The sequence below is a fragment of the Podarcis liolepis genome (genome assembly GCF_965112155.1).
Source record: "Podarcis liolepis genome assembly, chromosome: 14".
NCBI lineage: Eukaryota > Metazoa > Chordata > Lepidosauria > Squamata > Lacertidae > Podarcis > Podarcis liolepis.
Genome location: NC_139569.1, coordinates 44561106 through 44845173, shown reverse-complemented (window position 1 = coordinate 44845173; position 284068 = coordinate 44561106). Strand labels below are relative to the sequence as shown.

The following is a 284068-nucleotide window of genomic DNA, read 5'->3' as shown; positions in this document are numbered from 1 at the left end:
GATGCAGTCTAGCATCCATTCAAACGGAACGCAAATCATCTTAGATGGGCATAAATAGGTTCACAGGTTACTGCAAAAGCCAGGGCTGTAACCTGAGCCTAAAGAGGGGGGGGGAAAACACAACTTATTAAACCCACTCAGCCTTGGCTAACAGTGACATCTACCGGTCGGAGGCATTACTACATACAACAGCTCAAGGGATGATATAGCTGCAAGCATGTCTGTTCCCATGAAACCTCCCAAGTCTATTCAGAGTAGCCTTCCTAAACCTGAACTGCATGAGGTGTAACTTGACAGAAAATCCTGGGATCTGGATACCTTAAGGCATGGGTAGGCAAACTAAGGCCTGGGGGCGGATCTGGCCCAATTGCCTTCTAAATCCGGCCCACAGACGGTCCGGGAATCAGCATGTTTTTACATGAGTAGAATGTGTCCTTTTATTTAAAATGCATCTCTGGGTTATTTGTGGGGCAAAGGAATTTGTTCATTTATTTATTTTTTCAAAATACAGTCCGGCCCCCCACAAGGTCTGAGGGACAGTGAACTGGCCCCCTGTTGAAAAAGTTTGCTGACCCCTGCCTTAAGGGCTGCTTTATCCTGTGCTTTCTGATCAACATCAGAGGCCCTGTTCTGTCACTGGGATACGATCTCTGGCCTCTGCCATTATTATTAATTACCTGCCCTTCACCCTGAGGTCCCAGGGCTGGTTACAACAATTAAAACACAACATTAAAAAAGTAAAGGCAAAGGGACCTCTGACCATTAGGTCCAGTCGTGGACGACTCTGGGGTTGCGGCACTCATCTTGCTTTACTGGCCGAGGGAACCGGCATACAGCTTCCGGGTCATGTGGCCAGCATGACTAAGCCGCTTCTGGCGAACCAGAGCAGCGCACGGAAACGCTGTTTACCTTCCCGCCAGAGCGGGAAGAGACACTCCACTACTACTTGCACTTTGACGTGCTTTCGAACTGCTAGGTTGGCAAGAGCAGGGAACAAGCAAGCCGTCGCAGAGCTCACCCCGTCGCGGGGGTTCGAACCGCCAACCTTCTGATCGGCAAGTCCTAGGCTCTGCGGTTTAATCCACAGCGCCACCCGCGTCCCAAAAACACAACATTAAAAACAGTTTAAAACAACTTATGATCACAGAAAATCAAGTGGGTCCTAAAATATACACCTAAAGTTTCAAAAGTCAGGGTAAAAGAGCTTGTGGCCTAAGGACTGCTTTGCATGTGTACTTAAAAGGAAGGTCACCAATCCAGATCAGAGGATCCTGCTGAGGTTACTGGTGGCTGAATTTACTTGCTTTCCTCTTCCTTCACAATTTATTTTGTGTCATGGTAGTGAGTCTGCAGGTAGGGGACCATAGGCGCCGACTCCATGGGGCCTGAGGGGGCCCGAGCCCCCTTAAAAATTCGTTTGGGGGGCTCCGCCCCCCAATAATCTCGGGCGCCCCTCCAGCGGAGCGCCATCGCCACCCCTCCCCCAGCCCAAAATGCACAGGGTCGGGCTGCATGCCTCCTGCCCTCCCTCCCCAGCAAAAGCTCCACCCAATTTCCTTCGGAGCTGATTAATAGGCGCAGCACGCTCTCCCCTATTCGCTCACGAGGAGGCGGCGCCACTTTATCTGCATATTCATGAGCTTATTTATTATTCATGAGCTTTCGCGGGCTCCCCCAATATTTTTTATAAGTCGGCGCCCCTGTAGGGGACTACAGTATCTTTATCTTTTAAACTCTACAGAGCACTTCCAAACAATTTTAGACATGTTACAGGCACTAATCAAGAACAATAGGTAGATGAATTGGATAAAGGTAGCCTAGAGATATAGGAAATATATTTTTGCTGTGGCATGTTATGTTCTTTTACATAGTGCCTTGAGAAACTCTTTGCCTAATTATTAAGTCAGTTTGTGCCCAATGCAAAAGGACACAAAGAAAAAGAAGCAATGACCAGTCCCACTTTGTAAACACAAAAGCCAGCAATTTACTCGCATCAGCCCAGGTAACAACTACTCACCCCAGGTATCTTTAGAAGCTCTGATACAAGAACAGGCAACTTTAAAGCAGCCACACTTCCAGTAACACCAACAAGGATGTGAGTGTTCTTCTGCATGGGATCCATTTCAATCTTGGGAACCATCACATTCTGTATGCAAACAAGGAAAACATGGGACTGTTGTTGCTTTCAAACATCATTTCAGGAATCTGTGTAGGGCCAGTTTTTGTTTATTTATTTCCTTGATTCCGTGGATAAATCACTTCGCATAAAATATTTGAAAGGATATTTTACTTTTAGTAAGAACATCATCAACAAAAACAATTCCATATGAAAAAACATATACAACTAAAAGCAATTCCATATGCAAGGACAAGTTCCAACACAGTGGCATAAAGGTTTCCATTTACCTGTTGAAAAAGGAAGGTCTTCAGTAGGGACTGAAAAGACAATAGAGACAGTGCCTATCTGGAGGGAGTCCCAAAGGGTATGTACTACCACGCTAAAGGCCCAATTCCTATATTGTATGGAATGGACCTCCTGATGAGATTATATCCTGTAAAGCAGTGTTTCCCAACCTTTTTTGGGCAAAGGCACACTTGTTTCATGAAAAAAATCTCGAGGCACACCACCATTAGAAAATGTTTAAAAAATTAACTCTGTGCCTATATTGACTATATATAAAGTAATTCTCTTTAATAGGAATCAAATAAACCCAAAGAAAGTATTTTATAATTACTTTATTATGAAATAGTAAGTAAACAGAAATATGAAAAATTATAAAATACTTTATTCAGTGCGCAACCTGGGCCTGTTTGGCTGAACACAAAGCTGATATTCTGGCTGGAATCGAAGAAAGACACACACGTAGCTCTTCATCAACAGCTCTCAGTCTCTCTCTGTATTTAGTTTTTATAGCAATCATGCTTGAAAAGCTCAACTCACAGAGATATGTAGTGGAAAATGGGAGCAATGTCAAAATAGCTTTGTTTGCCAGAAGGGGGAACTCCTTGGCAGTTTCCAACCAAAAACTGTCCAAAGGTAGATCAGCAAATCTTAGCTTGAAACCACGATTTTGTCTCAGTTCAGTTAGTTCCTCCTGCTCCTGTAAAGTCATGTCCTTTCCACCAACTGATGCTGAGCTATAAGGGTCCCTAACCCAGTCAAGGCATTCAGTGGAGACTGAAGAGAAATAAAATGACAACTTCCCCTCGAGAGTTTTTAAATGTTTAACTATTATCTCACACAGTGCAGCAGTGTGAACACCTTGCCATTGCTTGGTGAGTGTGAACATTTCAAGATTGCCACTTTCCACGTGTTGATGCCAGAGTTGCACCTTTGAACGGAATCCATTTATTTTATCTGTACTTGTAAGCAGGTTTTCATTTCGGCCTTGCATTCGTGTGTTCAGTTCATTCAGATGATGAAATATATCTGCCAGGTATGCCAGCCTTGCACACCACTCATCACTTGCAAGCAGTTTTGCGTAATCTGTCCTCTCATTTGTCAGAAACACTTTAAGTTCCTCCCGCAGCTCATACACACGAACCAAGACCTTGCCACGCGACAACCACCGGACCTCCGTATGAAACAGCAAGGTTTTATGCTTCGCTCCCATCTCCTCACACAAAGCTGCAAATATGTGACTTTTCACGGGTCGTGACTTTACAAAGTTTACCATGCGCACAACATCATCCAACACATGAACTAGGTCTGCTGGTAAAGTCTTGGCTACGAGGGCCTCACGGTGTAAAAAACAATGCGTAACAATCACATCTGGATTTCTTTCCTTCACTCTGCTTACAAAGCCTTTGGTGTGCCCGACCATGGCTGCAGCTCCATCGGTGCAGACACTTGTGCAATTTTCCCACTTAAGTCCTCCTTGTTCAAGGTATTCTGATGTGACCCGAAAAATTTCTTCTCCTGTTGTTTTTTCTGGCAATGCCTTGCAAAAAAAGAAGTTTTCTCTAATTCAGTGTTTTTCAACCACTGTTCCGCGGTGCCGCGAGATGTTGCCTGGTGTGCCGTGGGAAAAATTAAAAAATTCGAAAGATTTTTTTTTTTTAAAGTCAAATTTTTGATTGGGGCGCCGTCCCCGGAGGGAGGCGGGTGAGTCGGGCAGCGAGATGCGGAGCGGCGGCGGCGAGGAGAGGCCGCCCAGCGTGGGGCTCTCGCCGTCTGCCTGCCTGGCTGCCTGCGAGCTCGGCGGGCAGCGCCTCCGTCCGCAGTGCCCGCCTCGCGGCTCTCATTCCCTGCCCCTGCCAAAGCTCACCCACCCAAGCCGCGCTCTCCTTCCTGCCTCGCTTTGCTGCCTCCTCCCCCCCCCACCCCCAAAGCTTGGAGGTTCCCCGGCGCCGGCCCACAGGTTTGACCCCCTTCTCACACCTGTTCGCGCTCCTAGCACGGAAAGGGGTGGATGGGGAGGAACGGGGCTCGCCGCTGCCTCCGCTCGCCCTACCCCCTCCTTCGTGCGTCCCTCCCGGCGTGACGCTGCGCGCTGACGTCACGGGGCTGTAACGTGGTGTGCCTCGAGATTTTTTTCATGAGACAAGTGTGCCTTTGCCCAAAAAAGGTTGGGAAACACTGCTCTAATTGCATCACCATCAACAAAACGCACATTGGCCAAGAGTTGAGCATGTCCACTGATACCAGTAGACTCGTCAAGTTGTAATGCAAATTTCTCACTGATATGGATCTTTTCCAAAACCACACTTTCAATGTCTGCAGACATGTCATTAATACGTCTGGAAATTGTGTTGTCTGAGAGAGGGACTTTGGCTATTTCCTTAGCTGCTTCAGGTCCGAGCATCTCCTCTACAATAGCTTTGCAGGCGGGAAGTATTAATGTCTCTGCCACAGTGTGCGACTTTTTTGACTTGGCTATAAGTTCAGCAATGTGATAGCTAGCTTTAAGAGCTCTTTCATTTACCTTTGTGGTTTTTCTCATGAAAGTTGCCTGTTTCTCCGTTTTTTCACGCAGGCGAACAAAATAATCCGCATTCTTGTTTTGAAGCGAAGGGTGTTTCGTTTGGAGATGGCGTTTAAGTTTGCTTGGGACCATAGCACTGTTAGCTAGCTTTTCACCACACACCACGCACAGTGGAGTTGGTTGGTTTGCATCTCTGGTGAAAGTAAATCCAAATGAAATATAGCTTTCGCTATATTGCCTTGTGACAGAGAATTTGCTTGAGCTAACCATCTTTGCTTTCTTTTCATCCCCACTCATACTTGGGCTCTCATCTGGCTCCAAATTTTGTTCAGAGTCCAGTTCTTTTCTTTTCAAAAACCTGTCCATCACTGCAGTATCCGACCTCTCTGCAGTGCCGACTCCCGCTCAGTCCTGGTCTCTGTGCTCGAGTGGGAAGGAAGTCGGAAGATGATGTCCTACTGTGATAGGTCCAGGCTGGAGTCCGGACCAATCACAGCCAGGCAAAAACATGCATACTGTGTGAGCTCAATGCAGCGGCTCATTTCTGCAAAGGAAAAAAAAATGGGTTTAGATGGGGGGGGGAGAGGCGGGGTAGTTGTTATACAGAACAGTTTTTACTGCCTGTATTACGGGCACGAATTATACATGGGAATGGCGGGAAGAGTGACGGCAGCACACGCAAAAGCGGAAGCCACGAGGTCCCCGAGGGCCTAGTGTGCCGCGGAACAGCGGTTGAAAAACACTGGATTAGAGAGGGCAAGAGCAAGGCAATTTCCATTGAGCTTCATGGCTAAGCAAGGAATTGAACTTCCAACATGGATGTCTTCCCCAGTTTACAGAAAACCTAAAAAGGTGGTTGCTAGTAAGCTCTGAATTTTGCCTCTGTATTTATGTACTGAATCATCATTTTAAATCTAGAATACAACATTGATCCTAAATTTAATATACAGAGACATGATGCTGGAGGAATTAAGATTATTTCAGATTAATTTACAATATAATAATGACTTAGTTTAATTTATGTGTTATTAAATTGTACATTGTTGTATATATTGTGCTTTTTTTAAAAAATACAAGCATTTTCTAAAAATAATCTATAACAGAGCACCAGAAACGTATGAAAATCCTATGAGAGAAGAGAGCAAATGTTATTAGAAGCTGGGGAAATATCCATGTAAACGTAACGGATTCAAATACTTAAAAGGAGGTGCTGAGCCCTTGACATATGCCTGTAAAAAGGTTGTTGTTGGCGTTGTTAACTGAATTAGTATTCTGCCTTTCAACCCAAACATCTCCAGGGCAGTAATGTAGCTGGCATGAGTCTGATTTAAATTGTGCTTATACTGTGAATCTAAATTCAATTTCATTTATAATGAATTGATTTATTATTTATTAAAGTATTTAAGCTGCCTTTCGGGATAAAGAAATCCCCACAGAGTGGTTTGCAATGCAATGCATTGCAATAAATAAAATAAAATAAAATCTATTTAAAGCTCCACAAAGGTTATGTGGGACACTGTTCAAACTCTTTGTGATTAGGATTTCAATAATTTCCTGATAGTCCAGTTCTCTGTATTTCCCAGGTGATCCTTATTTCACCTGGCCTTGGCTTTCCTTGTGCTGACTATCCATTTTCTTTCATAGTATGGGAAGAGACTGTCCGCCCAAACAAGCCCAACTGCTGCCTGCTTTACAGAACCTCCTGGATGACTACGGATTTGTGTCACTGCCCATTTCCATGAAAGATTTATTCATGCATTTTGCACAATGCCACAATCCCACATGCAACTTTTAAAAAGGATAATAAAGGATGATCTGCATGACTGCCTTGGCAAGCGCAATACCTGCCAGGCTCAACAGCCGGTCTCGCGCTGCTGCTTCCCGCACTCTCAAGGCCCCGGGAGGAGGAAGGCGTGAAGGGAATCCCGAAGGCGTGAAAACCTCGCGCATGCGCAGGCCTTCCGCCTGCAACAGCTCAGTAGGCCGGCCGAAGCGAGCTAGCGTGCGGCAGAGCGGCGATGGGATGTGGGAGGGAGCTCGCTCGCCGCCCCGCGTGTGCCTATGTGGGGCACGTTACAGCCCCGTGACATCAGCGCCACGCAGGCAGCCAGGCAGGCAGACGGCGAGAGCCCCGCGCTGGGCGGCCTCTCCTCGCCGTCGCCGCCCCGCCTCTCGCCGCCCGACTCACCCGCCTCCCTCCCACGGCACACCAGGCAACATCTCGCGGCACACTAGTGTGCCGCTGAACAGCGGTTGAAAAACACTGCTGTAAAGCACAGTACTGTAATCTATTGGATATATAAGGGGTGAGCTGATCTTTTAGGTATCCTGGTCCCAAACTGTATACTGCTTTCGGTATACCAGAACCAACAGCTCAAACTTAGCTTGGTAACTAATTGGCAGCCAGTGCAATTCTTTCAACAGCAGTATAGCACAATGATGACAGTAGGCCCTAGTGAGCATTTCAGACACTGCATTCTGCACTAGCCGTCCCTTCTGAGCCAACCTCAAAGGCAGCCCCACATACAGCACACTGCAGAAATACAACCTGCAGGTTACCAGCACAGGGACAACAGTGGATTCAATGCACAATGACTTACTAGTCTACTTTCCTACAGAAAATGCCAATTCAGGACCAAACACAGGCTAAGCAATCTCTGAAATGGCAGGTGTGCATAGGAGAAGGAGAGTGATGGGACTGCAGGACCTCTCCATGTAATCTGCTGAATGATAGATCAGGAATTTTTGGCTGCTCTCTTTTAAATCTTCCCATTCAATATTTCCAGTCCATTCCAATAACTCCATAACTAGGATAATATCCAGCTCATTAAAGACATACAAACTTTAGAAAAATACATACCTGATGAATGTACACATCAGGCTTGAACACTGAAGCATGGTACTCCAGAGAATGGACAAAAGCTGACATGCCACATTTGTGCAACTAAAGGGAATTCTAACCCCCATATTTTCTAGAATGTATGGCAGTGTTAGAAACTCAGAAATATAAGCTGGGCACCAAAAGGGTGTCTAGTTGTCATTTGGGGGCAAGATGGACTGACTATGGTTGAATTATCTTTTCAACATGGGAACATTGCCTTGCAAATCAGCCAACGAAGGGTGCAAACCATGTCAACTCAGAAGTAATTCCCACTGAATTCAGAGGGGCTTACTCTTAGGAAGACGGGTTGAGGATTACAGGTAAAAGTGCCACTCTCCTTAAAACCTCTTCACTCCTGCAGGAGAAGAGAGGAACCAGGCAGAGGGCCTTCTCGGTAGTGGCACCCGCCTTGTGCAACGCCTTCCCTTCAGATATCAAGGAAATAAACAGCTATCTGACTTTTAAAAGACATCTGAAGGCAGCCCTGGATCGGGAATGTTTTAACGTCTAATGTTTTACCATTTTTTTAATGTGCTGTAAGCAGCCCAGGGTGGCTGGAGAAACCTAGCCAGATGGGCAGCGTATAAATAATAAAATTGTTATTAAGTGACAATATAGCCCTCCCAGTCTTTATTACGCCTTTCAGCAGCCACGCCATGTGCACACTGTTAACGGAAAAATCTGAGGGCTCCCTTGGACAAAAAGTAAAGACACCAACCAGGGTAAATTGAAGCAAATCAGCAGCCTGTAGGCTTGGTCTTTATTGAAGAAAGACTGTCGCGACAGGGTGCTCCCCTCACTTGCAGGTGAGAGGAAAGACCCAGAAAAATGGTGTGCCAGACCTTATAAAAGCTTTTGAAATTCCCCTCCTCTAGGTCAAGCCCACCTCCAGAAACATCATGCATACATTACAGAAAGGAGGGGTTGACATCATGCATACATTACAGAAAGGAGGGGTTGAGGGAGGAGTTGTGGTGGTAACCTGAGTGTCCTGTCACCTGGCTGGTTCCTCCTTTCCCCCTCCCCATGAGTACTTTCCAGGAGACAAAGGGGAGTTTGCAGTTTCCTGCCCCCAGAGGGAAGATCTGATTATTGTCCTTTGTTTCAGTCCATGCTGAATCCACTACCATATGCAAGTTCTTTGTGATCCTGATTGTCTTCTGTCTGGGATTATCAGGGTTGACATAGCAACTGGGCAGGGCTCCTGTGGATGTGCTGGGATGGTGAAGGGATTATGGCTGACCAGAACCAAGCCACCCCCCCCCCCTTTGATAGTCCTTGTCACATGGAGTAAAATAAAATGGAACAGTGCAAATCCGATGTATGGTTGATTTTCTATGAATTTATAACAGAAATGTGGCGTATGTAGTGTGTGAGTGTGTGTGAAGTTTGTGCAAACAGAATGATTGGGGTGGGGGGGTTCCTGCTACAACACGGCGAGGAATACATGTGTATGTATATATGCATGTCAGGGCGTGTTTGATCCGAGGATGGATCAGATCCCCAGGTAACCATTACCTTGGCCCGATCCCTCCCTCTCTCAGTCTGGCCTACCTCACAGAGCTGTTGTTCGTGAGACCCAGGCTGCGATCCTAACCGCGCTTGTCTGGGAGTAAGCCCCACTGAATTCAAGGAGACGTTGTTAGGATTGCAGCCTAAAACGGGGGGTGGGGGTGGCGAGGAGAGAACGGGGTACGATGCCCTCAGCCCCCTGGAGGAAATGCAACCCCCTGGAGGAAAAGCATATAAATAATCAGCGACTCTCGACATTCCCTTTTCCCAAACTCACCTGAGGGAAGACTCGTTCTCGGAACCTTCCAGCGAGGGGCGCAGGAGCACGGACACTAATGGGAAAGGACCTTCCGCTTCCTAGACGGCTGCTGCAGGCGCATTTATTTGAGCGGTACTCGAAAAACCACTTCCGCTTCCTTCCATAGACTTACTGGACAGACTGACGAACTGTGCGGCTCAACTTCCGGTTCCTTTCTCGAACGACTGTAACCATAGACTTAAATGTAGAGTGGCGCGCAAGCGTCAACTTTTACTCCTCCATCTCCCCCCCCCCCCCAGGCTAGAGGAAGCAGCAGGTGCTCATGGCATTTAATGGATGATTCCAGGATTTAGGAGATCTTTTTTTAAAAAAAGGAAAGAAATAAACAAATCAGCCAGGTGTTGTATCTCTTAATCCTAGCATCTCTAAGGGCAGCCTGCATAGGGCATAGGAAATCCCACAACTATTTTTAGTTACTGATTTTTTATTCGCAAATTTAACAAAGAAACATAAATAAAATTAGAAATACTATTTAAATACTGCTAATAATAACAAAAAACATAGCAACCAGCTGTTCACAAGCTGAATGCAATAATCATCAGTACATACATCTTACTATAAGCCCTCCAAATGCCTATTAATTCTGTTCCTGCTCACAATCCATCTTAAGACTGAGACCAATGCAGACTTTATGGCTTTAACGCCAAACCAGTCTCCCCCCCTGCCCTCACCACCTTGCTTAACACCTTGCTTAACACTTGAATTCTGTAGAACTCAAGACATTTGTTCACTATTTTGTGACATTTTAATTAGCCCAATAAAGGTACTGAGCTACTATGGACTTTGGAATTCTGCAAGGAGCCACATTCCCTGAATAGCCAAGCTTCTTTGGGCCCCAGTGCCAACATTGAGCCAGAAGAAAAAAGAATGGACAGAGCAGCAGACATGTCTCTTACATTTGGGCAATAGGCTACATTTCAGTCACACGTTTTGAGTAAAACACACACATGCTCCAACAATTTCTCCATCCTCCATCAAGGCGAGCTTTTTTTCAGGGGGAACTCAGTTCCAGCATCTCTCGGTTGAGTTTTGACACCTCTGATGGGTGCCATTGCCATTCTAAGAGAAGAAGGGAGGTGTTCATGACGAGTTCCGGCACCATTTTTTCTAGAAAAATAGCACTACTGAACAGAGCATATTATGCTAGTTATCTGAACAAACTCTTACATTCCCTGAAGAACTGTCTTTATTGAGCTGCATTTCCAAGTGATGTCCACTGCAGTCTTGGATGGCTGCTACAACAAGGTCCTGTATGCAGGCAGACTTTGTATTTGTGGTTAACCTTGGGTGGAATACATCATTATCTGTTAACCTGCCCCTTATATTGAGATCCCAAAGATCGCTTTCTGAAACCTTTGTTCACAAACAGGCAGGTACACCTTGGCAGAAATGGTTCAGGGTTTTTTGAGTGACAATAATAGCTTTGTAACACACAGTGACTCTATGCGAAAACTGCAAAAAAAACTTCAGGGAAAAGGAGTTAGCTAAAATCGCTATAAATTGTTGCGGTGATTTGGAGGTTTAATTTGAAATCAAGCTAGATTTTGGCAAATTGGTTTCTATGTGTCTTCACTCTCTTACATAATGGATGCTGGTTTCTGTTATGGGTATATGTTCTGTATTGTTATTATTGGTACTATTGTATGTCATGGCCTTTGGCTAGAACAATAAACTTGTGAACTGATCTAATACTCAGCGATGATTAGCTTATGAAACTGTGTTAGTTAAGTAACTAAAAGGCATGGGGTATTTTAAAAGTATTTACAAAGATGCAAAGGATTACCTGTTTGAAAATGAAGATGGTCTAAATTAAGGTGTTTCAATATTGCCAGGGTATTTTGTTTTAAGAATGGATACTGAAGGCATGCTACCCTTATGTAATTTGTGTACATGCTGTTCCTGATGTTGCCTGTTTTTAAGTGCTTAATAAACACATAAACCTAATGTGTCTAATTCCCCCATTTTTCAAACTGCACATTATCAGCTTTCCAACTGCACACTATAAAAACCTCCTCCCCCAGCCCTGCAACCATACACTTGCTGACTACTCACCCAATTAGCAACCCATGCAAGAATCTATATCCACCCACTTTCTTGCCTGTCACAGCTATCTGTCAGTCTCTCCCTCTCTCTCATATCAATTTCTCGAACATTTTTGTATTCCTCTTCACCATCTCTCCATCTGACTCCTCTTTTCTCTTGCCATTTTCTTTCCGATGAATTCTTCTCCAACAATGCACACATTTTTTTTTGTGGTGATGCACCATCACAATACAAAACCAAACCAAAAGCACAACATTTGATATAATTTGTTTTATTAATTAGTCTCCAGGTTGACACCATTTCATCAGGGACAGACATGGAATGACTGAATAATCACAAGTGGTCCCCATATTTAAAAACCCCATCCCTTGCTTTCCCCATTTGTTCTCTATATAACATTTGTTTAAAAACTCTGTTGTGAATTAGATACATTGAGATGATTACTTATGGCACCACAGCTATTTGAGGAGTCTCTGAAAAGAAATGCAGAACAGGATCGCCAGTGTCTCTCTCTTCTTTACCAAACAGGAGCTCAGCGGAGGAGAAACCTCTGCCCTGCCTAAGCAAGGGAAACTCACAAGAATTCAGTGCACAATGATTAGAAGCCATTATATTCCCTTTCTGAAAAATAAATTATTACAAATGCATTCAGCCCACAATTGTTCCCTATCAGATTGAATTTTTTTCCATGAGTAACTCAGTCCAGCCATCAGCAGCCAGCAAATGAAAACCCTTCTAAGACGTTACTGTCTCAAGTGGCAGCCCATAAGCAACACCCACTACTTCCAGGCTACGATTCAAGGCCTGTTGGTGCTACCACATTTCAGCACACAGTGGACGCTGGAAATGCAGCTGCAAGATGGCCTTGGGGGACAAGAAGCCAGAATCCAACTAAGGAGGAAAAAGCAATGGGAAGCTAAACGTCAGGACAGATGGACAGAAGCTGGTGCTGGTAACAGTGAGGTTTGGTGCATGAGGTTTGTGAATACAGGAGAAGTCACCTATGGCTTACCATAGGTGCTGGGAGATGACAGCAAGCAATGGAACAATATGTAATTGCAGGTGAGGTGATGGGACACCACAAGCAGAAGAGCCCTGCTGGATGAGACCAAAGGCCAGCATCCTGTTCTCACAGCGACAAAGCCAGATGCATATGAAAACCCCACTAGCAAGACATGAATACAACAGAACTCACTCACTCTTGTTCCCTGGCCACTGTTATTCACAGTTACATTGTCTCTGACACTAGGGGTATCCTTTCTGGTTCAGCTCCACGCACCTCTTCTCCAAACCATCTCAAGGAGGCTTTCCCCAATCCCTGCAAACAGCATGCTGGCTGGCACAGAGCCCACAGTCATTCCCCACTTGCATGGTCTCCATTTGGGAGAGCCACAGAGAATGAACAAATTCTCTAGCCTAGAATCCCTGAGATGCAGTTTGGGCACAAGATTTATCTGTACTAAAAACGCGCCTGCCGTTTTTGGCTTACAACAAAACCTGTGAACAAGGAAGGATAGATGCTAACACACCCACCCTGGAGCTGATATCATTTGGGTCCTGTTATCACCAAGCTGGTCAACCTGGGATGGGACTGTATTACTTCCAGCTGCGGGTGGGATTTCACATGATGGAAAGCCCCTCCATTCAAAAACAACAACATCCCTACATGAAGAAAACTAGCACATCAGGGAGATAAATTCTAGCTTAGCTTTCTCACTGCTTGCTTTCCATGTACAGGGATTTTTTTTCCTTTTTTTAAAGGAGGAACATTTACTTGAAGTACTGTCAGGAAAAAATAAAAAATTGTCCAGTAGAAGAAGAAGAGTTTGGATCTGATATCCCGGCTTTATCACTACCCGAAGGAGTCTCAAAGCGGCTAACATTCTCCTTTCCCTTCCTCCCCCACAACAAACATTCTGTGAGGGCTGAGAGACTTCAGAGAAGTATGACTGGCCCAAGGTCACCCAGCAGCTGCATGTGGAGGAGCAGAGACACGAACCTGGTTCACCAGATTAACTACTACACCACACTGGCTCTCACAATTTAATTTAATTTAATTTAATTATTAAAAGTAGCATATTTAATTATTATTTTTCGACTGCATCAGACCAACACAGCTACCTACCTGAATCTGAAGTACCGTGTTCAGTTCTAGGGACTGCAGAGGATACTGATAAACAGAGCATGTCCAGAGGTGGGCAAGAAAGATGGCTAGAGGCCTGGAGACCAAGTCCTTCAAGGAAAGTTCGAAGGAGTTGGGCATCTCTAGCAGGAGAGGAGACAATTAAGAGGTGATGTGATAGCCATCTTCAAATACTGTGCTGGTTAGAGTAATGGGCTGGGGCCTGGGAGACTAGGGTTCAAATTCCCCACTCAGCCATGAAGTTCACTGAGTGACCTCAGGCCAGTCACAATCTCTCAACCTATCCTACCTCACAGGGTTGTTGTGAGGATTGAAATGGAGAGGGGGAGAACTGTGTGTGCCACCTTGCGCTCCAGAGAGGAAGTGAGAGATAGTCATGTAAAATAATAGAATCACAGAATTGTAAAGTTGGAAGGGGCCACGAGGGTCTTCTAATCCTACCCCCCGCAATGCAATGCAGGGGGTGGAATTAGAAGACCCTCGTGGGGCTCAAACCCACGACCCTGAGAATAAGAGTCCCATGCTCTACCAGCTGAGCTATCCACAATAATAATAATAATGGCAGAGGGCTGAACTAGGTGATTTTGAGGTCCCTTACAACTCCTTATGAGTCTACCATTCAAGATCCAAGTTTATGAGCCCTTACGTGCAAGCTGAAGTAATACTTCCTCAACACAAATTCACCACTGCAGAGAGAATTGCTCATCATGTATACCTGAAGGGCATTTTCCCTCTTGGGGATCAAGAGCTACAGATCATCTTCAAACCACATTGTCCCCCCATTCCCTTCACAGACTCGACCAACTTCTCTAATCCCAGAGCTGCAAGGATCATTACAGGGCACTGCCAGGCACACTCAATGGGAAGCAAGTTACCCCCTTCTTGTTGCTGCATTTGAAAGCAGAGCTCCCTGAATTTCTCAAGTCTGACTCCTCCGACTGATGAGCAAGATGAACAGAGGCCAAGCTGTTCCAACTGATTCCATCTGCTCAGAATGACAAAAGCTGGCTTCCCATCTTTGAGAACAGGCCGGCCTTTGCAGTTTTTAACGAGAGAAACAGGCATGCACTGAGGAGGTGGGTGGACTTCTACAGGGATGCTTAAAAATAGCAGAGTTTAAAAACCCTTGCTGCTTCCCCCCCTGCCCCACCAACACATACATTAACCCATTTCACAGAACCAACACAGGAGCAGGGAATATGCTCTTGTGAAGCAGAAGGAGGAAATTGCAGGTGATGGAGGTGAGGGAAGAAAAGGAAGTAAAAAGCTTCAAGAAGGAAGGAAAAGCACACCACCAATCTGAACGAGTTTTGAAAGCATTCTTCTTTGGTGGTCTCTAATCCTACGGGATTAGCCCACTTTTATTAGATCTAACACAATAGAGGAAGAAGTTGCTGCAGGTAGCCAAAGAGAATGGCTGCCCATACAATAACTCCATTCTGGAGGACCCACCAAAATTAAGGTGAAAATAATCTACTCTTGCCAGAAGTCTACATTAAGTTCTGAAGGCAGACAAGACTCTTTTAAGTGTCTCTGATTCAGTGGAACTGCCAATCTTTAATAAACCCTGAATGCACACACACACTTGTGAGGCCAAACAGTCATGATCTAGCAACAGAGAATACAGCAAGGTAAGACGCAGGGGCAGAGGAAGGCATAAACATACTTCACAGCCACTTGAACACCAGGGAATATCACGTTCTCTTATTCAAAGCACACAATCCCATAAAGCAAACAAACAATAGCCCTGTTCAAGCACCATGGGTACCAACCCACTTAATGAGCAAGGGGGTGAATATGGTGAACCCATCTCCCAAAAACTCCATCCTTATCCACTCAGTCCCTACATTCTTCCTGCGTTGACCTGGGAAGATCAGGAGGAGCCAAGTGCAAGTAGAAGTCACCCACCAGATCTTTCCAGCTCAACATGCAAAGGTTGGGAACCGTGGGGAGGAGGGGCAGGGTCCATGGGGGGCACCGGGAGCAGGGCCTGCAGACATGACCCTCTGCCTCCTACCTGGGTTATATTTCCTGTTCAGGTGTAGCACTGTATTTCACCATGGGAAGGACCATGAGTGTGGCAGAACACCTGCTTTGCATGCAGAAGGTCCCAGGTTGAACCCCCAGCATCTCCCAGTAGGGCTGGGAGAGACCCCTAGCTGATACCTTGGAGACTGGGAGTGGCTGCCAGTCAGTGTGGGCTATACTGAGCCAGTGAACCAATGGCCAGACTTGGTATGAACCAGCTTCCTATGTTCTGATGTTGGATATGATGGGGAAGAGGGTGTGTTGGCCAAGGAAACCAGAATGAGTTGCCACATTATTGGTTATTTTATTTTTATTAATTAAATTTACATGCTGCCCTTCCTCCATAGATCTCAGGGTGAGTTAAAATACAAGATAAAATACAAGATCCATACTCAGATCAAGAAAAAGCATTGGAGGTGGAAGTGAAGGTCTGCTCAGGATGCAGTAGAGGCTTCCATGTTCCGAAAAGTGTTTGTCCATGTGTGATGGCTCTCCACACAAGACAGCCTGTTATAGACAAGCTTCACATTAATTTCTATACAGAAGCATCTTCTGTGCCTGCATGTTTTTTTAAAAAACAAAAATCCATAGAGCAGCCTTGCGGCTCTGTGGAAACACTGATAAAAATCAATGAAAATACAATTTCTGGATGTTGGGCCTTCTGGCACCACCAGACAATTCAGAAACATTAGGAATTATACTACAATGGTTTGGCCAAGGAAAGAAAAAATGCCACTCTTTATATTTAGTTGAGAATTGCCGTGTATTAGTGAGCCAATGGAATTTGGAACGTTGTTCATAGAAGAAGAAGAATTTGGGTTTGATATCCCGCTTTATCACTAACCGAAGGAGTTTCAAAGCAGCTAACATTCTCCTTTCCCTTCCTTCCCCACAACAAACACTCTGTGAGGTGAGTGGGGCTGAGAGACTTCAGAGAAGTGTGACTGGCCCAAGGTCACCCAGCAGCTGCATGTGGAGGAGCAGAGATGTGAACCCGGTTCACCAGATTACGAGTCTACCGCTCTTAACCACTACACCACACTGGCTCGCATAGAATTGTAGAGTTTGAAGGATGCCAAGGGCCCTCTAGTCTAACCCCCTGCAATGTAGGAATCTCAGCTAAAGCATCCATGACTGATGGCCATCCAACCTCTGCCTAAAAACCTCCAAGGAAGGAGAGTCCACAACCTCCTGCAGGAGACCTGTCACACAGCTCTTACTGTCAGAAAATTGTCCTTGATAAGTAGTCGGAATTTCCTTTCTTGTAGCTTGAATCCAATTGTTTAAGTCCTACCCACCAGAGCAGGAGAAAACAAGCTTGCTCCATCTTCCACGCAATAGTTCTTCATATATTTGACTATGGCTATCATATCTTCTCTCAGTCTCCGTAAAATTATGAGGTCATGGAACCAATTGCCTGGTTGGGGGGAGGCTCTCGCTGACCAGAGGTCTTCGAGCACAAGTTGAACAACCACCAGTTGGTGATGCTCTACATCTGGGTTTGTGGCATCAAGCAGGGGCTTGATCTATATGGCCCACACAACAGGGGTGGGGAACCTCAGGCCTTTTGGCCCTTCCCCCAGGCAACACCCCTCACTTGACCCTGTTACACACACACACACACACACACACACACACACACAATTCATGATTTTGACTGGCTGGAATGTGTCTTGAACTCTGATTGAACTCTTGTCTAGATGGAAGGCAGAGAGAAACTAGCCTGCTGTACAAAAGTAACACAGGCGTTCATAGCTCCACTTGATTTTCCTCTGGCCCTGCACACCACCAGCACATGGCCCTCAAAAGCTTGTCCAGAAGGGAACAAGATCCTCTCCATGATTCTAGGTATGGGGCTTCTGGGGTTGGGGGCATGTTTGGAATGTGGTTCACACTGAACACAGAGGTCTGCTCCAGTTCAAAAAGGGCAGCTCTACAGCACTGCTCACAACTTTGTTTTTTGAGCCACGCACTAGCACTGCCTTCCTATCGATACATCGGAGGAGTAAATGGACCTGTTTATAATACCGCACGTTAAAGTAAGTGGTAACCTCTGGTGGATCAGCATGGAATGAAAAGGTTGAGCTCTGGTTTTGAGAGTGGAGAGAGGGTGTGAAAAAAAGCAGGGTTTAAATGCTAATAAGCCAGCAATGCCCTACGTCAGAAACATGCAGCCCCCCCAGGTTTTGGATTACTATGCCCATCATCTCTGACCATGCTGGCCGGGGCTGATGGGAGTTGGAGACCATAACACCCAAAGGGTCAAAGGCTCCCTAACCCTGTTCTATACAGTATAAGTTGCAAATAGCTGAGACAGAATGAACCCGACAAAGTTCTTGCAACCGGCAGCTATTGTGAACTGGGTTATTCATGAAACCCCCAGAGTGTCCCTTTAGCAGCTCTTGAATGTTTGGGCTCTCCACGCTCACCCCGGCTGATGCAGCTATAATATCATCTACCAACACAGTAAAATTTAAAAACCACCACTGTACATTGTTTCACAAAAGGGGAAGGGAGACCAGCACACACATGTACAGTCACTACAGCACGACACAATAGTCCTGCATGTCAACGCAACAGCTTCTTCAGATTGGGGGGAGTGGGAGAGAGAGAACAAATTATCTCCAAGGACAATTATCCTAGAACAAAGTCAAAGGGTGGAGGAGGAAGAATAACAATTTTGACATGCCTCCATCCCATCAAGGAGGCTATTATACAGCCCGCCCTGCGCCAACCCTTCTATACAGTGGAATTTACATACACAGAGAAACACACACGCTCTCCTCCAGTTCTTCCTGCCCACTTCAAGTCACAACCCTCTCAGGTTCACATCTCACTCGGGAAGTTCTAGTTGGGTGGGGAAGGTCACACCTCACATGTCATTGGGGTAGTTATAGTTAGGAGTGGCCGAATACTGCGTCTCGTGTGGCATCATGGCTCCCTGGGCAGCACCGACCGCCACGTTCTGAGCTGCCTGCTGCACGTGGGGGTTCTTCCAGGCTCCCGTCGTCCATTCCTCTTGCGCTTTGCTGATACTCCCACCGCTTCCCCGGTAAAATTTATGGACCTGGAGTGGGGGGAAAAGTAAAACAGGGTCGTTCATCACCTTTTTCAGTTTAGCCTTGGAAGGACAAACAAAGGAGCCAAGCTCATGGTCGTTTCTTGGGGAAATCATGTAGCCATCAAACATCAGAAGAGCTCTGCTGGATCAGGCCAAGGGCCCATCTAGTCAGCATCCTGCTTTCACCAGACGCCCATGGGAAGCCTGCAAGCAGGGCCTGAGTGCAACAGCACTCTCCCCACTTCTGAATCCAAGTAACTAGTATTCTGAGTACCCATTGATAAGCCTTTATTCTCCATGAAACTGTATAATACTCTTTTAATTCAAGTTGGTGATCATCCGTAGTTTAACTGTGCACCATGTGAAGAAGTTCTTTCTTTTCTCTGTCCTGAATCTTGCTAGTGGCTGCCCAAGATTCTCCAAGTACATGGACAGATACTTCTGAGGCACACATTAAATATATAGGTGTGAGGTGCACACAGGAAAAAAATGTAAGAAGCAGCTTCTTGGTGACTGGTATATGCCAATCAAAATCCATGCACACTGCACGTCACTTGTGTGAACGCAGTCATGTCAACTCTGGCCCTTGGAAACAGAAGGATCAGCCAGCAGGAGTCTCCTGGGCATTCTCAGCCAATAGAGTGTGAGATATATCTATGTAGCATTCCCATGTAAAACCTTTCCCACGTCTTACCATACTGAGGGCAATGAAGGAGAAGACAGACATGGCTGTGAACATGATGGTGGGGATGAGCATCACGACAGCTGACCCCACGTTCGTCCCAAAGAAAGATATTGCTGCAATCCAGCCGCTGCAGAGAAACAATGAGAGGGAGAGGAAACATTGTGAGGAAGCTATGGTGCTGCTACTGCCACCACTCAGAACCACTCCTTTGAGTCATAACCTGGAGAAAGGTCATAGTGCAGTGGCAGAGAGCCTGCTTTGCATGCAGAAGGTCCCAGGATCCAAGCTCAGAAGGTGGCCTCTGGGTCGTTATATCAATTATATTTGCCTTATAGGATTTCTCAGCTAAGGCCAGTTATTGAGCCAGGCTTGATGGGTAGTTAATATTTTCAGAATCTTGTTGGAGCCCTTTAAGATGAGTTGACCAGTCCAGAACAGTGCAAGGAGGAGGAATGGCCTCATCTAGAATTAACTCATTCAGCTCCCTCTTACCCCCCTCCTTTTGGGGAAAATAATGTGTGATTTTGCTGTCTCCTTCAGGGTTCTGGGGAGCTGATTAACGAATCTGGCATAATTCCCAGAACTTTGCAGTTCTTTCTAGTAAGTAACATAATAATTATGATTATTTGTCGGCAGTTTGCAGAAATCAATTATCTCCAAATGTGGTGGCTTTGAATTTATGAGTCCGGCGTCAGTGCCATCCAGCAGAAGGGAGTGTTTTGAAGACTCTCTGCAGCTGCCACCTGGGCTCGTCAACAGTTCTGATAATCAAGATGTTTCTCTTCCTTAATTTATAACAAGTATCTTGTAAACTTTGGTTCGACCTTGCGTTTGGCACTGCCTAGCAAAGTGCTCAGCCCAGCCCAGCTCCATGCAGCCTCACAGTTTAGGGGAGTTAGAACAATAAAACAATGGGATAAAACAATAAATTAAAACTACAAAACAAAGCACTAAAAGGCGTTAAGAAATAAAATGGAAGAGAGGATAAAAACAAATGCTATGGGTTGGTTATAGAGCAGAAACTTGCCTTACAGTTGGCCTTAGAGCTCAAAACCCTGCTTCAATCATTCAGCAGCCACCTTCCCCTCTCCTACACAGCAGGTATGAAGGACAAAAAGGGCATTCAATCCCCGGCATCTCCAGCTAACGAGATCATAGGGCAGTTCCCTATCCCTGATCTAGGCCATACAGTTAATTGCCTAAATATTTATTTTAAGTGGGTGGCTGCTCTTGTTAACACCTTAGATGTCCAACTTACCAGACTCCCCAGCCAGGGATTCCGACTGCCTGGATGATGCTGATCACCAGCTGAGCCATGAAGGTGAAGAAGAAAGCCATGAAGCTGAAGGAGCTGTCTGTCCTACAAAAGAAAAGAGCCCATCATTGTTGCTTCCTCCACTGACAACCAGTCCAACCACTAGGCAGGTCTCCCACCAGCAGTCAAGACTCAAAAGGGAAGAGAGAGTGCTCTCCCGTACTTTGAAAAGAGACCTGTCACCAAACAAGATGACCCAGCTAGGATGTAAGCAGCCTCCAGGAAAAGACAGGAAGGAAAGCACCTATTTATTAATGGGTTAACAGTGAAAGGATGGCCAAGCTAGCATTAATTTGCAGTGCTAATTTTAAAAAGCTTTCCCCCATTTCTGCATGCCTAAGAACATCGAACACACACTGAAGATGACTAGCACTGCTTGGAAATGGAGAGGACATACTGCCACACTGCCTTTCCTTATAGTGATAGTGATCAGACACATGGCTTAAAGTCATGGGTGGGAATGGATAAGAGAAGGAAGGGTGATGTGATTCGCAGGCAAGAACTACAGAAGCAGAAATGTGTGGTAGAAGCTGGAGACCACCACGGGTTAGAATATCTGTGCACAGGAGAATAAAACAGCAACTAGGAAATGGGTGGATATGGAGGGGCTACTGGGATGGGAAATCTGTGGCCTTCCAGATGTTGTCGGACTATAATGCCCATCATCCCACACCGTTGATCAGGCTAGCTGGGGCTGATGGGAGTTGGGAGTCCAACAACAAGTGGAAGTCATGGATTCCCCTTTTGTGCAGTAGGACCTAGCCAAAAGAACTGAGGAGCACACTGGGGTGGGGCTGGAGAATGAGAGAGAGAGACAGAGAAGCTGTGCCTATCACTTACTTGAAGGCTTTGTAAATGGGTCTAAACCAGCAGACATAGGAGCAAGGCGTAAAGAGAATGAGCCAGAGAATTGCCAGTCCAAAGTTAACTGCTCCACCACCTCCGATCATCCACGCAAGGCAACCAATCAGATTCACTGCCAAGGTGATGCTATTCACTGCAAACACATTTATCGAAAGAGACACACAGAGAGAGGAGCAAAAGTAGCAGATCACACAGCAAGAGCTGGACAAGCTGAGAATGGGAAAGATAAATGAGTTCAGAGCTTCAATGAAGAATAATAAGTGCCACCTCCACGATTTTCTAAGGGTGTTTCCAGACCATAGCTATTTTCAGGTATGATTCAACCACATGCTGGCAAATTCAGGTTACGCAATTAAAGCTGAGTTAGAGGCCTTGCCCAACAAACCCACTTCTCCAAAATGACAGGAACCTAGCCGCCTCCCAAATCTTTTACAAACAAATCAGTATGAATGTTCTATAAACACACATCGTCTGGAAGTGCCCCATGTCAGGTTTCTCACATTCCCTTTGGGAAAGGCAAGGAAGAGAGACAAAGGAGTAGAACAACAACAAAAAGGAACCAAATAAATCTACCCTCTTAACAGTCAACAACTACCTACACTGTTGTTGTTTTAAATTGTTTTTATTAAATATTTTGAGACTACACTGACGACTGAGTTGGCCCTTAATAGAAACAGAAACCAGGAACAAAGATGAAGGCTGGGACTGGAAAACTGTTTCATGCTGGCCAAAACCTTTTGTCCAGATCTGAAGAATTAATACTCTATCTGGACTTGGTTCCACACATATGTCTACAAATAATAACCTAGGATTGCCATATCTCAAAAGGTGTAAATCTAGACACAAAAATTGTTGCCTTGGCCCAGTATACCTGAAGGAGTGTCTCCACCCCCATCATTCAGCCCGGACACTGAGGTCCAGCTCTAAGGGCCTTCTGAAGGTTCCCTCACTGAGAGATGTGAAGTTACAGGGAACCAGGCAGAGAGCCTTCTCAGTAGTGGCACCCGCCCTGTGGAACACCCTCCCATCAGATGTCAAGGAAATAAACAGCTATCTGACTTTTAGAAGACATCTGAAGGCAGCTCTATTTAGGGAACTTTTTAATGTCTGATGTCTCTTTTCTTCAGCCATTGTTGCCCTTTTCTTAAATAGCAATTAGACAACAAAATGGCAGAGAGACTATTGACACCACATCACTCCAGTGCTTAAAATCTTGCAGACTGCCCATATGTTACCAGGCCAAGGTCAAGTTCTTGTCTTAATTTACAAAACCTTTAACAACTTGAGTCCACGATGCCTTTATGACCACCTGATGCCTTCGATATCCAGGATCTTTCAGGGTATATCTGTTGGAGGTCCCCCAAGGCTAAGGTTGGTAGCTCATATCTGCCAGGAGCCCCACATTCCGCATTGTGAGCCTAATTCTGCCTCTCTGGCCAAAAAAAAATTCTATCAATATTGAAAATAAATTAAAATTTAAAATTCAGATTTGTGGAAAGGGAAATGAAAGAGTGGGTCCCTTACTACTTCTGGTCCATGCTTCCTCACTTACACCGACTGGAATGCTGGCTTGCCCTCTTAACCCTCCAACCTCCACAACTTACACATCCAGAGGTAGTAAAGACGTTTGACTGTGGTTCGGTGTAGGGGTGGGATTTCCTCATCAAAATCCTGGTAAAAGCACGGTTTCAATGGGATGAAACGAGGGAGAGGAGGGAAATTGTTCATTCTTTCTGCAAGAAAAACAGAAGGCAAGTTGTTTCTTTTCCATTTCCCTCCGCAAGTAATATTCAATATTCAAGCAGAGCCGTTTCCAAATGGTTCAACACTTTTGAACACAATGATTGTATACAAAAGCTAGGCACAAAACCGTGGCTTACACTAACCACATTAAACAACAATGGCTTAGCAAAAATAAATCACTGTATTGCCATTATGTCTGAACCCAGCAAATATCTCTGCCACTCTTGTAACAACCCTACTGTGAAAATACTATAGGCAAGGGATGGGCATTCTGTGGCTTCCCATACGTTGCTGAACTAGCGTTCACATGGTCCTTAGCCACACTCCAATAGGTGTTGGAGTCCAACAATATATAGAGTGCCAAGTTCCCAACCCCTGTTATAAGCAAAAAGCAGAGAAAGAACAGCTTGCCTTGAGTCACTCAGTGATTTCGTATGTTCAGACTGAGGGACTTCCTGGCGTACAGCTGAGACTCTTGATCATTACAGCATTGCAACTTTCAACTAGCCATATTGCAGATCCTCTGAACTTACTTTGTCCATGAGAATGTGAGTGCAAATGTACAGTAGTTTGAAATGTGGTTCAGACTGCATTTTCTAAAAAAGAACTCCCCATTCTGCTCCCAAGAACAGTTCCATTAATCATTTAAATACTTCTCTTTTGGTCTGTCCCCCATCCCCAATGCACACTTTACATACAGATAAAGTTAGCAGCCTCCTATGCACCTGTTCTGTGACAAAGATAACACAGAAGCTGATGCCCCAGACAGTGGGGGAGCAGAGAGAAGAGGACATTCTAACAAACCATTACTGGTTGTGATGACTAAATTAATTATTCAGAATCCCCAGATAATGAGCTGTGACAATTTGTTTTATTATTATTTGTGACAATTTGCTTGAGGTGAACAGGAGCAGTTCAATATGCAATCCTAAGAACATTTGCCTGGAGGTGAACCTGTAGAAAGAGGATTTATTCCTAAGAAGGGCCTGCCAAAGACAATTTAGCACTTTAGATATAAAATCTAAATGGCACTGTTTAATGCCATCACCTCCCAGCAGTAAAAATCCAATAATAAATTAAATGAATGACAATGATATCCCAGGTCTGAGTCAACAGCCCTTCTGCCTAATGGCAGATTTGGCTTAACTTCCAAGAAAATACATTTATGATCAACAGCATAACATATTGATTAGAGGGTAGGGAGGGCAGAGAAATGACAGAGGTCTATAGAACTATGTACAGTGAGAGGAACTCTTTCTCCCTCTCTTGGTGCTCTGGGGTTCGTGGGACTGATAACAGCCACAATAATATAAAAGGCTCATTTGGGTGACCTTCAGGTCAAAGAGGAAGGGAGACTGACATACAGAAAAGGGACCACTAGCATTCCAGTGATGAGTACCATTAAAAACTCTGGAAGCCTTCCTTATGAAATCAAAATCCAGAGTGTATAATTGGGCTGCTTTCCATCTACATCAAGGGTGGGGAACCTCTGGTTCACAGGCTACGCCCCCTGGTACACCTGCCAGGGGTACCAGTTTGGCCTCTTCCCCCCTCCACACCTGACATTATAGGTGATGTTAGGTGTGGGACTGGTATTCATATGGCTTCAAATGAACAGTTGGGAGCTGAAAATGAACTGCTGGTGGTTCCTTTGCTGGAGCAAGGCATGCTTCCACTGCTCACGAATGGAGGAAGGAGGAGGAAGTGATTTCCACTGAAACACTTGCTAATATAGATAGGCCTTTCTTGTCCATTTTAACAGCATTTTCAATGGAAACTGCTTTCTGCTCCTGAAGCAAGGTTCAACACAGGGCTATTTGAAAGCCCTTTTGCAAACAGCCCTTGCTGTAACTCTACATCACTGAGGAATTGTGGGTGACTTCTGCCATAGACCATTCTACATATCAGTGACAGCTAATGTAGCATCCCCCAGATGTTCTTGGCTTCCAGCTCCCACCAGTCCCAGCTAACATGGTCAATGGCCAGGGATGATGGGGAGTCAACAACAATGGGAAGCGACCACATTGGCTATCCCTGGCATATACTCATGGCAATCTCCTTCTCTGAGTGTGGACTCTTGTGCAGTCAGAACAGCACCATCTACACACAAGAGAGAGGCATAATAATAATTTTTATTTATAGCCCGCCCTCCCCAGCCAAGGCCGGGCTCAGGGCGGCTAACAAGCAATAATAAAAACAAGTTGAATGATTACAACTTAAAAACAAAATTAAAATACAACATTAAAATATTGGAACATTAAAATATTAAAATGTAGCCTCATCGCAGGAGGAGAAAGGAAAAGAAAAAAGAAAGAGAGGGAGGGAATCAAATTGGCTCCAAGCCAAAGGCCAGGCGGAACAACTCTGTCTTACAGGCCCTGCGGAAAGAAATCAGATCCCGCAGGGCCCTGGTCTCATGAGGCAGAGCGTTCCACCAGGCCGGAGCCAGTGTTGAAAAGGCCCTGGCTCTGGTTGAAGCTAATCTAACTTCCTTAGGGCCCGGGACCACTAGGGTGTTGCTATTTATGGACCTTGAGGCTCTCCGTGGGGCATACCGGAGACTCAGTGGAATCCCAAGGTGTGTGGAAGTACAAACACACACACAAATCTACAAGAAAAGAAAAATGTTGGGGGAAGAGTCCCGCAAGCATGCTCTGTGGGAATGGAATGTTGGCTGACTGCTGTAGTGGGAATAAAAAAATTCCTTCCAGTAGCACCTTAAAGACCAACTAAGTTAGTTCTTGGTATGAGCTTTCGTGTGCATGCACACTTCTTCAGATACACTGAAACAGAAGCTGTAGTGGGGCAGAGGAAGAGGGAGATTGAATATCCTGAAAGAAAGCATGGCTAGCTGGCTGCCTTGAACAACAGGATTCAAGACTGCAACAAAATCTGTGTTTCCTGAAATTAACCAAATAAGAGCACAAAACTTATTACCAGTGCCCTACCTGACACTGCTAAGTATTTGGGGCAACCAGAACAAATATAGTCAAAGCAAAAGTTGGCTTTTTAATGGCTGCGAGACTATTAATCTCTAAATACTGGAAATATCTAAAGGGCCTCTCTATAGAGGCTTAGTATGAAAAGCTATTAGTATTGGCAATTTCAGAGAACATTATCACTTAAGTACGATTATTTGGAGGACAAATCAAAAAAGCCAAATTTTGCACCATTTGGCCAGGCTTCACTGATTATTAGACGATCCTAGTGGAATACTAGGATGGTTTGCATTCATATGGGGCCAATAATCTCCACTACTTATTCTTTTCAAAGTCCAGATATCTTTGATGAGTACAAGAAGTTGTGACTGGAGATTTCTGTGAAGCAACAGACGGGCATCTCTAGACTGGTCCCACTTATTGCTGTCTATTTTTGGCCATTGGCAGACCACTGACAGATCAGCACTGTGAATTGCTATGAAAGTGGGAGCTCTGTCCATCAAAAGTTGCCGCTGTGTCGAACACAGGCGTCTCAGGAGTACTGATCTTGTCATCAAGTCTTGACTCACTTCATCCTCCCAGTTCAGGCTGGAACATGGGAATATACAAACTACTGTCCCAGGATAAAAAGTGTTGATAGAATCAGGCCTTGCTCAGAGCATCAGTTCCTAACACAATGAAAGCTTTTCCTCACACAAGGAAATCTTACTGTCATCTTACCTCCCATGATGTCGCTCAGTCTTTATTCCACAGATAGACAGAAGAACTTGTCACAGCACCAATAAAGCTGAAAGAAATCAGGGAACAGTTATGTGGATAGCATCATTATATAGTTTTGCCACCAGATGACACTGGACTTATTTGTATCTGTTTGGAGCCACGCACTTCCTGCTTGTTTGAGAGAAACAATCAAGTACTGGGCTAGCTTTATGACTTGTGTGGGCTCCCAAGACTTCAATGACAACAGATATGATGTTAAAGCAAGAGACATGAGATAAACATGTCCTTGACATGCAAGCCTTTCCACTTCTGATAGACCAGGGCTAATTGTGCAATTTGCTTCCTTTGCTGGCTCAAAATCCAAGGGAACATTTGCAGTGGCTTGGCACAACTCGAAACAAAAGCATCACCACCTCAGTAAACTTAAGATCAATGTAAATCGGGGTGGGGAACTTTTTTCCAGCTGAGGGCCACGTTACCTTCTGGGCAAGCTTCTTAGAGCCACAGGCCAGTGGTGGACAGGGCCAGACACAAATGTGGGTGGAGAAATGAATGCAAAGTTTATAGTTTGTCCACACACTCCTCTCTAGTCTCCAGACAAACGAGAGACGTTATTCCAAGGACATATTCCAACCATGCAAAACCACTTGGGGGGCAAAGGAGGGCCATTAATAGGTACGGCATGGAGAGAATTCCCAGGGAACCAGATATAGAAGCCTGGAAGGCCACATTTATTTCCAAACCATTATATAAAGAGTAAGGCCTTCTTAGCTATTTTAAGCCTGATGTATTTGCCGCCCTGGGCTCCTTTGGGAGAAACAGGCAGGGGGAATATACATTTAACGGTGCAATAATAATTGTGCTCATCTTCCTATTCTATCCCAGTCAATTAGAATCCCTTTCCTAAGTAGATAAATTGGAAAGATCTGACTAGCAACTGACAGGCAAAGCTGTTAGAGGTATCCATAGCCAGCGTCCAGCAGAAGCCTGTGTTGCTAAACAAACCGGCTTTAGCCTAAGAAGTTAAAAAAGGTTCCACAATGTAGGACAGACATACTTAGCCTTTGGCTCTTCCTGAGTAACCTATGAGTGACCTACACTGACCCACACTACTCTCTAATCCACAGATGCAGACCTGGACAGGAAGAGCCAGAATAGATCTACAAGGACAGCCAGCTTGACTGTAGTGGCACTACAGTCCCAGACTTTGGCTTTTCTGAAGGATGTATCCAAAAAATCCAAGCTTCTGCCTTATGACATCAAGATGAAAATATAGCAGAATGCATTGTTCCTCATAGGGGATTATCTCCCTGTTTTCTTGCATTGATTAGGTATTGGTTTGGTGCATTCCCAAGGACTTAAAGCAGGTGACTCTATAGCTGCATAAACACCATATACTTAAGGCTTCCTCCAGAGAATACTGGGAACTGTAGTTTACCCACACAGAGCCACAATGCCTAGCACTTCCTGAACAAACTACAGTTCCCAGGATTCTTTGTTGGAACTATTGTATGTTCTTTAAATGTATGGTGCACAGATACACCTATGCTAAGCTTAGAGTCTTCTGCACAAGGTCTGCACAAACCAGGATTGCAAACCATGGTTTGAATCCTCTTTGCAATTCTATTGTTTCATTTGATTCCACTGATACGTCTTTCTTCCAAGGAGCTCAAGGAGGTTACACAGCACTTTCTCCTTCTACAGTGGTACCTCGGGTTAAGTACTTAATTAGTTCCGAAGGTCCGTTCTTAACCTGAAACTGTTCTTAACAAACCAAACCAAACAGAAGCACCACTTTAGCTATGGGGCCTCCTGCTGCCACCGCGCCACTGGAGCACGATTTCTGTTCTCATCCTGAAGCAAAGTTCTTAACCCGAGGTACTATTTCTGGGTTAGCAGAGTCTGTAACCTGAAGCGTATGTAACCTGAGGTACCACTGTATTCTCACAACAACTTTGTGAAGTAAGCTAGGCTTAAAGACTGGCCAAAGGTTACCCCAAACAGCTTCATGGCTAATCAGTTCATGGACATGGTGATAGCTCAGCTCCCACCTCCAATTCTGTGTAGGGGCCCTCTGTGTCTTGTGGAAAAATTGAGGTGCTGTGACCCCTAAAGGTCCCAGATTGGCCTCCACTGTCTTACTGCCCAATGGCCCAGCTTGCTCCTCTGTAACATGTGCTTTGGGGAGTGCCAGGTCCTCCTCTGAAGAGGATTCGTCCAGTAGGCCGCATGACAGTTAACAATAACTTAAGAGGTACACAAATCAATGCCATTTTGAAAGGTTCGATCCACTATCTTGATTCAAAATATACACACAAAAACCTGCCCCTTGATCTCAGAAACCATCATGCCAAGTTTGGTGTCTACACCTCAAGAGGTGTCTGAATGTATAGAGAATAGACAGAGGGGCAAACAGCAATTTTCCAAAATATACACCAGAAGAAAAGAAGATACTGTGGGAGAGAGGGGGATGACAGAACCAAAATATGCAAATCCTGTATTTTTTCCATGTATAAGACTCCAAATTAAGGGGACTCCAAATTAAGAAAACACCCCTCAGCACTACCCGTGTATAAGACAAGCCCCAATTTTAAACCTAATTGTTTGGCAAAAAAAACCCTAGTCTTATACACGGAAAAATATGGTACTTATATGTGCTTATCCCATACTAAATGTTTTCAGAACTGGTTCTCAGATTTGAACTTATACATTACATTGATTAGCATGAAAAACCATCTACAGATCTTTCCGAGGACTAATGTTTCCGTTTCATTTATTTACTTAAATGTTTTAATGTCACACCCTACTTTGCAATTAACACTTAAAAACTAATGACAACCATATTAAAGCTAGCACAAAACAATAAGCAAAAACAAAAACAAAATTAGCATTAAGTGGCTTTTGACAAAAGCCAAAGCAAATAAGGTGCCTTCTCTTGGTGCCGAAAGGATGTTAAATTCAGTGCCAGGGAAGCTTTCTTGGGGAGAGTGTTCCATAAATGCAACAAGGGAGGCTGTCCCAACCTGATACCAGCCCAATGTTTTGGACTAGAACCCAAGTGATGTGTCTTTTCTGAAAAATGTCAAAGTTGCATAGGGAAATTTTCAGTTTGCAGGAAATGATTCTGAGCAGGGGTGGGGAAGGGAATCTGACCAGTGGGGCAGACCCCCAGGCCACCTTTAGAAGATGGATTGGGCTGCAGCCCTGTCAATCACCTCCAATCATCTTATTAGGTGACAACTTTAGAGGGACTCACTAACCAACTGATTGGACCCCTTTGAAGATGGGCTAATCAGCTTATTTGGGTTGAGAGAATGCATTCAGTGAGGCTTGCTGTAACCCCCAAGCAGCTGATTGGCAGTTATGGTGTGCCCTTTTAATGTCAGTTTACAGGGGTGATTTGTATCAAAATGCTCTTGCAAATGGACATTTTTCCTCCCCAAATTGGCAGTTGCAAGAGTAACTCCCATCAGCTGTGCTAGAAAGTTCCCAGTAGGAAACTCCCTAGTGCAGCCAATCCCAGCAGGTCTCGCAGTGCTGTCAGTGAGTGCCACTCACCAAGAAATGGAATACAGGTGTTAAATCAATTCAAAACAAGACATGATCAGGAGAAAAGTTTAAGTTCCCAATTGCTCATTTGCAGGCAAATATTTACCTGCCCCACACCTGGCATCACATATGTAAGGTGTGGGGCAGGTGAGTGTGGTTGGGGGGAAATGGCCTGGGGGACCCAACTGTGACCTTTGCTGGGCCTAATTAAGCCAATAGGTTGGAGGTTCCTCACTGGTGGACGAAGGAATGATCTAATCTAGCATGTTTATTCAAACTGCATTTAATAAACAAAGCTAAACACTTTGAAACTGCCAGGTTTGTCTAATGAGGTATTTTCACTTAGACTCCATTCACTGTTACTAATAAACTTAAGAAATGGGATATTTCCCAAGGAAAAATAAAGCACTGTGAAATTTTCTTCCCTGAATCACTACAGTGGTACCTCAGGTTACATATGCTTCAGGTTATATACGCTTCAGGTTACAGACTCCACTAACCCAGAAATAGTACCTCAGGTTAAGAACTTTGCTTCAGGATGAGAACAGAAATCGTGCTCCAGCAGCGCAGCAACAGCAGGAGGCCCCATTAGCTAAAGTGGTGTTTCAGATTAAGAACAGTTTCAGGTTAAGAACGGACCTCCGGAACGAATTAAGTACTTAACCCGAGGTACCCCTGTATTTGAACCCATCCCTTGTGACCATTAGCCCTGCTTGCTGCAACTGATGGGTGCAGGAATCCAACAACATATAGAGGACACCAGGGTTGGGAAAGGCTGGAATAAATACCAAGCCTTGGGCAGATGGGCATTTTCAGAATCTTAAAATGTGAACAGGCTGCATGGGAAAGCTGCCATATAACAAATCACTGTCAGGACCCTATCCCAAAGCATGTTGGCAGCGACTCTTACTTGTAAGTGAGGAAGAGATAACTTCCCATGCTAATAGTGGTAAAGGCTCAGTAGGAAGCAGGGGGTCCAGAGGTCAAGGTTCCAAGATGCACAAACAAGGCAAGTGGTTCATAACCAAATGGAAATTACACAGATATCCCAAGAGTTGACACATCCCTTGTGTCAAGTTATTAAAGAAAGGATGGGGTGAGCTCACTCAGGGGGGACTCTTGTCATACGAGACTGCTGAGTGTGCACGTATCTGTTCTGAGTGGGTGCATCTAATCCCACCAAGGAAGGGGGTGCCTGGTTCTTGCCAACAAAACTGTCTCCTGCCCCTCTGCCTCCAACTCTGAAATCAGCTCTGGCCATAAGAATCTGCCTTATAGTGAGTCAGGCCAATTGGTCCATTTAGCTCAGTATCGGCTCTCCAGGGTTTCAGGTAAGGAATCTTTCCCAGCCCGACTTAGAGATGCTGGGGATTGATTGAACCTGGGATCTCCTGCATGCAAGACAGGTGACTACATCCCTTTCCGATGGAAGTTTCTCCTGGAATTTAACCAAAGTTGGCTTCCCTGCAATTTCCACTCATTAATTTTATGGATGTTGTGGAACGAGAGTTAAGTTTTCTCTCTCTTTCCCCACACCACCTCATAACTTTGTAGACCATGGTCATATTCCACTTAATATTCTTTCTCTTTAAGCTAGAAAGTCTCAACTTGCCTAACTGGAAACATGTTCTGCCATCTTAATCATTTGGATTGTGATTTCTGCACCTCTTCCAGCTCTACAATAGCTACAGCATAGAAACCTCCATATACATTCGCCACCACTCAAAAGTGTAAGACAATAATCTGCAAATGCCCACAAATTCTGCTGTTATCATATTACAGGTGACAGCAGCCTCTCTGCTTCCAGCCAGGTCACTGGATTGGGAACAGAGGAAGCTGCATTGAACTGTCAGTCCACTGATCCACTTAGCTCAGTACTGTCCATCCTGACGGTGGCTCTCCAGGGTTTCAGACAGCAGTCTTTCATGGGCCTATCCAGAGATGCCAGGGATTGAACCTCAGGTCATCTAAATGCTCTATGAAGAAGCTATGGCGCTTCGCCTGATATGGTGCCACCAAGGAAGAACTCTAAAATGCCAGCTGCACCACTGAGAGTAGACCCTATTTTGATTAATGTGAAGGAACACCAGGTAGCCTTGTGTCCGAGAAATAATAAAAAAGGCATTTCATTTTCCAGCTGAGAAAGGCAGACTCTGCTGCTACCTAATTTCCAAATGCAATACCCCTAGGCTGGGTTTCAAACTGATTGATGCACACTCAACTGCCGTTCATCTCAGGAGGACAAATAAACATACAAAGGATTGGACTGAAGAGCTTGTGCATATTTTAGGACTTCAGTCCAACCTAAGCAGATATTTCAGCATTGGTTGGACCCAACATTTTTGACCTTATAAATAATAGAAGCCCCATCTTCATGCAAAACATTATCTGCCATTTGCAGTTGAATGGAGCCTGAACATCTACCCTAAGGAGTTTATGGTTGTTTCTCTCTCTGAGGGTTCCTCTCTGCTTATTACTGTCTCTCTTTCTAATGCAAATAAATGCCCATACTTCTGGGAGATGAAATCTAGTTATAAAATAATACCGTTTTTGTTTTCTTTCTACATATACACAAGTACATTGATCCTCAAGCCAATTTTTGAAGTCCCCAGGAATCAATTGTTTATATTTTGTGAGAATGGGTCCATCTGAATGACTTTCCCAAAGAAAACCTCATCCTACACTAACCTTCCCCAACCTGGTGCCCTGCAAATGTTGCTTGGTTGGGAATGGGAGCTATAAGCATAGACCATGCCTAGAAAGTACAGAGATGTAAGTGCAGGTCAGCCTTGTGTTAGAAGTGCCAATGCTTGATTCAGCATAAGGCAGCTACCTAGGTTTGTTGACCTGTACTAACTGGTATGTTCATGGGATAAAAAGGACTGACAATCCCGGGACCAGGGTGAGGGGACGCTGGAAGAAGATTGGATTGTTTTTATTTCTTTTTTTATCATTAGGAATGTTGTATAAAATTGATGAACGTTGGGAAAATGCTGAAATGAAATTACTTGGCTCTTGTAAAAAATGTTTAAAGAATTAGGTAAAAAGGTAATGGTTATGAGAAGTTGGTAAAAATAAGATTTAAGTTTTAAGTTTTAAGGTTTTTTTATAAAATAAGATGAAAATAGAGCAAGGTAATGCAATGACAGAATATTATGAATTATGGAAAGGATTTGCTGTGATAATTATTAATTAAGATACAGGAGATGGGAGGAGGAGGAGGTCATGGAAAGAAGGTAATGAAAGTGGAGAATGTGAAAATGTTGGCTTTATTTTTATTTTCTCTTTTTCTGTTTTCGTCTGTTTTTGTTTTTTTGTCTTTTTTCTTTAAAAAATTCTTTTTTCAATAAATATCATTTTTTAAAAAACAACTAACTGGTATGTTCAAGTCCCCCGTTCTGTACTAAATAACACTGTTAGACAGTTATATCATTATTTTTATTTATTTATTTCATAAATTTTGTACACCACTTGATTGTGACAAACCAAACAAGTCTCAAAGTGATTTACAAAAAGATAACAACAAGAAAATCAGGGGGGGAATACAATACTATAAACAGAAATAAAGTTAAAATACTAAAACAGATCAAAATTCACATAAGCATTTCTAAGCATCTGGATAGGCTTGCCTTGAACAACAATATGTTTAGGTTAGCCACACATCCTAGGCCTCTGTCAGCAAAAACGGAAGAATCAGCTTGAAAGAAATGAACCTTGTACTTGAGCAGCCACATCATAAAGGTGACGAGATTATGTATCAAGTCCCTGGCTTTGGATGCATTTGCAGCCAAGATTCCAAGCGAGAAATGATGCATAAGAGAAGGTCAACACAGGCTGTGCACACACCAGACCTTTAAAGCACATCCAAAGCACACACATCACAAAGAATCCTGAGAACTGTAGTTTGTTAAGGGTGATAGGAATTGTAGCACAGTGAAGGGTAAACTACAATCCCCAGGATTCCTGAGGACAGGAGATGTGCTCTGAATGTACTTTAAAGGTATGGTGCAGGATGCTGCCTTATACTGAGGGCTCATCCTGACTTCCTTTTGCACTGTGCTTTCCAGGAACAGGTCCATGCTTTAAAGCTCTGTATCCGGCCAGGGGTTTGTTTGTTTTTGTCCCAACACTTTCCGCAGGGAACCTCACATTCTACCACTGAATCAGACCAAATGGCAATCCACAGAAAATTTGACTGCTGTTTGCTTCAATTCAGTGCCAAAATGTGAATTTTCCCAAGGAAAACGCCAGGACAAAAAAATACCACTTGGACATGAAGCTTTAAAGTCCAGACCTGTACCTGGAAACACAGCACAAAAGGGAGTCTGGGTGAGCCCTGAGTCAACCATTGGTCCACCCAGCTCCATATTGCCTATGAGACTGGCAGAGGTTCTCCAAGGTTTCAGGCAGGGATGTCTCCTTGACCTACCTGAAGATGCCAGGGACTGAACCTGGGAATTTCTGCATGCAAAACTGAAGCTCTACCACTGAGCTGTGACCCTGGATAATACAGAATCTAGGTGATCTTATCCAACTTCCTGCTCAGTTAAAGAATCCAGAGCTGAAGCATCTCCAGCAGATGACTGTTCTGCCTCTGCTTGAAGACCTCCAGCCATGGAGAACACACCTGCCCAGGTCATTGCTTTCATTGGGCAACTGCTCTTACCATCAAGAAGTTCCTCCTAATGTTCAACCAAAATCATTACATATCACACACACACACACTTACTAAGGCCTTCTTAATGCATATAACTCCTCCCCAACACAAACCTGCCCTTAAACTCTCTGACAGCACCATCCTATTATCTACCTATTGAAAGTAAATCTTGCTTACTTCTGTGGCGTTAACTGGCAGTCATTTGGTTTTGGCATAGTGGAGATGTAACCCACAAAATTTGAAATGTTCAGGGTTAACCGTGGAAGAGGACAACTGCCTTAGGGAAGATGCTGATTGGATGGAGTTCAGCAAAGCCCTTGGTTCTACAATACCATAGCTGAGGTCACTCTGCAAACACATTTTGTCTCTGTTGGAATATCTTTGCACACTCATGCACTCATTGAAGGAGGGGTGGGAAGAGAAGGAACTTACCGTTTTACATAAATATAACCCATATAGAGCAGAACAGTTTACACACACTAAGCACAGGCACTCATCTACCGGAAGGCCTCAAAATGAAGGAACCCGCGCTCCCCACCAGCACCATCAATGTCTACAGCTTGCGGATGGAACCTGCACAGTCTTTTGCCTCTAATCCCTTTTTCCTTTTTGCACGGCGCTCCTGTGGGGGGAGGGAGCGGGGTCCAGGGCATGCATCTTGCAACGGTTCGGAGAGAAAAGGGAAAGCCAAAAGGTAGCTCCCCTGATCCACGGTCCCCCCCCCCTTTTTTTTTTTGCAAGGGTGGAGTGCGGGGAATGAGGGGAAGAGACGCGCCGGGGAAAGGCTCCATTGCACGTACCCTCTCCAGGAAATCGCACTGAAGGCCACATTGCCCGGCCCCGGGGAAAGATAAGCACAACCCCGTCCCCATGTCCCCGAAGGCACCACGCTAACATAGCGCGGGGAGGGCAGCGGACTGGAAGGAGGAGGCCTCTTTGCCCGGGCGTCCAACGGGCGAGGCCTCCGCCCTTCTCCATCCCCCGCTTTTAGGACTCACCGCTTCGCTGCCCCGGTCCTCGGGCCCCGCCGAACGTCTCCCCCGGATCCTGACCCGCAGCGCCCACCGGCGCCTCCTGCTGCAGCGGCCGCAGCTCTCGCGAGGTTCCTCCGATCCTCCTTCTCCTCCCCCCGCCCCGCACGCACCCAGGGCTGGGTGGCTCCGGCGGATGAGAGAGGGGCGGGGCGGGGCGGAGGCGGAGATGCTGCCGCTGTCCCCGGTGCTGAAACGTCTCTGGGTGCGGCGAGCAGCCGGAGAGGAGGAGCCAGGATGCAAGGCGGAGGAGATGCGAGGCTGCTGGTGCCTACAGTACCAGGAGGAGGACTTCAGGGCCTGCTCAGCGGAATGAGCAAGCCCCCTCCAAGCAGAAGGGCTGGCTTAGCGCATTCTGACGTGCACATTTATTTATAAAACCATGCCCTCTCATAAAATATCAGGGTGCAGTACAGCAATAGAAGGGCATCGTTTTTAGAAAACATACACATTAAGATCAGTACAGAACACTCATTAAAATGACTGGCCACTTAAGAAAACGGTGAACTTTAAACAAGGTTTGAATGTTTCAAAAGCTGCATCCGCCTGTCAACATTATATTAAAAATAAAACACCTGTTCAAGAGACACCTGAATATCAAAAGTGAGGGTGCCTGCCACATCTCTGCTGGAAGAGTGTTCCACAACATGGGACCAGCAACACTAAATGGCCAACTTCTGGTTGAGGCTGGTCAGGACTCTATAACACAAGGGACAACTAACAGCGCTTATCTCTGTTACCAGATTGAGATTTAAGGGTTCAGGTGGTCCTTAAGGTATCCTGGACCCAGGTTGTCCCAGGCTTTGTACAGTGACACAAGGGCCTTGAACCTGGCCCAGCTGCCTATGGGCATATGTTGCCATCTAAAGAGCACTACTATGAATCTGAAGAAAAACATGCACCTGTTCAACTTAACCAAAACTTTGCAGCTCAGAGTGGAAATACAGTCCAAACTCAGGCATACATAAAGCAAAGAGTTGTCAAACTGTGGTCTGCAGACCACTGGAAGTCCATGAACTCCATTCAGGCAATCTTCAGAAAGGCTAAACTAAAGCTGAATATCCATTCTTTATCCTGCTTGTGTTTTTTATGACTACAGAAATTGAGTCTGATTTAAACAAAAAAACAAAACCTGGGGTAGATTTAGCAAACAGGCTAATTACAACCATGTAAACCATGGGTAGGCAAACTAAGGCCCAGGGGCCGGATCTGGCCCAATCGCCTTCTAAATCCGGCCAGCAGATGGTCCGGGAATCAGTGTGTTTTTACATGAGTAGAATGTGTCCTTTTATTTAAAATGCATCTCTGGGCTGCCTGGTATTTTTACATGAGTACAATGTGTGCTTTTGTTTAAAATGCATCTCTGGGTTATTTGTGGGGCATAGGATTTTTTTATTATTATTTTTCAAAATATAGTCCAGCCCCTCACAAGGTCTGAGGGACAGTGGACCGGCCCCCTGCTGAAAAAGTTTGCTGACCCCTGATGTAGACAGTGTGACAAACTTACATCCATGAGCAGCTCTGATTCCACAGTAAACTTCAATCTGTAAGCACCACATGTGGCAGTGGATCTACAGGATCTGAGACAGAGACCTTTCCCCAGCCCTAGTGAAAGGTGCCAAGGTGCAAACTTTTCACACTCTCTATGGAAAGTATGTGTTCTCCTATCACATTTGGATGTGTTGTCAACTGCATATTTCTACCTCACAAGCTGTACCAGGAACGAGAACATAAGGGTCTGCTGAATCAGGCTGCTGGCCCATCTAGTCAACCAATCTGTTCTCAAAGCGGCCAACCAGTTGCAAGTGGGAAGCCTGAAAGCAGGACCTAAAATTGGGCTGCTAAAACTTATCGCCCTGCAATTCAGAATGCTTCTCCTTGTATTATAGATGACCTTTGAAAGCAATCAAAGCAGCTTCATTGAAAAGTAGACACACACATTTGTGCAGAAGTAGTAACACTGAAACCATTGCTATTTGGCTTAAGTAAGTTCTAGTAATAGAACAGAAATCAAACAAAATCTTTGTAGTTCTGAAATTATAAATTATTTACAGAATTTAACTGTTCAAATTATAAGGTATCATGCAGGACAAAACGTTCTAATGTAAATTTGGCAATCCTTTCAGGATAAAATTCAGAGTAAAGCACATCTGGCAAAATTAAGAATGAGGATCACAAGGAAGAATATTCAGAGGCAGGGAGTGTTTGTTAAATGTTACTTATAACTTCCGTTTTAATTTTGATTTCCGATCAGAGAAAATACTTGTTTCATTTGGAATCCAGTATGCCAAGTAATCAGAGCAGCCAGGAATGAAATCCTGTATTTCTCCAAGGAATTTGTTCATCTCTTTAGCAGAAGGATAACCTGTGAAGTAAAGGTTAAAAGGGACACATTTCACAATCTCAATATTGTTTTAAAAAACACAGAAAGAAATGTTGCAAAGCACAGAAAGAAATATTGGAAGGCCTTAAGTAGCTCAATTACAAAGCATTTTTTTTTGTTGGCTGGGGAACCCTTGTGTTTCCACTAATGGGACACAATTAGCAACTTGAGAGAAGGTGATTTAAACAGCACAGAGGAACAGAGAAAGAGTTTTTAAAAAGCCCTCCACTAGCCCAACAACCCAATCCTACACACACCTGCTCTTAAAATAATGAAATTTTCTGAGAGAGACAGAAAATTCAGGGATAACTCTCCAGTGTCATATTTCATTTTGTCCTGATCCCCATATGGGACAGCTGCATATTCCTGCATTGCAGGGGGTTGAACTAGATGATCTGGCTGGGTCCCTTCTAACTCTACAGTTCTATGATCTGATGTCATAACCCAAGGACAGGCATATAAAGAGAGATATATATCATTAATTTAAATTGTGTCTATTTGCATGAATAAATGTAATATTATTTTGACTGCAGCTTTTTAAAAACTATTAAAACTGGATGAAAAGGATTGCTTCTGTAAATCTAATTCAATTTTAATATCTGAAATCAATAACAAATTCACTTCAGCCCTTTCAGAAACTGTTGGCAAAACAGATGAAATGAAATGAATTGAATCAGACTAATTAAACCCTTTAAAGGTACACTGAGGTCCAGTCTTGTCACTAGAGATAGAGGTTGCCTCTGTGGCATGGAGTGCCTTTTACCAGAAATGTCTGGCTTGCCAGCTATGACCACTTCTGGACAGCAGTAATCTGGCTAGAGTAATGGTTGGATTATTGCAATCTGAGTTCTGTGGGACCACCCTTTCAGGAGTTTTGGGAGCTTCAGTTAGTAGAAAATTCACCCACATTACACCAATTCTAAAAAAATTAATTCTTCACCTTTGCTCCTGGGGCCAATTCAAGATGCTGAACTTCACCTAACTAAACTGAGACGTGAGTTCCTAAAGAAGTAGCTATCACAAAGGACTCTGGTCTCCTGCCATTTCTCTAAGCCAGGCTGTCACATATCTCCCACCAGTTCTATTCAAATGCACTTAAGGATGCATGCCTGTAGTGCAGTTTGTGGAGGGTGTTGGGAATTGTAGCTCTGTGAGCCATTAAGCATAGTTCTCAGAATTCTTTGGGAGAAAGAATGTCCCTTCAATTTGCTTTAAATGTATGGTGTATACTGTGTACAGAGCCTGTGTCTCTAGGAAAACCACAGTTGTTGAACCAGGGGTTTCAATAGATTTTTAACTTATCTAACTGAGCAAGTTATAGTCTGCCATTCATTGATGAAGATCAGATGAAAATTTGCTGCTTTTAATCTTTGTTTTGTGTTTTATTGTATTGGCTTTATTCTGTACTTAAAACTGAGGTCATGTGCATGACCTGTAGTGATAAATCCTAATAGTGATAAATCCTAAACTACGCTTTGTTCTTACCTATCACCATATTGCTTGCTGGATAATCTTGTAGTGGAATATATGCCATCTTCACTGTTTCTACTGTCCCTGGGATTTGATTGTCTTCACTGTAATTTCAGACAGAAATTTTGCTATTATTTACTCTTTCAAAAGCCTTTTGTTTTTTACAACAAGCAATATAACACCAAAGAAGTCTTTTAATTCCAGATTATTATTTTTGTTTTCCATCAGCTTGCTACTCAAGGGACAAGAATCTGCCCTGAAGAAGGAGATTTACAAGAGCATAATTTTTAACTTGTGCTGCTTTGTATTATCTAGACCCAGCCTCCAGCTATGATTCATCAGACATTTATATTAATGAAGCAAACAGGTTCAAACTGTTAAAAGGCATCCTCTCTTCATAAAGATTCTTGGAACTGTCAATTCCCTGGAATTACTTTGGTTGGAAGTCATGGGAGCTTACTGTGAACAGGTTGTGACTTCATATGGAACATACACTGAAAGCCCATAATTTCCCCAACAAATCCTGGGAACTGTGGTTTGTTAAGAGGGCTTTGAATTGTAGCTCTGATGTAAACCACAGTTCCTATGAGTCTTTTGGGCAGTCACATGCCAATATATATCGCTGGTGTACACAACCAGCGATATATTCTAAATATGTTGCCAGAAACAGATTTCTTTAATTTACAGGATTTCCCCAAGAATGGGAAAATCAAGATGAAGTGGGGGAGCATACAAGCTGGCATTTTGATGCCAATAACATCTTGCAGACACAGAAAAACAACAACAAACCTGCATTCATGAGGAGCACTATTCCCACAAACAAAACCTGTCCAGAAGCACCATATGATAAAGTGGAATAAAACCAATATAACTGACTTCTTGTAGAGACCGCCCTGTATGACTTCTAGTATGCACTGCCCTGAGACCTCCAGGCAGTATATAAATTCAATAAATAAATAAAATAATAGGCCAAGGCAATGGAACAAGATGCATTAAGTAACCTGATGTAGACATCTTTTCTGGCTGTGGGAGCTCAGTTGAGCAGACTAACTTTCTTTGGTTCAAATTACTTCCCTTCTGTGAGGGGAGCTAATTAATGCTTTCATATCGGGTATCCAAGCTCAACTTAGAGTAGATCCACTGAAATTAATAGACTTAAGTTAATCATGTTGATTAATTCCAGTGTTGATTAACTCTGGATACAACTCAAAATCTGGGCACCGTTGATAAAATTACTGTTGGTGGAGTGGTAATGATATCGGACATTTACAATAAAAAATTAAGAATTGAGAACTAGCTGTGGGAAGTGACTTTAGCTAATCCATACTATCACTGAACACATGCCACCACCAGTGTATTTTAGCTACTGCATAAAACTACAGAACTCCAAAAATATCATCTGATACAAAATATACCTTTTCTCCAACCCTTTCTTGGCCTTTATCTCTTCTTCTACCCTGTGGCACTTTACGTCAACAGGTTGACTGGGCTGTGGGTATAAAAAAATGGCCATAGCTGAAACTGGGTACAGGACTCAATGTAGCAATGCAGTTTTATAAAAGAGATAGGAATTGGCTCCAAAAATATTAAAAGTATTATTAATTATTGCCACCAATCCATGCATTATTCAGTGCTGAGCTACATAACACCGGAATCAAGCTCAGTCTTTCACTCCTGTGTGGAGAGTCATTGGTACTGAGTTTTTCCTCCTACGGACAAGACTCACATCCTTATTAGGCAATTAGCATGGAGGTGGATGGGTGGGAACAGAGAAAGAAATGGGCAGAAGGAGAGAGAGTATGGCAGTAAAGCAGAGGGAGGGGTAAGCATGCAGAGAGATAAGCTTTGGGGGCTGACCAGTTAGAGAGAATGGGGCATTACCCCACCTACCTCAGCCAGGCCCCATCTGCCTGCCTTCCGACTTAATGTCAGGGCTGCCCTTATATAAGTGAGCAGGGAGGAGGATGGGGTCAAAACTAGCAGTCCATCTGTCATTGGTTCTGGCTACACCTCTGGCCTCCCTGCCTTTTGTCCCACCAGCTCCAAGGGTCATCAGCCCCCACAATAAAATATTTGAAGGGGCTGGGCCCCCACAAGGTTGATGGGCATTCCCATTCAAATGACGGGACCCTTGGAGCTGGTGCACTTCATCATGTGATTGTTTATTCAGGGTGGGGCTTACCCAGGCCCCACAATATTTTTTTCAAGTTGGTACCCTGGTCATCAGCCATCACAGGAGACAGGCAAAGGGAGGAGCAGATAGAGACAGGCAGAGAAGCACAGAGGGAAAGACAGGCAGCTCTGAAGGAAGAAAACTACATACCAAGTTCATGCTTTCAGCAAATTTCAGTTATTTCATTTTGGAGTACTATTCCATACTGTACATACAAATGCTGTATGTGAAAATCTAAAATAAAAAAGTTACAGACCAAAACAGATAACTAAATTAAAATTAAAATCATGTAATGTATTCGATATTCTTCTTACCTGCAACTTCAGAAGGTTGGAAATCTGCTCCCATATAAAGCTGCCATTTTTCTGTCTAATTTCTGTAGGGATTGCAAAAAGAATCAGGCTTTCTGTGCAGCTTTATCAGATGATGCAGTGTAATGGCCATCACTCACTAACAATGTTTGCTGCTGAAGTACTTCAAGGACCCATTTTAGTCAGGCAAAAGCACTTGAAGCAGCTACTCAGCTGGGTTGGTGAGGGATGTGTTGGGTTGGTGAGAGTGCCAAGGGTTGAACAGAGAAAACCGAAGGACTGCTTTTCACACACCCCATGCCCAAGGTTTCCACCCCTGTCTTAAATAACAAGTGTAATATTGAAACGGGGGAAAAATACTCGTGCCCACACACCTTGCTGCAAGCAGGCAGGTAGAAGGAGGAAGTGTCCTAATGCTGTTGAGTTTTTTGTTTCAGAGTTGACACATGCCGTAAGATAAGAAGAATGAAAAACAGTGACTCTGTCTTCTAGATAATCTAAGCTCTGGTGTATTCTAGAGGAAGAGGAAGGGTGTTACAGAAATGAATATGAAACATCCAAACAATTGCTTTAATTACAGCTTTCAATTACGGTAACTCTTAAGCAGGATGAATTCCTCCAAAGATCAGCCAAGGTAGAGGATTTGGAGGCATCCTTAAATGGAATTACTGTAGTTTATTTGTTGCTATATTTTTTACCACCACAAGGGAGTGCTGCTAGGATATTTTGCCTTGGCAGCAAAATGCCTTAGATCAGGAGTTCCCAAACTGTGGTCCATGAACTTCATTCAGGTGTTCTGCAGCCCATATGTGGATTTGTGGTTGGAGACCAGCACATTAAATATTCATATTGAGTTTTAATTGCATTTTCATTGTTTATTTCCCACATTGTATTTAACAGTTTTCCAATTTGAAGATAATGGAATCCAAATTGTAATACTATAAAATACATAAAACGATATAGCATCTAGCACAGGTAGCACATGACAATTGCTACAGTAATCCAGAAAAATCATTAAGTGGTCCACTAAAAGCCTCAGCAATTTTCATGTGCTGGGGGGGGGGAGAGTTTGGGAACCACAGCCTTACATCATCTCCATTCTCAGGTATATAGGCAATATAATCCACAATATATGCATATCCTCCATCCCCAAGCTATTAAATATCTGTGAGATACCTCTTTCATTTCCAATACAGAAGGATATTTTAAACCTGATTTACATCCCAACACTTCTCCTTCCAGAAATTAAGCAGTAGAAGCAGAAACTTCTAGTGTACAATGCCCAGACTTCAGACCATGTATGGTATTGATAAAAACTGAGCTATAAAGCCAGCTACAAAATATACCTTTTTGTGTCAGGGTGGGAAGCATCACTGCTGAACAGATAATCAGCAGCATCCTGGTTTGTGATCACTCCTCCTTCAGCAACTGCAGAAAAATGCCACAAGGGAATAATCTTTCTTCTTCAAAATATACTTATTCTTTGAAATATGGGTTTTGAAATTTGCAGACATGTATCCCTTGCATTGAACTGTTGTTGTTTACTAATTCTTTATTAAACTTCTTTGAAGATGCAAATTAAAAACGAAGCCAATCAGAATCAAGGGGTGAGTTATTAGCATAACAGGCTTAAGGCAGCTTAATAACGAAACATAATGGTATTCTTAATACTTTCTCCTTTATGTTATCTTTACAGGAATTTCTTTACAGGGAATTTCTTAACAGAGTGCAAGGTGAAGAGATAACTCAAAAGGTTCATAGTTTATATTGAGGGTTGCGGAGCCGACATTATTCTTTGCACTGGTATAGTCTCTCTTGCCTCCTTGCTAGGAGGGGAGATAACTCGGTTGCAACAGAAAAAAAATAATGATCTGCCATGCTTTTTTGGCCTCCTGCCTCCATCCATTCATCTCTGACCGATCATAGACTTAGGGGACTCGGTCCCTTGGGCAGCAAAAGCCAACCACCCCTATTTTTTCTATACCAATAGATAGATAGAAAGATAGATAAATGTTTGCTGTGCTGGAGCTCTCCGTCCCTTCAAAGCTAGCTGCTCCCACCAACCCCTCTCAATCCCATCTCCCATAGGAGCCAAAATAAAATATTTGACGGGGCTGCCCCCTCCCCCCAAAAAAGTATATGGGCATTGTCATTTCAAATGATGTGAGTGCTCCGTGACCTGGGATCGATTTTGCAAGTCGGGGCTTACTTGTCCTCCCACAAAAAAACCCATTTTATTCAATTTGGTACCCCTGCCCTCAATGAAAACACTGAATTTTACTTTCACCCTCAACCTTCTCCTCAGGTTGAGGGATATAAGATCTCCTCCTTTCCTTCCTCAGTGTCGTGATTTCCCCTCACCCCAAAGGCCATGGAGCTCATGGCTGACGCTTTGAGAAAACCAGGCGCTGCAGCCCCTGAACATCCTGTTGTGAGGTAAACGGTGGCCCTGACAGGCCTCCACTTTCCCGCCTTTTTATTGATACAGTGAAACCGAAATCCTGCAGAGCGAAGGAAGGAGGAATATGTCTCCACCTGCTTTCCACAACTACATTTGACCAATATGTGCACTCATTTTCCACAGTGTAATGAACACAAACGAGAGAACCCACAAAAAAACCATGCTTTTCCTCACAGGAATTCATGGCGTTTTGCACACAGAGGGTGTCCGAGGCAGTCTCTCCCCCCACCCCAATAAAGGCTATTTCGATGCTACTGACTTTGCAGCGTTCCTGTCATAATTTAAATCAATTAATCATGAACAAGGTCAAATCTAGGTTTTGAAGGCTTGTGCGCAAAGTCTCCATTGCTAGGCCCCTACCCCGATGGTGGGCCTTGCTGGGACTGCCCAGCTATGGCAGGTTGCAATTGTGTGAAAGAGGATTTCTGATATATTTCGGCTGCTAGTGCCTGTCTTGGTAGCATAAAGGGCAGTAAAACGGAAAGCCTACTTGAAAACATCTTACAACATGGGGTCATAGTGAAATTAGGGACTTAATTTTCCATTGACAGTTATGTACATCTATCACAATAAGGGATGGATGAATCTGCCAGTTTCCCCAGTTTCTCATTTTTCCAATCTTACATTCAGTTTTCCACATTTTCGCAGGAAATCGCAAAAAATGTTTTGGGTTTTTTTTATTTAAAAAAATCCTTATAGAAATTGATCAGCATTTTTGTATGACTTTCTCCTTAAAAATAGCACCCTTCAACCCCAGCTAGCCCTGCAGTAGTGTAATGTAATGAGTGCAAAACCTGTGTAAGCCAGATAATAATGGTCTACAGACATAAATATTTACCCTTTATTAAGACTATTATTTGAACTTTATTCAAGAGCCCAGCAGCACACTGTGAAATTGATATGAGTATTCTTTTTATTGGATTTAATCAAACAAATACAAAAGGACACACCAAAACATTTTTTGGGGGGAACAAGTTTTATCCCAGAGTTATTACTTATTAACCTTTGCTTCTGTTCCCTGCCATTTCTAAGCTGAATATTTTTCTAATAAATATACATGTGGACAGTTTTATACATGTGCTAAACTTGTGCTACATTGTGAACTCGAGAGGATTTTTTAAAAAATTAATAATAATTTTAATTTTTTTCCTTTTGGGGGAAAAATATATAATTAATCTCTCCTTACAAGTTTACAATTAGGAGTGGTTAGTGTAAGAATTCTGTAGGCCTCAACTGTGATGCTACTTTTAGGGACCAACGTGGGATCCTGCTAACTTTTCAGACATGGCAGGGCTGTGTAGCAGAGTTGAAGCTGGACCACAGGAAGGGTCAGGATAGCTACCAGAGCAGGTCCCAATGATAGGGCCAGAGTTAAGTCCCAAAAGAAGTCCAGGGGCACCTGCCGTCCCCTTTCATTGACAATGGGATCTTAGCACTGGATCATATGAGTTATCTGAATCTAATCGCTCAGGGTGAAAGAGATCTATTTTACACTAGGTGCTCCTTCTCACCCTGGCTCTATAAGTGAAAAGCAACAAGTCTCAGGGGCTCACTGTTTTGTCCTGCGTCGTTCAGACATGGACAAAGGTATGGGTAGAGTTTCTCTGCAAAATTGTCCATGAAAGTGTAGATGTGAGACATATTGTCTGCATTATAAAAGGATACCTGGCCACCCTCATAATCCAAGAACACCCCAATTCTAGAGGGAATTTTGGACAGGGCCAGAGGTTTTGATTCCATGTCTATAGCTTTAAACTCATTCTTATTCCTTAGCTTTATAAGCCAGTGCCCCTCTTTGGGGGACAGTGGGTAGTTCCCTTTACGGTTAATGCTCTCTCTCACAACCCCCAAGGTCCATTTGGTCTTGTTCCATGTCTCCACCTCCCAGTAGTGTCTCCCAGTGGTGAACCCTTCAGCCGCCAGGACAGAAACGCTGCAGTCAAATCTCTCTGGAACGTCCGGCAAAACTAGCTTTGTGTCAGTATGTCTCACGCAGGTCATCCTGTCGGAGAGAACCAAGTTTGGATGTGCGGTTTTGGGGTCCAGAGTCAGGAAGGAAATGTCTGGTGGGATCAAGAAAAAGATGACTATTGTAGCATTGGAGACATTTAAGGACAATTGTAAAAGTGTAAATACACCCAGTAAATAAGACCCTACTGTCAGAATGTGTTATGCAAAAAAATTGATTCCTCAATATATGATGTTCTCTTTAATGCATCAGCTAAGGTCTTAATTCAACAGCTTTGCTAAAGCTAAGCAAGTCTGGGTTTGGTGAATGTTGAGTTTGGAAACCACTAATAATTCTGTTAAGGCTGTCTTAAGTTCCATAGTGGAAGAAAAATGAGATGTAAATACATGAAAAACATTAAGAAAACTTCTTTCTAGATGTAAAGATATGCAAGCTATTCATGAAAACCTGTATTCCCTGTCCCAACAAAAAAGCAATACAATATCATTTTAAATTTTGCCACTTTCATTTTAAAGTTTGCAGTCCAAATGCCACTTAACTCACTAATGCTGAACGGCAGTATCTTCAGCTACAGCACCTTTTAGTGTCTATTTATAGACTGTAGGCATTGAATAACTAGTTATCTCCAATATTGCTGGAGGAAATAGTTGGATATTTGTGTAATGGTTGTTGAGAAATGTTTTGGGGAATGTTGTAAATTGGATTTTCAGAAACTTGTTGATGAATGAATAGAGCATTCCATTCACCTCTAATCACTGAAAAGTTGCTTCAGCATCTATATGTAGTGATGAAGCAGAGATTTAAAATGGAGATTAATTCAGCAAAAAATGATGTTCCATGTATATTGGACTCCACAACACTTTTAGAGAAAGGAATTTGCTAGTTCAGGCAGATGCTGGTGATGTAACACTGAAAACACCTCTTTGAGGTATCTTCTTTTAGGTTAGAAATTATTGTTCATGTTAACTTTGTTTTGAAGAAACTGATTGGTAGATGTTTGCACTCTCTTAAATTATATTCCTGTGTTGTGGGGGACTAACAGGAGACAACAACAAATGATCCTGCAAGCCCTTATTGTGGTGAGAAAGAGGAATCAGAACACTTATGTGAAGCTCAGTGACTGCCTGTCTTTTCTCTTAAACCATTTTACAGCACGGTCCTATACAAATTTATGGTGCCTTTCCTGCCTTTGACCACAATGCAGTGCCAAATTTTCTAATGCCTTGCTGCAGTATCTTTAGAATTACTCAGAAGTTAGTTCAGTGGGGCTTACTCCCATGTGTGTATAGAGCTGCAGCTTTTGTTTGTTTTAAAGATGAGTAAGTGGTGCAGGACACAGCTTTACCTGGGCTGAGGATGGATTTCATTTCCTTCCATACGGCATAATGTATGGGCCCTTTGTAGTCCCCTGCATTCAGAGTTCCAATCACTAGTTCACCCAGAGATGAATTTTCCGTTTTCTGTTCCATCCTGCACAAATCATGAATTCACATTCCAGTTAGCAGGAAGGGATACTGCCTGCAAAAAAGTTCTATAAACAACTATTATAGTGGTTCACATATCAAAACAAATCTTCACTGCTTAGCCAAAGGCCATCAAAGCATTCAAAAGTATAATGACAATGTGGGATGCACTGCTCAAAATATACTTAAAACATATTTGTATAAGATAATGCATTACTATATTCATGTTCACATTTAGCCATAATTTGCCTGAAGATATGTTTGTGACCAATTAAAATATAAGTTCACTATGTTTCTCATTTTCCCCAATATTAAAGTCAGTTCTCCACATTTCTATAGCAATTTAATATTCTGTCCATCCCCCCCACCCCCTTACAAAGTTCTTTTAAATTTGTCATCATTTTTGTGTGCATTTCTCCTACTAAGCACACATTTGTATGCAGTTTTGACAAATGTACATATTTTTGCAATTAATGGCCCCTAATATAATGCTATTTTGCATGTTATTTTAACTAAAATGTACGTTTAATTTGGATGCAGAACTGCACTGAAAAATTCAGAGTAGTGCAAATTTTGACGGCTAGCTGTGTTTCACTTCAGAAACTGTTTCATAAAATGTGAAATACTGAGGTAGTTTCTCCTCAAAATGCAAACAAAATCAAATTTCTCTTCCATCCCTACACTCTGACATATGCCAGCAGAAGAGAAGGGCACACTTGAGCCCAAGGCTCATGCTACCTCATTCCTGTAATATTAAATTATGCTATGGGCAACTCTCAACTTACGGGATGCTTACGTTCCGGAGATAGCACACAATGCAAAAATCGAGTATAATCAAAAGACATTGGGTGCAATGGTGGGGGAAATTGCCAAAGGTTCCCCCCCACACACACACAAACATCACCCACTTTCTACCCACTATGTGTTTGTGTGCCTGGAACCCAAGCCTCAATGTTCACAAGTTGAATAGGCGTGAGTTACCTGTATAGTGTTATGTCTGAAGCAGGCCCTACTCTTCTGTAATATGAAATATCGCCCTTAATTACATATGGTGAAACTTATTAGCCCTATTTAGTTATTTAGCATCCATAGAAGATACCAAGAACCAAGGTATCAAGAATGCATAGCCTGATCCCATGGAGAACATCCTGCCACTGGAACATATGCCAACTTTCAAGGTCATGGCTAGTATACTCATTCCTGCTACCCACCCTATCACACTCACATTTGGTACCCACACCTGAATAAGGCTTGTTCCCTGACTGATTAAAGAAAGCCTGCCTTACTGTTTCGATAACACTTGCTCACAGACTCACACTTACTTTTCCATGAAAGCTTTTATTCCCTGTCAGAGGAAAGGAGAGAGGGGGGGAAAAACAGTTATTTACTAATGGTCTTTGGGACACACTTTCAGCATATGTGGAACCTAGCAAACCCAAACAGAACAGGTGGTTCATTGCACCGGAAACCAATCGATGCCCCTCACAGCCTGCCTGTTTCCTCTTCCAGAAGGTGTTTCTTTTCTCGCAGATGTTCAAGGTGATCTAAAAAGTTGCTTTCACCAAATCTCTTTGCGAGGCTATAAAAACATATTGTTGTTGCTGTATCCCAGATTCCCTTCTTCTATTTTCAGCTTCCATTACTAAAGTGGCAAAACAACTCTATGTGGGGACAGGGAAGAAGGAAAGCAGTAGATTAACTGCCGCATTCTTAATCCTACCAGCCAACTAGCATGAATTTCCTCCTAAATGTTTGCTATATCAGCTCCAGGCTAGCATAGGTGTTAAGGCCTGAGTATCAAAGCCTTCTGGCAGCAGGCATTGTGGGGTAGTGAATTGGCACACAACACACACACACTCAAGGCCACTGCTCACCTCACTATTAGCTTGGCTGACTGGCTTCCTGCCTCACCTCCATGTAAGAGGGCCCAAATACAATTTGTGCTTTAGCTCATAGAAATTTAGGGCTTCTTCCTGTGCCACAAATTGCTGGACATTTTGCATCTCCCTGGTCAGGACCTTCAGAGCTCAAGTGATGCAGTCAAGGGGAAACACAGGGTAATGCAACTCAGAGCATCATTTCCTGGAGCTGGAAAACTCCCTTTTTTCATTAACATATCCCTTATTACTATGGGCTGTTTCCTTATACTAAGCATACAGTGACTGGGCTGGAAATCTCTGAAATAACCCATGGACAATAACCCAAACAATGCTGTACAGTTAAGGTCCAAATTCCTTACTTTCAGGAAGCCAGCAGAATTCTGCTGGTACAGACGGGCCTGGATGCAGACCAGGGTATCCTTAGCACTCTGTGTTTGGTCTTGGAGTTTGTTTAGATTTGCCTCCATTTCTTGGAGGAGAATTTCACCCTCTTCTTTTAACTGATTGATGTACATTTTCTCCTTGCCATGAAGAAACTGGTGCAGTTTTAGAAATTCCAAGGAAATGTGGTACTGAAATTGCAATCTGTTCTCCTGGAAAAAAATAATTTATCAGACAAAGCAAAGGGTACTCTAGTAGCTGATATAAGTATTTTTATAAATAAGTAATATCTTCTCTTTTTTGAAAACTGTTGTCTATTACTGCTTTGTAATATTTCAGTGACCCTTTCGCAGTATTAAAACCCTATCTGGAAGCACACAATTATTAAAATAGCAACATTATTGTTGGGGGGATTCTCTAGATTTTCTTTTCCTCTTTAATAATAGGCAATCAAGAGCAAATTTGAAGTGCATCGAGTTACAACTCCAGACAAGCTTACTTTTATATCAGGGGTTTGCAGACTTCAGGCGTGTCAAATTTATTTTATTTATATATTACTAAAATCACATGATCTGTCAACCAGACCTTGTGCAATTAAAGATGTGAGTATTTGCAATTAAAGATGTGAGTAAAAGATGAGTACATCCTGATATTAGAATTTGTTTTCAGTACCAGAACTGAACAGAGCTCAGTTAGCTTGGGCTAAGTTAGCTTGGGCTAGATTAAAACATAGTTGGGGCCTTTCCCCTCCACTGGGTTTCAAATTGCATTTGCACATCATTGATAATTATAATAATGATGATGGTGATAATTTCATTACATATTGTTAAGTGCCTCAGTATGGCTGGATGTGTTTCTAAGTAGCCTGGTGTCTGTTGACACCATTGGATGGAGAGAAGATGCAGGCATCTTGATATTGTTCAAATAAGATTGAAGCTACTTTGGGGGAAATGCATCAAAACACAAAACTTCTCAAGAAACTACAGAACAGATGTGGATTGTGACTAACAGCATGTGTACATAGTTTCACAAACAAGTGGTGGGAGCACATTGGGTTCAGAGTAAACTGAAGTATGTGCACAGCATTCTAGTTAGTTAGTTAGTTAGTTAGTTAGTTAGTTAGTTAGTTAGTTAGCTTCCTTCATTCAATTGATTTAATGTAGGTATGGAAAACACTAGTGACTGGAAGCAGCCGCCGAGACCATATAACACCGGTCTTGAAAGACCTACATTGGCTCCCAGTACGTTTCCGAGCACAATTCAAAGTGTTGGTGCTGACCTTTAAAGCCCTAAACGGCCTCGGTCCAGTATACTTGAAGGAGCGTCTCCACCCCCATCATTCTACCCGGACACTGAGGTCCAGCACCGAGGGCCTTCTGGCAGTTCCCTCACTGCAAGAAGCCAAGTTACAGGGAACCAGGCAGAGGGCCTTCTCGGTAGTGGCACCCTCCCTGTGGAACACCCTCCCACCAGAAGTCAAAGAGAACAACAGCTACCAGACTTTTAGAAGACATCTGAAGACAGCCCTGTTTAGGGAAGCTTTTAATGTTTGATGTATTACAGTATTTTAATATTTTTTTGGAAGCCGCCCAGAGTGGCTGGGGAAGCCCAGCCAGATGGGCAGGGTATAAATAAATTATTATTATTATTATTATTATTATTATTATTATTATCCAGTTTAAAGTAGATTCAGTGCATTCCATGTGTGATGTTTTTCACACAATGTTATCCTCATCCAAGGGGCAGCCTATACTTTCCCTAATTATAATTTGAATTTTCCTGAACTATGGATTAAGCAGTGAAGCGGTGGGGTGGAATCTAATATAAAATCTTGTGTTACCCAATTGTGGGTGTACTGCAGTTCACTTTGCGGGTGGATGGCCGAGTGGAGCATTTTTTACATGTATGACATTTTTCTTGGTCCCATCTATTTCCACAAACCACTATGTCCAATGGTGAGGCACTCCTTAATGGCCTACTACTGGCATGGCTAGGCTCACATGTACATTTTAAAAATTGCATAGCCTCCAACATTTCTCCGATGAAAATAGGTACGTCCCATTCCATAATGATCATTTTACTATTTATACATCATACATCTTACTGGGTTGCCCCAGCCACTCTAGGTGGCTTTCAACATACAATAAAACAAAATAAAACATTAACCATTAACAAAACAAAACCTTCCCTATACAGTATTGCCTTCAGACAGCTTGGGGGTCAGATAACTCCATACCCTCCAACATTTCTCCAGTGAAAATAGGGACATCCTAAGGAAAAGCGAGACATTCCACGATCAAATCAGATACGGGGACAGCTTCTCTACATAGGGACACAGAGGATCTGAAATTGTTTGCCTCTTTTGTGCAAGTCTGGTATATCTGATGACTTGTACCTCAAAAATAAAAAATAGGTCATGCACAGGTAAACAAACATGTGAAGGCATGCCCACTATGGTCCTCAGGCTTCCAGAACTCTGGGAGGGTTGGGAAGTGTTAATTGAGAGGAGAAGTCGGAAGCTCATCAAACACCACCCACAAGTGTGGATGGGAAAGCATTCAGACAGAAATCAATTGAAAGAGCTCGTGTGTGGACAAACATGCACCAAAGCTACAAGGAAAAAATCGGATCTGTGAGACCCACGTGTGCATTAACATTCTGGTGTATAGACAAAGTAATTTCACTGCTGCTATTCTTAAACACAAATTAATGCTACTCACTTTATGACTAGAAATCTTCTCCTCCTGGGCATTTTTCAACATCTCGAGTTTCATCATGATGGACCTCAGCTGCATTCTCATCATGAGCAGTTTTTCCTGGAGGGGGATAGGAATAATTCTATAATCCACAGAATAATTCTATAATTATAAAAAATAATTCAGTCATTCTATATCCAAGGAAGGTGATCAGTCCCATTTAAGTTTGCTAGCCGCATTACCAGAGTTGCATGAAACTTTTCCATGGTGGTCACTGCATTTCACATCTTTCACAAGCATATTACTATATAGATAGGCACAGTGCTTTTTTTCTTTAAAAATGTTTAGGGGTACTCTCTTTTTCCTACTCATATTGAAATAAAAAGGTAAAGGTACCCCTGACCCTCAATGAGGCCAAACTTAGATTCACAAAATATTTAGAGCAGGGGTCTGCAACCCGCGGCTCCGGAGCCGCATGTGGCTCTTTTACACCTTTGCCGCGGCTCCGGGGCGGATACTAGCGAGGGGAGGAGGCGCATTGTGCGCCCCGACACTCCCCACTGTGGCGGGCGCTGTACTGGCTGTGATGTCGCAGTGGGGCGGTGCGTGTGTTAGTCACACACTGTCCCGTCACCTTCCCGCCCGCCCGCCCGCTACAGTGTAAGGGGCATGTACGCTGGTCACTGCATTGAAAGGGAGCATGTACGCTGGTCACTGTTTTGAAGGGGAGTGAAGAACACACACACACAAAAAGGCAACTTGTTAATTTAACGTTTATTTCTATGAGGAGGAGTAATTCTGAGGGGTCAAGCAAAGAAATAATTTTTAAAAAGTGACAAAAAAGTTATTTTTATAATGACGAGTTTTGCGGCTCCCAGTTTTTTCTTCTTCGGAAACGGGTCCAAGTGGCTCTTTTTGTCTTAAAGGTTGCAGACCCCTGGTTTAGAGGTATGTGTACCCCTGTGTCCCCCCCAGAAAAAAGCACTGGATAGGCATATACTGTAAATATGTGCTTCCTAGAGAGCCAGTGTGGTGTAGTGGTTAAGAGCGGTAGTCACGTAATCTGGGTAACCGGGTTCGCGTCTCCGCTCCTCCACATGCAGCTGCTGGGTGACCTTGGGCCAGTCACACTTCTTTGAAGTCTCTCAGCCCCACTCACCTCACAGAGTGTTTGTTGTGGGGGAGGAAGGGAAAGGAGAATGTTAGCCGCTTTGAGACTCCTGAAGGGGAGTGAAAGGCGGGATATCAAATCCAAACTCTTCTTCTTCTTCTTCTTCCTATAACTCTCTGCAACATGCAAGGAGTCCATGACCGAGAGGCAGGCATTCCTTGGCAGATGAGTTAATCTGGAAAAGTGTTCCTTTTAGTACAGCTAGAAATTTAGAAAATCACTGGCAGAATGCAAGCTGCTATGTTGGCACCATCTCTGTTCTTTTTGAGCTGTGCCAATCAGGAAGGATCTTTGCTTCATGGCTGAGATTCTTTGATGCAATAGTAATGCCATCTGCAACTAAAACCACTTAAATCGCAATACTTAAGTAAGCCAACTTCCAAGTACTGTAAAAATATGCACAGGATTGGGCAAGACCTGCATTTCCCATCTTCATGCACTAGAGGGCAACTTTAACTCACATGTCATCCATTCACCCCCACAGAAAAATTAGAACTTAAGTCCTAGAAAGTCCTAGAACCATAGGGAGGGGAAGAATCATAGGAAGGGACCATAAGGGCCATCTAGTCCAAAGTCCAACCCCCTGCAATGCAGGAATATTTCCCCCCAACGTGGGAACTCGAACCCACAACTCCTTCAAGTGTTGTGATACAGTTCTACAACTCAAAATGGTGTAGAAACATGTGCATATATGGGAAAAGCATACACAAAATTTAGTCAAAATAACACACAAAAATGCATGGTATTAAAGAAAATTGGTTGCAAAAATACATATACTAGACAAAAAATGTGTGTATCCGGAGAAATGTGCACTAAAATGCTGACGAATATTCATTGCAAACTGATGCAGATATATGGCAAACTAAATTTGCAACTGGAATAATCAAATTTGACAGATTCATCCACATATAAAAAAGAGGAGAAATTCTTTTTAGAAATATTTTAAAATAGAAAAAAATATGTTTTCTGACACAGATGCTGTTTTGCTCATCATCAGGAGTGACATGGGTGCTACCCAACATGTGTTTGTGATACTCCACACTATTCTCCACAGGGCAGCCACAGTTGCAGTTGATACATCATCATGAGTGGCAATAGGCTGTCCTGGGTACATGGAATTTTCCTTCTGCACAAAATGCAACCATGAGAAAAGCAGTCCATGAAGCAACTAATCTGTGCCACTTGTGTGTGATAAAGTTGTTTGTTTGTTTGTTTGTTTGTTTGTTTGTTTGTTTGTTTGTTTTGTAAGGCTCTAAGCTGCATCCAGTTAGCAGAAAAGTCTATTTGAGCTAGAGCCCTGCTTACTGAATGGAAGCATTTTAAAATGTTTGTACAGGATCATCTCCATCCATTGTTAAAACATTATCCAACCAGCCAGGAGGTTGTGGGTGCAGGGAGAAGGTGGCCCAAAAACTGGATCTTTTGAGCTGGGCCCCCAATTTCCTGACCCTTCCACCTTAAAAAACAAAGCAAAAACTTTTAAAACAATGCTTATAGGACAGCTGAGCATGCTGCAAAGTAAGGTGCTGGTGGGACCTCAACCACCCATCTTCATTTCCCCAGAGGAACATTATACATTCATGAAAATTTGTGTCACAGGTAGGTACTTTGAAGTCCTTAGCAACGCCCAGCTAGCTTTAGAACATATATACACACCTTTGATTTCAATGGACCTGATAAGTAGGTACTTAGGTGTTTCCCTTTGAAACCAGCATAGTTTTAAAAAGCTTGGGTTGTATTTAGCTAAGGGCTTGTCCACACTTACCTTTCCTCTACTCTTTCCAGGTAGGGGTGCATCCACTTTAAAACTCAGTGTTGAGCACCTCTTCTTCTTCTTCTTTTGTTCCTGAGATTTCCCCTCAAAAACCCGCTCATTAAAGCTGAATCAGAGCAAATGGCAACCTGCAGAAAGCCTAAATTGCCATTTGCTCCAACTGAGCACCAAAGCACAGGTCTTCACAGGGAAATCTGGGGCGAAAATAAAACACTTGACACAGAGCTTTAAAGCACAGAACAGTGCCTGGGGCAAAAAGGTAAGTGCAAATCAGCCCAGAGCCCTACTCCGAGTTGACCCACTGAAATTGAGAAATCCAAGTTAGTAGTGTCCATCAACTCCAGTGGGCCTGCTCTGACTAGGACTAGCATATTGCCCCTTGAGTTTGGCTGGATCATTTCCCATGTTTTGATCCGGCCTTGGTAAGATGGTTACCGTATAAATCTGGACGGCATCTGGGATAAGGAGAAACTGGGTGCTTTGTTCTTTAGGTTGTTGAGTTTCTCGGCAGCTGAAGCAGGCTAGCTTTTCTTGTGGCTTCCAGTAGAGGGTGTAGGGCTCGCTGTGTTCTATGCACTTCTGTTGCTGGCACCCCACATGAAAGGTCTTAATCCTATCCGCCATTTTCTCCAGTGTTTTGTTTGCTATGAACTTTCGCTCTGGAACGCTGGCGTGGCATTGTGGACAGAAGACTCCCTTTTTCCCCCATACAGACTCTAGACAATTTTTGCAGAAGTTATGGCCGCAGGGCAGAATGACAGGCTCCTTAAACAGCTCTAGACATATAGCACAGGATAACTCCTTGGTGAAATCATCTGCATGTATCTCCCAAGAGGTTTCAGAAGAACTGGCACCGGCAGGTTGGGCTTCTTTTTCAGTTGTAGTAAATGAGGTAGTTGAAGGGTTTTTGCTTGCGGGTGTGGACATTGTAGCAGAAAGACATGCCCTAAGGCAGCAGTCAAGATAGGGCCATCCTGTCAGATGAAAAAGGAGTTAAATGAGCTTATCATAAAGCATAATAATCAAGGCTGGGCAGCAGTTATGTTAGGACATCCTGCACTGTGGCAAAACTCTACTCGATGTGAGACCTTTCAGTAGAGTCTTCCCTCCCAGGGCAATACCATTGCTATTTATTAGTTTGCCATTTGTTACCCAATTAACTCCAAGTGTCTTAAAGCAGAAGGAAAAAGACAACTCCTATAGCAGCCACAGGAAGCTTTTGAGCATAGTAATAACAAACAATATTGTCTGCCCAGACACTGAGGTCCAGCGCCGAGGGCCTTCTGGCAGTTCCCTCGCTGCAAGAAGCCAAGTTACAGGGAAGAAGAAGAAGAAGAGTTTGGATTTGATATCCCGCCTTTCACTCCCTTTAAGGAGTTTCAAAGCAGCTAACATTCTCCTTTCCCTTCCTCCCCCACAACAAACACTCTGTGAGGTGAGTGGGGCTGAGAGACTTCACAGAAGTGTGACTAGCCCAAGGTCACCCAGCAGCTGCATGTGGAGGAGCGGAGACGCGAACCCGGTTCCCCAGATTACGAGACTACCGCTCTTAACCACTGCACCACACTGGCCAAGGAGAGAGCCTTCTCGGTAGTGGCGCCCGCCCTGTGGAACGCCCTCCGTCTAGATGTCAAAGAGAAAAATAACTACCAAACTTTTAGAAGACATCTGAAGGCAGCCCTGTTTAGGGAAGCTTTTAATGTCTAATAGGTTATTGTATTTTAGTGTTCTGTTGGAAGCCGCCCAGAGTGGCTGGGGAAACACAGCCAGATGGGCGGGGTATAAATAATAAATTTTATTATTATTATTATTATTATTATTATTATTATTATTATTATTATGTCGATCAAAAGCCTGGAGGGATATATAAGTTTTAAATGATGCTGAAAAGATGTCAACAAAGGTACCAGGCACATAGCACCAATAGGGAGTCACAACTGAAAAGACCCTCTTCCTTGTCACCACTACCCAAGCCTCCCTCAGAGGGGGTCCCTGGAGAAGAGCCTCAGAGGAAGGTCTAAGGCAGGCATAGGCAAACTCGGCCCTCCAGATGCTTTGAGACTACAATTCCCATCATCCCTGCCCACTGGTCTTGTTAGCTAGGGATGATGGGAATTGTAGTCCCAAAACATCTGGAGGGCCGAGTTTGCCTATGCCTGGTCTAAGGATCCAGGTAGGTTCGTATCAGGAGAGATGTTCTAGAAGATATTGGGGACCTGAGCCATAAAGAGCTTTCAAGGTCAAAAAGAGCACTTTTAATGGGGGCTCGGAAGCATATGGGCAACCAGTGTAGTGTTCGCCTTGAGCCTGTCAACAGTCACCGCTAATGCTGCCAGGCAAGTGTGGGGCACAGAGGGTTCGTGGGGCTGCAATGCGCCACCTGCCTGCCTGCCCATGCAGGGAGTCCAGCTGGCAAGTCAATGCGGCCTTTGGTGGGTGCATCCCTCCAACGTTGGGTGGGCAGCCATTCGGTGAGTGGGTCAGGGGGCACTGTGGCAAGACCAGGCTGGGCTCTAGGGCCCAGAAGGAGGTCTTGTCATCTGGGCAGCCCAGGACATCTGTCCACATTGCCCAGGCTTGCGGTTTGATTTCACCCTGGAGGCACACTCCATTACCTCTCAAGACAGGACAGGTGCCAGCAATAAGGTTACTGCTGCTGGGATGAATATAGCCTCTTCACACAAGCTGTATGGTTTACTCAATACAAACACAGTATCGCCAGGAATTCTGTGTTGTTTGGGGAAAATAAAGCTTTTGTCAGTACCAACCTTCTATCTTTCCACACCAATACCACTTTCCTGCTCTGGATCTCCCTTTCAAAATTACCGACAGATTGAGAGTGGCATTCTATATTAAAATAGCTTCCCGTTGCCACCATTTTTCTAAGCAGTTTATTCCCAACTCACCTATTTCCCAGAAATAATGTTTCAAGGAGCTATTGTTTCTCTACCACCCTATCTCATTAGGCAGCTTTGCTGCCCTGGCTGATAACTGCCACTCACCAACTGTTTTCCTCTTCCAGAAGATTCCATCTGTGTTCCAGTGAAATTATTTGCTCTCAGATCCAGCCATCAGGTTCTCCAGATGAGATCAAAGCTTAACTTCCATCAAAACAGGCCTGTTTTTATTCTTTCCTCAGCATTGCTATCCTACTCCTTTATGCTGTATAACCAGAAATATCTCTCACATGGTATCCATGGTCAATAATTACTGATGTATGCTTCTCCATGGTCAATAATTACTGATGTATGCAGGAAAAAATCCACTTTTGCCTTGCATGTGATAAGGTGTTTGAAAAACATATTTATAATCTTGGTAAAATCAGTTGTTTACCATCAGTTAGATTCCCTCTCCACTCTGGAACTGTAGATGTTGGCCCAGAATATGCTTTTGTGGGTTATATGATCTGCTAAAACAACCACGAGTCTTATAACACCTTAAAGGCTAACACATTTATTATGGTATAACATTTAATGGTCTACAGTCTAGTTCATCAGATGATCCTGAGTAATGGGTGTATATATACACAAGCACACAGCAATTTCACATTGCAGTCTTCCTTTGATGTTCCTTTGTCCTAGGGTGGCTACTTTTAGATCATATACAGTCTCCTGGAAGGTAGAAATGTTCCCCTACTTGCTTTTGGATGCTGCCATTTCTAATCTTAGATTTGCGATCATTTATTCTTTCACAGAAGGAATGGCCTGTCATGGAGAACTCAGAAGGGCATATAGCTTCTTGCTTGGGGTGTGTTTAGAAATGCAGCCTATTGCAAAAGGTAAAAATCCCATCAATTGCCAGTCCCATTTGCTCCTTCAGGAAGATCAGTGTTTCTGATTGGTCCTGCCTTCTTCTGGAAGAAGAGTTAATCCAGGGGTCGGCAACCTGTGGCCCACAGGGGTCATTTAACCGGCCCACGAGCCACCCCCAAACTGAGCAGCCTGCCTGGAGTGTCCCCGCGCGCTGCGCTAAAGTGGTGCAGCACAGCGCAGCGACTTGCTTCCGCGGCACCAGAAATTGTATCTGAGCAGATGCAGGTAATCACAGGCACTCTCACACACACCCGTGATCCGGCCCACGGAGGGATCTCCGCTGGATTGAACCGGTCCAGGCGAGGTAAACCTTGCCGACCCCCGAGTCAATCCTTTGCTGTCAGCTCCCCTCTTCTACAGGCCAAGAATTACAGTATTTATCATAAGCAGAAAGCAGCGAGACAGTTTGCTTTGTTCTGAGCTCTGCAGTTTGTTTTTAGTTTCGTTTTAATAATTTTTTTAAAAAGTTACAGCTTGCTACATATGGGCAACAAGCATATTTTACTTATCTTCTTTTTCACAGACTCAAAGGGTTATCTGGGACCCCCACCTCCAAGTCATGCAACGCATTTTGAGACATTGGGATTTGAGTTCTGATACAGATATAATTTGAGGCCTATTTTGTGAAAGGAGTACAGTGTGATTTACAATCTCTCTCCTTATTTTGATTCTTAAAGCTCGCTTTTAACTGCAATTGTGTAATGAGAGGAGAAATATAACACTCCTTATGATTAGTACATGTTTGTGAAGATCTGCTGATGGATGTAATCTTGCATTTTGGATGCAATTCTGTTTACACTTACCAGGGATAAGGCCTATTTAACATAATAGGACTTACTTATGAATAAACATGTATGGGTGTGCCCTGGAAAACCAATAAATCAAGGCCACCAACTGTTACAAAAGGAAATCTTGGTAGAATTACTTTATTAAGAGTTCAATAAATGCCAATACTAATAGCATTACAAGTTACATTCCAGACAGGCCAAATGAGAAACTAATTCATAGTCAAAAAAGTGAAATATATAGGATACTCAGAGTAGATCCACTGAAATTAATGGACCAAAGTTACTCAAGTCCAATAACTTTAATGGCTCTATTCAAAGTACAACTAGTACATGATGCAACCCATAAGCCTTTCTACTTGCTTCTTTTTGGAAAGATTCAAATTCCTACAGTATAATGAGAAGGATGGGAAGGATTGTGTCGATGACTTTTATTGTGTAAATAATGTTGTCTTGTCTTTTCTTTTCCTCTTTTGACTTTGTATCTTTGTTATTTCTTTATTTTTTCCTCTTTTTTGTTCCTTTAGAAATTTTCTACATAATTTTCTTTTTCTTCATATGTAAAGAGAAAGCATATGTTTGTATAGATATGTAAATTTTTAATCAATAAAGAATTTTTTTAAAAAAAATCCTGGAAGATTTTGCTGATAGAAGTATTTGAAAAATCAACAGTAGGTTACTTTTTTTTATGAAGCCACACTGCAAATCACTGAATGTTACAATAAATGCATGACTGATCAGATTTCCAAGGCAATCTTCAATTGTCTGCCTACAGTGGACAACACATATGAAAGCCCACATCATACATTTCAAAGTCTCAAGCACAGCCCATCAGCAGGTCTTGATGTATGCGGTTCATGATGGAAAACTATCCAGAGAGTTACATAATCAGTAGAAAAGCAGGAACAGCGCTGGAAGAATGCTCAAGGGGCAATAAAAAGGCAGGCTCTTTGGACCTGGAGAGAAAAAACATAAAACCAACTTTTATACTGACTCATGTGGAAAAAAAATCAAATGCTGCCAAACTACAATTAACCTCAATGTGGTCTTGAGCATCATTATTGCAACTTAATCTTGCCTGTTAGTGGCAGGGGAAAGCAGGATAGCTATGTAGAAGAGCACTTTGAACAGTGAGAAGTATTGGGAGAGCTAACTAAGGGCTGAGCTGCAAATCCAGAAATCTCTTGGTTCACCAGAAACTGACTGGGTGGCCTTGACCAAGTCACCCCCTCTCTCTTAGTCTCAAGCCCCCCCCTCCACCCCAATATAGGCAGCAATACTGATTTCAGAAGGGCTGGGGAGCATGTGGTATAGTGGCTAGAGTGTTGGACTAGGGTCTGGCAGTCCAAGGTTCGAATTCCCAAATCAGCCAAGAGACTTGCTGGGTGATGTTGGGCTAGGCATAGGGCCTTCTGGCAGGTCCCTCACTGCAAAAAGTGAGGCTACAGGGGACCATGCAGAGGGCCTTCTCGGTGGTGGCGCCCGCCCTGTGGAACGTCCTCCCATCAGATGTCAAGGAAATAAGCAGCTATCTGACTTTTAGAAGACATATGAAGGCAGCCCTGTTTAGGGAAGTTTTTAATGTTTGATGTTTTATCGTGTTTTTAATATTCTGTTGGGAGCTGCCCAGAGAGGCTGGGGGAACCCAGCCAGATGGGTGGGGGTATAAACAATAAGTTATTATTATTATCATCATCATCGTCATCATCCCAGACTAAACTACCTCATACGACTGAGGATAAAACGAGAGCAGAGGCAGAGAAGCATGCATGTTACCTTGCGTTTCTTGGGCAGCAGGGGGAGAGAGGTGGGATATACATGAAATAATAAAATAAAAACAGCGTTGGACTTTAGGGGAGAAATTCATCCTTGCATGTATTTGTTTTCCTGTTCCCTTCGTATCCTGCCTTTTTCTACGACTGTGGGACAAGGCTGCTTTGCTCTTCTGTCGCAAACTACAAGTGGCCTTTTTACACAGTGGGAAATGCTAGGTTTCATATACCACCAGCACCCCAGGGACACACAGTGGTTGTAGATGGGGCCATAGGAACTTCAGCATACATTCAATATAGCCCTTGTGGTGGGTACATTTTATGGTTTGCATTCATTTTTAAAAACCAGTCTGCTCCTTACTGCTCAGAGTTATCTGTGTGCAACTGTATATATAGTTCCAGAGTCCCGTTCGCAACATGAGCAGAACACAACCCGCGTCTGCGGCGTGCGCATGACGTCATTTTGTGCATCTGCGCATGCGGCGAAACCCGGAAGTAACCCTTTCCGGTACTTCCAGGTCGCCGCTGGACACAACCTGAAAAAATGTATCAAGAAGCAAACGCAACACGAGGTATGACTGTAGTGTAATGTTAGCACACCATAACAGTAAAATATCATTCGTATTATGACGCTATAATCCACCAATGCCGATTTTTTAAAAATAGTTTGCTGCCGCCGCACCCCCCCCCCCAAAAAAAAACCCCCCACCAACAGTTTCTGGTCATTTATCAATACAGTTGCCAGTGACCAAAAAGGTATTTTTAAAGAAATCATTTAAAATCAACACTGAAAGGATTTGGTTGGTACTGTCATCCATGTTGTAGCATGCCCAACCCAACTCACTGGGAGAAGTGAAGTTACAGGGAACCAGGCAGAGGGCCTTCTCAGTAGTGGCGCCCGCCCTGTGGAACGCCCTCCTACCAGATGTCAAGGAAATATACAACTATCTGACTTTTAGAAGACATCTGAAGGCAACCCTGTATTGGGAATTTTTTAACGTCTAATGTTTTACCATTTTTTATGTGCCGTAAGCCACCCAGAGTGGCTGGGGAAACTCAGCTAGATGGGCCGGATATACATAATAAAATTATTATTAATTTATTATTATTATTAGTAGTAGTAGTAGTAGTAGTATACATGGGCAGGCTGAAAATTATGTGCTGCGGCAAGTGCAACAAAATGGCTGCCTGCCATACTCCTCCTTCTTCCTATTGCATAAACAGGAAATGTGGCTGGGGAGGAGGGAGAGAGGGCAGCAGTAGAGGCAGTTATATTGTGCCCCTCCCCGAGAAAAGACCAAGACTGAGCTGGAGAGCATGAGATGCAAGGGGAAACTAGCTGTGTATAACCAGTGGTGGGTCAGGATGGGGAGGACAGTAAAGAGGAGTACATATGGTTGGGGGGGAATAGGGTCATAGCCATCCTCCTTTGGATGCAGAATTCCCCAGGTTCAACCCCAGACGTTTCCTGGCAAGGCTGGGGAAGACCCCGAGAGAGCTGCCAGTCAGTGTAAACGATGCTGAGCTAGATGGACCAATGGGATGACTCACTAAAAGGGTACTTTCAGTTTTGCATTATACCCCAAGGGGGTATAATATGTTCAATAGGATATTCATCACAGTGGCTGCTCCCCCTGAGCTGAATGCTGATTAAAAGACTTGAGGGTTCGCCCAGGACATCAGAAGTTAAGAGAGAGCTTTGGAGCTCTGAGGGCTTCCCATGTTCTTATTTACTCTGCCCAGCAGATTTCAGATTCTCACAGCATTCTACAGTCTTTCTTTCCTTATGATTGTAACCAGAAAAAAATATTTTAGCAATAAGCAATTCCTTTGGGGGGGAAACCACCCACAAAAGCAAGGTGGTACCCACAGTAAAAGTTCTAACAAATGTGTGCTGAGCTGAGCTGTGATAGATATACGTCCAAGATATACGTCCAAGACTGACTCTTGAATAAAAGTCAGAAGAGAGGCCCAAAGGGCATCTGCACTGAAGAATATTGTGCTACTCTTCTGTTCCTTCTGAAAAAAGTTGGGCTTTAGGCCCTTTGAGAAAAAGAGCCATGGGGAAAATACAAAACAGACTGGGTGCTTTTGGTGTGTGGATGCCTTGTATGAAGGGAAGAAACAAAGCACAGCAATTCCACACTAAGGCTCCAATCTGAACTCTTTACCTGAGAGTAAGTCCCACTGAATTCAACAGGACTTACTTCTGAGTATACATGGTTAGGATTACACTATAAATGCCTAACATGGAAGCACTGAAGAAGCCTTGTGCCCGCCCCCCACCTAAAGTTAACCTTTGGAACCCCCAGCATTTTGAAATAATTATTATATATTAAAATGTGTTGTATTCAGCTTTTTATTTACGGTAACTCAAGAGTAGCTACACTGAAATAGCTACAGCTAACTTTGCTCCATGAATTTGAATGGCTCCACTCTTGAGTAAAAGCTAGCTGAATAAAACTATTTTATTAATTTATGAATCACCTTTCATGGGAGTTTCAAGGTGACTTAGTAATGGAACAGCTAAAAACAGATTCAAAAGCAATACAATACCCCCTCACACACAATAAAGACATATTTTTAAACAATGTGAGGAAAGGGGGAAACAATAGTCTTTGATCTCTCCACAAAGTATCATCGCAAGGGGTAAAGCTATGTTATAGTAAGACACTAGAAGACAGAGTTCTGGAAAAAACTGGTCTTGCAAATTTGTGGAGAATCTGGCATTACATGGCACCGATTGGCTAGTACCTCAGATGTCACAAACCCACCTACCCTCAATCTCTAGAGCAGTTTGGCCATCTGAAAAAGCTTCCATATTTCCTCAATTCAGACCAACCAACCCCCTCCGACAAATAAATGTCTGGATGGCAATTCAATTTTTAAAAATAAAAATTAAAAAAAGGCAAAAAGCCCACTGGAATAGTGAAGTAGGGCAGATGGTGGGCCAAACCAAAGATCGATTCGCTGCCAGATACATCCATCACAGTAACTGCAGCTGGGAGTAAAAGATATGGCTCCAGAATTAGGTGCAAGTTCCTTTTCATATTATATCTGTTTTCACCCACAGTTTATAACTAGTCCAACACAAAATTGATCGATTTGTCCCTTATGAGAGAAAGGAAAGGTATTTCTTTAAATAAATAAAAAAATCACATTATCATTCATTAGTTATTTTTGTAAAATAACTGCACTTTTATAAAAAGTGATGATTAAATTAAATAATAATCATCTATATCTTACCTTTCCTGCTGAGGGGTCATTTGGTTATTACTCTTGCTCTGTAGAAGAAGAAAACAAGATAAGCGTCTCTCGGACATAAATTGGTCCAATATTTTAGGACAGTGTTAATCTGAAGCACCTACAGATTTCTTGCAACTTGCTGAAAGATTATGGTCAATGAATGTCTACTGCTCTTACAAAGGATGACTAGGTGTTCATGACTACTTGTAGCAACGTACAGATGCAAATCTTAGCCTGTGAACATCATCTGAAGACGGGTGTTTTCTGGAGGGACTACAGATGACAGCTGTTCATGTTTCAAGACTTGACAAGAAAAAAAAAGGGAAAAGAAAGTAGACCACAGTGGCAGATACTCACCCCATTTGACAACTTTTGGGTCAACAAGGGTGCTGTGTTCCACTCTGCAGGCAACCTCTTCTCCATCTGGAGTGACCTTGGCATAGACAAGGCGATTGAAGGCCCAGGTCTTATCAAAAGAAAGGTCAGACTGGTTCACATCTTTAAGTGGCTTCCCGCCCTTCTCAATTGTGATGTTGATTTTGGGAGGGTGGAAGTTGTCCACATAGCAATTCACAATGTTTTCTTTGCCCTTCTCCACAGGATAGCGGGAATAAACTTGTACGTTGGGAGTTCCTGTAGGAATGGGTGAAAGAGGTAAAAAGGCAAGGTTTAAGGATACAGGTTATCATCTGCCATGCTTTATTAGCTATGCACTCAAGGGCTATATCCGACCTAGGAGATAAATTTCCTACCTGGACATTGCTTCCATACAAGAAGCTGCATGTATACAGTGGTACCTCGGGTTACAGATGCTTCAGGTTACAGACTCCGCTACGCTTCAGGTTATAGACTCTGCTAACCCCGAAATAGTACCTCAGGTTAAGAACTTTGCTTCAGAATAAGAACGGAGATCAGGCAGCGGTGGCGCGGCGGCAGCAGGAGGCCCCATTAGCTAAAGTGGTACCTCAGGTTAAGAACAGTTTCAGGTTAAGAATGGACCTCCAGAATGAATTAAGTTCTTAACCCAAGGTACCACTGTACTGTCAGAGACTGAAATAGCCCATGTGGTCCATTTTGCTACATACACATAGAACAGGAGCCCACTAGTCCAAGGTGGTATCTGGTTTTCAACATCTAAACATCACGGTTTAATGATATATCACTATGTTTGAAGTAAGGGTGGAGCTGTGTAGAGTCATTGGCTGACTTAACAGATTTCCCCACATAGTGATTTTTTGCTGGTGCCTGCTCCTGTGATTTGCTGCCCCCTTCATGTATTTGACTTTCTGTGGATACATACAAGTGTCTTTCTAGCCTTACCTGTCCTGGAGGTGCCATGCATTGAATGTTCAGCATGCAAAGCAGAACTGCCCTGCCGCCCTTCTCCAGACCTGTGAAATCTGTGGTCCTCTAGATTTTGTTGGACTACAACTCCAATCAACCTGGATCACTAGCCATTGATAGCTGGGGCTGATGGGAGCTGGAGTCCTACAACACAAGGAGGGCCACAAGTTGCCTATTCCTGCTCTATGCCATTCATCTTCCCCTACTAGGTTGCAGCCTAACCTAAAGGTGGTTCACAACAGCACTCTACCAGTGTACTAATATACAATAAAAAGAGGAGGTCCCCAAATGCATGTTTTGGGGCTAAACTAAAGATGTCCTAAAGGTAGGTTCCGGGCCTGAAAAACCAGAAGATTGCTGCGTACGTAACTAGGAGAAAAGGGAAATAAAAAGTGAAAGCAACATTTGATCTGCACTCATAAAAGACCAAGATGCCATTTCACTTGCTTTTCTAGCTGCATGTGATAGTAATGAAAACAGAACTGGTCAAAGGCCAATGACTAGTCAGAAAGTCCCTGGAAATGAGCCAGCAAGGGGCAATGGATAAATTATATGTTAATACGCCACCTTGAGTTCCACCGCAGAAGAAGTAGCAGATATAAATGTAGGTCTCCACTGTTTGTGTATTTGAAATTAAAGGAACATTCTGGTGTGTGTTTAACTCCTTCCCTGCTGGCCACCTCCATGCCTTTCACTCCCTGCCCCCCCCCCCCGTGTTCCAGATGAATGTTTTACACATCTGGAAACTCAAAAGGCAAAGCAGCTTGGGGCAAGGATTAAGACACATCTCGTCCTCAACCCTGGGCCACAAAGTACAGTGGGTCACCTGCCCTTCATCTTCAGACAACGGCTTCAACTGCTGAGTGGAAGGACAATTTCACGGACAAGATTTCTAATTGTCCGTCTACTCTGAGGCAAAAGTGCACAGGAAGTAGTATCCAGGAACCTGGTCCATTAGTGCAGGGATTTACACTTGCACAACTTCCCCTCTATTCCCACACTATGGCACACCCTTCCCAAATCCACTGCAGAGGGTTGAAGCAACCCACATAACAGATTTAGTTCAGATGCACAAGCGTAAGCACTTTCACACACTTCCACTTGTCCCATGCCTATAAAGCACAGATCCAAGCAGTTTTTCCTTTGCCTCGCTGCCTTCCCACTTCCACTCTTTAGTGCTAAATCCAAACAAACCGTGATCTGCAGAAAACTCAACTGCCATTTGTTCCAATTTGATACTAAAGGTCAGGTTTCCCTGGGGGAAAGCGGTGGTGCAAACTGAGGTGCAGGTGTACCCTTAATCTTTGCTCTACCAGAACAAGTTACTTAGTGCTGTTAGATACAACCCACCATTATTTTGACATAAAAGCAGCTGCGGGTGTGCTCCAGTTTCATAAAAGCAGCAGTGATTAAGGGGGTGTTTTCTGGTCCAAGTGTCCTCTCCTCAAACTGCTATTAGCTCTACAGTGGAAATAAACACCAAGGTGCGTTCTTCTGTGGCAGAGGCTTCAGAAGGGTGATGGGATGGGAAAACAATGTCAGGCCAGAGCCTCAATCTAAAGCACTCCTGCACTGGCTGTTTTTAAGTAAAAATTAAAGCACTGGGAGATCTTGTGGCAGACTTCCTGAGACTTGTGTAGCTTGGCTCTGTAAGCCTCTTTTAAAGTTTTCCACTATTGCCCTGGCAGCATTTCCAGCTTTCAACACAAGCTTATCAAGGGCTTTTTTATGACAGTACTCACTGGTGCAGAGTACGGCCAACTCTCTCTCTCTCTCTCGTTGCCCACAGCAGCCATTTTGTGATGGCACCCATGACACTTTTATCAACATAAAAGTACTGGCACCTCATTTTTGGCCCCAAAAAATTCTAAAGCTGACCCTTTGCGCATACATGAGCTAGAAACCCAAAACGGGAAGGAGATTTTCAGGAAAGCAGTAGGGGGAATTGAAATGGCCCCCAAAACAAGGGTTAGCGCATGTGGGCTTCCTTCTCCTGAGGAATATCGCTGGGGGAAGAGAGCATCATGTAGGTGCTGTCACTATGTAGAGGCGAGATTGGGCACAGAGGGCAGCAGCTTTTGGGGGAGGCGGGTGTTAGCTAGCTTAAATACCCCTTTTCTTTCCCCTAGTGAGATAGTGAATATGAACTCTCCCTTCCCCACAAAATGATTGTGGGGTGTGTGCATGAATTTACCTGTAAACTGCCTAAATTCACATTTTAGAAATTCTATTCTCCTGAGTTTAACAGCTGTAAAATCCTCTAGTCTGCAGTAAAGGGAGGAGGCGGTGGGGAAGGAAGCTGAGCTTACAAAGACGGCACCACATAACAAAAAGTGTCCCTTCTATCGGGATGTTACCGTCTCATTGGAATCAGAAGGTACCTTGAGCTCCAAAAAATCCCACTCAACAGACCTACTTCTGCCCTCCCTCTTCTCGAGTCACCTCCCATTTTGCATTCTAGTGCTAAGACAGCATTTGCTGGGAGCCCTGCACTTGTGGTTCGGGCCGGAAGTGTGACAAAAGAACCAACGATGTTTTAAGAAGTTAGAAGCACAAAGGAAGACGAAATGTTTCTCAGATGCAGGGAAGCCATCATGAGCCTTTGTTGTTTTCTACTGACTCACTCAGGTCAGCTGCTTCCTTCTGCCCCATCAGCTTCAGCAAAACACGGATTAGGCCCCCCACAAAAACGCCCAAAAATAATCAAGGAGGCACTCTTCACTCTTTTAATCACCCCAATTACCCAACAGGATGAACTAAAACAACACAACCTATACGTGTTTACTCAGAAGTAAAACAACATAGCTCAGTTGGTTAGGAAAGAAACATACAGTACTTAGGTATACAGGCATATGCAGGTTGTAGGTTCGATCCCCATAAGGGGGTTACACTAGATGATCCTCAGGGTCTCTTCTAACTCTTGGATTCGATGAAAAACCCAGTTGTGTTCCATAGCGATTGCTTAATATGATGTTTAGGATCACAAACACTAAGGAACACTGTAGCACCTTTGAAAGCTCAGGCGGAAATCCTACACAGGAGTAAGACCACAGTGGGACTTAGGGGGAAAAGCATAATTAGGTTTGTTCGCCAAGGTCGCCGTCCTTATTTCGGAGTAAACACACTTAGAATTGCGGTTTAACAAATTCAGGATAGCACGAGGTTTCTTAGGCTAAAGCCTGCTTGACATATTCCACGTCTGCCACTATGGATCTTTTAATTCTTTAGCAGTGCAATGCTACATACGCGCCCACCGCGTATATAACTAAAACCCACCGAGTTTCATGGTGCTAAATTTTGGGCCAGTGGGCACAGGGAGAGGTAACCCGTGTCAAGCTACTCGTGAGAACGCGCGCCTCTTAACCCGTTCACGAGGTCTACCCCTGGAAGACATCCGAAGCGGGAGAGGGAAAGGGTTGGGCGGGCTGCAACACAGCCTTACTTACTTGGAGTGGCCTCCAGGATCCCGACCAGGAGCACGAGCGCCAAGCACGGCAGCATGAGAGCCTTCGCCATGGCAAAAGGTGACTCGCAGCGTCCGCTTCTAAGTCTCGAAACTCGGCGACTGAGACGGCAGAGTTCGGCCGAGGGAACTTCACGCCCAGAAATCGCTCCTTTCTGGCCAATCACAATAACGCACAGATCACGCATCACTAGTAGCCGGGGAGATGTCTCAGCGCAAGCTGGCTGAAAGGCCCCGGGGACTTTCCAGTACATGCGCACTCCCGCCGCACGATGATTTTTTTTTTATATATACTGTATTTTACTTTCAGTTTCCGTTGCTTGGAAGGCAGGCCAGTTCCGAGAAATGGGAGAAGCGCCGCTGCGGCAACAAGATAACAATTGAACCAGGGCCAGAGTGCAAGATGTTTTTTTTAATTATTATTATTATTATTATTATTATTAATGTTCCACAGGTTCAGATAAAGCCTGATACCTGTTCAGAATCTGTGGCATATTAATTAAATAATAATAATAATAATAATAATAATTGATAGCACAGAGGTGCTGTGATGGCTCCCTTTGAGGAAAGGTTGCAACGTTTGAGACTTTTTAGTTTAGAGAAAAAGCAACTACAGTGGTACCTCAGGTTACATACGCTTCAGGTTACAGCTCTGCTAACCCAGAAATATTACCTCGGGTTAAGAACTTTGCTTCAGGATGAGAACAGAAATCGTGCTCTGGCGGCACGGCAGCAGCAGGAGGCCCCATTAGCTAAAGTGGTACCTCAGGTTAAGAACAGTTTCAGGTTAAGTACGGACCTGCAGAACGAATTAAGTACTTAACCCGAGGTACCACTGTAAAGGGTGACATGATTTGTTGTTGTTGTTTAGTCGTGTCCGACTCTTTGTGACCCATGGACCAGAGCACGCCAGGCACTCCTGTCTTCCACTGCCTCCCGCAGTTTGGTCAAACTCATGCTGGTAGCTTTGAGAACACTGTCCCACCATCTCGTCCTCTGTCGTCCCCTTCTCCTTCTGCCCTCCATCTTTCCCAACTCAGGGTCTTTTCCAGGGAATCTTCTCTTCTCATGAGGTGGCCAAAGTATTGGAGCCTCAGCTTCAGGATCTGTCCTTCCAGTGAGCACTCAGGGCTGATTTCCTTCAGAATGGATAGGTTTGATCTTCTTGCAGTCCATGGGACTCTCAAGAGTCTCCTCCAGCACCAGAATTCAAAAGCATCAATTCTTCGGCGATTGGCCTTCTTTATGGTCCAGCTCTCACTTCCATACATCACTACTGGGAAAACCATAGCTTTAACTATACCAGGGGTAGGCAACCTAAGGCCTGTGGACCTTCTCAATCTGGTCCAGGAATCAGCGTGTTTTTACATGAGTAGAATGTGTGCTTTTATTTAAAATGCATCTCTGGGTTATTTGTGGGGCATTGGAATTTGTTCCTTTCCCCCAAAAAAATATCATCCGGCCCCCCACAAGGTCTGAGGAACGGTGGACTGAAAAAGGTTGCTGACCCCTGAACTATACGGACCTTTGTCGGCAAGGTGACATGATAGAAGTCTATAAAATTACTGTGTTCATGGCGTGGATAAAATAGATGTAGATGAACTCATGAACATCCAATGAAACTGAATGTTGGAAGATTCAGGAAAGAGAAAAGAAATTTCTTATTCACATAGCACATTGTTAAACTGTGGAACTCACTCCCACAAGATGGTTAGAGGCAGTATTGCTTCTGAATAACAGTAAGAACAGGATGGTGGACTAGATGAGCCCATTGGCCTGATCCACCAGCCTCGTCTTGTCCTCTAACCTAAGGTGGATGCAATGCAGCCGAAAACAGGGAATACAGATGTTGCCGAAATGGAAGGTGGCGAGATTTATATACCACAATAAAAATTAAAAAGCCGTTTACATACAATAGCATGAGATATTTGTTAAAATAGCAATGAAACCAGACATTCAAAATTGTAAAAATAAAATTACCAAATACAGATAAGACCAACAGCTTTAAAATATACATACTAAACTATGTCATAGTGGATAGTTCAGTTAAGGTGTCGAGCCAGTGCCCAGCAAGTGTGAAAAATGAGAATTCCATAGGGATCATAAGGAACTGAAAAGACAGCTGCCAATATAATGCCATTAGGCGAATCTATGTTGTGACTGCGTTTTAAATACAGGGTGCAATTCTGCTCGCAGCACCACAAAAGCCTAGGAAAGTTTCCAAGCAGGGCAGCCAAAATGTGCCAAGAAGCTGGGGCTACTTCCCCGAGGACAGCTTACTATATTAATAATAAATAAATAAATAAATATTTATACCCCACCCATCTAGCTGGGTTTCCCCAACCACTCTGGGCAGCTCCCAACAGAATAGTAAAAAACACGATAAAACATCAAACATTAAAAACTTCCCTAAACTAGACCGCCTTCCGATGTCTTCTAAAAGTCAGAGAGTTGCTTATTTCCGTGACATTTGATGGTGTTTGACATTTGGCGTTTAACTCTCTTCGCACAGGATGCCCTACAGAATCATCCAATGGTAGAGTTGCAAGGGACCAGTGGCGTAGCGTGGGAGGTGCAGGGGGGGCTGGCCGCACCGGGCGCAACATCTGGGGGTTAGGGTTAGGGGGCGCAAATCCACGGGTTAGGGGGCGCAAATTACTTGCCTTGCCCCGGGTGCTGACAACCCACGCTACGCCACTGCAAGGGACACCCTGAGAATCATTCTAGTCCAACCCCCTGCAATGCAAGAAATCTGGGGCTCCAACCTCCAACCTAGATCTTATCAGCTCCAACCAGCTGAGCGAAGCGTTGGTTTGGCTCTCCTTTTATTCCGTGCATGGGCTTTTCGTTTTTGCATTTTTATGTTGCGGACGCCAAGGTACAAATGCAATAAATGACAAGTGGGAAGATTTCGCCCAGAGCCTCAAAATACATAAGCGATGGTGCCAACCGAGAGGCGAGCTTCGCAAACAGCAGCAATAGCGGTATATTTTTAAATGAAGCCCAGCAGCTGCTGCCCCTCCCTTAACGAGGCCTCTTCAAAAAGAGGCAGGAATGGGAGACGCCGTCGAGGGACACGCGCGTTCCCGATGGCGGAGGGAGGGGAAGCGGCGGCCGGGGCCGCGCAGGATCTGGTAAGCGATTGGCGCCGGAGGGATCCCCGGCCTCTGTTGGCGGCCTGGAGCTCCACCTCCTCCTTGCTTTCTGTGTTTGCAGCTCCTTGAGAGCCGGAGGGAGAGAGTCCCTGCTGGACGTTCAGACGTTCCACCAGCGGCTCTGCCCTCCCTTCGCCCTCCCTCTCTCGGGAAGCCCGGGCGACACGCGTGTTTCGCCTGGATGCTTATTATTGCTGTTATTTCGGGGCAACGGAAGACGAAAAGCATCGGGCGGTTGAAGCACGCTTGTTTTAACGAGTTTTTTGGGGGGGGCGGGCGGGATGAGTCCAGTGGGGTTTACACGCGTTGTACACGCGCACGTCGGCATGAGCCTCGCTTGAACACGGAGGTGGGGTTTGCGGGAAGAGTAAAGGCTGGAGCTGCAAATCGAGGGTGGGGGAAGCACCTGCGGAGTCACGTCTCTCTAGGACTCACCTGGGCGCTCTTTATTTTTATTTAATAATAATAAATTTTATTTATACTCTGCCCTCCCCAGCCAAGACCAGGCTCAGGGAGGCTAACACCAGGTATAAAGACAATTGATTAAAAGACAACTTAAAAACAAGATTAAAGTACAACATTCAAATGCAGACTCAATTCAGTTAAAACTCAAATCAAAAACTTTTTGGGGGATGAAAACATCAAATCTTCACCAAGGCCAACTATCCAGACTGGTCCTACGTGGGCCAGAAAAAAGCCACACCACGCAGCCTGATTATTACCTGAAACCAGTGCTTGCTTTCTAGGGGGAGGCATACCCCTAAACGTTTTGTGGATCTAAGTTTGGCATCATTGATGGTATTTCAATATGAGTAGGAAAATGAGAATACCCCTAAACATTTTTTTAAAGAAAAAAAGCACTGCCTGAAACACTTTTTGGTGTGTGTGTGTGGGGGGGGGGTGTTCCTTAAAATCCCTGCAGGCTTACTGTAGCAAAAGCCTTCCTGCCACATTCAAATCTGCTAGCTTTTAACAATATAAGTCTACTCAGAAGCAAGTCGGGTAGAGTTCCGCAGGTGTACTTGATAGTGGCTGTACATTCTTGTAGCTTTGGCTTATTTAATTAACAAGATGTGCATGTTGCTTGATGGTAAGAAAACATGAGCAGTTTACAAAAACACAAAATGAAATACAAGTTATCAGTGAAAACAGGTCCTTTAAAACATTCAAAAGAACTTTAGCAGGTAACGTGCCTATAAACAGTCAAAGGGAACAAGGAAATGATAAGGGGTTCCACCAGCGGCTCTGCCCTCCCTTCGCCCTCCCTCTATAATGTGTAGGAAATGATAAGGGGTGTGTGTGTTTAATTAATAAATCAAATTTCTATAGCATTCTTCGTCCGATGATCACAAGGTGGTTTGCAGTATAAAAAGTGACCAAGATGGTTTAAAGACACATTTCTGGCTGGGTAGTGATGGGGTTATAGAAGAAGTTATGTTGGTTATTGTGACTAGATGTTTGCGAGGAACTAGTGTACACTGAACTAGGATTGCCATATTTCAAAACAGTGAAAATTTGGACAGAAATTATTTTGTTTTTTGCAAAGTTGTTTAGCTGAGCTTTTGGGGGGGGGCAAGGTCGCAAATTGTTGTTTTGTAGCTATTTTAAGGGGAAATCGGCACTGCTGGCATGGGCTACCGATTGTCCGGATTTCCCCAGGCATTTCACCAATACAGTGGTACCTCGGGTTAAGTACTTAATTCGTTCCGGAGGTCCGTACTTAACCTGAAACTGTTCTTAACCTGAAGCACCACTTTAGCTAATGGGGCCTCCTGCTGCCGCTGCGCCGCCAGAGCACGATTTCTGTTCTGATCCTGAAGCAAAGTTCTTAACCTGAAGCCCTATTTCAGGGTTAGCAGAGTCTGTAACCTGAAGCGTATGTAACCTGAAGCGTATGTAACCCGAGGTACCACTGTACAGTAATTGTGAAGTTTCTGTGTCCCCAAAATCTTGGAGCAGGGCACATCCTCCTCCTTGAGATTAATAAGTCTCAAGACTCAAGTCAGTGAGGGATACTTAACAGGTGACCTGTTGCCAAGGGGAGGCCAGACATCTGAGTCTGAATATGGGTGGGTTAGAAACCCAATGTAATTGCTGCGTTCACATCACAGTAAACCATAGATAATGATTTACCATGAATGCATAGATGGCTCCTTTCCCACCCCAGTGTGAACAGAGGCAAGAAAAAACAATCTCTAGCTTAATGTTGTGTTGTGTCGGAACTGGAAAATGTTTTAGTTCCAAACTGTGGTGTGAAACCAGGGTTTCTTCTTGGCTTACCAATCACGGTTTGTTTGAAGTGAAACGAACCCTGATTCTGTTCTAACACTAAGCCAGGGATTGCGGTTTGTTGGTTCTGATAGGAGAGGATGATGTTGGAGCCATACTTGCATTCATGGTTCATAGTTTACCATGATTGCAGGAACAAGTTGGCTTTGGTTTGTGTACTTAGTTTTGGAAGAGGTTTCTATACTGTCCATCGATTTCTCCCACAAGGGAGTTGACAGCAGGATGAGTCCCTTATTGTTTCTCCATCTCCAACCAGATCCTGGAGGATTACTTTATGACGGAAGAAGAACCTTTGGGTGACAAGACAGCTGAAGAGGAAGAAATTGATCTTTACGTTAACTTGACGTTCACTTCAACAGGTAAGAAAATATTTAAACTGTTCTGGAAATAATAGTATATTCCAACAAAAGCAAAGCCATATTTTCAGTTTTTAAAACTCAAAAGTCCCCTCAATGCAATTCAAAAAAGCGGCATTTCACTTGAATAAAAAGCTGCATACACCCCTCACATTTACTGCAACCCCAAATCCTGAAAACTAGTTCATCGCTCGCAGAACTACCATTCCTAGCACCAGGGCCGTCTTAAGTATATCCAGCTCCGTGGTGCAAAGATCCCTCCGGTGCCCCCCCCCCATTTCCTTCGCCCAGCCTCTGCCTCTTCCCTGGTGCCTGTGCCACGGTGGCCACGGCAGGTGGAGGCTCTGGGCACGGCGCTGCTTCAGCGCAGCATGGCGGAGGCAGGCGAGAGCAGCAAGCTGATGCCGGGAGGCACAGCGTCCAGCCCCCGCCTCTTCCCTGGCGCCCTCCAGATCTTGGATGCCCTGGCGCCCTGCGCCACTTGCCTCTATGGGCAAGACGCCCCTGCCTAGCACCTTTAGCAAACTACAGCTCCTACTATTCTTTGAGCGGGTAATATTCTTTAAATGTCTGGTGTGTTCACAGCCAAAACAAAATCCAAAGAATCTACCAAGATTGACAATGGCAGTGGTGTGTCTCTTCTACAGTGTGTGATTTTTTTGGCTGTCTTTTTTTCATAATATTTTATTAGGTTTTATCAATAGAAAAGTTTAGAAAAATACAAAAACGAAAAAGATACAAAATTACAAAATACAGTACAAAAATACAGACATTAAACACAAAAAAGAAAAAGAAAAAACACATATAAAAGAAAACAAAAATTCCCTCTTTCTTAATTTCTCATCTTTAGTTAACTTATTTTCCTGACTTCCTCACGTCTCCCATTTTTGTATCCCTTTTAAAAATTGGTTCAGCAAATTCATGTCCTATTAGTTTATCTATTTATTAATCCCATCTTACATTTTACCTTGTTGCTAGAACCCCTTCAATTCATTTCAATGTCATCAGCATTCAAAAATTTTACAATATTTCTGCAAATAAATTTTAAATTTCCTCCAATCTTCTTCCACCAACTCTTCTCCCTGATCTCGGATTCTGCCAGTCATTTCCTCCATCTCCATATAGTCTATTAGTTGCAACTGCCATTCTTCCAAGGTGGGTAGATCTTGTGTCTTCCAATGCTTTGCGATAAGAATTCTTGCTGCTGCTGTAGCATACATAAAAAAAGTTCTATCCTTCTTTAACACCGATTGGCCAACTATGCCCAGGAGAAAGGCCTCTGGTTTCGATTTTTTTTTGGCTGTCTAAGGCATGGGTAGGCAAACTAAGGCCCAGGGGCCGGATCCGACCCAATCGCCTTCTAAATCCGGCCCACAGACGGTCCGGGAATCAGCATGTTTTTACCTGAGTAGAATGTGCCCTTTTATTTAAAATGCATCTCTGGGTTATTTGGGGAGGGGCAAAGGAATTCGTTCATTCCCCCCCTCAAATATAGTCTGGCCCCCCACAAGGTCTAAGGGACAGTGGACCGTCCTCCTGCTGAAAAAGTTTGCTGACCCCTGGTCTAAGGGCCTGCTTCCTGCATTGTAGTTGATTCGCTGTGGCAGGTAAAATGTTGCTGCCTTCTTCCTAAGATCCCTCCTTCTGCTGCTGATCTGTTCCCCTCACTTCTAAAGCTTACCTGGAGCAGACTAGAGGGAAAGTCCTGGAGGCAGATGCAGAGCAGGCTCATGTGGGTGGATTTGAGGAGGTGATGGTGACTGTTGGGGAAGAGAAACCTGAAGCTACTGAGGCAGAACCCATGCTAGAAGATGTGGCAGAGAGTGAAAGCCTTCCCACTGAGCCACAACTTGCTTATGATGATGCTGAAGAAGAGGAGGGGGGAGAGGAAGAGGAGGAGGAAGTGGCAATGGCTGACCAAGATGAGGAACCTGCATTGGAGAAGGATCATGAAAGCAAGGAAGCTGGAGAGCCAAACAACCTGGGAGACCCAGCAGTTATGAGAGCTGTGCGTGGCCAACGTACGTTGGAGGTAAGATAGACTTAAGGTGTGTCACACAAGACTTCTCTTACAGTCTTGCCAATCACTTCTGTTTGTTTGGTTTTTGCAACCAAACGGGCAGTAGGTTTGGTAAAAGAGTTGGATCGTATGACTTGGGGTCCCTAATATGGATAGGGAGAGCATGTCACATCTGTTTAAGGTGTTTTGAGAGCAGGTGTCAGCTGGGGCTGCTGATTAATGATCTATGTAAAATATAAATTGCCCTTTGGGTGTCTTGTACTTTGAGAAAGCTGGATAACTTGAGGCCAGTAATATGGAGCCGATTCTATCATTGTGACTTTTGTTATGTAGGAATTTACTTAGCAACCCAGCCCAGCAGCTATAGAGGGCACCATTTTGAAAATGGATGGTGCTGTTTTCACTGCCCCATAGAATGAGCTTACATTCCAGGTGGATAAATCTGTGTCACAAAGAAGTAGTACAGCATGGCTGTCAACTTTTCCCTTTTCTTGTGAGGAATCCTATTTGGAATAAGGGAATTTCCCTTAAAAAATGGGAAACGTTGACAGCTATGTAGTACAGTGGTACCTCAGGTTATGAACTTAATTCGTTCCTGAGGTCCGTTCTTAACCCAAAACTATTATTAACCTGGGGCGTGCTTTCGCTAATGGGGCCTCCTGCTGCCTATGCGCCACTGGCGCGCGATTTCCGTTCTCATCCTGGGGCAAAGTTCGCAACCCAAGGTACTACTTCCGGGTTAGCGGAGTTTGTAACCCGAAGCATTTGTAACCCGAGGTACCATTGTAGTTTTGCTATCAATTAATATACCACTTACATAGCAGCATGCAGTTAATCATAAAATCCATATGTAATTAAAATACACCATAAAACACATCCATTAAAGCATTAAACATCCATATTTAAAATAAATAAAAAACAAGCCCATTAGAAAATATGCATGTAAAAACAGCTGGATAAAAAAGTTCACGTTCAGGGCACTGCTTACCTGCCTGAATAGGTGTGTCTTCAAGAGCCAGCAGAATGGCGGTACAAATCGAACCAGTCATATTTCTTCTCTAGCTTGAAGTGTTCTTGTTTCATTGGACGGAAGAGATAGCAGTGGGGAAATGAGCTTTCTTGCCTGGCTCACAGCCAGATAACCCTCCCCATACTGAGAAACTAGAGTTCTGTCTTTTTGAAAGTCCACCCTCCTGCAACTAGTATAAATTGCAGGTAAAAGTTAGATCTTTGTATATGCTCCTGATATGGCGGGCTTTGGCTGCAAAGGGTAACAAGAACTGCAGGTCTTGCCTAAATCTAAAATCCCCTGGCCTCCAAAACCTTTGCATAGTTTTAGAAGTGCTCATAATTAAAGACTAGTCACTTTCTAGTTAAAAATGAGATGAGATGGGGATTTTCAAGCCTCACCAAGTCCCAACTTGCTTCATTGGCACTCCCAGCCTTTCTCAACCTGTGGGTCCCCAGATGTTGTTGAACTACAACTCCCATCACCCCTAGCTAGCAAGGCCAGAGCTCAGGGATGATGGGAGTTGTAGTCCAACAACATCTGGGGACCCACAGGTTGAGAACCGCTATGCAATATTTTAGATGTTCTTTTTTAGGCTCATTTTTTGTTTGTTTTGCTTTGCAGAGAGAAGATTCTGCTGTCCTAGATAGCAGAGTTGCCAACGACCTCTCAGATTATCCTACTGATTTCTTGGTAAGACTGCTCCCCACCCCCCTTTAGGATACAGCCTCTTGTACATTCATTTTATCAGTGTTTCTGATACATCAGCTGCAGCCATATTGGGATAGCAGGGCCACTGTAGTCCATGCACTTTTAACCTTAAGACCAGAGTGTGCTCTTGTGGGCCTGATCTGGAAACTCCAGGCAATGCAAAATGTGGCAGCTAGACTGCTGGTGGGTGCAGACAAGTGACAGCATGTGACGCCTCTGCTAAAAGATCTGTATTTTATTGGGTTGGGTTCAAGGTTCTCATACTAATATACAGTACAAATCCCTGAGCATCCTGGGTCCAGGATACCTTAGACTTCCTGAGCCCTGAGATCCAAGCTCAGCCACTGGGATAATCTGATAGAACACAGTTGGTTGTCCCTCTAGTTTTAGCAGCCCTGCTGGTTTCAACTGCGCCATCCTTATTGCAATCCTTTCAGTGTGCTGAAATTGGGTTTGAATTACTCAGTCATTATTATTAATCTTAATTGCTTACGTTCTTCTTTTCCCTTCTCGTTTTGCTTAATTTCATTGAACGAATCTCTCTGATCCAGGGGTAGGCAACCTAAGGCCCAGGGGCCGGATGCGGACCAATCACCTTCTCTTTTTTTTTAAAAAAATCATTTTTATTAATTTTCCAATAAAAACAGCCAATTAACATATCCATCAAATAATAATCATAATCCAATCATAACCCAATTAAAAACAATAAACTAAAATTTAAAAACTTATTACAGTCCAAATTATTTAAAAAAAAAAATTCTGGGCTTCCCATAGTCTGGACCTCTGAAGTTATCTCCAGTATCTTCGTTCCTGTCGTCTTCTTGTTGTTCCCATATTTTCCACATTCCGATCTTAACGCTTTAAAGTTCTCCGTCCCTGGCTATGCGATTCTCAGTCGTGTCAGAAATCATATATCCTTTCATCCATCAAATACAGTTTTATTTGTGTATATATATTTTTTCAATTGTCTATTTGCCAGCACAGCTTTTCCACAGCTTTTCCAATCTTCGAATCCGGGCTGTTGTCCAAGTCTATCGTTTGAAGTTTAATGACGCAGCAACTCCCCAGTTGCTAAATCCTTCCAATCCAGGCTGTTGTCCAAGCCTGTTGTTTGAAATTTGAAATTTTGGCCCAATCACCTTCTCAGTCTGGTCCACAGATGGTCCGGGAATCAGTGTGTTTTTACATGAGCAAAAAGTGTCCTTTTATTTAAAATGCATCTCTGGGTTATTTGTGGGGCATAGGAATTCGTTCATATTTTTTTCGAAATATAATCCGGCCCACCACATGGTCTGAAGGACGGTGGACCGGCCCACGGCTGAAAAAGATTACTGACCCCTGCAGTCTGATCCCTTTCAGACAGCTTCAAAACCTTCCATCTGGAATTCTACCCGGAGGAGAGTCCAGTCGCTGTCTATGATGGAGGTAAGGCTCATTCTACACCACTTTTCTGCCCAGCAAAGGGAATGATAACAGCGCTTGCCCTGTCTTTACCACAGAAGCAGCTTAGGGTCAAGTCTGCTGTATCCAATGGCATCTTGCCTTGATCCTTTGGTGCACTCAACACTAACGTCTCACAACAAATGCCAGTGATATGTAAGAAAGATGTACAACCTGAAAAAAAAAGACAAGGCATGTACAGTGGTGCCCCGCAAGACGAATGCCTCGCAAGACGGAAAACCCGCTAGACGAAAGGGTTTTCCGTTTTTGAGCTGCTTCGCAAGACGATTTTCCCTATGAGCTTGTTTTGCAAGATGAAAACGTCTTGCAAGTGTTCCGATTTTTTTTCGCTCCCCCCCCTTTTTCTAAGCCGCTAAGCCGCTAATAGCCTTTTAGCCACTTAGCCGCTAAGCCTTTAATAGCCGCTAAGCCTTTAATAGCCGCTAAACCGCTAATAGCGCTAATCCGCTAAGCCGCTAATAGGGTTGCTTCACAAGACGAAAAAACCGCTAGACGAAGAGGCTCGTGGAATGGATTAATTTCGTCTTGCGAGGCACCACTGTACTTCTGTAAACCAATAAAATAATTAATAAAAATAAATTTTAAAAAGAAAGAGAAACTAAAGACCAGCCTTTCTAAGGCTACAAGTTCTTGAAACCAATAAACCAATTAACTCTTGAACCGTATCTCACACCTGTGTAAGCAATTAGGCTTCTCTGGTAGGTTTCTGGAACATTCTCCACTTCCAGTTAACAGAAGCTTACTCGCGCAAACAGTTTTCTGCAAAATTAATGATCAGTCCCCCAACACTCCTGTCCCCCAAACACTTTAGGCCAATATCTGCATCCATATACAGTGTCACTTAAAATCTGAGTTGGGAGTCACTTCAGAGCATGAACTGAGAGCAAACCAGAAATTCACCCAAAATAGAAATTTCTCTAGCTACCGAGATGGTGCAATACGCTTCACCACAATATCCATGGGGGGGGGTTAATTTTGGATTTAAAGGCTCGCAACAGAATGTTTAAAATGTGATAAAACATCAGACACTCTACTGTGCATAAAAATGCATACATGAGTGAAACTAACATGTGAAAATTCAGTTATAATTAGGAAAATTGCTTTGTAAAAGTGTGTATATTGGCATAAGGGCCTGAAAATGTATATTAGAGATTTGCATGAAAGCGCTGATGAATTTTCATGAAGGCTTTCTAACAAGCAAATCGTGCACTGCTGCGGGAAGTGGAGAACTTAACACAGGAAAAAATGAGAAACCAAAATGGACAGATATATCCCATCCCTAACCACTGTATAATTGTATTAAATATTACTGTTGCCTCTTATGCCTCAGGCGCTGGACAGGGCTTCTATGTCCCGGGTTAACCTAGATCTTTTGGCCTCACCGGCGCAGAGAAGCTATCTAGACACATCTGGCCTGGAGCGTCCAGGCTTCCGTGGGAGAACCTTCAAGTCCTCTTCTCAGCGCTTCATGCGGCAGGTAAACTGGCTTCATCACCTGGCCCTGTCTCACTTCTGCCCCCCCCCCCCCGATCCTCAAACCTTCAATCTTGCTACTGTCATTCTGTGCTACGCAGAGCTAATTTTCCAATTGCTTGTGTTAGAACAACAAAGCAGTTGTCTGGGTTTACTAGTCTGGAGTAACCGTTCTATACAGTATGCAGAACATTCACCTAATGCTTGGGATACCTGAGCTGCTGTGGATATGCCCGCCCTGTGGAACAACCTCCCGTCAGGTGCCAAGGAAAGAAATAGCTATCAGACATTTAGAAGACGCCTGAAAGCAGCCCTGTATAGGGAAGTTTTTAATGTTTGATGGTTTACTGTGTTTGATGTCATACCGTATTTTTCATTCTATAGGACGCACCAGACCATAAGACGCACCTAATTTCTGCAGAAGGAAAACAAGAAAGCAATATTCTGAATCCCAGAAGCCAGAACAGCAAGAGGGATCGCTGCGCAGTGAAAGCAGCGATCTCTCTTGCTGTTCTGGCTTCTGGGATAGCTGTGCAGCCTGCATTTGCTCCATAAGACACACACACATTTCCCCTTACTTTTTAGGAGGGAAAAAGTGAATTTTATAGAGCAAAAAAGATGGTAATTTGTTGGAAGCTGCCCAGAGTGGCTGGGGCAACCCAGTCAGATGAATGGAATAATAATAATAATAATTAATAATAATAATAAAATTAATTAATATTTTTTAAAAAATTGTCTTTGCTACTGTCTCACAGCAATCTCCCACAATGTCTGGCTCTATGAGATCGCCTTACCTGTTCACTCCACCCCGCAGAACACGGCGTGTACTTGGCCTTAATCAGGTAATGTCATGTGTCATGTCGCCTTTATTGGTTGCCAAGTTGTTTCCAGGTCAATTTCAAGGTATTACTATTGATAATGAAAGCCTTGATTGGCTTGGGACCAGTTTACTGGTGGGGGTTACCTTAGACAATTATGTGCTCACTTGTTCCCTTTGATCTACAGAACTTTCACTGTTATAGGTGACATATATTAATTGTTCCACAATTGTAAAAAAGAAAAAAAGGGGGTATTTCAGTGTGGCAGCACCTACACTTTGAAACTCCTGGCTTATTGGCACCTGTTTAAAACTCTTTGTTTAGGCAAACCTATCCAGATGCATAGATGTTGATGTGTTTTAATCTATTTTACTATTTTAATCATGTGTTCTAATCCTCTACTGTGTATAGGAGGGAATTTCTCCTGAACGGGATTTAACAGTTCAAGCATAGGTTTTGGAAAGTCAGAATTCACAACTTGTTTCCTGTGTGTCCTGACCACGCAGGGGTACACATACCCCTAAACATTTTGTGAATCTTTGTGCTTTTGTCCATTTACTGTATTTATTTTCCCTGATCTGAACTATAAAATGGTGGTTTTCTTGAGTAAAAAAAAGCACTAGTTAAGAATATATAGATATTTAACTGTAAAGTAACAAGCTAAACCTTAGATATGCAGGCAACGTATACCTTTTTTTGGTCTCCAAGTAAGAGCAAGTTATTTGCTTGCAGGACTCCTTCTTCCACTAGCTGCTATTAGGATGCAAAGTAGAGAGAATTGTCAACTAGAGGACTAGAATGCCCCCAAGTGGTTGGATGTGGCTGGGAATCTGCATTTTCTCAATTGCCAGTTATAGTTGCCTATCTGAAACCACCAGAAGTTGCTTCATGAGCACTGTTAACAGGTGCCACATAATATTTGTTCTGCATCTGAAAGAGAAAGATCTCCCTGCCTGTTGACATCAGGTTGGCACCTTCACTGTACTTTTTTCCAGCTCCCGCTAAAAACACTTTTGTTTAGGCAAGCCTAGCCTGATATGTAGAATATTAACACATTTGTTTTTAGTTTCCGGTTTTACATTTTTAAATGTTTTAAATAGTTGGTTTTTTAGCAAAAGTTTTATTGTTTTGGTTTTTTGATTCAACTGCTTTGACATTTTTTTACAATCAAGGGGAATATCAAACAATAATAATAAAAATTAAATCTCCTTTCCTCCCTCTTCTCTCCAGACATCTGCCTATGCGTCTCCACCTCCATACAGGCCCTTTTTCCCAAATGTCAATAGCCCAAGCTGGGCTATGGCCCATAATCTTGATCCTCCACTCTTCAGTCCAACATCTGGCAACCAGCAGAAGTTCAGGTACAGAAAGCATGGGTGAGATCACCTTGTGTTTGAGAAGATGCAGCCTGTTCAGGACTCCATCTCCATCTGCGGTTTAGTACATGGGATTAGAGTTGTGGCGGGGTTATTTTGACTAGCTTGGAGAACTATAATCACAAGAGTTTCTTGGCATGCTCTTGGATCCCTGCTATGACACCTGAATGATTGATTGTTGGCATCCATGTGTCTCAAGAGACGATGGAGTGCACCTCCAAGTGCAAAGTCAAACCACCGAGTTAGCAGCCCCAAAATGACCTCTCTGGAACGCAAGCCTGGACAAGTGGGTATGGAGGTCCTGGGCCACCCAGATGGCAAGACGCCCCTCTTGGGCTTGCTGATGGGGTCCAAAGGAAAGCAGAGCAATACGTTTGGCACCAGCTTGGCTGCAGGAGTTGCCGGAAGGAGGCGTACAAGGTGCCATCCAGCCAGTGGCGTAGCGTGGGTTGTCAGCACCCGGGGCAAGGCAAGTAATTTGCGCCCCCTAACCCGTGGATTTTAGCACTCGAGTGCGAGCGCGCGCCCCCCAGATGTTGCGCCCGGCCCCCATGCACCCCCCACGCTATGCCACTGGGGCTGGGGGCGAGCGAAGGAGCCAAGGACCCCCCCCCAAAAGGCTCAGCAGGAATTTATTAAATTTATTATTTGCGGAGCCCCCGCGGGCCAAGGCAGCCGAAGCCCCCTCCCCTCGGGCGCCTCCCCGTCCCCTCCTCTGCTTGGGCTGTAGGTGGAGCTTCAGATCCGGGCTCGGCGAGCGCCTCTCCTCCTCCCGGCCGGGTCCGGGGGCTTCCAGCCGTGCTCCGTCCTCGCCCCCCCCCCCCCGCGGCTGAGACTTGCGCTGAGAGCCGGAGCCAGCGGCGCCCCCTTCTGCCGGGAGACCCTCGCCCGCCCGCCGGCTTCCTCTCGGAGGGTTTTGGGGAGCGCAGGGCGCGGCGAGGCCCCTCGGAGCTCTCCTCCCTCCCAGTCGGCAGAAGCAGCCGCCGCCTGTGGCTGGGCCGAGGGGATGGCGGCGGGGTGCGGAGGCTGCCCGTGCCCGGCCAGGCGTCGGTGGCGGCGTCGGCACTGCTGCAGCGGCTGCTCCTGCGAGCAATGAGTGGAGCGCAGCGGCGACGGCAGGGGGCGCGCGAGCGCTAGGACGCAAGGCTGGCGGTGGCGGTGGGGAGCCCGGCGGAGGAAGGAACTTGTCCCTTCCCTCTGGACTCGCGCCCCCCCAGATGTTGCGCCCGGTGCGGCTGGCACCCCTGGCACCCCCCACGCTACGCCACTGCATCCAGCTGTCTTAGGGACTCCACTGTGAACTTGTGTATTTATTACGGTCACAGACCAGTTCCGGCTCACTTACAGTATCAGAAAAATCATAAAACACAACAGGAATACATTGAATTGCAATTGGGTTTAACAGAGACAATTCAGATATAACAGCAGTTAAAAATATACATTAAATCTTGATCACTAAAATTGACCACTGTGAATTTGTGTAGGGTTTTTTCCTTAGCCTTTTCTTCTCCTGAAGATACCCTGCAAGGCAGCGGAGGTTTAGGATCAGAGTTTTCCTTCTAGATGGACTACCTTCCAAGGTGATTGAGCCCCACCTGCCCCTCACTTCCCTCCAGGGCACAGGCAGATACCTCCTCCTTGACTACTGCATGCCACTTGCTAGTCCCGGGCAGATAGCACAGCCAAGTGCTCAAAAGGCTTTCTGGTTCAGCACAGGCTACAGATATGGAGTGTTGATCATGATCTACAGGCTCTGTTTGTCGTCTGTTAATTCAAATAGTATTTGGGGGGAAGAGGACAGCCAGCAAATAAGTTTGATCAGGGTTGTTGCCAGTAATTGAGACTTAACTTTGGAGTAGGGAACTTGGCATGCAGACTGAATATTTGAGAACTGTGGGCAAGATCTGTACTTGCAATTTGGGATGAGGAGAAAATCAATTCAGTTACCATTTAAAGGTGACTTGCTTTAAGTCAGGGGCGGAGGAAGGGCGGTGCAGTGGGGGCGGGCCGTCCCGGGTGTCACCACTGAGGGGGGTGACAAAATGCCGGGCGGCACTCACCGTAGGGCCAGCAGCACGCCCGAGCCATGTGTTTCTCCTGGAAGTGACACAGTGGATTGGGCACCCGCAGGATCCGCGCTGCCCCAAACGGTCCTCCCGCTGCCTCCTCCCCTTGTAGGGCAGCTGAGTGAGAGGAGGCAGGCGGACTCCTCAGAGGCCCCACGGAGCGTCCTGCCCCAGCTGGCACCGCCCACGTGGGCGGCTGGCACCGCCCCTGGACGCAGGACACGCGTACCACCCAAGGCGCCCAATCGGCTTGCTCCGCCACTGCTTTAAGTCACACTTTCTGCCACAATATGAAAACCAAACGCAGCCCATCTTCGAAATAGCAGTTCTCAGTTTTTCAAACTAGTTCTGCAGCCAAGTAATGTGCACAGAAGAATGTATACTGAGATAAAGTGTGCATAAAAATAGCACTTTAGTAGTAACAAACACACTCTATTAGGGGAAGTTGCTTTGCAAAAATGTAAATGTTAAGCGAAAGAGAGTCCTAAAGGCATGGGAGACAGATCCTGGTATCTCACCTTTGTCCTCTGTTTTATTACAGTGTTCCCAGTGCCATGACGCAACTTCACCCCCTGCATCAACGGATCCTGACCCAAAGACAGCGAGGGCAAGAAAGGAGGTAAGGGAGGGCAAATAAAGACAACTTAATACAGTGGTACCTTGCAAGACGAAAAGAATCCGTTCTGTGATTCTCTTCGTCTAGCGGTTTTTTTCGTCTTGCGAAGCAAGCCCATTGAAGGATTAGCGGATTAGCGCTATTAGCGGCTTTTAGAGGCTTTTAGCGTCTTATTTGCTGATTGGATCAGCCGATAAGCGGCTTCGCGCTATTAGCGGCTTATCTGCTGATCGGATCAGCTGATAAGCGGCTTAGCGGCTTAGAAAAAGGGAGGGGAAAGGGGGGAAAAACCAGCAGGAACTCGCAAGACATTGTCGTCTTGCGAAACAAGCCCATAGGAGATTCGTTTTGCGAAGCACCTCCAAAACGGAAAACTCTTTCGTCTAGCGAGTTTTCCATCTTGCGAGGCACCACTGTATGAACATTGCTACAATCTTTATGTATGTATTTATTACATTTATATACCACCTTTTTTTCTCCAAGGAGCTCAAAGTGGCATGCACACTTCTCCCCCCCCCCCTCCATTTTATCCTCACAACAACGCTGTGAGGTGGGTTACACGAAGAGGCAATGACTGGCCCAAGGTTGCCCAGTGAGCTTCATGGCTGATTTGAACCCTGCTCTTCCAGGTCCTAGTCAATATCACTCTTAACCACTGCACCCCACTGGCCCTCATGGGATCAGTTGGTGACTCAGTACAGTACCTATTATAATGGCAAAATTAACTTGTTGTATGAAGTTATATGAAGGAACGTAAAGGGTAAAGGTAAAGGGACCCCTGACCATTAGGTCCAGTCGTGACCGACTCTGGAGTTGCGGTGCTCATCTCGCTTTATTGGCCAAGGGAGCCAGCGTACAGCTTCTGGGCCACGTAACCAGCATGACTAAGCCGCTTCTGGCAAACCAGAGCAGCGCACGGAAACGACGTTTACCTTCCCGCCGGAGCGGTACCTATTTATCTACTTGCACTTTGACGTGCTTTCGAACGGCTAGGTTGGCAGGAACAGAGACCGAGCAACGGGAGCTCACCCCGTCGCGGGGATTCGAACCACCGACCTTCTGGTCGGCAAGTCCTAGGCTCTGTGGTTTAACGCACAGCGCCACCCACGTCCCATGAAGGAACGTAATACACATCATATTTTTGTGTTAAAATGGATTAAGCTTGTGAATTACTGAAGATAATGTTGGCTATTTTCTGAGGGCTAGTTACAGATTTTCAATGTTTTGATGCGCATTGGAGATCATTTAGTGTTCTTCTTTTCTCCTCTCCTCCCCCCCCCACCCCAAACTTTTTGGTACGGTATGGAATATTGAATGAAATAACTAAACTGGAAAAATACAATGAAAGCGCCAACTTCATTCAGACTTCTAAAACTTAGACAAGCTTCTATTCTGAATTATTGAAGGTATTCAAGTTCGGTGCTGTTACCCTAGATGAGACTTCCAGTTTTCATTTCTTAGTGTAGAAAGTATGGATCTGATGTGTAGAGATTTTTCCTATTCTGATTAGTTCAGGAGGATTCTGTAAGGTTTATTTCTATATGAGAGAAACAGAAAGAAGGTTTCTGATGTTTTGTTTATTTCGCTGGGAAGCTGATTATAGCTGGTTTAAACTGGTTCTGTTATGTTTCTTTCAAGGCCGTGCAGACTATAATAATAAGACCAGGAGGAGCCTGACTCTCACTTTCTCTTTCTCTTTGTTCTGGTGGTCTGTTCTGTATGCTGTTAAGGTTTAAGTCTTATTATAAAGTTTGTAAGTTTTATTTTAAGTGCTGCAACTGGATTTTTATGAACTGTGCCAATCCTGATTGTATTGGATTTGTGACCATTATGCTCATTTGCCTTCAGCAGCACTAAAGCTCTGCTGGATGAAGTACAGTTGCCTCTGGTCTATTTTTTAGAAACTCTGCTTCGTGTTTAGGTTTTCTTACTCCTCCGGCCCTGACGTGACAGAGCCCTTTTTAAAAGCAGTTCAGAAGAAAGAATACAGTCGTACCTTCGTTTTCAAACAGCTTAGTTCTCAAAACATTTTGGCTCCCAAACGCCGCAAACCCGGGAGTGAGTGTTTTGGTTTGCAAACTATTTCTGGTAGCCGAACGTCTGACGGGGCTTCCGATTGTCTTTCAAGAGCCTCCTGCAGCCAATCAGAAGCTGCGCTTTGGTTTTGGAAGTCGAACAGACTTCCGGAACAGATTCCTTTTGACTTCCAAGGTACGACTGTATGTGACCGCAGCAAGGCGTTGGTGGTATTATGGACCAGTGCAGAAGCCTTTTCGTAAGCGAATTTCTTCTTCTCTTAAAGAATTCCCCGTATGAAGCGCCAGCCGCCGAAGGAGGATCCCTATGCTGTGCTCATGACTCCAGTAGAAAAAGAGTGGGTGATAAAGGTGCAAATGTTGCAGCTTCAGAGTGACAACCTTCACAGGGATGACTATTATTACCAGGTGAGTGTTGTTATTTAGTCATTTAGTCATGTCCGACTCTTCGTGACCCCCTGGACCAGAGCACGCCAGGCCCTCCTGTCTTCCACTGCCTCCTGCAGTTTGGTCAGACTCATGTTGGTAGCTTTGAGAACACTGTCCAACCATCTCGTCCTCTGTCGTCCCCTTCTCCTTGTGCCCTCAATCTTTCCCAATATCAGGGTTTTTTCCCAGAGAGTCTTCTCTTCTCATGAGGTGGCCAAAGTATTGGAGCCTCAGCTTCACGATCTGTCCTTCCAGTGAACACTCAGGGCTGATTTCCTTCAGAATGGAGAGGTTTGATCTCCTTGCAGTCCATGGGACTCTCAAGAGTCTCCTCCAGCACCATAATTCAAAAGCATCAATTCTTCGGCAATCAGCCTTCTTTATGGTACAGCTCTCACTTCCGTACATCACTACTGGGAAAACCATAGCTTTAACTATACGGACCTTTGTTCACACTTTTCCGTTCCAGCCAAGTAATGTTTATGATACATATGCCTGTATAACATGTGCAGTAAAAATTCACATCTTACTGGAAATATTATACAGAAATGCTTTGTACTGGGGGAAATCTACTTTGTGAAGAATACATATATTGGATGTAATTGCATACAAGGGAGCATATTGGGATAAATTAGCACTACAATGCTGGAACTCCCTCCCTGAAGAAGGTAGACTAGCTCCTGACTTGTCCTTCCACGGACAGGTAAAGACCTCCTTGTTCCAATGGGCTTTGGGGAACCGGCTGCTTTTAATGAAAAGGGTGGTGCCATGCTGTTTTTATTGTAATTATTTGTAGGTTTTAAACAGATTTCATATATGTATTGAGTTTGAATTCTATTGGGGTTTTTAAAATTAATTTTCTATGTTTTTAGTGCTTCTTTTATTTAGAGACTTTGAGTGCCATTAGGGAAAAAGTTGGGGTATAAATGACAATAATTAATGATGATGATGATGCTGATGAACTGTTTTTAGGATATCAGAATGTGGAGAACTGAACTGAAGATGTGAAAAATGAGAAACTGCCACTGATAGGTTCACCCACCCCTAAGCAAGAATGCCTTTGGAAGTCCATAATCCTAGACCACTCTTGAGAGGGTGGGCATAGCTTCCCAGTCACAAGGCTTGGGTCTGGGTCAGTTCTGTCTCTTGCAACTGCAGACCTGCTCTCATATGATGGGCTGCATTCTGACAACCATATTCTCCACAGCATGGTGGAGCTCCTTCCCTTGCACCCCATTATGTTTGCCCAGGAAACGGAGAACTATAGTTCAAAAGACAGTCAATCACTGTCTGTCGAGAATGCCTCGGGGAGAATTGCCATCTTGACAGTTTTGGATGCTGGAGTTGGGGTGAGTGGGGAGCAACAGAAGGGCTGTGTGCTTCCATTGCCTTCAGTACTGAGCTGTCCTGTCCTCCCCACCCCCCAGGAATATTATCGCAAGCTGGAGCACAAACAGGCAGAGAAGGGGCTTCTTGGAGGGTGCAAGACTGAAGTCCCCAAGCTAGTGACCCCATATATCCAGAAAGTGGAGGCATACGAATCTGGTAAGCGCTCTGCAGAAAAGAGGCTTTTCCCTAGATGTTAGGGATGCTAGGCACCTCCTGACAATGGTTTCCTCCTTCTAGTGGTGCGGATACCGGGCTCCCTGGGCCAAGTGGCAGTATCTACGTGCTACAGTCCCCGCAGGGCTATTGATGCCGTGCACAACATCCCACTGGAACAGGTAATGCACCCGTCTTGTTGCCTCTGGCTTGCCAGAAGCTGGGACTCGGCTCCACAGATTTGCTGCGTGTGGACATGAAGTCTCTTGCTTATATATCGTTGGTGGGACCTTCCAACCCATGGGCCTTGTCTCACCAGGCCATTTGGGCTAACCATGCCTGATTTCCTGGGCCTTGGAGTCCCATGAATGTTGGCCATGGGAAAGTTTGAGGAAGGTTCTTCATTTGCAGTTGTCACCAGAATTCAAGCTGGGGATGCAAAGGAAGAATCTTCTCTGCAGCTGCTGCTTGAACCGCCTGACACGTGACACAAGATGATTTATGGTTGGGCGGCCCTGTTCACCTGTCAGTGGTCCACAGCGGATGGTTGTTCCCCACCCCCTAATAAATAGGGCACATTATTAACTGGCGGGTGGACGGTATATTCTATCGGCTTTTTCCTCCTGTTTTTCACACCACCTCTAATTGATCAGTGGAATTCTGGCCACCTTGTTGTATTCTGTAAACGGAAACGGCCCCACTGGAAACTGTATTGCAGAGCCCCCTGAGCTGTTAATGTAACATCCAGGGATGTCAAGCTGGTGCTGGTTGCTCTGCTGTTGAAAACTAACACCTGTTCCCCCTCCCCTTTTTTATCCATCTTCTGAAGGCTGTGGGTAATCAGCGACTGCAAGTGCTATATGAAATTGAGAAGGTGAGTCACTGAGATAGCTTGGGAAGGCAGTTCTGTGTTTGTTTGTTTTTTAAGCCAATGTCCTTGGAGTGTGGCAAGGCCAGTACCAGAAGCATTATTGTGGGTTAACTCTTGTTTGGCTTTGTATTTATGTACTTAAACATTGATTTGGTGGCGGGGGGGGGGGGGGTTGGTAATACAATGGTACCTTGGTTCCCGAACGGCTTAGTTGTTGAACAAATCGGCTCCTGAATGCCACAAACCCGGAAGTAAGTGTTCTGGTTTGTGAACGCTTTTTGGAAGCCGAACATCCGACATGGCTTCTGCGGCTTCCAATTGAATGCAGGTAGCTCCTGCAGCCAATCAGAAGCCGCGCCTTGGTTTTTGAATGGTTTTGGGAATCGAATGGACTCCTGGAACGGATTAAGTTCAAGAATTGTATTGATATATTCTGCATTTGTTGAATTGTTTATTTTTGTCATTTGAATTTACTAACATGTTCTGTATTTTGTATGTTTGTATTTTCAATGTTTTGATGCTTTTGAATGTTTGCTGCAAGCTGCTTTGGGTACAGCTCATTGTGCAAAAGCAGCATATAAGTAAACTCCATCAATCTCTATTCAGCAAGGCAGTGTGTGCTCTTCTTCCTCCAGTCACATACCCGCCCCCTTTGTCCCCACAACAAAGAGCTTGATAATATGAAACTCATGATCATGATATTCCAGTGGAGCAGATTCCTAGCGTGCCGTATCCAACACCGGCAATGTCATTACTACAGATGATGATGATGATGATGATGATGATGATGCATAGAAACTCTTGCAGAGTTGTTAGCAAATAGCTCTGTTCAGCTAGAACTCCTCACATGCCTCCAGAACTGAGTGATTTGGCTGTGTTAATGAAATAGTCATTGTAGAAATTGAGAAAAGCCCCTACGGTGTGAACCAGTCACAAGTACAGTGGTACCTCTGGTTACAAACTTAATTCATTCCGGAGGTCCGCTCTTAACCTGAAACCATTCTTAACCTGATGTACCACTTTAGCTAATGGGGCTTCCCGCTGCCGCCGCACCGCCACAACATGATTTCCATTCTTATCCTGGGGCAAGTTCTTAACCCGCTACTACTTCTGGGTTAGCGGAGTCTGTAACCCAAAGTGTTTGTAACCCGAGGTGTTTGTAACCCGAGGTACCACTGTAGTAGATTGCAATTGCCTAATTGATGGGAGTTGTAATCCAGCCACATCAGTTTGCAGGTTGCTGGACAAAACTGCTACCTGCCCCCAGTGACCCTGCCAAAAGATTTTACATTGCAAAGCAATAATTCCTTGGTGCGGGGGGTACATGTACATGCCTGTGGTGCCTGAGCATGTGATCCTTAATGCTAGCACCAAATTAAGGGTTTGACCACTGTTTAGAGAATAGTTGGTTCATGCTCCTGAACTTGTGGCTTTGTGACACTGCTGGCCCTAAACAAGTTTAGGAGACTCTTTGGGAAATGGAGGCATGGATTTCTCTACAGTTCCCATGAACTCTAGGTAAGAAAATACTATCTGCTGCCTTCCCTTTGCCCCCCCCCCCATTGGCAGATGGGAGATAACAGGGGAAACAGCAACCACCTGGAGAGCACAGCTAGACGCTCAGCAAATATACCGTATTTTTCGCTCTATAAGACGCACCTTTTCCCTCCTAAAAAGAAAGGGGAAATGTGTGTGCGTCTTATGGAGCGAATGCAGTCTGCGTGGCTAAGCCAGAACAGGGAGAGGGAGCGCTGCGCAACGCTCCGTCTCGCTGTTCTAGCTTCTGGCTTAGCTGCGCAAAGCCTCCGCAAGGCAGTGGGATGCCTTCATCCCGCTGCCCTGCGGAGGCTTCATGGGCTGTCCCAGAAGCCTCCACAGGGCACGGGGATGAAGGCTCCCCGTGCCCTGCGGAGGCTTCGCGCAAAGCTAGACCAGCTAGAGGGAGTACTGCGCAGCGCTCCCTCTTGCTATTCTGGCTTTTGGATGGCCCCGCGAAGCCTCCGCAGAGCACGGGGATGAGGGCTCCCCATGCTCTGCAGAGGCTTTGCACAAAGCTAGACCAGCTATCCCAGAAGCCAGAACAGCAAGAGGCTATCCCAGAAGCCAGATCCCTCTTGCTGTTCTGGCTTCTGGGATTCAGAATTTTTTTTTTCTTGTTTCCTCCCCACCAAACTAGGTGCGTGCTATCGTCTGGTGCATCCTATAGAGCGAAAAATACGGTAGTTGGCTAAAGAGCTGCCCTGTCAAAGACAGTGGTTTTATGGATCTTGTTGGTGTGTTCCTGAAACAGATGTACCTGCAGCTGCTGGATATAGAAGATGGTCAGCGGAAACTGGAGCAGGTGCCAGAGGAGGAGCACCTCCACTTCTGTGAGAAATTTGCGCATGAGCTGGGACATATCTATCAAGCCCTAAGAATCGAAGAGCAGAATTCGGAAAAGTGAGTCCAGGGGGAATATTTGCGGCAGTGATGGTACATGAGATGGGTGTTAGGATGAAGAAGACGATGATTATTCTGGCCACGTGTCTGTGGACCCACCTCTATCCATCAGGCCAGCTGCCTACTTAGGTTATCAGGCCGCTGACAATTTCTACTGGTTCATACCATCCTCCCTCTCTAGCGGAAGAGCCAGGAAATGTATAGGGCTGTATAAAGATCTGCTGAAAGAATACTCAACACAGATAAGCAAAGAACTTGAGCCAATCAAAAATTTCCTCTTGGAATGTTTGGGCCTGCTAACTTCCCAGACTTAGCTAATTAGGAGAAAAGAAGACTGCCGTCCCCATAAAGCAGTCGACAACAAGCCAAATAGGAAATATAATCTGCTCAGGCACGGAAAATAGAAAAACAACTAGAACTAAACCAGGCCAGGTGGAAAAACCACTTGCCCCCAATAAATCTCCCTTAAAGGGAAAGTCTTCAACGCACAAGAAGAAGAAGAAAGAGCCAGGAGATGCTCTGGTCTGTTAAACAGCCAGGTCTGAAGTCCAGACAGCACTAGGTAGAACATAACCATGGGCCTTTATGTTTGTGCATTGGGTATGTTTTAGGCCCCTTTCCGCTTTCTAGACTCTCATGGTGCTTTGGCAGTGAATACGTGTGTGGACCAGCTGGTCTTTTCCTTCCAGGGAAGCCAAAGATGAGTTCCTTCAGATCCTGCTTGTGGGAAAAGGGAGGAGGCTGGTGGCCCGTCTGTTGCCACACTTGTCGCAGGAGCAGGCCAAGCAGGTCCTTGTCAGCATCACCCAGCACCTACCGTTTCTCCTTCAGAAGGACATGATGGATGAGGTATCCGTCCTGTGTGTTCCACTTCTCTCTAAAACCACCTGCATCATTGATGACCATGTTATGAGGCCCCCATTATAAATTGACTTTTGGGGTGCAAAAAGGGCTTGCACTAAAATAAGACATTTAAATTGGGTTGTGGGGGGAGCTAAACTGCATTGCTTGCACAATTTAATTTCCTCCAGATTTTCTTGCATAACCAGACCCGAGCAGGGCAGTGAAGCCTTTCCCCAAGCCGCCAGAAAACTGAAATATGTGCACAGCTTTGTAGAAGCTGAAATGTGTAAGATGGGCTGTGTCTTTACTGAATGAACTGAAAATGTTGCTTGAGTCCTGTTAGGCTGAGAGTCAGGCTGCAGAATTTTTCAGAGAGCAACCAGTAACCCTTGCTTGATAGGTTGTAAGGGTTTGAGTTAAATTTATCAAGCCCATCCTGTGCTGCGAGTTGAAACTTCATTTCTCTTAACGGGCTCAGTGTATAGAAATAAAGACCTATAACTCTTAACAATACTTCCTATGGTGTTAAGAGTTCTCTATCCCATAGATTAGGTTTATTAACTCTTAAAGGACAAGCAAACTTGATATTAACATTTATCCTTTCAATTTACTCCTTCCATGTTCTGTGGGCTTGGTAGTCTCTGCCCATTCTCTACGGTCCTCTCTGTGATGTCATTGAGCAGTTGACCTTCAGTGAGATGATAGACCTCTTACAGGAGCTAACCAGATTGCAACCGGAGTCTGTCCAGCAATCACTTGCTATGGTGTTTGGGAACAAGGTGTGTTTGGGGACAGGGCTTTGAAACTTTCCTGGGGGTCCTGGCAGAATTTTGTGGCAGAGCAACAAACAGGGTGGGAGGGGAGACTTTAAAATGACCTTAGTATTTGCCAGTATTGGTGTGGTTTTATGCCACCTTACCTCGAGGTTGGCATTGAATGAGGTGGGTTCCATTGCTGCTGTTCCCTTGCTAACATTTCATGCTGTGCCATCTTCTCTCCTTGCCTCTCCAAGTTTGCCATCTCACTTCTATACCTTCTGCTGAGTCACGGGGAGAGATGTCTCTCCTCTGGAATGCCCCTGAACCCCCGCAACGGAGACTTTGAAAAATGGTGAGGTGGCATCTGTTGGGCAGGGTAGTCCCAAGTAATTTGTGTCTGCAGACACCAAGCCTCTTAACCATCTCCGTCCTTTTTCTCTCTCTCTTCCCCCTCTTCCCTTTTCTTCCCCTTAGGGTGGATACAGTGCTCGTTGTTGCTAGGGAGCTGTCTCAGGTACCCAAGGCATCGATGGTGGAGCCATTTCACCTACCTAGCAACCTCCTTTTTCTCTTCTGCCGCTATGTAGACAAAGACATGGCAAACCACTTAGATGCCAAGATGGAGTAAGTTTTGGGCATTGACAAAGAGCAGGTAGATAGGTACTTGGAGGAGTGGGAAGAGCATGTCATGTAGAGTGGCTGGGGAAACCCAGCCAGATGGGTGGGGTATAAATTATTGTTGTTGTTGTTGTTGTTGTTGTTTCAAGTGAACTCTTACATAGAGTGGAGACTGTATTAGTTTGAATGTGATGCTGTCCCACCAACCTCACCTCAGTCAGGCCTGTCTCCTTAAAACCACCCAGTGGGGTGGCCCTGGCTGTCAGGTTCCTCCTCACTCTGTTTTGCCATTTGTTAATTCGGCAGGGAGAGTGATGGGGGGGCCAAATGAGAACCAGCTGGTCCCATGTCTCATTGGCTCTGGATTCATCTACTGTTAATCTCCCTGTCTCTCCACCCCGCCAGTCCAAATGGACACCAGTCACCACCGCTGACAGAAATAACATGGCGGTACCCAGATGTAAGGCAAAGCTGCAAATTGGAGCATAGCAGGCGATTGCAGAGAAAATTCTCCTACAGGAACGTGTCCTTTTCTAGCTGTTTGCTTTTGGTCTCCTCTCATGGTGGATCCCTGTTTATGATGGCTTGTTGCTCTTGGAAATGAAGGGTTCATTATGGGCAATATGAGTTCATTGTTTTCCCTACCTGAAAACTCACTGCTTTCACAATGCTTATTTTCATGTTCAACATGCTACACTGCACTGTTAGACCACTGGGCCCATTAGCTCAGTATTGCCTACCTTGACTGCCAGAGGCACTCTCGGGTTTCAGAGGATAGTTTCTCCCAGACCTACCTGGAGATGCCTGGGACCATCTGCTCTACCACTGACCACTGTCCTCTTAACATTGAAGGACCCTTGCTATTGTTTGGGTTTACTTGTTTCCACCTCCTGGGAAGGGGACATGGGTGGCGCTGTGGGTTAAACCACAAAGCCTAGGACTTGCCGATCAGAAGGTCAGCAGTTCGAATCCCCACAACGGGGTGAGCTCCCATTGCTCAGTCCCTTTTCCTGCCAACCTAGCAGTTTGAAAGCACGTCAAAGTGCAAGTAGATAAATAGGTACCGCTCCAGCGGGAAGGTAAACGGCGTTTCCATGCGCTGCTCTGGTTCACCAGAAGCGGCTTAGTCATGCTGGCCACATGACCCAGAAGCTGTACGCCGGCTCCCTCAGCCAATAAAGCGAGATGAGCGCCGCAACCCCAAAGTCGGTCACGACTGGACCTAATGGTCAGGGGTCCCTTTACCTTTACCTCTTGGCCCAGCCAAGAGATTGCATATATTGATATGTGAGATACTTTGGGGGCCTTTAGACAGCTGTGAGCGCCATACATTTTTGGATAGCGATGCTGTTCTCAGCAGAGAATTCTTCCACATTGTAATTTCTTTTAGGTGGGCTTCCTTCGACTACCTGGCTGAGAACCTTGATTTCTGAGTAGCAGAATGAGAGATGTGGAATGGCAGCAAGCCCTGGCAAAACCGGCTGGGGAAAGCTATAAGAGCCCTTGCTCAAGTGCTTCCTGTTCAACATCCTCATATGGTTCACATTCTATGCATGCAAATGGTGGACCCATTATGAGCTGCGTTGCTAAATAAAAATGGGAGGCAAGGTACAGTAGTGCCCCGCAAGACGAATGCCTCGCAAGACGGAAAACCTGCTAGATGAAAGCGTTTTCCGTTTTTGAGCTGCTTCGCAAGACAATTTTCCCTATGGGCTTGCTTTGCAAGACGAAAACGTCTTGCAAGTGTTCCGATTTTTTTCCGCTTTCCCCCCCTTTTTCTAAGCTGCTAATAGCCTTTTAGCCGCTAATCCGCTAATCCTTTAATAGCCGCTAAGCCTTTAATAGCCGCTAAACCACTAATAGCGCTAATCCGCTAATCTGCTAATAGGGTTGCTTCGCAAGACGGAAAAACCCCTAGACGAAGAGACTCGCGGAACGGATTAATTTCGTCTTGCGAGGCACCACTGCAGTAGCTAATGATTGGGTGGTCAGAAACTTGTGTAAGGTTCATGATTTGCAAATATAATTGTGGAACGGTTCCTTGTAGTTGGTAAAATTGGATAAAAGGAGATTGGAGAGAGCTCTTCACTGGGGATGCCACAAAATAGCTGAAGCCTTGCAGCAGGCATAGCCAAAGTGGTGCCCTCTCAAGGTTTTGTACTACAACTCCTGTAATCTCTTGACCATTAGCTACACTGACTGGGGCTGATGGGAGTTGTGTTGCAAAACAATATGCAGAGCACTACATTGGCTAACCCTGCTTTACAGAACGCAGTTGGCCACTGATGGGAACTAATTTTCCCCTTTGATTCCTGATTCGCTTTCCTTTATGTTTCAGGTGATTGGCTTCTGCCTTCATGAGCTATCGCAACACTTGGAGCCTCCTTTGTTGCTACAGCGTGATCTTCGGTGGTAGTATCAGTCTTCGAGAGGCCTGGCTGTAGCTAGAACACAGTGGTTGTTTAAAGAAAACGATTATTTAATTCACAAATTCTGCTTTTGTTTGTGGTACGACGTGGTTCCCCACACCCCAAAGTGCTCTGTGCCAATTGTAGATATTCAATGCTAGCTCAGCACATAAACTCAGCCTGAAATGAGTGAACACAGGCTTCCCTGTACAGTAAATACTAGGTTGTGGGGGATGAACTTTGTTTTTTACAATATCTTGTGTACAGCACTTATACAATAAAAGCAAATAAAACTAGTTTGAAATATTGGATCTTGGAGATGTGGGAGCGCATAGTTACCCTAAGAACGATTGTGCATCTTTTCTTTGTTAATATTTAACTTTTCCTACAGATGTGAGACCCTTGAAGGTGGTGGAACTCCTGCCAGTGCCTTGAACAGGATGCTAATTGTATCACTTGAAGTTCCATGTTTCATTTTCTCCCTAGTCTTTTCATTAGGACTGTGGGTGGGTTAACCATTTCCTCCCCCATTGTGGTCTCTATTAAATTGCCTCTACGCTGCTATGAAGGCTAGTGGCAGATTTCATCTGGGACTATCATAGTGCGGGAGGAAAGGTTGAACCTTCTTGCAGTCCCCTCCACCTTTTTTTCTTTTAATAAAAATGAAAATGCAATTTCTCCTTCTTTTCTGCTCCTTTTTTCTCCCCACCCCCGTCCTGGCCTGTTAATAGTAGAAGAGAGAGAAGACATTTAATTTCAAGGGCTGTGTTTTTCAGTATTATATGTAAATTGGTCCTTTATTTATATTACATGAACTGCAAGCACTGGTAGAGATCTGGCTTGATGCTACATCAGAATGAGTTGTTGATCTTCAGAGATTGTTTGTGTCTGTAACTGGAGCTAGATGACCACTCTTTTTCAGGCCAGAAAGGGCTTGCTGCTTTCAAATGTACAAACACATCCCATTTTTATCTCTTTTAAACAGACTTTTTTTCAAAAAGTACAGACACTTGTATGCTGCTGTCTGGTTCTGGTATATGTGATGGGTCCTAAATTCACACACACAGAGAGAGAGAGAGATCTTAAATATTGCTGGATGTTTTGGAACACTGCTTTATGTTGTTGCAATTATTAATATTCTATGCCAGATGCTGTAGGATATTTCAGTGTATATTTATTGCTGCTGTTATTTATTACATATTTCATTTCATTGTTTTGCAAATAGAATTGCAGTACAGTTAGAATATACAAAATGAAAGCAGCAATAAAAATGCAATATCATTATTTAGTGTGATAAATGTGCTGTTTCATGTCTTCAACTACAGATTCACAGACACAGTATGGTAACTCCTTCAATCCTGGCCACTGCAAGCTACTGTAGTCTGTATGCTTGTGTATTTACAATGTGGCTTCCTCCTGTACTTTATCGTGGTTCCTGAACACCTCGGACAAGAGAATTCCCCCTAAGCAGTTTTGCATTTATTCATTGAGCTAGAAGTCGCACCATCTCAGCCTCTGTATTACTAACTAAACATGACATTGTACTGTCTGCCATCTCAGTGCTACGAAAAGCTAGTTGGAATTTTACCTACAGTTGCAAACAATGGACCAGTGTAGAATTCAGTCTTTTTCATTTCCTGTGGTAGCCCTCTGAGCCTAAGAGGTAGAATGCTGAACCACATAGTCTTGATACTTTGTCAAACGAAAGTGCTTTCAGCTCCAAGTAAGCTTTGTTGTCTGTGTTTAGTAAACATCAGAGCAACTGTGTTAAGGCTGTCCCAATGCAATTGGTGCTAGATCCTTGCAGAGGTGGGGCAGCCAGGTACACTTGCTCTGGGACCAGCTTTTTTTTTGTTGAGTTTATGACTTTATTCTAGCAAGACTCCTGCCCCAGGCCTCAAACAAGCTTTGCACAGGCCTGGTTGGTGTTCTGTCCTTGTGCTAAGTAAGTGTAAGGATGAAAATGGGTTGCAATGGGTAAGCTTCTACAAATGCTATAAGATACCTTAGTACTAAATACACCCAAAGTATTTTTCTATAAACAGTATCTTGCTATAACTGCCCACTTCCATCATGGCTACAGTTGCTGTATAGGAAATCATGTGGTAGTCCACCTGTTTACTGGTGAATACAGAAAGAGGAGAGGGTTTTGCCTTTGGCTGGGCATGAAGCCATTTCTGTTAGAGCCAACCACCACTAAAGAATTTCCTTTGCCAACTAAAAGGCAAGCCTATCAGCTAACTTCATAATGGGATGAAGTAGCTATACTGCTGTAAATAACCTAGGGTTCTAGTGTTACCAAGTACTAGATCAATAAAGATTAAATCTCATGTCTAGCATGGCAACCATTTAGTGGGATCAAATGCTGCTTTATATAACAAAAGGCTTGACAACAGTATTTGGCAATCTGCAAAGCTAAGGTGGAATAAAATTTCCTTCTACTCTTCCCACCCCCTACACCCCGCTCTGCCCCATATATAAGGCAGATGATCTCTTATTTGTAGATGTGAGAAGAGGCAGACTAGCAATCAAATCCTAGACTAATACAACACATAAAATACTATTGATTTATAAAATGCATTTATGCATACCGTGTAGTGGTTAGAATCTCAGACTAGGACCTGGGAGACCAGCATTCGAATCCCGCCTCTGCCATGAAGCTCACTGCATGACTGGGCCAGTCAGTCTCTCTGCCTAACCTACCTGGCAATGTTGTTGGGATTAAATGGGACCATGTATGCCACCTTTAACTCTTTGGGTGAGGGATACAGTGTGCATTATCAGGAGTGCCAACTTGAATAAAATACTGTAGGGGCTCAGGTAAGCCCTACCCCGGATAATTAGTCACATGATGCAGTGCACACACTATTTGAATGGGAATGCCTATTAACTGGGTGGGAGTGGCCCCCTCAAATATTTTATTGTAGGGTCCGAAGCCCCTATGGCCCCTACGTGCATTATACAAAGCAGCAAAGCACAGTCAAATCTGTACATTCATAAGTTTGTGTGTAGGGGACGCGGGTGGCACTGTGGTCTAAACCACAGAACCTAGGGCTTGCCGATCAGAAGGTTGGTGGTTCGAATCCCTGCGACGGGGTGAGTTCCTGTTGCTTGGTCCCAGCTCCTGCCAACCTAGCAGTTTGAAAGCACGTCAAAATGCAAGTAGCTGCTCTGGTTTGCCAGAAGCGGCTTAGTCATGCTGGCCACATGACCCAGAAGCTGTCTGCGGACAAACGCTGGCTCCCTCGGCCAATAAAGCGAGATGAGCGCCGTAACCCCAGAGTCGGCCACGACTGGACCTAATGGTCAGGGGTCCCCTTACCTTTTTAAGTTTATGTGTGCATGTGACAAATTCGGGTGGGGCCATCCCGTTAGATCGTAATGCACCGCTTTCTTGGGGGGGGGGATCCCCCCCAACCACCCCACCCTGTCCTGTATTTTGCCAGAACCAGGTGGCAACCCTACATGGCGGAAGAGGCAGGATCTGTTGCCCCTGCGGGTCTCGCCACCCCACATTGCCTCAAGCGAGCCGCGTAGTAGGCCGCCTTGCGCTCCTTGGAAAAGCAAGGCGGAGCCGGCTGCCCAGCACCAGGCATGCGTCTACTCGGGAGTAAGCCCCCCGCTCAATTCCACTGGACGAGAAGCCAAGCGAGGTAGGACCAGGCTTGGGCGAGGAGGATGCCAAGAGGCCACGCCCTGCTCCTCGCTCCCCCGCCCTGATTGGCTGCCCACCTCCGTCCCCCTCTCCTCCCTCTTTCCCAGGGGCGGCTCCGGCTCCGCCCCTTTTTCCTCTCCGAGGCCCCGCCCCCTCATCCTGGCGCCGCCGCGGGCTGCCCTCTCCCCATAAGCCGCCTGTTGCCGCTTCCGGCGGGGCTGTGCGGGAGCCGGAAGTGGCCTCCGCGGGTGGCAGCGGCGGCGGTGGCGGCGGCGACATGGCGTCGGGAGGCTCCCCTGTGGACCGGCTGCCTCCGCCTTTCCCCGCGGCGGAGCCTGCGGGCGTCCCGGAGGCGGGCAGCGACTCGGACGGGGAGGACATTTTCACCGGCAGCTCCGTGAGTGGCTTCCTCGGGGGGGCGCCCCCCTCCCTCCCCCTGCTGGGACCCCCCCCCCTTGTCAGTCGCCCTCCTCCTCCTCCTTCCCCTCAGCGCCGCCTTGAGAAGTTTCTGCGGACTTGGCCAAGGGCGAGGAGGGGCCACGGCGGGTCCGATGCGCCCGTGCACCGTCTCGCCCGAAGCGGAGCCTCGCAGGGTTCGGTGGGGCTTTGCTACCCCGGAAATTGTGTGTGTGTGTGTGTGTGTGTGTGTGTGTGGAGCAGAAAATATTAAAAACAAATTTAAGGAACCGCAGAAAGAGGGAGGGGGAGGGAGTCAAGTTTCGAAATGTTAAAATGACTGTAAACTAATTGAAATGCATAAAACTGAAAATCATAATTATATATATATATATATATATATATATATATATATATATATATATATATATATATATAATGAGAAATTGTGTGTGTAGGATTGCAAACTTAATGGCAGTGCAAGCTTTCGGAAACGGGCTGCAAACTGCCCACTTCTTTAGTTTCTTTAGTTTCCACGAAGTTGTTCAGCAAGGGTGTGCATGCGAGTGGGAAGGTGCGGTTGGTCTGCTTGTGTTGTTTTCGTCGTGCATTTTGTGTTGTGCTTTTGTGTTGTAAGGCGTTCTGTGACCTTCCAGTGAAAGATGGTGTACGAATTCCATAAAGAATCATGCATGTGGTGCTGGAAGGGCTAAATGGCGAATATCTTACCCATTTCCCCTCCCCCTTCCTGTATAGGCACCTGCCTTCTGAGGGTAGCCCATTTATGCAGTCTTCCTGTACTCTGTTATGTACTTGAAGATGTGTTATGATAAACCTGGTGGCATTTAAAGTGCCACAAGGTTCTTTATTGGTTTCCCTGCAATAGAGTGGGCATGGCTTCCTCTCAGAATGCTGCAGATTGATTGATTGTAAGGATATGGTAATGGGAAATCAAATCTTGGGCTTATGTTATGAATCTGTTGCATGGTGGAGGCTTGGAAGCAGTTTAAATCTAGAACATAAAATCATCTTTGCCCCCTCTTTTGGATGGCTGGAGGTCCCACTGGTGTTGACTGTTTGATCAAAGTTCTACGCTTGGGTTGAGTTCAGGTCTAGGTTTCAATTCAACCGCCCTGAGCCTGGGGAGAGCGGGGTATAAATAAATTATTATTATTATTATTATTAATTCCCAGTTTTGTCCATTGCATTAAAGCAGCAGCCTAATATGTTACCTCTCTGTAGCTACTTAATCTATTATCTTTTCTCTGTTTCACAGCCTTTCTTTGCTAATAAGACTTTATAGGAGGCTCTCTAAATCCCATGCTGCATAAGTGCATATATTTTGTATTCTTCCTAAGAGTTGCTGCTACTGCTTGTCTTAAAATGAATTTTGTTTACTTTGAGGCTTGTTTTATGTTACACTTCTGCTGGAATACTAGGTCATACACCTGATTAGTCTTTAAACACTCGTCTGTCACTTTTGCATCCTGAGTCAGTGGTATGTTTTCCACTGAACAGTTATCCTCTCCATTTGTCTGAAAGGACTTGAATTTACTTTATGTTTAATTGCTCAAAAGGAGGATAACTTTAATCTACTGTCCTCAAAAGGAGGATAACTTTAATCTACTGATTCACATTCTTACTGTTGCTGATAATGACAATTTTTACCTGTTCTTATCAACAACATCCTGAAAAGCCTTTCTTACTGCATGCAAAAAACTGCCCATGTTCATTCAACCATCCTTTGACCAGTCCTGGGGATGTTCATCGTGTGATGGAATATAATTGATGTGATGGGAAAAGTTTGGTGCAATTAAGTTTTTAGCAAAATTGTCCTATCCTGATTCCTTTTTTAGAAGATTACTGCTACCAAACTTAAGTTAATGTGAAGGGAACTTGTAAACTGCAAACAGGGCATAGAATTCTGCTTGTGGAGCCCCTTTTTTGCAGTGGATGCCCTATCTTATCTAGATGCAGCTAATTGGCTAAGAGTCATAGTTAGTCAATGTTTACCAGGTCTTATGTTTCCAGAAAGAAATGTTTCTTTCAGGTAACAGTCTGTGGGATAAACTGCAAAACCTAAAAAGTGAATGGTTTTGAGATACCCACATAAAAGGAGATGAACTTGAAATTCAGATTCCTGGTAAGGGGATGAGGAAGAACTCTGTGGCACCAATTGACTGGAAAGAATCAGTAAGCATGATGCCGGAAGTTGCTCAATCTCTGTAGAAATCATGCAAAACTTGCAAAACTTCACCAAAATGACTAGAGCTGTTGGAAAGGCTAGCTTTACTCTGCTCAGTATTGGTAACTTTCTAAGAATTCTCCATGGATAATAGTATATCTACTTCTGATCTAATTCCCCGCCCCCTACAGTACCATATTTCTAGCTCTTACTGATACAGAAATGCAAGTACCAAAGCAGAAGAATGGACTAAGGCTGTATTTTGGGGAACAATACATCCTTATTTAACTGTAGGGCCGCATGTTGCCATGAGCTGTGCCTCTTCATACAGAATAAAAGAGTGCAGAAACTTGCAGCCTCAAACTTCCAATCAAGTTTCTGCAACTTAGAACTTCAGGGAGCGCATAAAACATAAGAACTTCTTCTGAAGCAGTATGGCTCTGGCAGAGCTGCAGGGGGCTGAAGCCTTCCAAGGATTTGTTTGTCGTCAGCAAGCCTTGCTCCTGCAGCTCATTGCTCTGGCAACAAAGAGTCTGACTTCTAGCCTCAACAGCTCTGTCCATGGTGTCTCTTGGGTCTGTGACCCCCTTCATGCTGCTATTTTATTTATTTATTTTGAAATTAGCAACTCAGCCGTGCAAACAGTGTCAGTGCTGTCTCCAGATACCAGAGCATTGTGTCTTCAGAAAGCTGTTGGGAAACAGTGGGCCTTTATAAGCCAGCACTGCAATGACAGAATAGTGTAAAATGCACCAATGTATGCATTATTAATTCCACCCCAAAGAAGCTTTTTTTTACTTTTATTCTTCATAGCTGCTGAGAAGAAACATACTTAATGTACTGAAATGGGAAGGTTTTTTTTTTTTTAAAAAAATAAGGGTTTGAAAAACAATGGGTTTGCAAAATAAGTGTACCATTGGTAAAGTTGGCAGAGTTTTGTGAAACACATGGCATCCATGTGGCTGAAGGCATGCAATGTATTTTTTCAGGCATATACTTCAATAACAGATTTAACTTTGTAACATGTATAATAACTGTTGTCTGTTCTTCTTAGAGCAAGCCAATGTCGCCTAAGAAAGAGTCGCCTGTACCAGTAAGAACTACCTCCACAGAAAATGGTGTTCAGGAGGAACAGGATGATCAGGACCTATTCGCAGGTATGTCTTCTTACCAGGTGTGATGGTGTAAGTTCTTAAGAAAGCATTCACTGCTGTGGATTCTCCAGTTGCACAGGAGAAGAGGTGCTTTGTGTTAAGGTGTTACAAAGTTGCTAGAAACAAACACCTTGACTTTGCAAGCAAGCCTGTCTGCTGATATTCTTCTGCTAAAACCCATGTAGCCGTTACAGCAGTCTTTTGCTGTTAACCCTTTTGCAGAAATGGGGCTTTAGATCTCTCCTATAGAAAATCTCTGGACATGAGCTCAAAAGTTGTGCTGTAGTGGCACTACAGATCAAGAAATCTCCAGTTTTAATTTTGCTTTTACCACAAGCTCAAGGAGGTGATCTCAGCCTCCGTGCCCTCATCTGCAACATGGGGTGGGTGGGAAGTAATAATACAGAGTTATCTTACATGGTTGTAAGACTTACAGCATAGCGCACGTGAACATTTGTATGAACATTTATATGAACGCTAAGTAGATAATATTAGATGGTGATAATATTAGACACGTAAATCTGAGCCAAGGAGGATCATTGGAGATTTAAAACCAGGTAGAGTATTTAACTAGCTGAAAGCTAGTTGGAACAAATGTATGGTATTTCTAATTCTGGTAATTCTACATGTTCAAATTAGGACAGTTTTGTGATAATTGCATGTTCTCCAAGGAGTGCTTATGCCCAGGCTAGTAGCTGCTCTGTGTTTAGGTTAAGGAAGTGAAATTAGCAGGCCCTCAAGTCTTTGTACTAAACTATACTTGAAACATGAAAGCTCCCAAACAGGAAACCCAACCACCTCATCTGTCGTACGTGCGCCTAGATATGTCCCTAGGTCCAGCCCACAATTTACATGTGTTCCTCTTCTTTTTAAGCTGACAACTGGCCATTTGTTTTCAGATAGTTTGGGAACTGATGGGACCTGTTTGCTAACAAGATGAAGTTTATGCAAAATGAAGTTTATTCTTGTTTTGGTATTTTGAAAAGGTCAATAAAATAAGTTCGGAGAAGAAAACAAAGTTTATACATAACCTAAATGACAGCTTTCAGGTGGCTTCTCAGTGCAGTCCTGACCTCTACTGCTGAAGGCTGCATACTTCTGGACGGCCGTTGTTTGGACCTGCAGGAGGGGAAATTGCTGTTGCGCTCAGGTCCTGATTGCAGTCTTCCTTGGGGCACTGTGAAAACAGGATACTGAACTAAATAGACCATTGGCCTGATCCAGGGGGCTATTATCTTCTTATGGTATGCAGTATGACTTAGGCAATTATTTCACTATAAATCCATCCAGAAAGAGCAGGAATTGGTGTTGTGGCCTAGTACAAAGAAGGAGTGCAGCAGCATTATAGTTCCATATTTATATTCCTTGATCAGATTTGATTGCCAAAGATTACGGCGAATCTCTAACTTGTATGCCTGCCACACAGGCTGGAATTGGGGAGGATAATGTCTAGTAGCTCTTCCTGATACATTTCTTCTGGCCTAGAAAAACTCAACATCTTTCCTGATTCCTAAACCATTCCGGTTCTCTGCCCCCAGTTATAAATCTTATCCACTTTCAGATGCCACTGTAGAATTGTCTCTTGATAGCACACAAAACAACCAGAAGAAAGAGATGGCTACTGTGATCAGCCCTGTCCCTTCTTTAGAGAAAACAGCAAATTTGCCTTCTAAGCCACAGTCAAAAACCTATGAGGAGGTAAGTGTTTCTGTGATTGTCTAGTCATATAAAGGTAAAGGTACCCCTGCCTGTACGGGCCAGTCGTATCCAACTCTAGGGTTGTGTGCCTATCTCACTTAAGAGGCCGGGGGCCAGCGCTGTCCGGAGACACTTCCGGGTCACATGGCCAGCGTGACGAAGCTGCTCTGGCGAGCCAGCACCAGCACAGCACACGGAAACGCCGTTTACCTTCCCGCTATAAAGCGGTACCTGTTTATCTACTTGCACTTAAGGGTGCTTTCAAACTGCTAGGTGGGCAGGAGCTGGGACCGAAAGACGGGAGCTCACCCCGCCACAGGGATTCGAACCGCCAACTATGCGATCGGCAAGCCCTAGGCACTGGGGTTTTACCCACAGCACCACCCGCGTCCCTCCAAGATTCACCCTTCCCAGGTGAATATACAATATATAACTGACTATATGGGAAGGGTGAATCTTGGTGACTATTGTGAATAGCCTGCTACATCCCTAAGCTAATTTCATACCCACATCTAACAGGTAATATTTAAAATACAGTGGTACCTCGGGTTAAGAACTTAATTCATTCTGGAGGTCTGTTCTTAACCTGAAACTGTTCTTAACCTGAAGACCACTTTAGCTAATGGGGCCTCCCACTGCTGCCGCGCTGCCGGAGCACGATTTCTGTTCTTATCCTGAAGCAAAGTTCTTAACCCGAGGTAATATTTCTGGGTTAGCGGAGTCTGTAACCTGAAGCGCATGCAACCTGAAGCGTATGTAACCCGAGGTACCACTGTACATATATCCTGCCTTGCAACTTTAAAGTTTACAACATTTACTATTTTGTCAATTATATATAAATATTGGGGGACGACGACCCTATTGAACCTGACAAATAGAAAAAAAACTTACAAAAATGAGTTTTTTAGGAGACAATTTTTTAGGAAACAGTAGGTTCCATAGAAATGCTTTTGGAGCAGATACTTCAGAGCTGTGGTACTATGTTAGAAATTATGTTTTTATGTATTGAACATGAATGAGCTCTACATGCTGGAGCCTTTAATCTACCCCTAACTCTTTTAATATTCACACAATATTTAATATACACACAAATCTGAATATTATGTTGTGCCTGATACACGTCCTGACAGAAGTCCCTGGGTTAACTGACTTGAATGTCCCTCTCTTACAGTTGGAAGAAGAGGAACAGGAAGACAAATTTGAACTTTCAGTGGAAGTGAGTGATCCTGAGAAAATTGGTGAGTCACTATGAAATGGAAATTACTTGACATAATTAAAGGGGAAAGCTGCATGCGTATGTGTTTTGCCTTCCGGACTGAGGAAGGCTAGTAATAAAGTTCTGCTTTCGGTGGTGGAGCTCAGAACGGCACTGATTGAACTGTCAACCCCCATCACTTACTGTTATGGATCAACTTCAATACTTTGCTCTTGCTTCTTGCATAGAACAGCAGTGCAAGATTCTGCAAAAGCTTCTTGTTTCTGAAGTTTTTCCTGTTGCCAAAAATGTGATAGAATAGTACTGTCAAGGGAAAAACTGCATAAATTGCTGTGTTAACTTCCCACTCCCCTTCTGTGCCATTGTGGGTGATAGTCGGCTATTAGCAGCATAAATCACATGGGTTTCTTAACTTGTATATGTTCAAGTGTAATAAGGCTGTACAGTAGATGCCCATTCTGAAGCTGGATGATCTTATATATTGTGTTCTTGACCGGAAGCTTAAGGCAATTGTGTTCTGTTACTGCAGGTGCTGAAGTCATTGCTTCAAGCTTATTTTCCAAGCAACAGATGATCCTTTTAAGTTACACTTTGTGTCTGTTGAGTAATTAACAACCTGAATATTTAGTTTTTAATCTGATTCTATAGAGGCTTTTGACTGATGCACAGCTCTATAGAGGGGTGAAGCAGCAGTACAGCAGTTTGTTCAGCATCATCCCTCTCACTCCTGAATTTCTGTGGTGCTCTTTAAACTGCTCAACATTTTTAAAAGGCTTTGTGCTTTAAAAAGCAACTTGGGCCCTGAATACAAGAGCTTGCCTAAAACAATACCTGCACTTCAGCTACTCTTGTGCCCGAATTCCCAAAAATGCTACTTAAATGAGAGACAGCAGTGTGTTGGGAGCTGGTGTACAGGAACCTTAAAATTCAAATGTACAATGTACAGTGTGCTGGCTTGCACCTTCCTTGCAGCTGTTGGCTGAATGCACACAACCATTCTCTGAGGTCCTGACTTAATACAACCAACTTCCAATTTACTGGCATTCAAAGCATGTGCACCATTTTCACCTAGCAACACCAGGAGTTGACTTCTTGGAGAGGAATATTTCAAGACCAGCTGAGATGCAGCTATTTTGCATAATAGATAATTTGGCACATATATTTTATTGCAGCTGCACAGATCCTGCAGGTTTTATTACTGGAAAGGATTCTGCAAAAAGAATTCTGTATCTATTCATGCTACTTGCTTTTAGACTTTCTATGCTCTGAAAAGCAAGCCGTGTACAGTGAAGGGATTCTTTGGCCAGCATCCTATGTGTGTTCTTTTTTTAAAAAAAAAAAATGCCTTCAGTGCCATAACAGCTACTTAATTGTTCAGCCTGGGGCAGATGTGCAGAGCTCTCCCAGATCCTAGCAGTATAACAAGTCACTAATTATTATGTTAGGCTCATCTTTGTAGGAAGTAGAGACAGTACTTGGCACCACCGAGGAGCCACTATTGTGTAAGCTTCAGCTGTCAGCATCCTGTAGCTTGTATGGTTGGATAGCTGAAGGAGACCTCCTGGATCATCTGAACCACCTCCATACATGGGGGATGACTAGCAAGATGGAAAAATACTCAAGTGGGGCTTATTTATTCAGTGGAATGGGAAATGTTCAGAATGTTTCATCCTTGACCGGTTAACTGTTTTCGTCTTTGCTTGCTTACCAGATCTAACACTCTGTTTTAGTAAACTTTATTTACAGTATTACAAACTACCGTGCTTTTCTAAAACCTTCATTGCAAACTTGTTTCTGGAGTCTTCTATGGTTCACTGCCCCCCCCACACACACGCTCCACAACAAAATCAGCTGATGCACATATTATTCCAGCAGTAGCCTATTGAATTCCAAATGTTTTTGATATAGGAAACATGAGATGCAGCCCAGAATTCTGCATGCCTTTGTTATAACATCACATGGCTCAGCTTGTGATTCACGCTGCTGCCCGGAAACTTCTCGGCCAGAAGTTGCTTAACTATCTCACTTTTAAATTGATTCATTGTTTAGTGCTTATAACTTTTCACTTCCTGCCATTTTTAGCTTCCCATCCCTTTTTCTATACTTGCTAGTTTGGTAAGTTTACGTTCAGCTTCAGGTAAATTGTGTCACCTTGCTAGGCTGAAATATAGTTGCCCAGCCATTGTGGAAGTGTGAGTTGTTGCAGGTAATGTTGAATTCAATATTGGAGGATTGTCTTCCTGATAGTTTTCTAAAAAGCAAAATTCTAGGGTCTCACCCAGTAGAATAGCATAAGCCATTTGGGAGCTAAGCAGGACTTCCAACCCCGCCCCCCAAAAAAACAACCCTGATTCTTAATTTCTCAAGGTCACTTCATGCCTTGAAATGGTGTGGAGTTCAGTATGCTTCAAATGTGCTTTGAGCACATGTAAACACCACGATTGCACTAAGAACCTTGCGTAAGGTACACAGGCTAATCCACAGCAATGTGATAAGATCAAAGCTAGTTTGCAATTCCTGGCATGACCCTCAAACAATCAGCAGAGATTCTTTAGCTATCCTGGGCAACAGCCTCCGTTAATCAGTTTATCAAGAGCCCACTAGGAGGAGGCATCCCCACAGCTTCAGTATGGCAGTTTGCTAGAGACAACTGAATTTTTCCTTCCTTTCTCCTCCTTTCCATAGGAGATGGTATGAATGCCTATGTGGCCTACAAGGTGTCAACACAGGTATGTCTTACACTCTTTCTTGGTAGCACCAAGTCCAATCAATGCAAAGTTTCTTTCTGCTTAAATTGCCTTTCCATTGGTATTGCACTGCAAACCTTGGGTAGTCAATGCACTTTTCAATCGACTGATTACACACCAGGTTTCTTTTCTTAGGGTAGCACAGTCATTTCCCTTCCTACTCTTCCTATATTGTTTGGTGCTGGCCTTACAGGGAAGCAGCAGAGGAGTCAGACTCCTGTGGCTTCCAGAGAGTACATTCTGAAGGAAAATACAAAAAACACAGTAAGATGCATCAAAAAGTTCAGAGGAAAGGCCTTCTCCTCACCCCAACCCCAACCCCCAGACACACACATCAAAGCATGATATAGAAAAACTGAACTTCTTAATAATAATAAAAATATTTTTGCATGATTGGAAACTATTTTAATAGGGGTGTGCAACCTCTTACACAAGTCTCTTCTTCAGCATGACAACATTCCAGTTAATGGCTAAGAAATAGAACTTAAATACCTAGTTACACCAGCAGACTGTTCAACTACAGCTTTGCTTTGCTCAGCTAAGGCCAACTTAAATTTCTGGAGCTGAGAGTTAAAGGACTTTTTTATGCTCACTTGGTTCTGGGTAAATCTCAGTAAGAGGGAAGCTCCTAACAGAAAGCTTTTCTTAATATTTTCCATGAATATCTCGAAGCGTCCGCTCTGGAATCTTTAGTCACATGCACATCTCATGTACTCAGTTGATCAGTTAAAAGACAAGGAGTTGGTGAGTTAAATCTGCTCATCCTTTTGCAGCCCAGCCACAGTGCTGGTGGTTTCTGTTTCCAAGCTGTGTTTCTCCTGTTCCTGCAAATGAGTAAACATATACTGGGCAGGATCCAAAGAGTTTCATGAGAGTCTTTGCTTCTGAACATAACTTCTTCATGCTGCATGGCAAACCATTTTTACAAGTTTTCTGGGGTGGAGGACAGTTTCATATGGTATACTCAAAGGGAAGCAAAGTGGCATAAACCAGGTCACAGCCTTATCTCAGTAGAATTTTTGTATCCTGACCATGCCTGGGAACCTCTGGAGAGCAGCAGCTTCATCTCCACCATTGTCATTTTGTCTGAGTAAAAAATCAAGAAATATATAATTAATAATGTGGACTGTTCATTACCTTTACTATATGTAGTGCCTTTCATATTCTTATGGTACAATCCTAAGTATGTTTTACTCAGAGTTCAGTCCTCTTGTCTTCAAAGCGGTTTACTCCCAGGTAAGCAGTCAAAGGACTGCAGCATGTAAAATTCATGCTTGCCAATGTTGTGTGTTTTTCAGTTCTTTCAGTGGTGGCAGCGCAGCAGTGGCAAAGAATAGTTTATTTTTATAGCTTCAAGAATTCTGCAAGCAAAGCATCTCTATGCACATGCTTGTGTTTGTAAGATATAACTTGATACAGGATGCTCCATGTTAACGTGATGCCATTGTGTCCTCCTCAGACCACTTTGCCAATGTTCAGGAATAAGCAGTTCTCCGTGAAGAGGAGATTCAGCGACTTCCTGGGCTTGTATGAGAAGCTATCAGAGAAGCACGCACAAAATGGATTCATCGTCCCCCCACCTCCTGAGAAGAGTTTGATAGGTGAGGTTGGTCAGTCGCTCTGCCAGCAACATCTCTGCTGACCTCTGCTCTCTGTTTTCAGTGCATCGTTGTAATTGAGGTGCCCTTGATACTGTGATCTTAAGCTTTCCAAGGTTATTAACACTTAAAACAATGGACTTTTAAAAGCATAACACTGTGCAACAAGAAAGCATCATCAGCCCACCTTGTCCTTGTGCGTGTAATTGTTGGCTGCTCTTCGTTTTGTAGAGAGCGATAAACACATAAGGCATACCTGACTTCCTTCCTAATATTGCATCTCTGATACTGGTGAAGTTTCACTGCCTGCTTCAGTTTGCAGTTCTCTACTACACTGCTCCAATACTCCATGTGCATCTCTCAGCCTCTTGTAGCACTTCTGCCTTTGGGCTCTACACAGAATGTTGTGGCTTTCTATAGAGAGCAATGCCCTTCTGGACACACAGTGTTCATGTGACCTGTGCTGTTGTCATAATGCCTTTCTGGCTCTTTGACTTGCTCTGCAAGCACTGTTGGAGCCAGTTGCGCACAGTGCTTGCAGAGTGGAGAGCAGTTTTCTTCACATGGGTGCTCAGGTGCTGCACCGAGGACATGTTTGTCCTATGAAAGCCACAGCGAGAGCAAGCTGAAGGTGCAGCACAGGTACAGCTGACCATATCGCTTCGTTCTTGTTCCAGGAATGACCAAAGTAAAAGTTGGGAAAGAAGATTCTTCCTCCACAGAATTCCTAGAAAAACGACGAGCTGCCTTGGAAAGGTAATCACTCCATGCATGTAACTGTCTGCTGTAGTTGACCGTTGTCAAAGGCCACGGTAAGCTGTTCACTTGGCCTACTCTGCTATGTAAAACTCTTTACCAAGGAAAAACTGCAATATATGGAGTCAGTTCATTGGTCCCTCTAGTATTCTCTGAATGGCAACAGCTCTCCCAATCCCCAAGCAGAGATCGCTCTGAGCCTTCTTAGCCATATGCCTAGGTGGGGTGATGGAAGTTGCCATTCAAAATATCTGGAGGTCACCAGGTTGGGGTAGGAAGCCATAGATCTTTAACCCTTCTCCTTTGTGTTGTCAGAGGAGCAAATATTGAAAGCTTTGGAAGAAGTGCCTGAAATAATTCATAATACAAAACGCAGCCTCCTTTTTGTTCTTGACTTCTGAGAAGAAATCCTCTGACTTCAACCTAATAAAGAAAGTATCTCCTTTGCTTTCAAGCTGATTTTAACAATGCATGCTTTTTCTTAAAATTCCTCAGGGTCATCATCCTGTGAATTTCCATCAGTTATAAAACATTCTCTGTAACCATACCTTTACAAAAAAACAAGCCTCTTCTAGCATGATCCTACTAGCTGAAGTTAAATTCTGATAAAAACAGGGGCTGGCAAAGATAATTAAAATCGAAAGCAGGTTCAGGTATCTCTCATTGGATAGGGAAGTGAGAGAGGAAGCAGGCACCGTTCCAGTTCTTGTTCTGCTTTGTTACACTTTTGCTATCAGTGATGCAGACTGCAAAAGGGTCACCTTCCTTTAAGACATCACATGTTTTGTTCTGTTACCTTTCCTTATCTAGGAGTGTGCCTCTCAAATGAGTTGGAGAGCAAACCTGCTAGCCATCAGTTTTGCAGAGGCTGCACCCCATAGTCTTTCCCTGAATAAGTTACCTCTCTTGATGTTGGGAGTGGAGATGCCTAGAGCTTGGCTTCCGAAATTCAGCTCCAAAATGTCACCCTTGCACATCTTGCCTGATGCCATGCTTTCACCAGCATTGCTGCTCCCCCAGTCTCCTGTCTCCTCCGCCAAGAGCAATCACACAGCTCGACTCCATCACCTGATTCTAAACCCAGAATCCCGCTGCTTGCCGTCTAAAGAGCCGTTTTCAAGCTGAAACAGGCATCTTGCCCATCATGCCAACCTAAACATCCATGTCATTCAAGTCTCCTTCTCCATTAACAGCTGCCACCACACATTCTACACCCTCCTCCCTTGGTTGAGGATCCCGGCAAAATGCAAATTCCACACATTCCAGTTGTCCTGAATGTTGTGATGTCAATGTGCATTCCCCGCCCCTTTTAAAAAAAATAAATGCTAAATGAAGGGAGCCTGGCCTCATCCTTTCTTCTCCCACAGGTATCTTCAAAGAACGGTCAACCATCCAGCCATGCTACAAGACCCAGATGTCAGGGAATTCTTGGAAAAAGATGAGGTTGGTTTGCTGCCGTACCTGAGTGCACAACACTTGTCTGCAAAGTGTTTCTGCACTTGGGGCCCGCTTTATTTATCTAACATAGTTTATTTGGTAAAACTCTTGAGGAATTCGTTTTGTAGATGTTCTCAGTTGGAACGAACTTGTACTCTCGGACACATTAGTGAGCTGCAGAAGAGGTAGAAAGGCACAAACCTCTTGTCACAGCTTCTGTCAAAACAGAGAAACCACTTGTGTGTTCTCCCTCTGGTCAGCTGCTCTTGGGCCACTCAGTCTTGCAGCAATTTAGTAAGCAACATGTGACACCTGATACAGATTGACTAGGACTTAATCCATGCCACTTCAGACTGTTCTTCCTGGAGTGGGGCTAAGGAGTTTCTGATGGCATAGGGATTACTAGATGCGTATAACACTGAGGAGAGGTTGTTGTGTTTTTTTTTAACAGTCTTGTGCTCCAGCCCTAAGCTCTTGAGGTCCCTTCCTTATGCAAGCCTTGTGATTCTTTTTTGTCAGTATTCTTTGGGTGGTATTCAGCAAAGTTTACTTGGAGCAGAGCCATTGAAATGAATGGAGCTAACTTAGTTAACTTTCTCCTTTTGTAGTTGTGTAGGGCTAATATGGGACGCGGGTGGTGCTGTGGGTTAAACCACAGAGCCTAGGGCTTGCTGATCAGAAGGTCGGTGGTTCGAATCCCACGACAGGGTGAGCTCCAGTTGCTTGGTCCCTGCTCCTGCCAACCTAGCAGTTCGGAAGCACATCAAAGTGCAAGTAGATAAATAGGTACCACTCCAGCGGGAAGATAAACAGTGTTTCTGTGCACTGCTCTGGTTCGCCAAAAGCGGCTTGGTCATGCTGGCCACATGCTGTATTCTGGCTCCCTTGGCCAATAAAGCAAGATGAGCGCCGCAACCCCAGAGTTGTCCGTGATTGGACCTAATGGTCAGGGGTCCCTTTACCTTTACTAGGGCTAATATTAGACACTTCAATGCATAGCATGGCCACAGCTTCTTCTCTTTGTTGCTCTCTGTAGTTGTAACCAACTTCTCAGCAAATAGGCCTAGTTTCAACCCTCTGGTTTCGTGCTGAGGCATCACGGCTTGTTTCTGCTTTCCTTGCTCACTGGTTCTGGTGTGAAATTAGGCTTTCCAGTCAATGTGTGGTTTTGTGGTGAATTCTCACCACAAAAGTTGCCTAGTTGTATCATGTTCTCCTTTTTTTAAAAAAAGGAAAGCAGGCAAGTTCTAGTCGCTATTCACAGTTCACAAATCATAAATAAGTACCCGTATGTTCAGCGAACACTTGGAGTGTGTTCTAGGAATGGGTCTGTAACAATATCCCTCCATTGCTTCCAAGTCACGGCCTTGTATTCCTAGCAGCTCCAGAAGCATGATTTAGAATGAGGTCTACTGGTTTTACTTTTTTCCCAAAGGCTTCTGGGCCACTTGGTGTTTACCTATATACCTGAAGGAGCATCACCGCTCCATCATTCAGCCTGGACACTGAGGTCCAGCTCCAAGGGCCTTCTGAAGGTTCCATCAATGCAAGAAGTGAAGTTACAGGGAACCAGGCAGAGGGCCTTTTCAGTAGTGGCACCCACCCTATAGAACGCCCTCCCATCAGATGTCAAACAGATAAACAAATATATCCATAGACATCTGAAGGCAGCCCTGTATTGGGAAGCTTTTCATGTCTGGCGTATTTTGTGTTCTTTTTTACTCTGTTAGAAGCCACCCAGAGTGGCTGGGTCAACCCAGTCAGATGGATGGGGTACAAGTAATTACTATTACTATTATTGTTACTGGGTTGCATGGGTTGTTCACTGAGCAGCCTTATTGGAGGAGGATGCTAATCTTTAGCAGGCGATTGGATCAGATGAGGTCTTGATGCCTTGTACTCTGAGAGGCCTTCTCAGCTGTTGGGCCCAGCTATCATGAAATTGGAAGAGAACAAGATTAGAACCTTATAAGCTTTCAAGAGCTACTCCAGTGTCTAGCACAATATGACATGTTAGCAGCTGCACAATAAACCCCTCTTCCCACCTGGTGGTCCATCCCAGCTGACTAGGACAGGACATAGCATGGAAAGAAAACAGCAAGTGGGTCAGGCAGTCTCTTTCCAAAGCAGGGACCCAGTCCTAGGAGGCAGTTTCTATATGGGAAGAAACACCATTCACAATTGATGGGCCTCGGAGCTCCTTTTCTGTTTTACAAGATGCTTTTCCTAGTGCAGAATACAGGCTGATGCTTCAATTTTCTGAACTGTATGGAACTCGGGGATATTTTCTGCCAAACATTGCTGCCCGCCTCTGTTTGGAATATCTCTGGTACCCATTTATACTTCATGCTTCTTTCATGGCCTCTTAATATAAGACTTCAAGTAGCTCAGTTTGTCAGTGCTGTAGATCGGGGTAGGCAACCTAAGGCCTCGGGGGCCGGATGCGGCCCAATCACCTTCTCAATCCTGCTTGTGGACGGTCCAGGAATCAGCGTGTTTTTACATGAGAGGAGTGTGTCCTCTTATTTAAAATGCATCTCTGGGTTATTTGTGGGGCACAGGAATTCGTTCATCCCCCCCCCCCAATATATATAGTCCAGCCCTCCACAAGGTCTGAGAGACAGTGGACTGGCCCACGGCTGAAAAAGGTTGCTGACCCCTGCTGTAGATGATCAGGCTTTACTCTCCCTACAGTTGCCACGAGCAGTTGGCACTCAGACCCTGAGTGGAGCTGGACTTCTGAAGATGTTCAACAGAGCTACTGATGCCGTCAGCAAAATGACCATCAAGATGAATGAGTCGGACATCGTAAGTTTTTAACAGCTGTATGTTTGACATTAATGTGTTTCTTTGGGGCGTGTTTGTGGAAGTGAATACCTATCACAGGGGTTGCCAACATGGCGGCTTCCAGATGTTGGCAGACCACAACTTGCACCATCTTCGAGTATACCATGCTAACTGGGGCTAATGGGAGTTTAACAGCATCCAGAGGGCATCACACTGGCGTTTCCAGGCCTAGCTGGATATCACATTGACTTCCCTTAAAATGAGACCTTGGTGGTTTTACCTCTTTCAGTGGTTTGAAGAGAAGCTTCAGGAGGTAGAATGTGAGGAGCAGCGCCTGCGGAAGCTACATGCTGTTGTAGAACTGCTAGTTAATCACAGGAAAGGTAACATCACAATTCGCTGTCATGGACTGGTTGGGCACAGGTGGGAGGAACCAGTTGGGGAACCACCAAGCAGAGAGGGCTCAAAGCCCAGGGAGTGGTGGTGGGACAACAACGAATGGTCAGAGGGAAGAAGACTGAGAAGAGGTAACAGGATGTGGTGAGCTTGAGAGTCTGTGGCAGAGAGCAGTCCAGAATCAGAGGCAGAAGCTGGAGCAGGGAGGAGGGAGGCCAGGAGGCAGAGATGAGTCAGGCTCAAGAAGAGTCACAGGTGTCTCCCCCTCCTGCTGCAACAAGCTTCCCCCCATCTCCTAGAACCAGAAGAGGCAGGAAAGGGGCAGAGGAGAGGTTGGATTCACACAGGCACGGTCTCCGATTGCTTGGGGAAAACCCTGGAGAGGAGGGCACCTAGGCAGCCGTGAAGAGGTGGGGGCTTTCAGTCTCTGCAACTGATCCATAGGGCAAGATCTACCAGGGATGAGCTGCTGTGCTCATGAGGCCTGGTGCTCCGCCAATTTTTTGCAGATTATACTTTTGCTAATAAAGAGTTAACTCCAGCTTGCACGGTGTGATTATTGTGGGCTCGCTCCTGGCACCTGCTTTGTAAAGCTGAAAAACTATGCAAGACTTCTATAGATCTCTGTGCAGCATCTTGAGCATGCTGCAAATCGGGGCTGGGCAACCTTTTTCAACCCAAACGTTCACATTCCCTTCTGGGCAACCTTTTAGGGGCTGCATGGCAGTGATGGGTAATAGCTACTGAAGGCAAAGAGCTTCCAGGGGCATGGGAGGCTGCCACGTGGCAAATAGCAACATGCAATTATTGGCATAACATGTGGCAAACTGTAATGCAGGTCCTTACTTTCTGTAGCATCTTCAGTCTCCAGCTGCTGCATATCCCAAAATACCAAATGGTGAGGTGCAAGCCAGTGAATTGTGTAACCAATTGCTGCCTCTCCAACGGTGATCTTTGGCTGGCTTAGTTTCTCACGTTTCCTGCTGCGCTTAATGCTTTCTGTTCCACCCACCAGAACTGTCGCTGAATACGGGTCAGTTTGCCAAGAGTTTAGCCATGCTGGGGAGTTCAGAGGACAACACCGCCATGTCCCGGGCGCTCTCCCAGCTGGCTGAGGTGGAAGAGAAGATTGAACAGCTGCACCAAGAACAGGCCAACAGTGACTTCTTCCTCCTGGCTGAGCTCCTGAGTGACTACATTCGCCTTCTTTCTGTTGTGAGGGTGAGAATGACTTGACAAGAAGCTTAAATGTGTTGATGTGTAATGCCTATGTTCCCAGTCATGGGCTTGAGAGCCCCAGGCCTGCTGCATTCAGAATGCTTCCAGGCCCAGCCCCACTATCTTGAGATATAAACAATAAGTCTGTGCTCTGAATAAACCCAGGTGTGTCACTGTACACAAGTTAGAACCAGGCAGAGGGCCTTCTCGGTAGCGGCGCCCGCCCTGTGGAATGCCCTCCCATCAGATGTCAAAGAAATAAACAACTATCTGACTTTTAGAAGACATTTGAAGGCAGACCTGTTTAGGGGAGTTTTTAATGTTTGATTCTATTTTTAATATTATGTTGGCAGCCACCCAAAGATGGGTGGGGTATAAATAATAAATTATTGTTACTGTTAATTAATTAAATAGCTGCCTTTGCAATACTACTGTTCTTGACTGGGCTGTTCAGCTAGCTAATATTAGACAAGGGCATTTTAAATTGTCTCTAGCCATTCCCATGATCCCTTCATTCAGATTCCAGAATAGCAGTGAGTCTGTGGGTAATCAAAACAACAACTCTCTGCTATTCTGGCATTGATGGCTGTGGAACACCCATCATCCTGCTGTTCCACTGTCCACAACATGTGTTGGAGGTGGAGGGGGGGTGCCAATTTTTAATTTTATTTTTCAAATTTATAATACAAAAGCACCAAATTAAAACTAATTTAATACATTTTTTTTTCAAAAACCGGCTTCCCATTCTCTCAGGTATTTCCATTATTTCCCCTGTTAAATGCTACTTATTTTCCAGATTTATCTCTAATTAACAGCCTTTTTTAGCGAATTTCTCAACCATCAGCTGTCCCATTACCGACTCCTGCATATAGATAAAACAAAATTATATCAAATAACAAGTGAGGTTATAGTAATTTAAATCTTTCATTCGTCTTTCTAAGTTTCACGTAACTGCATTTTCTTATCCCTGGAAGTTACTGTCCTCTGCCTGCTTGCACAGTCATTCCCACAGAAACTCTTCTTTTCCATCTTAATTTATATGGAAACTCAATTCTTTCCTTTTCAACGTGTTTTCGTTTGAGTTACCAGCCTCCCAAGGCCATTTCTTACATTCCACTGAAGATGCAGCATTTACAGCCGGCCATTGTCTCGGAAGAGTACCATACGTTGGAGGGTCTTTTGATGCTCTGATTTAACTCGTTGTTGTGTGTGGTGTTGCCTGATGGAGGAGAAACTCGTTCTGAAGGTGTGCCCTTCCCTTCCAACAGGGTGCCTTTGACCAGCGGATGAAGACCTGGCAACGCTGGCAGGATGCCCAGATCATGCTGCAGAAGAAACGAGAAACGGAGGCTCGGCTGCTGTGGGCCAACAAACCCGACAAGCTTCAGCAAGCCAAAGAGGAGATCTCAGAGGTGAGAGGGACACCCAAAGCTGACAGGTCTCCTCTCTCCATCCCTGTTGGTGTGTATCTCCCTATCCTAATAAGCCCCGAGGAACTTAGAAGGGTTATATGAACCAAATCTTCATCTGTAAGCAAGGAGATATGGCGTAGTTCTTTCAGAGATGAGCCCCTCCAGTTAGTGGGGAAACCTGATGATTTTAACAAAAGCCTTATCTTTATATATCTGCTTACATGGCTGTTATAGGGTGTTAAAACGTGTAGTGCCAAGTTGTGTGTAATGAAGATGTACACACACACTTCTGCATCCTGACAATCTGTCCTTTTCACATTTCTGCAGTGGGAATCTCGTGTGACGCAATATGAGCGAGACTTTGAACGAATATCTACAGTTCTCCGGAAGGAGGTGTTGCGGTTTGAGGTATAGAACTTGCATTAAGCGCATTGAAACCCCTTTAACTTGACAGTTTAACACGGCGCTGGCAGACCGGGGGACCTGGTTTCCTACCACTCTGAACTGAGATATTGCTGGGTGGGGGAAGTTGAGAGGTCTCATAACTAGGTTTGACTTGGATGCTGCTTTCACTGCCCTTAATTTGATAAACTTTGCCCTAAAGCAGATACGCAGTAGTTGGTAGTCTCTGTGTCAAGGAAAGCTAAAGATTTGGATATGACTGAATGCTTTAACATGGAGGTTTCAGCTTCCATTGCAAAGCAGCTCCAAGAAATGCTGGTCAGTCTTCCTGTGATAGCTTGTGAGACTGGGCTGCAGGTATTTAGGTGGCTTCAGAATCTAGTGTGAAACAGACCTTGTTGACTTGATTTTGCTGGGCAAAACTGCAACAGGAGTGGGCAGCAGCTAGGTGTGAATCTATTGTTGGATCTTTTGGTGATTCTGCAGTAGATAAGCCAAGGTTTCTGGTGTGAGTTTAGCAGGAGCAACAGCAAAAAGCCTTTTTTTCTAGATTGGGCTGCTTTAAAAGAACAGCACTGCTTTGGGGAGAAGCTGGTGTAGATGCTGCTGTGTAAGTCCTGAGCTTCAGTACTAGTACCAAAAACCAGTTCCTCTGCAGACACCCTACTAGTTCTGAGTACATATCTGCCTCCTTAACTAATTGTTATTGTGCACTTGCCTTTGGTGCAAGGTTTCGGCTAGAAATCAGGTAGATCTGCAAACCGTATGCCTGCCGGTTCCTGCTGCTCAAAACAGTTATCACTGTTCCGTTACAGTAAGATAATTTCTGTGGCATCTTGGGGGTTGATTGGTTTTGTGGCATCAATAGGCAAACCTTGTTTCTGTTTGTTTAATTGGGCATGCAGCTGTCTACAAAGCAGGATGCCTTAGTATCAAGCCAAATCCTAGTGCCTGATGTCTCATAAGAGACTTGCTACAACCTCCTGTTGGGATGGTTAAGTCTTCATTATTATTATTCTTTTACATCCTTTGTCTACAGAAAGAGAAAACAAAAGATTTCAAAACTCATGTGACCAAATACCTGGAGACGCTGTTACATTCGCAGCAACAGGTGAGGGAGCAATCAGCCATGTACATCTTCCCTTGACTTTCATCATTTGCTGGCTATTTATCCCAGGAGACACCTTGCAGTGCAACGCAACCCAGTGAAATGCTCACCTGTCTCGTTAGAGTTGCCCTGCTTTTGCTCCTATCCAGTGCATAATGCCAGTGGGGTCCCATATGAGAACGAAACCTAGTGGACCACAAAGTATAGCTGCCCTGTGACCCTTCAATAGAGACTCTGTCCTGTGTATTACACAAGGCAGAGCACAGCTGTATGTCCTTGCCTAAAGAAAGATGTCCCAGCAGCTTGCAGGGCCATGTTGATTACTCACTTAAAAAAATTAAGGAAGGAAACAAAGCCCTTCAGTGGGTGGTAAAAGGGGGTGGCGTTACTAGATACTTTTAGATGAGCAGTTCTGTTTTCCTTTGCTGACATTTCCTCCTCTTTCTTGTGTCCTGTGCAGTTTGTGAAGTACTGGGATGCATTCCTACCGGAGGCAAAGGCCATCTCCTAACCAGGCCAAGCAAACTCATGCAACCTGGACTGATTCTGCCTTTACTACATTATACCTCTTGGCCTTTCAGATGGATCCTGCAGAGCTGATAGACTCCACAAGCAAAGCAGCAGTTTCCCCAGCTAGTAACTCTTCTTCTAACTGTATATTTTTTCATTTAGGTTCATATATATATATACACACACACAAACACACACACACATATATATATATTTTCCTATTGAAGAGACTAGTCCCCTGCTTAACAAGCCAAGACCCGCTGTAGGGAGCGGAGAATGGGCAGGGGTTATTGTGTATTTTTTGGACTTTGGTATTGGGCCCAGGAATGCTTCCTGTGACTCCTGTGGTGCCATGACGACTATGTAATAAAACTTAAAATCAGGGCTAACCTGTTTCTTATTTCTGCATTGTGGTAGCTCCTGGCAAGGAGGTGCAATGGAACAAATGTTACCATCGACTGAATAGCTGTGTTCTGGGGAAAGCAATCATCTGCCAGAATCTGCCTGTCACTTGGTGCCACAAGCAAACCACTGGCATTCTGCAGCAGGAGCTGGCAGGAGCCTTCAAATGGCTCGTGCTTTGTTGATGGTGTGTGTGAATTGTGAATATTCAGCCTTACGTACTTTTCAGTCTACCTACACTTTCCCCTTTTCTCTGTATCCACCAGCCTCATTTTATCCCAGGTTGCAAACTCTCCAAACCTTGCATGCACTTCTAGCGCAAGAGCAGCTTCTGCCTGAGCAGCTTGTTTTGAGAGGCTCACTGTTTGAATCAATCCTGGTGCTTTGGGGAAGAGCCATAGCTCAGTGACAAAACAGATGCCTTGCGTGCAGACGGTCCCCTGGTTCCATCCCCAGTAACATCTCCGGGGAAGGCTGGGAATGTCCTCTTTGGAGATTTGCTGCCAGTCAGTGTAGACATTACTGAGTTAGATTAACCCTATGGTCTTGACACTGTTTGAGTGCAGCTTCCTAGATTCCCTTGATTTGCAGGTGGGGAAGAGAAGATTGCTGGCCAGTCTTTCATCATCCTTGGAAAAACCTGATTTAAATACTAGCAGCCAAACATTGCCTGGTGCTTGCTAATGCTCTGTAGTTTTTAGTTAAGCTGAAAACACTTGATTTCTCACCTGCTCAGAGTCCTTGGCTTGATTTCGTTCTCCCCCACTCTGAGACATTGGTGCTAAAGATTCAAAATTAGCTTGACCACAACCATGCCCTTAAAAGCCTTGTATGCACTTTTATTTGCCTTCTGCTTTCAGTTCTAATAAGCTGGGGCTAGAAGTCTCTGCAAACTAAATATCAACTGATATTAAAGAGGAACCTGAAAGTCCTTTGTTTCTATGCTATCCCATTAAATCTGTATCTGAAAAGATTCCCTGTTCCTTGCTCTTCCACGTAGCCTGCAGAGCAGCAGTGGGTCCTTCATCCCTTTTGTGAATATATATTTCTGTTTTGTTCTTGTTGGCATAGACTCAGATTGGGGAAGTGGGTTATAAATCCCGCAGATGTTCTGTGGACTCAGCACAAGGAAGCATGAGGTAGTGTCACTTAAGCCAAAACGATGGGTTTACCAGGGGGTAGGGGAAAACTGTATTGAGCCCCCAAGGTATTTGTTCCAGACTCCTATACCTGAGAGAGGAGAAACCGGAGCAAGAGTTACCCAGAAGTCCTTCTGTTCATTCAGCCACTGACTATCAGTTCCATTCGCAGGCTGTGCAGTGTATGGCAAACTGATAAACTGGGTGGCGCCCCTGTACCTACAGGGTGTGGAAAAACAACCACAGATGCCACTGAGCATACTTGCACAAGTATGTTGTATTTGGGTTGGTCAGCCATGAAGTGCAGTCCTAAATCGGCAGCCTGTCTCAGGGAACCTGTGCTGCTCCAGATGTTGTTAAACTATAATGCCCATCATCCCTAGACCCTGACCATCAGCTATCCTGGCGGGGGCCACACAATTTCTACCCCAGTGCACAAGAAAGACAGGATACAGGTGTTTAGGGAAGCTTTTAATGTTTGATGTATTACTGTATTTTAACATTTGGTTGGAAGCAGCCCAGAGTGGCTGGGGAAACCCAGCCAGGTGGGCGGGGTATAATTATAATTATTATTATTATTATTATTATTATTGGTGAGCTGAGCAGATGTGAGGTCAGGAGGAAACAGAACTTTGCCCATGATAAATTGATGTCTTTAGGGGGCTGGAACACTCCTTGTTTTGTAACTGGCAGTGACTCTCCAAGGTCTTGCCAGACAGAAGCATTTCCTATTGCTCTGTCATCTAATCTGGAGATGCCAAGGCCAGATTGCGGAGGTCTCCACCACCATATAAATATCATTGTTGACTTTATAACTAATCTATACCATTGGCTCTTGTAGTAAATATTTAAAAGGGGGGAAGTTAAAACAATCCAACCGCTGAGTAACTTCTTATCTGTGAAATACCTGCGTATTCAACTGGAAGTCTGTAATACATCCCCAATCTTGAGAGAAGATAACAAAGATTAAGGCTAGCTCATTTCAAGTGCCAGGAATCTGAATCACACACTGGCAAGCAACTAGGGACTCATTCATGCTGTTGCTTAGCATGGCTAAGTAAGCTTTCTGTTATTCCATTAATTATCCGTGGTCCATACTATATTCTCTCCAGATTGTGGCTTTCCTGCACATTCCCCTCCCTCTATCCATTATTATTATTATTATTAAAATTTGTATACTGTGCTATACCTGCAGATCTCAGGGCAGTTGCGACATAAAATCACAATATTGAAAAACACAAAATAGACAATAAAAACAAAAACACCCCAATAACCCTCCCCTCCCCAACACATTTTAAAAGAGAATTGGATGTCACCCAACCAAAGAACTGGTTAAAGAGGAACTTTGTCCCCTATGCCTGGCGCCTAAAAGAGTTTAATGAAGGTGTCAGGCAAATCTCCCTGGGGGGAGAGCATTCCTCAAAGGGAGAGCCATTGCAGAAAAGGCCCATTCTCAAGTTGTCACCCTCCAGATCTCTCCTGGAGGAAGAAATATAATAATCTTTTAATACCCCCCATTTTTTCCTAATATTTCTTGATCATTTAATAAATTCTCTTTTAATCTCCATCTCATTGGGAAATTTTGCCCTGCTCTTAATTCCACAATAATAGAGTTGTGATCTGATAACATTCCGGGTAAAAATTCTACCTTCTTTATCTTAATGTACAAATCTCTAGAAAGCCATACAGAGTCAATTCCGCTCGCAGAATGATCTGCGCTAGAAAAAAATGTGAATGGTCATGGAGGAAGAAGAGGGAACGGGTAAGAGGAAAGTAGGATAGAGGAAAGTTTGGGAAGGAGGAGGGGAGCGGACAAGAGAGAAGTTTGCTCTCCACTTTAAGCGCAGCGCGCACGAGCCCTCCTAAGCGGCGGCGCTTGGGAACTGCGCGGGCTGGAGCGCGCAAAGGCGGCGGGACCCGACGGGGCGGGTCTCCGCCGCAGAGGGCGGAGCGGTTTCAACAAGCCCTGAATGAGCCCGCGGGGGCGGCTAGTCTCGGCTCCGAGGAGGCGGCATGCAGCTGCAGGTCGCGGTGCCCTCGGTGGGGCTGCAGCTGTCCGAGGGCGACCAGAGCCCGGAGAAGGCGCGCACGGTGAGTGGCGGCGGCGGCGGCGGCAGCCCGTCGGGTTGCTCCCGGAGCTGGGCTTGGGTTCTTTTGCAGCCGCGGGGCCGGGAGGGAGAGCCCGTCCGCCGGTGCCTCTGGCGGGCTGGAGGGGAGAGCGGCTTCGAAGGCAGCGGGTGCCGTCGGGGCCCGTGGCCAGCCTGCAAGCGCCTTTGGCAGGGAGAAAGGGGGCGCTGAACTTGCTGGTGGGGCTTTGCAGAGGCCGGGCGAGCGAGGGAGGGGCTTCTTGGCGGCGTCCACCAAGGGAAATGAAGGAGGGAGCCCGACACGTGTAGCCTGGGGACCCTTCAGAAGTGAGAAGGCGCGCGAACAGCCTGCTTCTGGCGTCTCCAAGGGACGCGAGACGCGATTGTGATTCTTCCAACACCGCCGCCTTTTTGAGCCTGGTGAAAAAGAAGAAAGCTGGAAGAAGAGACGCTTGGAGGAAGGACGGACCTGGAGACTCCCTTTAGCGATTGAATGCCTTGAGTCTGTGTACCCCAACAAGCCCGTACCCCACCGCTCAAAAAGGGGGGTTTATCACAGCTTCTGTGGACCAGAGATGTGGGATATGGCAGGTGTAGATAGAAAGGAAAATGTTAGCAGTGAGGGTGGAGAAGAATGAAATGTAGACCCTGATAATTGTGCTGAAGCTTAAAAATCTCCCAAACAAGTACAGTGCCCCCATCACATGACAGAGTTGGTAAGACCAGCAGGGCACTAGTTGAGGCTCCCAGTCGTGTGTGTGTACACAAATGCACATGGGGGAGCATGAAATTGGGTCTTTGACCTGGGTGAAATAAAGCCTAGTTTTGGCTCCACTAATGAGCTAATGAACAACTGCAGTGCGATTAAAAAAACCAACCTTATCTCAATTCAAGGCCACAGGTGATAGAACCAAACTTCAAAATACTTCCTTCTCTGGGAAGAAAGTGCACACTGTGGAAAGCACTTGAGTAAATATATCCTCCTTGTTTCATTGTTTAAGCTGAGTTCCCAGTGGCATCATCTCCGCAGGCAGCAGTTTCTTATAAGATGGGAATCCTGTGACACACACACACACACACCTGGAAGTTGTTGGACTACAATTCCCATCATCGCTGATGCGGACCATGCTGGCTGGGCCTGTTGGAGTCAGAGTCTCACAACGTCTAGAGGGCCACAGGTTCCGTGTTCCCCTAAGAAGGCTTCCAAAAATGGGGTCGCTGGAAACACATTCATTCCATGACGTTTCTCAGTGTCTCTGTTCTGTTAAAAGATAAGAGCTGGCATGGGAAGCCTGCTGGCCTCTAGATAATTATGGAGTCCAACAATATCTGGAGAACCAGCCGTTTCCTACCCCTGACTTAAAGAAATGTTTTGCTGCTTGAAAGTATACTGGTTGAGACAATAATACACAGAATACGGGAATAATGTGTTTTATTAAAATGATGCATATTGTTCCAGAAACCTGCCCACCCCCTGCCATGTTTGGGGGGAGGGAACAGCCACTCCTCACACTGTTGCCACAATAACACACACACACAAACACACACCTACCCTGTAGGAACGGGCAGAATGGCAGTTGTCGCGCCTCTGCTCCTTGCAGAACTAGAAGAAACTAGGAGGTTGCTAAGATCTGTAAGGCAAGATCTACTTCACTCACATGCACACACTTAAAAAAATCCTTCTGGCCACGAGGAGCCAGAAGGCACAGAGTAACTGCCGCCAGTACATTTTGGCAGCTGAGGCAGACCCCAAAATTGCACCTCCCCTCCCTGCCAGGAAAGAAGACCTACATCCAGAACAAGGGGGGTGGAGGAAGATGGGCATTGGGATCAGCTGCCCCAGTGGATCCCTTTGCCTGAGTCAGTTACCTCATCTTGCCGCATGGGTGGGCCAGCCTTGAGTGCAGTACAGTGGTACCTCAGGTTAAGAGCTTAATTTGTTCTGGAAGTCCGTTCTTAACCTGAAACTGTTCTTAACCTGAGGTACCACTTTAGCTAATGGGGCCTTCCACTGCCACCATACCGCTGCCATGCAATTTCTGTTCTCATCCTGAAGCAAAGTTCTTAACCTGAGGTACTATTTCTGGGTTAGTGGAGTCTGTAACCTTGAGCGTCTGTAACCCGAGGTACCACTGTACTTAGAGACGACAGATTCTCATGTGGCACCACTGCAGGTCATTCTGGGGTACTGGGGGTGGGAAACTAGTTAACCCGAGAGTGGGGTGGGGATCAGTATGGTGTAGTGGTTAGAGCATCGGATTAGGACTTGGGAGATCAGGGTTCACATCCCAACTCGGCCACGGAGCTCACAAGACAAGAAGAAGAAGAAGAGTTTGGATTTGATATCCCGCCTTTCACTCCCCTTCAGGAGTCTCAAAGCGGCTAACATTCTCCTTTCCCTTCCTCCCCCACAACAAACACTCTGTGAGGTGAGTGGGGCTGAGAGACTTCAAAGAAGTGTGACTGGCCCAAGGTCACCCAGCAGCTGCATGTGGAAGAGCGGAGACGCGAACCCGGTTCCCCGGATTACGAGACTACTGCTCTTAACCACTACACCACACTGGCTCCCAACCTTGAGCCAGTCAGTCTCTCCACCTGAAATACCTCACAGGGCTGTTCAAAGATGAAGACACAGGAGAACCATTTACACCACTTTGAGCTCCTTAGAGGAAAGGTGGGGGCATACATCTAATAATCAGGGCCACCCCTCCCACAAAGCAAGGTGAGGCAACTGCCTCTGGCGGCCGGATCCACTGGTGCAGCAGAACCCAGCAGAGATCTTTATTCCCCACTCGTTCCTGATGTAGATCTTCACTCACCCCTTCTTTCCTGGTGGGGAGGTATGCCTCGGGTGCTAAAATGTCCTGGTAATAAATAAATGAACTGTATCGCGTGGCTATAGAATGACTTGGGCCTTTGGGTTCCTCTAGGCCAGTATGATAGACTCTGACTGGCAGCAGAGTTTTCTCCAGCGTCTTGGACAGAGGTGATCCCTTGCCCTAAAATCTGAGATCCTTTTAAACTGGAGGCAGAAGAGGAGCTTGTTGGATCAATTCAATGGCCCGTCTAGTCCAGCATCCTGTTCTTGCATGAACTGGACTAATCCTCTTTTAAAGCCATACAAGTTGTTGCCCATCATTGCCTCCTGTGGCAGTGAGTTCCATGGTTTAACTGTGCACTGCATGAAGAAGTCCTTTCTTCTTCTTTTGCCAATTAATTTTTATTAACTTTCCAAATTGTTAACAAATTAACAACAAATTAATTCCATTTAAAAGTTGACTTTCCACCCCACCCTTCCAAGATGCTTCTTTCCCCTCCCTCCTTTGCTGCTAACAATAAAACACTTTATCTTAATTTTGCATCCTTTTGCATCCATTTTCTATTTCCTTTGACTGTTTATGTTCAATTCCTGCTTAGGCTTTTATTTACTCTTTTGCCAGCTAGTCGAATAGAGTTAATCTTTTATCAAGCCATGTAAATCATTCATCATAATTTTAAATCACATGTCCTCCAATACGACTTATTCATCATGGCTTTATTTTATCCATCCTGAATCTTCCAACATTCAGCTTCACTTGAATGCCCATGAGTTCTAGGGTCTAGAGATGTGAAGGTTTCAACCTGGGATTTTCTGTGTCCCAAAGCATGTGCTATGGGAAATCTGAGAAGCCCACTTAGATCAGATTTCTGTCGTGCATCTAGCAGTGCTAATGCCAAAAAGCCCAAGCCAAATTAAGACCAGACACTTAAGACAGGATTCTGGTAAATTGGGACATCAGCTGTGGATTGACCAGCCTTGTTTTCGTGGAGGGAAGTGAACTTAGAGTGGCCTGTCTCCAGCTCACACTGAGCGAAGCATAAATATCAGGCATGGCATCTCTTGGGCACAGACTTTCCCGGTTTCCTTATTGGTTGGCAATTCTCTCTGTTTAGTTAAGCTGGGTGTGGTGACCGTGGTTCTGTATTCCAGCTGGAAGGAGCTTACTTTGCTTGTGCCTTTATGGGGAAACTGCGATTGGAACATAAAATGCCTTATGTGGCAGGATATTTTTGGCCCTAGGAACCTAAGAAACCACCTACCAGCCATTGGTCCTTCCAGCTCAGGCAGCAACTCTCCGAGTCGGAGGTCTCTTTTAGCCCTACGGAGAGATGCTACATGGAACTGAACATGGGGGAGCTGAGCATGTCGTATTCTATCACTCAGCCATGACTTTTCACTAATGAATCCGATTTTTTCCTTTTTAAAAAGCAAGCTTCTAGACCTCATGGGAAGCAGTGATAGGCTTGAAGGCACATGATCAGGACCTCGTGCAATTTCAGGAAGCAGAGGAGGAGTGACGCAGCGATCCCCCTGGCCAGAGGGTTAGACTTCAGTGCCCTGCATCGCTTCTTCCCTCCCCAACCCTATTCCACGGTTGTGGGAAGGAAAGAGAATAAAGGATGTGCATGCATATTGGTTTAAAGTAGATCACAATGTGATTTTTCTAGTTGCCAAGTTCTCCCACTGCTGGCACAGCAGGGCTCTTGTATGTGTGCCTAGATGAGGAAGAGAAAGCAACGTATACTAAAAATAGCAGTGTGTGTGTGTACACACACACACACACACACACACAACCTGCTGCTGCCACTACACAAACTTTCTGTGAATAGACTGCTTTTGACATTCCGGGGGTGCTCCAATTCTTTTTTTTATCCTTGTCTTTTCCTCATTTCATTTTAAATTCATATACCACCTTTTTCCATTGCTGACCCCAAGACAGTTTGCAGCCCAAGGTGAGGACTGTACCATGTGCTTCCCTCCCCCAAAAAATATTTGGATCTGCTGTGCAAGGAGGGTCTGTTGCTGCAGCTGCAATTCATGGTGACCAGAAGTGAGTGTTGGGTGCGTGAATAGTTGCTTCAGCCGGGTAAACTGAGGCCTGGGCCCAGGGACTTTGGTTTGTTTCCCCCCCAAGGAGCTGGCCCCTTTGGTCTCCTTTTCTCTCTCCTGAACAACTAAGTACACAAAACTTGTGGGGCACCTCTGCTACATCTCGGGGGCATCTGGGCACAAACCCTTCAAGAGGAGATATGTGCTGCATTGCAATCTATGCTTTGCTGGAGTTGTCCGAAGTGTATTTGCCGCACTTCAACTGCACACATTCCTCAGGCCCGACACGGAGTCTTCTGCTGGGTGTTATTTTATGCAGAGCCGAGTTTATTCAGTATCCCTGCCCCTGCCCCCCTGCTCCCATTTGGCACTTTTGAGAAGCGAAGCCAAAGGCTGATTTCAAAGAGGCTTTTGTCCAGCGGTGTTTGCTTTGGGGAGAGACTGGACTGCGGTGCATTGTGGGGGAAGAAAGCAAGATGACCGCCCTGCTATTGCAGAGAGTTAAGACAGATCTCATCTGTTCAGCAGCAGCAGCAGAGCTGTTTTGTGGTGTGGGTGGGGCACGTCCGGGTGAAACTGACGAGCTTGTGCCTAACCTTTCAGGTGTTCAAGGTGGAAATCCTGTGGAACGGGAGGAAACATTGCATTGAGAAGCGCTACAGCGAGTTCCATGCCCTCCATAAAAGGGTAAGGCAGGCCAGCAACATCTGGAGGGCAGGCACCATGTTTCAAATGCCTGCCCTTGCTTTCGGGGCAATGGATTTTCCTCCTGGGCATTGGATAATTCTGTATTCCATATTTTTGTAAAGCCCACATTGCTGGTCTTGACCCAAGACTTCCAGCCTAACTGGGGCTGGCTCAGACTTCTTGCTACCTTGATGCAGAGGACGAGATGGTTCTCCCTCCAGCCATGCCCTGCCAGGGTGGGGGACTGTTTGGGCCCCAAGAGGCCAGGTCCGTACCTCCCCAAAACCCACTGCCCAACTTGGACAGGTATGTGATCCACCCATCTGTCAGAGTTGACCCATGTAGGAAAGGATCCTGCCAGAAATGCACTGGCAAAGCACTGCCCGGAAGGATTGAACTCTCTACTCACCAGCCACTGAACAGAGGGTTCGATCCTGCTCTCTGCTTAGGTCTGCTTCGCCAGCATGTTCCCAACAGGGAACAAAATGACAAAGCAGTACCCAGCAGGATTGCTATCGCCCAGTGACGTTAGCTGATTGGCAGATGGGCGTGGTTTGGGGAAGCAGTTTTGTGGGCTGAATTTGACCCCTGGTGGGACGAGATTGCCCCACAGGCCATAAGTTTCCAACACCCGATGCACAGAAATGGACCCTGCTGGCAGCTGAGCCTGACTTCAACACTCTCAGCGGAGAGCTGGCTAGTTCTGGGGTCGTAGGACAGAGCACCTCTTCTCCCAGTGCCTCTCTGACATTCAGCATCCACTGCCAGAAGCAGCGGCTTCCCTCTGCCTAACAGTAGGACCGGCCGTGGGCCTGGTGGATCCTGGAGCTCCTTTGATGTCCACACAGCTTCTCTGCTCTCTCCCAACCCCCACAGATCAAGAAGAGATGCAGAGTCCCAGACTTCCCACCCAGGCGTGTCCCCAACTGGATGACGAAAGTCCTGGAGCAGCGGCGGCAGGGCCTGGAAGCTTACCTCCAGGTAAGGATGCGAGGCTGGCAGCCAAGTTGAAAACAGCCTCCCTTCCTCCCCAGCCTGCTCTCACTGATCCTGGTTCGTCTGTCTCCTGCAGGGCATCTTGCTATGCAATACAGAGCTTCCCAAGGAGCTTCTAGACTTCCTGAAACTCTGGCAGTTTGAGCAGGAGAACAAGGCAGATCTTGGGTGAGTGTTTGGGTGAGCCGGGGGAAGATTGAGCAGGAGCAACACTTTCCCCCCTTTGTGCCACTGTCTGGCGCAGGTGGGGAGAACCTTTGGCCCTCCAGATGTTTCTCCAAACACCTCTGTAATCCAAACACCATGATGAGAATGCCAGGGCTAATTACCTCCATATCAGCCCTGAATTACCGGCACGGCTGGGGTCCGGTGATGTGGGAGTCAGCCATTTCCCACCCCCGGAAACAGGGAGCTCCTGGCCCTCCAGATGTTTCTCAACTGCAATCCCATCTGCTACAGCCAGTGGATTGTCAGGGCCCAGGGCAAGGCAGGTATTGCGCCCCCCCCTAACCCATGGTTCCTGCCAGGGCCAGGTGGCAATAGGGGTGGGGAAGGGTCTTACCAGCTGGGAGAGAGAATCTGTGCCAGCGGTCACTTATTTTATTTTTTATTTAATGAAAAATTTACATGGCTTGATTTAAAACAAAACAAAACACACCCTCCAAGCAGTTTTTCTTTTGAAATTTTGCATCCCCCCCAAAAAAAGTTTGTGCAACAACCCCTCTGCCCCCCCATGCTATGCCACAGGCTACAGCAAGTGTGCCCAGGGGCAAGGGGGAGTAGGAATTGTGGTTCATTAACACCTGGAGGGCTGAAGGCTCCCTATACCCTATGTTAGAACTTGACAGCAGCATAGTAGTTTGAGACTGACTGTAGTTTTGTGATTCTTCCAGGACTACTCTACTTTCTTCTTTACAAAAAGCGCGGGGTATCTCACAATAACAGAATCTGATGCAATGCAAAATATAATGCCCTGATTTTCTTTCTTCATTGTAAGTTATACGTACTGTGCTTTTCTCAAACATCCCTTTCCCTGCAAAATCCAACGTGGCAGGTAAACTCTTGTTAGAGAGGGATGGGTAGCTGGTCTCCTTTTGACATTGTCCAGGCGCTTTCCTCCCGAAGGAGCTGCAGTCAAAACGCCAACTCACACACACTGCCCTTGTGTTGATTTACAGACTTTTTGGGGCCTGGGCAATTGACAGCTAAGGCCACATCTGCACTGCACATTTAAAGCACTTGTATTCCACCTTGACAGTCAAAGAATCTTGAGAGCTGTAGTTTGTTAAGGGCACGGAGAGTTATCAGGGGACTCTCATTTCTCCTCGCAAAGCTAAAATTCCCAGAGATCTCCAGGGAAGAGGGATTGATTGTTAAACCACTTGTGAGATTTGTAGATCAGTGAGGGAAATTGTTGGGTGGGTGGGTGTGTCCTAACAATTCTCAGCACCCTTAACAAACAACAGTTTGTTTTACCATAGAATTGTAGAGTTGGAAGGGACCACGGGGGGTCATCTAGTCCAACCCCCTGCAATGCAGGAATATTTTGCCCAACGTGGAGCTCGAACCCACAACCCTGAGATCATGAGCCGCGTGCTCTACCAAGTGAGGTCATGACTGTCAAAGCGCTCTAGGTATGCTTGAAGTGCATGATGTAGGTGCAGTTTGAATCTCAAGTACAGTGGCACCTTGGTTTAAGAACAGCTTAGTTTATGAACAACTTGGATTAAGAACGCTCCAAACCCGGAAGTGTTTTGGTTTGTGAACTTTGCCTCGGAAGCAGAACATGTTTCGCTTCCTGTTGAGTGTGTTCCATTTGTAAATTGAGTCCCCCGCTGCTATGGGAAAGCACGCCTTGGTTTAAGAACGCTTTGGTTGAAGAATGGACTTCCGGAATGGATTAAGTTTGTAAACCAAGGTACCACTGTAGAACCTGGGGTAGATTAGTGTTGTGTTGGTTCCAGCTGCCATCAGCCAGCATGGTCTGGGATGATGGGAGTCCTGCAATATTTGGAGAGCCACAGGTTCCCCAGCCCTGCCTTATAAGCTCCCACAGCCACCCATTTCCACACACCAGCTTTTGTATGGAAAGGCTGCCTTTGTTACCACCACTGTTTGTGAACAGCCTGTCCTGCCGCACCCAGTGTTCTTCCCTGGGCAACTTTTCCTCGCGGGACACAAGGCAAGTGCTTCACTGCCCCAGTGCTTTGTTTCCACCAGTGGGAGGGAGTCAAAACAGTCCCAACAACAGAAGGGTCCAGCCTTTGTCTACTTACTCCCCGGGGGATAAATGTGCTCATCCAGCCATGGAGGCTGGCATTTATTTTCTCGCTCCAGGGGAATGGGCACTCCCTGTGGCTTGCTTGCTGCTACAAGCGGCAGGGAATGCTCTCAAAAGGGTCTGCTTTGTGCTCTTGCTGGCCAAGTTGCAAGCGCCTGTTCCTTTTGCAGAGAGATAACGTGAACCCTCTTCTGGCGCTGCACCTTAGTGGTAGAGCAACTGCTTTATGTACAGATGGTCTCAGGCTCAATCCCCAGGTACGGTTGGCCTGGAGAGAGGCTGCCAGTAGGCATTACTAAGGCAACTTCCTATGATCCCTTGCTCAGAGCAGCAGCATCTGCCTGATACAGCATTAGGCCACTGGTCCATTGCCTAGACTGATTATTCCAGTGCGGGGAGAGGAACTCCTGTTTATTGCATTTTTAGCTTTCCTCTCCCTCCTTCAAGTTCAGGGTAGCACATGTTGCTCCTCCCTTCCGCACATGCATTTTATTCTCACAACCACCTTGCGAAGTAGGCTAGGAGCTGAAATTGATTCTAACCCAAATGGCGGGGCTCAATTCTCTCTTTGCAGCCCCGGTTACCTGCTGTCCCACCGGCCGGTCATAAGTTTCCAAAGTGATCCATACATCCTCCCGGCTTCCACAGGTAACGGCTTCCTCGTAGGGTTTTTGGGGTGGTGATGGAGGGGAGCAGAGCTCTGGGCTGGTTAAGGTCTGTTATCAAGCAAGTGTCTGGGGTGCATGTTTCGATATGGGTGACAAGAGAGCCGGGGGTCCCTCACCTGCCATCCTGGACTGGCAGGATTGGGGGAGCGGATGGAAAGCAGTTCTTGTTTTGCTGAAAGGCACCTGTGCAAAAACCATTGCAGTGGTAAAGGTAAAGGGGCCCCTGACCATTAGGTCCAGTCGTGACCGACTCTGAGGTTGCGCGCTCATCTCACTTTACTGGCCGAGGGAGCCGGTGTACGGCTTCCGGGTCATGTGGCCAGCATGACTAAGCCGCTTCTGGCGAAGCAGCGCAGCGCACGGAAACACTGTTTACCTTCCCGCTGGAGCAGTACCTATTTATCTACTTGCACTTTGACGTGCTTTCGAACTGCTGGGTTGGCAGGAGCAGGGACCGAGCAACGGGAGCTCACCCTGTTGTGGGGATTTGAACTGCCGACCTTCTGATTGGCAAGTCCTAGGCTCTGTGGTTTAACCCACAGCGCCACCCGCGTCCCCTTATTGCAGTGTTAGAGATGCCCAAACACTCAGGTTTGGGGTAGTTAAGCAGCGTCTCCTGCAACAGGAGGAAGCGGTGCATGCTGAAATAATGAAACACGGGATCGCAGAGTCCTTACATGAGCCACTTTTGTACTCTGGAACTGAACCGTGTGCTAGATCTCATCTGAGTGCCAGATTGAAGATGCCCCTTTGCCCTCTGCTGGGGGCGGCATTGTCCATCGGCCCATCTCAGGGGGCTTAGCTTCCTAGGCCAGAAGGGAAGACAGGAAGAGGCCTCAGGGGCTGCTTTCTGCTCCCACCTTTTAAGGGTTGATTGAATGGGTTGCCACCGTTAATTCCCTCCTCTCCCTCTCAGACTTGCTTCCCGACGTGATCCTGAGCGGAGTGCTGCAGGGCTTCTACGCACCCCGGACGACCTTCTGCCTGCAGTCAAAGCTCTTTGCGGCTCTGCCACCCACCGACTTGACATCCTCTCCTTTGCAACCAGCCTAGGGAACGCTCAGAGGATCAAGTGCAGTTCTGTTTGTTTGCAGAAAAGCAACCACCGGCTTCCTCCTCACGTCGTACGTTGGAAAGAAAGAGGTTGGGGACAAGAAAGAGGTTGGGGGAGCCACTTCTTGAGGCAGGCAGTGGGAAGGAAATGCAGTAGGTTGCTTTGTTAGGCTGCTGAGCTCCAGTAGAGTGCAGCTAACAAGGGCAGGGCTTGTTGCCACTTCTGGCAGAGCTGTGGCTCTCAGGTGTTTCCAGGTGACAGCTCTTGTCAGCCCATGTGAGTGAGAAGCAGCTGCGAGTCAGGGAGGTACACCTGCCTTCCTCCAAGCTTCATGGGCTGGAAGCAAGAGCAGCAGAACAGCAGCTGGGTACTGACTCAGGTCAGGTGCTGACAATGCAAGATGCTCCTAGTGTTTGTGTGCACAGTGACGCCACATTGATAGTCTCCCAGCCTTCCGTCTAGTCCAAAGGGAGGCAGCAACTGCTCCCTCACTGCAGCGGCAAGAAACCACTGCCAACTTGGCATGGATCTGGTCCAGTTGGCACCTTAATGCAGGTGTAGCCAACGTGGTGCCATCCAGCTGCCAACAGCCCCCCAACTCCCATCAGCCCCAACCGGCTGTGGTCTAACGACACCCAGAGTGTACCAGCTTGGGGAAAGCTGCATTGATGGGACACAGGTAGCAGAGCCCTCCCAGAGGAGTCTGGGTTTTTCTACAGCGCAGCGGGAGACCAGCAGCTCCTCTAAGCTATCCCGATAGTTTGGGGTTATTCCTGCTACAGAAGATTACTGCTTTTTCAGTGGGGTAGATGGTCTACTTTAACAAAAATGGCTATGCAATAAAAACACTTCCACTAGAAATATTGAGTTGGTTTTGAAACTGCTGTAATTTGAGGGAGGGGGTGGAGGGGAGAAGAAGACAGTTTCTGACATTGCCAGTGGGCTGGTTTGTGGACAAAGCTTCTTAAACCATGGTTTACTCTTACAGTGAATCAGTATGCTAGTGCTTGGGGGTGGTGGAGCTGAGCCAAATCATGGTTTAGTTGCAAGAGAGGCTTTGTTCTTCCTGCTCAGTTTGTGTTTGCAATGGCTTGGGCCTCTCCCTTCATTGAAAAAGCCTCTTTAAACATACCCACATTTCATGGAATGCTAGGATTGGACAGCCACTTGCCTTTGTGTTCCAAACAGGGGAGCAAAGAGCTTTCTGAACGAATTTGGCAATGGCTAACAAAGAGAGTGCCTGGCGTGTTCTGGTCCATGGGGTCACGAAGAGTCGGACACGACTAAACAACTAAACAACAAAGAGAACTTTCCTTGGGGAAGTAGTAAATTTGTGACATCCGCTATCTAGAATACCCCTCTAAATAAATGCTGGAAATTCATAGTTGTGGTGGGAAGACCTAGGTAAAGGTAAAGGGTCCAGTCGTGGCCGACTCTGGGGTTGCGGCGCTTATCTCGCTTTACTGGCCAAGGGAGCTGGCGTACAGCTTCCGGGTCATGTGGCCAGCATGACTAAGCCACTTCTGGCAAACCAGAGTAGCGCACAGAAACGCCGTTTACCTTCCCGCCGGAGCGGTACCTATTTATCTACTTGCACTTTGTGCTTTCGAACTGCTAGGTTAGCAGGAGCAGGGACCAAGCAACGGGAGCTCACCCCGTCACGGGGATTCGAACCGCCGACCTTCTGATCGGCAAGTCCTGGGAAGACCTAGCTGTGGCTAATAAAAACAACAACCAGACAGTACTACAAAAACACAATGGTCGCGTTTATTGGTCCATGTGCTTTCTTACAAAACGGAATGGGACACCCATTGCCCCCCCCCCTCATAGCCACTTGGGTGACCAGTGACTGATGGAATGAGTTGTTAACAGAATGGAGACCCCACCCCCCACCCCGAAGCGTGTAGCTAGGGGAAGGGTGGGCAGAAAGGGAGCAGCAGTGGCGGCAGTTCACCTGCTGTGGGACAGTGATGATGCGAGGCCTCCGTGAGTGTGTAGCCCCCTCGCAGCCCTTTGCAAGCCAGAGTCTGACCCTCCAGCGGCCACCCGGTTATTCTTTGGCAATGGCAAATGGCTTCTCCACCTCGATGACGTTGCAGTCGGCAATGGTGACATCTTTGAGAGGTTTGTCCCGACTATCGGTCTTTGTGTTCTCCACTTTTCTCACTACATCCTAAGAAAGGGAAGCAGGAATAAGAAGGGAGGAATGTTGGAAGTTAGCCAGGGGGCATTTTGCTTCTGGTGTGGGTCCAACTGCAGCCACATGGAGATCTCTGGCTGCCAGGTTCCTGACTGACATCTCCACCTGGCTGGCCCCTCCAGCTTTCTTAAGCAGGTAAGCATAAGAGCTTATTCATTGCATTTAAATCCCACCTTTTCTTCCAAGAAGTACATGGTTCACCCCCCCCCCCGTTAATCTCTACAACAACCCTGTGAGGCAGGTTAAGAGGCTGTGACTGTCCCAAGGTCCCCCAGTGAGGATTTGAACCCTGATCTCCCACGTCCTAGTCTGACACTCTAGCCACTACACCACACTGGCTTCCTACAGTTCTTCTGCTATGGGGCAGCTACATAAATTAAGTAGGTAAATAAAAACGGGGAAAGCAAAATGTCACTGAGAGAAGGTTCTGAAATACTTTCCTCGAAGCCTAAATTTATTTTACTCTGGATTGTTTTATTTGGTGTTTTCATATAGAGTTGGAAGGGACCCGAGGGCCATCTAGACCAACCCCAGCAATGCAGGAATCTCGGCTAAAGCATCCATGACAGGTCATCCAACCTCTGCTTAGAAACCTCCAGTGAAGGAGAGTCCGCAACCTCCCATTTTAATGTGTTGCAAACTGCCTTGAGATTTTTTCCCCTTTAAAATATAAAGTAGGAGAGAAATTAAATAGTCATAATGATAAATCTCGTTGGTTTTTTTAAAAGGTGCCTAGACATTCCATTGTGGTGCCTATAAGCTAGGTTTAAGGTGCCATTTGGTGATTTGCTTATATATCTGAGTTTCTAGCACTGATGACACGTTATACCCGTGGAGGGCACTTGGCAATGCCCATCGCATGGGCATTTCTAGCTGCCCCATTTTGCCCTGTAATGCAGCCTGGAGAATGGCAATGCAGTCGTACCTTGGAAGTCGAACGGAATCCATTCCGGAAATCCGTTCGATTTCCAAATCACGGCTTCTGATTGGCTGCAGGAAGCTCCTGCAGCCAATCGGAACCCCGTCAGACATTTGGCTTCCAAAAGAACATTCAAAAACCTGAACAGTCATTTCCGGGTTTCGATTGTTCGGGAGCCAAAACATCCAAATTCCAGGGCGTTCAACAACCAATGTACAACTGTATGGGGTTCCTGTAGTAAGCTCTTTATATATTCACTCTTAGGCACTAGTTATGCCAATCACTAGGTGCGCAGAGCTGTTTCCCATACACAGAGGGAGGCAAAACGTTGTCAAACTCCCAGCTTCCATCAGCTCCAGGCAGCATAGCGGATGGTCAGGGGTGATGGAAGTTGTGGTCCCTCTTCACTGGGAGGGCCCTCGGTTCTCCACCCCTGCAGTTCAAATGTCAGAATTGGCATTACCAGATAAAAATTCAAGTCCACCACAGAGATCTAAAAAGCCCAGGAAGCTGCACAGATTTGTGCCCGATGTCAAAAGAGACAAAGAACTTGGCACCAGGCAAAACTATTGTTGAGGGACTCCAAAATTGGGCACCACCCCGGAAAAAGCCCTCTCTTCCCCCCCCTCCCCACAGCAGCGGGATCTGGAGAAGAGCCTCCTTAGGCCCATGAACTGCCATGACAACAAGCTAGGAGGCAGTGAAATTTTAATATGCTCCATTTGCCTGGTCCGTGGTCTAGTTCCCATTATTTGGAACCAACAACTGCATTAGAAATCCAAGTAAGGACCCAGATGACGCTATGCACAACACACACAAAATTCCGCTCACCATCCCTTCCAGGACTTTGCCAAAGACAACATGCTTGCCATCCAGCCATGACGTCTTGACGGTGGTGATGAAGAATTGAGAGCCGTTGGTGTCCTTGCCAGCGTTGGCCATGCTCACCCAGCCGGGCCCATAGTGCTTCAGCTTGAAGTTCTCGTCAGGGAAACGGTCCCCGTAGATGCTTTTACCTGGCAGTTAGCGAAAGGGAGAGAATAACACCGCCTTCCAGCGTCCAGCTTTGTTTTTTGAGGGTTACTGCTGGCCAGAGGAGGATCCCTGTCCAACCCCATCCAGAAGAGACAGAATGGACTCGGCCCTCACCTCCTGTTCCATCTCCCCGGGTGAAGTCTCCTCCCTGGATCATGAAGTCCTTGATCACACGGTGAAACTTGCTGCCTTTGTAGCCAAACCCTTTCTGAAAAGAAAGGGAGTTTGGTAAGAGTGAGGAGAGTTTGCAGCACCCCTCTGGGAAAGGCTTGGTTTAAAGTCCTTTCCTGAGCAATCCAGAACCAGACAGTTTCAGAGCATCAGCTGTAACCTCTCCCATCTGTGGGCGGGAAGAGAGTCACGACTGGTGGAAAAGGGACCAAGATACTGGGCAAAGCAGAATACTTTGCTGCTGCAATGCAAGTGAGGCCTCAGCAGTTTCTCCTCCTCCACCACCCCACCCCCCACTGCCTGCAAACCCTAATGGGAGTCCAAATGCTCAGGGCTTTAGCCTCCAGCGGGTTAGCCCATTACTTGAGCAATAAACTTCTTAATGGGCTCAGCTCTTGCTAATCACTAGCAATCCCTTGTGGTTCCAACTACTAAAAGGGCCCCATAATGGGAATCAGCAGGGTTGGGGTTTTCCCCCCTGGGCGGGGACAAATTGAAACACTGAAAGAGGAGAGTGGGCTAGTTTCTCAGGAAGAAAATAAGAACGGTTCCTATTTTGTTGCATTTCAAAGGCAACACAAATGCTGGAAACGTCTAAAATATATAAATGAAAGCTGGGAATCTGGGGTGATGGTACATCCAGATATTTTTTTGAGCAGGGGGAGAACGACTGCCCCAACGTGCCACCCTTCCCTAGTGGAAGCCCAGCGGCCCAATGAAACATCTGGATTCACAACACCTGATCCAGTGCAGAAGCATATGGGAATTCACATAAGTACCGTATTTTTCGCCCTATAAGGCACACTGGCCCATAGGGCGCACCTCGTTTTTTGGGGGGAAAATAAATTTTAAAAAATTATTCCCCCCCCAGCCGCAGGGCTGGGGAGGCCCAAGCTTCCCCCGACCCCGAGAACAGGCTGCTGTCCGCAAGCCTTGTGAGCCCGCGGGAACTCCCGCTGGGCTCGCAAGGCTTGCGGACATCTGTGCGAAGCACGGGGCGCGCTCTGGAACGCGCCCGTGCTTCGGGCTACAGGCTGCTGCCCGCAAGCCTGGAGAGCCCGGCGGGCACTCCCGCCGGGCTCGCAAGGCTTGTGGATAGCTTCCTGAAGCCTGGAGAGCGAGAGGGGTCCCCATAGGACGCACACACATTTCCCCTTCATTTTTGGAGGGAAAAGGTGCGTCCTATAGGGCGAAATATACGGTAACTTGACGGTCATATTTTGAAAGTTAAAAGCAGCAGTGAGAGGGCAGAAGTTTAATAATGGCAGCACCTCATCTTTCTCTGTGCTTAGCTTAGAGAAGAACATTCCCTCTCCAGCAGATCTTCACTCAGTTTCCAAATATTTGTGCAATTCGGCCAGCAGCAGCAGTGAATGGAGTGCACTGGAGGCAAATTCTGACATGCACCCAGTCAGGATTCCTTCTCCCAAGGGCCTGCAAAAGGAAAAGGCTGTAGCACCCCAGACTTTGGCCTTAATAGTTTTCCAGGCCCTCTCCACACCAAGGCTCTTTAGATGAGCACTATAATTATTTCACTTATTCAAAGTGGGGTAAGCCAGCCCTCCTGCGTTTGGGGGGCCTTCCTGTTGTGTGGGCCTCTGGAAGCATGCCCCACAGTCCTTGCAGCCACCCCAAATGCCAGCCTTCCTTCTGCGCCCTTGTAAGCAGACTGACCTACTGAGGACTCTGACGCAGCATTCGAACTCACCTCTCCTGTGGACAAGGCGACAAAATTCTCAACCGTCTTCGGAACTGTCTTTCCAAAAAGGCCGATGACGACTCGCCCCACGTCTTCATCCCCGATCCGCAGATCAAAATACACCTGGTGATCAAAACAGGCTGCATCATGGAACGGCTGCAGAGTGGAGCCCCCTTCCTGTTCTGACATCAGCCTCAATATGCAAGAGTCCAATGCCTGCGGGGAGTTAGGCTGTCTGCAGCAAGGCTTATATGTAAGGAGCCACCCATGGAAGCGTACTGCTAGTTTTATTGGGATCCTCCTTAGGTTAGGATCCATTCAAGTAGGAGGGGGAGAACCACATCCTTGGGAGAAAAAGGTGGTGCATAAATTCAATAAATAAATAAATAAATAGAATATTTGTCCGCCTAGACAGGTATTGTCTTTTCTGACCAGCAGTCCTTCTCTCTCTCTCTCCCCTCAAGGCATAAGCAAAGGTCTCAACCTTGCAATTTGATTCCACCACCCCCAGGCTGCACCCAACAGTGCTCTGAACTCTCCCCAAATGCAATGCATTTCAGACAATGCCCAGTGCTTGCTTGAACTGAAAGGTTTGTGTGCACTAGAAACTTCTGGGTTATATGTGGCTGAAGAATAGCCCACTGTACTAAGTAGAGAGACATATCTATTGCCCCACCCACACCCAAAGTTTTCGGGCTGCACACTCTTCCTCCGCCCTGCTTCTGAAGTGTGGCAAATGGGCTCTGCCTGACAGTTCATGTTTGCTGGTCTGGAGTGGGATTCTCACTTTTTGCGAGTACATCTTGGGTTAAATTCCCAGACAAGTCCATGCTCCAGAGAGGGGTGGGGGGGATCTTAAAGGGGAAGGTCATTGGTTCAATTCCTCGCACCTGCAGCTTAAAAAGGATCTCCTCCCTGGTACAGAGGAGAGATGCTACCAGCTGCATTAGGAAACATCCTCAACCCCTTCCCAGGAGTTTGAGGAAGGGAAGGGGCCAGAATGCACAGACAGAGAATACTTTGTATGTCTGCGGTTCCAGGCCGAGTCTCTGGCATCTCCAGCTGAAAGGCTCTTGAGCAGCAATAGCTAGTGGTGCTGTCAGGACAAGTCTTTGGGTTCGGCCAAAGGAGGGAGGGACCTCAAACACAGGAGGGCTTTTAAAGGAAGCAAAATAGTACAAACTGTTTTGGAGCACATGAGGACCATTAAGTCCAGAGCCTAAAATTTCCCACTGGCTCCACATCTCTGGAATGCATTGCCGAGACCCCAAAACCCACCTGCCGTGTTCTAAACTCCCATTGTTCTAGGCACATTTTGCGACAGGGAATTTCATTAGTTCAAGCAGTTTCTGAGTTCTGAGCGCAGTACTGCGCCTGAGATTTCAGATATAAACTGCAGATTGGAAGGAAAGGAGGACCTTTTTCTGCCTCCCCACTTCCAGCTACTCTCTGAAGACTGGAGAAGAGACCCTCTTAAGAATATTAGGAGGGGGTGGGCAGGGGGAAGGCTAGACCATGTGAAAAATGAATTATTTTAGCAGCAGTTCATTCATTTTCAGCTTTGTGTTCTTGTTATAAAAAAGTGCACTTAGACATTCCGTTGTTGCGTCCATAGCCGAGGTTTAAGGTGACATTTAAGCTCCTAGCTTTCATATCTCAGTTTCTAACACTGCCCACCTGCTCTCACTGGCCTTTGCTTCAGATCACACATTGCTTTGTAAGGTTTTTATTTTAGTTTTTGGCCGGCCGGCTGTTTTTCTTTCATTTTATGAAGTATCCTTTGGTGTCTGTAATATTGCAAGTTGTCTTGGGAGGGCTTTTGCTCTGAAAGACAGCCAGAACAATTTTTTAAGCCAAGAAACTCAAACAACAAAGCATTCAGTGGCACCATCAGATTCCTTGTGGCGTAAGAATGCATGTTAAAGTTGCCACAAGACTCTGCTACTTTTGGAAGTTGTCCGATAAAATGATGCAGGAATAGAAAGAAACCAAAAGTCTGACTCAGCATAAGGCTCCTTTGTAGAATGTGGGATTTCTTATGCTGGCCAAGGCTGAGTCACAAAACCTAACCCTTTCTGCAGACATCTCTTTTCAATATGCATGACAACTGTCCTAATTTACCAGGGGCAGCCCCTAATTTCTGACCCTCCCTAAATCTCTCTCCTTTCCTAGCCCTGTGCCTATGAATACTTTATCACTTTGGGACACCCCCCCCCCCAGTCAAGGCTCCTAATACCTAAGTCTAAGCACACATACCAGGAAGTTCTATTACGCTCAGTTGTACTTTCTATTGAGTAATAACACAGCAGATGCAACAAAAGCACAGCCTGTGTTAAACTTGTTGGCCTTTAAAGGAGCCGTAAGATATTTCTGCAGCGCAAGACAAGACATGGCTGCCCCACTGGGGCCTCCAAGAGATAACCACCATGCTTGGAATCAAGCATGTTAAGAATGAACAACTGTTTAATTTTTATTTGTTGATGTTTTGAGAGTTAATTCTATTGTGTACTATTCTAACAGATTGCTGAATATTACTTTACTTGATACAAGTGGCTCCATTTTAAAGTTACGTTTTAGTATGAATTTTTGACCTGGATCTGATCATTATAAGGCGCGTGTTCCTTGCTGCATTTTTTTTTTTTTTGCTGCAAATCGCCTTGCTTATAGCAACATAGAAAGGCGGCATAGAAATTAAAAGCCAAATGAAATGAAGCCGCGCATCCTCGGAAGGGTCTCTCCATCGCGCATGACTTTATCGCCTGGCCAGCTAAGACCCCACCCGGTGCCTAAGCCTCCCAATGCTTCTTTTCACCCCTCCTTGCACACCACATCCCGATATAAAACAAGACCACGGTCCATTGAAGCCTTCGCCATATAGTCTTTCAAGGAGCACACGGGGTTTAGCTTTGAACGGCTTGCTAAGAGAAGAAAAATCACCTCCCCGCTCCCTGGGCGCACTGGCCAGAAATCGCCTTTTAGGCTTTTTCAGCAATTATCATGTTAAGAAAAATCAAATAAATTATTATGATTATTGCACAGAATCGGGCTAGAGGGCTTCTGCTGCTGCAGAATAGAGGGGTGCAAGCCCACCCTGCAGAGAAGTGCAAGGGGGAGGGGGCTGCACAGAAGCCCCCCCTTCCCCGCCCTCCCCCCGCTCACCTTGGCCGTGACCTTGGGCCCCTTCTTGCGCTCCTCCGCGTGAGTAGCCGGGAAGAGCAGCAGCAGCAGAGAGCCGCCCAGGCCCAGCAAGGCCGCGGCCGCCAGCAGCTTCATCTTCCTCCGCTCGCAGCCCCAGCAGCGCCAACCCGGCCACAGAGCCCGCATCCGCCCCCTTCCCCTCTCGCTCGTCCTCCCCTCCCGCCTCCCCCGCGCGCAATGGTACAGCCCCGAGCCGGGCGGAGCGGAGTCCTGGGCGAGAGGGATTGGCCGGTTCCATCTCAGGAGAGGGGGAGGGAGGCCGTTCCCCACCCCCACCCCGGGGGGCGTCAGCGGCTCCTGCGACAAAGGAATGCCACGTTTCCAGACTCCGATTGGGCGGCGAGCTCGGCCAATGGGAAGCGGGCACGAGAGGCGGCGGCGGCGGCGGCTGCGCGCCGGTTGGGCCAAGTGGCAGACAAAGGAGAGGCAGGACGCGCGGGGCGGGGACTACATTACCCAGCGAGCAGTGCGTGGCCGGCGGCGTCGTGCTCTTCGCTGAAGTTGCCGCCCTTCGCCTGTAGGGGGCAGTACAACTATCTGGATAGGATGAAGGAGGATGTTCTGTTTGTAGCCCTTTGGAAAAATGGTTGCGTGTTAAAGGATCAGACGTGTATAATTCCCATCTATAGCCAGATTTCCAGGGATCTGGCCCTGTTATGCTGCAGTCTTGTACACACTTTGTTGTTGTTGTTGAGTCGTTTAGTCGTGTCCGACTCTTCGTGACCCATGGACCAGAGCATGCCAGGCACTCCTGTCTTCCACTGCCTCCCACAGTTTGGTCAGACTCATGCTGGTAGCTTCGAGAACACTGTCCAACCATCTCGTCCTCTGTCGTCCCCTTCTCCTTGTGCCCTCCATCTTTCCCAACATCAGGGTCTTTTCCAGGGAGTCTTCTCTTCTCATGAGATGGCCAAAGTATTGGAGCCTCAGCTTCACGATCTGTCCTTCCAGTGAGCACTCAGGGCTGATTTCCTTAAGAATGGATAGGTTTGATCTTCTTGCAGTCCATGGGACTCTCAAGAGTCTCCTCCAGCACCGTAATTCAAAAGCATCAATTCTTTGGCGATCAGCCTTCTTTATGGTCCAGCTTTCACTTCCATACATGACTACTGGGAAAACCATAGCTTTAACTATACGGACCTTTGTTGTACACACTTACCTGCTGCTTAGTGTGGCGTACTGCTACACACACAACGTATTTGCTCAATTCAGTGCAAACAGAGAAGCACGTGGCTATTAGATGCAAACTGGGTTTATGACTTACTTTGGCTTAAGACTTGGCACACAGAGAAAGCAAAGGTATTAAAAAGCAAAGCAAAACATCTCAAAGATCCAGCTTATAAAAGGTTAAAAGGTACCTAAAGGGACCCCTGACCATTAGATCCAGTCGTGGCCGACTCTGGGGTTGTGGCACTCATCTCGCTTTACTGGCCGACGGAGCCGGCGTCATGTAGCCAGCATTACTAAGCTGCTTCTGGCGAACCAGAGCAGCGCACGGAAACGCCGTTTACCTTCCCGCCCGAGTGGTACCTATTTATCTACTTTCACTATGACATGCTTTCAAACTGCTAGGTTGGCAGGAGCCGGAACCGAGCAACATGAGCTCACCGTGTCGCGGGGATTCAAACCGCCGACCTTCTGATCAGCAAGTCCTAGGCTCTGTGGTTTAACACACAGAGCCACCCGCATTCCTTCTTATAAAAAGTTATGCCCTAATAAAATCTGCCATAGCTATCCCTCAGGACTTGGAACAGGTTCAGACTTCAGATGATACGCCAGTCGTCCTTAATTTAGCAACAAAAATAAATAAATGCCCACGTGATCCTGACACAAACCTCCACTCACTAACACTAGGCAACAGAACGAAAGAACCACGTCCCCATCTCTCCTTTTCCCCCCAGCAACAAGGTATCTATGACAAATGTGTCTCTCACTAAATGTAAATCAACTGAAGAAGTGTGAATGTGAAGAAGTGTGCATGCACACGAAAGCTCATACCAATAACAAACTTAGTTGGTCTCTAAGGTGCTACTGGAATAATTTTTTTTATTTTGTTTTAAACAAACTGAAAGACTATGAATTTAAAGTGGAGGTGATAGATACACCTTTCCCCTGTTTGCTTCGTAAAACAAAAAATCCTAAATGATAACTATTTTTTTAAAAAACCTAGTGCGCTTAAGCTGTTTTGAGCTACACCTTTCATCAGCCCCAAGTACTGGAATCATGTTTATAGCACAGAAATTTGGCATTTTGGGTGAGTTATGGAGTGACCTTTTTGTAAACATGACTAAATTTTGACTAGCAGCAATGATGAATGGATCCGTGTATTTTTCTAGTATTGGTTTTGCAGACGTTCACTCATAAGACTGTTCCAGACCATTTCTGCATGAATCTGCAAATTGTTTCTTTTTTTTTAAAACCCACAAATTTTTTTACATGTGAATGTGCATTTTTAAAAACATATTGAGAATATAGGAAGCTGCCTTGTATATACTGAGCCAGACCAATGATTTATCTAGCTCAGCGTTACCTGACTGACAGCAGCTCTCCAGGGTTTCAGACAGGATTGATCCTCAGGATTGATCCACAGCTCTACCACCAAGCTACAGCCGCTTCCTTTGAAGTGTTCTCTAAAATAGTATTGTGTAGTGTGCAATTGTGTAGTGTTGCAAACCAACTTGAGTTTGACCAAACTGCGGGAGGCAGTGGAAGACAGGAGTGCCTGGTGTGCTTTGGTACATGGGGTCATGAAGAGTCGGTCATGACTAAACAACTAAACGACAACAAAGTGAGCAATTTAGACAACAGAGGGATATAAAATTACGCATGGTGTGGAGACAGCAGAGAAATGTATCTCTCCCTCTCTCATAATAGTAGCACTTGTAGAAGGTTGGAAGAATCAAATTAAATCTTCACACAGTGCAAAACTATGGAATTTGATCCCCCATGAGGAATGGTCATCAATGGATGGTTCTAAAAGTTAAATCCATTCTGAATTAAGGCTAATCACTATTACTAACCCTTTCTTCTTAATTTCAGTTGTCAGTTGGAAAACACAGGAAGGGGGAGTGCTGTTGTGCTCGGGTCCTATTTGCAGGTTTCCCACACTGGCTTGATCCGGCAGGCTCTTATGTTTACTTAAACCTCATTTCTCATTCTGTTGCCCAACCATCCTAACAGGAGCATTTCAGAATTGTTCACTATCCCAAATAACATGACAGCACTTGGCTACCTTGCCACTCACTCTGACTGCAGAGGATAGCACGCAAATGAATGTAAAATACTGTGTTCAGTGTGCACATAGTACACAACATATTCACTACAGCATCAAGACCAAGAGTAGTGTTTCCTAACTTCTGCCTGATGATGACAAACAGCCTGGCGCTAGTAAACTAACACAGTGCATGGTCTCAATTCAAAACCAAGGTGACAGAATTGAACATGAATGCTTCCTTTGTTGGCGAGACCATGGAAGCACAAAAGCACATGCAAGCTGTGTTTATGCTTCTTTTGCATATATAATCTACATTGCAAACATCTCCAGTTTTCTCTTAGACAATACAGTATTAGCATATTTTGTGGTTACTGGTTGGAAATGCAGTGTCTCATCACAGGAGTAGCATCCTCTTTGTTTTCAAGATGCTAAATGTGATGGGACATGGCACCCGAGAGAAAATAAAAAGGACTACACAGATGTGAACAGAGCAAATTTGATGTTTTATTTTACATTAAAAGGGTGCAAATAGGGGAAAGGGGGGTATTTAAGGTACACAACATTTCTTGCAATGTCCCATTAAAAACAGGCACATCAGAAAAGATCAGTAGCAGGACCCAATTCCTGGCAAAGTGAAATCCAACCAGCGCCAGAGGAGCCTCCTGCACATCGTGTTTGTGAGCCCTTATCCTGAACCGTTTCAAATGCATTTGAAATTGACATTCATGTTAAAAAATACTACGCTTCATGTTCACTGCCAAGTTCCAAGAGCAGTGCCAGGATTATATGAATAAAACATTGCATTACACATTTAAAATAAAAAGATTAAAAATCAAAAGGCATTTCAACAAGAATCAGACATGTGCACACAATACTTTAAAAAAGATTTTTCACAGCTGATTTTTCTTTACAGTAACAAGAGTTGCACTCATTATCCCAATCATCCCATTTTTAAAAGCACAAAAGGCCTACATTAAAGAAACAGACTTAATAAATTATACATCACAAAATTTCCAATGGGAACAAGCCACTTAACTGTGGTTTCCCTGTTTGGGGAAGATACAATATTTGGTATGGTCCACCTGCCCCCAAATGATAATTCTCTTCTCTGCTTGGTAATTGCAAAGACAGACTTATCACTATCAAGTTGCTTTTCTAACTGGAGAAGATTAACCTGTTCCCAAGTTCCACAAGGTAGCCTATACAGTTATGCAGCAGTTATGCAGTTTGGAAAAGCATTTCTTAGAAAAAGTGATCATTTTCCTGAGACAGTCTTAAGAGGATGAGAGAGGCTATTTAAAGCCATTTTCCTGCCTGTGTTTGATTGGCATGCACCTGTCATTTGGGGGGGGGGGAGGATACTGAACTCAGAGCAGGCACTGGAACCAGGTGCTCAATGTAAGAGTGTCCCAGTCCCTCTCAGAAACCACACCCTCCATAGGAGCAGTATTCTGGGGCAACAACTCCAGAACTAAATCCCCATGAGGTGCTGAAGTGCAGGTTCCTACTACATCACTAAGCTGAGGCAAGGGCATCCTGGTCAGAGACTGAGGTTTCCTCGCAATTAAGAAGTTTGGTAATAAAGCATGCAGACTAAGCTGCAGCTCACCCTCAGACCCAAGGCCTGCTGCATAACAAATACTGAAGTAAAGATCTGCACCCCCTCCAGACATTCACACAGCAGAGAGTAATTCCTATAGTGGTTCATCTACAGCACAGATAGGAAGCCTGTGGCCCTCCAGATGTTGTTGGATTCCAGCTTCCGTTGGTCCCCGCCAGCATGGTCAGTGATTAGGGATTATGGGAGTTGTAGTCCAACAACATCTAGAGGGCTAGAGCTACTCCACCTGAGACCTGCCGTAAAACTATTAAGGGAGGCTTGAGAAATCATTTCCCTTCCAGTCACTTACTGGGATATGCATAATACAAACACGGCACTGAGAACTGCCAAGGCAAGCAAAGTAGCCTGGCATTCTTAGGCCCTTTAACTGCTACACATCATGCCAACATCAAGACCTGCAAAAAAGAAAAGGAAGCTCAATCAGTGAGGCTCAAAACCAATGGGAAAAAATAGCCTTCCAAGCCAAACAATGGGTACTTCCTTTAAGGCCTGATAAGCAATGCAGAAAGCATATTTTCCCTCTTCCCCCATCTTTAGTATTTTGAGAAAACGGGGCTTATGGCTTTGTATTTATAGGGAGGTGCATATTTGGCAGTTCACACCCAGCAATACAACACCATCTTCAGACTACATACAAAGAAATGCTCACCATGGCAGTTTACCTTCCACAAAGCATTGCTCATAAAAGCTCTTGGGAGAGCTTACAAGTTCCATTCGTCAAGGAGCAGTATACATTTTGTTCCTCCATCCTGCAAGTCATTATAAACCACGGATGTGGAAAGATTTAAGTCATGCATGCCTGTTTCGGACTACAGGGGCACTGGGCAGGTCATTTTGAAGAACAAGCGTCCCAGGAAGCAATAGTTTTTGAAGATAAGTTCATGGTGTGTGTTTTAAAATATAAGATTAAGGCTGAAAATTGAAAGGGAGAAAGAAATTCAAACCAGCCCCAAGGAAAAGAATTTTCTAATTCTGCCACTGGCAATTTTCAGAGTGATATAATTACATCACAAGAAAGCTGCTTTTATAGAGACTAATGCAGATTAGCTATTTTAATTTCTTCCACCCTAAAAAGAAAGGCAACTGTTTGGTAGCAAAGTCATGATCATGACTATTTAAAATTCAAGAGGGTGGAGGGGGTACAAAGGATTAATAGTCCATTTTACAGACACTTGCCTTTCCAAGCGACAAAACTGAAGGTAGATTTTGAATGAGCACTTGGAAGAACTACCCATGTCTTTTTTTAAGAATATGTGCTGACATGTTATTCTCCGAGACCCAGAGAACATTAGAGGCCAGCTAGTCAGCTCCTGAAGCAAGGCAATCCTCACAATTAAGCAGATTTGGCCTTTAATAATGGGAAAGACACACAACCAGTGATGAGAGGGAAGGGAGACCTATATAATCTTACTCATTCCTATTCACTAGCTTCTGACCGTTTGTTTCAAAATAATCAAAGACAATACCATCAGCTTTGTTTTGCAAAGGATGGGGCCGATTTAGAACTGGAAGCTTAGAGAGAAGGCTGTAGTAATTAGCTGTAGTATTATTGATGATCATAGTATTCTATTCAAAGCAGCTAAGATTGAATAGTTAAGAATGAAGGGGGAGAAAGTTATTTTTACCACTGACTATTTTCTGGAAAAAAATAGCACATTTCAGAAATGGAGAAGAATACTTGAAGACGGCTTCGGCTCCATGTTGCTTCATTGGAAATGGGAGACTGCAGAAACAGCCCTGATATGAAGACACTGTATGGAAGCACTGGGAAACTGGGAGACTGTTTTGATAAAATGGGCCAGCACTTTGCATACATTCTCCCATATAGATGCTTAACAACTGAAATGTTCACTTGTGGTAGAAGAGGGTCCTACAAGTAATCCAGACCAAGTTAGTTTCTCTTGCTTCTTACCATGAGTCCACTAAATCCAGACTTTTACTCAAGTATCCCTACTGTGAGACATTTCTTACAGTTTGGTTTCTGAAGAGCTTCAGTATTTGACCAGAATGCAGAATCGAGTCTGGATATTAACCTGCTTCAAGAGCACATGTTCCCTATATGCATACAAATATTTTCATTCAGAAGGAAGCTAGATCTCCTGAGCAATGGAGCAGAGAAGCAAAAGCAAGATGGATTTCAACCATCAGACATTAAAAATGAAGACTTCTAAAGAGAAACAATTTTGGGGGGAGGCTGTTTATTGTGTAGTTTCCTCCATTTGCAAATTCTAAGATGCTCCTCAGTGGAAGAGAACTAGACTGCAAAAGGACAGATGCGTGTGGTGCAGCTGGGAGCACAAAGGTCAAGTTTTCATGAAATCGTACATCTCATATTTGATATCTCCCATGCCAAGAGCGGGAAACAAGGCTCATTTTAGCAGGTGGCCTTAGAAACATTTAAAGAGTGTTAGTAGTCAGGAGAAATGGGCTGAGAAGTTTTAAAGGTCTTCTTAAAAAACCCAAACCCTTCTAATCAATGACTGATGGTGAAGAGTTCACTCCTCTTATCTGCATCTTAAATGCAATAAAAAGGCAATTGGCCACACTCAGAAAATGGATGCACAACTTTCTAGGATGGACAGTTCATGAGCAAAAAACAAGTCTACCTTTTGGCTCAAGGGTTGAAGTAGTGTTGGGGGAACCAGGGAGAGGAAGGCAGTCCAAAGCTCAGCTAAAAATGAGGCGTTTAGATTAAGAAGAATACTCAAGAAATTGACGGGAACCAAAGGAGTTACTACAGAGAGAGTTGCTTCTTCTCCCTGAGCAGGTTTCTTCTGTCTGCAGGCAAGGAGCTCCCAGAGTTTTTCCCAACAAGTTAAGAGGGTTATGGTCATGAGATAACTCCCTCCCCAAGGATTACTGTCTGAACTACAGCATTGTGGTGCCACCTATTAGGGAAGATGAGACACAAGATTTCAGGCATCAAATTTCTGAAAAGGAAACATTTTCAGTTCATTTCAAGGCAGTAGGCAGAGGGCACATGGTATGTCCTGGCCTTTGGGGCCAACTCCCTCAAATTTCCAGTTATTTGTCTCAAGCCACATCCACAGAAGATCTGCTGGAGTTCACAATCTCTGCCTTGGAGCACACTGAATGTGGAGCGGCCAATCCCATTTGGAAAGTCAGAATAAAACAAAGTTATCCAATTGCCTGGGGCATGTTAATAAGGAGCCCTGACTGCATAAGAGAAAGAATCATAGGTAATACACAGACAGCTCTGCTGGAAGCCACATGCTATTCTAGTCTGTATAGATGGCCTTGAGCCTCTAAAAGGCCTGATAAAATATGTCATCTAAGGCAGTGGCAGTGTCCTCTCGCTGATGAAATAGCTTTGCTCCCTTTAAATGGCCAAACTGCCTCATCCTTTCCACTTTCGGTTACAGTAGTCTGCATTTGCATTTCTGTGACCTGCCCAGAATTCAGCCCAGCTGACTTTTCTCCTTCCTGCCAGCAGAAAGACTTCCAATTCCAAGCAGGTTATGTCAGGCACCATGGAGAAAAACCACAAGAGGGGTGTTCACTGACAGCTGGAAAGGGCAGCTGAAAATTCAAGTAAGCTTCAGTGCACAACCAACAGTGGGGTATGAAAACCCCTGAATAGTCCCAGGAGATTCCAAATGTGGTGGACAGACTAAGTCAAAGGGAGGCTTTGCACTCAAATACAAGCTGAACATGTGTGCTGGCATCATTCACACCCACAAGGGGGGGGGAAAACACGCAAGTACAGCATACGCATACATAATGCTAAAAATAATTAAAAGTGCAACAACGTAAGTTCCTTTAGAACAACTGACACTTCTCTGTAACCATTCTGAGAAGGGAGATGCCACAGAAACCAGTAAATCAAGGCAACTGGAAATGTAGATTGCAGTTCTCTCGCCATTGGCTTACTATCATGGAATTCGTTGGAGTGCGATTAAGAAGGATCAGGTCTAAGCTGCCAGTGTAGTCAAAACTAAGCCGTTCGCAGCAAGAGGAGCCAGGTCCTCTTGAGAGCATCCTCTCTTCACCGCCATCTTGACCCCGCAGTTCATAAAGCCCCCCGCAGTTGGTGGAGGGGGGGAAAGCATGTCGAGAACAAAAGAGAAAGGGAGCAGGAACAAAAGCACATCCACCAGGAACGCCCTCTTTGCTGAACTGCTGTACAGACAGGAAGGTAGCCAGCCAACCTTCCAACAAGGGCAACGAGTGCTGGAAAGGATGCAATCCTGATTCCAAAAGGAGCTTCAAGCGTGGAGTGAGCAAGCGAGACCATTTAGGGAATCCACCTGAATGTTTATTTTGGAATTTTTTCCCCTTCCTCTCTTTTTGGTTTAATATGTCCCTTGTTTCTTGTCCTCTCCCCAAGAGAAGCCCCATTCAATAAGACGTGGCAGGAACAGCAGGTAAACAAAGTCCCCCAAAGACCTCAAGGAGACGCCTGTCATTTCTGGCGTTGGGAAGACTTCTTCCTTTTCCTCTTATAGAAGCAGCAGCACCTGGAGCACAAAGAACACAGCAAATCAATAGAGAGTACCGGGACCTCCAGCAAGCCCTCTCCTTCCAACACAATGCATGTGACGTGGCCAACTTCTTCACTCTCAGAAACACACAACACACATGCTCCCAACACCCACCCTCTCCTGCAACAACAGATAAACTCAAGACATTCAAGGCATCAAAGTAGTCCAATAATCACCACCAGGAATCGCCACCATGCTCTGGGGACCCATGTGATTTTTCAAGGGCTGTAATAACTTGAGGGTTACCATGACCAGTTCTAGCCTCTAGCTTTGGCATTATTTTCCAAACCAACATCATTTGCAACTAACGGGGAACGTGAACATGGCCAATTCCGTCTGAAAGGCACACAACTCAGAATTGCCACCCCCACCGCTGGCAGAAAGCTGCAAGAACACACACTTTTAACCAAGTTGCTTTCACCACCACAGATGATACATTTACTATACAAGAAACTATGAACAAACAGGATGCTTTTAGAGTGGAACCGTGGCTAACAACTCCTAAGATTAATTCTGAGACATGAAGAACCCTGGCATGGGATGCTGCTGACACAGATGGACCTATGTAGTATAAGATGAGAAAATCCACCGCTGTTGCCTAAAAATACAAGAGGGATTGAAAAGAAGTGTGGAAGAATTACTTAAACAACACGGGTTGGAATTCAACTGCTAAACACAAAGTTGTCTTGATCTGAAGTTTCCAAAACACTTGAAGTAGAATTCTAGAACAGTGACTTGAACAAGAAATCACCTTGCTATAAAAACAGATGGAAAAAAACATGCTTTATAGGGAAATGGGACTTCAAGCAATCAATTTAATCTATGATTAATCAGAAATTAAAGTTGTATTCATGATGATTTGTAGCAGATAATTTTATCAATATAAAAAAAACCAGTTATACAGGCTACCCAGATTTGCGTGCTTCCTCTTCTGTGCCAAGCTTGATGGGAAAAGGTACATTTTCTCCCAAAGTTAGTGGGAATTTTTTGCCTTACACCACAGATTTCCTTCTAGCATTAAGAACCACAGGAAACTGAAACTTATGGTTGGATTCAATGCAAGTAGGTCTTTTAATTCTGTATTATCTTAAATGCTGGTGGGGTCTGAAATTGTTCAAATCTTGAAGCCATTTTTATTCTGGTGTGATTGCCCATAATATCCTGTAATCCCAACTCTCAAAATGATACAAATAAAGATGTTTTCCCCCACTTTAGAAATGAGTGATAGGTTTTATCTGTTATGTGCTGTCTCATATTGAAGAGGCACAGTGTCTTTCTGCCAAAATCCCCACCACCAATACATACCCCCAAATTTTGGTAATATGGAAATTTAATCGATTAAAAGCCAAGGTAGGATCAATTATTTTTTAAAGCACAGTTTATAATTGATAAGGCAACAAAGATAAAGCAGGTGGATTTAACAACACGCTTAGAGTAGATATTTTTGCTCTGAAGCAAAATCTATCTGGCATATGAATGAAAGCTGGATAAAACCTAGGCTTGGCTAAGCATGATCTGTAGAAAAGGTGGACAGGCTTCAGATGTGTGAGATTACTTGGTTCTTTACTAGAACCCCAAGATCTACTAACCAGAGCCAGGTGCCAAAGACAGAAACATAGAATTAAAAAATTATGAGACCAGACATTTACGTGTGTTTTTTTCTTTCATTTGGGAGTACCCGAATGAAATGAAGTGTATAAGTCATTCAATATAAAAAGCCCACTCCAGGTTATCATTTCAACTGCATAATCTAGATCAAAAGAGTGTCGTTTTGTTGTTAGTATGGTTAAACAATTGGGAATCAGAAATCCTTGCAATCGACCTTCTTCCCAACACCACCCTACAAGATTTTAGGAGATTATTTTTACAAATATCTTGAGAGACCAATAAAGACACAAGCAGGGAGGCAAGGCATTCCCGTACTTCAGCGGCTAGGAAGTTAAGCATGTAATTACTAAATTAATAGTAAAATACAGGTCACAAAGAGGGTGTACAAGATCTGAAATTCTGATCTCCAATAACTTAAACTTTAAGTTAAATTTATAGCATGGTGGTAAGTTTGCATTCAACAGGACATTTCTCTCAGATAACAAACATGGAAAAATGATTTAATGAAAAATATTCCACAGATAATAGAGCCCACTCCATGTATACATATTGTGAATAGTTTTATATAAACTGTATTTGAGCAGTAACTGGCACTCAAACTTATGCTCAAACACAAAATGAGTATTGTAGGGTAACTCCAATGGATTTCTCAACTCTTTCAGTTATACCCCAAAATAATAAATTATTGAATCTCTATCATAGAGGGGTTTTTAAAAAAAAAAACAAAAAAACAAAAACACCACATAGGCGGCAGTTAGTCAATGAAACGATTGGTCATCTTCCTAGGATTTGTATAGTCTCAAGATTACACATTTATTAACAGCAACACAACTGGCTATTAGTCATAAATGAAAGAAAATTAACTTGCCCTCTAATGACCCCTGGTGCTTGAGGGTATGGGCATGGCTTATTCAATTAAACTCACAAACGAGGTAACAGAGGAGGAAAGAGCAAAGTGATTTATTGAAAGATTGAAGGTTCCCTCCCCCCTCAATACTGGAATAATGAAGTCTATGAAAGATTGAACTTTTCAGTCCCACTACATTCTGGGAATAAGCTGACTGACAGATAAATATCTGAATTAGCTAACTAAAAGCAAGTTAATACTGTTTTGATCGTGATTTACTATCATTAGATGTAATTAATATTTTTGTCTTCATTTGTTATTTATGTGTACTGTATAATTATTGTGGAATAATTGCTTACATAATACTTAGTAGAAATAGTATTTTTTCAAAAAGTTGCAGCGTTAGCAATTTATGGCCTAGAAGCTCTTCCCTGATAGGTCTCCTGCCATTTGTGGTCCAAAGGGAATCACCCATTGCCTTCTCACAAATTAGATTATCCTCCAGCATGTTGCTTGCCTGCTTACCTGAGCCACCTGGACTTGCCTGACAAAGTTTACTGGACAGAAGCAGCTTTCAACATGTGTCTTATCACTCTTGTACTCCCTCTTTCAACAACTTAAGGAGAAAACTATTAGTCATCTGAGCATAATGAAGCAAAACAAGGACAGATGACTTTGGAATGTTGCCCGTTTTCATCCTTGGAACAGGGATGAGAGGGGAAACTTTGTCCACATGTGACCATGAGGAGCTCTCCATGGTTTGGAGAAAGACACCACAATAAATAGCCCATGCAAAGCAATAAGCCATTGTGTTGGTCTCACAGAGCTGTGAATGATGGGGAAGAAGGGGAAGGAAAAGAAAAGGCAGAGAACTCACTGTGTTGCACTGAACTACAATCAAAGTTAACATTAGCATCTGGTCACCCATTGCAATATCAAATGCCTATAGTGCATGGCCTGCCGCATTAGAACAGAGCTACAGGCACTGCTAGCATCAGCAAAACTTTGTTTCTCCCACTCTCAGTTTCTGGATCAGTTGCAATCTATTGTACAATGTGTGCGTTTTTAAAGGAGACTCAACCAATTTGGGAGAATATCGCATGCTGGCAAAATGCTCATCAGTACAAATGGACTGTATGTATCCTTCCCTTTCCAGAGAAGTGAATGGTTTTTCCACTAATATTTAGCATTACGGATTCCACTACCTTTTACAGTAGTAATCAAAGCAGCTGCAATTGGAGACATTGCAGGGAGTGGACAAAACTTGATCTCCTCCTTGGGCGCTGGCAATCCCTGCAGAGCCTCCTATGCTCCATTTCATGGATGAAAAGAACCCCATAGAACCAACCTTGCTTGGAGCAAAGAAGAAAGGGCAAGGCAGTCCTTAGAGGTACAAATGGTTCTTGCATAAAATTCCACTCCACAAATAATAACTGTTTACCTAACTGAAATTTCTGTAACACAGACCTTACTAGAAAATTATTATTCACAGAAAATCTGCATCTTGAGAGATCGAACTAACTTAACTTGCTATAGAGAGTTGCTTATTTTCCATAATTAATTTTAGGTGTAAAATCTGAAACCTTGATTACACAATTTGATTTACTTTGCATAGGTAGCCCCATCTAAGGCATGTGATCTCATTAGTGGATAAAACCTCAGAGAGAAAAGACAACTCTATAATAAAAGAGGAAGGTGACATCTCTAGGTTTTGACATGGTGTATTTTAATCAATGATAAAATGAACAACATAAGTGAAGGAAGTTGATCTGTAAAACCTGGGAGGCATGCATGAAGCTAGGGTGACTTATGCTGCACAGATGGCTTCCATTACAGATGACACAGGCTGGATGGTTGACAGAACCAGACAAACCAGTCTCTTATGAGAAGCCTGGAGTGGATACTGGGTGGCCTTCACCTATGAAAATAATTCACTATGAAATGAAGCAGAGACAGAGAGAGAGAGTCACAAAGACTGATGGAATACGCGATATATTCCTTAAAAACACCTATTTCCCACATTCATTGTTTCCATCTATACAAACAAGTGGCAGAAGTAGATATGCTAGCGATTACGTCTAATGTTCCCAACACCTCAAATTTCTAAGGTAGAAGAGTTGTCATAAAATGGTTTCCCCTCCCAATAGTCACATGGCAAAAGTGTCTTGTGAAATTCACTTTACTGTATAATTTCTGGCTAACCACGTCCTGAACATGGTTTTCAGAAATAATACAAGGAGATTCACCCCAGTTCTGACTTTTGCACTTAAGAAAATGGGTGTGTGTATCAGCTCTTAATGCAATGCAAATGATTCCATAAATGCTAATAAATAACAATGGCCTACCACTCATGCCAATGGAAGATGTACACTTTTGAAATATGCAGCTTGTCCAATCCAACCAAACTATTATGACTGAGCATGGTACATACAAAAACACACAGAAGTTGAATAAAATGCACCAATTATGCTAGAAGGCCAGCATCACAATGCAAAGCCATTTGCATATTTCTAAACACACACACTACTCCCCAGATAGATAATGATGTTGCAATGCTGCCAGACAGCACAAATATTCTGCAATTAATTGCTTCCAGCAACAAACTTCACTAACTTCTCTGGTTTGCTCTGAGCAAAATTTAAAGTGCTGGTTTTGACCTATCAAGACCCAAACAGCCTAGGACTTTTAACTGCTAGGTGAAAATTATTATTCAGCAAAACTTTGGAATGGGTTTAATTATAGGGGCTTCCAAATGCCCAACTGCTTAAGTTACACTGCATTTGTGTGTGTGTGTTTTTTTATTTGAATTTATTTTTTAGGTTTGTAGGCCAACTTGTTCCTAAACAGTAACAGAAGTAGAGGATAATACTTTGAAGACAGTAAATACAGGCTGGCAGACAAATTGCTTGTTAAGGTATTTTAGCATTTTAAATGCTGCCCAAATATGAGGGTCAAATGCCTTCACAGGATATAAACTACAAAATAAGGTAGGGCAGTAGGGGACTCCACCAACAGGATAGCCTTGGATTTTTAGTCCCATAGTCTATTGAAGCCTTTCCCAACTTGGGGTCTTGCAGCTGCTTTGAACTACAACTCCCATCAGCCCCAGCCAAATGGGAGTTGTAGTCCAAAACAGGTGCAGGGCTGGCCTATTGCACACGTTTGGTTTGGTAGCAAACAAATATCTAACATAGTTCCCCTCTCTTTTAAAGGATCAGACAATGTTACCAAAGGATGATCTAAGACTAAATTCTTGAACTGTGGGTAAAATTCCCTGGGACAGTGAGACTAGTGATCCACCATTGCCAAGTGTCAAGTTCTCCACTGCCCAGAAACAAATGGACAGAATCATATGCTCTGACCCCAGCAAGAACTCAGCAAACAAAGCCAGGGGAGGAAGCTACTCAAGTTTGTAGGGAATGCAGGTTGGCTCTAATCTGAGATATTCTCACAAGTGTAAGAGATGCACTCCTGCTGAAATCTCCAGCGTCACACACTCTGTCCTGCTACAGGCAGACACCAGGCACAGGGTTAAGAGAAGTTCCCCCAGGCAGCTTATGTTTAGAAGGGGAGACCCCTCTGAAGCACACACAGAGTATTTATGATATGTGTGTGTGTGTGTGTGTGTGTAAGCCACTTACGATACTTTGGTTTGAAGCAGTAGGCAATAAATAAATAAATAGATAGATAGATAGATAGATAGATAGATAGATAGATAGAGTGCCCTTCCTACAGCTGCAGTAGGGAGCTATTCCAAAAGCAACAGCGCATGATGTGGCTCAAAAGACTGCAGATACATACTCAGGAACTCTGAATTCTTAAAACACACACATACACACACCCCTTAAAGAGTCAGGTATGGCCAAGTATGTCTTAAGACTACAGAACTGCTAATAACCATGGACTTTATGGGACACCTTATGGTGCACGTCTATTGCTATCTATACCTCTTTAGGGGGGTGGATATATACACACTGGGTTGTATAAAATGCAGTGCCAAGTTAAAGTCACTAAGCAGGACACTTGCCCTGCTGGTGAAATGTTTTGCACCAGCAGAATGTTGTTGAACCAGAGAATGCATACGCAGGCCTTTGGTAACTTCGTTGCGTGACAGACAGCACAATATGTTGTGCAATGAATTTCCACGTGTGCAATTGTTGTAGGGGATTCACCTGTTGGGCAACATTAAAACTCATCCTTGCGCTAGCAGACAGAGAACACTGGATATAGACTATTGTATTTTATGAGCCCACTTGCTTGTACAGTTTATATTTAAAACAAAAAGGTAGCTACAGATAGAAATGAATGAATATGCATGGATATAAAAGCCCACAGTTTAATCAGGAGCCCTCTGCAATAGTCAGATCGGGAAGGGAAAAAATAAGCATCAGCATCTCCAAACTATCCATGTTCCATTCGGCCAACCAGACTTCAATAATGGCCTAATCCACAATCATAGTCCAAATATGACTATTTGGTCAAACTACTTCCACATTGATGAAAGAGTAAACACCTGGCATATATATAGTCCAGGTCTGAAAATAACTTCAAGAAGGGGCAACGGTACACAAGGAATATACCCGTGAAAAGGTAAAGTAAAACACACACAGCCTAAAACACCCCAATTACTGGAAAATTCATGCCTAGTAGTGAATTCACTAGGCATGTTTATCCTAGCCTGTTTATCCTAGCCGTATATTTAAGAATTTGCCTGTGATAATGAATTTTATAGAGTGTGCACCTGGTAGAGAAGGGACTGAATGCTCCATCTCTCCCTTGCTAGCTCACTGTGTTTCCATATACTTTCCTCTGCAGCCACGACAGAAATACAAGCAAGCAGAAACAAGACTGGTGTATCACATAAAATGGGGGGTAAACACTTCCCAACATAGAACAAGCAAAACCTCAGAAAAAATAACTTTAAGCTCTGCAAGCGCCATGGTTCCTTCATAAAAAGCCTTACAGGAATAAATATAAACGCCCCACCACATAAATTGAATTCACTAGTCTTTTGTAGGAAGATGCTCCACAGACATAATGATACCAGTCCTGTTGGACAGGGACAAACAATTTTGTTTGCTAGGCTGGGATAATTATGCCTGAATCAGGCCATACATTTGTGCCTGAAACTCATGGGCTCACAGTGCCGTGGTGCTGGACGTTACGTAGAAAGCTAAGATTCGCTATGCGTTCAGTTCAAGACACTCTAGGTCCTAAAGTGGGGACACTTGTGCAACTCTCTAAGAATAGAGGCCATGAAGCATAGCCCAAAATAGTTAAAAGTACTTGCATACCACCCAGAAGTAGAAATTTGGTATGCATACAGATGCCCCAATTACAGTCGTACCTTGGAAGTCAAACTGAATCCATTCTGGAAATCTGTTTGACTTCCAAAACGTTCAAAAACCAAATCGTGGCTTCTGATGAGAAGCCGCGTAAGCCCCGTTGGACGTTCGGGTTCCAAAATAACGTCCACAAACCGGGACAATCACTTCCGGGTTTGCGGCATTCGGGAGCCAAAACATCCGAGTTCCAGGGCGTTCGACAACCAAGGTACGACTGTACTAGGAAAGTCTGAAGGAGGACCATTTAACACCCAACAGTCAAAGCTCAAGAATGGCATTTGTTCTCCAGGACAGAACACACAAAGGACTGAATGCTGGGTTGTGAGATTCTGTTGTTCTTTCACACACTCCAATAATTAACTTATTTTGTTGTGGGAGGAGGAATCATTACCAGTAGAAGCCGGAGACAAGCAATCCATTATTGCAGAATGTAAGCTACATTAGTAACATTTGCCTCTTGCAATAAATACATGTTCAGAAGCAAAGGTACTCCAAAGCAGCAGGAACCTGAGCTAAAACATGACTCTACTTTTCACTCTAACAATCTCAGTCTTCTCTCTCTCCAGTGCCATCAACACAGATGCAATTCACAAAAGCAATTACAACAGGCTGTGTTTTCAACAGAGATTACAGGCAAATGAGACTTCCTTTACTACCATTTTTCTCCACTACAAGGTATACAACAGTTATCTGCCCTTTCTTTCAGCTACAACAGTAGCAGGTCCTTATAAGACATGTGTGCAAAAGACATGTAAGCTGGGGAAAGAACAGAGCAGCCAAAATATTCTCAGGGCTCTAGATTTCATGGGTTGGAACAGTAATTTCTTCCCCTGGTGGAAGTGCCTCATTAACCTTAACTTTTTAACTTTGAATTTGATGTTCTATGCAATAACCTATATAGTTTCTTTTGACAATATCACAGAATCATAGAATTGTAGAGTTGGAAGGGACCACAAGGGCCATCTAGTCCAATCCCCTGCAAGTGCAGGAATCTTTTTGTCCAAAGTGGGGCTTGAACCCACAGCTCTGGGATTAAGAGTTGCATGCTCTACAGACTGAATTAGCCATCTTCCTTTGGCTGCCTTCGTTCCATACACAGTGGTACCTCGGGTTACAGACATTTCAGGTTACAGACTCTGCTAACCCAGAAATAGGACCTCGGGTTAAGAACTTTGCTTTAGGATGAGAACAGAAATCATGCCGTGGCGGCGGGTGGCCCAATTAGCTAAAGTGGTGCTTCAGGTTAAGAACAGTTTCAGGTTAAGTACAGACCTCCAGAACGAATTGAGTTCTTAACCCAAGCTACCACTGTATAGCCAGAGGAGGAAGAAACTCAAGGGCTGCAGCAGACCCTATGAGGGACTCATTACAGAATCTTCATGGGCAGCTGGTTCCTTAAAAGCACTCCGCTTTCCACACATTTCAGACATCTCAAGCTTCTCACCTGCTTTTAAAGAGTCCAGTTGTCAGGAAAAACATTCCCATTTCATTAAAAAAAATGCTTCCCTTCCTCTACAAAGCCCCAGAGAAGAGGGAGGCACTAATTTACGTTACCATCTAGAAGTCACCCTCTGGGAGTGTCCCCCGCCCATTTGGTGAGTAGGACACCCAACACCACACAGATTCCTCTCCACTGCAGTTTTCAAGCAGAAAAGAAAGAGCAGGACTCCTACTTTCTCCATATCCCACACAATAAGAGAAGACAGAAAATACAAGAGTGGGATTGGTGGCGACTATAAACTTTGTGGACCCTAGCCCCAAATCACACATCACTGCTCAGAAAGGTAACAATTTGTTTAGCCATTTGCAGTAGCATTACAGACCTCGCTGCAATAAAATCTTAAGGTTATCATTTCTTCATGAGAGAGTTCAGGTTAAAATGTATGAGGGTGACACCTCTTACACAGAAAGGAGCATGTAGTGTTTTACAACTATGAGAGCCCAGCTAGAAAGGAAGAAGGGCAGAGTTGGTAAGCTTGGTGCAGCAGGACAGGTAGGGGAGATTTTGCCCCTTGTTGCCGTGGCTAAGTGACCTCAAAACTAGCCAGAAAGCAAGTAAACCTATCTCCATAGCCATTCAGCTGTGACTCTTGGTTTCTGCAGCTCAGACAAGGAACCTTTGCTTATTCTGGCCCCATCAGGGCTCAAAATAGGTGTAAGACAGAATTGTAAAAATGTTTGTACCCTAGCTTGCCTTTCCTCTGTCGGGGAATGACACATGGTAACACAAATGAGAATCCCAGGTGGTCATCCATACAGGAACTGACCAGACCCAGACCGCTTAGCTTCAGCAAGGGAGTGGACTCATGTGCATTCAAGGTTATACTCTGGCATGAAACATTATGGATTCCTTTTGTTCACGTACTGTTTGAGAGAACAGCTGCAGTTTGGGGCACACATAAAAACAAGTATCAGTGATAATCACAATGGTGAGAGTAGTAGCTTTTCTCCAACTTGTAAACAACCCTCATCACATAGGTTGCCTCCTTGTCCTATCCTCACCCTCTACAACAAAATATGAAGCTCTAACCCACCTTCCGCAACCTGGTGCCCTCCAGACGTTTCAGAATACAGTATGACCATTGGCCGACAGACATCTGAGTTCAAAACACCTGCAGGGCACCATTTTACAAGCTGAAGCTATAAACTAACTCTTCCCTACAAACTGCAGGAAGCCACAGGAAGTCAAGTACTTTGATCTGTGCCTGGTATAAGCAGCCTAGATGTAGTTCAGAAAATAGTTTATTGGTTCCCAGTCCAGAATAAATACTATTTTCTTATTGTAGGAGCCTAGCTCTGGAAATACCAAGCAAAGGGCAACACCCACCCAAGCCACATTTCTACCATGAAGCTGCTGACAGAAACCAGGATTGAAAAGAGCAGAACTCTAGCTCTGTAGCAAGTGCAATGCTTTCAGGACAGTTGTGCCTCTGCCACAAAAATCTGACAACTGACAAAAGTGTGCAAGTAGAGAGAAAATTGCATAGGAAATTTATTGCCTCTAGCTCTAAGCACTTCCTAACTTCAAGTATTTGTTCACCCAAGTAAAACTTAAAAGACAAGTGTTTGGTGTGTTAGGGATGACAGTCCAAGGACTCTGAGCAGCTCACCCACCCCTTCCGTTAATTTCATTTTGATTTGGCCAATCATGGCCTAGTCTGGTTCACGCCCCCTTGTATGTGAACCAGAGAGAGTGACTCACCACAAGTTGAGCATTTTCAGGCAGCTACAATAGACAGTGTGAGGAGAAAGAAAGAAAGAAAGACAAATAAAAACACAGAAAGGTAGGGAGACATTAGTTCAGAGGCGAGATGGAAGCATGTCATGGCAAGTCATGCAAACATGCAGTGCAGATCTGTGATACACACGACGTCTACCTGCCTTGTCAAACCTGGTTCCACCTGAACCTTCTGCAACTAACCAGGAAAGAGCTATCACAAGGGATTGCTGCTTTGAGACAAAGTTTTCACAACTGTCTAGGACAACTATGTTAGAGCATCAGAAAATCATCATTGACGGGAATGTGCTCTAGAGCAGTGTTCCCCAACCTTGGGCCTCCAGCTGTTTTTGGACTACAACTCCCATCATCCTTGGCCACTGGTCTTGCTAGCGAGGGATGATGGGAGTTGTAGTCCAAAAACAGCTGGAGGCCCAAGGTTGGGGAACACTGCTCTAGAGGACTTTGGCAGATAGGAGCAAGAAGGTTTCTGAACCTTTTAAGTTGCAAGGGAACTCTAGAGATAGCTGGCTAAAAAGGCTGAAATGCAAATACCTTAAGTGCTTTGATGGAACATGGCAACTGATCAAAACAATACCCCTACATTTCCTTAACTTCATTTATCATTTTGAGGAGGAGTTAGTCTCCCTACATGCCTTGGAAATAAATTATTATTACCACCACCACCACAACTGTGTTATTTAAGTTTCAGCATGTGCTGGAGAAAGCAGAAGTAACACTTCTGGCACAAAGGATTTACAGTCTAACTTAGGCAGAACATAGGCGACAGTGGAAAATGTGGAAGAAAAACCAAAATAGATGTGACAACATCAAATGAGCTTATGGTCTGGAGGAAAATAATGGAGAGCCTTTAAATTTAAAGGCTACAAAAGACAAAGCTGGTGTGGAAAGTCCCAAAGAAAGCTGGAAAAGAGATTTAAGACAATGGGTGACTTTCAGCTACGGTAGCCAGCAAAAAGAGGATGCAATACCATGGATGATGGTTTAAAACAGTTTTAGAGGTAGAAACAGTAGCAGTATTAAGACAACAAGAAAGGGAAGCATTCCATGTCCGCAAGTTTGCAGTCTTGGGAGATTGGGAAAATATCAAATTTCTGCCAGCAACAGAAGTAGGGACAGGTAGCCAGGAGAGGAAGTATCTGAGTGAAAAGACCCCACCTCTGAGAATCAGAGGCAATATACATCTGAATACTAGCTGTTGAAAAACAACAGCAGGAAAAGACTATTGCCTGCATGTCCTACTTGTGGACTTCCCATAAACGTCTCATTGGCGACTATGAGAAACTGGATGCTAGACTGCACAGGTCTTTGTTTTGATCCAGTAGGGCTCTTCTTAGGTTGATATCTGAATTCTTACCATGTTGTTTAGTTTGGGATACAGGAGTTGTTAGCAATGCAATCAGAATAAAAGAATTTATTAGAAGTTGATAATCACGAGTTTTAAAAAGGGAGAATTTTTATCTGTCTAAGTGTAGTAAGCACAAGCAATGAGAGCTGAATGCAAGCAACCAGAGGCAAATGGCTACATTTTGAATGGAAGTAGAGCATATCATGGGACGCGGGTGGCGCTGTGGGTAAAACCTCAGCGCCTAGGAATTGCCGATCACATGGTCGGCGGTTCGAATCCCCGCGGCGGGGTGCGCTCCCGTCGTTCGGTCCCAGCGCCTGCCAACCTAGCAGTTCGAAAGCACCCCCGGGTGCAAGTAGATAAATAGGGACCGCTTACCAGCGGGAAGGTAAACGGCGTTCCGTGTGCTGCTCTGGCTCGCCAGATGCAGCTTGTCACGCTGGCAACGTGACTCGGAAGTGTCTGCAGACAGTGCTGGCTCCCGGCCTATAGAGTGAGATGAGCGCACAACCCTAGAGTCTGGCAAGACTGGCCCGTATGGGCAGGGGTACCTTTAAACCTTTAGAGCATATTATGAGCCAGGGAATGAAATAAAGGAAAAGGAAAAAAGAAGTTAAAGAGGATCAAGAACGGCAAAAACAATATATTTAAGGGAACGTTGACATGATTGAAAGTACCAGATTGTTTAATTAGAATGCAAGCTACTCTAAGGTTTGGCCAGAAGAAGGTACTGAAAACTTTGATAAAAGCAGTTTCAGTGTAGTTAATCTAGCAAAAATCAGATTGAAAAGAGTAAAGGAAGGAGTTGGAGGTCAAAAGGTAAACAGGATCATACGAAATGCTCAACAAATTCTGCACTGAAAGGTACTGGATGACAGCTGAAAGGGGGAAGTATGAATATAAGGAGGAAATAAGGACTGAGAAATATTTGTATGTCTGAAAGCCCACGATAAGGAACTAGGCAGCACAGAACAAATGAAGATAGCTAGAGAGAGAAATCAGAGGTAGGAAAGGATGGATCAAGAGATCAGGTTGCATGATTGAAGGTAATGAGCATCTTTCATATATATATGAAGGATAGAGAAACTGATTAATGACAAAACTAGGGAATTCTGCATATGGAGGGAAATGAAAAAAAGGTCTGGATAGAAATTCACAGAAAGATCTTATATTCTTTGAGCAGGAGGTTCACAGCAAGAAAAAATAGAGCAGACAGAAAGGCTTCACTAGCAAGAAAAAGTCTGGAGACACACAGACACAGCAGGCTTAAAAAATGACGAAGTCACACAGCTTGAGGTAGACAACATTTGAATGGTCTGCTAGAAGTTGATGGCTTAATAAGTAAATAAAGATCATCCATGGCTGGGAGATGAACAGGCAGAAAGGAAGAGTAAAAGGCAGAGCGAGGAAAGAGAAGAGACAGCATCTTGTCTAGAGGAAACTAAAACTGAAACGTCTTTTTCAGCTTTCCAAATTTTACTATACAAGTTAAACACACACACACACACACACACACACACCCTCACCCATCAGTTCTATGCATAATTAATTGCCCCTAAGCCCTATGAAATTAATAAGACTGTGGTATCAGTCATTTCCTTTGAATAGCTGTACTTTTCAACTGAAGTATCATATTGACTAGAAGTCTGTGTGAATTCAAATGTCTTGGAAACTTTTAGCATACCCAGGAAATTGTGGATAAAGCTTGAATGTGCAATTTCCATGGAAAGGTCAAGTGCACAGGAGATATGGTACACCGTGTTGTAACCACAGGACCTTCCCCAATTCCACCGTCAACATTAAATGTCCCTAACTTCCTTATTTACTGCAGAAGAAAACAATTCTTCACATAGCTCAGCTGTAAAATCAAGGTCAGTAATGGTATTTTATTGGCATCTCCCACTAAGGAGGCAATCCTAAGCATGCTTACTAGGGAGTAAAAAAACTCAATGAATGTACTGTGATTTATTTTCAAGTTAACATGCAGAGATATTGCTGTTGTCACAGCTGCAGCAACAAGTCCACCACAGGAGAATATGTCCTTGGGGACATTCTGGAGTCTTAATTTTTAGGCTCCATGGACATGGCCTAACTTAACTTAGCTGATGCTGCAGCACCAAAGCAAAGGCTGTCTTGCTCAGAGCAACAAGCTGAACAATTTGTTGAAAGCTAGCATCCAAAGCGAAGTACAAGTACCGAAGCCCAGTTCACTTGAGCAGCACTTGGTGGAAGCTAGTCTGCTGTCAAAAGAAACTCAGGCAGAAAGCTCTGTATCATATAACAATAAAGTAGTCAATATCTCATCCCACCATCTGCTGAAATACATTATTCCCCTGCAGAGGAACAGAGGCTCAGCTGGGAATGGAACACACAATTATTAAGTTTGCCACAAGGACCACTCAATTTTATTTAAATACATTCAAATCCTGAATTTCCTGCAGCTATAAAGCTCTCCTTATGGCTGAAGACAGAAATGTTCGCAGAACGATAACACATTTCTTGGGTAATGGAGTGCTTGGCGATTACTTCTCAGCTGAAGATTCACACCTGAAGCACAATTAGAGGTATTGCATACACTTGCTTTTCTCACAAGCAATTTCAGGCTATTTCCAGCCTAGGAAATAAAGAATCACAATGCTTGCCAAGAAGCCTACGCTGAGATATTCAGTAGCCACAAGGCAAGTCAGTCAATCTGCTATGCCTTGATCTATGAAGCCTTTGTGGAACCTCCTTCCCACAATGCATTAGGTATGTGCTGACTTCATTTATAAAGAAAAGAGGACTGCTGATTACCTAGGGAAGATTCCACATCATGGTTCATGTAATGGTAGAAGATCATGCAAAGTGCCACCGGATGGTGGAGATGGGAAAACAGCCAAGGAATTATTCCCTCAACAAAATACCTTGCAACACTCAGCAGGCAGCTTATAAAGTTACCTTACATGTTTCCATAGCAAAAAAGGAGTTACTCGCAGTCTGACAGGCTAACTTAAAATTGCATAGGCACAGATTTCAAGAATGAGGGATAAAGAGGGACTCGGACTTCTGCATCCCCAGCGCTAGTTATGCGCATACAGTTTGACAAACAGAAACTACAGCCCTAACTCAGAGGACGTTTACTATACATGCCACTTGCAAATTCTTCTGAAATACTGATTTGCAATGCATGCTCTGGCCAACAGCAACATTACCTGGGCAGTGCAAGTGAAAAGCTGTACCAGCAGCAGCACTAAGGATAACATGCAAAAACAAAGCATCTGATAGCAGGTTATGGATATAGGCATCAAACACAAGAACACACAAACTGATTTGACACACAAATGATGCGGGAGGGAAACTGCTTTCACAGCAAACATACTTAGCTTCCTCCACTACTTCCACCTCAGTACGTGCTGCAATTTGTACACTGGAAGGTGCTCCTGTTGGTTCATCGATGTTCAACTCACCATTGGTCGAGCCTACCACCTTAAAAAAATAGAAACAAAGCCCCGACATTAATATGAAAACAGAGCCCCAGTTTGTGTCACACGCATTGGCACATTAAATTAAGTGAAAAGGAAACTTGGTGCTCAGAAAGGAAGTTCTCTGCAAACATTCCAGCAGTTTTTGTTTTTTTCTGATTAGGATATACTTTAAAAATGTGTGAGACATAGAATGAATTCTGCAGAGTACTAGTTTATGAATCTTAAGGCATTAATTTTTACACCTCTAGCCTAATTTGGGATCAAGAGGGTTCCAATGACAGAGAAGATCCACAGTGCTCTGAAATAATCAGTGGACGCATCATCAAAAAGAAAGAAAGCAGTGCAGGTGGTCAAAAGATATATATAGTGTGCATGACCAAAGTTTGCCTGTATAAAACTGTCTGAGGAGTGATGGCTTGTCTGTCTGTCTGTCTGTCTGTCTGTCTGTCTCTCTCTCTCTCTCTCTCTCTCTACTATGTATAACACACACACTCCAACTACAGTGGTGCCTCGCAAGACGAAATTAATTCGTTCCGCAATTCTCTTCGTCTTGCGGTTTTTTCGTCTTGCGATGCACGGTTTCCCATAGGAATGCATTGAAAATCAATTAATGCGTTCCTAGGGAAACCACCTTCAGACCAGGTCCGGGGACAGTCTGTCCCCGGACCTCTTCTGAAGGCTGGGGGGGGGGGACAAGGGCTTTTCTTCCCACCCCCAGCATTTTAAAAAACCCTGGGACAGCGGAGGACTTCTCCGCTGTGCGGGGCTATCTTAAAATGCTGGCGAGCGGCATTTTAAAATCGCTCCGGACAGCGGAGGACTTCTCCGCTGTCCGGGGCGATTTAAAAGCCCCTGGGAAGGCAGGCAGGGGGGACAAAGACTTTCGCCCCCTGCCCGCCTTCAGAAGGTGTTCCCGCCCCCCGCCCCACTTCGGAACAGCTTTCCGAAGTGGGGCGGATGGGGCAGGTGTCCCCGCCCCCCCCCGCCCCACTTCGGAACAGCTTTCCGAAGTGGGGCGGCGGGGCCAGGTGTCCCCGCCCCCCCCCGCCCCACTTCGGAACAGCTTTCCGAAGTGGGGCGGCGGGGCCAGGTGTCCCCGCCCCCCGCCCCACTTCGGAACAGCTTTCCGAAGTGGGGCAGCGGGGCCAGGTGTCCCCGCCCCCCGCCCCACTTCGGAACAGCTTTCCGAAGTGGGGCGGCGGGGGCGGGTGTCCCCGCCTGCCCGCCCCACTTCGGAACAGCTTTCCGAAGTGGGGCGGCGGGGGCAGGTGTTCCCCCGAGCGCTTCTAAAGGCGGGCGGCTGGGAGGGAATCCCTTGGCCCCCCGCTGGACTTCCCGAAGCTCTTTTGAAGTCCGGCGGGGGTCCAAGGGATTCCTTCCCAGCCGCCCACGTTTAAAAGCACTCCGGGGAAAGCAGCGCACTTCACTGCTTTGCCCGGAGTGCTTTTAAATGCGGGCGGCTGGGAGGGAATCCCTTGGCCCCCCGCTGGACTTCCCGAAGCTCTTTTGAAGTCCAGCGGGGGTCCAAGGGATTCCTTCCCAGCGGATCTCTCTGCCAGCAGCGGCAGCTCTGCCGCTGCTGGCGGAGACTTGCCGGCATTCCGAAGCCTGCGCGCAGCGCGCCCAGGCTTCGCGGATCTCTCTGCCAGCAGCGGCAGCTCTGCCGCTGCTGGCGGAGACTTGCCGGCATCCCGAAGCCTGCGCGCAGCGCGCCCAGGCTTCGCGGATCTCTCTGCCAGCAGCGGCAGCTCTGCCGCTGCTGGCGGAGACTTGCCGGCACCCCGAAGCCTGCGCGCAGCGCGCCCAGGCTTCGCGGATCTCTCTGCCAGCAGCGGCAGCTCTGCCGCTGCTGGCGGAGACTTGCCGGCATCCCGAAGCCTGCGCGCAGCGCGCCCAGGCTTCGCGGATCTCTCTGCCAGCAGCGGCAGCTCTGCCGCTGCTGGCGGAGACTTGCCGGCATCCCGAAGCCTGCGCGCAGCGCGCCCAGGCTTCGCGGATCTCTCCTGCCTTCAAAAGCCGTCCGGGATAGCAGGAAGCGCTTCCCTGCTATCCCGGACTGCTTTTAAAATGCTGGCCCTGGGGAGCAAAGCCTTTTGGCCCCCGCCAGCCTTCCTGGACCTCTTCTGAAGGCCGGAGGGGGGGGAAAGGCTTTGCTCCCCACCTCTAGCATTTAAAAGAGGTCCCCGGAGATTTCCCTATGGGCTTTCGTCTTGCGATGCAAGCCCATAGGGGAATTCGTCTTGCGAGGCAAATCGCGGACGAAAAAACCTTTCGTCTAGCGAGTTTTTTGTCTTGCGAGGCATTCGTCTTGCGGGGCACTACTGTACAGAGTGAAATAACGATTGAAGCTGGGACCTACATGTGAAGCACATGGTCTGTCCACAAGTTTTGCTCTGCTTAGAAAGAGGGGTTTGTTTTTTAGGGGTTTTGCTTTGCTTTGCTTTTTTCACATGTATGAAGGTACAGTGGTACCTCGCAAGACGAAAAACGCGCAAGACGAAAGAGTTTTCCGTTTTTTGAGTCGTTCCGCAAGACGAATTTCCCTATGGGCTTGCTTCGCAAGACGAAACGTCTTGCGAGTTCTTGCGAGTTTGTTTCCTTTTTCTTAAAGCCGCTAAGCCGTTAATAGCCGCTAATAGCCGCTAAGCCGCTAATAGCCACTAATAGCCGTGCTTCGCAAGACGAAAAAACCGCAAGACAAAGAGACTCGCGGAACGGATTAATTTCGTCTTGCGAGGCACCACTGTAAATGGACTACTAAGAATCTGTGGGCTATTAGTTTTGTTTGCTTATTTTCAACACTACCTTGGAAGCATTGATTTCTCTTTACCAAATGTTCAAGCAATTCTGGTTGGTGAGGGGAGGAAGCAGATATCAGGGTAGCTGTAGCCAGATACCAGACAGCAGCAGCCTCCTTGTATACTCTCCACAAATTCTCATCTATTTCCTTATTGCCTATTTCAACTTACTTCTATTATCCTGACCACTTTCAGATTTCTTGTCTCTCAGTTCTAAAACAGACTTTGCATACTCATGTATTTATTTATTGCAGGGAGGTTGTCATGCAATTCCACTGAAGTCTCAGAACAAGATTGAGATTCTGGGTCCTCTGGTCTGAAACTTTTTGCTCCCAAGGTTTGAGGCTTTTTAGTTTACTTTTTAAAAAGTGAGTAAGTGGGTGGGGAAATCACAAAGTTGTATAAAATCATGCATGGCATGGAGAAAGTGGATGAGATGAACACTAGGGATCAACCAATGAAGTTGTCAACAATAAATGAACAGTCGACAATAAATAAAGTTCCTGGTACAGAATAATAGAATACAAGAAAGAGTAAATCCTATTGTGCTATTGAGTGAAATTTAACTCTTAAGAAAATAAAGGTAATAGCTTTATGAATAGTTCTAAACTTCTACTTTCCTCTTTCTCCCCCTTTCTAGCTACATAAATTATTATTTTTTCTTTAATGATAATTACACCTTATTTATAACTTTGTTCTACCCGATACATGTATTTATAGCATTTGTTTCTAAGACACTGTGGAAATACCATAAGCATGGTAATATTAGTTACAAAATAAAAGTATCTGGAAGACACTAAAACAAAATCTGGAAAAAAGAAACAAACTCTGTCTAAAGAATCAACATAGACAAATGGTGACATCACACTTGCCTACCAAACACTCTCATACAACACCAAACTGAGGAAATCTGTGTCCCGGAGATATTCTGAGTGCAGACAAAGTTCTCATACTGTGCTGCCTCATACCTTATGACAGGCAATTCACACATTTTAGCTGAAGCATCAAGTTAACCAAATATGCACCAGAATGTGGTGCATATGAACGTTACAAGAAAGGGACTGCGCTAGAAAAGATGTGTGGAACAGAGAAGGACAATACCTGTACTGATCCCCCATGCCGATCTGAAGTTAAGTGAGATTGCAGAAACAAAGCATTGGCTTGTAGCATTGGTGCCATTTCCCATTCTCCGCGACGTTCTGATGCAGACTGCATAGGCATTTGCAAGCACAGAGCAAAAAGACAGGAGGGAAGGCAAAGGTAAACCAGAGCAAAGCAATGCTTTATTTTAAAAAGCACATTGTCAGCTCGCTGTAGGGTGGGCGCCGAGAAGCAAAGCAATGAAGAAGTATTAATTTTGACAAGTCTACTCCCAACCGTTTGCACAGAAGCCAAAAGCAGTAAATACCAAAGTGGACTTCCTATTGTGGGGGGGGGGGGGATCCAGGGCAAGTCTCTGTTATCAAACATTTTAAAGGTTAGCCAAGCCTACTGGCAGTCACACAATCTCTCACACATGTGTACATAATTTATAGATATATACACACGCATCATAGGTCCAAGTAGAAACCTCTCTTCTCAGCCCAGTGCTGCAGTGGAAATGCATTACAGCGATGGGTAGAGAGATTTGAAGCCATCCTAATACTGCAATGGGGAATAAAGTCCTATCTTGCAGAAAGAGTCTCTCCTTTCTTCAAAGCCTGACATTCACCATTATATATCACTCATTTCAAAAATACAGTAAAGCAGATTAACAGGAAAGATTCCTAAATACAGGATAATATTAATTAATCAGACTTCCTACCACCCCAATCACCCAAGAAACAGAATTAACAGTCTTTTCTCTGTAAGTCCCTCTTTATAAATTAAGGTTTCAGTAAAGATTTGAATGGAAAGTTATAGCTGAAACAATGTTATGCTAACAAACCTGATTTCGGAGAGGCTGCATCGATGATCGATCCCTATGTGCATGGATGTCTCTTGTTACAGATGGACCAGACTCCACATGCATGGGCCCCACTGGAGTGGGCTGGAAAAGAAACACACATACAAAAAGAATTGACCCACCAGGTGACTCTCAAACAATCTGTTGACTTAACAACTAGAGCAGATAATTTTTGAGTAGAAACCAAACAGATGCTGCCCCCCTATCTTCAATTAATGAACTTGCTGCTTTCAGCCAGTAGCCTACAGCTTCTTTAAGACAAAGAGCCACACCTGAAATCTCATGCTATCCAGCTGGCCACAAAAATGCACATATTTAACATCTACATGAATGTGGTAGATGGCACAATGCTGTTCTGAACTTCTCCTTGTTCTGGACACTCCCCTACCTTCCTGGAGGTTTAATCTTCCCCAGATAATGATGGACAAATGTCTCTTCAAAACATTTGGGGTTTGCTCTTTGACCCCCTCTTGGTCTGAGAGGAGAGTTTGGCAGTCAGATTGATTCACCCACCCTCACCCACTGGTCACGTTTGACCCTCTAAAGGGTGGGGAGATAACAATCTGCCTGCAGCCTGGAAAAGTTCCTCAAGTTCCACATGGCTGAAGGCAGGGAACAGATATGTAACATGATAAGAATCTTATGGTGAATTTAGTTGATAAGGGAAAGGAGAACAGGCAACTAAGTCATACTAATAAAGAAGTAGAAATGAACACAAACAGTTACAATCGGTCATATCTGACATACTACGGTTCTGGAGGAGAGCCAATAAAATATGCATTCTGTCATCCCTCCAGTCACAATCCAAGAGCACCAATTGCACCTACATTACAATACTACTTGTTTGGAAAGACACATTTAGTAACTTGAACAAAGAAAAATGTTTGGAGCCTTGAACACGTATATGGCTTTGCAGTAAAGTTTTCAATGTACAGCAAAAAGGTCATCTTGTGTTCTCAGTTCATCATGAAGTGATTACTTGCAATGTAACTGGCATTTAAAAGGGACATTATAGAAAGAGCAACAGTCAAGAAAAAAAGGAATATGTCACTCAGCTCCAACATACAATTGGCCTGCCAACCCAGTCGTAGGCGTAATCAAAGGTGAATCCTCTCTTTTCAAATAACTCTGTGAAGATTGTTCGTAGATAATCATAGTCTGGTCTCTCGAAGAAGTCTAATCGTCTGACATAACGAAGATAAGCTGCCATCTCCTCTGTTAAAGGGAATTAGGAAGAAGCAACATCAGATAATCTGTTCAGAAAGAAGTAGAAGCAGAATACATTTCAACATTACCTACTGGTCGGATTAATCCCCTAAGATATAAACCTACAAAAGTAGATGGGGGGGGTCAACAAACCTGTGCCACTGGTAGGATGATATGCAGTCACAATTTCCAAATGGTTCTCCTTAGTACACTTGAGGCCATTTAGACATATGAAAAGGCAAACTTTCAGGTAGCAAAAATATATAATGGAGAACAGTTTCTCTCAGTGGACATCAACATAAAAATACACATTTTTTCAAGTGTACTACCTCAACAGTTCAGGGTAGGTTAAGGCATGTTTATATTAAATAGATGGGCTCCTGTCTTCAAAACAAGGGCCCATAAGCCAAGTTACAAAGAGAGATAAAAGCAAATGAAAATAATGAATAGCTGTATTTTAAGAGCTATTTGAGTCCTTGCCACAACGTTCTGTTGAGGTCAGTGTGCTATAATCAGATGTAGGGAACAGAGCCTACACTGCTAATCTGGAGTCAGTAATAACCCAAACAAGGCCACAAATGTTTTGAACAATAGCTCAACATACTGTATTCTTCCATGTATAAGACACTATTTCCCCCCTATTTTTTCAAGTTTAAAATTGGGGGTCGTCTTATATACAGATAGTGCATATGGGGGATTTCTTTATTTGGAGTCCCAAAAAATGGGGGTCTTGTTATACACGGGGGCATGTTATACACAGAAAAAATATGGTATGCTGCTCAGACGTTTAAAGGGCTACTTGATTTAAATCAGTCACAACCTGCTGGTCTTGAATGTTCTTTGAGTTACAGCACCTATGTTGAGCTACATATGTATAATGACAAGCAATATGACAGCTATCAAACAGCACAGAGGTATTTCTTCCCATTGTTAATTATGTTGCACTTGCATGCTTGACTACAAGAAAGAGTGGGTGCAGGTAATTCTCTCCCTGACCCTCCCCGATGACATCAATAGCAATCAGATTGTTTGAAGTGCACATAAGTCTAAAATAGAGTATTTTCAGGTTCATCACACTTATCCAATGACTCACTGACTTAAGAAGCCTATTCAGAGCCTCTACTACCTCCCTAAGATTCAGTGAAAACGAGACAGAGTTGGGTGCTAGTGTGCTGACAACACACACCTAGTCTCCTAATAACCCAAGGAGGACTGGAACCACCAAAGGCAATGCCCATGAGGTCCACATTGGAAGATGTCCCAGATGGACCCCAGCCCCAGTCCATGATGTGGGATATTACCACTGAGAGTTCTAGAAGAAACAGTAAAGAAAAACATTCCTCCCAATTCATTTTCCAGCAATCAAGGCACTTTCTATCCTTGAAATGGGTCAACAACCATGTTTGCTAACTTGTCCCTCAGCTACTCACATCACCATTCTAGGGCCCTACCTATCAGAAATAATCAATTCCAAAGAAGCGCATGGAGGACTGTAGCCATCTGCAGGCGACAAAAGAAAGCAGGCTCTCTAGTACAGTGTTTCCCAACCGGTGTTCCGCGGCACACTAGTGTGCCGCGAGACGTTGCCTGGTGTGCCGTGGGAGGGAGGCGGGCGAGTCGGGCGGCGAGAGGTGGGGCGGCGGTGGCGAGGAGAGGCCGCCCAGCGCGGGGCTCTCGCCATCTGCCTGCCTGGCTGCCTGCGTGGCGCTGACGTCACGGGGCTGTAACGTGCCCCACATAGGCACACGCGGGGCGGCGAGCTCCCTCCCTCCCACATCCCATCGCCGCTCGCTTCGGCCGGCCTACTGGGCTGTCGCAGGCGGAAGGCCTGCGCATGCGCGAGGTTTTCGCGCCTTCGGGATTCCCTTCACGCCTTCCTCCTCCCGGGTCCTTGAGAGCGCGGGAAGCGGCAGCGCGAGACCGGCCGTTGAGCCTGGTAGGTATTGCGCTTGCCAAGGCAGTCATTTGGGAAATGAAAACTTACAAAGCAAGCAACCAGTTCAATCTGAAGTACGTGTATGCTTAATATCCTGTATCTGAAACCTGTTCTGCCCCCTCCCCCACACTTGGTGCCATTTTCATCTACACATGCAGCAGAGTAAGTTGACCCAGAATAGTACCAATTCAGATGGCAGATGGGAGAATGACAGTGCTGAAATCTTTCCCATGTAGAACAGTCCCTGCAAATAAAAACCTAGCATATTTGGAAGAGGGATGCTAGCCTAACCATTACCTTCTATGCTGTTACTATTTTTTTTTTTTTTTTTACATAAGTAAAAAGTGACCTTTCCCCATCTGGCATGGTGGTGTGCCTCGAGATTTTTTTCATGAAACAAGTGTGCCTTTGCCCAAAAAAGGTTGGGAAACACTGCTCTAGTACATAGCAGAGTTGTTGTGAACTTGACCAGTCTGATTTACTCTGTGCTAGGACTGGCACTTATCATTAGCCAGGTGGTTGCAAGCAATCATTTAAAACCAGGGAAGGGTAACCTGTGGCTCTCTGGATGTTGATGGACTCCAACTCCCAGAAGTCACAGGCATTATGGTCAATGGTCAGGAATGATGAAAATAGTTACCCAACAACACTTGGAGAGTCACAGTTTAAACACAAGTATCACTGAAATTTACAGCCAACTCTGATGTTAGCCATACATTGAACAAAGAATCCAAGCATACCAGTAGGAACACATTTGTTCCAACACTTTGAGCTCAGGAAATGCTGCTTTAACAAGAGCCTGGTTCCTATTTTCAGAAGGCACCTTGCACAGAAGATACACCACCCAGTATGAAACTTACCTGGGAAGTTCTCACAGAGAACATCAATTGGAGTGTTCCTCTTTGTGTCCCCAATCTTCTGGTATCTCTCTTTTAATGTATCAGCCTGTGTAAGGCAAATATATATTTTAAGAGGGTTAGGCTACGCAGTAAGGCAAGCCACTCTCTTCCCCTCTCTGCCTCCCATATGCAACATGGGGATAATATTGACCTATTTTATCAAGTTGTTGCAAACTAAGATTATGTAAAGCCGTTTGAGCACTATAAAGTACCATATACACATTACTTGTTACTACGATTGCATGAACGGGTCTGCGTGTGCAAGCTCACACAACATGGCTTTCCTGCCAGCTCCTTGACCCATTACAGCCAGTCTGCACCCTCTCCAAAGCTCCTCTTTCTACACAGCCCAGAAAAGGGGTGTTTGAAGTTATTTTGAAACGTGCTCAAGAACTTTTACTCCAAGACCATTACTATCTATAATCATGATAATCAGCAAGTTGAGAGCGACTCTACTAAGCTAATTATCTCCTTCACCCATTAACTCTCTAGCCCTTTGCTGTATTCATCCTGACAAAGGACTTCCATCTGCACCACTGCACAGCTCATCAAGCATCTGTTTACAACAGAAGATCTAAAAAGGATGGGAGCCTGATCCTTCCCACCCAATAAAAGCCTATTCTAGATTTTTCTCCTTTATTTGCACACTAGACCTCTTTTTTGTTACTGTTCCTTAATGAGGTTCCAAGAACAAAACAAGGGGAGTTGATGCTAAACCTCTGTGTGGGAGGCGTCCTCCTTTGCAGGCTGACAAATTGGATGTGAGGGACTCCAGCTGTGAAGTGGACAGGAGGGGCTAGGCAGATGAAGGAGGATTATACAGAGAAAAATCAGGCAAAATGAAAACAGGAACTAAAGGGAAGCTTGAAAATGCAGGTAGGTAACCGTGTTGGTCTGCTGTAGTCAAAACAAAATAAAAAAAATTCCTTCCAGTAGCACCTTAAAGACCAACTAAGTTTTTTATTGGTATGAGCTTTCATGTGCATGCACACTTCTTCAGATATCTGAAGAACATTTGGTCTCTAAGGTGCTACTGGAAGGAATTTTTTTATTTTGTTTTGAAAATGCAGTTCATCTGCACTGGGGCAAAATGAGGATAAGAGATGCAGCAGGAGAAGCATGTCTTGCAGTCATATTTAGCTGCTCAGTAAGGAATATGTCAGCAATTAAAAACAAAAGGGCAAGACCTGCAACTTCCCCTGGCTGACTATCAGGATTAAATTCAAAGTTGACTAGCAAACTGAAGAGTATCATAGTGAGTGGAGCTTGGGCAATGAACCAATCAGACCCGGCTTGCCCATGAAGACGGGTGAAATGCCCGCCTCAGGTGGCAGAAATGCCCCACCACTTCCACTGCCATAAGGGAGACATTCTAGCATCCAAACATTGCCTCTCATCTTCCCCGCACCTCTGGGGAGGGAGAAGCCAAGCAGTAATGCTTTGAGGGGTGCCCTGGTTCCTGCCAAGTTTGGCAAGTTCAAAGACATTTCTGTGTGACACTTGGCTCCCACTTCCCCAATGGGGGGGGGTGGGAGAAGCCAAATGACAACATTTTGAGGAGTGCCCCAGCCCCTGCTAAGTTCAGTAAAATCCAAGGCGCAGAGGTAGTAGTGTTGGGGGGTAAGGAGTGAAGACAGGAGGTGGGATATGCTATTTTGCCTCAGGTGGTGAAACAGGAAGAGCTACCCCTGCCACCAGTTATCACTGCCCAAAGCCATGTTTTCTTAAAAACTGTATAGTCATACCTTGGTTGACGAACGTCTTGCGAGTCAAAAGTTTTGGATCCCAAACACCACAAACTCGGAAGTGAGTGTTCCAGTTTGCTAACGTTCTTTGGAACCTGAACATCCGACACAGCTGACGCTGCAGCCAATCAGAAGTTGCGCCTTGGTTTCCGAATGTTTTGGAAGTCGAACGGATTTCCAGAACGGATTCCATTCGACTTCCAAGGTACCACTGTACCTTGTAAATCTGAATCCTCAGAGAAGAGAGTAAAGCTCTACGTCAAACAGGAAGTATCTGCCGGCAGCTATTATACTGAGCAACACACTTTAGCAAATACCTTAAGGCCTTGCCAGGGCAAACTGCCTCGAAGGAAATACATGAACATATGTCCAAGGGCTTCCAAGTCATCTCGACGACTTTGCTCTGAAAAGATGTAAGAAAATGCACCACTGCTTTATGCGCTCTATCAGAAATGCCTACTAAATTACATTCCTAGCTCTGGCACAATGTGGAAAACATTTGTAGGCATCAGGGAGCACACAAGGGGATATTTGTCAAAGACTCCTGATTGGCCATGAAGTCTTAGTGTAGATTTATTCTCTATTTACAAAAAGACATCCCTGCTTCATGCTCTATGGATGAACTGGCTCCAAATCTAGATACAGCTATTTCATTAAAGTGGTCTTTAGCTTATTGCAAGTCAGGAATAAAAACCCCAGGACTATGGTAAAAATAGGATTTACAGTGGTACCTCGGGTTAAGTACTTAATTCATTCTGGAGGTCCGTTCTTAACCTGAAACTGTTCTTAACCCAAAGCACCACTTTAGCTAATGGGGCCTCCTGGGGCTGCTGCGCCGCCGGAGCACGATTTCTGTTCTCATCCTGAAGCAAAGATCTTAACCTGAGGTACTATTTCTGGGTTGGCAGAGTCTGTAACCTGAAGTGTATGTAACCTGAAGCGTATGTAACCTGAGGTACCACTGTATAGGGTTGCTTATGCAACCTCTACAAGATGGATAAATGTGTCCTTTCAAGTATGACATAGCCTATGCTGTGAAGCTTCCAAGATATTCAACGGAGTACAGTGCACTCTACTAGTGTGAGGACAAAGCATTACAGGGAATGAGAAGTCAAGATTGCAAGGACAGTAAAACAGTAAAAGCTCCAAAGAAGCCCATGTGGATCACGCAAGTGCAACTACGGCATTTACATAAGTAGCCAAACAAGAAGCACTCTAGAAGCTAAATAATGCTTTGGGTGTTTTCTGCTAGAGCTGGCTTACAGGTTGACATAAAACAACACAAACACTGATTTGCTAAAAATCTATTTCAGAGTTTCAAAAAGCTATCAATACCAAAACAGCTAAGGACAAAACTGTGTGTATATGGGCAAGAGCAGAATCCAAATGGAACTAAAAAACGCAAGGAAACTATTGAAGAGCTAGTCGGATGAAAGCCATTAATGGACAAAATGAAAAGCTACTGCTGTTGGTAGGTTTTCATTTGGTCTGGCAAAGGCTATTTTATGTATATTATTTGTAATCAACATACCGTATTTTTCTGTGTATAAGATTATATTTTTTCCTAAATTTTTGAAGTTTAAAATAAGGGGTTGTCTTATACATGGATAGTGCATAGTGCATTTTCTTAATTTTGAGTCCCCAAAAATAGCAGGTGTCTTATACACGGAGGCATCTTATACACTGAAAAAGACGGTATTTATTAATATTCTTAACAATAAAATTTAAATATATTTGTATAAAAAGGTGCTACTGACAGGTAGGCATGCAAAATTATGCAACAGTAGCAACAAAATGTCTTTCAAATTGTAAGCCTGAGCACAGAGTCTTCTTCCACTTAAGAGCAGGATAAAAATGCTTTGAAAACACACAAAGAGCATTCAAATGTCTCATTTTTTATAACATCTGAAAATGTTTTAATGACCTAAGTTCTGTAGAAAAGAGCCTGAGCTCTTATGCTAATACAGATGAAGTAAGATACAAAGGTATCGTAACAAACCTTTGCCAAGATGGGTGTTGATGGACATATATCTGGCTGTTCCAGTTAGACTCTTGTGTTCCCTGTAAGGTATGTGTTTTTGGGTTTCAGGATCAATGTACTCCTTGGCCAGTCCAAAGTCTATTATGTGGATGATGTGTTCTTTCTTATTTCCTTGTCGTCCAATAAGGAAGTTTTCTGGCTTGACATCTCGATAAATGAGATTCTTTGAGTGCACAAATTCCATTCGAGAGATCTGTAAGACAAGACAGTATTAAAATGCCTTTAATTACAAAACTGTCAAGAGTGTGTCAATTATTAAAGAGCTAGTGTACATTAAAGTGTAAGTTAACATCATTCCCAGATGTTAAAATACCTTAATAGAAAAGAAATAATGCAGTGTTTTTTATAGAAGAAAACCATCTGCCAAGGAACCCTCAAGGTGTTCCAGAAGATTCTGAAGTATGATCTACATAAGAGAATCAGTTCATGAATGGCTCTGAGCACGCCGGTTGTCATTGTTGCCCCACATGAACAGACAGGCAGCGCAGAACATCCTCAACATCCCAAGGAAGAGGAAGGTTGACAGCAATTGGTAGCAAGCCAACTTCTAGGAGCCTTGTTCATCATTACTCATCTCACTGATAACACCTCTTACAAGCTTCAAGAAATCCCAGAGTTCCATACAAGTTTGAATGCCACTTCTCTAATCCATGTTCTGCTTTCCATCATCATCAGACTCTTGAATACTAGAAGTTATCTAGTGCAACATACTCTTCAACTCGTACACATTTAACATGATGCACTTGTAATCAATCTGACCAGCCTGACACGTTCCACCATTTGAAAGTGCCCAAACTCTATTTTGGGAACCAAACCTTACATACAGGACCAGCTAACTATCATTTCCTTGTCTGCCACCAGGCCTGGTAATATAACTGTAGTTCATGCGGTTGTAACCTCAAGGCTGGAATACTGCAATGCACTCTTATGTGGAGCTCCCTTTGGCCTGGCTCAGAAACTCCAACTGGTGCAGAATGTGGCAGTAGGACTGCAGATAAGCACCTGACAAACAACATGTGACACCATTACTAAAACCTCTACACTGGCTGCCCATTACTACTGAGCCAGGCTAAAGGCCCGTGTATTAGTTTACAAAGCTCTTAACTACAGTGGTGCCTCGCAAGACGAAAAGAATCCGTTCTGTGATTCTCTTCGTCTAGCGGTTTCTTCGTCTTGCGAAGCAAGCCCATTGACGGATTAGCGGATTAGCGCTATTAGCACTATTAGCGGCTTTTAGCGGCTTATCTGCTGATCGGATCAGCTGATAAGCGGCTTTTAGCAGATCAGCTGATAAGCAGCTTAGCGGCTTAGAAAAAGGGGGGGAAGGAAAAAAACCCCGCAGGAACTCGCAAGGCATTTTCGTCTTGCGAAGCAAGCCCATAGGAAATTCGTTTTGCGAAGCAGCTCAAAAACGGAAAACCCTTTCGTCTAGCGGGTTTTCCATCTTGCGAGGCATTCGTCTTGCGGGGCACCACTGTATTTAATTCCAGGGTATCTTTGGGACTGCCTGATCCCTTACATCCCAGCTCGATCACCGACACATGAAGAGGAGTTGTTGGTCATTCCCAAAGTTTGTGAGGCTCATTTGACTGCAATAAGAAACCAAGCCTTTAATACAGGGTTTGGCAAACTACGGCCCCTGGGCCGGATCAGGTCCACCTGGGTCCTAAATCCGGCCCACACTGCAAAGCCGGAACCCACTGCAAAGCCAAGACTCCCAGCGATGGTGACGGGAAGAAGAGGCCGAGCGGTGGCGGCTCTGCCAATCAAACACTGTGCTTGGTTTACCTCAATGCAGCGACATCTCTGCCAATCAAATGCCGCACCTGGTTTACCTCAGCGGCATTTGACTGGCAGAGACATCCCTGCGCCGCACTGAGATAAACCAGGCACAGTGTTTGATTGGCAGAGCCGCCGCCGCTCGGCTTCTTCCTCCCGTCGCCGCCCTGGTGCTCCTGTGGGCCAGAGAGTGGTGAGGACAAGCTCACTCTGCCTACCCACTTCACAAGAAGCAGACGCGGCGGCGGCGGTGGCAGCCCCCTCTGGGAAGGTAAGCGCAGAGCCTTCTTTCTCTGGGCGGGGAGGAAGCCCATTTCGCACCACTGCTGCCAGCCCTTCAGCGAATGAGGCAGGCGGCAAACCGAGGTGGCTGGGGCTGGGGCGGGGAGGAGGACTACTGACCCCCCTCGCAGTGTGCATATATAGTCCAGCCCTCCACAAAGTCTGAGGGACAGTGGACCGGCCCCCTACAGAAAAAGTTTGCTGACCCCTGCTTTAGTAACTATCACCAGCCCAGTCTTGTGGAATACTCTGCCAATAGATTCAGCAGGCACCTTTCATTTCACCTTTTGAACACCTGTTGAAAACTTTTCTATTCTGTCAAGCTGAAATAGACGATTATGAATATATCTTTCCATAATACATAGCTGATTTCTAATTTTTATATTTTAAATGGTCTTTTTATATATACTGTTGTAAACCACTGATATTTTTCACAACCACCAGATATGCTGGCTGGTGTTGATGGAATCTGGAGACCAATGATATCTGAAGGGCCACAGGTTCACTAGCACGACATATGCAATCAATAATCCTTTCTAAACATCAACAAGAACATAAATCATTCCATTCAGTTCTTGATATGTTCAAATCTTGCTGTCTAAAGTGAACAAAGCATAGTAAACAAACCATTTATACTTACTGAGTTACTGAAGATTAACTCAACTAAGTAAAACTAAGAAGCAAGAAAAAACCCAATGAACTAAACAAATAAATCACACACAAACACTTACTTTTCTTGAAAACTGAAAGTTAGCATAGTGCAGGGGAAGCCCGTTCCCATCAGCCCAAGTCAGCACAGCCAATGGTCAGGGATGATGGGAGCTAGAATCCAACAACATCTGGAGACACTCTGTTGGCTACTCCCCTTGTAAGGGTTAATATGTAGTTTCCTGAACCATTTGTTAATATTAGGAAATCATGTAAAATTGTAAGCCAAAGACTGCGAAATCAGCACAAACTATTCTTTTACTCACCAGCTGGATTGCTATCATTAAGACTGTCTTCAGAGTGAATGTTCTATCACAAAGGTCAAATAAGTCCTCCAAACTTGGACCAAGGAGCTCAAGTACCATGGCATTGTACTTTCCACACGGCCCATAGTAAAACACCTGGGGGAAGCCTTCAACTGAAAGTATACAAAACATACTTTTGGAATACATCCAGATGGTTGCCGTAGCATCATTACTATTGTATGAAAACTACCAAAGCCAACAGATTTTACTTATGCCAGTCAAATTCTGTCACAAAAATGGTTTTGAAATTTATCTATCAATTGTTCTCCCCACCACACCACATGAAACCCTTTCAATTAATCTGTGAAGGGGTGGTGGTGGTTGTGTGTTGCTTTTTTGTAGAGCTGGTGTGCACTAGGACAGTAATAATCACAATCCATCAAACTTTACAGCTGGTATCTAAGAGCTACTTTGATGGGTGCAACGGTTTCTTCATGCTGACCAGGATATTTTACCTTTTTATTTTTAAGCAAACCATATGACGTCACAAAACTGCTTTTCAAACTTCCCCCACAAATTTCCCTTTCAGAAATGGCTCACAGAGCATGAGAAGATGCTATCTGAGAAATCAAAAATTTAAAGCTCCCTTGGGCATACAGAACTGACTGATCCTAACTAGTACAGTCCTATCTTGGTTCTCGAACAGAATGCGTTCAGCTTCCAGAACTGTTTGAAAACCAAGACGTTTTCAATCAGAAGCCGTGAAAGCCACACTGGATGTTCGGCTTCCGAAAAACATTTGAAAACCAGAACACTCCCGGTTTCATTCGGGAGCCGAAACATACGAGTTCTGGCGCATTAGAGAACCAAGGTAGAACTGTATCTCTGTTACAAGAACAAAAGAGCCACGCTGGATCAGACCAAAGCCCAACTATTCCAGCATCCTGTACCCCACAGTGGTTTATCAGATGCCCGCTGGAAGCCCACATGTCCTCAGGACATGAGGACAAAAGCACTTGCTCACTGTTGTTTCTCAGTGACTGGTGTTCAGAGACAAGCTCACTCTAATCCTGGCGGTAGAACATAGTCATGGTTAACAGTCGTTGATACCTCATCCTCCAAGAATTTATCTAGCCCATTTCAAAGCGACCCAAGTTCTGTTTCATGGACCAATTCTCAGCCATAAAATACTATCCCAAGGAAAGCTTCCAGACAATAGGTTTCCAGTCCTGGAAGTCAATGCCACACGTAAATTTAGTGTCTACTGCTCTGCTCTTTGACCGGGCTGTGAAGATCAGGTAGCATTTTCTTTATTCTGATGCCTACCCTACCCTACATAACAGACATCTTATGTCTTCAAAGAGCATGCCTGGTCAAACAAAGGAATTTACCGCAGCAAGATGCAGTGGTGTCCATTGGCTTAGATGGGCTTTAAAAAGAGGGTTGGGCAAACTCATGAAGAATAGCACTATCGATGGCTACTAGTCATAGCGGCTCTATGCTACCCTCCAGGATCAGCGGCAGTATTCTTCTGTGGAAAAGGGCTACTATCCTGCTTCTAGGAAGCCATCTGGTTGACCACAGCTGGAAACCAGATGTTGGACTAGAGATGTTCTGATCCAGCAGGACTCTTCTGGGTGTATCTTGTATCTCACATGTGTTAAGGGAGTCACATCTGTTTTCCAGTATACCAGCTACAACCCTTAAGTCAGAACTATTATATGTGCCTTCTACATATATTTTCTCAACGTTACCTACTAACAGAATAAAATGAGTTCCCTTTATGCTTGGGATACAAAGGTAAACAAATCTTGAAGACTGTGGTAGTGCATCAAAATTGCAACTGTCAGATCAGCCAAGGACAAACAGTGGTCTCCAGGATACTAATGGGGTTTCAAATACATCAACTACAAGTTAAATACTCTCCTTTTATTATCATTTCTAGTGATGAGATTACTTACCTGTGCAGCCAATGTGTTTATAAAACCTATACTCTAAATGCAGCTGTGGGGCACGAGATTTTAATGGCTCCTACAAAAACAGAGTAAAAAAATAGTCAAATTAAATGGAACTCTATGGCAGCCTTAGCATCTCTCAAACTTGGAAAACCGCCTAGGACCAGGATTTAATTTGACTAGCTTTGAAGAACTGCTATTCAATCCTTGCCCTTTGACTTTCCAACACAAAAATATCAGGTGTGAATTCATGAGAAGCGAACTTCAGTATAGGCAAAAACTGAAGATAAGCAGCTACATGGTCACATTGTCAGATAGGAAGGAGCCTAATACAGTGGTGCGTTGCAAGACGAAATTATTCCGTTCCACGAGTCTCTTTGTCTTGCGGTTTTTTCGTCTTGCGAAGCACGGCTATTAGTGGCTTAGCGGCTATTAGCGGCTTAGCGGCTATTAGCGGCTTAGCGGCTATTAACGGCTTAGCGGCTTTAAGAAAAAGGAAACAAACTTGCAAGAACTCGCAAGACGTTTCATCTTGCGAAGCAAGCCCATAGGGAAATTCATCTTGTGGAATGACTCAAAAAACAGAAAACTCTTTCGTCTTGCGCGTTTTTCGTCTTGCGAGGTACCACTGTATTAAGCATCTGTCAAAGAACTTAATCTGAATTACATACATGATATTTTGTATATGTATGTATGTATGTATGTATGTATGTATGTTACCTGCCTTAAAATCTGCAGATCAAGGAAAGGATACAAGTTAAATAAATAAGTTAGAAAGAAGTGGCCATTCACTAAAAAATATTATTAAGATACATGGCAGGTTAATATCAAAACAGCTTTCCAAATCTCTTTATGGAAGCATTTCATGAATGTGTTTACAACAGGGAAGTGTTCTACCAGGAATCTAAAAGACAACAGTTTACAGAGATGTCCAGGAAAACAGTCTAGATCAACGGGAGAATAATCTAAACTTCTAATTTGCTTAACACTCAGAATTTCAGAGATTTTTTAAAAACTGCACATCTACTCACCAGTTTGATTGCTACGTATTCATTTGTATAAAGATTTTTGCCTGCAATGGAAACAGAGACACAATAAACATCACAGTGGTGACAGGTAAGTCAGTATTGCTAGTTTTTCAGGTTTCCAGAATGAAAAGAGGTTTACTCCAGTCTTCACCCACCAGATCTCTCCAGATATTAGGGCTACAAGTACCATTTTAGAACAGGAAGGTGATAAATTGAAATTGCAGAGTTATGACAAACTTAAAGAGAAGGTGTGAGACTGGTTACACTATTTTCAAATAAGAGAGGTTTATAATTTGGATAAAAAATTGGTTTCCAGGTGGAAAAATCAAAGTTAGAAACAGAACTGTTAGAACCCAATGCTAAGATACTTTCAAGAATGTACAACCTGCTGTTGAAATGGAATATTGAGGAAGAAACGGTAAAATCTGTAATGATAAAATGGGCACAAGACATAGGTCATAATATTATGTTTGCTGACTGGGAGAAGTTGTGGACTACCGGGATTAAATTTATGGCATGTAATGCCTTAAGAGAGAATATTATGAAAATGATGTATAGGTGGTACATGACCCCAGTCAAACTTGCAAAAATATATCACTTGCCCGATAACAAATGTTGGAAATGTAAAGAGATTGAAGGTACATTCTTTCACCTTTCGTGGACGTGCCCAAGGATCAAGGCCTTCTGGGAAATGATATATAATGAACTGAAAAAGGTATTTAAATATACTTTCCCGAAGAAACCAGAGGCCTTCCTCCTGGGCATAGTCGACCAATCGGTGTTAAAGAAGGATAGAACCTTTTTTATGTATGCTACAGCAGCAGCAAGAATCCTCATCGCAAAGCATTGGAAGACACAAGATTTACCCACCATGGAAGACTGGCAGATGCAACTAATAGACTATATGGAGATGGCGGAAATGACTGGCAGAATCCGAGACCAGGGAGAGGAGTCGGTGGAGGAAGATTGGAGGAAATTTAAAATTTATTTGCAGAAATATTGTAAAATTTTTGAATGTTGATGACATTGAAATGAATCGCAGGGGTTCTAGCAACAAAGTAAAATGTAAGATTGGATCAATAACAGATAAATTAATAGGATATGAATTTGCTGAATTAATTTCTAAAAATTAATGAGTACATTGTTTATGTGCAAAAATGAATTATATTCAATATTAGAGGGGATAACGTGCAATTCACCTATTCTTTATCACCCATTGTTTCAGAACATAAATTCTTCAAATTTTTTAATGTTTCTTTTATATACATTTAATAATACAAAACTATTCAGAGAAAAGTATGACCAAGAATGTCCCTATGTAGGGGGAGAGGGAACCAAACAAAATTGTTTAAAATATATTTTTTAAAGAAAACTGAGCCTAAACAAACTTAAACAAACCCAAGTTTCACATAAGCACAAAGGTCCTGAAATTGTCAGCTAGATTGTCTACTTCATTTATATACTATTGCTAAAGTTTAAAGTGTATGCATGATAGTCAATTGAAATAGAATTTATATCCAACTTTTATGTGAACTACCTCATGCTTATACTTTTCTTCAGAAGCATAAGTGAAATTTGAGTTTAAATAAAATTCCTCATTCTTTTGAGGCTCAAATAAAATCACAATAAATGAAACCCTAGTGAGGTTTATTTTACTCCCCAACTAAAACTTGCTGTAAAGTCTTTCCCAAGTAGTGTATCAGCTACAGAGTAAACACAAAGTCCAACCTCTTTGGGGTGAGGGGAGAAAGGTGAAGAAAGAGCATTCATGTTACGAGGAAGCAACAGTCAAAATTTCCGTATTTTTCGCTCTACAGGACACACTTTTTCCCCTCCAAAAATGAAGGGGAAATGTGTGTGCGTCCTATGGAGCAAATGCAGGCTCCTTGGCTTCAGCGATAGCAACGGGAATCCTCTGAAGCGCCGAGGGAGTGCTCCCTCCGTGCTCCAGAGGCTTCGCGTTGCTTTCACTGAAGCCTGGAGAGTGAGAGGGGTCGGTGCGCACCGACCCCTCTCGCTCTCCAGCCTTCAGGCAGCTATCTGCAAGCCTTCGGAGCGTGCCCCCAGCCCTGCAAGCTCCGGGAGCGGCGGCAAGGCTGCGCGCAACCTTGCCGCCGCTCCCGGACTTGTTCTGGGGGCTGGGGAAGCTCGGGCTTCCCCCGCCCCAGCCCTGCAGCTAAAAACGAAGCCAAGACAGTGAGCAGGATCCATCCTGGCTGGAGAGGTTGTGCGCGGCTAAAGAGGAAGCCAAGACAGCCAGCGGGATGGATCCCGCTCTCTGTCTTGGCTTCTTTGCTCTTTGGGGCTGGGGGGGGGAACAATTTTTTTCCTTTATTCCCCCCCCCCAAAAAAAAACCCCTAGGTGCACCCTATGGTCCGGTGCGCCCTATGGAGCGAAAAATATGGTAGCAGCTGCCTACCTGCCCTTTGGTGTTTGAGGCAGGAGAAAAATTAAAGGTCCTGAACAGAGGAGGAAAATATAGGCATGTGTCTTGAACTATTACGGTAATTCAGAATATGAGATTTAAGTTGACTGAACAAGCAAACCACTGATTACATGTGCAAATCAAACAAGTTATTGATTAGATTTGCATATGGGTAAAAGTATATCAGAAGAAGCACAATTCATTTATTTTTAGATGATGTGCATGTGTCATAGCAGAGACCTTAGCATTTCTTTTATGAGTGAGAAAATAGAGAATGTATGGAATCATGGCTGGACAAACCTGAATAGCTAAACTGCTTCATTAACATTGAAAATTTCAGAGAATTATGGATGAAATAGTATCTGAATGCATTATAGCTACCTAAGATGTCTTATATGGTGAGTGGCATGTGCTGTTGGTGTGGACAGGGGAAGGCTGACTTTGTCCTTAGCTGGTGGTTTTACCCAGAAGCAAGAAAGTTTAGGAATGATATTGTACGCACGGATCCCACTATCAAAACGCTTGTTATCTGAAATCTCAGTTATCTGAACACAAAGAATTATACGCAAACTTCACTACATAAGGCTGGCTCAGATATCCAAACAACTGGAGTTTGCCTACCTTCTTACTAGCTTGTGTTTTGCTGGTTGGAGGAAGAAATTTTAGGCAGAAACCATGTGGGGGAGGGGGAGGGAGAGAGATCAGACAAATCAGTTTTTCCTTTGTTTGCCTTTAGCTGATTGGCTGCTGCAGTTTCAGGCAGAGTGGAGGGAGGTAGTAGCAAGGGTTAGAAATGTTCCCATAGGAAATAATGGATATCATCATCTCATTTTAAGAGACAGCATTCTGCAGCAACCAGTTAAACCAGTACAAACTGGTGGGTATTATACTGGGCTTTAATTCTTTTATCTGCTCTAAAAAAATAAGAGCAAGATAATTGCTTGTTTATATGGGAAAATTTCATTTAGCAGCATTATGGAACAGGAAATTATACTGTGGAATTCTGAAAAACAGCCGCTCAAGAAAGAACTGCATTAAGCACTGTTTATTAATTTATATAAGCTTCATCATTTTCTGTGTATATGGAAATTATTCAGCTAAACCAAGTTATGTATAGTAAAAAATAGCATATTAAAACTTCCTGAGCAGAAAAAAGAGGGGAAAGAAAGATGTCACCCAAGTAAAGAAGTGTTAATTATAACTTTCATATGAAACAATATGAAAAACATACGTTTTGGATGAGGTATGTATATACTGCAGCAAAAACTGCCTTAGAAAGGGCATCCCCCTTACACAGAGAAATGCTTTTCCTAAGGTGGCATCTGCTATCTGAAGTTTTGACATGTACAGTGCTACCTCGGGTTACGGGCACTTCAGGTTACAGACTCCGCTAACCCAGAAATAGTACCTCGGGTTAAGAACTTTGCTTCAGGATGAAAACAGAAATGATGTGGCGGTGGCGTGGCGGCAGCGGGAGGCCCCATTCGCTAAAGTGGTACCTCAGGTTAAGAACAGTTTCAGGTTAAGAACAGAGCTCCAGAACGAATTAAGTACCACTGTACTACATTAATTGCAAATTAGGGACACCCTTCTAGCTGATCAAAAGATTTTAACTAAATACAGTGGTGCCCCGCAAGACGAATGCCTCGCAAGATGGAAAACCCGCTAGACGAAAGGGTTTTCCGTTTTGGAGGTGCTTCGCAAAACGAATTTCCTATGGGCTTGCTTCGCAAGACGACAATGCCTTGCGAGTTCCTGCTGGTTTTTTTCCTCCCCGCCACCTTTTCTAAGCCGCTAAGCCGCTTATCAGCTGATCGGATCAGCAGATAAGCCGCTAAAAGCCGCTAATAGCGCTAATCCGTCAATGGGCTTGCTTCGCAAGACGAAAAAAACGCTAGACGAAGAGAATCACAGAACGGATTCTTTTCGTCTTGCGAGGCACCACTGTAGTGTAGCCCTGTTTATAACCTGTGAAAGTTATATGCTCTTACCTAGCCTGAGCTCTCCAAAATTTCCACTGCCTATCTTCTTGCCAACTCTGAAATTGGGCCCAACCATAAGAACACCAGAGGCTGAAGTGGAACTTGATGCTCGGGAACTGTGTGAACTTCTTGCTGGATTTCCTTTTCCGGTTCGCCTTTCATCTTTCTCCCTAGTAAGATGGTCCATGATCTTAAAATAAAAATATCTTCCAGTGAGCAGGATTTGGACTTTGCACTTATTCTTGAAGAGAGAAATATATATCCAGAAGAATCATTGGGTCAAACTATAAAATCATTTGGAGATCTTTTGGCACCATATCCAGGTTATTCGTGTTCTTCCACCGAACATTCGATGGGCAACTCCAGAGTCCTCCACAAGGCAGGGGAGAATCTTATATAACCTACAACAGAAAAAAGGGCAATTGTAAGATCAAAATCCTATTTATAAAAGAGCAAGTTGTTCACTAAAATAGAATTCAATGATAGCTTTTTTGGAATCAGCATTTTCATCAGGTTGCCAGAGTCAGTGTAACCATTTGTTGTTTCTCACTGCGGAAAATATAAACTTGAATAGAGATGGACACTACCAATAGCCATTCCCAGCTATGGAAACGGCAGTTTTCCTCCGTTCCAAAGGTCTCACACTTTTCAATCTAAGATATTAGAAGAATATCTTAGCTTTATATCAGGTAACAAAGAAGTGGATCTGGCTACACTTATGAACAATGTTCATGAGTCTAGATGTACAGAACAAAGGGACAAATAACGCTTGACAGAAATAACGCCCAAGAACACAAATGCATTCGTACATCATACAAATCACACAGTTTGTCAGCTAATGCTTTGGGTAAAGTAAGGGTAGCCAGAGTTCAATTTTTAGGTTTGTTATATGCAAGGCTTTTGCATTTCTGCATTATGAATACAATTTCAACATTATATTTTACAAAATGAAGATTACAAATTTTAAACATTATATGTGCTATGTAGAATTCTACAAGGCAATCTCAGTCAAACCCCAGAGTTCTCTTAAAGTTTGTTAAATCTGTCTGAATGCAGAAGCAGTTGCTGCTGTGTTTTGTAGCATTTTAAATAGTATTTAAAACAAAGTAAGTATAAATACAATTTAAAATGCTACAAAACATAGCAGCAATTGCTTCTGCATTAAAACAGATTTAAAAGACTTTAAATTCTATATTGTAAGCAGCCCTAGAAGTTTTCAAACTGAAGATGGGGTATGAAATGTTTAACATAAAGTTGGTTTCAAAAGCAGACATGATAAAATCCTTCAACCTAATGCTGATTATATTAAGCATTGTCACAGCTTCAGTTTTTAAATGTTAGAAGGAAAGTCAATTTTACTTACACACACACACACACACACACACACACTCCAACACTTTTAAATGCCTTATTCATCAAATTGGCATAAGAGAGGCAATACTTCTTTGCCTAACAGTGTACCCTTCACACCTAGCCCCACTAATCATGAAACAAATTTAAAGTCTGTCATTACCGATGGTTGCTTGCCCAATCCCCAGCCAAGAACACAAAAGCTAAGCCCTCAGATTCTGGAGACATCACAGACCCAAAACATAATGTCTATTACTGCCAGCTCTAGAGATAGTTGTAAACATTCTCGGTAAATGTATCTCACTAAGAAATAGTTCATATCCATGTGCTTTTAAATTTTGCAGCCACATATCAAGTTCTCTGTATCACTATTGCCTAACATTTAAGAATTGTTGTCTGCTTGATATGAAATACTTCCTTTGAGGGAGATTTATAACAGAAAAGTAAAAAAAATAATTAAAATAGTTCCTTAACAGGCTGGGATACTTTTATCATTAGACTGACCAATTATACTTGCACTTTGAAATTAATATGCACATTCAAAGAAAGACAGAGCCTTGTTGACTTAATTTGAATACACCATAGGAATCAGACTTCATTGAAGTTGTGCAGCTTATTTCAGATAAGTCAATTTATAAAACAAAACATTAGAAATGACAAGGTTTTATCTTCCTAGGGGCCTGATAGCAGCCTATTACCATGAGTTTGGATTGCTTCCCTATTATGAAATTCCCTAACCCTTCTCGTGTATTAAAGCGGTACATTCAGTTTGACTCAAATTACTCTGATTGCATTAACTTGTATTCCTAATTATATGCACTTTCTGCTCATCACAGTGCCTCTTCTGCAATACAGTCCTGAAGATTGTCAGAAACTTTTAAGATACAAATAAACTGAGGCTGCATAATAAAGACAAGATAACCTAGTGCCCATGCACTAAACTAACATTAGCGTATGGGAACGGTTCTGCTCTAAAACATAATCTCAAACAATAGCCATATCCAAATGCATTTTTTTAAAATGAAATAGAAATAGTTACTAATATTGTATTCTATTATCCTAACTTTTTACTTCCCATATTCTGCTGTTTGACAACCCTAGAATATATTTTCAGAGCTCCTGAAACCTTTACTTAGTTCAGTCACACTTTAACTTGCTTAAAAACAGGTAGAGATGGGGGGTTTTAAGTCTGGTACCCGACATTTTCACTAAAGGATAAACTATGTTATATGAACAAAAGAAGCTGTCATATACGAAGTCCAAACATTGGTCCATCTTTCCTAGCCTTGCCTGCTCTGACCAACAACAGTTTTCCCCAGCTCTACTACCCAAAAGCTAAAAACTGATACTGAACCAAAGAACTGATTCATGCAAAGCATTTACCGTATTTTGCGCCCATAGGACGCACCTAGTTTTTTTGGGGGGAATTAAAGAAAAAAAAATTCCCCCCCCCCCAGGTGCGGGGCTGGAAGAACCAGGTTGGGGAACAGTGGGAAGGCGCGCTCCGCCTCCCTGCTGCTCCCCGAGCTTGTGGGGCTGGCAATGGGGAGAAGGGCGCTGAGCCCGGGACTGCAGGCAGCTCTGCGCAGCCATCAGGAGCAGGGTGGGACTTCGCGCCCCGCTCCCGATGGCCGCGCAGAGCTGCGCTGAGCCCGGGACTGCAGGCAGCTCTGCGCAGCCACCAGGAGCCGGGCGGGACTTCGCGCCCTGCTCCCGATGGCCGTGCAGAGCTGCGCTGAGCCCGGGACTGCAGGCAGCTCTGCGCAACCCTCGGAGCCGGTCTCCCGAGGGTTGCGCAGAGCTTCCTGAAGCCTGGAGAGTGAGAGGGGTCGGTGCGCACTGACCCCTCTTGCTCTCCAGGCTTCAGCGAAAGCCTGCATTCGCCCCATAGGACGCACACACATTTCCCCTTCATTTTTGGAGGGGAAAATGTGCGTCCTATAGGGCGAAAAATATGGTAGCCTTCCAACAGCGGGACAGGGGGGAAAGAACTGGGGGAGAACCCATATGAACCATTTTCTCTTTTAGAATAAATAATTTGTGAAATGCTTTTTAATAGAGAGTTTTAAAGTATTGTTTCAACAGTACTTTATTCAATCAAAAATAATGTAATACCTTTGTAACACTCTAACAGAATTAGGCAATTACCTTTCTCAGCATCAGATTTAGGGAAGTTTAGACAGTTCCCCCAAAAAAGGTGCCGAGCCGAAGGGGTGCATAACAACAACAACAACAACAACAACAACAACAACCACCTATATTTACACGAGTACCTACTCAAACTTAAGGGGCGGCATCACATTTTGTCCTTGCTTAAAGGTAAAGGGACCCCTGACCATTAGGTCCAGTCGTGACAGACTCTGGGGTTGCGGTGCTCATCTTGCTTTCTTGGCCGAGGGAGCCGGTGTACAGCTTCCGGGTCATGTGGCCAGCATGACTAAGCCGCTTCTGGCGAACCAGAGCAGCGCACCGAAACGGCGTTTACCTTCCCGCCAGAGCGGTACCTATTTGTCTACTTGCACTTTGACGTGCTTTCAAACTGCTAGGTTGGCAGGAGCAGGGACCAAGCAATGGGAGCTCACTCCATCACGGGGATTCGGACTGCCGACCTTCTGATCGGCAAGTCCTAGGCTCTGTGGTTTAACCCTTGCTTAGGGCGCCATATTACCAAAGCCAGTCTCTGACTCTGTACACTGCAGACAGGTATTTCTGTTAAGATGAGAAAGCCTACTGTTTTCCCCACAGGAAAATTCCCCATCTGTTGAAGGAACAGCACTTTTGCTAGAACATACTTCCATATACAGTGGTGCCTCGCAAGACGAAAATAATCTGTTCTGTGATTCTCTTCGTCTAGCGGTTTTTTCAACTTGTGAAGCAAGCCCATTGACGGATTAGCTCTATTAGCGCTATTAGCGGCTTTTAGCAGCTTATCTGCTGATCGGACCACCTGATAAGCGGCTTAGAAAAAGGGGGGGGAAGGGGAAAAAACCCGCAGGAACTCGCAAGGCATTGTCGTCTTGCGAAGCAAGCCCATAGGAAATTCGTTTTGCGAAGCACCTCCAAAACGGAAAACTCTTTCGTCTAGCGAGTTTTCCGTCTTGCGAGGCATTCGTCTTGCGGGGCACCACTGTACATTCATTCCAATTAACAGATTTTTGTACACAGCCACTAGATATCTGTCACTGCACATGAGAATCTCCTCATGCTCACCCACTAAGATATTTGTTGTTGCTGGGCAAGGCAGTGGTGGTGACAGCAGCTCAGATAACTTAAGATGCCTCCACAAGTTCAAAACATGCAAGACAAACTAGCTTAAAATATTGGTTAATGGCCATTCAAGCTCACCAATCAGTTGGCATTTTACTGTCCAGTCCATATGTGGATATTGCACCATACGAAGTGTAAGGTGGCTTTGTGATCTCATTTGGATGGAACTGAGAGGCCACTGCCAGTCAGAGTAGACAATACTTACAAGATGGATCAACTGTCTGACCTGGTATAAGGCGGCTTCCTATGTAAATTATGTATACCCGGCTGCAAAAGCAAAAGATAAAAAGCCCAAGTAGAAAATACAAAAGAAACGGAATTCCAAAAGAATTTGCTTCATTTCCGTCTAGGAAAAAGGTAATGTCAGATGTAGTACTGTAATGCAGATATGTTTGAAAAACTGTATGATCTGATTTTGTGAAAATTTAAGGCAATATCTAATTTTCCGTATTTTTTTAATGGCTGCTACAATAGGCCATTTTTCTAACTACTATCCTCTTAGACTCCCCATTAACCTAATTATTTTGACATACCTGGCTCAGAAACGATAGGTACAATAGCATTTTTTCGTTTAACCCAAGAAAAATCTTTATGTTCCAAGTTACATGTCTTCTGTAAAACCCAATTGGCTGGTTGATGTTGAGAAGCTGCATCACCCTAGAATGTGAGAGACTCATAGAACTTAGGTGGCTGTGATAACATAATGCTGTTCAAGTGTTATTCAGCAAGTATAATCACAACCGTTAGGAAGGCAAGGAGTCCTCATGTTGAAGAATATTTTGCCATTTAAAAATAGTAAGTAATAATCGAAAAGTCACGTGTATTATTTTGAAGTCATGTGTATTACTCTTAGAATTTACTGAGCACTTTAAAAACTATGGGTTGTAAGTTCTACCCTGAGCAGACACACTGAAATTAAGATATCTATATTAGTCACATCCAATAATTTTAGTAGTGAGCATGACTAAAATTGGATACAATTCTATTATGCACAGCACTGACTCTGTCCAATAAGGTTTATAAATCAATACACACTGGAATTATTCTCTTTCTGCAAGCTCTTTAGCACTTAAAAGAGCTCTGTGAAGGAAGAGTAACCCTAATATTTCATATGTCTACTTTGTGTATATGACCAAGCAACCAACAGCTCCTCTTTCTGGTCTGTAGACACAGATATCTTTCTGCTCATATTCAGACATGAAAAGACAGAACGCAAAACTATTAATGTTTAGCCCAGAATAAAACAGTTTAATCACTTGGTGTCAAGAATGAATGAGAAGTATGTCTACTAGGGCTGGAGAGGTATTTGGAGCCCTAGTAGAGGTATTTATCTATAGCTGCATAAAAAGCTGGGACCAGAGCAATATTCCAAAAGTTTCAGCAATGACAAGCAAGTCTTCACCAGAGGTACTCAATACCGTGTTAGAAACTCAGATATGTAAGCTATTCACTAAATGACTCCTTAAACCTAGACTATGGGCGCAACAACAGAATGTCTAGTCACTGCGGGGAGGGGGGAGATTGTGTATAGTGTCAATGTTAATATATTTTACAATTCAGTCACACATTTTAACAATTACAGTAATCTTTTTATCAAAACAAGTGAACTAATATACAATTCACATCAATGACTCATTCTTAATATCACATTTTTCATGGCAATTATTAATGGACCACCAGAAACACCAGCAGTAGTGGACAATCATAAGTCATTTGAACAATTAATATTTATAAATACGGGTATGTACATAGATACTCTTAACCAAATATATTAAGTTGCAGGTTCATCAAGTACTGCAGTCACAGTTAAATATGTTTGTTATATCAAAATTCTTGGAAGAACAGGCCTAACCGCAGAATCCTAAACATTTCAACACAGAAATAGATCCTACTGAATTCAAAAGAGCCTGCTCTCAGGCAAATGGGATTGGGATCACAACCTAATTCATTATTTTTCAGCAGTACCTCTCTAATAGCATGTTTATGAATACTCCATTCGCAAGATAACGTGTTTTGCAGGACTGCCTGTACAGCTGAGTCTTCAGAATCTTGTTACCTAAAAGGTTTTGGGTACTTGGGATGCCACATGTCTTGCGGCATGTAAGCTCAGAGACCAGGGGTGGTGGTGGCTGTTGTCCAGCGGACTCCCAAGGAGAGAGGAGAGAAGAGGAGGCCGAGGGAACACTTCACAAGGGAGGGTGTTCAAAAAGAGGTGAGGGGCTGCCCGCAGGCAACAGGGGAGCTGCAGAAAGAATGGTTGGTCAAGGGAGCAGTGGACTCAGAAAGGTTGAAAACCTCTGGTGTACATGATCAACATCCAGCTCAATTGTCTACCAGCTTGCACTGCTCGGATTAGAACTCTAACACATATGTTACTATTATTATAGTTGTTGTTTTTGTTGCTGTGGTAATTTTCAGCAAAGTTCCATGATTCCTACTGGGGCAAAACCCTAGCATGTGCAAGCTTGACTCAACAACAGATGGCAAAATTCTTTCTTTAGAATTTAGGCAGCAACCCTATGGAAAACTTCACACATATATTTTAAAATCAACTAAGACTGCCATCCTCAGTCCACTTATCTGTAAATAAGCTTCAATGAATTCAATGGGATTAGCTTGAGTAGGCATGTATAGGATCGCATTGTAAATTTATCTATACTGGGGAGGTAAAATAATTGGGAGCTGAGAGTCCTGTGGTATGGTAAACGATGAAATACTTCCACCTTTTCCTCTCTGTATCCATACTGAATGAACTCTGATTTCAGTAAGCAGCACTGTATAGTGCTAAAGTTAGGGGGCTAAGTGGCACTGGTACACTCAAAATATAAAACAATAATTATCATAAGTCTTTCTTTTTCAGAAAACAAATAACAAATGTATCATGGCAGGAGCTTTCATGGACCACTGTTCAATCCAGATGCATGAAGTTTTTATCCCAGGTTGTAAGTAAATGTGCGTGGCATGGTATATTTGTATACAGACATATACACATGTTAGGTAGGTGGAGTGTAAACAGTGAGATTAAATGGAAAAACTAAATCCAGATTTTCCACATTTCATTTCCCTCTGATTTCACTGTTTACAATAAGCACCTGATAAATTTTGGGGTAATACTAATATTAACAGTCTTCCAACATTTATAACAGGCCTCTGTCTGCTCAAAAGTAATCCTCTCTGGGCTCTAGAGGACTTACTCTCAAGGACCGAAGTCTTATTTTACTAATCCTGAGGGAAAGAAGAAACTTTACAACTTCTATAATGAAAGGAGAGTCAAGCCCAAATTCTTAAAGAAGGAAAGTAGGCAATGGAGGTGGGAGGAACAGAAGCTTGCATAATCTCCCCTCTTTCTTCCAAATGTCCTCACCAGCTGCTATTTCTGACAACAGAACAAGGGGGCAACAAAATATATTATTTGGGCGACAAGTTGGTGATGGTAACCCACCTTCCCCTTCCATGTTGCCCTCTGCTCAGTTTTCAAAAATTAATTTGATAAACACACTCACTGACATGATCTTTCTGATGTTTGGCAGCACTTCATCTTCAAGTCCACCAAGCCTACCCCTCTCTCTCAACTCACAAACCTTTCAGGCAAAGCAATAAAAATATTATAAAGGCAAGCTATAGCCTGCCACACTCACACTCTTAATGTAGCTCCTCTGCTCTCTGAATGAATAAAAGATAAAGATTGGGAAATGCTGCAAACTGGATTGGTTGGAGGCATTGATTGGGACCACCCTTTCTCTACGGTATATTGCTCTGTCCTGAAGGCGTGCTGAATGTTGGGAGGGAGGGTTAATAGAGGGGTGCTCCATCCCAATGCCCTCCCTCAGGTTTTTCTGTGTATGAAGGAAAGAACTGATATGGGGGGAATTGTCCCCACCACAGCAAACAGGGGTGAAACCTAGCAACACATCATACAGCGATTGTTCAATGGATGCATGCATGCTGAGGCTTGTAGCTGCCTGGCCTTCAGAGGAAGACTGAAAATGGAGTCCAGAGAGATTGAGAGAGTTATTTGGTGAAGGCCGGGTGGGGGCAAAGAGTGGAGCTCTGATGGGGGCAATCATCATAATCTAAAGTGAAATCCCCCTTGAGAGATGGATTAATGAGTGTGTGTTGCAGGGAGAATAACAGAGACTGGGTTCTTCTGGCTTTAAGAGTTCTGGAATTATTGGGAGGGCAATGCTCCACTTGTGCAAACTCACCATCATCCCTAACACTCTAAACCAGAAGAACAAAGCAGAAGCAGAGCTTAGAATTTGACTTGGGTTTGGAGTCTTGCTCTGAAAATGAACAAGCCAAGATGAGTTCCACTTCTCTGGATAGGCAAGCAAATGCCATGACCTAAATTTACCAACCCATCATATACAGTGGTACTTCGGGTTAATTCGTTCTGGAGGTCCATTCTTAACCTGAAACTGTTCTTAATCTGAGGTACCACTCAGGGGCCTCCCACTGCTGCCACGCCGCCGCCACCCAATCTCTGTTCTCATCCTGAAGCAAAGTTCTTAACCTGAGGTACTATTTCTGGATTAGAGGAGTCGGTAACCTGAAGCGTCTGTAACCTGAAGCATCTGTAACCCGAGGTACCACTGTATATCAATGTCTATAAACATTTTGAATAAATCTGCATAGTTTAGCCACTTATTTGTAGTTCAGTCAACAGCTAAAAGTGGTTACCATGGATGCAGTTCACAGTTGTACCCACGCATCAGTGCTGAGAAACTGAACAAGTAGGTGGCTACAGGATATCTGAACCTTGATAGCGCAAAGGGGCTGGATTTTTTTTTTTTGGCAGCAATAAGTTCTACTGCACCCATAAATCATAGGTTAGAATAAATTATCTTAATATTTATGCTCTCTCCAGGTTACATAAGTTTCCCAGTAATGAAAAGCAGCGTAATAGCAAATGCCACACAGACGTTCTACCATGGCAGGCATCATTGCTCAGTCATTTTGTGTTTATAAAGCTCCTACAATAAGCTGCATATAATAACTAGGTAAAATGGTAACCAAGGCCTTGCCCACCTATTTATCATAAAAGTGTTCAGAAGACAGCACCAAATAAAGCTTTCTGTTTTTTAACATGAAACAAAAGCTTCAACTATTTTAACTGGTCTTAGACCCCACATACGGTATATGGAAACCCAATACATACTCATCTGTACTGTAATCCAAACCAAGGCTACTAACATATCTAAAAGCATGCCTAACAGAAATGTTACACAGCCTCTAGATTGTGTTCAGAGCATTTCCCTGGGTTATCCATTCCAATGAATAATAATAATTTATTTGTCCCCCGTCCATCTGACTGGGTTGCCACTCCAGCCACTCTGGGAGGCTTCCAAAGTATATCAAAACATAATAAAACATTTAAAAGCTTCCCTTTACATAATAATAACAATAATTTATTATTATGAGCAAATGACCACCTTGAAAGGAGGCTCCCACTGCAGTTCCCTAACATTTTCTCGATCTGCATGTGGGTTGGTAGCTGTTCAAGGTACAGTTGAGTTTACATTTGCAAGGTCTGTGCCATAAACAGCTTTATAAAAACAAACACAGTCACTTTGAACTAGTCCCAGAAGTTAATACGGAACCAATGTAATGCTGCAACACTGGTAGGACCAATTTCCTCTTCCCAGTATCAGTTAGGTAGGGCAGGATGCAGCATTTTGCACCAGATGTTCCAAACCACGCACAGGCACTCAGCCATCCAGATGTTTTGGGACTACAACTTCCATCATCCCTAGCTAACAGGACTAGCAGTCAGGGATGATGGGAATCCCAAAACCTCTGGAGGGCCGAGTTTGCCTATGCCTGTTCCAAACCATTTTCAATAGTAACTCCACGTTAACAACAATGTAGCAGACAATCCTATAAATTGCACAATGAATAAATGACTATTGCGAACAAAATGTTACAAAGAAAGATTCAAGATTCAGTACAAAGAAACCTCTACGTGGCACACACACCCCAACACCTGTCACCACTGGATTCACTTTCACTATCCCCTCAAAAATAGCTACCAGGCATTAGTTTAGAACTGGCACCACGATTCTAACTTGTAGTTTAAAAATGACAAATTGAACTTAAGTGAGTTATTGAATGATCCTGTATTCTAAATCCCTAGTGCCTCCAAACAGATATTGAACAACAAAATCACCTTTCTGAAATGTGCTGGATCCTATTAAAGACAACTCCCTAGTGCCTAAAGATATAACTCTGCTACCTCTCTCTTTCAGGAAACTGACTGCTAATTTAAGTGTAAAAATCTGTCATTTTCAGCTACCAGGTGTATACTGCAAGCAGAAGTTTGGAAGTTTGCAAATCACATGGGAAGAACACCCTTATTGCACAAGTAGAGCAGGTAAGTCTAAGCGACATGAATCCCATATATTAGCCATGGCTCCAGTAATTTATGAGCCTAACATGTTTGATAAATCAACACTAATACCACACACTGCTAAAAGAATTTAGTCACATTCCAGTACAGTGGTACCTTGGTTTGCAACCACTTTGGATTACAACTGTTTTCTATTACAACCACGTCAAACCCAGAAGTGTGTGTCCCTTTTTTTTAGATTTTTTTGGGGGGAGGCCCCATTGCTGAAAACACGCATTAGGTTACAACCTGTTTTGGTTTACAACCAGACCTCCAGAACGGATTATGGTTGTAAACCAAGGTACCACTGTAATATCAATGATGCTTAGTCCTAGATGTGTACTTAAATGTCAGTCTACCAGAATAAAAATTGCTAAAATTTTATTTTTGCTTGTGTCTGTGAAATTTGCTCTATTTCTGAATCATGCAGCCTTCAGTTTTAGTAACAATTTTTTAAAAAATCTATTCTACAGCTTTCTAACAGGAAGAAGCAACATACAATACAGACAGTGACCATTTTAGGAGTGCCCAATGTTTGTAGCTGCTCAGTGCACATTGCATCAAACCCGGAAGTGACCCAAAAACATTACAAAAAGAGGTGGAACAGGTTGGGGCGTTTGCAGGCTTTTTCAATGGTGTTTCAAATATACACAATGTGTGGTGCCTTGGAACGAAACCCTGCATAAATTGGTTGTTTCCTGTAGGTGCAGAGTGACAGGTCACCCACAGTAGTGGAGATCGAAACATCTTCTGATAATATACTTCATATACCACATATATGATTCACTCAGGTTCTAACAAAGAATTAAACAAACATGCTGCTCTCCCCCCTGAAATAAACAAGTTGTATTTTATAAATAAGTGAGATGCACAACCCTAGAGTCGGACACGACTGGCCCGTACGGGCAGGGGTACCTTTACCTTTATTTTATAAATAATGTAGTGCAGAAGCATATGCAGGCATTCCATCTGCACTACAATAAGACAGCCAAACTTTAAGCAAAACTTGAAAGATTGATTTAACAAGACCTAGTTTCAAGTAACTATGTTTAAGATTACCTCTGGTTTTCAGCTGCATATTTTTCACAAACACAGAGATACACTAGTATAATTTTAGCACACATCTCGGCATCCTTGCACACCATATGAATCTTGCACACATGGTAGTATCAACTGGACAAACACCAAATAAACTATTTTTTAAAAAATTACAAGCTAATACAATCCTAACAGCAAATGATCTTTCTTCCTACATACAATCCTCTTTCAGCCCCAAAACTAGTAAACTGCAGAAACAAGGCATATTAAGAAGCACAGCAACAGATCAGCATTAGTTTAGATCTCTACATAGAGGGTAATAAAAATAAACTGCTGCATTTTGTCTATGGAATCATCAAGGCTTAGAGAAGAAAAACAATATGCTCAACAGGCCCATAGCAGAAAGAAAAACTTCCAAGTTCCTTTAATGGAGTCACATCCTTACTCTTCCTAAATTGTTTAGCTTGGCTTCCTACACAGAGGAGCAAAAGGCTGCATGCTCTGGATATGAAGCATCTGACCTACAGAGCATTTCAAAATTGCCAGAAACTTGACTCATAAACACTATGTGTGACCCCCCAACAGGTTTAAAGAAAAAAAGACAAACCATGTTTTCCACACCATGTGCAGCTAGCCAGTGGAAGTGTGTTTCACGGGATTTGTGCGTCACAACCCTGTATCAGAAATATCCTTTTAAAAAAGACTGACAACCAAACATACGATTTCCTAATCTTTGGCAGCATTATTTTGTATAGTGCTCCTTAATTTACCAATACCGCCCCAATATGACCAAATCTTGTAGACAAAAGGCTGACCTAGACAGACCATTGGCCTGAACCCCTAATAGCAATTTGGACTCCTTTGACGGTAGGAAGCATCATAGCAGCAGCACTATTGTCTTCTCCAAAGGCAGGGCAAAACCTGGAAGCTACGAAACTAGGAGGCTCCCTCACACACACACACACGCGAACTTTTTGATGAAATACCCCTTAGGAGCCAGTCCTTCGTGGTGAGCAGCAGCTCAGCATTTTGCTAGAGTACATCGAGTTATTGTATTGCGAGTTATTGTATTGCAAATACAATAATCACCATTATTATTCTGAAAACAGGTTGCAGCGGAAAAGCAACACACACACAAAGAACCCTGGAAACACCTGCGCAAAAGCTCCTGCATGGCTGAAAAGGCTCCGTTCTTCAGCATGGAGGGAGAAAGGCGAAGCTCTGCTCCAGGCATCCCACCCCCCCAAAAAAAACGGGGCACACGAAGCCTCCACTTTGGGCAACCGCAGCATAAGCGCTTCACGCCAGGCGCGCCAAGTGTTATCAGGGAGGCGAGGCCTGGGCAAGTCAGAACATGCCTGAGCCGAGGGAGCGCCCCCCTCCCCAAATCCCCTCTTCCTCTCGCCCTGCCTCGCAACGGCAGGCCCCGCCGACCGCCGTTAATGGCACAGAGAGACGCCCCCCGCGCCGCCGCCCTCGGAGGTAAAGCAGCAGCCGGAGGCGCCTCTGCGCTGAGGGAAAAGTCAACGCCGCAAAGGAGCGCTCTATACCGCCGGTACCCGCCCTGACCTCCTACCGTCCTGAGGAAAGGCCGCTTCTCCCGGGGTGGGGGGTGGGGGCAGGGGGGGCGCGGGAGGGGGCGCGTACCCCGAGCCACTGCCCCCTCCTTCGTTGAAGCACTCTCAGGAGGGGGGGGGGAGAGCGGGACACCCCGGAAGCTCTTGCTGCGGGCTCACGCCCTACGCCCAGCCGGCGCCCTATCGGAGGGAAGCCAGCCGGCCCGAGGCGCCGTCACACAAACTGCTTCCGGGTCGCGGGCTCGGCGGACGCGCCTTAGCAACCGCGTTCGGTTACCAAGCGGAAGCTGGAGGGGATTTTGTGGCGAGAGGGGGGTCACGTGACTCAGAGAGGGAGGAGGAGTCGTCCCCTAGCGGAGCAGCCGCTGATTGTGAGGATGTGGAGACACGTGGATTAAAAGGAACCGGAGGGGTGAAGGCGACGCATTCGTTCCAGAGAAGTAGCCGAGTTAATGTTTCCAACAAAAGGGTTGGCTGGAAGCAGAACTGCTATGTCTACTCTAGTGCAAGCCCCCATTCAGTTCAGATCCCTGGCCTGCTCCTGGGAAAGTAGGCGTAGGGTTGCAGCCTATAATAATAATAATAATAATAATAATAATAATAATAATAATAATTTATTTATACCCCGCCCTCCCCAGCCAAGGCCAGGCTCAGGGTGGCTAACAAGCAATAATAAAAGCAGGTTGAATGAATACAACTTAAAAACAAGATTAAAACACATTAAAACATTAAAATGCAGCCTCATCACAGGAGGAGAAAAAAGAAAGAGGGGGAGGGAATCAAATTGACTCCAAGCCAAAGGCCAGGTGGAACAACTCTGTCTTACAGGCCCCGTGGAAAGAAATCAGATCCTCAGGGCCCTGGTCTCATGAGGCAGAGCGTTCCACCAGGCCGGAGCTAGTGTTGAAAAGGCCCTGGCTCTGGTTGAGACTAATCTAACTTCCTTAGGGCCCGGAACCTCTAGGATGTTGCTATTTATGGACCTTGAGGCTCTCCGTGGGGCATACCGGGAGAGGCGGTCCCGTAGGTACGAGGGTCCTAGGCCGTGAAGGGCTTTAAAGATCAAAACCAGCACCTTAAATCTGACCCTGTACTCCACCGGGAGTCAGTGCAGCTGGAAAAGCACTGGGTGAATATGCTCCCATGGCAGAGACCCCATGAGGAGCCTCGCTGCAGCATTCTGCACCCGCTGGAGTTTCTGGGACAGCTTCAAGGGCAGCCTTGCATAGAGCAAATTACAGTAGTCAAGCCTGGAGGTGACCGTCACATGGATCACTGTGGCCAGGGCGGGGTGGGAAAGGTAAGGGACCAACTGCTTGAAGCTCCCCCCCTGCGTGCTTCATCACCTTCACCATTCCTTCCCAATCTTCCCCTTCCTCATTGAAGGCAATGCCAGCTGCCCCCTTGAACAGACTTGAAGAGTTGGAAGGGACCCCAAGGGTCATCTAGTCCAACCCGCTGCCGTGCAGGAAACTCAGCTAAAGCACCCATGACAGAGGGCCGACCAGCTCTGCTTAAAAACCTTAAGGAGAGTTCATTCACAACGTCCCGAGGGAGACCGTCCCACTTAGCTGCGGATTTATCTGACTCTTCTTTCTGCTTGAAGATCAGAAAAATCCTTATTTGCATCAGTCACTAGCTGTAGCCAATGCTTTTTTTCTGGGGGGGGATGCATACCCCTAAACATTCTGTGAACCAAATTTGGCCTCATTGAGTGGCAGTATTTCAATATGTGTAGAAGAATGAGAGTACCCCTAAACATTTTTTTAGGGAGGGAAAAGCACTGGCCGTAGCAATAAAATAAAACATACTGAAGATAGAGATAAAAACTAAGTATACAAAATGCATTTTGGAGGCTTACATCAATAATCAAATCATTTTATTACTTATTACACTTATTTACCACCTTTTCTTCCAGGGAGCTCAAAGTGGTGTATTTTCCTCCCCAGTTCATCCTCACGAGCCTGTGAGGTAGGTTGGGGTGGTGACTGGCGGAAGGTCACCCCGTGAGGTTCATGGCTGAGTGGAGATTCAAACCCTGGTCTCCCAGGTCATGGTCCAATACACTAACAATTTCAATACACTGGCTCTCAAAAATGCATTCTTTGTCCCTTTGGCAAAGGCCCCTCGGTCACTGCTCATTTCTCACCTAGTGTGAGCTGTTCTTTTCTATCTTCTATCCCCCATGCCTATCCAGCTGCCATAATCAATCATGACACCCCTGCTTAGATCCCTACACTGGTTCTCCTCTCCCTCCTGCTTCCAGGTGCATCACAGCCACCCTAAGCCTTCTATCTATCTATCTATCTATCTATCGTTGTAAATAAAAATTGACCTTTTCCCTTATGGGGTATCCAAGAGCCCAAATAGAGTCCTTACATAGGTTCCCTATTGGTAGGAGAGAATAACAGAGGCCAACCAGAGAATATTGAGAAGCAAAGCAGCTAGTAAGCTTGATCTTTATTGATCTGTTGCAACAGGGTGCTCCCCTCACCTGCAGGAGAGAGGGACCCAGAAAAATGGCGCGCAAGGCCTTATACTTTTGAAATTGCCACCCTGTAGATCAAGACCACCCCCAGAAACATCATACATACATCAAAGAAGGGGTGTAACCTAAGACCACCCCCCAGATACATCATAACTACATCACAGAAAAGGCGGTCTAAAACAGAAATTTGAATATTGTTTTTCTCCTGTTGTTGTTTATCTCCTGTCTGGCAGGTTACTTGATTGGATTTCCTGGGTAGCCTGGCCATTCTTTTGTAGTGATAAATACTTAGTTCCTGGGACAGGTCACAGGCTCACACCCTATTCATATCTTAAATGTGTCCTTAAGACAGGATTTGTGAGGAAAGAGACAATGGGGAGGTTTCCCACTTTGACCTTGCAGAGAAAACATTTGGTCAGTTTAGGAATCAAAATGGTTCCAGGTCGGTCTTCCTGTGCTTATCTATGTACATGCGGTTATGAACATTACCATATATCTAAGACCTCAAAATTCCTATCACACTATCTATTTTAAAGATTTCTTGGTTTACAAAAGTATGTGCAACGTCTCTTTTTTTCAAGTTACATTTTCTACAGGTCAGTTTCATTTGTTGAGACTCTTCTGAGCCCTCCCCTGGCCTCTCCCTATCTCTTCTCTCTTTGCTTTCATGAGCTTCACTTCTCCACCTTCACTGTCATCTACTGCCTCATGGGTACCTGCTCTCTGATTGTTCCTTACGGATTTCTTCTGATTTCCTATTACCTTGTATGTTTAAAACTGCTCTCCAAAATAATTGCCTTCCAAAATATATTCAGGATACCACCTCTTCCTTCAAAGCCAATCTGCTTCATGAAATCTTGGACACAATCCTATTTCCATACAAAATACTTCTGACTGAAATAAGCATTCTTTCTGTTTATTCCCATTACTGCTTGCCTCAAAGCGCCACATTTTAGACTGCAAATTCCTCAGTGCAGAGAGATATCCTTTTGTACAGTTTTTCAGCTATTAGAACACGAGTGTCTTTAATTTCAGGGTGGTGGGTTCAAGCCCCATGTTGGGCAAAAAGATTCCTGTATTGCAGTGGTCTCTTCCAATTCTACGATTCTGTGAAACACCAAGCATACTGATAGCACTGCATAAATAATAACTCTCAGTTCAAATGGGACCTATCGGTAATTGTGTTTTGCATATTAGCTTTATTATGACAGCTTTCATGGATTAGAGCCCACTCCACATTAGCAGCTAAAGCATTATTCTCACTCAGCAGATGTTATATGCAAGTACAGAGACCAAAGGCCGTAACACACTGGTGGCATTTGTGCCCTTCGTATAGTTATCATATGTATACAATATAAGGTGTCATATCAATAGCTGCCAAGCACAGCTAATGTGTAGGTTTAAAGATTGGTGAACATGCAAATATACCCTTAAGTCAACTGAAACTGCTGGATTATGAAATTTGACGTTTTAGACTTTAAGGATGGGATTCAGCTAAGATTTACTCAAAACAAACCCACTGAAATTAAAAGGATCTAACATTTATCCTCATTATTTCACTTGGTCTACTGTGAATAAAAGGTAGCTGAATACCACCCCTAGAGCAGGAGTGGGAAATCCACAACCATTTGAAGTCTGTTTTAAAGCATAAGAACTAGAACACTGACATAAGTCCCAGTATGCAAATAAGCAAAGTATATCCTGAAAGTGCAGGGAGGGAATACACAATGAAAGAATTTGAATATAATTTGTTTCAGTGGCATTTACATTATATCCCTGATGTTATCGCTACTGCCATTATTGACATACACTACTGCCTCTGGACCACACTCTGGCTCTGCCAGAATAAAAATGCACGATATAGAAAACTCAGGAAGTTGTTTTATTACAAATTATTTTATTACAAATTATGCTTTTTGGTGTTCCCAGTTTAAATAGCTGGAGTTTCAGTTTCACCCTTCTCGAACACTCAGAAAGAGAGGCCAAGTCATATCAACTCAAGGTAATGAATTGCATCAAAATACAAACAGGTTTTTTAAAAAGGTAATACAGTCATTTCAACACTCATATGGCACAGAACTTTAGGGAGTGCAGAAAGACGTAAACCACACCATTCAACACAAACCCCATGATTACTACTTACTCAACACTGCAATGCTCAATTGGTAGTTAAGCTCCCACAAAATACTAGTTTTCTCAATTCCCTTAGAGTCATTCAAGTTTTAGGTTATTTTAGTAAACAAAACAGCATGCTAGGCTTTTAGAGACCTGTACTCAAACCAAAACACATGCAATATATACAGATTTACACACAAAGCTGCCACAAACATTGAGCATGGCAAGATCTGTCAGAAGAAGAGGCAAGGCATCTGATCACATCTGATCATCTTCAGAAGGTGATCCGTCTTCAGCAGGATGAGGAGACAATGGGCGAGCTCTGTGGAGAGGAGAGATTTTTATCATCAAAAAAATCAACCGTACAGTGGTTTATTTATATATTAGATAAGTATATATGGAATTGTTAACTCCTATAGTGATATACCTTTTTTCTTTTTATTAAAAACAATTAAACAATTTAAAGGGTTTTAAAAAACTTATTTTCAAAGTTTTCCATTTCGTATAACATGGAAAAATATATATTAACATGATAAGTCCAGGCATGAATAAATGATCAAGATTACCAAGGAGTCACAACCTCAAATTATTTAAGAGATTGTAATATTGATGACCACACTGCAGATGTTTCCTATCAGAACTATTAAAAATCAACACAATAATGTTTTATCTGTTGTCAATGTACCACTACATATTGGAGAAACTTTGTGGCGACTAAAGATTTCTGTGCTCTAGATGAGATAGGTAATTCTGCCCAACTGCCAGCCAGAACGTTTTGCCTGATGCAGTATGTCTGCTGAGATGATGATGATGATGATGATTATTATTATTAATTTGTACCTGTCCATCTGACTTACAGCACATATAAAAACATAGTAAAATGTTATAGGGAATCCACAAGTCCTGGCACTTTTGCAAACATTTAAGTTTATACCCCAGGTTATTTTTGAAATAGGCTAGACAGAACAATTCATGGCCTGCATTCTCAGCATCCCAGTACCAAAACATTGTGAATGCAAATAGATGGGGCCATGCAAAGCATTGGAGATTTTATGAACAGTTTCCTGTATCAGTTGCTACATTCTACATCTCCAGCTACCAATACCAATTGCCCCCATCTATTTAGAACAAGTTATTCATGTTTCATGTTTCTCATTTATTAAAATACCATACATCCAAGTCAGCTATATTTAGGAAGCTAGTGCCCTTTAGCAGGGATTAAAGTATCCTAACGCAGGGTGCTCAGCCCCTGGAATCTAGATTCTAACTGAAGATAACAAATTAGTTTAACAAGATTATTCAACAGCCCTCCTTTTGTAATGGAAGGCATACTGAGGATCGTGATCATCATGACAATGGACTCAGAAAGTGACTGCCAAAGGCTTCTTCCCTAGTATGGAATCATTTAAATCAAACCCAGCCCACTTCTGCATAAAAGGCTGCCTTTCTTAAATTCTGCTGGGAAACTATGAATGTGTTTTTAAGAGCAATACATAAAAAGCAACAAAGCAAAATTTATGTGTATTTTATATGTGGAGTAACTTAAAAACCTAAAATTTTGCTCCTATTCTCCATGATTCCCAACAGCTTTTACCAAATGGTCATGCTGAGGAAGGGAGTTTAATTAGGACAAAGATCTAGTTTAACTAATGGTCCTTCTTGCTATGGATAATAGGGAACCTAAAGCTAAACCTGTTATCTGTGGGTGGAAGCAGAAGTCTCTGCAAGTGAGCAACTTGGGAATGCTTGTTTAAGAAACAAGCAAATTCAGATGAAAATTGCAAACTTTTTATCAGCTCCGGGCCAGCCTGTGCAGGAGGCAGACTGGGGCAGCTGCCTCAGGCAGTAGACTCCCCCAGCACTACCAGAGAAGTGGCTGCAGCAGCTTCCCACGAGATCATAGGAGAGTGGCACAAAATTGAGCAGAGGCCTTGTATGATCTCACCGGAAGCCACAATCACACAACCTTAATAAGCGAGACTTCAGCAGGGACAAGGGGAGGTGGGTGCTGTGCAAGGCAGCCCCTTCGCGTTTCACCCCAGGCAGCCCCTGTTTCAGCTTGTTCAACAGCTAAATTTGAAATGGGTTCTGCAAACCCCACAGGAATGTTTCACAGCTCAATAGAATACATGGCTTATCACATTGCACTTTCCAGCTGCAGTATTGTTTTATTTTTTGCAGATCTCCTTTCTTACTTTCTTCTGTGCTTTCCTATTCCACTGCATCCCGGCTCTTCAGGGACCTGGTTCTCTTTCTCCAGATGCTTTGGGGACTGTGTGAAGAACTCCCCGATTCCTTTTTGCCATGGCGGTGTTGGCCTCACACACACTGGGTTGCCACCAGCATATTTACTTTCAGCTGCAAAATGTGGTTAAAAATACTTCAGCGCTGAACAATCATAAAGAACTCAACACACCCAAGATCATTAACTGCAAAAGCTTCAATCCAAAAATGAAATCTGCATAAAAGACAGGAAACCTAGGGCATGAGGAATAAGCTGCCAGGTGGTTTTACCCATCTTCAGTGAAGTCTTAACGAAAGAGCACTGATTAATGTGACTATTTGCCAAATTCTAACATGTTTGTCAGAAGCAAAACTCAAATGATTTAAACTGCATAATCCCACAAAAGTTACTAAATGCCGCAGTTCACAGTACTGCAGTCTGTCTTTTGCTCAAGTGCCTTAGGACTGCAGCCTAGATCTCAAACCGCAATGGATTCCTTGGGTTCAGTGCGTACTTGGGTGGATGCTACACATCAGATACAAACTATTCAAGAAGTAACAGTCAAAGGGGAAGAAATGCAACTCATCAGCTTAACGTTGTAGACACAGCACCAAGGTTTCTCAAGCTACTATGCTTTTGAAACTGCCAAGCTTGTATTATTCTGTATTTGCAGTTGGCATCAATTCATTGCTGCTAATGAACTTACAAAAGGGAACTTGGAAAAATGCAACACTGGAAAATCAGTTACGGAAAGTAGTGCATGAAAATGTTCCGCCTCACTTCACTAATTAAAATTATGCAAGGCCAGAGCAGGGAAAACACAAAAGCAGCTTCTTCTGTAGTTGGAGAATGCAAGCACACTGGAGCCTTCCTTTAACTTATTGCAGCACTCTTGCATCATGACAAATGGTTCCGGAATTAACTGCCCTGTTTGGTAAACACCAAACCCTTGGGCAGCAGAGAACTATCCAGTCAGAAGTTAACCAAAATTAGGATATCAGCAGCATTACATATTTACCAAAGTGCTGTCTTCCAGACGTGACGAGTCTCCAAGCAGAGATCAGAGAATCCCTGCTTTTGTTTTTAAAGCAGGTAATCCACAACACATTCCCCAAGCCACATAAAAGGCAGCCAAGACTCAAACCCTTTTGCCCTCACCCCTTTGCTCACCTTTCCGTGAAGTAGGAGAGGAGCCCATATCAGTGTTTCCGGAACCCAGCACTTTCCGTGGAGCCCTGGCAGCCACCACTAGGGTTGTAGGAGAAGAAAAGGGTTAGATATTTTCAGGAACTTCACCCACAAAGAAAGAAGAGATCTTGATTCTACTTGATACCAGCACAACAAGCCTTTACCCTAGGGGTCTGGCTGTAGTTAATTCAATGGTTGGAAGGCACATAGCACATACCTGGAGATGTGGACCCCCCCCCAACTAACTTTCACAGGAAGGCAAGGTTGAATTGCAGTGCCAACCATACATGCAACTCTATTCTATACATGCATACTAACAAGTTCCCCTGAGTTCAACAGGGCCCAGAAAAGGGCATGCAGAATCACAGGGCTTTTTACTTCTCAAGTAAAACTGCTTACACATTTAAACCACTGCACAGCTATAGGAGAACAATAAACCCCATTACCAAGCATTACTCTAGCACAAATAGAAGCCCTACCACAATCACCACCCCTAAATTTAGATATCCACATAAGAGCCAACCTAGCAGAGAGGATAAGAAGCTAAACATGTCCAGAAGTCTCCAGTTCAGGGCTCACCTCTGTTACTGGCCACATTCACACCATACTGTTATGAGTTTGGGGGGGAGGGGAGGCTGAATGCCTGGGCCAGGGGTCTGCAACCTTTAAGACAAAAAGAGCCACTTGGACCAGTTTCCGAAGGAAAAAAAAACTGGGAGCCGCAAAACCATTGCGACATTTAAAACAAATATATCCCCGGAGCCGCGATCTGACAGCGGGCGGGAAGGTGACATCGGGACGGTGCGTGACTAACACACGCACCGCCCCCATGCGACGTCACAGCCAGTACAGCGCCCGCCACAGTGGGGAGTCTCGAGGCGCACAATGCGCCTCCTCCCCTCGCTAGTATCCGCCCCGGTGTAAAAGAGCCACATGCGGCTCCACACGCGGGTTGCAGACCCCTGGGCCCTCTTCTAATTTTGGATCCAGCAGAGATTCAATTGCTGGAATAGCAACGCCAGCCAGGTAATGGCCCACTAAGCACTCAGCTACATTGGCAAAGAAAAAAACACTTTATATGTGTTGTTTATGCATTCTAACACTGACACCAGATGGCGCTGTGGTGTTCCGCTTTTGCTAACCCGATTTCTCATACAAAGTTTGCAAACTGAAATGCATCTTTGATGTGTCTAGATCCAGCCTAAGTGTGAGAACAAGGGGAGTGGCTCTGTGCCAGAGGGCAAATGGGTGGGGTCCCCTCCCTCAACTATCTGTTAGAAAGTCAAAAGGCATCCTGATTAGGCATTTTAGCTATGAGATTTTGAATGCTGTCTGTTTTAAACTGCTTCCCTGTTGTTATAGTTTTTATTTAAACTATGAACCAAGTACTTGTACATTAACCACTAAAAATGTTGTAGATATTACTGTAAATTTATTATGCCATTTCTGTGGTTTTTAACTTACATGAGACTTAGTCTATTTATTTGTATCATTTATAATTCCTGTTTATAAAACCCAATAAAAAGTTATTTTAAAAAGAGAGCCCTGTTTTGATCCAAAACTGTGGCTACGGGAGAAAGAAAACCCTTTCAGAGTGCTGATGCTGTGTACCCGGGTAGGCTCAGGCTGTATATATACTGTATCTAAATAAACCATTTATTCTAAAGATACTAGTGTCTGCTGTGCCTCGTTCCAAAAGCAAACACAAACCCTGGAACTCGTGGAATCTCAAACTGCTCAGAGATTGGGTGGTGTGCAACAATACATTTAAAGTACTGTAATACCACTTTTAAACAGTCATAGCTTCCCCCAAAGAATTCTGGGAGCTGTAGTTTGCCAAGGATGCTGAGAGTTATAGCTTTCAGAGGGGAATAAAGGGATACTAACAATTCCCAGCCTTCATTGTAAAGAGGGATTGCTAAACCACATTGAGAATTGTACTTCCGTGAGTGGAATAGAGGTCTTCTAACAATTCTCAGCACCCTTAAACTACAGCTCCCAGAATTATTTGAGGTGCACCATGACTGCTTCAAGTGGTCTCCTGGTGCTTTCAGTGTTTGTTGTGAATGTAGCCATTATTTCACTAGCTGACCTTAGGCCAGTTAACAGAACTCATAGGTTGCTGCAGAGGTCCCAATAAGGCATTTATGGTGCAGATATTTGCTCTAAGCCTCCAACACCAACTGATTTTTTTTAAAAAAACAGTTTAATGGATCTCACAATGCTCCAGAACGTATCTAAATGAGGTGTTCAGAGCACTACAGGAAATTTAAAGCGGAAGCTCATATCACACCTGCAATGAAATAAGATCATGCCCGCCGACATAGGAAGGAACATGCAGAAGACACTTGGCCCCTTCGAATCCTATATCCCGCCCTATGGAAGTCCTTCTCAGCATCAACTTTTCCATGGCCAAGTAGGAAAAAATATAATGCCAACTATTCTTGCGGTAAGGATTGCGACACAGCTAATGCGCAGGAAACACTTGGGACCATAAAACGCTGAAGATTATTCATTTCCTACCACCCCACAACTTGCCATACTCAAATCTCCCCAGGGCTTCAAGGTTAATGCAGGAGTACTGCAAGTCTCGGCTCCACCACCTGGCTCCAGAACTGGAGCTTAGTTCTAGGAAGCTGCAAAGACATCCGCGGTTTTTTCTAATGATGCTTTCGAATATTTTCTTGCCACGGCCAGCGCCCCCACGAATGCAGGAGGAAGTGGGCCGGTCCGAATATCCGAGCAGGTTTAAGACAAACTACTCCAAATATATTCCCAACAACCTCCCACCCCCCTCCCCAAATCCCGGTCCAGTAACAAGACTCTCTCTCCCCGTCTACTTAAAAAAACTACAAAAAAACTCTTTAGCAACTTGGCTAAAGTTCAATGCCCTCCTTCCTCTAAAGATGCTCAGGGTGACACGTTATGGTTCAGCTCTTCGCTCCATTTCATTCTCACAACAACCCTGTACGGTAGCGTGCAGAAACCACCCAGGCGCAATTGCACGGCTGAGCAAAAGTTGGACGCCGGGTTTCCCTACGATGAGCACAGGGGTTTGAAACCCAAGCACACTAAAACCTATTGCCCTACCTTTCCGGTAGGCTCCGCTGGTCCCGCCGCAGTCCGCCTTGGTCCGCACCATCCTGCAACGGCCGCTCGCAAAAGCAGAATCAGACTGCAAGATGCAGCAGCAGCAACGCCCGCTATAACTGAAAAGACCCGCGCAGTCTTCTAGCTTCCGAGACTTTCAAGCTGCCAAGTTTCGTCCTTCCCGCGCGCGCGCCCCGCTCCCATTGGCTCTGGCGGGAAACCCGTTTGGCCAATTGCAAGCAAACCCGCGGCTGGCGTTTTGATCAGAGAACGGCGTCGCTTTTGGAACTTTGGTACATGTAACTCCTTTCGCCTGACCAATCAGAATTGCTGCTCCGCTGCGCGTGGGCGTGGCGGGGGGGACGCGCGGAGCGGGGGATGAATGGGTCTCGCTTCGCCGTTCATTCTTCAGAAAAGGCATTCCAAAGCCTTTGACTCAGAACTTGCCCTGCAAGTTCGATATCTGACCGTTTGGGCATGGATCGAAACGGCGGGTGCCTTGTCCCACTGGTGGTGTGAAGTGGCTCAGCAGCGGGTGAATTGTTGTGGTCTCACCCACGACTGCTGCTGAAAGCGGGTGGGCACTGAGGTTATTCGGCATACGTTTAAGTTTTAACTGTATTCTCCCAGATTTACATACAGTATAAGCTAAACAAGCTATAGCTTAGGGCAGTGTTTCCCAACCTTTTTTGGGCAAAGGCACACTTGTTTCATGAAAAAAATCTCGAGGCACACCACCATGCCAGATGGGGAAAGGTCACTTTTTACTTATGTAAAAAAAAATAAAAAAATAGTAACTTCCAACGAATTCTGTAGGTCTTGTTTCTGAATCATTAAAGCTGCATTTGGGAAGGATTCGTAAGGGCGCACAGCAACTCAGTCCCACCAACTCCACAGCAGGGTTCTCAGGTTCAGTGAAGGGCTCCCTCAGGGGGGCACATATATACACCTGGGCTCCCGAAAAGCTACCGCAAGAGCCCTTCAGGAGTTCACATAGCGCAGGCCTGAAGGCTGCAGCTTCCCACTTAGCATCCCGCCAGAGGAGGAAACCTCAAGTGGTCGACCTGTTTTTTTCCCCTCCCGCCTCCCTTTTGGAGCGCAGAGTTTTGAAGGCCGGCATCAACTCCGTTTTCCCGGATACTTCCCGCTCGAACCGAGGGCTGGGTGAAGCAAGGGCGGCGCTGCGCGTTTTACCTCCACAGCGCAGGGGCTCTGGCTCGCCTTCAGCCACCGCACGACAGCGCTGGCTGCCACTTCGTCCTGCAGCAACAGCTCCAAAACAGCCGCCATGCCCACCTCTCTCCTTCTCTAGCACTACCGCGCGGGCGAGCCTCCGGGGCGGGCGCACAAGGAGCGTGGGCACCACCCCTCGACGCCGTCCCAAAAGCCGCCAAAAAGCCCTAAAAAAAGAGGAGCAGCAAAAAAAAAACACCACACACGGGGGGCGTGTTCTAATTCGCTTCTAACTCCGGGTTAGAGCGCAGCACGTGGAGGATGGGTGGGGAAAGAGAGAGGAGGCGCACTGATAGAACACCAGGCACGGGGGCCGCCAGGGAGAGCCAGCGCGCGCCCCACCCCGGACGCTCGCGGCCACCGCCGTCCCTCCCTCCCAGGTAAGGCGGGATTAGAGCAAGCGCCCGGGCAGCAAGAAGCGCGCGCGCGCCGGCCCTGCCCTGGATCCCTCAGAACCGCCAGTCTCTGGGAAAGTGGGCGTGGCTTCAGAACTCTCAGGCAGCAGCGCCCGCCGCCCGGCAAGGCTTCCCATTGGGAGGCGCGAATGCTTTAGTGGGCGGGGATTGGCGCAAATATAGGCAGGGCGGGCTGAGAGGAGGAGCCGCCGCCGAGGAGCAGCGGCACCAGCAGCGTTTCCTCTCCCCCCTCCCCTCCCGTGTCAACAAGCGGGGCGCCTGCGCCGGGGGTTTGCGCGTCAGGCAGGCAGCCAGGCAGGCAGACGGAGAGAGCCCCGCGCTGGGCGGCCTCTCCTCGCCGCCGCCGCCCCGCCTCTCGCCGCCCGACTCACCCGCCTCCCTCCCACGGCACACCAGGCAACGTCTGGCGGCACACTAGTGTGCCGCGGAACACCGGTTGGGAAACACTGGCTTAGGGCTCCACTCTCTTGGGGGCCCCCAAAATAATTAAAGGGGGGAAAAGATGTACATTTCTAAAATATAAGATAAAAAAACAAATAAAACCTACATACAGCAACAGCGTTTTTAATATACCTCTTAATTGTATTTCAGTTCAACAATTACTTTGATAAAATACATATTTTGTTACGTTCAAATGGCTTTAGATACCTATTAGGTCCATAAATTACCATATAGCTTATATTCAACACCAAAAAACAACAACAATTTGTTGTTGACAGCTAGACATATAAAGGTCCCCATTACCTTCAGTAATTTAGGGCCTCATCAGACCTAAATTCGGCCCTGATTCTCACAGTTTATCTTTTGTTTCATTTCATTGGAATTTGACCCCATCGTGTGTATAGAACTTAGAACACTTCATGTATCTACTGGAATGGTCACTAGTCAATGAGAGCTTATGCCATAATAAATGGGTGGGGCATTTTGGGGTTGTTTTTATTTTGATTGTGATTTTATATTCTGGTTTTGTTCTGTGAACTGTCCCAAGACCTTCAGGTATAGGGCAGTATATAAATTCAATTTTTAAAAAATAGATTTGTCAGTCTTAAGGTATCACAAGACCCGTGCTTTCATTGCAAGAGACGTAAAGCTCTCACATGCTTGGGAGCAAGCCACGCTGAACTCAGTGAGACTTCTGCAATTAGACACGTAAATAGGATAAATGGACATAAATCTGATATCAGGAATCACAAGATGGAGCAACCAGTAGGAGAACACTTCAATCTCCTAGGACATTCTATACAAGATCTCAAAGTAGCTGTCCTACTACAAAAGAATTTCAGAAATTTACTGGAAAGAAGTTGCTGAATTGCAACTTATTACCAAACTTAAAACCATGGAGAGACCTGGTCTGAATAGAGACATTGTATTCTTATCTCATTATACAGAATAAAGCTATTTTTAGCCATTTCGCCCCTTGCTTTTTCCTGTAAGACCAATTGCAGTCCTTAACAGTCATCAACAGGTTTACCACACCTATCAACCAATCACCCATTCCCACGCCCTTCTGAGTAATACCCCTCCCCACCCTCCCACTATATATAAGGGTCTGGTGACTTCTATTTCAGTATATCTGAAGAAGTTTGCATGCACACGAAAGCTCATACCAATAACAAACTTAGTTGGTCTCTAAGGTGCTACTGGAAGGATTTTTTTGTTTGTTTCGACTATGGCAGACCAACATGGCTACCTACCTGTAACTAGAACTATAAATGAAAGCTAAACATGAATTAAGGCTGGTACAAGCACCTTCCTGATTTCAGCTGTGTGCATCCCTGCTTGTTACTGAATACAAACCTTACAGGTGCTAAATACTTACCATTATCTATCTTGAATGGTTCCATTCAAAACCAAATACAGCTGAGCTAATTAGGTATAAAGCCAATTTAAGCTCACTTTGGCATTCCCATTATTTTGTTAAACGGACTTAATTGGTATTAGAGCACTTTAGTGCCATTTACCAAAGAGTAATTGTAGTAATCTGCAGCAACAAGATTACAAGAATAACAATTGTATTTAACTTGCTTGTTGTGGAATGAGCTGCCCTTAAGCAACACATTCCTTCAGAACCACAAAAGTGATTGAAAGAGGAAGAGATAGGCAATCTATAACACACAGAGAGAGAACACATTGGAGATATAAAGCAAAACAAACTGATTGTTGGAACACTACAATGCACAGTCAAATATGACACAATTTATTTCTGTCCTTCTAATTCAAGACGTGAGTAATAGAGTGTTTTTTATTAATGGCTAACAGTTTTAGTTCAGGACAGACAGATAAAACAGTTGTTCTCACAACACATTCATCAACATTTTGGATTTGCTAGCTCTTAATGTAGATGCTCATTTAGATGCTCGTTTTGAAATAACCTTCCAGTTTAAAGTGCAATATGACCTAATGGTCTGAAAGCATTATATTATTATTATTCTATTTTGTTGTGACTTTTTACAGTAGCTTAAGCCCTCACAAAGCGACATATAAAGCATGAGACACAAGGTACAAGAGGAAAACAGTCACTGCAGAACACATGTACAGATTAGAGGTACAAATAAGATATTTTATTTAATAATAATACCTGTATAAGAAGGTGCTCTGGGGGAACGAACTATTACGGTATAAATTAATGTTACCCATGAATGTTGTTGTTTAGTTGTTTAGTCGTGTCCGACTCTTTGTGACCCCATGGACCAGAGCACGCCAGGCACTTCTGTCTTCCACTGCCTCCCGCAGTTTGGTCAAACTCATGCTGGTAGCTTTGAGAACGCTATCCAACCATCTTGTCCTCTGTCGTCCCCTTCTCCTTGTGCCCTCCATCTTTCCCAACCTCAGGGTCTTTTCCAGGGAGTCTTCTCTTCTCATGAGGTGGCCAAAGTATTGGAGCCTCAGCTTCACAATCTGTCCTTCCAGTGAGCACTCAGGGCTGATTTCCTTCAGAATGGATAGGTTGGATCTTCTTGCAGTCCATGGGACTCTCAAGAGTCTCCTCCAGACCATAATTCAAAAGCACCAATTCTTTGGCGATCAGCCTTCTTACCCATGAATAGGCCTACCCAAATGCCAGAGCTGGAAGCAGCTCATATAAAGAGTCCTGCTGGACCAAACCAAAGACCTACCCACTAGTTTAGCATCTGCAAAGTTCAATCATGACATGAGCACAGTAGCCCTCTCCCTCTCATGTTTCCTAGCAATTGGTATTCAGGGGTAATACACTAGTTTTGGGGCCACCATTACGAAAGCCCCATCTCCTGCACATGGCAGCCAATCAGAACTTAACAGCATGCACTCAAAAAAGGACCCTTGAGGTACATCTTTGTGTGCTGTCAGGATGATACAGATTAAATATCATATGTTGGTTCCTGCATGGACAAAGGGATTCCCTTCTTAGACCATAACAGATCTACAGTACTTCATCGCTATGTAACAAAGCCCAATTTTTATTTGGTTGACCTGGTGCACCACCTAAAGTTACTCTCCAGCTTTAATTGGACTGCAGTTGAGAAATCAGCCTGAGTTGCAATGTTCATTCAATCATTCAGCCTCTCTTCCATGTTCTGTCCTGTGTGTGCATATTAAATGCACACCTGGCACAAGGCATGCTAGAGAGGGATGTTAGTACTGTTTGTGTGTGTGTGGAATCTAGGATGAACTTCCGCAAAGCTCACTACATAGTGTTGGACAAGTTGATAACTCTCAGCTAACTCTCACATTATTATTTTACGGATAAGGAAGATAAGAAGAGCCCTACTAGATTAGACAACATGCTTTCTATACCAGCATGTTGTTTCCTACAGTGACCACTTCAGGCTTTGGACCTACCCTTCCCTAGACAAGAATCAAACCATTTTGGAAAGAAGCACTGCACTGCTACAGTTCAAAGTTGATAGGCAGTATAGTTGAGTGGGTTGACTACTGAACTGGTTAAACATTTGGCATGTGGAATATATTGCCAGGGTGGCTATCTATCCACATTGCCTACCTTACCGGGTTGCTATGAGTTAAATACAGGAAGAAAATCACCACTATCCTCCTAATGCAGAGCTTTCAAAATTGTGTGTCACAACATTTTAGTGTGTTGGCTGCAGTGTGCAGGTGTGTCACATGAACACTCCCCACACTCCTCCCAGGGCTGGAAAGGGGTTAATTTAACCTCTGGCGGTTTGCTAGTAAAACTGAATTATTGTGTTGCAAAATGATGCATGTCTAAAAAGTGTGTCATCAACATGAAAAGTTTGGAAAGCTCTGTCCTAGTGAAATTCCCAAGGAGTATTCAGAGCGGGGTGGTTTTCAGACTGTAGTGATATGCTTGTAGGGGGGGTAGAACCAGGGGTGGAGGAAGGGGGTGTGGTGGGTGCAGGCCGCCCTGGGTGTCAACACTGGGGGAGGGGTTGACAAAATGCTGGGTGGCACTCACCACGGGGCCTGCAGTGCGCCCTAGCCATGTGTCTCTCCTGCCCAAACGGTCCGCCCACTGGCTTCCTTTGCCGCTGTGTAGAACTAAGACATACAGTGGTACCTCAGGTTAAGTATTTAATTCATTCCGGAGGCCCGTACTTAACCTGAAACTGTTCTTAACCTGAAGCACCACTTCAGCTAATGGGGCCTCCTGCTGCTGCCGCACCGCCAGAGCACAATTTCTGTTCTCATCCTGAAGCAAAGTTCTTAACCTGAAGCACTATTTCTGGGTTAGCGGAGTCTGTAACCTGAAGCGTATGTAACCTGAAGCGTATATAACCTGAGGTACCACTGTAATGGTAAACTTGCTTCCCATTCATCTAAAATGACTTTGGAGTCTAAATTTGCTTGCTACATTTAGCATATGAATACAGTACTGTAGTAAATGTTGCTTACTTAAGATGTATACATTTGTTCCAAATTTCTTTCAGCTCTTGTTTCAATAGCCCATTCTATACAGGAAAAGTACTGTCATATCTCAATGTGTGACATGCACAAAATAAAATTGATACGAATTGGCAAAAAAAGGATAAAATAATGCTTTTGTCTTTTTGAACTTTACACACCAGCACGTAACAATAATATTGCTTTATAGACTGGGCTGATTAGAACCAGGCCAGAAAGCACTTCAGAGCAGTGAATCACGAATCAAGCAGTTACTCTTTGTATATGTAACAGAGGAGGTGTGCAGCCATTTCACCAAGTGGCACAGGCAATGCTTTGAAATATATGAAGGGAAGGAAACCACAGGAGGCCTCCTTTTCCCCCTGCTGGTGTTGCTGCTGGTTTCAAGGCCAGCTCAGCCCACAGATCACTGTCTCCTTTGTGTATGTGGAAAAAAAAGAAAGGCAGTCGGAACATCACACGATACAGGGCACCATTTCCCCCCTCCTTGCAGAATATGGAAACTGCTTGAGCAGAACTCTGAGCCTTTGGAACTGCACCAGGGTAAGAACTTGTGAGAATGGCATCTCCTTCTGTGGGATTTTTATCCCAATTTTCTGCTTCCATTTCTTCATTATCTATACATACGATTGCCTGTTCTTTTCACTATGTATTTATCTTATTCTTTCCCCTGCCACATTTCTTTGTCTCTCATTTTCTTTCCTGCACCCACTTGCCATGTTTGAACTTTCTTCTAACTCTGGGCTTGTCCAGAAGACAAATTTACACATTCCCACTTTTACATATCTACCCCTTCCCTGGAGCATTGTGGCCCTGGGTCTTTTGCATGGGGCTCCAGATTGCCTCCCCCTACACTTCCTTTTAAAACTTTTAAAAACAATGTTTTCACATTGCTGACAAGGCTGATAGACATGCTGCAAAGCACAGTGCCCATGAGACCCCAGCCAGCCACCATCTTAATCTACTCAGAGACCTACATTTGTGTCTATACTGTACATACAAATTAGCAGGTGCACATTTTATGCAGAATTTATGTCATGGCCTTAGATCTTTTAAGTAGCTAGGCAACAGCTCTGTCTGTTAGCAGGAAGGACCATAGCTCAATGGTAGAGTATCTGAGGTCCCAGGTAGGGCTGGGAATGTCCTCTGCTGCCCATCAGTGTAGACAGTGGTGAACTAAATGGTCTGACTCAGTATAGGAAAGCTCATTATACCCCTCCCTCACTTGTCTTTGTTTTCAAACTTCCCTCCTGGATCCGTGTTATGAGAGAGCATAAACAAGATCATGATGGACATCTTCATGTGAACCTGTTTTGAATAACTATAAAGCCTGGGTTTGGGGCTCGCAATTCCTAACAAATCTGAATTCTACTCACACAATGCATTGGCAGGAAGCAAGAAGAACGGCAAGAAAATGATCTAAACGTTATAAATGACTAACATCAAATACATTCTTACAACGTCACATGTATGTTGATAAGAGTTTGAATTGGCAATGACTAAGCACTGTAAAGAGATTTTAGGATCAATGACATTCTCAGTTCTGGGGGGGCAATGAAAATGGAAAATGTCATGCTATTATTAGAAACGGGACTGACAATAAAAATGTCATCTGCAATCCTGGCTTAACAATGAGGATTTTAAATAAAATTGGAAAACTGGGTAAAATTTTAGACACACCACCTCATAAGGGATAGTGTAAGCCTGGAAAAAGCATCCCAAATGACAAATGGTTCACAGCATACGTATTCTCTTAAAGGAAAGGCTAAGCTGGGGCTTTTTAGGCACACACACTTAAAAAAAAACTTCACTACAATCCTGTGAGATAAGTTTAGGATGAGATGGGATTACTGGCTCAAGATCACCCACCCAGTTTGCTTCCTGGCTTAGAGAAAATGAGAATCCAAGTCTCTTTCACCCATATCTATCACTCTCTCACCTAGATAAACCACACTTTGCTTATGTTGGGATGAGAGGTACAGCTGGGCAATTTTAAACTCTAAGTAATGGTCTTCTAGTGCCCGCCGTCTTTAGGATCTTTTTCCTAAGACGGTCCTGGGACCTGACGGCGCCACTGACGACTGCTAAACGGACCCAAAGATCTGTTCTTCCGGATTAATTCAGAACCGGAACTATCGATGCACAGCCCTAGTTGCGGAGCCGAGATTGTTCGGCGTTGCACCAAGTTGCCGCCGGCTTACGGAGAAGGTGCGCCCGCTCTTTCCTTCCCCCAGCACCGAGAGGAACTCGGGCAGAAGGCGGGATGGAGGCCGCGGCTGGGGCGCTCGTGTCGTGGTGTGTGGGGCAGCTGCGTGGCGGCTTCGGGCTGGACGTCGGCGAGGAGCTTGTCCAGTGAGCTGTGGGGAGAGGAGGGAAGGGGGAAAGGGTCGATTCGCCGAGCGGTGGTTGTGGAGAGAAAGCGCTGCCGACGTTGCGGCAGGGAGAGGCGAGTCGCCCCCTTCTCGCCTGGGAGGCGAGCGACGCTAGGCCCGGTGGGGCTCCTGTGCCTTTAGCACAGGCACAGGCAAACGCCGGTCCTCCAGATGTTCGGGACTACAATTCCCATCATCCCTAGCTAACAGGACCAGTGGTCAGGGATGATGGGAATTGTAGTCCTAAACATCTGGAGGGTTGGAGTTTGCCTATGCTTGCTATAGCAGCTGTAGGACAGGCACAAATGCCAATGCAGTCAAAGCTTGGGTTACAGATGCTTCAGGTTGCGCGTTTCCGGGTTTCGGCGCATGCACAGAAGCACTAAATTGCGCTTTGCCCATGTGCAGAAGCGCTGAATCACAACCTGCGTGTGCGCAGACACGGTGCTGCAGGTTGCGGACACTGTGGGTTGTGAATGTGCCTCTCACATGGATCACATTCGCAACCTGAGCGTCCATTGTACAGGCACCGGAGTTGATGTGTCTTATTATTATTACAGTGGTAACAGTTCTCAAACTTAATCCGTTCCGGAAGTCTGTTCCAAAACCAAAGCATTCCAAAATCAAGGCACACTTTCCCATAGAAAGTAATGCAAAACGGATCAATCCGTTCCAGACTTTTAAAAACAACCCCTAAAACAGCAATTTAGCATGAATTTTACTATCTAATGAGACCATTGTGCCATAAAATGAAAGCAATGATCAATGTACTGTACTATAAAATAAATAAGACAGTGTTGCAGATGAAAAAAAATTAAAATTATTATTATTTTCTTACTGCACTGATGATAGTCATTGCTTGGATGCGGGGGCTTTTATCCATTTCCGCAGTCACACAATCAATCAGTAGCTGAACTGGGTTCCACATGGTCACAAAAAAAAAATTAACCGAAAAAGCCTCAAAAACAGAAATGCAAAATAAATAGCAAAAACAAAAGCAACAAACTTAATCTGTCCGGAAGTCCGTTCGAAAACCAAGGCACAGCTTCTGATTGGTGCAGGTGCACCGAAAACAATAGCTGACAGCCACATTGGATGTTCGGCTTCCGAAAACCAGAATACTTACTTCTGGGTTTTCGGCGTTTGGGAACCAAAGCGTTTGAGAACCAAGGTACCACTGTATTATTATTTGTGTGCACAATATCTCTCTACTCCTTACACCACTGAGCAGAAAACACGTAGGCCTGTTGAATTTTTCTCTCTCTACATACATATATATATATATATAGATCCCTGTTCCCCTCAAATATTTTTTTTCTATAAAAATAATTTATAATTTCTTTGCTGGTATTATTTTTAAAAATTGGTCTTTCAACCATTCTCTTCTTCTTTCCCTTCCCTTTAATGCCTCTTCCATGGATCCATTTCTTTTAAGGTTTTCATTTTTAAACCTTTTTGTTCCCCTCAAATATGAGAGTGCATAAACAAGATCATGATGGGTGTCTTCACATGAACTTGTTTTGAATAGCTATAAAGCCTGGGTTTTGGACTTACAATTCCTAACAAATCTGGATTCTACTCACACAATGCATTGGCAGGAAGCAAAAAGAATGGCAATAAATTGATGTAAAGTTCATAAAGGACTTTTTAAATTTTCAGATTTACCATCAAGCAAACAAATAAAACAATTTCCATAAGTTCCCTTGGACTAACCCCCTCCGCTTTTGTGGGTCTTTATGTTAACTTTTTTCCTGCACCCTCTCTGTTAATCCAATTCTATTTAATTTCCAATAAAACCATAGTCCAACTTTTAACTACGAGCGTCATTCCAATCCTACTAATAATTTTAATTGTTTACATTTTTTTAAAGTTAAATTGTATATTTCCCCCATTATTATTAAAATTTTTGGGATTCCTGATTCTTCTGGTCAGCTTTGCTGTTTGTGGATAGTCCATCAGTTTAATCTGCCATTCTTCTGTGGAAGAGGCTGTGCCTGCTTTTCATCTCTGGGCTAATAGTGTCCAGGCAGCAGTAGTTGCATACATAAAAAGTCTCTTCTGGTCACTTGGAATTTTGGCACTTACAATTCCTAAAAGAAAATCTTCTGGGTTTTTTTTAAAGAAAATGTTATTCTAAGGCCTGTTGAATTTCTGCTTGTCCTGTTCAGTTAAATCTATTTACTTACAATAATAAAATCCTGGCAACTTTTGCTCCTGGCCTGTAAAAAGTACTGTTAAAGTCCAAAGAAGAATGGCCATCTGTCATGGATCCTTCAGCTAAGATTCCTGCATTGCAGGGGGTTTGACTAGATGACCCTTGGGGTCCCTTCCCACTCTACAATTTTATGATTCTAAGAATAAAGTTACAATTACCGTAGTTCAACAACAACAACCTAGTTAGGAGATTACTGTAGATTGCATGCATGTGTCTTCGATTTTATATGCTACTTGTTCAAGTAAGGAGGTCCTATAGATGACCATTTATCACAGGAGAAACCAAATGTATTTCTGTTTGTCTGTGAGCAGTTAAAGGCATAGGAACCCAGCAGGGTGGGAGAGCATAAGCATGTGTCAGCCCTAATTGAGTGATACTGATATTTTGAGTTGACAATGGCAGCTGTTGCCAGTCACTTAGTATAAAGAATATAGACAATATATTTTAAGTTAATTGTTACAACAAATGCAGTTATCGAGGAAACGAAGGACCCACGCTGAGATGGAAGTCTCAAAGGATGAGAGAACTTTATTTTATGTATATGCAACATTTATTTTTTAGTAACATTTTACTTTCTATATAACATATTTTTGTTAACCGATGGGTGGTGTATTTTCTTTTTAATTTTGTGATGTAATATTCAAATTCCATTTATATGTGTGTGTGTGTGTGTGTGTGTGTGTGTGTGTGTGTGTGAAGACAACGGCAGCTGTTGCAGCTGCTGCATATATCTGTCCTGTAAAGTGCTCCACCTGCTGATTTCTGCAGATCAAACACTGTTAAAAATACAGGCAGAGGCTATAATGGCTCCTTCTCTCTTCTCCCTCCCCCATCTAGCTGACAACCCTGTTGGCACCTCAGTTCCTAGGGCACCACTGCTTTTGACTGTCTCTTTTTTTAACTAGGAGAAAAAAACCTTCATAATAAATCGTGTTTTAAATAATAGGATAAAAAATAATAAAAAATCAATCTTTTAGTACAGCAGCGCCCACACGTTGAAACTCCCTGCCTATTAACATCAGGGAGTCACTTTTCCTATACACTTTTTGGTACCTATTTAAACATTTTTGAAACATTTTTGTTTATGCAAGCCTATTCAGACATAGAGAAGTTACATGTATTTCTACTGTTGATTTTAAAGATATCTTGAATGCGTTTAAATACTTGCTTTTAACTGTTTTATCAAGAATGTTTCATTTTATACTTTGTAAACTGCTTGGATGTTTTCTTGTAATCAAGTGGTCGATAAATTTTGTTAAATCAATAAGAAGGGGGTGCACTGATCTTTCTGAATGTGGAGTTTGTATATTATTTCCCGATGCATTCAGCTGTAACTCTAATTTGCTACTACAGTGGTGCCTCGCAAGACGAAAATAATTCGTTCCGCGAGTCTTTTCGTCTTGCGATGTTTTTCTTCTTGCGAAGCACGGTCCGTCGCAACTGCGCCTCTTCAAGCGGCTTTAAAAAAAAAGCGCAAGACGTTTTCGTCTTGAGAAGCAAGCCCATAGGGAAATTCGTCTAGCGAAGCAACGCAAAACCGAAAAACCCTTTCGTCTAGCGAGTTTTTCGTCTTGCGGGGCATTCGTCTTGCGGGGCACCACTGTACGTTGTCTCATTTAGTTTTTTATTTTGCCCCAGTGCCCTTAGAAGTCTCATTATACAAATAGCATGTTGAGAAATTAAGTAGCAAAAGCATTTAGCCTTCATCTTGTCTTTTGAACAAGGCACTCCTACAAGCTTCTGCACTTTCTGTTCCTTTATAGATATATCTTGTCTATTGAGGATGAGGAGGAGATTCGAGATTACGTCACTGACCTAATCCAGGGGGCAGATGGCAAGAAGAAGCACTTTGTGGATGAGCTGGTAGCCAGATGGCAAAATTCCTGTCAGCCAACTTCTGACCCTTTGCCAATATATCGGAAAAAAGATGGTAAGTGGGAGTATAATGAGGCAGTAAGTAAAAGAAATAACTCTTTGATCGCAAGATTGCAGTATTTTTAGATTACCACTGAATCCAGTTGCATTACTGAAAAATATGAGATCTTAATCTGAATTGTTCTTGGTGCTCCTCATGAAAGGTGCTGATGGTAAATTATTGCACATTTACTTGTGCTGATAATAATAATAATAATAATAATAATAATAATAATAATAATAATAATGATGTTTTATTTATATCCCGCCCTCCCCAGCCGAAGCCGGGCTCAGAGCGGCTAACAACAGTAAACACTTGCCACTTGTTGATGGCAAGTGATGTGGTGCAGAGAGCAAGTGAATGTTACAAGGAGAAGGGGGAGGGGAGTGGCAGGAGCTATTGAATTCTTCTATACTGTACATTCTCTTTTAGATAGCTCAGAGGTTCTTCGGCCAGGAGACCAAGTCAAGAGGGGAAGACGCAAAGGGAGAAACAAACAGGAAGCACCTGTTCATGTTGAAGCTGAACAGCCTGTAGAGGAAGTAAAAACACCACTAGATTTAGCCAAGGTAGGTGCATTTGTTGTCCACTATTGGGTCAGATTGACTTTGTGGGTGCTTTAGCCAAAGACAGAAGCCTAATCTTCAAAACAAAAAAGCAATGGTTGTAATTTTTTACTTGAAGAGCATAAAGGGGCCATTGTATTTCAGTTGTGGGGACTGATAAGGTGTCTGCTATTCTGAGAGTCAAATGTTTCATCTTTTATCACGGAATGCACAAATAAATCTGTCATCAGTGGTCAGAATCTTTCCACTTTCTTTCTACGTGCTTTTTAAGGACCTAAGTAGGAAAAGTTAAAAAGGGAAATCACCTGAAGCCCAAATTAGAGTTCAAGGAGTTCTGACTGTTGATTTCTTACCTACTTTTCTTGTTGAGAATTTAAACAAATATGCAAAGTCAGTGTGTGCTGTTCCTTTTTCTTCTGTGGCTAAAATTACAAAGGATTAATGGCATACTTTCTCATTTAGACTGCTTTGTTTGTCTCAAAGTCTTCCAGAGTGTGCAGTCCATGCTATTTTCTCTCAAAAATATTTTCCACTCACCCGGTTTTCCAAGGTTTGCTGACTTGCAATAACATTAAAAGTGGCGAGAGGGTACAATTTAGCTGGATCAAACTCTGAGGTGGTCTTCATCTGCTTCCCTTTCTCTCCTGGAATCCTTCTAACAGGGCGGGTGGTAATAGATAGCCCAGCTAGAGCAGGCCCTAATGTATTTGTTGCCTGCCTGCCCAGCTCCCTCTCTCTCCTAGAAAGCTTTCCATGGGGTCCTTTGTGATGGATGGCACTGTAGTCTCAGCAGATCTCTTGGCAGCTGAATAAGTGTTGCCTAATCTTTTACCATAAAAATCACAGGAATAAAGCCATTGAAATGGATGAAGTGACTACTGTTTCCAAATAGTTGAGGCATTGGTTTTTGTGTTCAGATTTTTATTCACAACGAGAAATATATATATAGTATGCCACTGTTTCTTTTATTGAATACAGTGGGAACACTTGTGACCAACAGCTTTAACACACAATTAGGCTTTTGTCTGCAAATTTCCCACCATTTTGATTCTGCACATTCACACTAACTTTTTTTTTAACACAATTTATTAAATAATTCACACTCTGTTTTCCAGTTTGTTCAAAGCAATTTCCTGTGCATATTTAAGTACAATTTTAAAAATCGTATCGGTACATTTTATGAAAGCCTAGTAGACCCATTTGATAAAATGTAATCCAGATCCCAATTAGGTGCTCCTTTACTTCATCCTCTCCAATGGCCACCTGTAAACTTTCATTAAGAAATCCTTTCCTGACTCATAGGAGGTTCCCCACTTAACTAAACTCACCCCACACTCATGCGATGGACACCCCACCCCATATTCAACCTTTTGGTTTCCTTGCTCTCTCGCAACTGGCCACCAGCTTTCTGACAGATGCACATGGAGTGGGTGTTGCTCGCCCTCCCCTCTTCTGCCAGCCAGCATATGGACTCATGGGTCTTTTCAAGGCAAAGTTCTGCCCCTCACAAATGAAGTAAGAACAAAAGAAGAGCCTGCTGATCACGCCAATGGCCAATCTAGTCCAGCCTTCTGTCCTCACAGTGGCCAACCAGATGCCTCTGGGAAGCCCATCAGCAGGACCCGAGTGCAACAACACTCTTCCCACTTCTGATTTCCAGCAACTGGTATTCAGGGGTGTTTGGACTGACAGCGGAGGTTTGTTGGCATTGTGAGGGCCATGCCAGCTTTCTCTTCTTTCTCCCAAGTAGGGTGCCTTAAAGATCTGTTCATATCTCATGAAGGCATAGGACAAATCCTTCAATCAAATCTCAGAAAGTTGTTTGTATGGTTCTGTGCTTGGCAGAAATAGGTCTGCTGCCACGATTCCCTATTCTTATAATGATAATTCAATGATACAGATGACATGGCTTCTCCTCGTCCTGCATGATAAAGTAAGTTGATAAAGTTAAGCTAGAGATAACTGGAAGACTTCCCTGATAGGTGAGGCACAAAAAACTAGAGTACCAAACAAACTCTGCAAGAGGGGACAACAATTAGGTTGTTTTGTCCCGAGGAACCTTCCGCAATCTTTATGTTGGTCAAAAAGAAGTGGAAAAATAGATAAGGCATTCCAGTTCAGAAGATTCTCACTCCAGTTGTTCTCTGAAATGTGTTTTCTTCTCCCTTCCTGCAACACCTCTGCATAACTTAGGCCCAGGAGATAAACAGTGGCAGCTCCTCCTGCAAGAAGAAGGCAAAATATGTCAATTTGTACACGAAGGAGGGTCAGGACAAGCTGACAGTCATGCTCCCGGGGCGCCACCCTTGCGAGTGCCTGGCTCAGAAGCACAAGCTCATCAACAACTGTCTGACATGTGGGCGCATCGTCTGTGAGCAAGAAGGCTCTGGGCCTTGCTTATTCTGTGGGACGCTGGTATGTTAACAACCTCCTGTATATATTTGTTTGCCCCTCACTTTCTACCTTGCTTAATTATATCAGGTTAGCACTGTATTGTTCAGTATCCTGTATAGTCCACTAAGCTATCTCTGTTACACTTCTCAGGGAAAAGAGGAAAGACTTATCCCTCTTTGCTGTTCAGATCTAAATCTCTCATCAAAGAGAGAGCTGCTTCTCATGTGACATGGATGCATGTTCTTAGACCTTCTTTTGAAGTTTTATTCTAAACATAGTTTGCCTCACAGACATAAGCTGATTTAATGTCCCGACATCTTGCTTTGAAACTTCATAAACCAGTACCATGAGAAGCAGTTCCAGGACAATTACAAGGGCTGTCATGGAAGCTGCGTTTCAGAACGCCGGGTGGATTTTGGTATTGAGCAGGGAGCAGGTGAAAGGTGGAGTTCAACGGATTAACCCCACCTAACAAATTGAGGTACAATCTGAAACGGGAACCATGGGAAGCAGACAAAGACAGGAGTGCACCTCGAATCTTCTTATGGCTACTCTTTCATATATGCACAGTGCTTAGAAAAAAATTAGGCACTTGATAACAGGTGTTATTAATAGCGTGTAGAAATTTCATTTTCTGGATCTAGATGACAGCCCGTCAGCAGCAGGCTCACAGCAGGGGATGCTGCTTGACACCTTGTGGAGTCACTGCTAGTCAGTGTAGACAGCATTGGGCTAGAATCAGCAGTGGCCCAAATAGGTATTTGTGGGCCCACTTCTTAATTTATTATCATGTTTTCAGATGGTGCTAGTGCTGTTAGTGTGACTCAACCTTAGCTCAGGCTGTGACCCAGTATTGGGTTCTGACCAATGGGCCATTTGAAGAATAATGGGCTAGATGAGGATGGGGGTCTTTGGATGTTTGAAAATTGTGAGTGTTGGACCCAAACTATTGGGAGCAGGTTCATCATCTGGAACATGGCGATGTTTTAGATGCTACTATTCTATTTTTGTGTTAGTATTATTCGGTCTTCTGTTCAGTTTATGCTATTAAATTTGGTTAGCTACTTGTATTGTTTTATATATTGGTTGTATAAATTGATCATATATATAATATATAAATATATATATATATATACACACACACACACACAGATACTATGATTATTTCTAGTTTCCAATGTGTGTGGTTTTTTAAATTGTTATACTTGTTGTTCATTTGAAATGAGGTGAGCCACCTTAGGCATAATTCTGTAGTAAAGTGGCATACATGTCAGCAGGTGGTGCTGATGAGCCAACCGTAGAAGGCAATTGCATGGCCCTGTGTTCCTGCATGGAGAGAGCAAATCTCATAGTTCTCCATTCTCTTTTAGGTGTGCACAAAAGAAGAGCAGGATGTCTTGCAACGAGATTCCAACAAGAGCCAGAAGCTGTTGAAGAAGCTCCTGGCAGGTTAGTAGCTTATTTGGGGGCGGGGGGGGGGGGAGACTTGAACACAGACCTCGTTTGCAGGATCAGGGAATTTTGCTAACTTTAAAGATTTGCAAGAAGGCAATCCTTTCTTACACAGGTTAGAGTATTTTAAGTTTTATTTAGAAGGGTAGCTAAAAGTGTTCTGTCCATAAGTTGTTTTAATGCCACTTCCTTCTGGATAACCCTGGCTGGGTTGGACGTTGCACTTGCAGCAGTCTTTGGTGGCTGTTGTCAACCATTTTTATTTGAGTGACTTGCTCAGCCCCCAACTAAATGCACTTTCAGAGCCAATCAGAGACCTTTAGAAGTCTGATTTGGATTGAAGCCACTTCCTCTGCTAAGGCGGAAATGAATGCTCTATTTGCCACGGATTCAAACTGCTCCCTCCAAATGGAGCATTTGTTCCTCTGCAGAGGAAGTGGTTTGGATTCTCTTCCTCATCTTATATCAGAAGTGGGCAGCAAGTAGCAAATGGTTACCAGCCCAATTTTATGTGGGTGACAAATGTGGGAGAAAGAGAGAAAGGGGGATGGCTTTGCCCACTTTTGGCTCTGGTCCGCATCCCCCGCCAGCTTCACCCCACCCATGTGCCAAGGGAATGCATCCCTTGACAGATGAAAAGATTCCCCATCCCCTCTTTGTGTACAGGCAAGACTATGCTGAAATTATTCTCAAAGTGCCAGGTGTAAATTGATGGCATGGAGTGCAGGTCGCAATGAACTCTTGTGGATTTCAGGCACTGAGAGTTCTGGAAAGGTGGATATATGTGGCAAGGACATACTCCCCCGCCAGGAGTCTCGACTCAAGGCAGGTCTGGAGGGGGCTGTGAAGCACAAGGACAAGCTGCTGGAGTATGACAAAACAAGGTACGTGATAGAGGGAGTTAGACATGTGTCTGGATCCAAAGACTTCCTGAGAGGAAAGATTCTCCAATCCTTCTTTATGAGCAGCCTGAACCACAAGCCAAACTCTCTCTGCTAAAGCTTTGAGGACTGATTTCCAATATTAATATTTGCAGTTTCCGTCCTTGGCCCTGTTCTTGCACTTTCTCTTGTATAAAGCACACATGTTTCATTTTTTACTCAGCAGGTTGCTTTTGACAGAAAAACCTTGAGGTTTTCTTTAAAAGCTTTGATGTGAAGATGTCCACTGTGCCAATTGCTGAATCTCGACTGGCTAGATTTGCCTTTTAGCAGGATAACACCAGCAAGGGGGTGAATTTGACAATTTCAGATCCTCAGATTGAGAGAATAGAAACTGTGCCTGCTTTGCTTCTGTCCCTAGCATATGTGTGAAGCAGTCTTCATTGGGTCACCTTTGTCCCATGCCGTAGACCAGGGATGGGGAACTTGTAGCTCTCTAGATGTTGCTGCATTGCTGCTCCTATTAAACCCAGCTGCCAGACTTTGGGCTCTCACATTTCAGCGGCACCCTAAAATTCAGTCGCTGGCGTCCCCCTTGTACTCTGTTCTACAGCATAGTTGTAGCACCCCCTGCAGCACAGCACCCAGTGTGGCTGCAGCAGTTGTGTTACCCTAAAATAGCCTCTTCTGCCACCATGGCCAGTTGTTATAAGCAACTGGCCACTGGCTGTCTCTTACTGCCCCAGGGTGTGGTCCAAAGGCACGTGAGGCTCTACCTTGCTGAAGCTATGCAGGATTGGGTCTAGTGAGTTTGTGTGGCCTGGGAACCACGTGTATGCCAGGAAAAAGGTGGACTATAAATGTAAGAAAATAAGGAATATAGGACTTGTAGTATCTGACATCAAAGATCATCTCTGTGCTACATGGCAAGAAGTAGTGTGCTAGTGTGTTTAGGGAAGTCTTTAATGTTTTATCTTTTATTGCCTTATTATTATTATTATTATTATTATTATTATTAGAACCAAACGTTCTAATCTCCCTTTAGAGAGTTCCCATCCAATTTCTCTTGAATCCAATGTGCACCCACAGATTCTTTACTTACGGATGCTATCATGGGCTGTTAGGTAGTAATAGCTTAGTGGCAGGTCACTTGCTTTGCATACAGAAGATCCTAGAAGGTTCAATCCCCAGCATCTCCAAGTAAAGCTAGGGGACAACCCCGTCTGATACCCTGAAAAGTCGCTGCCAGTCAGTATAGACAGAACCAAGCTAGATGGACCACTGGTCTGACTCTGTATAAGGCAGCTTCCTATGTTCCCTGACACCTGCAGATAAAAAAGGGGTCAGATAGCAGGTGATGGGAAAGACCTCTCCCTGAGCCCCTGGAGAGGGGTGGGGTATTCCCCCCTTTTGTCTGTTGAGGGCTGCAATCCCTGTTGCAAATTACATGTGGGCACTGAGCAAAATGAAAGCCAGAGGTTGGCAAGGCCTTTCTTTCTTTCTTTCTTTCTTTCTTTCTTTCTTTCTTTCTTTCTTTCTTCCCTCCACTTGCATGAGAATAAGCTGAGAGCTGCATGAAATGAGCATGAGGAGCCACAGGTTGCCCACTCCTGAAGCAAACTGTGCAGGGCTAAAGGAACAAATCAGTCCTTTGTAATGACACCTTGTTTCCCTCGCGGCTGCTGGGTGCCCATCTTCTGGTTTTCATGCTAGCGCGCGCCGAACTCAAGTCATCGATGACGAGTCAGACTACTTTGCTACCGACTCCAATCAGTGGCTCTCAAAACAGGAGAGGGAAGTACTGGAAAAGAGAGAGAAGGAGCTACGGGAGCTGAGGCATGCTTCTCGACTCTCCAAAAAGATCACAATCGACTTTGCCGGACGGCAGATCCTGGAGGAACAGGGTGGCATGGCAGACTATCACAGCAAGTGAGTATCATGGCACAGTAGGTCAGGGTGGTGGGTTCACTTTTGACAAAGAGGAAAGCTTGATGGCTACAGAAGCAACTGCTCCTTTTTTGGTCAAATGGATGTAATGTTTGAGGCTGGTCTTTCCCCCTTGTCTCGTCCTTCTCCCCTTTAGGAATAGGACTTGTAATAATCTAGTTTGCTCTTACTGTTGATGGTCTTCTCACTTCCACTTCCTGTTTTGTGACATCACAATCACATGCACAAACAAGGACAGAGTGTGTGTGGAATCGAACAGATGAGGCTCCCAGGATGGTACTTCTTTGCATCTGCTCCTAGTGATGAATGTAATAGCTTGAAGTGAAACAGAGCAGGGCTTGAATCGCGGTGCTGTAAGGATTTGAAGTACCCTAGCCCCATTCATCTTCATCCTAAATGCACCTCCTGGGAACATTTTTCATTATTAACAGTAGAAACTCGCACGTAAAATATTTAAGATCAGGGTTGGTTTGCGCCAGAAAAAAACTGGCTTACTGAGTGGTCATTAAACTTTTCCTTTGAGTGAAAAGAATAATTACTTTGCTGAATTAGGTCAAGGTCTGTCCCATCTAGTCAAGCTTTCTGTCTCTAACAATAGCCAGTCACGTGCTGCTGGAAAGCTCACAAGTGCTGCATGTTGCTGACCATCCCTTGTTGAGTGTTGAAATCCTACAGCAGTCAGAGGGTCCATTAACCTTTCATGGTAACTGGTGAATTTCATGAATTGGTCTTTTTATCACCTCACCACTGACATTGCAATTCCTATGGTGGAGGTCTGCTACAGTTGTGTAGCCAATGCACCTATGCATGGTGTTTCTATCTTTCTCCAAGCAAAGAAGTTTCATGTAGCAAAGAAGTTTCATTTAGCAAAGAAGGTGAAGGGAGCCTGAAAAGGCATTTTCAGTTGGACAGGTGCAGGGTAGTTTGCAAAGACTAATGTAAAACTGGTTGGCTCTCCTTGCAGACTGGATGAAACAATTGAAGCTATCAGTAGGGGAACCTTGACCAAGCCAAAGCAGAACCCTGAAGGAAAATATGAAGAATCCGGAGTCTTGGTGAACCCAAACCTTCTCCAGCCAGCTCCTGTGGTCAGTACTCTTCCTCTTTAACATAATTCTAGATCTCAGATGGGGAACCTATGGTCTTCCAGATGCAACTGGTGTTGCAAAACTAGTACAACACAGCTTCAGCCAGCAAGTACAGTGGTACCCCGCAAGACGAACGCCTCGCGAGACGAAAAACTCACAAAACGAAAGGTGTTTTTGTTTTCGAGTTGCCTCGCAAGACGAATTTCCCTATGGGCTTGCTTCGCAAAACGAAGCTTGCCCCACAAGATCCGGGGACAGCGGGTCTTCCCCGCTGTCCCCGGACCTCTTTTGAAGCAAGGGGCGGCGGGGAGAAGCGATCTTCTTCCCGCAGCCCCAGGTCCGGGGACAGTGGGAAGCCTTCCTAGGGGCTTTTACATCGCCCCGGACAGCGGAGAAGTCCTCCGCTGTCCCGGGCGATTTTAAAATGCCGCCCGCCAGCATTTTAAGATTGCCCCGGACAGAGGAGAAGTCCTCTGCTGTCCCGGGGTTTTTTAAAATGCTGGGGGTGGGAAGAAAAGCCCTTGTCCCCCCCCCCCCCCCAGCCTTCAGAAGAGGTCGGGGGACAGACTGTCCCCGGACCTGATCTGAAGGCGGTTTCCATAGGAACACATTAATTGATTTTCATTGCATTCCTATGGGAAACCGTGCATCGCAAGACGAAAAACTCGCAAGAAGAAAAAACTTGCGGAACGAATTAATTTCGTCTTGCGAGGCAACACTGTAGTTGAAAGGGTGGTACACCAAATATGAAAAAAGCTCAAGTATTCATACATTTACAAGCAAAGGGAAGCAAAGGGGCAGTTATGTCCATATATGGCAGTAATCCTTTCACTAACTTCTGCTGGTTTAATCACAAGGCATAGCAACTTTCTTATCTTTGCCTCCTTCCTTTGTCCTTAACAGCTATAGCATGAGCTCATGCACAACTGTTGCTCTGTCCTTCTCTCACAGTTTTCTTGCAAACACAACTTTCACATTCTGACTTTCACTCGTTCAACCTTTCTCACACACATCTCAACTTCTATTTTTTTTTAATTTCTATAACTTATACGACAGTAGAGTCCAGCAATGCACAGTTTGGCCATTTATTCTCTAAATAGTGTTGCTTGAACAAGGGCTGTTTTGCCACTAGTGAGGCAGAGAACCAGCCCAGGGGTCTGTCCACGGTATCTCCTGTTGGAGGCCTAGTGAGGTTTTCTTATGTTTTTATATATGTTGGAAGCCACCCAGTGACTGGGGCAATTAATAAATTGCTATTATTCCTGGACAGCAGCATCTTCTGGCACTGTACTATACAGTGGAACCTCGGGTTGCGGATGTAATCCGTGACGGAGGCACGTCCGCAACCCAAAGTGTTTGTAACCTGCAGCGCCGCGTCTGTGCATGCATGTGACGTGATTTGGTGCTTCTGTGCATGCATAAGCGGCAAAACCCGGAAGTAACCCTTTCCCGTACTTCCAGGTTTCCCACAGTCCGCAACCTGAAAACACGTAACCCGAAGCATCTGTAACCTAAGGTACCACTGTAGTTGCATGGGATTGTGTATGCTTCTCCAGATCTTCAGGGTCCCCATTGGAGGATTACTTGTTGAGGTTTGAGTCTGGGCTCAGTATAAGAGTCACAAGCAATGCTGTCACCTGGAACCTGATAGGATTCTTGCTCCGTGCTTGCAGTCATGGGATTGGTTTTATCACGGTGTATGTTTTCATTGCACAGAGTGGGAAGTGATGGAGACAGGATGTTTATACTACTGTGTTCCGTGATGTAGGACTATTGTCCTTTGTTCTTTCTTTTATAATACATGCTCCGAGTGTATTATGTGTAAATAAATTAGTTAGGCCAAAATGCTGTGCTGCTGAGTCTATTACGCAAACCGCTAACACTGTGTAGGATCCTTAAGTGTGCTGATGCCTCTTGGTATCAGTCGCTGTGATGTTCGGGCTAGAGGAAGCTTTTGAAGCTCCCAAATGACTGACCAGGAGGGAGAGAACATGCCAGTTGGGCATGTGTCTCTGCCAGGGTCTTACACGTGAGTAGGACAATCCTGACAGAACCTACAAACTACAAAACACCCGAGACACACTTTCATGCCTCCCTGTTTTGCAGTTTAAATGGAGAAATGTTAACCTTTTTGTGTGTTCTTCTTGTTTTTAGTGGGTGGAGCAGACTGGTTTGCTCCTGCACAGGAAAAGTATCCCTTCTGCAGAGGCTGGAAGCGAGGCATGTTTGGAAAGAAGTCGCTTACGAATTCAGGACCGAGAGATACAGGAGATCTCGGATGATGGCTGGTGCCTTAGCATGCATCAGCCTTGGGCCTCACTGCTGGTCAAAGGGATCAAAAGGTAAGCAGAAGACCTGAAACTGGGAGCATTTGAGACAAGGAGCAGCTTGTTTAAGGGAAACCCTTGTGCAGTTATCTGTTGAGGATGATTTCCCCTTAAATGGAGTGGCCTGTCTTATCTAATGAGCATTATCCAGAGCCTCTTAATTTTCTGTGACAGTAACTGCAATGTGTAAATAACAGGGACATGAGGCACTTTTGTCCTTGCTGCAACATAAGAGACACAAGGAGAGCTTTCACTTGCAGAAATATTCCTTGGGGCTTAATTTTCAGTAAAGGCTTATTCATGTAATAGAGAGTGAAAGGAATCTAATGCAGCAGCTTAGAGCACTGAACTTAGACCTGGGGACTCAGATTCAAATCCCTGCTTGGGCTGTCTCACAGGGGTGCTGTCAAAATAAAAGGCCTGGGAACTGTCAGCTTCTTGGAGAAAGTGTGTAGTAAAATTAAATGTTACATATTTTTTAAAGGACCAGCTTCTAGTGATTAACTTTGACCTATACTTACTGGCTTCTGGCCTTAAAATTTTCACTTCCCATTTCAAGTGTTAGGTGGCAGTGTTTTCCTCTATTCCTCTGGGTGGAAAGGAGATAACCTTTTGAACAACTGCTGTATTCACTTAAATGTAGATCAGAAGACTGAGGGTAGTATCTATCGCTAGTCCCACTCAGGGCAGATCTGTTGAAGTTAATTGCTATAACTTAGTCATACAGGCCGTGGCCATTTTAGGTGGCTCCAACTGATGCACAGGTCCTTTTGGACCTGGAGGAGGGCAGAATGGGGGTGTGGTGCAGGGCTTATGCATGCTCTGCTGACATGCGCAGGAGCTGGGAATGGAACCCCCACACGAAATGGTCGTTGCCTGTATTTGCTAATTTCAAGTGGACTTCTGTTACATTAGATACTATTCAGGGTATTCAAGTCCACGTATGGTTGCAAAATGAGTTTTGTGTTAACCTTGAATTTATTATGAGCCAGCATTGGAGACAATCGGGAGGTTTCTAACGCTTGATGTTTTATGTTTTTAGATATGCTGTAAGCCTCCCAGAGTGGGGGGACGCGGGTGGCGCTGTGGGTAAAACCTCAGCGCCTAGGACTTGCCAATCGCATGGTCGGCGGTTCGAATCCCCGCAGCAGGGTGCGCTCCTGTTGCTCGGTCCCAGCGCCTGCCAACCTAGCAGTTCGAAAGCACCCCCGGGTGCAAGTAGATAAATAGGGACCGCTTACTAGCGGGAAGGTAAAAGGCGTTTCTGTGTGCTGTGCTGGCTCGCCAGAGCAGCTTCGTCACGCTGGCCACGTGACCCAGAAGTGTCTGCGGACAGCGCTGGCTCCCGGCCTCTAGAGTGAGATGAGCGCACAACCCTAGAGTCTGTCATGACTGGCCCGTACGGGCAGGGGTACCTTTACCTTTACTTTAAGCCGCCCAGAGTGGCTGGGAAAATGTTGTTGTTGTTGTTGTTGTTGTTGTTGTTGTTGTTGTTGTTGTTGTTGTTGTTGTTATTTTAAACCACTTCTGATGTGATCAGATTGCTGCTTGGCTGTGGAGCAAGCTAAGTGCCATTGGGCAAAGACCCTGTTTCATGACTTAAGCTGCCTCACACAGTTGTGGAGCAGGTAACAAGGTCCAATGCCACCTATAGCATATTGAGCTCCTCAAAGAAAAGGGGTGATAGAAATTTGATCAATTAATATGGGGACTACCTCACTTCTTCCTTGCTGTATTTGACACCTGTGCTTTTGTCTCCATAGAGACTGCATGGCTCTTCCAAGCAGTCTTGGGCTTCAGCACCTCTTTTGCAAGCTGACTGTTGCCTAACTCATTCTCTCTGGCCCCCATCCCCACCATACCTTTAACACTCATGGTTCCCCCCGCAAGAATCCTAGGAACTGTAGTTTAAGCGTGCTGAGAATTATTGGGAAGCCCCTATTCCCCTCTCAGAGGTCTAATTCCCACACTTACTTGGGAATAATAATAATAATAATAATAATAATAATAATAATAATAATAATAATAATTTATTATTTATACCCCGTCCATTTGGCTGTGTTTCCCCAGTCACTCTGGGCGGCTTCCAGCAAAACACTAAAATACAATAACCTATAAAACATTAAAAGCTTCCCTAAACAGGGCTGCCTTTAGATGTCTTCTAAAAGTCTGGTAGTTATTTTTCTGTTTGACATCTGATGGGAGGGCGTTACACAGGGTGGGTGCCACTACCGAAAAGGCTCTCTGCCTGGTTCCCTGTAACTTGGCTTCTCGTAGTGAGGGAACCGCCAGAAGGCCCTCGGCTCTGGACCTCAGCATCCGGGCAGAACGATGGGGGTGGAGACGCTCCTTCAGGTATACTGGACCAAGGCCGTTTAGGGCTTTAAAGGTCAGCACCAACATTTTTAATTGTGCTCGGAAACGTACTGGGAGCCAATGTAGGTCTTTCAAGACCGGTGTTATATGGTCTCGGTGGCCGCTCCCAGTCACCAGTCTAGCTGCCGCATTCTGGATTAGTTGTAGTTTCTGGGTCACCTTCAAAGGTAGCCCCACATAGAGCGCATTGCAGTAGTCCAAGTGAGAGATAACCAGAGCATACACCACTCTGGCGAGACAGTCCGCGGGCAGGTAGGGTCTCAGCCTGCATACCAGATGGAGCTGGTAAACAGCTGCTCTGGACACAGAATTGACCTGTGCCTCCATGGACAGCTGTGAGTCCAGAATGACGCCCAGGCTGCGCACCTGGTCCTTCAGGGACACAGTTACCCCATTCAGGACCAGGGAGTCCTCCACACCCGCCCACCTCCTGTCCCCCAAAAACAGTACTTCTGTCTTGTCAGGATTCAACCTCAATCTGTTAGCCGGTATCCATCCTCCAACCGCCTCCAGTCACTCACACAGGACCTTCACCGGTTCCGATTTAAAAGAGAGGTAGAGCTGGGTATCATCTGCATACTGATGAACACCCAGCCCAAACCCTCTGATGATCTCTCCCAGTGGCTGCATGTAGATGTTGAAAAGCATGGGGGAGAGGACGGAACCCTGAGGCACCCCACAAGTGAGAGATCAGGGGTCTGAACACTCATCCCCCAACACCAGTTTCTGAACACGGCCCAGGAGGAAGGAGCGGAACCACTGTATAACAGTGCCCCCAGCTCCCAGCCCCTTTAGACAGTCCAGAAGGATGTTATGGCCGATGGTGTCAAAAGCCGCTGAGAGATCCAGCAGAACTAGGAAACAGCTCTCTCCTTTGTCCCTAGCCCGCCAGAGATCATCGACCAGTGCGACCAAGGCAGTTTCAGTCCCATGATGAGCCCTGAATCCCAACTGGAAGGGATCCAAATGGTCCGTTTCTTCCAGGCGTGCCTGGAGTTGTTCAGCAACCACTCACTCAATCATTCAAGGGAATGATTGTTAAGCCACTCTAGAGAGGAGAGTGATCTTGTGCTCAAATTTTGCATGTGGGTTTCCCACAGGAATTTGGGTGGCCAAATTCTGACTCAGTAAGAACAGGATGCTGGACTAGAAAGAGCTAATGGCCTGACCCAGCTGGCTCTTCTTTTGTTCATATATCATTGCCGTCAGAATGGTGAGACTCCAGGATGAGTTCAGAGAATGTCAGCTTTGAAATAAAAGTAAAAAGTTTGTTTGTGGCAGTGTATTGTAGCTGGGGGAAAATGTGTCAGCAGTTTATGGATAAATGGGGAAATGTATAAACTTCAGTGCTTTGAAGCCGGTCTCCTAATGCCTGAGGCCTTCATGGATTTTCAGCTTGCAACTTTAATTCTGTCACTAGTGCCTTGTTTTTTAAAGGACTGTCTGTGCCAAGGGTGCTTGCCTCCCCCAGAATACACAGCTTGGATACTAGAATGGCTATTCAGTGTTCCCTGAATCATGTGGGTGCCGAGGAAGATTGGAGATTGAATCTGTTTCTGTTCCTCCCTCTCCAGGGTAGAAGGCAGGACTTGGTACACATCACACCGGGGTCGATTGTGGATAGCAGCTACAGCCAAAAGGCCATCCCCTCAGGAAATCTGTGAGCAGGAGGCTACCTACAAAATACTGCTTGGGAAAGGTGAGCCCCCCCCCACCTGTTAAGACCTTTGGATTGCCTGCCCTTTTACCTGAGTCAGGGTGTTTTTCCTTTGAGGCCAGCTGCCTAAATGAAAATTAGTTTGTGGGCTTCAGAGTGACTACTGCTATATATGTTCTGATTACTTATATAGTGCATATATGTGTACATAGATGAAAAGAATGAGAGGACAGGTCCCTGTCTCCTAAGGGGCTTACAGTGTGAAAACACAACTGGGGTATCAAAACAGGGCCATTTGCTATGCCAGCTGTGGATAATGAGGGATAAAGTTCAACAGCATCTGGGGACCCAAAGTTGAAGAAGTCTGCCATAGCTTTATTCTGCTGCCACTGGCTCTTTTCTCCTTTACCTCATATTTTCCTTTTTTAATTCTCATTTTAAATACTGCAAGAACTCAAATTCTTCAGTCTGAATACAGCATTTGAATTGCATAAAATGTGTTCTTACCAATTAGAGAGTTAGAGTGCTTCTTGCCAGTGAACCTGGACCGAATGTAACATTTGACCTTAGATAATACCTCAGCAAGGCCTGGGGCTGATCTTTGCACTGGCTGGAGGCATGTTAATGGAGCAGATTAGAAGGCCTTGGGAGACCGAGGTCCTTGTGGAGAAATGCTTTCCCCAGGATCAGAAAAGCTTCCCTAAGCAAACGTACTTTTGTCCAAAGCATGAAATTAGCTGTATAAAACAGTGTGGAGAGAGCTCACGCAAGGCACTCGAAGGCTAATCAAGACCATGTGGAGAATGGCAGGGCGCTGCATCACAAGCCTGAGCTTGCCTAACAATTTTCTCTCCGGCTTGCCATAGATTTGGAATTTCCCAAAGATTATCCCTCTGGCTGCCTCCTTGGCTGTGTGGACTTGATTGACTGCTTGTCGCAAGAGCAATTTAAGGAGCAGGTGAGTGAGCACCAAAAACAACAAAACTGCTCGGTTTTGTGAGTGTTGAAGCTGGAGAACATTATTTGGCTGCCTTTGGCAAAAATGAAGGTCCTCCTTTCTCCTTCCTCCCCCCAGTAGGGTGGCAAAATTATGCTACTGCTATGATTTTCCTGAATGGAGGTTTCCAAAGGGGCTGTGAGTGTGTCTCTTTCAAGTTCTGCTGCTTCAAGCATAGGAACCTTCCTAATCCTAAGTCAGGACTATTTATCCATATAGCCTACCCAGTGTTGTGTATTAGGTTTTCACTTTCCAAGATTTCAGGCTGAGGTCTTTCCCATCATTTGCTGCTTGGTCCTTTTAGGCCAGGGAATTGAGACTGGGGACCTTCTGCATGTGGCGTGTGTGCTCTGTGGTCTTCCCTCTAAAGCAGAGGTAGGCAACCTAAGGCCTGTGGGCCGGATGCGGCCCAATCGCCTTCTCAGTCCGGCCCGCAGATGGTCTGGGAATCAGCCTATTTTTACATGAGCAGAATGTGTCCTTTTATTTGAAATGCACCTCTGGATTATTTGTGGGGCCTGCCTGGTGTTTTTACATGAGTAGAATGCGTGCTTTTATTTAAAATGCACCTCTGGGTTATTTGTGGGGCACAGGAATTGGTTAATTCCCCCCCCCCATATAGTCCGGCCCACCATATGGTCTGAGGGACGGTGGACTGGCCCACGGCTGAAAAAGGTTGCTCTAAGGCAACAACCTGTTCCTCTGGTAGAGTTGGGGAGGCACCAACAGCTTGCTTTTCCAGAAACATAAGAGAAATCACCATAAAACAAAGAGTATGAATTCAAATTTAAAGCAAGTCTTCTGCACACAGACCACAGGCTTGTTGCAGATAATACCTCTCAGATAGATCTGTTCTTGAGCTTATGGTGGAAGCAGAGGTGGCGGGGGGGGGGAGTGTCTGACTGAGGGGGGGGTGCACTTCTCAACCTTGTGTGTGGCTTTGAGCATCACTCTTCTCTCTCTGAGCCATGTCGGTTGTGACCTGTATTTGTTTAACCAAATCAGTCCTGAGTCAGGGAAATCCCTTTTTGAATAGGGCTCCTGGCAACCAGTTGGTTGGTTATTGATTTACAGAAGCAGCTGCAGCTAGGCCAACACACCTAGTAGATTCATAGCAGTCCGTTGGCAGGGAGGGAGATCTTTCCCTACCAGACAAAAGCAGCCGCCACTGCTTGTTTACCCATGTTTGGTAATGTTCTGCATAGAGGCAAAATCTTCTGTTTGTGAACTCAGACTACTCAGTAGTTAAAATGCATACCCGCCCACACCCTGGCGTTTCAATCACAGTTTTCTCCGAGGGAGGCTCAGTGAGTGGCCTTTGTATCTGAGCTTCAAAGGATCCCTCTTACTATCGTATTCCTGGCCTGTATTTAATAGGTTGTATGTATCTAGTAATGGGATATCTGGTTTTCTTTTGTTATGAGTTATGTATTTTGTGTTTTTATGCTGCAAACCGCCCTGTGATCTTTGAATGAAGGGTGGTATATCAATTTAATAAATAATAATAATAATAATTGTACCTTAACTTAGGCCCCTCCTGCAGTGTACATTTAAAGCACTGATGCCACTTTAAACAGGCGTGGCTTCTCTCTCTTTTTTTTTTAAAGTTTTTTTATTGATTTTCATACATTAAACCAAACAAAAAAGACATACATAACACATTCACACCAAAAAGAATACATAAAAAATTTACATAGGACAACAACAGATTAACTACATTAACTACAAAACACATAACACTAACTGACTTCCCTTCGTCTCGGTATCGGAATGTGTTATAAAGTTTTTCTATCTGCAGTTTCTTCTCCTCAGACCATTCTTTACATCACAAGTGTTATATCGCACCTACTGTAATTTTTAGATTTTTTACCTCTGTTTCCATGTATGCCATAAATTTATTCCAATCATTATTAAACTTTGTGTCTTTTTGATTTCTTATTTTCTGTGTCATTTTTGCCAATTCTAAATAATCAAATAGTTTGGATTGCCACTCATTTATAGTTGGGATTTTTGGTGTCTTCCAATTCTGCGCTATTAGAGTTCTGGCAGCCACTGTCGTGTACTGAAAAAGTGTTTGATCTTCCTTTTTGATTTCCTCTCCAGTTATCCCCAGCAAAAAGGCTCCGGCAGGCGTGGCTTCTCTCAAAGTATATTGGGAATTCTTGGTTTCTCAAGGGTTCTGAGAGTTATAAGGAGACACCTTTTTTCCCTTCTAGAGCTACAGTTCCCAGAGTGCTTTAACAATTGATTTCTCTTCCCAGGGAAATCTGGGAAGTGCAGCTCTTCGAGGGGAATATTGTTGCTCCGTGATGGGAGTTATAGTTCAAAACACCCAGAGGGCACCAGGTTATGGGAGGCTGGCACAAAGGTACAGTGGTACCTGTACCTTCCTGCCGGCAAGAAGATCAAGCTGACCATGATGATTCACCTGGAGAGATCCTCTAGAGTGGGAGAGCCTTCCACTGTCCATCACTGCTTCCATGAGTAATGGTTTGGGATATGGCTGCATTGGGTTGAGCTCTGCAGAAAGGAGCACTGTCTTTAGAGTGGCTGAGCAGCGGTGTAGAGCCACGCATGGCTTTGTCACAGTGGGGAAACCTTGTTCTGTTCCTGGACCTCACCTGTGGGCATGTGACGCAACCACTTCACTGACATTAAGCAGATCTGGGTCTGGTCACTGCCTGAATGCAACGCCATGATTGAGTTTCCTGATTGAAGGAAGGCAGCAGGATGTCAGTGTGCTAAAGAAATGTGACACAAATTGTTGGCTGATAACACAAGTTGGATTCCTTCTGATGGAGCAAAACTTTCTGAAGTCTTGCATTCTTCAAGCCAGGTTATCTGACTTTCAGGTGATCTGCTTCTAGGCAGCCAGCTCTTCAACACTGACAGACCTACCTATTACAGGTGTATATAGAAAGCATGGGTGGGGACCCCAGCCCAGGCCATTAGCTGAGTGCAGCTTGCAGCTGGATTTCACCTTGTCCTTCTGGGTGCTCTTCTGCCAATTAGCTGTTCTGTGGGCAGCAGCTGAGAGGGGAAAGGGGCTTTGATATATGGCAAAGTGTGCACATTGCCATTCTTAGAATTTTTCTGTGGAAAATACAAAGTTGCTTTTGACTTTTATATGGTCAGGGCAAATAAATGGTGGTGGGGAGGATTTGTTGTTGTTATTTATTAAACACACGTTGTAAAATAAAGTCTATGGAGGAATGGAAGGTTTAAGAATTAAATATATGTTTCTGTTTCCATGGGAAATACCTATATGTTTTGTTTGTTTGTTTTTTAAAAATACTATGATTTTCAACAATTTTCCTATCATTTTAACATTTCAAGACTTGACTTCCTTCCCCCTTTTTCTGCAGTTTCTTAAATTTATTTTAAATATTCTCTGCATATCCAAATAAATTTAATTTACTCATTTATTTGTCTGTTTTAAATATATACTCTTATGAAACTGCAGGTTATTACAATAATCCTGCCAATGTTCTTATCTGTTTACAGTTTGTAAATATTCCATAAACCATTTCCATTCTTTTATAAAAAGTTTGCTATCTTGATTTCTTTTTCTTTTTTTCTTTTTTTGTATGCCATTTCTGCATATTCCATCAGTTTTTGTATCCATTCTTCTTTCATCGGGACTTCTTCTTTCCATTTTGGGGCAAGTAACATTCTTGCCGCTGTAGTCGCATACATGAATAGATTTCTATACAGTTTGGGTAGTTCTGTCCCTATAATACCTATATGGTTAAGGGTATGAGATGGTGTATGACTCTGGCCCATTCCTGGAACGTGTCCCCAATAGCTTTCCACTGGGTAATGTGGTCCTCAGACGGCAGAAGACTCTCCACTCCTGATATAAAGCAAACCTTGATCTTAACCTGTGTGCCAAAGCATAGGGGAAGCTCTGTTGCTCTTAATGATGTGCCTTCTGCCTCTTTGCTCTCTTCTTGCCACCAGAGGGACACCCAATACTTTGCAGTTTATTTAGTCAGGAACGGGAGGACTGCTAGCCAAGCTCCTGGTCTCCTGCCAGTCGCTTCAGCTCCCTTCCCTTCCTTATCTTCCATTAACTTGAAACCAAACAGCCTAGTCATCATGGAAGGACACCCAACCCTCAGGTGTTATAAGAATCCAGTCAAGCCCAGGGATCTGATTATTTGAGAAAATACTCTTTATTTGAGAAAAGGGAGAGAGAGAGAGAGAGGAAAAGTAAGGAGGAAGGCAATGAGTGTGCACAATAATAAAAAGGAAATAAAACATTACACCAGAGCATTGGTCTGGCTCTTGGCTAGCGAACTGGTGACTCTCCAGCTCTTGCTAGACTCCAAACAAATAAATCTCCCAGCAGTGGAGGAGGTGAATAGAATATAAGCCATTCCACATTGGAAGCCAGAAGGCTGCTTTTGAAAATGAGAGGCAAATATATTAATATGCATCGGTTTTTTAAAAAAGTGTCACAGCAGAGCTGCCCAGCATCTTGATCAGAGGTAGGAAACTGGTGCTTTTGAGCTGCTGCTGGACTCCGGTTCCCATCTGCTCCAAGCTACATGGTCCGTAGTCAGGGATGATGGGTGGGGTAGTCTTAACATCATCTGTATGGCCATAGATTCTCTACTGCAGATCCTGATAACCAATAGTCAGTTGGTGTTAGAGAAACTGGATGCTAGTTCAGACTAATTAGCTTTACTCTGCTTCTCAAACAAAGCGTACGTAATCTTATGCTTGGGAAGAAGCCTATAATGACTTGAGTCCAAATATAAATCTCCACACCACACTACCACATCCCTGACCATCAGCCATGCTGGTTGAGGTTGGTGAGAGTTGAAGTGTCACGGGTTTCCAGTTCCTGCTCAACACAGGTCAGTCCTGTGGATCAGTTTCTGAATGCTTGCTGGCCTTCCTCCTCTTGCGCAACTGTTGGATGAAACAATGCAGAAAGCCAGAAAACTCTAGCCTGAGAGAAATCATATTATGTGCTTCTTTCATTAAAAACGACATCATTACTTCCTGAAAAGGGAGCGGATTGCTTCCATAATTTCATTTCAGTAGCCAACATATATATTTTGAGAAAATGTCTCTTTCACATCATTTATGTTTATTCAGTCACATCTCTATGCCTGTACTTACAGAGTTAAAATAGATAATACCGCTATATTTTTCTGTTGGTAAGCAATGCCATAAATAATACATGTCAGTGTGGCTAGATATGCTCAGTATCTGGTCTGGTTGCCTTTAATTAAAAGCATTTTGCCTGTTTTCAGAAAAAAGTGTGCATAAATCACACCCTTTTCATTAATTACATATAGAAGACAGCTAGCAGCTATCCAAGAGGATACACAGCTTTCAAGCAATGAAGAGGCCATTTAGAACCGATGAACAAAATTGAAACAAGAACTAATTATACCCGTTGCTATCCATGTACATTCTTCACACTAAGGTTTTGTTTTATTTTTAAACTAGATAGCTGTGTTAGGACAAAAATCCTAAAGTAATAATAGGCAGCACCTTCATAATGCCCAACTGAAATATTAGGAAGAGAGCAAGCTTTCAGGGTCGACAGAACTCTTTGTCTAAGCAAAACAAGCAAAAAAAATGGGGTCAGGTGGAATCAGTATGTTAGACTGCAAAAAAGTGCCTAATTTGTTGGGTAAGTCTTAATTCCCCCTTTATTGAAAAGAGGGATGGACGGTTGAGGGTGATGCCTGATAGCATAAATTCCAGAGCTGCAGCGTCTTGCCCAGCAATTAAATGTGAAATATCAACTCACTGAAAAAGTCCCCTTGATGTGATCGCTCATTTGGTAGAGCATGAGACTCATAATCTCATGGTCATGGGTTCGAGAGCCCTGTTGGTCAAAAAGATCCCTGCATTGCAGGGGGTTGAACTAGGTGACTCTCGTGCTCCCTTCCAGCTTTGCAATTCTATGAATTCTTGTCTCTGCTGCTGCTACTTTCCTTTTGTGAACCTTTTCAATATTGTTGTTGTTGTTATTTATTGCTTGCGTTCGTAAACTGCCTTAGAAAATATTTCCTTCTCAATGATAAGCTATAAAAAAAGATAAAAGTCTGGGTTGTTTCAGCTGTGTCCAACTTATGCAAGGATATACGTATGTAGCACAGACCTGGAACTGTTTGCCAAGCCTTTTGTTGAGAGAGGGGCATGGGCTGTCTCCCCTGCGCCCCCAAGATGCCTCCTTTGCTCCTACTCCCGACTTGATCATGCTTGCAACTGATTTCCTGCTCAGGGTGGGCAGTGTGAAGAGTGACAAGGAGCTTGCATAAGTGCGAGATGAAAGGGAAATGAAGCAGCCTGGCTAAGATGTGTCCATCTCCTCTTCAAAGCAGCCAAACCACTTGCCAGCATGTTTCTGTTATCTGCAAGCAGCAGATAGAAGCTCTCAACAGCCTCCAGGGAAGATGTCGCTTGCATTCAGCAGCACAGTAGGGCTGTGGTTTGTAACCTCAGCAGTTGAGGCAGTTAGTGTGTGTGCGTGTGTTTTCCCCCTCCTTCTTAGCAAAGCCATTTTGATTACCAAATCCATGACTATTAGTGGCAGTGGTTTTGCACAGTTCCTTTCTCACCTGTCTCAGCTTGACCTAGCAGACTTTCACACCACAGGCTGTGTGGCTTTTAAAAATCTCACCCCACGGCTTTAAATGAATGCATTGGAGCTATTGCCTTATTTGTTTGTTTGTTTTTATATCCCACCTTGGTTGTCTCTTCCTTTCTATTTTATCTGAGTTTAGGTCAGGAGATCTGCTTTGTTTGTCTTAATTCACTGTGCCTGTATCCCACCTGGTCTCCAAGGAGCTCAAGATAGTGTACATGGTTTGTATGCTTTGTGTCACACAAAACACCAGCCGAAGAAAAAGCACAGTAACGCTGCATTCCTTTCTAGCACATGTGACCTTTTCTAGTCTTCTGGAGAATTCACAGTATAATGTCTTATTATTGTGCTTGGAAGGGTGTCGTCTGCATGATCCTGTTCATCCTTACATCTGTGCAAGATGTAGACCAGTGTTTCTGCAGGTGCGTAGGACGGCAGCCTGGGACGCGGGTGGCGCTGTGGGTTAAACCACAGAGCCTAGGACTTGCTGATCAGAAGGTCAGCGGTTCGAATCCCTGCGACGGGGTGAGCTCCTATTGCTCGGTGCCTGCTCCTGCCAACCTAGCAGCTCGAAAGCATGTCAAGTGCAAGTAGATAAATAGGTACCACTCTGGTGGGAAGGTATATGGCGTTTCCGTGTGCTGCTCTAGTTTGCCAGAAGCGGCTTAGTCATGCTGGCCACAAGACCCAGAAGCTGTACGCTGGCTCCCTCGGCTAATAAAGCGAGATGAGCGCCGCAACCCCAGAGTTGGCCATGACTGGACCTAATGGTCAGGGGTCCCTTTACCTTTACCTTAAGACAGCAGCCTGGTGGTGAATCTGCAGCTGAGATTTTGAACCAGGGCAAAACAAAAAAATTGATAGCTATATCTGAGAAAGAGGGTCTTGTTGTATTAAGCCTCCAGATGTAGTGCTGGGCTGCAGTTCCCTGCATCCCTGAGTTTTGGCCATGCCAATGGAGTCCAGTGACGTCTGGAGGGCTACAGATTCCCCTGCCCTGCTTTACTGAATCTGTGAATCTGCACAAGCAGCCGGTTGTACCCACTGCAACATTACTTCACTTTGTGTTGAAGAAATTGGATGTTGGCTCAAGCCAGCTGGCTTTGCCCTGCTTCTCAAAGTGTAGTCTTATGCTTGGGAAGGCTATAACAATTTGAGTCTCTATTTAGATATCTACACCAAGAGCAAAAGATTTATGGCCTCCAAATCTTGCTGGACTACAGCTCCCATCGTCCTTGACCATTGGGTATGTTGCCATTAGCTGATGGGAGTTGTAGTCCAGCAACATCTGAAGGGCCCCAAGTTCCCTGTCCCTGATGTAATCGCTATTGCCACATCTTGTGGCAGTGAATTGCATAATAGAAATTATGGATTGAATGAAGGAAGTTAGCATCTTTTGGAGAGGAAGAAAATGGAGAGTTGGGTTAGAATGTTGTGCCCCATGGTATGTTGGATCTATGCAACAACTGGTTACTTTCCACTGTGGCATCCACTCCCAGCACACAGCAGAGATGCCCAAGTGCTGAAATATACCAATTCAGCTGGTATCTGCTTGCAAAAGTGTGCATGCCAGCAGTTTAATGGCAGGCATTCCAGGAAAGGAAGAGTTGAATGGCTCCATCTAGCTGGAAACTGTCCCATGCTTTTGGGAGGATGGGGGAGACCTCCTGCCAGGGACAGCCGAAGAGAAGCAAATTGAATGGCCTAGTATCTAAGCTTCCTTACTGTTTGGCGATCAGAGAGGTATGTGCATTCCCCATGTTACCAGCAAAGCCAGCTTAGGTGTCATCACGACACCTTTAGAGATTAACAGATTTATTGTGGCAGCAGCTTTCCCAGACCGGAGCCCACTTCATCCAATGCCATCTGCAAAAACCCGTTTCCCGGCTGCAGGCATGAGTTTTAATGCACGCTTACAGCTGCTCATCGCACAGCTGGAGTGCCAGCACTGGGAAAAGCACACATTTCTGACCCAGATAGTTGCCAAGATAAGCTTTAGCAAAGTGAAGGCACTGGTAAAGAAGAAGGGCTTCGAGTGGCTGTGCGGAGAGCTCTTTGCTTTCCCCCACAGCTCTGAGTGCAATCTGCCTGCCCTCCTCTGCCTTCCATTGCACTTTGGCATTAGGAGAGAGCACTTCACGCCGACATAATTATATACATTGAGTAGTAGTATGCTTCTCGAAGATGGCTTTTTGGCTACTGATTTTTTTAGCAAGCAGTAAACCAAGGTCAGGTTTCTGGCTGAAGCAGGGCTGTGTGCATGTTGCACATCTCGCAAGCATGGGTTTGGATATTGGGCACCAAATTTTGTGTCCTGAATAACAAAACCTCGATTTCCCCCCCCTCTCTTTTAAATAAAAAAACCCCACAAGCTCTAGCCCATAAGGCTGTGGCGGTGGACTTGAAAATGTGTAAGCAGTATCTGATTAAGGTACTGGTTAATATAGCAGGAGATGCCTTGGAAAATGCCCACTTCTTGGTTACGGCCCTACAACAGTCTATAGGGCATTGTGCTTCTAACAGGGTTTCCCTAATGACCTCAGTGATTGAACTGTTCTGCATAAGGGGCAGTGATCTTTCATGTCATCTGGTTCTTAGTTGTTCAGGGCTTTGTCAATAATTGGAATGTAAACGTGGCCCAGTAGTTTATCAGCAGATGGCACCCTTCCCTTGGGACAGGTGTAATGTGTGCACATCCAGACGCACCACTCAACATGCAGGCTTCAGGGTTCTGTAGCAGTGGCAGCTTCTGGATCCGTCTCAAGGGAAGCCACTTGTGAGGTTACCTATCTTGAGGCAGCCTTCTCCAGCAATAACAATGATCAGGCATGATAGGAGTTGTAGTCCAACAGCATCTGGAAGGCACCAAGTTGGGGGAAGGTTGATTTATTGAATTTATATACTGCCCTATACCTGGAGGTCTCAGGACGGTTCACAGAACAAAATCAAAATATAAAACCACAAAATATATAATCAAAATAAAACAACCCAATAACCCCCCCAACCCCATTTTAAAAGGGCATAGGATGTCAGTCTGATCAACTAAAGGCTTGGTTAAAAAGGAACGTTTTTGCCTGGCGCCTAAAGGTTTATGATGAAGGTGCCAGGTGAACATCCCTGGGGAGAGCATTCCACAGATGGGAAGCCACTGCAGAGAAGGCCCCGTTCTCATGTTGCCACCCTCTGGACCTCTCAGTGCACACAAAGAAGGGCCTCAGATGCTGGTTCTCAGGGTCTGGGTAGGTTCATATGGAAAGAGGCAGTCCTTGAGGTATTGTTGTCCATTGCCCCGTCTTTCCCAGTATTTTCTCCTCTGGCTAGCAGCTGTTCTACAGGGTACAGTGGTACCTCGGGTTAAGAACTTAATTTGTTCTGGAGGTCTGTTCTTAACCTGAAACTGTTCTTAACCTGAAGCACCACTTTAGCTAATGGGGCCTCCAGCTGCCGCTGTGGCGCCGCTGCACAATTTCTGTTCTCATCCTTAACCCGAGGTACTATTTTTGGGTTAGCAGAGTCTGTAACCTGAAGCGTATGTAACCTGAAGCATCTGTAACCCGAGGTACCACTGTATTAGCCTTAGGTTTCCCCTAGTCCTGCTACCTAAGATCTTTTTAACTGGAGCTGTCTCAGGTCTTCCTCAGGAGTTTGTGGACTGTCCTTCCTTGGGGGTTTTTAAGCAGAGGTTGGATGGCCACCTGTCATGGATGCTTTCACTGAGATTCCTGTATTGCAGGGGGTTGGACTAGATGACCCTCGGGTCCCTTCCAACACCATAGTTCTGTGATTTTATGATTCTGGGAATTGAACTCAGGCAGTGGCGTAGCGTGGGGGGTGCAGGGGGGGCCGGCCGCACCAGGCGCAACATCTGGGGGTTAGGGTTAGGGGGCGCAAATCCAGGGGTTAGGGGGCGCAAATCCACGGGTTAGGGGGTACAAATTACTTGCCTTGCCCCGGGTGCTGACAACCCACGCTACGCCACTGAACTCAGGTTCTTCTGTATGGAAAGCATTTGCTGTGCTACTAAACTATGCTCCTTTCCCCGTTGGATTTTCCCCATTGGATTTTCAGAGAGTAAGACACAGGTGTCCTATATCGTTTACCATGCCCACTTCTGGCTCGACAAAGTAGCAGAAATTATGCAAAAGCAGCGTATGTATGCCGCTGCATTATTTTTTTCATAAATCATACAAACTCAACAAAGTGTGCAGCTCCTTTATATATGTTCAGGTTTATTGTGGCAGAAGCTTTTATAAGACTAGAGTCTTCTCATCAGACACAGGTGTATACACATAATACAAAGAGACTCTGGACATCTCTGCAACACTGAAGTGCATTTGAGATAAGCATAATGATTGTATAGAGAGGCAGCCCTTGGTAATAACACAAACTTCTTAGCTTTGCTGTTCTCATTTAATACCTGCTTATTTGCTGTGCAAAGTATGTACAGCTGTTGATAACTTGTTAACCCATTCAGTGATCCTGCCGAAACCCCAATCGTCCTTTTTTCTGGGTTATTGCCTTTGATGCCTGGTGAATAGCTTTTTCTTTTCACTGGCTTCTCAGTCATAAATATTGTTAGATCTATTGCACCAGTGCCACTCTGCCCCTTGTTTTGTCCTGAATTTTTGGATTTATTCTTAACCTGTACTTTATACTTCTAATTTTTTACTTGTAAATTGCCCAGAGAATTTTTTTTGCTGTTGAGAAGTGTAGGAATGTTAGAAATAAATAAAACCACCCAGCCCTTCTGTTAAGTACTTGGTATGCTAGAAAACATTTATGGGCTGGCCATTGGAGATCCTTTAATTCAAGGATGGGAAACTTGGAACCCACCGGCTTCAACCAGCATAGCCAGTCATCAGGGATGATGGGAGTTGTAATCCCCATCCCCATTTCAGTGGTCTGCATGTACTGAACAAGTCCTCAACCACTGAAATTGGACCTCTTTGTTGCCTTTAGCCAGCCAGCACCTTTTCTCTTGGGCATTTTTGCCACTCAGTCCTCATCACTCGGTCCCCGGTGATTCTCTGTGTTCATCTTTATTTAGCAGGTTTGCTTTGATCTAGCTCGCACATCAGTGTCCTTTGCTGTTTAGTCCTTAGGCCGACTCTGCTCATCATACTGTGGGAAAGGCCAGTTGTGAGGTCTGTCTAAGAGTCCATCCCTTTCTGGTCTCCCCTTGTGAGAAGTGAAAGTCAGATTTCTGAAAGCGTTACGTTCTGTACTGAGCGTGCCATTCCACGTCCCCCTTGGAGATCTGAAAGGAGCTTGCAGGGGCTGTTTGATCTGCTAATATTTCACGTGGCTGCATTTTATAGCGCAGTTGTATGTACTGATGGCTGAAAGACACTGTTCCTGGCAACCCTTCAATAACTGTTTTTAGATTATTATTTTTCTGGTAATTTTTAAATTATTGACATGTTGGCCACCCCAGACTCATTGAAGGGCAGGATGTAAATTAAATAAATAAATAAAGTAAATACTCTGAAGTTAAGTCCCTTTCAGCTCAATAAGGCTCACTCCTAGGATCACGGCCATAAATAGGGCATTCTGAAGGGCTGGCTTCTGCCACATCAAACTGCCCAGTCAAACAGAGCTATGCCTTCGTGTCACAGAATTGTAGGCAAACATTTTGTGATGAGAGAGTCCTAAGGGCATGTGAGAGTGAAGCTGGAAATGCAGAATAGCCAGGTAGCCTAAGGTGGTTATTTAACTGTGTTAAAATTCACAGCGTCTGACTTTCTAAAATTTTAAAATAAATGCCTAGCCCTCAGTGACCATTCTAATTCCTTTTGTGCTCATTCTATGATTCTGTGTCACTGACTAGGACACCGATAGGATTCCTACTGAGCAATTAGATGGAATTCCACCCGCAGGCTTTTTTTCCTGGTATCTTTGCATAAAATGGCTGGAGACTGCTGCTACTAAGACTTATGTTTTTTCTTTGCTTTTGCTGTTGAATGAAAGCTAAGAAACTTAAGGAATATTTAGGTTAGGGGCATGGAATCTCCCTGAGGGGGTCATGTCCCCTTATAGCAGCAGCCCTGTTATGTAAGATCTTTTAGAAGCTCTATTTTCAGGCATATAGTTCCTGTCTTAAGAAGTAGCTGCTTGAATTTGTCTGTATGCAGCGCAGGTCCGCTTACACCTGGGCTATTCTCTGAATAAACCTCAAGAGCTCTTAGGGCCAACGAGCTGCTCCCTGCAATTAAATTCCAAATTGTTCTATGCTGCTTCAAGCATATTTTTGCTGATCTGTGTAACTTTTAGACATTCAATTCTCTCTCTTTCTCTCTCTCATAATTCATTGCGGTGTTGCTAACCCATTTTGTGTGTTTTGTTCTTTTCTAGTATCCGCAGATGAGCCAGGAGTCAGCTTCTCCGTTTGTTTTCATCTGTTCTAATGCCCAGGAGATGATTTTGAAGTTTCCCATCAAAGGCAAACACAAAATCTGTAAGCCCTACTTCTCTATTCCACATTGCTGGGCATTGGGGAGGGGCGGGTGTAAGCTGGTTAACGCCCTGCTGGTGGTTCCCTTCTTTCAGGCTTTCCTGGCAGCAAATTATTGCATAAGGAGTGGTCGTTAGTAACATATATTTATTTTTATACTTATATCCTGCCCACTCTGGGCAGCTGAGTTTTAGCTGGCCTGGTTTTAGCTGTTAACAATATGAGTTCGATAAACCATAGTTTATTGGACAGAATGAGTCACGTGTTTTCCCTGCCCCTCCCCTCTTCTCCTTGAGCATCCTGCTTCAAATGGAGGCAGTGTTTAAATGAGCTTCCTTGTTCAGATGGCACAGGAAACTTTGGCTTAACAACCCACAATAGCCTGAGGGAAGCAGAGGGATCTATGGGGCATGTTTGGGCAATATTGGACCAAGATTGTTATGTCTGAACCAGGCCAATAGCTTCTCATAATGGGTTTAGTGAGCTGGTAGCTAATCTGCAAAGAACAATGGAGTGTTGTATATTTTGGCCTGAGGGCCTGGGCGGCATGTGTGTTGTGACTCAGGGCTTGGCATGTTTTCTAGCTCCTGGCCGTGTCAGGCTGAAAGGACTTTGCAATGGCTTTGGTTTTGTCTAAAGGAATGCCCTCCAACCACTAGCTATTACTACCCAATTTAGCTTCTTTTGATTCTGTACCTACAGCATCGTCTACCATTAAGGGCTGCCGCATATTTTTTCTTCTGCTTTCCGCTTTCCAAAGGACCCAGAGAGTTGTGATTAGGCGTAGAGAGAGATTATTTTAAGATTATAACATGTCGCAGGCTGGTCCCCTACCAGCACTGAGTGTGAGGAAAGGTGATGTGAATGTCAAAAGCTGGAGTAATTCTTTATCATTTTTAGTTGGTCCTAATAAATAGTGTCCTGGTTAGATTCCCCTGCAACCCCATGGACCAACCCAGCCCCTCCCCTGCCAATGTTAGTGTAATCCTTGAAAGCGTAGCTTAAAATCATTGCCATTCCCCACTGATGGTTAAACTGCTATTGTATCCCTGTAGTGTTTTGCCTCTTTCTCATTGTACATCCTTGGATATACAGAGTGTGAGCAAATTATTCACACTCCTGTGTTTACAGTAGAAACAGAGCTGAATATGTCTTTATGTGGGTTGGTTTCCTGGCTTATGCCACAGCATTGTTTCCCGCAAAGGGAGTGGGCCTCTTGCTGTTGGAACAGATTTGGCAGCTGTGGCTGCACAACCCTTAAGAGGGATGCACCTGGCAAGGAGGCTTACCTCAACGTATTTATTGGGGAGGGCTAGACGAGCTGGAATGGTGGTTTTTGGGAACTTACTTCCTGCAGGCACCAGGATTAAATGTTCAGAGCTTTTCAGTTTGGCTCTGATCATTTCAGGGCCTTGCCTGCCCTCCATCCCTGTGGATCCATCTGCATTCTAGAAAGGAGTTTGCTGTTGGAAGTCCTGCATGAATGGCATTAACCAAGAAGGCCAGTTTTGAAGGGTCCTTGGCAAAGTGCCCTCTCCTAATTTGGCTGGCTTCCATGGTAGGTGCTAGCAGTGCTCTAGATGAGTGTTTAAGCAGCTGGAAGCTGCTTTTTAAATTTCCCACAATGCCCCAGCATAGCATCACTCTGGGGCATTGTGGGAAATTATAATAACAGCTTCCAGGCACCCGGTGCTTTTCTTTTTTTAAGGGGGGGAGCATGTACAGGACAGATGCCAGTGGTTGGTCTTGCTTGGAGCCCTAGCAGCTGCCCAAGGATCTGTGTGCTGGCACCAGGCCTGTCCATCAAACCGGCTCCTTTTCTGCGGCTTGCAGTAGACAGCCAAGCATGAGGTTGGGATCCCCCACCCCCACTTCTGTGAAGCAGAATGTGCACTTCTGCTGCCAGTACAAACCCTTCTCAAGTATGTCACAGTCTGTCCTTTCCAAAGCGACAGTTTCCTGCTCGAGGAGGGATCAGCCTAACAGACTGGAAGGAGATTGCCCGTGCCAGAGGCTGCCTGAGTCCCCTGCTCTCTCATCACTTTCCCTAGGCTTTCTCCCTCTTGGGAGGTTAGGCAACAGGAAAGCTTGTTGTTTGCAGGGAGAGGGTGGTGGTGGTTGGTCATTCCAGGCCATTCAAGAATAGTTGGTGATAAGGCTATGGGACAGAGAATCCTGTAGCTGTTATCACAGCAATGCCCTGTTGTTTGTTTTACTGTGGCAGAGCTGCAGTAGGAAAGAGTTCAATTCTACTTGGATGTTAGCTCAAAAGTTGTTATTTGCATGGCATCCATTTGCCTAGTTGAATCATTCAGGCAACGTTAATGTTTCCTTGCTGCAGCATCCCTTGCCAGCCCGGTTCAGACAATGACTAACATTCACATCTTCTCACATTTGGATATGATCCATCAGTTCAAGTCCAAATGAAATTAGCAAGGATTGAACAAGAGCTTGTGAACAGGCTCTCACGCAGCTCCTGTTTATCTGAAACGGATTTGCAAAAGCTGCACACCCCACCCCACCCTGTCACTCACACCCGCACATTGTGTTTGCTCCTTTTAAGCAGATGGGTTTGCAAACATGTTCTGCTGTGCTGCTCGGTTGCTTGTGAAAGGTACGTTAGCCCCAAGTGGGACTGCAGGTGAACACATCACCTGGGATGGCATTTGAGGAAAGCGGCAGTGGGGAAATGCATTTGCAAATACGATTTCATGTATCTAAGTAAAGAGCATCCATCAAGAATTGCTATTGATGTGACTGGTTTGGTACTTCATGCCTAGGATCTGAGGTTCTCTGCCATAAAGCAGAGTTGTTGCTGAACGTCAAGCCAGGACCATAGGAAACAACCTTTATTTTTTGCCTCAGTATGAGTGTGCCTTGGAGGAAACCTTCATTTCTGTGAACAACATGGGCATGAAATGGTTGGTTGAGCATGAAGTAGCCATTATGTGCCATCCATAAAGATCTTTTTGTTGCCTGTGTTATAAAAGATGCAGGCACAATAGCAGACTTTTAAAGGGACTGGGGATGCTGCACGTTGAAAATCCTGAATGCTACAGATATTTGAACAGTGCATACTGGTGGGCTAGTGGGTGTCCCAAGGTGCAGTATTAGGATATTTCTTTGATTTTTGCTTTGACATGCAGATGTGCAGTACAATCCATTGATTTCCTGTGCCTGAGACACAGGTCTTTCATCCTTGGATATCTGTTGACCTTAACAGCTACCCATTTAAACTGGGGTTTGCCAGGCTTTTCCACACCCCAGCTATCAATCTTGGGACCAACTTAAATGTTCAGATTGGCTGTTTTGTGGAGGAAAATACTACTATGTTTCTGCATAAGTACGTCAAAGGAAAGGCCTTCCCTACTCAAACCTTTGTGTCCTTCCTCCACCCCAGGATACAGGGCTGGTTTTCTTTTCAGCTTAGAATTCTTGTTCTTAAGCTGCTTTGAGTGTTATTTTTTAATACAAAAATAAAAATGAATCTTGTGTTAAAAATCTAATCACACACCTTGGAATTTGAACAACCTCAAAATCAAGGGTCTGGCATGTGTTCCTTTACCATTTTGGATGTTAACTTTTTAACCGAGAAAGGCAGGTGAAGTTTGGTGGTGAGTGCAAGGAAACGTTAGGTCAGGGGTAGCGAACCTCCAGCCGGCAACTCCTTTTGCCTGATTGGAATCGCTTTGGCATCATTATGCATGGACTCGCTCTCCTTTTCCCACGCTCAGCTGAGCGGTGTCCTGAACAGTGTGAGCTATCAGTTTGTCTAGCTCAGCTTGTACAGTAGCATGTGCATGTCTGAGGGGTGCAGAGGCAGCTAATGAGTAACTGCTGGTTATGGATGAGTATGTCTCAAGTCAGCCGGTGCCCTGACCAAGCCGAGAGATCAATGCAAGCAGACTCCTCTTGACAAATGTTCCTGTCTAGAGCAATGGACGGCGAGCCAAGGGCAGCTGCTGCTTCAAACTGATTAAGGAGTACAAAATAGCATCAAACAAGAGGTGGCAGAGCGCATGCTTGAGCTGCAAAGACAAAGGATAGGGCTTGGGTGTAAAGGGCAGGGGCTTACTGATATGTCGCTGGGTCTCCCTCTCTCCTCCATCTTGTCCCCTCACTGTTAGAGTCAGTGACTCTGCAGTTGATCCAAGCCTGGCCAGGGAGCCCATATGAATTTGGAACTGGTTCCATCTTGGCAACAGAAGCTGAATTGATCTGCTGTGCAGAGCTGCATACGATGGCAGTGCCATCTTGCTAGCAGTGGGGAGAGAGGAATTGCTAATCCTGTTTTAGCCAGTAATACTATGGCTATTGATTCTGACAGCTCCGTCTGAGAGGATCTGAAGGGCTCAGGTGCTTCTTGGCTTGGGAGCCCTAATAGCTTGCGTTCACTATTCCCAGCAGTTCAAGGGCATGCCCCTGAGATGGTCTTGCTAGATTCCTATGCTCCTCTTGATCTCTCAGCCACCCACCACCTCCGCACTTCTAGTGCAAAGTGGGGAACTTCAGGCCCTAGGGGCCCATTTAAACCCTGCAGGGCTCTATTTCTGGCCTTTGGAACTCAGGCCACATCTCTCACTGGTCTTGCTTCATGCCGTCATAGAATCATAGAATTGTAGAGTTGAAAAGGACCCTGAGGATCATCTGGTCCAACCACCTGCTATGCTTGAATATGAAGCTGTCCCATACAGGGATTGAACCTTTCAACGTTGGTGTTATCAGCACAATGCTCTAACCAACTGAGCTATCCAGGCTGACCCAGTTGGAATGTGTCCTTGAACCCTGATTGGATGGAGAGAGGGATGAGAGTGTATGTAGATGCTATAGGCTACTGTGCAAAGGTAAAATTTGCAGGTGTTGTTTCCCCCACTTTTGCCTCTGGCGCCAACCAGCCATGGGCAGGGGCCCCTAGAAGGTTGCACAGAAGGGAATGCAGCCCTCAAGATGAAAAGGCCCCCATTCCTAGTCTAGTGATGGCACAGGGTACAGGCCTGATCGGAAAAGATGTTGCTGTGCCTCTCCTTCCCTCTACAGTTGCTTTGCCTTGCAGGTGTGGATCCTCATGGAAAGAGCAGCCACTACCGCATTTCGGAGTTGTAGGTTTCCATTGCTTTCTGCTTTCCATAGCTGGGATAGAGGTTTCATTGCTCTCTATTATAAGGGGGTTTCTTGACTGAAGTGCTCATGGTCTCTGAGATGGGACTATGCATCCAGGAACATGGATAAGTCTAACTAGGGTTCCCCCCCCCCTTAAGGTGATAACATTGCCTACACTTGATTCCCCACCCATAAACCAGCCTTGAGGGCCTCTCACTAAGGATAGAGCTTGAAAGCCTGCTCTGCTGCAACAGGCTCCTGTTGTATCCTAAGTGTTATCTGTGGTACAGAATTTCAGCAGCAGCAGCAGCGTTTTCACCCTGTTCCTCAGCCAACAAAAGCAAATTTCACTGGCAGGGTCTGTCTACCTGTCTAGTTTGTCTTCCTCCCTTCATCCACGGCTCTTACAGCCTTATGTGGCAGATTAGATTGTGGCTTTTCAAGAGCTTTCCAGTGAGCTTGGTTGCTGCACAATAACTCGAACCAGGGAGGTGACTTCAAAGCTGCCATTAATGTAAGTAGGTTCTCATGATTGGAGTTGCCAAGGGAAAGAAGATGAGATGGAATTGCAGGATCACAGCGCCTGGCATGCTGGGTTTTCAGGCTGTTACCTGTGCCCTTAACTAACAGGTGTTGAAGCCTTTTGTCCTGAGAATGGCCATGCCTGTTTCCAGGATGCTCTACTGCCCTCTCTCTGCTCGCGGCCCTGGATAAACTTGCCTGTCTTGCCCACGCCCGTCTTTCAAAATGTCTGGCAATTGTCCCTTAGCTTTCCCAGAGTGTACCAGCTGGCTTGTATCCTCCCCTCAAACAGAGATTGCTTTCCTCTTTGCAGCTGCGACAGCAGAGGAGGTGGTGGCAGCAGCGCTAGCCGCACTCCCCTCTCCAAGCCCCTGGATTTCTTTTTCTCTCCCCACCACTCGACACAATGCTTCACAGCTCCTTGCGTCACAGGGCAGCAGCGGTGGGGTTTGGAAATGCCTGGTTCCTGAAGCAGGAAAATTGGATGTGACAGCAGCACACTAACAGGGGGAGACCTTGTTGCCTTCAGCTGATTTACATTGCAAATAACCTTTAAAAACAAGTACTCATGAGACTCCTCCCCCCTCCTCCCCGCTTCTTTCCTTTTTTACAGGGAAGCTGGATTCGAAAATTCATCAGGGAGCCAAGAAGGGATTAATGAGGCAGAAAGCAGTGGTGTGAGCCGGAGGGCACAAACACCACCCACCCACCCCACTCCCAGGCAAGAGAAGAATGGATCTGAACCTGGCCACTGAGGCTGCTGGAGCGGAGGCCCCAGATACGTGAAGGGGGCATTCTGAAAATGCAGGCACTGACAAAGACGGATCCACCAGCAAAGGAGGGATTGCTGTTAGCTTGCATAAATATTAGCAGTCAAAGAGAGAAATTGGGTGCCGAGTTGTCTGTGGCCAAAGAGCACTGTGGGGAGCCCTGGAGGCGGAGGCCGGGATTATGGTCTAGCAGTATTTCTTTCGCCTTTGGCTGGCTTCAGGCCAAGCCAGAGGTGCTTTCGGAATTGGCCCTGTGCCAGAGCTTCAAATCATCACCCTATGCATTAAAGCTAAGCATCGTTTGGCTTTGTTTTCTTCTTGGCCTTGTTTCTTGCAGGGCACGGAACAGACGAGATCACTTTGCAGCGGGAGGGCTGGACCGTTAGAGCATCCTCCGGCTAACTGGCTTGGAGGAAGATGTGCTGTAGGTGCCTGAAGCACTGGCTTGGCATCAAGGCCTGCTGCAGTTATCTCTCGCGTGGGGCCAAAGGACTTGAGCTACGTTTCACCCTCTTATTAATTCCAAGCCTAAGGACAGGGCAAGGTGTCAGGGATGGAATGTAGTTGACTGCCAGCTCCTTGCTCTCTTGAGTTCTTGAACTAAACTGTCATCTTAAATCACCACTTCCGGTTTTTTATGTGAACGAACACACATAGACCACTAGCACTAGACAAGTAGACAGAGCTGAATAACTGGTCCCTTCTCATCTGGGTGCATAAGTTTTAATCCTACATATTGCTGCCTGAATAAAATGGATGCCCCCCCCCCCCGTTCTCTTTAATACTTTATATTTAGCAAAGTGCAGTTGTCCTTGCAAACTTGCTCTATCTCTGTTACGAATGGTTCTCTCTCCTGTGAATTGCCTCTATCTCGGCATTGTCTTCAGTGTCAAATGCTTGTATAGCCCAACATTTTTCTGCATGGATATTGCTACCATTGCTCTCCTAAACAGATAGCTGGCACTGACCAAGAGTGTAATTTTTGGTACTTTTGGCTTGCAACAAAGGCTATTATGCCAGCCGTTCTGGTAAAGTGTGCAGAGCTGGCCTTTGTTCCTATCATAGCCATGTGGCTGGCTGGTCTTATATCTGGGCACTTGGTTCTTCGCCTGCGTACCCTTACGGTGCCTCTGTTCCTGCTACTCTTAAAGCCAGGGTGGGAAACTCTTCCTGGCCTCCCCATGTTTTCTCGAAGCCACACTCGCCTACCCCCACCTCCCACTTGCCTTCATATGCAACATCACATGTGGGGCAGGTAGCAATACAGCTGGATCCTGCAGTTGGACATCAGGGTTGAGCCCCCTGAATATCAGCTGATAGGCAGGGAGTTTGGCCCTGCTTGGGTTTGTGTGTGCCAGCAGGTAAGCCTGAGAGAAAGGACATAGCTCAGTGGTAGAGCACATGCTTTGTGTTCAGAAAGCCCCAGGTCCAATCCTCTGCATCTTTATGTAGGGCTGGGAGGGACCCCTCAGTTTGAAACAGGAGCGCCTCTACCAGTCAGTGTTGTCTGTACTCAGCCAGATGGAGCAATGGTCTGACCTCGGTATGAGGCAAGCAACTAATAGTGCTGTGTTCTCACTGTGCTATATAGCACTCCAATTGATTTCTCTTTACCTCCTCCTGCTAGCTGCCGCCTTGGCATCTGTAAGCTCACTACACTGTGAGAGCCAAAATTTGCCTCCACAAAGGACTGTTAAAGTCACCCATTCCAATCTTCTCAGCTCAGCATTTCTGCCAAGGATCCGTTTGGAGAACTTATCCCGTCTTCTGCTTCCAAGTTGTCACATGTCTTTTCGCCTCCTCTTTGTCCATCCTCTTACAGTCATCTTGTTTTCAACCAAATATCTATAAGGCCCTCTTAGCAGCACTCCTCCCACCAACGTTTCTCCTTCCTCAAAGCTCCTGTTTGGCTTCTGGTGTCTTGCCCTGCAGTGCAAATCTTGACTTCCACCTGCTGAGCAGGTGTGGGCTAGAGCCATAAATGTCTGGAAATCCCCTGTGTGGGTGCATGCACTGTTGATACATGCAGAAATGTGTAGCCTTTTGTGCTAGTGAGACGGCCTAGCAGCAAAATGCTCCTGCTAAGAGCCTTCAGGGCAGATGGGAAACTGCCTAGAACAAAGCATGATCTAGCACCTCCTTTTAGCAAAGGAGTGGATTGCTTCTCTCTCCCTCTCCCCCCCCCTCTCTCTCTCTGTGTGTAAAAGGTATTCTTTAACAGTTCGATTTCACTGCTGAATGATTCAGTCCTTGAGCAAGTGTGTAAAAAAGAAGCAGCAGCAAAAACTCAAGTGTTTTTCATGAACATGTGCACCCATACACAAGCTGAGACTGAATTGTTTTTATTTAATGTCTACCCCACTTTTCTGTATAAAATGACCAAAACTGCTTAGTGCTGAAAAGGCAGTGCTAACAGGCAGCATTTTAAAAGCTAAAGCAAGAGACTAAAACAACCATTTTAAACACCAACTGAAATAAAAAGGTCTTCAGCAGCAGTCCAAAACTGGAAAGAGAACTCAGTGGATCTCTACTGTGACAGTTTTCTATGATCTTGGTGCCAGCACTGAGAAGGCCCCGTCTCGTACCCCTCCATCCAATCTCATGTATGGATGCTACAAGGAGCTGCGTCAGCTCCTACATGAGTCCTCCATGGCAGGTCCCAAATCTTATTGGGCTTGTAGGGACAGCTGCAGATGAGGGTTGGCCCACCCATATGAGGCAAGGTGAGGAGACCACATCCACAGGGGCAGCAGATCCTGATACAGATATTTGTTCCCCCCTTGCTACTGATGTGCATCTTCATACTTCTTCCCTGGCCTGGCAGTGTGTGTGTGTGGCATCATTTTGGCTCTGCTGGAAATAGAATCTCTTTGGGAACCACATGGTTGGGATTCCTCTTTGCATTCTACCTCAAAGTTTCCTCCACCCCTTTCTCTGTCATATCACAGCCCAGCTGTACAGATCCTTCAAAGAACTAGGCTGACAAATCTTCACTCACAGGCAAATGAAGTACATAAAAAGTGAGGGGGAAACAAGGTGAGGTGGGAATCTATCTGATCTTCCCTTCACTCCAGCACCACAACCACTTTGACAGAAATGTCCCTCTGACAAAGTCAGTGCAAGAGGCACACACACACTGCTAGCCTTGAGGGCTTGTCTCTTGGAAGGCAACATATCAGCTCTGTTCACCAGGAACGTCTATCTGAGTGCAGTGCTTGGAGCCAGGAAACGAGTCAAAGGAGGAATCTGACCCTTTCTGGAGATGACTGGTGATAGATACATGTGCATTGCACTTCTTGTTTTGGGATTTTCATTTCCCCCCCCCCCCTTTCTTTCAGAGCTTTGATGAATCACTGTGAAATCATCTTCTTTCTAACAAGCCCTCCCCACCTCACATGCTGCAACCCTCGTACATATCCCTCCTTGCATAGCATAAATACTGTATTTATTTAATGTGTTCATATCCCTACCTTTTTCTCCAAGGAGCACATGGTTCTACCTTTCCTCAATTAACACAACCAACAACACTGTAAGGTAGATTAGGCTTAGAGGCAGTGACTAGCCTTAGGTTACCCATTGAAATTCATAGCCAAACTTGATCTCTCGGGTCCTAGTTTGACACTAACCACTACACCACACTAGCTTTCTTTGGTTTAGTTTAGTTAGACATCAGACCCAGGGGTGGGGAATTTTTTTCAGCTGAAAGACTGTGTTCTGGGCAGCTTCACAGGGGTGAGCAGAGACAGGGATGGAGCAATTAATTCACCCTTGTACAGCAGGCTAATTTCTACACACACACACACCTTTCTGTCCTCCATCTAGGCAAGCAAGTATTCAAGATTCCTTTCCAGGTAAGCAAAAGCACTCAAGGAAGATGTGATGCAAGGGCAGTGAGTGGTACAGCCTGGAAGGAGAGAGTGTATCTGTGCAGAGACAGTGGCCTGAGAAAGGGGAGGAGGGCAACCAAAAATGGTCAAAGGCCTGGAAACAATGCCTTATGAGGAACGGCTAAGGGAGCTGGGCATGTTTAGCCTGGAGAAGAGGAGGTTAAGGGGTGATATGATAGCCATGTTCAAATATATAAAAGGATGTCACATAGAGGAGGGAGAAAGGTTGTTTTCTGCTGCTCCAGAGAAGCGGACACGGAGCAATGGATCCAAACTACAAGAAAGAAGATTCCACCTAAACATTAGGAAGAACTTCCTGACAGTAAGAGCTGTTCAACAGTGGAATTTGCTGCCAAGGAGTGTGGTGGAGTCTCCTGCTTTGGAGATCTTTAAGCAGAGGCTTGACAACCATATGTCAGGAGTGCTCTGATGGTGTTTCCTGCTTGGCAGGGGGTTGGACTCGATGGCCCTTGTGGTCTCTTCCAACTCTATGATTCTAGATGTGCTGCAGTATAATCAGCCTCTTGGTTGCAGGTTTTGCCTTGTTTCTTGGCTTTTTCCCAAATAGTGCTTTTCCCAGAGACAAGTCAGGACACCAGTGATCTGATGACCTCAGATTTAAGAGGGAACAGCTAGAGATGGAATGCCCAAATGCACAGTCTCCAGTACCCTCAATTGTAAATTACTTTTGAGATGATCCCTTGTGTCAGCTGCTCCTTCCTGCAGTGAACTAGCCATCTCATGTTAATTTGGAACTTTATGCATCCTACCCACTATACCTCAGTTGGCATGCGATGCCAAACCATGGTCTGGCATTACATGAGCATGCCTTGCGCCTGAAGAACCCTTGCTCCTCTCACCTGCTATGATTCTGTCCCCGTTTCAGGGTAAACCAGAGTTTCCCATCACACCTGAACTGGTAAACTATGGTTGTGCTTCACATCCAATACGTGAATTGGGGCCCTTGATTCAGTTATGCTTCTGAACTTTGGCTTGGGGGACAAACCATTGTTTTCTGATTTGGTGATTGTGAAAAACTCTGGTTTTGTTGTGAAGCAGGAAGGAAGGATGCCAGCAGGGAGAGGAAGCACACAATCCCAAGGCTTGTTTGTGTAATGCTGAAACATGGCTTGGTGTCATATGTGACCTGAGCTAATCATGCAGTATTACTGAGATGTTGGTGGAGAAAATTGGTATTTGGGTACAGTTTCAGTTGTAGCAGAAAACGCGTGCATCTGTGTGCTTAGAAGCTCCATATCAGGATCAAAATCTATTTGGCAGTTGAAGGCTGTTTCAGACTATCAAGAAAGACAGAAAGAATCACAAAGGAGGTGCCAGAAGGAGAAAAGCCATCTCACAAAATGTTTCCAGGGAAAACAGTCTGCTTGGATTCTCTAGGACTTAAATTACAGCATGGAACTCCAGACAACAGGGTTGCGTTGTATATTTTTTAAACTAGCAAAGAAGAACAGGAGCCAGAGCAGGAGCTCATTCTCTTGCACTGTTAACATCTTCAGAAACAGAATTCCTGAGAATGGAAAATAGATTTACTGCAATGATAAATGGATAAAGCCCCATGGGCAGAATAAATTCCTTAGCAAAGTATTTTCACAGCTGGGAACTGAAACATAGGTATCTCTGCCTATCTTTCCATGGTGGGGATCAGGAGACGGACTACATAATATATAATGGTTTGAAAGGCCAGCCTAATCAAGAGAAGGAGAATCAAAAGGGTTCCAAAACAGCCAGGAAAATACATTTATTATTAGTTTAGTACCTTTTATAGGCAATATTCTAAGTTTTAAGCTATAGGATTGCCTATTATGGTGTTGTGGCCCATCCTCTTTCCTGAATGTGATGAAAGTGGCCTGAGTTCATGAGCTTCCTCTGAAACCCAGCCAAACCCCTGATGGGGTTGGCAGACTGTGGTCAGTCAGCCTTGGCTTTTCAACCAGCTGTTGAACTGGCTGCTAGCATCCATGCCTTGGTGGGTCAAAGAGAAGTCCTACCTCCACTGTCGTAGGCAGTTGTTGACATCTGTCTGTCTCAATAAACAATGGAATGTGCCTCCAAGAGTGAAGTCAAACCACTGAGTTAGCAGCACCAAAGTGACCTCCCAGGACGCAAACCTGGACTTTGTGTGTATGAAGGTCCTGGGCTACCCAGACAACAAGACCACCCCCCTCAGCCTCACTGATGTGGTCCAAAGGAAAGTAGACCAATACGTTCGGCACCAGCTTGGCTGCAGGAGCTGCTGGAAGGAGGTGTACCAGGTGCCATCCAAACGTCTTAGGGACACCACTCTGGATTTGTGTAGGGTTTGCTCCTTAGCTTTTTCTTCTTCTGAATATATCCTGCAAGGCAGTGGAGGTTTGGGATCAGAGTTTTCCTTCTCCTAGATGGGCTGCCTTCCCAGGTAGATCCACCCCTTACTTTCACCCACAGCATGTGCAGAAACCGCCTTCTGGACCATTTGACCCACTGTTGGTCTTGTCTGCTCAATCCACTGCAGCCTGTCTTCTCCCTAACTCTCTGATGTTTTGAGACCCATCAGTTACCTTCACCTGGTTTAGCCAGCCTGTCAAAGCCATTTCCTGGAGTGTGGACACTGTAGCACGCTGACAGCTGGGAGCCACAGGTGAGAGCTATATGATAGGTGGGGACCAAAGGTGGACAAGCTACCCCAGAAAGTAGTCCCCCACCAAAGATACTACCCCTCCCCTAACACCCCACACACCTCAATGTCATAGGCAGTATGCCCCTGAATACCAGTTTGTGGGCATCACAAGCAGGGAGGGTGCTGTTGTCCTCAGATCCCGTTTCTATGCATCCCATGGGTATCTGGTTGGTTACTGGGAGAACAGAATGCTGGACTAGACAGGCCATTGGCCTAATCCAGTAAGTCATTCTTATGTACTTAAACACCTCCACATAGATCACTACAACCAAGGATGTTCTACTGAAATATGTAGGCCTGTATGCGTGCCCAGCCCTTTGCATAAGGTAAAGGTAAAGGGATCCCTGACCATTAGGTCCAGTCATGACCGACTCTGGGGTTGTGCTGCTCATCTCGCTTTATTGGCCGAGGGAGCCGGCGTGCAGCTTCCGGGTCATGTGGCCAGCATGACTAAGCCGCTTCTGGCGAACCAGAGCAGTGCACGGAAACGCCGTTTACCTTCCCACCGGAGCAGTACCTATATATCTACTTGCACTTTGACGTGCTTTCGAACTGCTAGGTGGGCAGGAGCAGGGACCAAGAAATGCGAGCTCACCCCGTTGCGGGGATTCGAACCGCCGACCTTCTGATCGGCAAGTCCTAGGCTCTGTGGTTTAACCTACAGCGCCACCCACGTCCCTTTGCATACCATGGTTTTAATACACTGACATTTTAGGCAACTGCACGAACCTCTCCTGTCTTGTCTTCCTCGCTTCTCCCTGCTACAACCACTTCCTTGTCTGCACATAAATAGATAGGTTTCCCCACCCTTTCAGCTTCTTTGATCTTGTTCCTTATCTTTCTCATTATCAACAGGAAAGCAAAAGGACGGATTTTAAATAGTTCTGCAGAAGCTCGGGATTGAAACAACAGGGACATAATCTAATTATGATGAGCTTCTTTTCATCCCAGCGGTTTCTTGCCGTCCACAGAACCAACATGTCTGTACTGCGGACACATATTTATTTGCTTATTAATTTGTCTCAATTCTGTAATGAGGGGAAAGAGATTATAAATTGTTATTAGTAATAGTGGTTTTTTTTAAATACTAATCTACTGATAAGGGGGAAAAGCAAATAAGGTATGCTGCACTGCCATTTATTTTTATCCCGCCTTTTCTCCAATTATCTCAAGGAACATATAAGGTCCCCTCTCACTTTATCCACAGAACACCCCTGTGAAGTAGGTTAGGCTGAGACATTGTGATTGACCCAAGGTCACCCAGTGAGACTTATGGCTGAGGGGGGTTAGAGCAGGCTTCCTCAGCCTCAGCCCTCCAGATGTTTGAGACTACAATTCCCATAATCCCTGACCACTGGTCCTGTTAGCTAGGGATCATGCCTCCAGATGTTTCTGGCCTACAACTCCCATGATCCCTAGCTAGCAGGACCAGTGGTCAGGGATGATGGGAATTGTAGTCTCAGACATCTGGAGGGTTGAGGCTGAGGAAGCCTGGATTAGAGCCTGGGACTCCCTGTTCATAGTTCAACACTCTAACCACTACACTACACTGGCTATTGCCTTCCCAACACTTTATCTAGAGATAATAATACCGTTGTGCAGCGATACATGTCTGGTTTTGCTTGTTGGTGTGTCTTCCCAAGGAGTCCCCTAGTTACACTGGTCTACATCTAGCTAGACCAGCGAGAGGAAAGGAAGGAAGGGGTGAGGAAGAAGAGTTTGCTCCCTCCCCCTTCTCTCTATTGTTGCTCCTGCCAAGCTGGGCTCCTCGTCAGCTGCACCAACAGTGGCACAACTGCCATTTTGGGCCAGCCCAGCTCGGATATGGGAACAAAGGTGCCCGTTTGAAGTCCAAATGGGACAAGGAATACTTTTGTCCAAGAATGGGGCAATTTCGTTTTTCTAGGGACGGGTGGCAACCCTTTGCAGGTGTGATGGGAAAGACCTTTGTCCAATATCCTGGAAATCCACTGCCTGTCCAAGAAGGCAATAGTGGGTCAGATGGGCGAATAGTCTGACCAGGCATTGGGCAGCTTCCCTCTGCACCTGCTAGCTCACGTATCCACCTGTGATACTGGCTACAAGAGAGACACAGACTTACTGCAGTCTGGAATGTAAAGAGCTGATCTGCCAATAAATTACTGCTTGACAATTCCTGCTGTGCGCCATGCCGCAGGTGATTGTTCTGCACTAGAATCTGGCTGTGATCCCTCTAGGCCACTTCACACTGATGCCTGCTCTTGACAGCTAGCAATTGTTTCCCTCTGAAATGTCCCAAGTGCACTTTGTGCAGAGCCAGTCATTGTTCACTTCCCCCACCCATGCCGCTGGGAAACTCAAACCTGCCTGCCTTTTCTTACAAAGGACTAGGAGCCCAGGAAGCACAGCTACCTGGTGAAGGAAGAGGAATACCTTGGGGGGGGTGAGAAGGTGATCCTTAAATCTTTGGATGGGGGAACCCGCAAACCTCCCGCTATTATTGGACTCCAACTCCTACCAATCCCATCTGGCATGGCCAATGGTTGGGACGCGGGTGGCGCTGTGGGTTAAACCACAGAGCCTAGGACTTGCCGATCAGAAGGTCGGCAGTTTGAATCCCCGCGACGGGGTGAGCTCCCGTTGCTCAGTCCCTGCTCCTGCCAACCTAGCAGTTCGAAAGAATGCCAAAGTGCAAGTAGATAAAGAGGTACCACTCCAGCGGGAAGGTAAACAGCATTTCCGTGTGCTGCTCTGGTTCGCCAGAAGCGGCTTAGTCATGCTGGCTACATGACCCGGAAGCTGTACGCCAGCTCCCTCGGCCAATAAAGCGAGATGAGCGCCGCAACCCCAGAGTCGGTCACGACTGGACCTAATGGTCAAGGGTCCCTTTACCTTTATGGCCAATGTTCAGGGATGATGGGAGCTGTAGTCCAGCAACATCTGGAGGGCCACAGGTCCCCATCCCTTCTTAAAGCAATATATGCACACTTTGGGTGGCATGCAATACCGAAAACCAGCCATTCCTTAATTGGATTGCTGCCTGAGGCTCCTTTGGGAGAAAGGGCAGGAAATAAATTTAATTAATTAAATCAATAAATAACTGCTGTTTCTCACACAGCTGCTCGACTCTAACAGCCCATCTGCACTGTCAGACCATTTTAAACAGTCATGGCTTCCTCCAAATAATTATGGGAACCGTTGTCTGTTAAGAGGAGACACCTAATATCAGACAGCTGCCACTCTCAGAATGCCTGGGAAGAGGGGCTTATTGTTAAACCACACAGATCATTGTAGATCTGTGAGGGGAATAGGGATCTTCCAATAACTTTCCTCATCCTTAGCAAACTACAATTCCCAGGATTCCTTGTGGGAAGCCATGACAGTTTAAAGTGGTAAGATATTGCTTTAAATGCATAGTGCAAATGGGTCCTAATACTGATGTTAAAAGTCATATTGGACTTGCTGCCTGAAGCAGGTCTCCATTCTGAATATCTGACGGAGAGAGAGCAAAACTGAAATTCCTTGAGTAAAACCCACAAATGTGTGAGAAATAGGCAGAGAGTCTCATCCAGGGAAGATGGTGGAGGAGAAAAACCCTGTAACTCTTTATCACACTTGAGAGCCAGTGTGGTGTAGTGGTTATGAGCGGTAGTCTCGTAATCTGGGGAAGCGGGTTCGCGCCCCCGCTCCTCCACATGCAGCTGCTGGGTGACCTTGGGCCAGTCATACTTCTCTGAAGTCTCTCAGCCCCACTCACCTCACAGAGTGTTTGTTGTGGGGGAGGAAGGGAAAGGAGAATGTTAGCCGCTTTGAGACTCTTTCAGGTAGTGATAAAGCGGGATATCAAATCCAAACTCTTCTTCCAGATTACTGGCCTCTTAATATCCCCCCCCCCCCGCAAAGAGCTACCTAAAGTCCCTCAAATGTAATAGGAGGTTCCTCCTATATAGGATTTTAGATTATAGGAGGTTCCTTAAGTTCTTCAAAGACTGTAGGAGTCTAGACAGATCAAATGATAGGATATATGCTGGACTAGATAACCCTATGTATTTCTCACAGTGATCTACTAGATTCCCCCAGTAAGACATGAGCATAACAGCCTTCTCTGGCTGTCCTTCCCCAGCAGCTGGTATTTGGAGACAGAATGCTAGCTAAAATTCCTTAAAGATTATAGGAGATGAAGTTCATAACTTTTGAGTGTTCTTGCTCTCTTTCCTTTATTTGCCCTGAAGGAAAACTGAATCTCTTCCAGACTCTGCCAGTCAATACGGTAAGGCCAGGTCTATTAAGTGACCTTCACAGCCATTTTTCTTCCATTTGAAGTGTCTTAGGTCTTACACAGAATTGGGGGGTGGGGGGGGGTGGAATCTGTTTAGCCACTCCTGGCGAATTGGTGAGTTAGGTATGAGAGAGTAAAGAGAGAAGAATGCCGGAAGGGGAGTGCCTACAAATATTCACTCACATGGTAACTACCAGGGCAGAAGCTGTAACGGAGAAACAGGGCTGTGTTTATTTAAGTCTGCTTAAGTCTATGTGTGCGTGCACACACATACAGATTGGATGCTCCCTTCAGTGCCTGCTTCCATTCGTTCAGGTTTTATATAGTAATACAGGTATAGGAAACTGCCTTGTATTGAATCAGGCCCTTGATCCATCCGGCTCATTGTTGTCTACACTGACTAGCAGTGCCTCTCCAGGGTTTTGGACACGGTCACTCCCACAGTCCCACCTCTACCTGGAGATGCTGAAGATTGCACCTGGGATCTTCAGCCTGCATAGCTCTACCAACGAGCCATAGCCCCATAGGTTGCATTTCGGCAACCCATTTCACGGCTTCCACGCACCCAGTGCAGTAGACTAGTTGCTACACACACTTTCACCCCTTTGTCCTCATTCCAGGCAAGCAAGGGTCACTATCAGAGTTCAAGGACACATTCAAGCTTGGCAACAAACAAACAAAAACACTACTTAAGCTTCAGGTTATGAAATGGGGCATGTCCTGGGCAGAAGGGGAGGATGTGGTATGGGGTAGAGTCCTGAGGGCCATTTAAGATGCATAGAGGGCCACATTTGGCCCCTGAAGTTCCATGCTCCTGGCTTGAGGGCATTATGGAAATTTAAAATGGTGGCTCCCAGACCCAGCACTAAAGGAAAACGAGTTGTGCCCAAACACTTTGTTTCAATAAAGGTCCAGAAAGTCTAGTTTAATACAATGATGAAAAACTATTAAGAGCTACCATTTTATATCTAATACAATCTGCTTGCTCACCGCGTTATCCAACAGGTCTTTCAGCACTTTTATAGAATGCTACCTGCTTATTTGCCACCTGATCCAATAGTCTATTATATAATTGGGAGTCAATTTCTAGTGTTGAAGGACTATTAACGGAGTGGCAACTGCAACTCTCCAGAACATTAGCATGATTTGACCCGGATCTTGTGAACGTATCCCAGAATTGCAGGTGTCACTTTGGAAAAGTTAGAGAGGCTTATTCTATCTATTGTCCCCTCCCCAGCAGCAGAATAAATGATTGAACAACCCCACAGGAAATGTGACAGTCTGGACCCTTCCATTTTATAATACTAGACTGTATGAAGATGCTTGAAGCAAAAAGACTAACTCAATTTCAACAAATGTATATTACAATACTGAAAACAAAAACTTTTTTTTTTAAAGGATGGAACAAATTTTTAGGATCTTGAACATACCCTTTTCTCTGCCTGCCAAGTGTAATCATAGAAAGTGTACCTCTTTGGCCATAGGCCAGCTGCCACCGAGTGCATCTCAGTTCTGCAAATTGTCTGTATCCTTATGGTTTTCATTGCTGCTAATGGTGTACAAATTGCGAAAGAATCAGTTTCATTCCAAGCTGCAGCTGGCAGTATGAAAAGGCTTTTGGTTTTTGCAGGGAGGCCCAATGAGGGTGCAGCCTCACTTACCTGGGAGTAAGTCCCATTCAACTCAGTGAGACTTACACCTGCATTTACAGGATTGTGCTGTTAAGTCCTAAAGAGGAAATATACTATTGGTTGTGTATATTGTAGAAACCAAAACTGCACTGCTTGATGCTTTGACTGCCAGCCTAGTTTGGAACATCCAAAACAGGCCTGGAGAGGCTTTGACTCAAACAGCTGCAACAAGCCAAGAGAGCCTATTTTGTGGAACTAGACATATTCTGAATAGCTCTCCCAACAGCTGTGAATGAGATAATGTACTGCAACCTGAAGCCAAGCCAAGCCAGGCCTAATCTGTAGAAGTCTGATGAAGTTCTTGAAAGGCAATAAATCTCCCCTGGTTACAAAGATGCATGTGGCTGTGGGTCAGACGGCCTGCGCTATTCCCCTCACAGGCGTAAGCAGTTTTATTTATTGCATAACTGGACAGAACAATCTAATCAGCAATCAGTCTTGTAAATCATGACACAGTGTGGAGATGGTGAGCTCTCAGCTAGGCACTGCTTACAGCTGAGTAAGGAAAGCAGATCATTCCCCCGCTGCCTCCTTTTTCTTCCTTCTTTCCCCAATTCCAGTGCCAAGTCTAGAGCAGAGAGCATAAATGCAATGAGCCGCGCAAGTTGCAGTGTAACATGACATACCTTTTCTGCAGTCACCACAAGATTACACTCTGCTCCTTCTAGGGGAAGAGAGGACATGTCTCTTGTCAAGCTTCCATTTAATAGGGTGTGTGCTGAAGAAGGTTGTAGTAATTGCTAATTATAGTTAAATGTTGTCTCCAGTTATTATATGTTAGAATTATGACTCCACCCTTTAGTTTGCTACTGTGGTCAGTATCATTTTCACTAAACAATAAATAATCAATAAACAGCTCCCTGTTCTGGGCCTATAATGTGTGTAACCTTGCCTAATATTAATTCAGCAGTGGTGACTAGAAAAATCTTATTGTGTCGGTTTATGGGGAAATCGAGAAAATTTAATCCAGAAACAGAAGAAGGGCATCAATATGTAGAAAGACTAGGCCCTCCAATCACTCCCTCTAATAGTGAACTCTGATGGTGAGTGTTAACAGGACTGGACCCAAAACAAAACACAAGAACATAAGAAGATGCCTTGAAGATGCCTGTTTAGGGAAGTTTTTTAAATGTTTAATGCTGTAAAGGTAAAGGTAAAGGGACCCCTAACCATTAGGTCCAGTTGTGACCGACTCTGGGGTTGCGGCGTTCATCTCACTTTATTGGCCGAGGGAGCCAGCGTACAGTTTCCAGGTCATGTGGCCAGCATGACTAAGCAGCTTCTGGCAAACCAGAGCAGCGCATGGAAACGCCATTTACCTTCCTGCCGGAGTGGTACCTATTTATCTACTTGCACTTTGACGTGCTTTCGAACTGCTAGGTTGGCAGGAGCTGGGACCGAGCAACAGGAGCTCACCCTGTCGTGGAGATTCGAACTGCCGACCTTCTGATCGGCAAGTCCTAGGCTCTGTTTTTTAACCTACAGCACCACCCGTGTCCCTGTTTAATGCTGTATTGTGCTTTTAATATTTGGTTGGAAGCCGCCCAGAGTGGCTGGGGAAACCCAGCCAGATGGGGGAGCTATAAATAATAAATTGTTGTTGTTGTTGTTGTTGTTGTTGTTGTAGTAGTAGTAGTAGTACTGGGGGCAGACCAATGGTCCATCATTTCAGGACTGTTGGCATTGTCTGGCTGTCCAGGGTTTCAGCCAGGAGTCTCTATCAGAGATGCCAGGGACTGTAACACCCTGGGACCTTTTGCAAGTAAGATAGATGCTGTACACATGAGGTACCCTTCCCCTGAGATATGAGGGCTGCTGAGAAACAAGAGTGGGGAGTGACAGCATGCTCAGTAGAACCATGATGTTTGCAGAAGTACAACACAATTTTGAAAACACACAGGGGTTAAATAAAAGCCTAAGGAGGACTGAGTATGGAGGATTGAGCAAGGAGGAGTGTAGCCATGGAATTGCTGGTTGTTGTCAGGGAAAGAAAGGAGGAGGGGTGGAATGTTCTGCTTGAACTCCTCACAAAGGTTATGATGCCCAGAAGAAGAGCGTTTCTGGCTAAAGAGACACTCCTGTAAGGGTGTGAAGGTACTCTGCAGCTTATTGCAGCAGGTGCCACTTCTGAGTCACTTCCAATAAAATATGGTTAGACTCTGGCTTGCTCTACACACA

At 44.6% G+C, this 284068-nt stretch overlaps 12 protein-coding genes and 2 long non-coding RNA genes across 51 annotated transcripts in view; 6 read left to right on the top strand and 8 right to left on the bottom strand.

Moving 5' to 3' along the window:
• The window catches only part of PPCDC (phosphopantothenoylcysteine decarboxylase), a 24063-nt gene extending 14423 nt beyond the window's left edge, over nt 1-9640 (bottom strand). Inside the window, exons 1-3 of one of the 7 annotated variants that reach the window (XM_083476002.1) lie at nt 3675-3986; nt 2407-2815; nt 2018-2146 (exon numbers count right to left, since the gene is read on the bottom strand). In XM_083476002.1, the coding sequence (XP_083332128.1) occupies nt 2018-2140 (123 nt within the window). In that variant the 5' untranslated portion in view covers nt 2141-2146; nt 2407-2815; nt 3675-3986. Of the gene's footprint in view, nt 1-2017; nt 2147-2406; nt 2816-3674; nt 3987-4925; nt 5774-7785; nt 7870-9360; nt 9423-9595 lie in introns of those variants that run through there. The other 6 variants (XR_014519271.1, XR_014519272.1, XM_083476003.1 and 3 more) reach the window with 6 other exon arrangements.
• A 2295-nt stretch (nt 9641-11935) lies between these two features.
• On the bottom strand, nt 11936-36675 carry SCAMP5 (secretory carrier membrane protein 5). 2 transcript variants are annotated; one of them, XR_014519277.1, is made up of 8 exons: nt 36383-36675; nt 27179-27245; nt 23381-23509; nt 21753-21909; nt 20856-20957; nt 19607-19724; nt 14319-18918; nt 11936-14260 (listed from the first exon to the last, which is right to left on the bottom strand). XR_014519277.1 is itself a non-coding variant. In XM_083476023.1 (7 exons), exons 2-7 carry the CDS (start codon nt 27183-27185, stop codon nt 18724-18726), a joined length of 708 nt encoding a protein of 235 aa, XP_083332149.1. In that variant the 5' UTR covers nt 27186-27245; nt 36383-36675; the 3' UTR covers nt 11936-18723. The 2 variants fall into 2 exon arrangements, 1 of the variants encoding a protein (XP_083332149.1); XM_083476023.1 differs by having other exon boundaries at nt 11936-18918.
• Nucleotides 36676-38617: 1942 nt separating this feature from the next.
• TERB2 (telomere repeat binding bouquet formation protein 2) lies at nt 38618-45868 on the bottom strand. 5 transcript variants are annotated; one of them, XM_083476029.1, is made up of 7 exons: nt 45838-45868; nt 44099-44180; nt 43127-43266; nt 42756-42817; nt 41684-41757; nt 40284-40372; nt 38618-38780 (listed from the first exon to the last, which is right to left on the bottom strand). In XM_083476029.1, the coding sequence occupies exons 1-7, from the start codon at nt 45851-45853 to the stop codon at nt 38635-38637; spliced, it is 609 nt and encodes a 202-aa protein (XP_083332155.1). In that variant the 5' UTR covers nt 45854-45868; the 3' UTR covers nt 38618-38634. The 5 variants fall into 5 exon arrangements, with proteins under 5 accessions (XP_083332155.1, XP_083332156.1, XP_083332154.1 ...); XM_083476030.1 differs by lacking the exon at nt 45838-45868 and adding an exon at nt 45719-45746; XM_083476028.1 differs by lacking the exon at nt 45838-45868 and adding an exon at nt 45704-45728.
• Nucleotides 45869-46108: 240 nt separating this feature from the next.
• On the bottom strand, nt 46109-59553 carry TRIM69 (tripartite motif containing 69). The gene is made up of 7 exons (XM_083475861.1): nt 59454-59553; nt 56983-57521; nt 53627-53722; nt 50885-51118; nt 49968-49990; nt 48528-48652; nt 46109-47276 (listed from the first exon to the last, which is right to left on the bottom strand). The coding sequence occupies exons 2-7, from the start codon at nt 57472-57474 to the stop codon at nt 46732-46734; spliced, it is 1515 nt and encodes a 504-aa protein (XP_083331987.1). The 5' UTR covers nt 57475-57521; nt 59454-59553; the 3' UTR covers nt 46109-46731.
• A 152-nt stretch (nt 59554-59705) lies between these two features.
• LOC310693688 lies at nt 59706-61932 on the top strand. The gene is made up of 2 exons (XR_014519329.1): nt 59706-60325; nt 60883-61932. It is a non-coding gene; the product is annotated as an uncharacterized lncRNA (long non-coding RNA).
• B2M (beta-2-microglobulin) lies at nt 61257-71249 on the bottom strand. Its single transcript, XM_083476046.1, has 4 exons — nt 70953-71249; nt 66520-66795; nt 66163-66200; nt 61257-62100 (listed from the first exon to the last, which is right to left on the bottom strand). Exons 1-3 carry the CDS (start codon nt 71221-71223, stop codon nt 66190-66192), a joined length of 558 nt encoding a protein of 185 aa, XP_083332172.1. The 5' UTR covers nt 71224-71249; the 3' UTR covers nt 61257-62100; nt 66163-66189.
• Nucleotides 71250-73938: 2689 nt separating this feature from the next.
• Nucleotides 73939-100572, top strand: PATL2 (PAT1 homolog 2; the record flags this gene model as incomplete). 7 transcript variants are annotated; one of them, XM_083475696.1, is made up of 19 exons in its annotated part: nt 74000-74103; nt 76670-76772; nt 78446-78801; nt 80423-80491; nt 81869-81934; nt 83301-83447; nt 84199-84285; nt 85492-85622; nt 88245-88322; nt 90622-90763; nt 92212-92329; nt 92411-92508; nt 93156-93200; nt 95488-95636; nt 96326-96485; nt 97118-97258; nt 97492-97589; nt 97712-97861; nt 100194-100572. In XM_083475696.1, exons 1-19 carry the CDS (start codon nt 74059-74061, stop codon nt 100195-100197), a joined length of 2187 nt encoding a protein of 728 aa, XP_083331822.1. In that variant the 5' UTR covers nt 74000-74058. The 7 variants fall into 7 exon arrangements, with proteins under 7 accessions (XP_083331823.1, XP_083331822.1, XP_083331825.1 ...); XM_083475699.1 differs by having other exon boundaries at nt 74096-75802; nt 76045-76772; XM_083475695.1 differs by lacking the exon at nt 74000-74103 and adding an exon at nt 74109-74473.
• Nucleotides 100573-104049: 3477 nt separating this feature from the next.
• Nucleotides 104050-125327, top strand: SNX1 (sorting nexin 1). The gene is made up of 15 exons (XM_083475848.1): nt 104050-104315; nt 107554-107656; nt 109215-109351; nt 110523-110589; nt 113253-113296; nt 114774-114915; nt 115590-115668; nt 117036-117111; nt 119800-119913; nt 120182-120275; nt 121304-121509; nt 122775-122918; nt 123246-123326; nt 124360-124431; nt 124889-125327. The coding sequence occupies exons 1-15, from the start codon at nt 104196-104198 to the stop codon at nt 124937-124939; spliced, it is 1530 nt and encodes a 509-aa protein (XP_083331974.1). The 5' UTR covers nt 104050-104195; the 3' UTR covers nt 124940-125327.
• Nucleotides 125328-128349: 3022 nt separating this feature from the next.
• On the top strand, nt 128350-139983 carry SNX22 (sorting nexin 22). Its single transcript, XM_083476044.1, has 6 exons — nt 128350-128570; nt 134040-134123; nt 135000-135104; nt 135196-135287; nt 137975-138048; nt 138985-139983. The coding sequence occupies exons 1-6, from the start codon at nt 128493-128495 to the stop codon at nt 139119-139121; spliced, it is 570 nt and encodes a 189-aa protein (XP_083332170.1). The 5' UTR covers nt 128350-128492; the 3' UTR covers nt 139122-139983.
• An 884-nt stretch (nt 139984-140867) lies between these two features.
• Nucleotides 140868-148591, bottom strand: PPIB (peptidylprolyl isomerase B). Its single transcript, XM_083476025.1, has 5 exons — nt 148306-148591; nt 145156-145269; nt 143391-143484; nt 143073-143257; nt 140868-141295 (listed from the first exon to the last, which is right to left on the bottom strand). The coding sequence occupies exons 1-5, from the start codon at nt 148468-148470 to the stop codon at nt 141173-141175; spliced, it is 681 nt and encodes a 226-aa protein (XP_083332151.1). The 5' UTR covers nt 148471-148591; the 3' UTR covers nt 140868-141172.
• Nucleotides 148592-152040: 3449 nt separating this feature from the next.
• On the bottom strand, nt 152041-210354 carry CSNK1G1 (casein kinase 1 gamma 1). Of its 15 annotated transcripts, none has more exons than XM_083475905.1 (13): nt 210194-210354; nt 196516-196907; nt 192102-192142; nt 191077-191146; nt 189137-189288; nt 186060-186294; nt 184378-184463; nt 182277-182361; nt 179341-179489; nt 178257-178358; nt 177431-177538; nt 173426-173532; nt 152041-157657 (listed from the first exon to the last, which is right to left on the bottom strand). In XM_083475905.1, exons 2-13 carry the CDS (start codon nt 196691-196693, stop codon nt 157603-157605), a joined length of 1368 nt encoding a protein of 455 aa, XP_083332031.1. In that variant the 5' UTR covers nt 196694-196907; nt 210194-210354; the 3' UTR covers nt 152041-157602. The 15 variants fall into 15 exon arrangements, with proteins under 15 accessions (XP_083332031.1, XP_083332026.1, XP_083332019.1 ...); XM_083475900.1 differs by having other exon boundaries at nt 210123-210348; XM_083475893.1 differs by lacking the exon at nt 210194-210354 and adding an exon at nt 201657-201780.
• LOC310693675 lies at nt 201818-208184 on the top strand. Of its 7 annotated transcripts, XR_014519313.1 has the most exons (5): nt 203094-203705; nt 203984-204065; nt 204270-204433; nt 207412-207493; nt 208000-208184. It is a non-coding gene; the product is annotated as an uncharacterized lncRNA (long non-coding RNA). The 7 variants fall into 7 exon arrangements; XR_014519309.1 differs by lacking the exons at nt 203094-203705; nt 204270-204433 and adding an exon at nt 201818-201918 and having other exon boundaries at nt 203984-204075; XR_014519310.1 differs by lacking the exon at nt 204270-204433 and having other exon boundaries at nt 203094-203335.
• A 4118-nt stretch (nt 210355-214472) lies between the features above and the next one.
• Nucleotides 214473-221426, bottom strand: PCLAF (PCNA clamp associated factor). Its single transcript, XM_083476058.1, has 4 exons — nt 221229-221426; nt 218121-218198; nt 216922-217084; nt 214473-215048 (listed from the first exon to the last, which is right to left on the bottom strand). Exons 1-4 carry the CDS (start codon nt 221278-221280, stop codon nt 214985-214987), a joined length of 357 nt encoding a protein of 118 aa, XP_083332184.1. The 5' UTR covers nt 221281-221426; the 3' UTR covers nt 214473-214984.
• An 8499-nt stretch (nt 221427-229925) lies between these two features.
• TRIP4 (thyroid hormone receptor interactor 4) lies at nt 229926-269679 on the top strand. The gene is made up of 13 exons (XM_083475801.1): nt 229926-230089; nt 234088-234254; nt 234672-234808; nt 236999-237220; nt 238570-238648; nt 239406-239535; nt 241246-241461; nt 242444-242567; nt 244722-244909; nt 248845-248969; nt 249794-249885; nt 262886-262988; nt 269221-269679. The coding sequence occupies exons 1-13, from the start codon at nt 230001-230003 to the stop codon at nt 269286-269288; spliced, it is 1740 nt and encodes a 579-aa protein (XP_083331927.1). The 5' UTR covers nt 229926-230000; the 3' UTR covers nt 269289-269679.
• The last annotated feature ends 14389 nt before the right edge of the window (nt 269680-284068 follow it).

Excerpts from the sequence above, each read along its gene's own strand:
- SCAMP5 (XM_083476023.1), bottom strand. Across the intron at positions 20,958-21,752 it reads CCCATTTACAAAGCCTTCAA|GACAGACAGCTCCTTCAGCT; the intron begins GTAAGTGATAGG and ends TTTCTTTTGTAG. Across the intron at positions 19,725-20,855 it reads ATCCCTGGCTGGGGAGTCTG|CGGCTGGATTGCAGCAATAT; the intron begins GTAAGTTGGACA and ends GTTTCTCTGCAG.
- TERB2 (XM_083476027.1), bottom strand. The coding sequence starts at position 45,177 with ATGTTCAGGGGCTGCAGCGCCTGGTTTTCTCAAAGCGTCAGCCATGAG. Across the intron at positions 44,181-45,113 it reads TGAGCTCCATGGCCTTTGGG|TTGCTGAAGGAGGAGTGATC; the intron begins GTGAGGGGAAAT and ends ATTTTTCTGCAG. Across the intron at positions 41,758-42,755 it reads CCAACCTTCTGAAGTTGCAG|CCCAGTCAACCTGTTGACGT; the intron begins GTAAGAAGAATA and ends TTATACCCACAG.
- TRIM69 (XM_083475861.1), bottom strand. The coding sequence starts at position 57,474 with ATGTCCACACCCGCAAGCAAAAACCCTTCAACTACCTCATTTACTACA. Across the intron at positions 49,991-50,884 it reads ATTCTGCTGGCTTCCTGAAA|GGAATAAAAGCTTTCATGGA; the intron begins GTAAGGAATTTG and ends TTCCTCTGACAG. Across the intron at positions 47,277-48,527 it reads GAAATCCATCCTCAGCCCAG|ACATTTCCTTCCTGACTCTG; the intron begins GTAAAGCTGTGT and ends TGATCCCACCAG.
- B2M (XM_083476046.1), bottom strand. The coding sequence starts at position 71,223 with ATGTACTGGAAAGTCCCCGGGGCCTTTCAGCCAGCTTGCGCTGAGACA. Across the intron at positions 66,796-70,952 it reads GATCCTGGAGGCCACTCCAA|GAACTCCCAACGTACAAGTT; the intron begins GTAAGTAAGGCT and ends CCATTCCTACAG.
- SNX1 (XM_083475848.1), top strand. The coding sequence starts at position 104,196 with ATGGCGTCGGGAGGCTCCCCTGTGGACCGGCTGCCTCCGCCTTTCCCC. Across the intron at positions 115,669-117,035 it reads CGACGAGCTGCCTTGGAAAG|GTATCTTCAAAGAACGGTCA; the intron begins GTAATCACTCCA and ends CTTCTCCCACAG. Across the intron at positions 124,432-124,888 it reads TGTTACATTCGCAGCAACAG|TTTGTGAAGTACTGGGATGC; the intron begins GTGAGGGAGCAA and ends TGTCCTGTGCAG.
- SNX22 (XM_083476044.1), top strand. The coding sequence starts at position 128,493 with ATGCAGCTGCAGGTCGCGGTGCCCTCGGTGGGGCTGCAGCTGTCCGAG. Across the intron at positions 128,571-134,039 it reads GCCCGGAGAAGGCGCGCACG|GTGTTCAAGGTGGAAATCCT; the intron begins GTGAGTGGCGGC and ends CTAACCTTTCAG. Across the intron at positions 138,049-138,984 it reads CATCCTCCCGGCTTCCACAG|ACTTGCTTCCCGACGTGATC; the intron begins GTAACGGCTTCC and ends TCTCCCTCTCAG.
- PPIB (XM_083476025.1), bottom strand. The coding sequence starts at position 148,470 with ATGCGGGCTCTGTGGCCGGGTTGGCGCTGCTGGGGCTGCGAGCGGAGG. Across the intron at positions 145,270-148,305 it reads GGCCCAAGGTCACGGCCAAG|GTGTATTTTGATCTGCGGAT; the intron begins GTGAGCGGGGGG and ends TTTGATCACCAG. Across the intron at positions 143,258-143,390 it reads CCGGGGAGATGGAACAGGAG|GTAAAAGCATCTACGGGGAC; the intron begins GTGAGGGCCGAG and ends GCTAACTGCCAG.
- CSNK1G1 (XM_083475905.1), bottom strand. The coding sequence starts at position 196,693 with ATGGACCATCTTACTAGGGAGAAAGATGAAAGGCGAACCGGAAAAGGA. Across the intron at positions 179,490-182,276 it reads TCTCTGTGAGAACTTCCCAG|AGGAGATGGCAGCTTATCTT; the intron begins GTAAGTTTCATA and ends TCCCTTTAACAG. Across the intron at positions 157,658-173,425 it reads GAAGTAGTGGAGGAAGCTAA|GTGCTGCTGCTTCTATAAGA; the intron begins GTATGTTTGCTG and ends TTTGTGCTCCAG.
- PCLAF (XM_083476058.1), bottom strand. The coding sequence starts at position 221,280 with ATGGTGCGGACCAAGGCGGACTGCGGCGGGACCAGCGGAGCCTACCGG. Across the intron at positions 218,199-221,228 it reads CAGCGGAGCCTACCGGAAAG|TGGTGGCTGCCAGGGCTCCA; the intron begins GTAGGGCAATAG and ends CTACAACCCTAG. Across the intron at positions 215,049-216,921 it reads ATAGGAAAGCACAGAAGAAA|AGCTCGCCCATTGTCTCCTC; the intron begins GTAAGAAAGGAG and ends TCCTCTCCACAG.
- TRIP4 (XM_083475801.1), top strand. The coding sequence starts at position 230,001 with ATGGAGGCCGCGGCTGGGGCGCTCGTGTCGTGGTGTGTGGGGCAGCTG. Across the intron at positions 234,809-236,998 it reads CACCACTAGATTTAGCCAAG|GCCCAGGAGATAAACAGTGG; the intron begins GTAGGTGCATTT and ends TGCATAACTTAG. Across the intron at positions 244,910-248,844 it reads CTGGTCAAAGGGATCAAAAG|GGTAGAAGGCAGGACTTGGT; the intron begins GTAAGCAGAAGA and ends CTCCCTCTCCAG.